At 40.3% G+C, this 278,969-nt stretch overlaps 1 protein-coding gene and 1 long non-coding RNA gene across 2 annotated transcripts; one reads left to right on the top strand and one right to left on the bottom strand.

Annotated features, from left to right (window-relative positions):
- Positions 1–48,580: 48,580 nt before the first annotated feature.
- Positions 48,581–191,878, bottom strand: KIZ (kizuna centrosomal protein). The gene is made up of 13 exons (XM_019462377.2): positions 191,668–191,878; positions 184,255–184,317; positions 178,753–178,915; positions 169,842–169,934; positions 132,565–133,210; positions 131,862–132,180; positions 90,501–90,621; positions 79,675–79,840; positions 78,473–78,538; positions 64,328–64,432; positions 61,327–61,423; positions 51,119–51,162; positions 48,581–48,730 (listed from the first exon to the last, which is right to left on the bottom strand). The coding sequence occupies exons 1-13, from the start codon at positions 191,832–191,834 to the stop codon at positions 48,627–48,629; spliced, it is 2,154 nt and encodes a 717-aa protein (XP_019317922.2). The 5' UTR covers positions 191,835–191,878; the 3' UTR covers positions 48,581–48,626.
- A 21,494-nt stretch (positions 191,879–213,372) lies between these two features.
- Positions 213,373–223,721, top strand: LOC109274661 (uncharacterized). Its single transcript, XR_002083768.2, has 2 exons — positions 213,373–213,576; positions 223,390–223,721. It is a non-coding gene; the product is annotated as an uncharacterized LOC109274661 (long non-coding RNA).
- Positions 223,722–278,969: the final 55,248 nt, after the last annotated feature.

The raw sequence follows: 278,969 nt of genomic DNA, 5'->3' as shown, positions 1-278,969 counted from the left end.
CGCTCCGCAGATCCCAGGGGAGCTCTTTGCGGGTTTGATCACCTCTTTCAAACCTATCTCAAGTCACAGTAGAACTACAGCATGTAAACCCACTCGTTATTTCTGCTTCCTGGTTTTTCTCGGTTTTGTGATACTGTACATACCTGGACTATTAAAAGGAGTACTTTTTAATATTATGCCGTCATGATGACTGGTTTGCATAAGTTCACTCTAAATACTTAAAAAAATGGAATGTAACCGGAGTTCAGCATTTAATTCAACTTTCCAGGTACATTTATGAGTGCAATTGCTGATATCTAGTGGGGTTTGTTTTTTGTTTTTGTTTTTTTTTTTGAGCGTTTACGTTGTGTTAAAGCATTGGCTAAGGGATTATCTCATCTAATCGTAACTCGAGCCTTAAGGTACTATTATCTTTATGTAACATGAGAAAGTCAGTTTGTAGGGGGATTTAGTCACCTGTTTATTCACACAGTTTTTGTTTCAGTCCAACTAAAGATCATGTAATCCTCTATCCTTGCTCTAATAGGATACTTTTATCCTTTGTTTTGTGGTGGCTTCAAATACATTTTTCCAGCATATAAAAAGAGAGGTCTGGAAGAGGAGGTATTTATGTCCATTTGCTCAAGCTTGGAAGTCTCTCTCCCTGGAATCCCCTCTTGGCTCCACAAATCACACTCAATCCTAAAGGCTCACCTCAAGAGGCCACTGAAAGTATTTCTCCTTGCTACCTGGCATGCAATATTCATTGCCCCATCCTCCTCTGTGATCTGATGCCACTTTGTTTAAACTGTTGGTGTGGAAATTAGAGAAATTGTTATCCCATGTTTTACTTAAGAACAGCTGAAACTATTCCAGAGTATTAATGTCTATGGTGAAATCTCTTATGTCTCCTGGAAATAGCTCCTCTTCCTCAAGTATTTGGTTTCCTTGGGAGGTGCTATGTTCTTAGAACTCACACATCATATGGGGGTATGGACAGCTAGGCAAGTTGGGCCATTGGGAGTCCTTGCTGAGCATTTTTGTACTTCGAACCATAAGGAAGGTAAGGCACCCCTCCCATATGGTTGAAAGCTGAAAGATAAGAATGGGATTTATTGCCAGTCTGCAACCAAAGAAGCAGATTTAAGTCCCTGTTTCCGGTGGCTTTTGAATACAGCTAAATCCGTCTTCCTGCAGTTTGGTTGCTAAACCTCTCCTTTAATTCCATGAACCAATAAATTCTTTTCCCCTAAGCTGGTTTGGGCTAAATTCCTATCCCTTGCCAAGGAAATAGTACAAACAACCCAGTAACAACATTTGAGGAGTACACAACTAATTCACTGGGTGCTAAAATTGCTTTGCGTAAATTAGGTACAAAAATTGAAATTTTGGGCAGAAAAGGGGAGAGTGAAAGGTAGAGAAGAGAGGGAACCTGAAAGTGGCAGGAAGATACAGGCTGTGTTGTAAGATACCTTTCTCAGCCTAGTGTTTCCAGTAAAATCTACTAAACTCAGGATGGGTGTCAGTTTTGTTTTGTTTTGTTTGTTTTGTTTTTTTTTGTTTTGAAATCAAAAAAGAGGATGAGTCTCATGTTGGGGTCACTGTTGTCTAAACCCACAGAGCTACGCAACATAGCAGATTTCAAGAAGCAGAAGAGGTGAGGAGAATTTATAAGTATTGGAAATTAGAAGGAATATTTAACCAGGTTGTAAACTTCTAAAGGCTGGGAACTATTAGGTTTTGAAACATTAGGTTTTTTGCCTAAGCCTGAAGGGGGCAGAGAAAGGCCCCCAGCTGACATCTGGATTACATTAATATGAAGATAATATGAAATATATAGAAACCAGTATTGTTAAACATTCATAAATTTATTTTAAAGCCCTATTAACATTGTAATTATAGAAAAGAGTCTTTGTGGGGCGCCTAGGTGGGTCAGGTAGTTAAGTGTCTCACTTCAGGTCATGATCTTGTGGTTCACGGTTGCGAGCCCCACGTCAGGCTCTGTGCTGCTGGTTCAGAGCCTGGATCCTGCTTCAGATTCTGTGTCTCCCTCTTTCTCTGCACCTCCCCCAGTTGAACTCTGTCTCTCTCTCTCTCTCCCTCTCTAAAAAATAAATAAACATTAAAAAAAATTTTTTTAAAAAGAATCTTTGAGAAACTGTTGCCCGTGATTGCTCTCTGGATTACCAAGTGCTTCCTTTCCCTCATTGTCTTTATAAAATTCATTTTGAATAATGTGATATGTTTGAAATAATAGTTGTGATGGTTAATTTTATGTGTCAGTTTGACTGGGCCACAGAATGCCCAGATACTTGGTCAAATTTTATTCTAGGCTTTTTTTTTTTTTTTTTTTTTGTGAGGGTGTTTGCATAGAAAATTAACATTTTAATTGGTAGAGTAAAGCAGCTTGTCCTCCATAATGTGAGTAGGGCTCACTCAGTCAGCTGAAGGCCTGAATAGAGCAAAAAGACCAGCTTCCTAGAGCAAGAGGGATGTTTCCACTAGACTGCCTTCAGACTTCACCTGCACCCTCCCCTTTGCTGGGTCTCCATGCTGCCAGCCTTTGGACTGGAACTGCACCATTCATTCTCCTGGGTTATCCAGCTCATACTGCAGATTTGGACTTGACAGTCTCCCTAACTGCATGAGCCAATTCCTTAAATATATATCAAATAAATAAATAAATAATCATTCTGTTTTTCTGGAGAACCTTGACTAATATAGATTTTGGTACCAGTCTGGTTTTAGAGGACTAGAATCTTCAAGATTAATTTTCTGAATTGGTTTTGGGGCTTCTGGAATTGACTGTCCAATCTGATTAGAATTAAGCACACTAATGACTGTCTCCATTAGTAAAGAGAGCACTGAGAGTCCACGGTGTGACCTGGCAATAGAGAGATGCAAAATATCACCATTGGATACCCTCATCAACCTAATCAACTTGTAAGAAGAACAAAACATTTTTGTCAACCAACAAATATGTAATGAGATTGGCTGGTTGCTCCTGGCATCATGGGGCAAAGTAGAAGAAGAAAAAGATGAGATCAGGGATTCAATTTCCCAGCTCAAACATCATATAAATGACCTCACAGTGTCTGCCCTGAAAGAGACATTTATCACCTATGGCACAGCTGATATTGCTGAGAGCCAAACTCCGAACCTCATCATGGGAGTAGCTGACTTATAACACAGATGGCATTCCCAGCCTCCCAGGTGTCTACTGTTAAGATAAAGGCACTGACTGGAAAGGAATGAGGTCCTGAAAACTGGAATGCCGACATGTGAGAAAATTGATGGAGTTGGGAGCCTATGACCATTCATTCTGATTCGTCTTTGCCCATAGAAGCAGCCTCTCTATTCCCACCTGTGGAGATTAACTCTGCATTGCTTGGGGAAACTATAATGGCCTCCCCTCTTTCAAGGCAGTTGCCTTGAAAGATGATACTGATTCTCCTCAGGACCCACTCCCACCTCCCCTCTTTGCTTCTAGGCAATGTCTTAGTCTCTTTGGACTACTGTAACAAAATACCATACACTGAGTGGTTTATAAACACTAGACATGTATTTCTTACAGCTCTAGAGGCTGGGAAGTCCAAGATCAAGGAGGTAGCAGGTTCAGTGTCTGGTGAGGACCTGCTTCCTTATTGACAGTCCTCTTCTCAGTGTAATGTCGCATAACAGAAGAGGCAAGGTTCTCTTTAGAATGCACAAGCATTCATTCTATCTATAGCAACCTGTAATTAGACACAAGTCCCAGCAGGCCACTAAAAGTGAGGTGCAAAGTGTGACCCATGAGGTGCACTACATTCCAAAAGAACTACTTAGATTTTCTAATTTATACAGACAGAAATCCAGAGAGTATGTGTGGGAATGGATACAAAGTGTGTTAATGGTAGAAGAAACCTAAAGTTGGGTCAGGGCAAATTTATTGATGTGGGCACACTGAGCAGGGATTCTGCATTGAAAGTAGCTCTGGGGCTTAGAAACGGGTCTGACAATTTGGTTGGCTGAAACATGGACAAAAATATGGCACACTGTGAGCAAGTTAAAAATGCTGGACCTGCCTTGGTTTAATATAAAAGAAGAGAAAACTCAAGCCTGGTTTACAAATGGTTCTGCATAATATTCAGGCACCACTACAATACTATAGCCCCTTTCTGGGACATCCTGAAGGACAGTGGTGGAGGGAAATCTTCCCAGTGGGAAACACTTTGAGCAGTACACCCTTGTTCATTTTTCTTGTTAGGAGAAATGGCAGATATGCAATTATATACTGATTAATGGACTGTGGCCAATGGTTTTGCTGGGATCAAGGACTTGGGAGGAACAGAAGTGGAATATTGGTGACAAGGAAGTCTGGGGAAGAGGTATGTGAATAGATCTCTGTGGAATGGTAAATCTCTGTGTCTTGTCAATGCACACGAAAGGGTGATGTCAGCAGAGGAGGATTTTAATAATCAGTTGGATAAAATGCCCCATTCTGTGGATAACAGCCTCTTTCAGAGCCACCCCTGTCATTGCCCAATGGGCTCATGAACAAAGTGACAGCAGAGGCAGAGATGAAAGTTATGCATGGACTCAGCAACAGGGACTTCCACTCTTCAAAGCTGACCTGGCTACAGCGATGCTGAGTGCCCAATTTGCCAGCAACACAGACCAGCACTGAGTTCCCATTATGTCACCATTCCCAGGAGGCATCACCCACTACCTTGTGGGAGGTTGATTATATTGGACCACTTCCATCATGGAAGGGGAAGCATTTTGTTCCTAATGGAACAGATGTGCACTGGATATTGATTTGCCTTCCCTTCACACAATGCACCTACCAAAACTACCATCCGTGAACTTACAGAATGCCTTGTCTATCATTATGGTATTTCAAACAGCATTGCTTCTGATCAAGGAACTCACTTCATATCAGTGAAGTGTAGCAATGGTCTGTGCCCATGAAATTCACTGGCCTTTCCATGTTCTCTACCATCCTGAAGCAGCTGGCTTGCTAGAACAGTGGAATGACTTTTTAAAAAATGTTTACTTATTTTTGAGAGGGAAAGAGAGAAAGGGTGCAAGTGGGGAAAGACAGAGAAAGAGGGGGACAGAGGATTTGAACCAGGCTCTCTACCAACAGCAGAGAGCCTGATGCAGGACTCGAACTCTTGAACCATGAGATCATGACTTAGCTGAAGTTGGATGCTTAATTGACTGAGCCACCCAGGTGCCCCTGGAATGTCTTTTTAACTACTCTGTTACAGTATCAGGGGGGCAATATCTTACAGGACTGGAACAAGTTTCTCCAAAGAGGCTGTATATGCTCTCAAACAGCATTCAGTATATGATGCTGTTTCTCCCATAGCCAAGACTCACCAGTCTAGGAATAGAGGTGTGGAGATAAGATTGGCACTACTCACTATTACCCATAGTGACCCAGTAGCAAAATTTTTGCTTCCTATATTTGTGATCTTACACTCTGCTGACCTAGAGGTCTTAGTTCCAAAGCAGCAATGCTTCCAACAGGAGACACAGCAATGATTCCGTTGACCGAGAAGTTAAGACTGCCACCAGGCCATTTTAAACTCAGGCAAAAAAGGAAGTTACTTGATGGACTGGAACTACCAGGGGAAATGGGGCTGCTACTCCATGGTGGAAGTAGGAGAGGGTGTGCCTGGAATGCAGGAGACCCCTGTGTTATGTCTTAGTGAGATTAACATTCAAATAGGTGGACTTTGAGTAAAGCAGATTACTCTCCAGAGTGTGAGTTAAAGTCTTCATAGAACAAAGACTTCCACTGCACAAGAAAGAATTCTGCCAGCAGACTGCCTTCAGACTTGAACTGCAACTCTTCCCTCAGAATCCAGCCTGCCAGCCCCACTCCCCATCAGATTTTGGACTTGCCAAGCTCTCTCAATCTCTCTATGTCTCTGTGTGTGTGTGTGTGTGTGTGTGTGTGTGTGTGTGTGTGTGTGTCTGTCTGTCTCTATGTCTCTCTCTCTCTCTCTCTCTCTCTCTCTCTCTCTCACACACACACACACACACACACACACACACACACACACACACACTTTTGATTCTGATTATGTTTCTCTGGAGAACCCTGACTAATATATTGGTCAAGATACCTAACCTTTCTGCACCTTAGTTTTCCCAACTATAAAATGAGGATTATATACTTCATGGAGTTTCTGTGAAGATTCAATGATACGACACTCAGAGCATGGCCCAAAACATGCCAAGCACCCAGCAAATGTTAGCCATTGAATGGTTATCTGTTGGGTTTTTGCCTTGAGGAAGCCTCACAATTTTGTTAGTGTGATCCACCTAAAAGATCTTGGACAATTTAATCACCTAATGGAGCTTCATTTTTACATCCCCCACCCAGCATTAACTTTCTGGCATTGAGGCTGTCTTCATTCTCTCTTGGTTGTATTTCCTACACATTCTCACCTCATTGAGTGTATGCTGCTAGTCTTCCCACCACCTTCCTGCCAATTCAAATTACACTTTTTCTCTCTCTCTTCTCCATGAATGTCTTCCAGAATGTGAGTGCAAACTGGCTCCTGCCCACTGTCATCTTCCATAGCATTCCCTGACTTCTACATGGCATCTCATCTTCCATTTCATTATTCCTATGAACATTGTGTTTAATCTATCAGGGTAAGCTGGGTTTTGCTATGGTAATAAATAATGCCTGAAATCTCATTAACTTACTGTAAATGGGGTTGGGCTACTCCCCAGGGATATCCTCCATAAGGTGACTCAAGGCTTCAGCTGCTTTCTTCCTGTAATTCTGCCAGCTCAACACATGACCAGACCATTGTTACTAAAAGGAAAGACTGAGCAGGAGGGATGTCCTGGGTGGTTTTTTTTCTTAAAAATTTTTTTTAATGTTTTTATTTTTGAGAGAGAGAGAGAGACAGAAAGTGAGTAGGGGAGGGGTAGAGAGAGAGGGAAACACAGAATCTGAAGCAGTCTCCAGGCTCTGAGCTGTCATCAAGAGCCCAACGTGGGGCTCTAGCCCCTGTACCATGAGATCATGACCTGAGCTAAAGTTGGATGTTCAACTCGGGTGCTCCAGTCCTGGGTGTTTTTAAAGTCCAGGCTTGGTTGTGGCTTATTCATTTCCACTTTGGTCCATTTGACCAAAACCCAGTCACATAGTCCCAACCCAACTGCAGAGACACACCTGCAGAGGAGATAAGGAAATATAGTCTTGCATGCCCAAGGATAGGAAAAGGAAAGAGGATTGGTGAACACATGGCTTTGTCTCTGCCACACTCCTCAGCAAATTTGCAAATCAAATTGGTAAATATATATTTATGGTCCACAGTCTTTGCTATGTATGTTGGGTACCATAAGCAAAATAAATTATTTCTCCCAAAGAGCCTACCATCAGTAGCAAGGATAAGCAACAGCCACAAAATATAAAATAATAAAATAAGTCACAGTTTAGCCAACAATAAATAAGTCTCATATCACAGTGTATGACTGCAAGCCCAAATGAGCTGCATAGATAATAATTGCTACAGACATTGAGAAAAGACAGAGATCTAGTCATCTAACAGGGTCGTCAGATGATAGGGAGAAAGAATACACTGAGTCTTGCAATAACAGTAAGATTTGATTGAAAATAAAGAGGTGTGGAAGGAGATACTGTAAGTTCCCTGGAATCCAGCAGATTCTCAATAAATACATTGATTGAATTGAATTCTTAGAGCAATAGTTCTCAAAATGTTGTCCAGAGATCCCTTGGGTCCCAGAGACTCTTTTGAGGGGGACTTGAGGTCAAAACTATTTTCATAATAATATTCAAGTGTGATTTACCCTCTTCACTTTCATTCTCCAAGAGTATAGTGGGATTTTTCAGAGGCTATAGGGTCTGATATCTTAACAAATTGAATATCAGAAGTAGATGTGACAGTAATCCAGTTGTCATCTATGAAGCCAGACATTGAAGGATTTCAAAAAATGTAAAACAATGTCATTCTTCTCACTAAATTTCTTCTGTTGGGGAAATATAGATACTTTCATAAGATAGGTTAACGTGCATGAGTTTCCTGCTATTTTAAATGAATTAATAAATTAGTATTTTAAAATTTTCTCAAGTTTGATTTGTAACATGGGAAATATTGATAGATATAATACACAAAAGGCCCTTGGAGTGGTCATAATTTTTAAGAGTATAAAAGAGCCCTGAGACCAAAAACTTTGAAAATCTCTGTCTTAGAACATAAAATGGAAATGGAATCTACATGTTTCTGCTCTTAGAAACAATGCAAAGCTTACTTTTCAATTTTCCAAGATTTTTGTATATTCAGATGTTGTCTCAAGTGCTCCTTGCTACCTAAAACACTCTGCAATCATTATCACCAAGTACAAATAATAGCTACAAATGAACATGACATTGGCGAGCTGACACACAAACATGTTTGTTGATACACATCCTATCTCTGGTGAACTTCAGACTGGAGCTCAGAAATAAAGGTACAGGAGGGCAATACAGGGATGTAGATAACCAAAAGATGTATTTTTTAAAGTTTGTTATTTATTTTGAGAGAGAGAGAGCACAAATGGGGTAGGGGCAGAGAGAGAGGGAGAGAGAATTCCAAGCAGGCTCCACATTGACAAAGCACAGAGACCAACGTGGGGCTTGAACCCATGAACCGCGAGATCATGACCTGAGCTGAAATCAAGAGTCAGGCACTCAACCAACTGAGCCACCCAGGCACCCCCTTCAAAAGATTTATTTTTAAGGCCGTAATATACACATTGCTAAATTTATTCAGAAAGATTATTTAACTCTAAACTTTCTCAGTGTATACTCATGCCTTAAGTTAACCAAAGAGCTATAACAATAAGTAGTGTACTCCAAAGTATGTGAGAAATAGGATCTGTGGTCAAATAATTTTGGGAGCTTTGGGTTAAATTGAGCTGAGTAGACCGCAATTCTATCGCCCTCTTTGAGCCTTTTTGTATGCCCCATTTCTACATTTCTCTAACCATGGGAACCCCCCCCCCCTTTTTTTTGCAAGGCATTTTGCAGGTTTTGTATCCCTGGGAAACAGTGTGAATAGATGCTATAAGTGTAAGTGTGTACAGGCTGCTACTGATGTTTTAGCAAGCTTTGGCTGCCTGTACTCAGGTTGCCAAGAATAGGATTTGACCAAAACCGTGAGTCTAAATCCATACTTGTTATTACATGGATTTAGATGACAAATCCCATGCTCTAAAATGTAACCCCAAACAGTCAAAGCCTGCTAGAACATGATTCGCTTGTAAAGCAGGTACAAGATGTCCTAGATCCAGCACTATGAAAGGGTCCTACTACATTTTATTTCCTAATATGACATCTGAGAAAATTCTGGCAGATTTCTGTTTAAGGCCACAGTTTGTATTGTCTCCTAAAGCAAAAGACAGGGAGTTGACAGAAGGCACATATTTCAAAGAGTTGAACGGTAATAATTCCCTCTGGGTGTATAAATGGGGGAAGCTGGCTAGAAAAGACCTTGTTTAGAGGATAATAAAGTGTAAAGCACTCAGAAGTGTTGAAGGTAAGACCTCAACCCTACAAGCTGATAAGCAGGCCCAGACTTTTATTTATAGTGACATGAGTGACATTTATCTGCCTTTCACTAGAACATCTAATCCACTTGTCAAGGTGTGTCTTGAACAGAGACCTGGTTTCTGGCCATGGTTGGCAGGCTTCGCATACAAATGTGACTACCCTGGCTGAAATTCCCGATTGAAAAACACATCAATGGTATATGAAATTATGGAGTAAATATATCAACCCAGTTTCAATTTGCCTCAGAGACAACATTGTCTGAAAAGGGTCTTGGCTTTGTGATAGAAATTATAGTCTGTCCATGAAAGTAGAAGTAGAGATAAATTACTGAGGGGTTCACAAATCCCAGTGTCTCGCTCCTTAGTCCCGAAGTACAAGCATAACAGGGCCGTAGATGTCTCTTCCTTACCCTCAGTTGTTAACACAGTTCACTTTTAGGAACTGAAAATCAAAATGAACCGAGAACACCTACAAAAACTGCCCAGCTGCTATAGTTAAGGAACCGTTAGAGATTCAGGATACAGTGCTCTCCTAAGGAGCTTTTTACAGATTATAAGGCATGACACATTTAAAGTTAGTAGTGATAAGCAATTTGAAGAACAGTTCAAGAAAAAGGCCATGGTTATTTACAGACAAATTAAACTTACTAGAAGAGTACAGAGGAGAGAAAGAAGAAATGGTTGCTGTGGGTAGGGACTCCAGCTAGAATTTATGAAGTGAAATTGGAAGTGGGTCTTGATGGAAGAGTAATATAAACAAGATCTTCAGCAAAACTGATATGTTATTAATTAATTACAGGCCATAGGTATCCTTACACACACACACACACACACACACACACACACACACACACACACACTCGCATGCACACTCTCCTCCTCTATTTCCTATTCATATGCTGCTTTGGTCACTTAATCCACACTGCCATTTATTGTTCTTCAATGTAGGGCCTTTATGTCATAGGACTTCACCTCATCTTCATACTAGATGACAAGCACCTTAGGAAAGTTTCTTCTGTCTCCTCTTTGCCATGTGTAGAACTGTGCCCAAACAGTTCTTTTGTTCTTCACCAATCAACTTTATTAAGATATCATTTACACACATTAAAATGAATCCATTTTACATGTACAGTTCAATGAATTTTGACAAATGTATGTACTCGGGTAACCACCACTACAACCAAGATATAGAACAATTCCATTGTCCCCAAAAGTTCCCTGTGCTCCCGTGTTGTGGCAACTCCTTCCTCACCCCTGGTCTCAGGCAACGTTGATCTGCTTTATGTTCCTGTAGATTCGTTTTTTTCTAGAGTTTCCTATAAATGAAATCATACCATTTGTAGTCTTTTGTCTGCATTCTTTTACTCAGTATATGTGTTTTTAGAATTCATCCACGCTGTGTGAACCCATCGTGTTTTTACTGCTGTGTAGTATCTTGTTGTGAACAGGGTACCACAGTTTGTTTACCCATTCACAAATTGATGGATACTTGATTTGTTTCCAGCTTCTTGAAATAAAGCTCCTATGGACATTCCTGTACAGGGTTTTTTTGTTGTGAGGAAGTACATTTTTACTTCTTTGGAGTAAATACCTAGGGATAAGCGTTGCACTGGAGGTATATGTTTAGCTTTGTAAGAAACTACCAAACTGTTTTCAAAGTAATTGTACCATTTTACCTAACTATGTTTGATGATTATAGGAATGACCTCCATTAGCATTTTTGTCACTGGAAACCTTGGAAGGCTCTCTGATGTCCATAGAATAGAATTCACACTCCTTAGGCTAGCATCCTTGGCCCTCTACAATCTCCCTTTATTTTATTTTTTTTTCAGACTTTGTCTTCCACTGCTCTGGTATATGCTCACTTCACTCTCTCATGCACCACTGTACTACTTGCTCATCCACAGATGAGCCATACCTAAGTCACAGTGCAAGTGGATTTGTACAAGTCCAGCTCCTCTGTTTACCTTGTTGTCCATGTAACCAATGTCACATGCTTGGCAGCCAAATGGCCAGGGTTAGGGCTCAACAGGATCAGGATTAGGCAACAACTTACATGTGTGACTCAATACAGTCCTAAGACAGATTTCATAAACATTATTTTTTTGAAGTTTTTATTTCATTTTATTTTATTTTTTTAATTTACATGTAAGTTAGTTAGCATATAGTGCAACAATGATTCTAGGAGTAGTTTCCTTAATGTCCCTTACCCATTTAGCCCATCCCCCCCCCCCACAACCTCTCTGGATTACTACAGAGGATAGTAATCCTCTGTTTGTTCTCCATATTTAAGAGTCTCTTATGTTTTATCCCCTTCCCTGTTTTTATATTATTTTTGCTTCCCTTCCTTTATGTTCATCTGTTTTGTATCTTAAAGTCCTCATATAATGAAATCATATGATATTTGTCTTTCTCTGACCAATTTCGGTTAGCATAATACCCTATTGTTCCACTCCACCAAAAGTCTGCTAGAACTGATACATGAATTCAGCAAAGTCGCAGAATACAAAATCAATGTACAGAAATCAGGTGCATTCTTATACACTAATAATGAAGCAACAGAAAGACAAATAAAGAAACTGATCCCATTCACAATTGCACCAAGAAGCATAAAATACCTAGGAATAAACCTAACCAAAGATGTAAAAGATCTGTATGCTGAAAACTATAGAAATTGAAGAAGATATAAAGAAATGGGAAAACATTCCATACTCATGGATTGGAAGAATAAATATTGTTAAAATGTCAATACTACCCAAAGCTATCTACACATTCAATGCAATCCCAATCAAAATTGCACCAGCATACTTCTCGAAGCTAGAACAAGTAATCCTAAAATTCGTATGGAACCACAAAAGGCCCTGAATAGCCAAAGTAATTTTGAAGAAGACGACCAAAGCAGGAGACATCACAATCCCAGACTTTAGCCTCTACTACAAAGCTGTAATCATCAAGACAGCATGGTATTGGCACAAAAACAGACACATAGACCAGTGGAATAGAATAGAAACCCCAGAACTAGACGCACGAAAGTATGGCCAACTAATCTTTGACAAAGCAGGAAAGAATATCCAATGGAAAAAAGACAATCTCTTTAACAAATGGTGCTGGGAGAACTGGACAGCAACATGCAGAAGGATGAAACTAGACCACTTTCTTACACCATTCACAAAAACAAACTCAAAATGGATAAAGGACCTGAATGTGAGACAGGAAACCATCAAAACCCTAGAGGAGAAAGCAGGAACAAACTTCTCTGACCTCAGCCGCAGCAATTTCTTACTTGACACATCCCCAAAGGCAAGGGAATTAAAAGCAAACATGAACTATTGGCACCTCATGAAGATAAAAAGCTTCTGCACAGCAAAGGAAACAATCAACAAGACTAAAAGGCAACCAACGGAATGGGAAAAGATATTTGCGAATGACATATCGGACAAAGGGCTAATATCCAAAATGTATAAAGAGCTCACCAAACTCCACACCTGAAAAACAAATAATCCAGTGAAGAAATGGGCAGAAAACATGAATAGACATTTCTCTAAAGAAGACATCCAGATGGCCAACAGGCACATGAAAAGATGCTCAACGTCGCTCCTCATCAGGAAAATACAAATCAAAACCACACTCAGATATCACCTCATGCCAGTCAGAGTGGCTAAAATGAACAAATCAGGAGACTATAGATGCTGGAGAGGAGGTGGAGAAACGGGAACCCTCTTGCACTGTTGGTGGGAATGCAAACTGGTGCAGCCGCTCTGGAAAACAGTGTGGAAGTTCCTCAAAAAGTTGAAAATAGAGCTACCCTATGACCCAGCAATAGCACTGCTAGGAATTTACCCAAGGGATACAGGAGTACTGATGCATAGGGGCACTTGTACCCCAATGTTTATAGCAGCACTCTCAACAATAGCCAAATTATGGAAAGAGCCTAAATGTCCATCAACTGATGAGTGGATAAAGAAATTGTGGTTTATATACACAATGGAATACTACGTGGCAATGAGAAAGAATGAAATATGGCCTTTTGTAGCAATGTGGATGGAACTGGAGAGTGTCATGCTAAGTGAAATAAGTCATACAGAGAAAGACAGATACCATATGTTTTCACTCTTATGTGGATCCTGAGAAACTTAACAGAAGTCCATGGGGGAGGGGAAGAAAAAAAAAAGAGGTTAGAGAGGGAAAGAGCCAAAGCATAAGAGACTCTTAAAAACTGAGAACAATCTGAGGGTTGATGGGGGGTGGGAGGGAGGGGAGGGTGGGTGATGGGTATTGAGGAGGACACCTTTTGGGATGAGCACTCGGTGTTGTATGGAAACCAATTTGACAATAAATTTCATATTTAAAAAAAAATACCCTATAGTTCCATCTACGTGGTTGCAAATGGCAAGGTTTCATTCATTTTGATTGCCGAGTAGTACTCCATTGGTGTGTGTGTGTGTGTGTGTGTGTGTGTGTGTGTATACACATATGTGATATATATATACACATATATATACACACACATATAGATCTATATGTGTGTGTATATATATGTGTGTGTTTACACATATATATACACACACATATAGATCTATATGTGTGTGTATATATACGTGTGTGTTTGTGTGTGTGTGTGTGTAGTGTGTGTATATATTTATACACATACACATCTTCTTTATCCATTCATCTATTGATGGACATTTAGGTTCTTTCCATACTTTGGCTATTGTTGATAGTGCTGCTGTAAACATTGGGGTGCATGTGACCCTTCAAAACAGCATACCTGTATCCCTTGGATAAGTACCTACTAGTGCAATTGCTAGGTCGTAGGGTAGTTCTATTTTTTAATTTTTTGAGGAACCTTCATACTGTTTTCCAGAGTGGCTGCACCAGTTTTCATTCCCACCAGCAATGCAAAAGAGATCCTCTTTCTCCAAATCCTTGCCAACATCTGTTGTTACCTGAGTTGTTAATCTTAGCCATTCTGACAGGTGTGAGGTGGTATCTCCTTGTGGTTTTGATTTGTATTTCCCTGATGATGAGTGACATTGAGCATTTTTTCATGTGTCGGTTGGCCATCTGGGTGTCTTCTTTGGAGAAGTGTCTATTCATGTCTTTTGCCCATTTCTTCACTGAATTATTTATTTTTTGGGTGTTGAATTTGATAAGTTCTTTATAGATTTTGGATACTAACCCTTTATCTGCTATGTCTTTTTGCAAGTATCTTCTCCCATTCCATTGGTTGCCTTTTAGTGTTGCTGATTGTTTCCTTGCTATGCAGAAACTTTTTATTTTGATGAGGTCCCAATAGTTCATTTTTGCTTTTGTTTCCCTTGCTTCCGGAGACGTGTTGGGTAAGAAGTTGCTGTGGTTGAGGTCAAAGAGGTTTTTGCCTTCTTTCTCCTTGAGGATTTTGATGGTTTCCTGTCTCACATTTAGGTCTTTCATCCATTTTGAGTTTATTTTTGTGTATGGTGTAAGAAACTGGTCCGGGTACATTCTTCTGCATGTCGCTGTCCAGTTTTCTCAGCACCACTTGCTGAAGAGACTGTCTTTATTCCATTGGATATTCTTTCCTGCTTTGTCAAAGATTAGCTGGCCATATGTTTGTGTGTCCATTTCTGGGTTCTTTATTCTGTTCCATTGATCTGAGTGTCTGTTTTTAATTTCACAAACATTATTAAGTTTGAAATTATGTTTGTCTCTAAACATGCCAAACATGTATCTAGGATTTGAGAAATCGTTTTTTGAAAGGGAAGGGAATACAGAGGGCATTCTCTCTTCATAGATGCAGTCCACAAACATTTAGTGAGCATCTTTTATGAGCAAAGCTTTGTGGGACATACAGGCACATAGTGTCTCTGCAGGATGAGTGTGAGTCACTGCAGCAGTAGGAAAGGGGAAATAGCAGATGGCTCTTAGAGAGCCTAAAGTATCTAAGTGGGTAGATGTGACTTTAACTGAAGCACAGACTGGAAAATTAGAATATATGATTCATGACAATTACAAAGAGGAAGAAAAAAGAAAAAGAGCAATGTAGTTCACCCTGCCTCATTATTCATTCACTGCTTAAGCAAATAAACTTAAAATCATCCATTTGGTGATGCTGAATTTGAATGAAGTCTATTGCTATTAGAAATATCATCATGGGCAAGATTAGGCTCCATAATGTCTCCTGGGCTCAGCTTGTGGTTTCTTCAAGGTAATGCTAATCGTGAGAATAAGAACAAGGTTAGAAAGGAGCAGAATTGTGCACTTAAAAAATTTCCAATGGCTAATTTTGCTTGTAATACAATGATATCAATTTGAACAAGAAAATACATCAGTAATTTAGTGTATAGAGTGTGCAAGCACTATTTCTCATTTCTTCTCTCTTTTTTTTTTTTAAAACCTGATTCACACTGTTCTGCGAATCCCCATATTCTTTCCCGAAATGAATCTTCCACCTGAACTAGTGTGTTTCTTTGTCCTAACAGATGTTGCTTAAATAGAATGATTCAAGAAACTTGAATAAGAGCTAAAAGATAGAATTGGACTCTTGTTTTATGCAAAAATGAGTCATTATTTGGTTTATGGCTGCACAATGTGTACTGCTCATACTCCAGATGTAGTATAGCATAATAGAAGAACACCTTAAATTAATTAGCACTCTCAGAAATGCAACAAAGGTAGGGATCCAAAAGCTTTTCAGTGAGTGAATAGCAGTAAAAATGTTTCTATCTTTCTATCATGGAATCACTTTCCTGAGAATTGGCTCAAATCTCTAGCTTTTACAGAGAGTTCTTTAGCTGATGGTGGGGGTGGGGAGGAGGGTGGGAAGGGAGAGGATTTTATGATACCAAAGACCAGGAAACTTTTTCACACAGCTTATCCCACCACCCAAGGCAAATCAAATGACCTAAAAACTCCAAAAGGAATGCATTGCCCTTCTGTGTAGTACACAGAGATTTTGCCCAACACATGAGCCTGAATTGTATCATCCAATTCGTATCATCCAACTCATAGTCTTATTTCTAAAATCTCATTTGTTTGTGTCCAGCCAGCATTGCCAGGCTAGGAATGCTCATTTCCAAAAAGTTGCTGTACTGAAGAGAGGGCTGTCCTTCTCCAGAAGAATAAAATACCTGGAGTTTTAACTTTACCTCGTTACCCAAGTCATGGAGCCTGGTTCCTAAACCTACTGCTGTGTGACCTTGAACAAGGGTCTCCCCTCCTTTGGATCCTACCATCTTCACCTGTAAAATGAGGAGCAACACCAAGTCACCTCTAAGGATCCTTCTGGCTCTAATGGCTCAGAATTAGACATTCCTTCCATTGTCTGAAAGCCTGTGACAATTGTGATCTGTATTTAAAATGTTGATATACATGGCCTTAGTGCCACTTATTTTCTGCTGTGTGGGTCTTCCTTTCCTGGAGTCATTCAATGCAGTCAATAACATTTGAGAAATCTGAACTGAGCAGCTACTGTGTGCCAGGCTCTGTTGTATGTGCTGAATATTGGGCACAAAACGCCTGGTCTCCTAAATTTTACAGTTTTATTTGGGGTGGGGGATGGGGTGGGAGAGAGATAGCAAATAAGTGAAAAAACAATGTGTAATACTATGTTGAGTTATGGTAAGTGCTTTTTGTTTTACTATAAAACAGGGCAAAGGGATGGGAGGTAATGGTGGGGTGGGGCCTCTTTTTTAGGGTCAAGGAAGGTCATTTTTCTATTTTTTAAATCGGGCTATAATTGAAATATCATAAGATGAACAGTTCTTAAAGGTTCAGTCAATGGGTTTTGGCAATTGTTCAGACCTGTGGTGTGTTAAAACATGTCTGACAATTCTGTGGCCTTAGTGACTTGATTCCAATGCACAGAATGTGGTGGAAGGGACATAGTGTAACTTTTGAGGTTAGGTTAGAAAAGGCAATACAGCTTCCATCTGACACTCTTTCTCCCTCTCTTTCTGTCTCAACCCATCCACCATGCTGTAAGGAAGCCAAGCAGTCACATGGAGAGGCCAGTGTAGGTATTCTGGCCCACAGTCCCAGCTGAGGTCCCAGTCAACGTCAACATCAACCACCAAATATATAAGTGAATGGGCCTTTCCAGCTCCCAGCCTTCAAGTTTTCTAGCTAAGGTCCCAGATATTACAGAATATATTGTTCCTGTTGTGTTCTGTCCGAATTCCTGTCCCACAGAAATTCTCAGAGATAATAAATAGTTGTTTTGCGTAACTGAATGTGGGGTCGATTTGCTACACAGCAATAGATAACAGAAACATCCATGGGAGAGTCACTATCCAAAATGAAATATAGAATGTTCTCTTGTGCCCTCCAGGCAATTCCCCCTCTACCCAGAGGCACCTCCCTCTAACTTTTACTGGCATAGATTAGTTTTGCTTATTCTAGAGAAGGAAGATGCTCAGGATGAAATGAGTTTTGATTAGACACCTGCAGGTAGTAAGGGAGTGAATGACACTGGCAAAGATCCATGGGATGTAGACAAAGGGAATAGCCAATGCAAAGGCCCTCAGACAGGACAATGACTAGGGAGTTTGAGAAACATTAGGGACTAATTTGGCCTGAATGAGGTGAGTGGGAGATAGGAGCTGGGAAAGGGGGCAAGGATCAGATGAGATAAAGTTGACAACCACAGTGAAGAATTGCAGTTTTAGTCTGGACAAGAGGAGAAGCTACTAGAGAGTTTTTAGGATAGGAGTGACATGGTCTGGCTTATGTTTTCAAAGGAAGTCTGGAAGTTATGTGGAGAATTATGGGGTGGGAAAAGTGGAAACAGGAGCTATGGGGGGTTAAAAATGACCACAAATTCTTGGCTGCTCTGCTCATCCAGAGGTGGACTTTATTCCTCCTGATTTAAATCTGGCCAGTCCTGTGACTGCACTGACTAAAAGAATGCACAGCAGTTATTCTGTGTAACTTCCAAGGCTGTAATTTTAAGGACTGTGCATTTCCCTTTCAGTGCTACTCCCTCATAGAAGTCATGCTGTGTAGCAGCCTAACCAGACCCCTGGCTAATAACTCCAGCTGAGCTCCTAACTGGGAAGTCATCACAAACTGCCAGCCATGACAGTAAGGTCATAATAATCCTTCTAGCCATCCCACACCCCAGCTGACACCACATTAAGCTGTAGAACCACAAACAAACAAACAAACAAACAAACAAACAAAACAAAAGCTGTAGAACCACCTGTTCAACTCACAGAATCATGAGAAATAATGAAATGGTGTTGCCTTAAGCCATTAATTTTGGGATTGTTTGTTACACAGCAATAAATAACAGAAACAACCTGTAGGAGACTATTAGTCTGGGTGGGAGATAATGGTGGTGTGACCTAGAGTAGTAGAAGCAGAAAACAAAGATGACAGGATTTGTTATTATGTAATAAAAGAGAGAGACAAGCTCTGGGTGATGCCAAGGATTTAAGCCTGAACACTTAGAAGAACAAAGTAGTCATTTACTGAGATAAGAAGAATGCCTGAAAAGCAGGTTTGGGGAGAAATCAGGAACTCAGATTTGAACGTGTTGAGTGTGATATGCTGATTAGACTTCCAGATGGAGATGTTGAGTAGGCAGGTAGATTTGTTGCTCTGAAACACAGGGGAAGAATTTGGGCTGGAGACTTAAATTTGGAAGTCTGCACTGTATATTATTTAAAGTCATAAATAGAGATGTCATTACTTTGGACTAGTGCTAAAAAGGAAGAGAAGAGTTCTGAGCACTAAGCCTCCAGGGAACTTCAATATGTAGAGTTCAAAAAGATGAGGAAAAATCTCAAAGGAGACTGAAAAGAAGCTGCCAGTGAAATGAGAAAGAAATCAAGGGACTGTGTCCTAGAGGCCAAGGGAAAAACATGTTTCAAGAAAGAACAACTGTGCCCAGTGCAGCTGATGGACTCCTTGAGTACAGCCATGAAGTCTGCTATTTTACCAATCATTTTATATTTGTTGAAACTTGCTCTGTGGCTGAGTATGCAATTGATGTTTGTTAATGTGTCTTCTGCAGCAGAAGGGAGCAGTATTCTGTACATGTCAGATAAAACTTGCTGATTGTTTTCAAATCCTTTATATTTTTCATTATTCTTTTGGCCTGTTTGATCTCTCTATTACTGAAAATAGCTTATTAAAACTACCCACTAATGGGTGATTTTATATATTCCTCTTTGTAGTTTTGTTAATTTTTTTCCTTTGTATATTTTGAGGCTATGTTATTAGGGGCATTCAGATTTAAACTGTTTAGATTATTACAGTGTTACATCCTTATGAAGTAGTTCTTTATTTTGAGAAATGCTTTGTGTCATAAAATCTAATTTGTATAACATTAATATAGCTATAGTAGCTTTCTTTTGATACTTGTCAGGTATATAATTTCTCCTTCGTTTTCTTTCACTTATCCTATATTCTGCTTTTTTTATGTGTTTCTTTCAAATGAAAAACAGCTTTTTTTTTTCCTTTTTAAATCTGACCATCTCAGTTCAGGTGCCAGACAGAGAGTTAAGAAGCCATCCTAGACATCCAGCCCAGGTGAGCATTCAGATGACTCCATGTTCAGCCATGGGGTTACCAATGCAAGATCCCAAGCAAGCACCGCCAAGCTAACCCCAGTCAACCCACAGAACTGTGAGAAATAATGCATTATTATTTAAAGCCGTTAAGTTTTGGAGTGGTTTGCTACACATCAGTAGGTAGCTGAAGAGAAAACTAATAAGAGAAAATAGAATAGTGGAAATACTCCCTCCCCCATAAAAAAAAGAGCTAATGATTTGACTATGTATAAAATATTAAACTCTTGTATGTTCAACTAAAAAATATATAGAAAGATAGAGACCTATTCTGCTTCCAGTATCATGTGAAACCAAGAGCTCTGGGCCCCTCTAGCCCCACAACAGGTAGATACTACACATTCTTTTATATATATATCTATATAATTTATTGTCAAGTTGGCTAACATACAGTGTATACAGTGTGCTGTTTTGGGGGTAGATTCTCCTAATTCACCGCTTAAAGACAATACCCAGTGGTCATCCCAACAAGTGCCCTCCTCAATGACTATCACCCATTTTCCCCTTTCTCCCACTGCCCCCCCCCCCATCAACCTTCAGTTTGTTCTCTGTATTTAAGAGTCTCTTGTGGTTTGCCTCCATCCCTCTCTGTTTGTAACTACTTTTTCCCCTTCCCTTCCCCCATGGTCTTCTGTTAAGTTTCTCAAGTTCCACAAATGAGTAAAAACATATGATATCTGTCTTTCTCTGACTGACTTATTTCACTTAGCATAATACCCTCCAGTTCCATCCACATTGCTGCAAATGGCAGGATTTCATTCTTTCTCATTGCCAAGTAGTATTCCATTGTATATATAAACCACATTTTCTTTATCCATTCATCAGTTGACGGACATTTAGGCTCTTTCCATAATTTTTGAAAGTGCTATTGTGCTAAAGTGCTATTGTGCAATAGCTAAGTGCTATTGTTGAAAGTGCTGCTATAAACATTGGGGTAAATGTGCCCCTATGAATTAGCACTCCTGTATCCTTTGGATAAATTCCTAATAGTACTATTGCTGGGTTGTAGGGTAGTTCTATTTTTAATTTTTTGTGGAACCTTCATACTGTTTTCCAGAGTGGCTGCACCAGTTTGCATTCCCACCAACAGTGCAAGAGGGTTCCTGTTTCTCCATAACCTCCCCAGCATCTGTTGTTTCCTGAGTTGTTAATTTTAGCCACTCTGATTGGTGTGAGGTGATATCTCAATGTGGTTTTGATTTGTATTTCTCTGATGATGAGGGATGTTGAGCATCTTTTCATGTGTCTGTTGGCCATCTGGATGTCTTCTTTGGAAAGGTATCTGTTCATGTCTTCTGCCCATTTCCTCACTGGATTATTTGTTTTTCAGGTGTTGAGTTTGGTAAGTTCCTTGTAGATTTTGGATACTAACCCTTTATGCGATATGTCATTTGCAAATATCTTCTCTCATTCCATCAGTTGCCTTTTAGTTTTGTTGATTGTTTCCTTTGTTGTGCAGAAGTTTTTTTCCTCAACGAAGTCCCAATAATTCATTTTTGCTTTTATTTCCCTTGCCTTCGGAGATATGTCAAGTAAGAAGTTGGTGCAGCCGAGGTCAAAGAGTTTGCCGCCTGTTTTCTCCTGTAGGATTTTGATGGTTTCCTCCATTTAGGTCTTTCATCCATTTTGAATTTATTTTTGTGTATGGTGTAAGAAAGTGATCTAGTTTCATTCTTCTGCATGTTGCTGTCCAGTTTTCTCAGCACCATTTGCTAATGAAGCTGTCTTTTTTCAATTGGATATTCTTTCCTGCTTTGTTGAAGATTAGTTGGCCATATATTTGTGGGTCCATTTCTGGGTTCTCTATTCTATTGCTGTATGCGTGTATTTTGTGCCAATACCATGCTGTCTTGAGGATTACAGCTTTGTAATACAGGTTAAAGTCCAGGATTGTAATGCCTCCTGCTTTGGTTTTCTTTTTCAACATTACTTTAGCTATTTGGGGTCTTTTGTGATTCCATACAAATTTTAGGATTGTTTGTTCTAGCTCTGTGAAGAATGTTGGTGCTATTTTGATTGAGATTGTATTAAATGTGTAGATTACTTTGAGTAGTATCGAAACTTTAACAATATTTGTTCTTCTAATCCATGAGCATGGAATGTTTTTCCATTTCTTTGTGTCTTCTTCAATTTCTTTCATAAGCTTTCTAGATTTTTTAGCATATAGATGTTTTACCTCTCTGGTTAGGTTTATTCCTAGGTATTTTATGGTTCTTGGTGCAGTTATAAATGGGGTCAATTCCTTGATATCTCTTTCTGTTGCTTCATTATTGGTGCATAGAAATGCAACTAATTTCTGTACATTGATTTTATATCCTGCAACTTTGATGAATTCATGGATCAGTTCTAGCACGGTTTTTGGTGAAATTTTTTGGGTTTTCTATGTAGAGTATCGTATCATCTGCAAAAAGTGAAAGTTCGACTACTTCTTTGCCAATTTGAATGCCTTTTATCTCATTTTGTTGTCTGATTGCTGAGGCTAAGCCTTCCAACACTATGTTAAACAACAGTGGTTAGAGTGGACATCCCTGTCATGTTCCTGATCTCAGAGAGAAAGCTCTCAGTTTTTCCCCATTGAGGATGATATTAGCTGTGGGCCTTTAATATATGGATTTTATGATGTTATGTTCCTTCTATCCCAACTATCTTGAGGGTTTTTATTAAGAAAGGATGCTGTATTTTGACAAATGCTTTTATTGCATCTATTGACAAAATTATATGGTTCTTATCCTTTCTTCTATTAATGTGATGTATCACATTGATTGATTTGCAAATATTGAACCAGCCCTGCAGCCTAGGAATAAATCCCACTTGATCATGGTGAATAATTCTTCTAATATACTGTTGAATTTGATTTGCTACTATCTTGTTGAGAATTTTTGCTTCCATGTTTATCAGGGATATCGGCCGGTAATTCTCCTTTTTAGTGGGTTTTTTGTCTGGTTTGGGAATCAAGGTAATGCTGGCTTCATAGAATGAATCTGGAAGCTTTCCTTCATTTCTGTTTTTTGGAACAGCTTCAGAAGAATAGGTATTAACTTTGCTTTGAATGTCTGGTAGAATTCCTCTTGGAAGACATCTAGCCCAGGACTCTTATTTGTTAGGAGGTTTTTGATAACTAATTCAATTTCTTCACTCGTTATGGGTCTGTTCAAATTTTCTGTTTCTTCCCTTTTGAGTTTTGGTAGTGTGTGGATGTCTAGGAATTTGTCCATTTCTTCCAGATTGTCCAGTTTATTGGCATATAATTTTTCATAGTATTCTCTAATAATTGTTCATATTTCTGTGGTATTGGTTGTGATCTCTCCTCTTTCACGCATGATTTTATCTATTTGAGTCCTTTCTCTTTTATTTTTGAGAAGTCTGTCTAGGGGTTTATCAATTTTGTTTATTCTTTCAAAAACCAGCTCTTAGATTCATTGATCTATTCTACTGTTTTTTTTTTTAAATTCTATATTATTTATTTCTGCTCTAATCATTATTATTTATCTTCTGCTGGCTTCAGGTTTTCTTTGCTGCTGCCTTTCTAGGTGTGAGGTTAGGTTATATATTGGGGACCTTTCTTCCTTCTTGAGATAGGCTTGAATTGCAATGTATTTTCCTCTTAGGACTGCCTTTGCTGCATCCCAAAGGGTTTGGACTGTTGTGTTTTCATTTACATTTGCTTCCATATATTTTTTAATTTCTTCCTTAATTTCCTGAATGACCCATTCATTCTTTAGTAGGATGTTCTTTAACCTCCATGTATTTGGGGCTTTCCAAATGTTTCCTTGTGGTTGATTTCAAGTTTCATAATGTTGTGATCTGAAAATATGCATGATATGATCTCAATCCTTTCATATTTGTTGAGGGCTATTTTGTGACCCAGTATATGATTTATCTTGGAGAATGTTCCATGTGCACTCAAGAAGAATGTGTATTCTGCTACTTTTGGATGAAAAGTTCTTAATATATCTGTTAGGTCCATCTGGTCCAATGTGTCATTCAGAGCCACTGTTTCCTAATTGATTTTCTGTCTAGATTATCTGTCCATTGCTATGAATGGAGTATTAAAGTCTCCCACAATTATTGTGTTATTATTAGTAAGTTTGCTTATGTGTGTGATTAATTGATTCATATATTTGGGTGCTTTATATTGGGGGCATAAATATTTACAATTGTTAGCTCTTTTTGATGGATAGACCCCTTAATTATGATATGATGCCCTTCTTCATCTCTTGTTACAGCTTTTGTTTTAAAATCTAGTTTGTCTGATATAAGTATGGCTATTCCAGCTTTCTTTTGACATCTATTAGCATGATAGATGGTTCTCCATCCCTTCACTTTCAATCTGCAGGTATCCTCAGGTCTAAAATGAGTCTCATGTAGACAGCATACAGATGGATCTTCTTCTTCTTCTTTTTTGATCCATTCTGATCCTATGTATTTTGATTGGGGCATTTAGTCCATTTACATTCAGAGTGATTATTGAAAGATATGGATTTAGTGCTATTGTATTATCTGTAGGTTCTGTGTTTGTGGTGATACCTCTAGTCCTTTGTAGTCTTTACAGCATTCCACTCAGAGTCCCCCTTAGAGTCTCCTGCAAGGCTGGTTTAGTGGTCATGAACTCCTTAGTTTTTGTTTGCCTGGGAAAGCCTTTATCTCTCCTATTCTGAATGACAGCCTTGCTAGATAAAGGATTCTCAACTGTATAGTTTTACTATTCAGCACTTGAATATTTCCTGCCACTCCCTTCTGGCCTGTCAAGTTTCAGTGGACAGGTCTGCTACTACCCTTATGTGTCTACCCTTGTAGGTTAAAGTCTGTTTGTCCCTAGTTGCTTTCAGATTTCTCTCTTTATCTTTGTATTTTGCCAATTTCACTATGTTATGTCATGGTATTGACATAATTTTGTTGATTTTGAAGGGAGTTCTCTGTGTCTCTTGAACTTGATGTCCGTTTTCTTCCCCAGATTAGGGAAGTTCTCAGCTATAATGTGTTCAAATAAACCTCCTTCCCCTTTATCTCTCTCTTTTTCTTCTAGAACTCCTATGATATGGATATCATTTCATTTCATTGAATCACTTAGGTCTCTAATTCCCCCATCGTGGTCTAGTAATTTCCTTTCCCTCTTTTTTTTCAGCTTTATAACTTTCCATAGTTTTATCTTCTGTTTTACCTATTCTCTCCTCTGCTTCTTTCATCCTTGCTGTCACTGCATCTGGTTTATTTTGCATCTCATTTACAGTATTTCTTAATTAATAGTGACTATTTCTTAGGTCTTTGATCTCTGCAGCAATAGATTCTCTGCTGTCTTCTATGCTTTTTTCAAGCCCTGCTATTAGTCTTATGACTAGTAGTCTAAATTCTTGTTCAGATATATTGTTTATATCTGTTTTGAGCAATTCTCTGGCTGTCATTCCTTCCTGGAATTTCTTTTGAGAAGAATTCTTCTGTTTCATCATTTTGGCTAGATTTCTGTCTTTTTTGCTTATGTGTCCTGTACTTGTAAGTACTATATTAAGGGGTCATATGCTGTCCAGGGCCTGGCACTTCAGGAAGTGTTTTTGGAGTGTGTTGCGTGCACTCTGTTGTTGCATATTTGGCTGCCCTATTCCACTACTCGTAGTGGTGGACTGTTTGGACCTTCCACCAGGTGTGCTTTGATTTGCTTGTTGAAGTAACCCTGGAAAAAAGGAAAGAGGACACCTTATCCCATACAAAGAGAGAAATGAAAGGGGTGGGAAAAAAAAAAAACACCAGGCAGAGCTTCAAAGAAACTATAAGGCTTAATTTGGGGGGGGGGGAATAATGAAGAAAGAGATACAGGAAAGGTGTAAAAAGAATAGAGTAAAAATGTCTGATTAAACAAACAACCAGAACAGAGGAAGAAAGAAAGAAAGAAAGAAAGAAAGAAAGAAAGAAAGAAAGAAAGAAAGAAAGAAATATATGATAAGAATGGACCAAAAATCAAATCAGAAACTATGAGCCTGATTCCAAAGGAAAAAAAAAAAAGAAAAAAGAGAAGGGTAGAAAGAAAAAGAAGGGAAAAGAGAAGAGAAGAGAAAAAGAGAAAAAAAATGAAAAATAGAAAAAAAACCAGACTAATGTACAAAACCGTAGGACAGTTGTCAGTTGGTGCCTGGGACTGATGGCTGTACTGGTTTGGAGGAGAGGCCAGCTGGTTCGGTCAGTGTTAGTCCCACTCAGTATACAAACAGTTACCAGGCTCAGAGAGGTGAGGCTTGGTGTAAGTGGTCCCGCCTCCACTGGGGGCCCTCTGTTCTGTTCCCTGAAGGAAGATGGGGAGAAAAATGGCAACAACCCAATCTTTTATCCCTGGACCAGGTGCCTCAAACCACACTGTTCAGGCAGCCCTCACAGAGTAGTGTAGGTGACCAGCTTGCACTGCTCCACAGTCCCCCTCACCTTCTGGGCACTCAGCTGAGATTCAACCCCCAATGTCTTAAAGGGTCTCGCACCTCGCAGACCTGGTTCCGGGGTAGCACCACTCTGCCCTTGCCCAGCTGACACAAGGTCTTGAACTCCTGGTTCTTTTGTCCTTGGGGGTGGCAACAAACTCTCTTCCCACAGTGCTCAAGAGAAGGGACTGTTGTCTCCCAGTGCGCCCCTGAGATGGCTACTGTTCCCCCCCCCCACCCCAGGGGCTGGCTCCCTCTCCTCCAGATACACCCACAGGGCAGGAGCTCCCGTCTAGAGAACATTGGCATCACTGAAAATTGCAATCTTCAGCTCCTAAGGCTGTTTGTAAAGTAGAAACTGTATTTATTGCTCCCCAGCCCATGGTCTGGAGAGGTTTTTCTCTTGTCCAAACACACAATCCCACACTTCCACAGCCTCTCTTTCTCATCCTTTTGTTTCTCCACAGAAGGGGTTCCCTCCCTTCCGTGCCTACATTTTATCTCTTCCAATTCACGTAAACGCACCTCTGTCCAGCCAAGTTGTCTCCATCCACCTGTGGAGATTTTTCTGTCACTCCACAGCCTGTATACCCGGGTGTTCCAGTGTTCTGACCTCAATACAGCTGAGTTTGAGGGACGAGGGCAATCCCGGTGCCCCTACTTCTCCACTGTCTTAACTCCTAGTCTAATGCAATCTGCCTCTGGTCGTGCCTGTGGCTGGCTCAGCCTCCAAACAGACTGCAGTCTGTGTCTTAATTATTTGTAGTATAGTGCATTGTAAAATACTTATTAAAAAGAGAGACTTTTGATTATGGTCTCATGGTTCGTGAGTTTGAGCCCCGGGTCTGGCTGTGTGCTGAGAGCTCAGAGCCTGGAGCCCGCTTTGGATTCTGTGTCTCCCTCCCTCTCTGTACCTCCCCCCCCCATGCTCTCTCTCTCTCTCTCAAAAATAAACATTGAAAAAAAGTTAAAAAGGGAAACTTTGGGGCACCTGGGTGGCTTAGTCGGTTAAAGGTTGACTTCTGATTTCAGCTCAGGTCATGATCTTGCTGAGAGTGTGGAGCCTGCTTAGAATTCTCTCTCTTTCCCTCTCTCTCTGCCCCTCCCTTGCTCATGCTCTCTCTCTCTCTCAAAATAAATAAATAAACTTAAAAAAAATTTAAAAAGAGATACATTTGATGTACTCTATATTTTTAAATGTCTTATGAAATATAATAAATATAATATGGTTTCCTACCTTTTGTTTTGGGTAAAATGAATATTTTCGGCCACACAATGGGGTACATAAGCTTCTATAGGCTTATCTGAACACCTTCCTATAATCATGTAGAGTACAGTATGGGAAAATGCTTTCTGATGGTAAAAACAACCAATTTGTAAATGGACTTTGAAAGATAAATTGTTCATAAGATGGGTTCAAAGGCAGTTGAACTATCCAGTAAAGTTTAAATTCTCCATTACTCCTGAAATTCTTCTGCTTCTATTCATCTGTAATTACCTTTAATTGGGAACCAACTCAAAGCTTGACTCTTGCCATTGTTGGAAGGTATTATTTTAGCATATAACTCAGCTCTTCTATTCTTTTCCATGTTCTACTAGGGATCAGTTCAGAAAATATTGTCTAATAAACTGCAAGAAAAAAAGGGATTTTCTACCATGTCACATAATTTGGAGACATGGTTCTCCCAGAGTATGAGGATGTGCAAAGAAAACAAGGTGAGAGAAGGTAATCGATGCCACAGAGATCTAAGGCAGTGTTTCTCAAACTGTGGCCCCTGGACCACCAATAATAGCATCTCCTGGAAACTTATAAGAAATGTATGTTCTCAGTCCCCACCCCCAGACCTCTGGATTTGAATCTTTGTGGGTGGGGCCCAGGAATCTTGGTTGTAAAATGCTTTCTCCAGGGGATTCTGATGATTCTGATGCCACTCAAGTTTGGGAACTGATGTTCTAAGGAGTGGGGGAGGAGGGTTAGAGCTTCACTGCCTAACAAGCCAGCTGGTTTTCCAGTGGACACAGGCATGCAAGCAGGAAAGGGAAGCATCTTATACTAAAGGGGCAGGTTCAAACAGTGCCAGGTTTGTCCAGATTCAGGTGTTCAGGTGAACCAGAAATTGCAGGAACATCTCCAAGTAGAGAGTTTTCTATGTTCACAGAAAATCCACAGGGAACATGTTAAAAGACAAAGTGAGGCATATTAAAAATTATAAGTTAATTTTTGGAGTGCCTGGCTGTCTCAGTCAGTGGAGCATGCAACTATTGATCTAGGGGTTGTAAGTTTGAGCCCCATATTGGGTGTAGAGATCACTTAAAATCTTAAGTAAAAATTATAAGTTAATTGGAGGAAAAATTGATTTGAATCAGGGAGCACCAAACAGGAAGTGGTTAGGAGCACTCCATGCACAAGAGCTAGAAAAGGAAGGACTTCCCTAAAGAAGAGGCCGAAGCAAAGCAAGGAAATTATTGATTGGCTGTAACTTGAGTGGTTGCCTTATTTGGAAAAGTCTAGTTGGCTGTGATTGCTTGTCCTTGGGTTTTGATTTCTAAACTTTGAGAGATTTATAGGCTTGAGTTTTGGTTTGTTTATGCAGGCTACTAAGGCATTAAGGCCACCTCACTGATTGGCCTCCTTGTTTAATTAATTTAACACTAGTGAGAGCAAGAATAATTTCTGTTTGCTGTCTCCACTGGCTCCCCAGCCTATACCTGATTCTGTTTCAGAGAAATCTTCTTGGGATGTTGGTTTTCTCATTGTTGAGTCTCACCTGACAAGTAAGAATGTGGAGGTTCCAAGATAATAGCTATGGGGAGCCTTGGCAGAATAATCTTATGGGGAAAAGGTTGGGGGCCAGGGGCTGAGGGCTAGTGGGTAAAGACAAAGGTGCAGGGAGCTTCTCCCTGACCTTGTGGTCTGCCTTTCACAGGCCAGGGAGCATCCCCCAAGTCCATCCCTTCAATAAGAATGTGGCCACCTCAGAATCTCTGTTTATAATCATGAGGATGGGGGAAGATGACCATGATCCCAAACTGCAGCCATAATACTATTTGACATCTATTTACAATTTCAGGATTAAACTTTTTGCTGTCCTAGAAAAAGAGACTGATGGGTTTGGCAAATGGATGCAGAGTTACAATGGAGGGGTGAAGAATGGTTTCAAACAAGCCTTGTAAATAAGCTATGCAAACAGGACCTGGTGTGCTATTCTGGACTCGTGTGGGCCAATGTTATCTCCCACTTTCTGCGAAGAGAGGCTCAGAGTGACTTAAACCTTAGGCTTCTTCAGCAAATTACAAAGCTAGGAGCTGTGACATATTCTTTCCTGACCAGGGCAACAAAGGTAGCATGAAGATCTAAACACTTTGTACTTAAAGATGAATTCAGGCCAAGACTGGCCTCAGAGGGAGAACCGCTTAGTCTCTTTCTGCCCACTCAAAGCCAGGCTTGAGAGTCCTACTGGGCTGAGAGGCTCTTCAGGGATCTCAAGTTTGCCCAGCAGGGATGATGTTGACCTTCTGTTTTAATCAACGGTTCTTCCCCTGAGGCCGCACAGAAGATGGAGCCTGCAATCTGTCCTTTCCCCTTCTTTTCTCTCTCTGAAGCCCTTCCTTAGTCCTTGCAGAGCTGTTTCCTTGGGAAGAAATAGATAAACATTTACATCTGACTTCCATGGTCCTAGGGATAGTCTGTGGGGTTCCCATAGTGGTCTGTTTTCTGATGGTTTCCTGGGGTAGAAGGTGGAAGAGGGGAACTGTCCAAACCAAAGGTCATGCATGGTCCCTTTCCCTGCAGGCAGAGGACTTACAGGAAAGGGACTGTGCCTTAGAGAACTGAGAACATGAATAAACCTTCCAAAGCCCTTGTACACATTTTGGTGTCTATTAGAATAAAATAATGACTTCCCTACATGATGCAAAAGCAGTAGAAGCTCATCAGGACCCTTCAGGATCCTTCCATGCAGTATCAATAAGAAGCTTATGAATTTATTTGACTTTAGGCTAGATAATGTGCAAACCAAGAAGAATTAGAACAGTGTATGTCTGGTTCTTCCTGCAAAAAAAAAGATTACTTTTGTTAATGACATGACTAGTGTTAATAGACTCTTGTATTCTGGACTCCTCCCTGTTTCTGGAGATATGCTACCATCTCTTCCACCAACAGAAGCAAGAAGGTCCTGAGCTGACTTACTTTCACTCTCTTGATACCACATTGCCAAAACTGTCCACCCTCTTTTCTTCCTAATCACTGGGTCTCATTCTTTCTAAGCATCACTTCCCAGAGTGATTAATCTCTACTCAAAAAAGGTACCCTGAAGTAAACATTAAGGAGGTAGGCGTTCCCCTAAAGGAAACAACTTGGAATTACTAATATTATTACAATATACCATATAGCAAGGACACTAAGTGTTTATGTATGACCATAAATGAAAATAATATATATGAAACATGTTATAACCTACAAAAGACTAGTTTAGAATAGTCTTTACCACAAATGATAGCCCCTGTTAAAACTCAGGACCTGTGACAAAGGTAGAACAGGTGTTGCTCCCCATTCTGAGAGGAGCAAATTGCTGCCAGGTAATAATCACACTGTGAATTTCTAGTTATGATCCTTTTCTTCAGTAAGTTCAAGAATTCTACATGTCTCTAAAAACCAAATGCAGTGAGTAAGCCTCAAGTAGCTTCTGCAGCTGAAAGAAAATTGCCCTAAGGATTCATTTGGGCACAAATAACAAAACTCAAATATAGACTATCCGTTGAATGCCATTGCTGAGTTAATGTTAATTGTCTTAAATATGACCATAGTAACGTGATTAGGTAGGAGATGTCCTTATTCTTCAGAGATGCAAGCTGGAGGATGTAGAACATCCATCAGGGAAAAGGGTACCACAGAGGAAAGGAGAGTAGAGGTATCAGAAGCCCCCACTGGTTGGCTCAAGACCCCACTCAGTTAGATGGAAAACATACTTTTTTGCACATCTCTTTCTGCATAAATAAACCAGCCTGAAACATAGAGGCTTACAACAACAATTGCTTGTTTGTTCCCAATCTGCACTTTGGGCAGGCTGCTAGTATCTCCTTTGTGTGGCATCACCTCTGGTGCTCAAAGGGTTGAGGGCTGGACTTGCTGTTGTCCAGGTTCCTTGGTTCTCCTCCTCAGATCTTCTCACGTGGTTAGCTTGGGCTTCCTTACAGCATGGTGTTCTCAGAGAAGTCAGATTTCTTACACAGTAGCTGATTGCCCTTGAACAAAACTTGGAACCTTCCGAGTGTTCATAAGTCTTACGCCTAGAATGGGCACTGTGTCAGTTCTGCTGCAGGCCATAAGGCCAGGCCAGATTAAAAGACTTAAATACCAGAAGGAGGGGCTCATTGTGGGGGTCACTAAATGAACAGTTTGCCACACATAGAGATCAGGGACTGTGACCAGTGATATTTCCAATGGGCCAGCAACTGCTGGAACAGGGTACATGAGAGGTGACTATGTTTCAAAAATCTTTGGCTCCTTGATCTCTGTTAATAGTAGTTGAACTGTTCCGTAAAAACAGAGGGAAACAAAGGTATTCTTCTTGCAGCTCCTCTACAAGAATTGAAGAAGCTCATCTACATTGGGATATAGTATAAAATATTTCCCAGACATATTTGACCATGGTGAACACTTTATAAGAGTATACTTAGAGACATTAAGAACTGTAAAGACTCAAATTTAGATGAAAGTAAATTTAAAATTTAATAACACTTTAAAAAACTGTGGTAAAATATACATGACATAAAATTTACTATCTTGGGGAACCTGGGTGGCTCAGTTGGTTAAGAATCCAACTCTTGGGGCGCCTGGGTGGCTCAGTCGGTTAAGCATCCGACTTCGGCTCAGGTCACGATCTCGCGGTCCGTGAGTTCGAGCCCCGCGTCGGGCTCTGGGCTGACAGCTCAGAGCCTGGAGCCTGCTTCAGATTCTGTGTCTCCCTCTCGTTCTGACCCTCCCCCATTCATGCTTTGTCTCTCTCTGTCTCAAAAATAAATAAAACATTTAAAAAAATTAAAAAAAAAAAAGAATCCAACTCTTGGTTTTTGCTCAGGTCATGATCTCGAAGTTCACAAGTTTGAGCCCTGAGTCGGACTCTGTGCTGATGATGCAGAGCCTGCTTGGGATTCTCCCTCTCTCCCCTCTGTCTGCCCTTACCACCCCCCGCACCCCTCTCAAATAAATAAATAAATAAATAGAAAAAAATTACTGTCTTAACCATTTTTAAGTGAATAGTTCAGTGGTATTAAGTGCATTCACATTGTTGTGCAATGATCACCACCATCTGCAGAAGTCTTTTCATTTTGTAAAACTAAAAGGCTATATTCATTAAACACTGATTCCTCATTTCTATCTCCTCTCAACCCCCCAGCAACCACCACTGCACTTTCTGTCTCTACAAAATTTATCCACTCTTAACTATGTAAGTGGAATCATACAGTATTTGTCTTTTTGTGATTAGCTTATTGATAGCCACCCTTGCTCTCTTTTGGTTACTATTTGCATGGGATATATTTTCCATAGTTTCACTTGCAATCTGTTTGAGCCTCTAGGTTTAAAGTGAGTCTCTTGTAGACAGCACAGAGTTTGATCATGTTTGTTTTTTTTTATCCATTCTGCCAATCTCCGTCTTTTGATCAGAGAGTTTAGTCCATTTACATTTAAAGTAATTACCAATAATAAGGGATTTGCTTGTGTTATTTTGGTATATTTTATATGCCTTGTAGCTTTTTGGTACTTCATTTCCTTCATTATTATCTTCTTTTTTGTTTAGTTGATTTTTTTTTTTGCAGTGAAATGTAATTCTTTTCATTTCCTTTTGCATATATTCTATAGCTATTTTCTTTGTGGTTGCCATGGGAATTACACTTAACATTCTAACATCATAACACTCCAATTGGAATTTATACCAGATTAACCCCAGTAGCATACAAAAACCTTGCTCCTATACAACACTGTCCTCACCCTCTTTCAGTTATTGATGTTACAAAGTTACATCTTTATACATTGTATGTCCAAAAACATAAACTAGCAATTGTTTTTTAATGCATCAATCTCTTAAATTATGTAGGAAGCAAAATGTGAAATTATAAAACCAAAGCTATAATAGTAGCTTCTAAACTAATAGTTTTAGAAAGTATATTAGTCTCTTAAATCATGTAGAATACAAAAATTTGAGTTATAAACCAAAGTTAAACTAATACCAGCTTTTACACTTGTTTGTGTGTTTATATTTACTGAGATCTTTATTTCTTCATGAAACTTCAAGTTACTGTCTAGTGTCCTTTCATTTCAACCACAGCATTCCTTTTAGCATTCTTGCAGGGCAGATCTAGTGGTAATCAACTCTCTCAGCCTTTGTTTATCTGGGAATATCTTAATTTCTCCCTCACTTTTGAGGGACAGTTTTGCCAGATGTCAGATTCTCGGTTGACCTTTTTTTTTTTTTCCTTCAGCACTTTGAATATAACAGCCCACTACCTTCTGGCCTCCAAAGTTTCCGATGGGAAATCTGCTAATAATATTACTAAGGATCCCTTATATGTGATGCATTGCTTCTCTCTTACTGCTCTTAAGATTCCCTCTTTGTCTTTGTCATTCAACAGCTTGATTATAGTGTGTGTTGGTATAGTTCTCTTTGAATTCATCCTACTTAGAGTTTGTTGAGTTTCTTGGATGTTCATATTCATGTCTTTCATCAGACTTGGGAAGTTTGGGGCATTATTTCTTTGACTAATCTCTCTGCCTCTTTCTCTCTTCTTTTTCTGAGACTCCCACAATGCATATGTTCATCCAGTTTATGGTGTCCTACATGTCATTTAGGCTCCATTCACTTTTCCTCAGGCTTTTTTCTTTCTGTTCTTCAGACTCGGTAATTTCAATTGTCCTATCTCCAAGTTCACTGATTTTTTTTCTTCTTCTGGCTGCTCTGCTATGCCTTTGAATCACTCTAGTGAATATTTCTTTTTAATTATTGTACTTTGTATTTCCAGAATTTCTTTTTAGTTTCTTTTTATGTTTTATATCTCTATTGATATTTCCATGTTGCTCACATTATTTTCCTGACGTTCTCCCTGTCTTTCTTTAGTTCTTTGAGCATCCTTACATACAGTTGTTTTAAAGTCTTTGTCTAGAAAGACTGCCCTCTGGTCTTTCTTTGTGACAGTTTCTGTTGGTTTCTTTTTTTTCTTTTTCCTTTGAATGGCCATACTTTCCTATATACCTTGTGATTCTTTTTTTTTTTTTTTAAATACTGGACAATTGAACCTAATAATGTAGTAACTCTGGAAATCAGATTCCTCCATTTTCTTGGGATTGATGCTTTTTGTTTTTGTGTTTTGATTTTTGTAGGCTGTGTCTGTGCTGGGGATAAGCCTGAGGCATAAACTTAAGGTCTTCTCAGGGCTTTTTTTAAGCCTGTGCCTTTCCTGGCCATGTGTGGTGATTTTTTAAGTGCCCTCATATATGTGATTCCTTTTGAAAGTCCTAGACTTTATATGTCTGGCTCTCATAAAGGGGAACGGAGAAAGGAGAAAAATGAAGAGGATAAAAGAGGGAAATAAAAGGAGTGCTGGCCCTTGAATTCCCCTGGAAGTTGTTTCAGTTGGAGTGGGAAGGGCTTGCAACATTGTGAGGAGAGGTGCAACAGTGGACACCTGCCTATGTTTCTGCATCTCCAAGATCAGAAGCAACAATCAACAATCAGAACACAAATCCTCAATTTTTGGAGGACAGTGTCCTTATTGCCCACCCTGGCACCCAGTAGTTGACTGATGCCACGTGCCATGTGGCTGAGTGCAGGAGGAGGGGAGAGTGTTACAATGTTGGGAGCTGAAATTGTCCAGAATGAACTGCGACAGGCATTCCAATTTTCCTCTGGAAGTTGCAAGTCTTGAAGCATACTCCAGAGTTCCAAAATAGTTACATCAGCCAGATTCTGCCAATGCAATCACTGCATAGGTCAGGAGACAGATTCCTGGTGCTTTCTACTCTGCCATCTTCCCAGAATCCTTTCTTCTCTAGTTTGGACTCTTGTCCTCCAAACATAGAGGATGAGTTTCTCATTGTATTATAATTCTGGTTTTTCTGCTGTCTGTCTTCAGTGCCAACATGACACTTGCCCCTGAGTCTCATGATGTATGTTGATAGTCTTTCTTCTCCTATATCCTGCCAAGGGGATCTGAGGTTCAATGTCACTATAGAGTCAGAATGTGAGACTCAGGAGCCTAATATGAGCTCCTTTGGTATGAGAAAATCCTAATTGCTCAAAGGTAAAAATAATTATGTGGTCACGTAGTTCCTTTGGCACATGCATGCCCAGAATGACTGAACTCCCACTTGCTCAATTTCTATTGGTCCTTTGAGACTTAGCCAAAGTTTACCTTCTTATATAAGCCTGATAGGACTCACTCACAGACAGTAGTCTATTTAATCCTTTAACTGTATTTCCATGGAATGGCAAATAATATTCTCATCTAATACTAATTGGGTACCTACTATGTGAATGATATTGTGTTGCGTACTGGGATTCAAATATAGGCTCATTTGCCTCCTGAACCTGAGTGTTTAACCATTTCATGATTTGGCCTCTCCAGAGAATTTCCTCTATCAATATTTAGCACATAGCATTGTGTGTCAAAGGCTACCAGTTTTCCACCAAAATCCATTGTCCTCTTTTTCCTGGCAATATGGCTGCCCAGCTGGAGATTGTTTCCCAACCTACTTTATAGCTAGGTATGGCCAAATAACTAAGCATTTGCTGATGAAATGTAAACAATAACCATGTCATCCCTTAATAGAAAATTCCTTTTCTAGGACTTCCAATCTCTACCTCCTCCTGTGTCTGCAACCCAGTTTGGCCATGCAGACCAAGATGATGCCCTAGGAATGGTGGAGGAAGAAAATGGAAGGAACCTGGATTTATTTTTTTTAAGTTTATTTATTTATTTTCGAGAGAGAGTGAAGGAGCAAGGGAGGGGCAGAGAGAGGGAAATATAGAATCCCAAGTAGGCTCTATGCTGTTAGTGCAGAGCCCAATGTGGGGCTCAAACACACAAACTGTGAGATCATGACCTGAGCCGCGATCAAGAGTCTGACACGTAACTGACTGAGCCACGCAGGTGCTCTGGAACCTGGATTTCTGAATGTGTAAGAAAAGACCATCTGCCAAACCTGGGGCTGTTAATGAAAGAGAAATAAATTTCCATATTCTCAAAGCCACTGTATTTGGGGGCCTATTTGTCATAGCAGCTAAAACATCACCCTAAACAATTTGCATATAGATGACCTGTTTCTTTCCTATGAGACAGGGAAGTCCTTGATTCATCTCTCCATATATTTGGCCTGGCATAATGGCTGGGGCATAGCAAGTGCTCCAGAATGAATGCTCTTATTAAACAAGTGATTGAATAAATTGTTACTTCTCATACAATTGCAAAGATGCCTATGAGAAATGTTTGAGCACTGAGAGTACATACAGGCATATCTGAAAAGGGAGAAAGAACTGGTCCTTGGCAAGAACTGGGACCAGGATGTAAGACTGACAGCATTCTTGTTGCACCAGAGGGAGGGATGTATTTTGATTTCAGCTAATTTCATACAGTTGCCGTAACTATGCTTGCAAGTGCCATTAAGGCCTGGCCAGCAGGGCCCTATGAATACCATTTAGTAAACTATCATGGTGATTAAACCACAGGATGCTGCAGAATGGCTTCCTAGCTCTTTTCTCCAGCATGTTCCCTTGGTTGAGAAGCATCCAGCTTTAAATTTGGGAAGGCAGGGGATGGCAGCCATACTGTCCATCAGTATCATCTGTCGCCATCTTTGAGCTGCCAGCATGACAGCTGGGGTAGAGCAGGATCAGGTTGACTGGCAGAATGTTTTACATCTAATGAGTTTGTGCACAATAATAGTATAATAAATAAGGCTCTAGAGGAACTCGGTTATCGCTTGCATTCCAAAAGTGAGATATGGCCTTACCAGAAGCTCACAGAACCATCTGTCATCAAATATTAGTCTTTGTGTCAATGGCTGGACTGGCCTGAGGAAATGGAAAACATCAGCGCAGTGAGGCAAATGGCGACACCACGTCGTTCAAAAAGATTTAAAGGGAACTACCTTAAGGAGCCAGAGATTTCCAGATGATTCTGAAATAAATACACAGGACCGCTACCAGAAGCAGTTAGACTTGAAATCTTGGCTGCTGAATGCTAATGAGTGTTTCTACTGGATGAGTTCAGTTTCTGTCACTCGGGGTAAGTTCTTGAGTAATATAATCCTTATCTGCTTGGATTTGGGGCTGGAATTATTGCAATCTTCTTTAATGTGTTTTTGCCAGTTTGATACATCGAAATCTGATCGTCACCGAAGCACTTTGCTGATGACACAGCTGTAGTGACAGGAATATTGAAAGTGGACGAAAGCTTGAGAACTGGATAAAAGCTTTCAGGATTCATAGTTTGGTTTCCTTATTTTTTCTTGAGGGTAGGGAGGAGGGAACTCATGAGCTGTCACCAATGGAGAATTGGTCAGTAATGCCACTAATGCTGAGAGTGGCAAACCACACGGTAATGAGAGAAGCCTGGGAGGACACAGTGGCGACCAACAATTTAAAAAGCAAGTGCAATTAGAAAAGCAATTCACCAAGATGAAAGGTTCAAGGCTAGCCAAATCCCAGTGGCAGAAAACATGGGAGATTTTATGGGCCTTTTTCTAGACCATGTCTTCATCCAGCACTGACCTTCATAGGATTTATGCCTGGAGGAAATGTGATTTCCCACTGTTGTTGGAAAACCCTGCCTACACTTCCGTGGGGAGCTACAGGGATGGATCCCAGGGACAAACTTCAGTGAGGGTGACTTTGGTCATTCAAACTCAACGTAATCCGCCCCTGAATTTGGCTTCCCTGTTTAGAACAACCCTTCCCAAGTGTATTCCAGGACCAGTACTGGTAGATCTTTACAGTAGATATGGTAGGACGGTGCTTAGCATCCATTCCAGCAGCCTGTGGTACGCTTGCTATACTGCAGATCCTGGAAAGCTAAAAATTACATTTTCTAGATTCCCCTCAGCTAGAGTTTTTTGTGATTTAGGCAGGTCCTACCAATCAGCTGTATGGGATTGGACAGTGGTTTCATAACAGTGGCTGAGATTGGTCAGTTGGTGTTTAATAGGCACAGAGCTGCAGTTGTACAAGATGCAAAGAATTCTGGAGATGGATCGTGGTGATGGCTGCCCAAAAATGTGAATGTACTTACTGCCACTAAACTGTGCCCTGAAAATGGTTATGATGGCAAATTTTACTTTATGTGTGTTTTACCATAATTTAAAAAAAAAAACTTAAAAAAATATTCCACTTTTGTGCACATATAAAAAGGCAAATGTAGTAGACCAATTAAATGTCACTGCTTTCCTAAAACTCCTTCACATATAGAATGTGCATCTTCTAAACCATTTTTTTTAATTTTTAAAAAATATTTATTTAGTTTTGAGAGAGAGAGAGAGAGAGAGAGAGAGAGAGCGTGAGTGGGACAGGGGCAGAGAGAGAGGGAAACACAGAATCTAAAGCAGGCTCCAGACTCCGAGCTGTCAGCACAGAGCCCTACACGGAGCTTGAACCCATGAACGGGAGATTATGACCTGAGCCAAAGTCAGACACTTAAATGACTGAGCTACTTGGGTGCCCTTAAATCACTTTTTGATTCAGAGTTGCTGATGTCAACAATTCTCCATGTTTTCCTTGTCTGTGCCATGAGGTGTATTGGCAGGGTAACATTTAAGAGTGCTCCCCAGGGCACCTGGGTGGCTCAGTTGGTTGACTGTCTGACTCTTGATTTGGGTTCAGGTCATGATTCCAGGGTTGTGAGATTTGAGTCCCACCTCAGGCTCCACACTGAGCATGGAGCCTGCTTAAGATTCTCTCTCTCTGTCTCTATCTCTCTAAAATAAAAAAAAAAAAAGAGTGCTCCTCTAGTGTCCCCATAATTTTCACCAAGTGGCTGCCGTGCATTCTGCACATCGGTGCATCAGCTCAGGCAATGACGTCTATGCCCCGAGTGTTAACTGGACAACACGATACATGCCAATTGCAGAGTTATTCAAATAAAAAAAAAAATGTGTTAGAAGCAATGACATATTTTTCCTGACTGTTATTAGATGATGAGCTGGATAAGCCTAAGATAAGAGTGCAAAATTCTCTCTCTAGATGGAAATCTCTTCCTCTGTTTAAAACTCTTCAATGGGGGCGCCTGGGTGGCTCAGTCGGTTAAGCGACCGACTTCGGCTCGGGTCATGATCTCACGGTCCGTGAGTTTGAGCCCCGCGTCGGGCTCTGTGCTGACAGCTCAGAGCCTGGAGCCTGTTTCGGATTCTGTGTCTCCCTCTCTCTGACCCTCCCCCGTTTATGCTCTGTCTCTCTCTATCTGAAAAATAAACGTTAAAAAAAAATTAAAAAAACAAAAAATAATAAAACTCTCCAATGGCTTCCAAATACTGATCAACAGAAGAAAGTCCAGACTCCTTAGCATGTGATACAAAGTTCTTCATGACTCGTTTCTTTAAAAAATTATAAACTATTTTATTTAATTTATTTTTTATTTTTTTTAATGTTTTATTTATTTTTGAGAGAGAGACAGAGACAGAACATGAGTGGGGGAGGGGCAGAGAGAGAAGGAGACACAAAATCCAAAGCAGACTCCAGGCACTGTGCTAACAGCTCACAGCCTGATGCAGGGCTCAACAGGAACGAGATCATGACCTAGGCTGAAGTCTGACACTTAACCGACTGAACCACCCAGGTGCCCCCAAAAATTGTAAACTATTTTAAACACACAAAAAATGCAGAGAACAGCATTACATGAATGACATGAAACACCACCCAAATTGGACAGATATTTGACAAATGTTAACATTTGGCCATATTTGCCAAGAATATTTGCTTGTTAATCTAAAGAAAGAAGCTGTTACTGATGCATTATACTTCTCTATTTACCACTCATCATAGTGTCTTCTTTTCTTCCCCAGAGCTAATCACTTTCTTGGAGATGTTGTGAACCTCTTCCTTGCATGTTTTTATACTTTTGTCATATACAAACCTTCTCTCCCCTTTCTATAAACAACACACTGAATTGTTTCATGTTTTTCACTTTTACATGTATTTTATGAACTGTATAAATCCTCCAGCAATGTGTTTCTTATTGTTTTCTTGTTGGTGGGCACTAAATGTCCAAATTTTTACTATTTCAAACAATACTGCAGCTAAGTTTTTGTCTCTCTGTGTACTACAGTGAGAGTTTCTCTTTGTCCCATAGAGATATCAGAGAGCCACAAATGTGTGTCACATAGTAATTTAAATTTTCTAGTAGCCACATTAGAAAATGTAAAAAAAAAAAAAAAACTGGTGAAATTAATTTTAACAATATATTTTAACTCAACATATCCAATGTCTCTATTTCAAGCTATAACCAATATACAAATTAATGAAATAATGAAATAATGAAAAATATAATGATTTTACTTATATGTGGAATCTAAAAAAACAGTTAAGCAGAAACAGACCCATAAATACAGAGAACAAACTGTTGGTTGCCACAGTGGGGGATAGAGGGATAGGCAAAATGGGTGAAGGGGAGTGGGAGATACAGGCTTCCAGTTATGGGGTGACTAAGTCATGGTGATAAAAGGCTCAGCACAGGGAATATAGTCAGTGGTACTGTAATATTGTTGTATGCTGATAGATGGTAGCTACACCTGTAGTGAACATAGTGTAATGTATTTACAAAATTAGTGAAGTATGTTATGTTATTTCTTTCAGAGACAGTCTTGAGATCCAAAATGAATTTCTCAGTTTGGACTAAGCCAAACTGCTCACGTGCTCAAGAGTCACGCACGGCTGGTGATGACTGTATTGGACAGTGTGGCTCTATATATTTAGAGGGAGAACCATAGCGTCATAGGATCTGATATGCCATCTGCAACCTTACTTGATGTGTGTTTCTTCATAGTTAATGAAAGTCCTTCTTTCCTGCTTCCTACCCAAACCTCAGAGTGATCTGCCTCCAATCTTGGCCAGTCTACTGGCTATGAAATGACACCCCACTGTACTTTTCTTTTGCTGTTTGCTATACTAGTAACTCTAAGTACCTTTTATGTTTACTGATCATTTGGTTTTCTTTGTCTATGAATTGCTCATTCTAATCCTTTTTTTCATATTCTGCTGAGTTGTATTTTTTATTGATCTATGCTTCTCTATGTATACAGATCTTTGATGGGCATGTATCCTACATAAGTCATCTTCTAGCCTATAATTTGTCTTTTCATATTGGTGTTTCAGTTATATGGAATATTTTCATTTCAATGTGGTAGTATTTATCAATATTTTCTTATGTGAGTTTGTGCATTTTCCTCATGGGTTAAGAAATTCTTCTTTGTTCTGAAGTCATAAAATTAATTGCCTATTTTTTTTTAATTTAAGAATTTTCAAGTTTTTCTTTTTCACATTTGCTTCTTTATTTGAGCTGAAATTTCCTTTGTCTTGAGAGTGAGGGGGGTGCCTGAGTGGCTCAGTCGGTTGGGCATCTGACTCTTGATTTTGGCTTAGGTCATGATCTCATGGTTTGTAAGATTGAGCCCCACACAGGGTTTTGCACTACAGTGTAGAGTCTGCTTGGGATTCTGTCACCCTCTCTCTCTCTCTGCCCCCCACCCTTGCACTCTCTCTCTTTCAAAAAACATAAATAAAAAAACTTAAAAAGGAAAGAGTGAAGTAGAAATTTAATTTTACCACCTCACCACCTGAGGATGGTTACTATCAAACAACAGAAAATAACTGTTGGTGAGGATGTGGAGAAGGTGGAATCCCTATGCACTCTCCTTGAGAATGTAAAATGGTACAGCCACTGTGGAAAACAGCTTGGTACTATAATTATCATTAAACAAGTAAAAAATAGTATGGCGTTTCCTTAAAAAATTGAAAATAGAATTCAGGCACCTGGGTGGCTTGGTTGAGCTTCCTACATAGGCTCAGGTCTTGAAGTTTGTGAGTTTGAGCCCCAGATTGGGCTTGCTGCTGTCAGCACAAGCTGTCCCCCTCTCCCTGCCCTTCCCCCACTTGCACTCTCTCAAAAATAAACATCTAAAAAAAATAAATAAAAATAAAAATAGAATTGATGATCCATATGATCCAGCAACTCCACTTCTGGGTATATATCCAGAAGGCCTGAGATCAGGATCTTGAAGAGACGTTTGTACATCCATGTTCATAGCAGCATTATTCACAATAGCGGAAACATGGAAGCAACCCAAGTGTCCATTGACAGATGAATAGATAACCACATATCCATTCCACATATCCATGGAATAGATTACCATGTATATGTGGCATATACATACAATGGAATATTATTCAGCCTTAAGAAGGAAAGAAATTCTGACACACATCTCCAGTGTGGGTGAACCTTAGGGACATTTATATGAGTGAAGTAAGCTGGTCACAAAAAGACAAACGCTGCATGATCCCACTTATATGAGGTACCTTGAGTAGTCAAAATCATAGTGACAGAAAGTAAAATGGTGGTTGCCAGGGGTTGTAGGGAGGGAGAATTCAGAGTTTTAGTTAAACAAGATGACAGAGTTCTAGAGATGGATGGTGGTGATGGGTGCACATTGTGAATGTATTTAATACCACCAACTCATACATTTAAAAATTCTTCAGATGATACATTTTATGTTACCTACATTTTGCCACAATAAGAAAGCTTGGGAAAAAATGTACTGGGGGGAGTTGGAAGGGCATCGAATGTACCCTGAATGAATAAATGAATTAATTAATGGTGGGAAGGAGTGAGGCAGGGAAGAGGGAACGGCCTTTACTTTCTTTAATCTGGAAAGAAAGGAGATGTCAGCCACTAAGAGGTTGCAGCAAAAGGAAAACAAAGCAGCTTATACTTCAATCTCAGCAAAATAGGGGACAGATTACATCCTTCAGCCAGGGGAAGAAAGAGGTTCAGAAGGGCTGGGGCAGTGGCGTGCCATTGATAAAGGGCCCTAAATATGTCACTAGGCACTGAGAGTGAAATTTATGCAAAAATAAACATTTCATGATGACCATGTAAAAAAAAAATTAGCTTGGTGTCTTGCCACGTGGTTTGCCAATTGGTCCAGTACCATTTATTGAAAAGTCTGTTACCGCCTCCCTGATTTCTAAAACTACATCTGTCTACACTCAGTTCTCCTGCCTGGGAATATCACTAGAGCCTCCCTTCTGCTCCATGTTTTTATCTCCGAGCCACTACCACAGGGACTAATTACTATTCTTTATAATAAATCCTAATGTTTGCCACCACAAGACCTCCTTTCTATTCTTCAAACTTGTCATGGCCATTTTGGTCCTTTAAATTCCTTCTCAGTTTTATGACCAGTACTGCAAAAGACCTGTTGGGATTTTGATTGAAATGGAATAACTTTCTGGATTAATTTGGACAGAATTGTGAATTTCAAGATACAGGATTGTCCCCAAAATGGAACATGTCATTCTCTCTTGTCTCAGTAAGTGTGTACAATTTTGTCTTTCAATAATTCCTTTAAAAAAATTTAGATTTTTGATACATCATTTTGGTTGTTACTGTAAATGACGTCTTTCAAAAATTTAGTTTCAAACTGGTTTTCCTAGTGCATTGCTGAACTGTCACCAACTTTGCTGAGCTCCATGGTTCTAATACTTTGCCTTTAGAGTCTTTTGATTTTCTTTGGAGATAATCAGATTGTGTGAAAATAAAACACACACAGAGACCAGTCTTGAAAATTCTGGGCAGGGGCACCTGGGTGGCTCAGTCGGTTAAGCATTTGAGTTCAGCTCAGGTCATGATCTCATGGTTTGTGGATTCGAGCCCCGTGTCAGGTTCTGAGCTGACAGCTCTAAGCCTGGAACCTGCTTTGGATTCTCTACCTCTCTCTCTGCCCCTCCCCCGCTCATGCTCTCTCTCTCTCTCTCTCTCAAAAATAATAAACATTAAAAAAACAGTTCTGAGCAGACAAAACCACTTCAGTCGTACAAGCAAAGCTTAATTTAGCTTATTTTGTGAGACAAGCGAGGCTAACTTGACCTTTACCTCTTGCTTATACTTTTGAAAATCATAAGTGAAACTTAAATTGTTACCCCAAGTTGATAAGTGGTAGCCACTAACCAATTCCCTTTCATTTAAGAATATTCTAACGTGGGACACCTCGGTGGCTCAGTCGGTTGAATGTCCAACTTCAGCTCATGTCATGATCTTGCGGTTCATGAGTTCGAGCTCCACAAACTGCTGTCTGCTTGTCAGCGTAGAGCCCGCTTCAGATCCTCTGTTCCCTTCTCTCTGCTCCCCCCCGCCAACTTGCACTCTCCCAAGAATAAATACAAAATAAAAATAAAAATAAGAATATTCTAATGGAACCAATCACTATGAAGAATAAGTCACTGGTTCTGTACTGTTAAGCTGCTTGATGAAAACAAACCCCTGGGCCTCATTCCATGTTTTGGTTTCAGTGCTCCTGGTTTGCAAACATTTTGGCATGTGCATGACAAACTTCTATGAATTACTACTTCAGTGATTGAATAGTTTTGCTTCTGGTCTTTTCGAAACATTTGACATCTGTGGCTAATGAGCACAAATTCTTTCCCTCCCAGCCAGAGTTGCTACCTTCTCTTGGTGTGCCCCCCTGCCTTCGCAGATGTGTGCTCATGCTTGCTGCACACATGTCTTGTGCTAGCCTCACACAAGCATTGCTTGTTTCCTTTACACACATTCTTTTGGGTCTCAGTCTTGCAAGAGTCATCTCTCTGCCTATAGTCCCTTATTCCTCCAGCACCGCCCCATCCCAACAAATGTTACCTTCCCTAACTCAACCCAGGAGGGACAATGTTTTCACTCCTCTGAGCCTGTGTGTGTGTTTAAGATTATCTATCATCTGTCATCATCTTACTGTACATAATGTACCTCGCTTCAGGCTTTGTCTCCTTTGTTGAAGTGTGAGCACCCTGAGGTCAACGACTATGTTAGATCCTCCTTGTATTATTCCCAATGACTAGCACAAACAGTGCCTGACATGCAGAAAGTGTCAGAAGAAGCTTGCTAGTAAGCAGATGTTAAAGCTGTGTCTGAAGCTCGATTGGTAGGTGCTGGAAGGGCAGTTACTTCTGACATAGAGTTGGGTCCTTAGCACTGAGCTATAGCACTTGATTTTGTCAGGTGTTCAGGTCTCCATGCTAACCAAGCTCACCAAAGTCTCATTTATAAATTTGAAGACCACTGGAAATTAATAGAGAATGTATATTCTGGTCCTCTGCTCTCTGGTTCCTGACACAGAGCTCTAAACAGTTTTAAACTCTTGGAATTTCCCTGGGTGACAGGAGTGTCTTTTGTTCTGATGAGGTGATTCTGGGTGGGCTCCTGGTAGCTTCAGATTAGGGGCTCGTCACCAGGAAGACCAAGTCATGATGAGAAGCTTGGAACTTTCAGACCCATCCCCCCATTCTTTGGAGAGGGGAGTGGGGCTCTGTAGAAGTGGGGTTGATAATCTATCATGCTTACATGATGAAGCCTCCATAAACATCCCAAAAGTAGGAGGTTTGGGAGCTTCCAGGTTGCTGAACACAAGCAGGTGCCGGTAGAGTGGCCCACCTGGCCAGGGCATGGAAGTTCCGCACCCCTTCCCACATACCTTGATATGCACCTCTTCCATCTGCATGTTCATCTATATCCTTTATCATACCTTTCATGATAAACAGGTAAAAGGAATTGAGTGTTTTCCTTAGTTCCATGAGCCACCTAGCAAATTATCAAAACCAAGGAGGGGCTGTGGCCATCAGATTTGTAGCCAAGTCAGACAGAAGTTGTAGATAACCTGGGGACCTACTACTTGTGACTTGTGTCTGAAGTCGGGCGGGGGTGGGGCGGTCAGCCTTGTGGAACTGTTTCTTTAACCTGTGGGGTCTGCACTAAGCGCAGGTAGTGTCAGAACTGAATCGCATTGCAGGACGCCCAGCTGGGGTCAGATAATTGGTTGGTGTGGGAAAACCCCACATGTCTGGTGTCAGGAGTGTTGTGAGTTGTGGTAGCGGTATGAGGGGGCAGGAGAACGTGGTGGAGGGAGGGTGGTTCATACAAATAGTTTACAAACTTACATTGTCCCACTGCCTTTACCTGGGGAAACAAGACCACCTATGGGCCAGTGCATGACCCTCCAGGAATTTAAACCCCTGGAGACTCCAAAATGGACCAGAGAGCTGTCTGGTGAGCACAGCACAGTGGAGCTTAGTTAGCCAGCCCCTTAGCCATGCCCGCCAATCACTTGTCCGGTTATTTTCTTAGTATAATTTAAAAAGTCAATTATCTTCTTTTCTTTACAATGTATACAAAAGGGAAACTTTATATTACTTCTATGTATTTTAAATCAGGGTCACTTGAGGTCAATAGGAAGGAAAAAAAGAATGTTATTAAATTTAGCTGGAAAATTTGCCTGCAAAAGGTGTTGGGCCCCAGGCCTACTCTACCACTATTCAGAAGTAAGATTAAGCATTAGGAAAGTGGTAGACTGCACAAAGCTAGGCTTTGTTCTGGGTCATCATCAGTACACATGACATGTGATCTCCAGCAAAAGGTGTTCAGATGTAGGACTCTATTCCACGAGCACTGCTGACAAATACCTGGCTAGTGTGCTGGCTGAAGGGCTGTGTTATTGTCTGCTAAGATTTAAGAATTAAAAAATGAAATGTTCAAGACGATTTGAAAAACAAAGAAAAGGTAAAAACATAGAAAAGGTCTGGAAGGGTATCACCCAAATGTTCATGTTTACTGCTGGATTTTTGTGTGTGGAATAATTTTAGATTTATAGAAAAGTTGCAAAGATAATACAGAGTTCTTGTTACATCCCTCTGATCTTACCTTACCACAGTACATTTGTAAAAACCAAGAAAACAACACTAGTATAATTACTATCAACTAAACTCCAAACTTAATTTGGGTTTCCCCAAACTTTCCATTAATGTCCTTTCTTGGTTCGAGGATCCAACCTAGGATCCCACATTGCATTTAGTTGTCATGTGTCCTTTAGTTTGTGACTGTTTTTGTACATTTTCTTTGGAGCAATGTCGATTCAGAACTTTTGCTCATTTTTAAATTAAGTTTGTTGTATTTTTATTGAATTATAAAAATTCTTTATATATTCTGGATACAAGTCCCTTTTTAGATATATGATTTGAAAATATTTTCTCCCATTCTTTTCACTTTCCTGATGGTGTCCTTTGCAGCAAAATGTTTTAATTTGGGTGAAGTCCAATGTATCTATTTTTCTCAGTTAAGGGCTTTTGGTGTCATATCCAAGAAACCATTGCCTAATTCAAGGTCAGAAAGATTTACACAATGCTTACTTCTGAGAGTTTTATAGTTTAGCTCTTACACTTAGGTCCTTGATGCATTTTGAGTTAATTTTGTATACAGTGTGAGGTAGGGATCTAACTTCATTCATCTGCAGTTCTTTGGCTCTTCAGTTGTCCCAGCACCATTTGTTGAAAAGATCACTCCTTCCCCATTGAATGGCTTGGCACCTTTGTCAAAAATTAAGTGACCATACACATGAGGATTTATTTCTGGATTATCAGTTCTAGATTATATATAAATTGATATTTCACTGATCTGTATGTCTATGCCAGTCCCATACAGTCTCAATTACTACAGCTTTCATTTGTTTGTTTGTTTATTTCAGCTTTTAAGTAAGTTTCAAAATTGGGAAGTGTGAGTACTCCAACTTTGTTTCCTTTTTCAAGGTTGTTTTAGCTATTCTGGGTCCCTTGGATTTCCATATGAATTTTAGGACCAGCTTGTCAATTTCTACAAAGAAAGCAACTTACATTTTGATGGGCATTGCATATCACTTTGTTTTTTGATAACACTTCAAATGAATATGCTAGTTTATGTTTATGCCATGGAATTTCACTCCAGTAGCAATATGGTCCCAAGTGCTCCTATTAAACAATTAGGAAGCTTTAAAAGACATGCTTGTTTAGGACATCACATACAAACACAGGGTTTTAGGTTATTTAATGACTTTATGTCCAATGGTTGTTACTGCTTATTAGTCATAAAAATCACCAAAGTCATCGGCAGATGTGTTATGGTTTCTAGGGCGTAAAGCAGCTTCAATTTCTGAGTTACTGTCGTCGGATTCATCCCAAAAGGCTGGAAGAGAAAAAAAGACAGCTATTTAACATCTCTCCACTCTGATAAGCTTGGCTTCATCAGTAGACTGGTTCCAGGGGACTGGAAGCACTGGCCTGCAAAAGGCCTACTAGGGACACTGAGGGCTGAACCTGACCAGGTGCATCTGGACGCATGTCCATACTGCACAAATTTGCACATCTCAGTGTGTTCTATGGAAACACTGCAGAATATTTCCTTCCCCTTTTGTTGTGCTCAGCTCTTTACTGCAGGATGGGGATTTTAAATCAGGATTAACACAGAAGCAGGGTTAGCCAGGTATTTCACCAGGCCTGAGACCACCTCAGCTTAGCTGCTCTTGCACTTTGATCCCCTTCTATACTTCACAAGGAAGACATGGTGGAAGAACAGGAGGCCTTGGGTGCACATGGTTTACTTGGGCGGTGATCCTGGGAATGATGGGAGGGGCTGGAATAGTGACACAGGAAGAGAGGAAGCCAGCAGAGGGTGTGTTAATGAGGGGGGCTGGCAGTGGACAAGGCGGCTCAGGCCTGCAGGGCACTCTCTGAGAAACTCAGAACTCTCCTCGAATTGTCCCAACAAAGAGTAAGGCAGTGGGGTTATTTATTGACCAACTTCCATTTCTCATTGGTTGAAGGTTATTCTCATTCTCAACCAGGGCATCAACTCCCGGGTACTCTGGGCTGCCCCATTGGGGCTGGGCATGCGCCTGCAGCCAGAGAAAGCCCTTAGGCAGATGCACAGCTGCCTGTGGTGGAAGGCCACAGCGTGCCCACGAACTGCACTGTGATCTCCAGCGTGGTCGGACAGGATGTGGTGGGACACGGTCTGCTATACGGACAATCCCCATGACCACCGCTATCTCCACGGCACTACCTGCCATTCTGTGATGACTTCTTACACACAACCCCATTTCATCCTTGTACCAACCTGGGAAGGTAAGTGTTAATGTCTCCATTTACTGAGCAAATGGGCTGAGAGAGGTTAAGTAACTGGCCCCAATCACAGAATTAGCGGGTGTTGAAGCCAGGAGTCCCACCCAGGTTGTCGGACTTATACCCACGCTCTCGACCACAACCTACTGGGACGGGGGTCTAAGCAGACAGGAATAGAACAAGCCCAAGCTCTGCATAGGTATATGCAGTGTTAGCATGGAAGGTGGGGCTGAAAGACAAATAGGAGCTCATGGTGCTAAAGAAAAGGGGGGGAAACAGCATGAGCAAAGGCACAGAAGTACAAGCGTGGTATACAGGCATACCCCATTTTCCTGTGCTTTGCAGAGACTGTGTTTTTTTTATAACTGAAGGTCTATGGCAACCCTACACAAGGCAAATCTATTGGTGCCATTTTTTCAACAGCATTTGTTCACCTTGTGTCTCTGTGTCACATTTTGGTACTTCTCTCATTATTCCAATTATTATTATTTCCATTATTATATTTCCTACAGTGATCTGTGATCAGTAATTATGACTCACTGAAAGCTCAGATGATGGCTAGCATCTTTTAGCAATAAGGTATTTTTTAATTATTTTTAAAGTATTTTAAGTTAATTTAATGTTAATTAACACTTTTTTAGACATAATGAATGCCGTTGTACACTTAAGAGACTACAGTACAGTGTAAACACAACTTTTACAGGCACTGAGAAACCAAAAAATTTATTTGGCTTTATTACGGTGGTCTGGAACCGAACCTGCAGTATCTCTGAGGTACATCTATATTTGGAAAAAGCTGACTGTGACTAGATCCACAGAGGACAAGATCTTGGTAGGGACTGAGCTGGAAAGTAGGGATGTGGCCAGACCACAAAGGGAGAAAGTTGTGGACTCTATCCTGCACGTAGCAGGAGGCATTAGCAATTTTTAACCAGGAAGGTAAGAAGGTTACATGAGATTTTAGATGCTGGTGGCCAGGTGGAGGACAATGGGGAGTGGGAGAGGGGCCACATGGGAGGAAACCAGTTAGTGTCTACTGTAAGAGCCCTGTCATGTCATGAGCAGTGGGTACTCTCAGGGCATTAGCCATGAGGATGGGGACAGAGTCAAAAACCATTTCACAGGTAGAATATACCAGTGTTGTCAATCAATTGGATGTGGAGGCTGGGATACCCTGCAAATTCATACTTGCAAGTTAGAATGCTATGCCACCGTGGCCCATGGCACGCCATATATTGTCAGCTCATAGCCCTGTCATTGAAGAATGGTTCCTCGATAGCCCTCCAATCCCCTCAGAGACCATAATCACCCTGGGGAGAGCCACAGGGCGCCCAGTGATCGCACACACGCTTCACAGTCCTTACAGGAGGGTGCAGGAAACAAGAAACACGTCACAAAACAACTCTGGGTTAAAACACAAGATGAAAATCTAGCCTCCAGTGATTTCTCTTACCTTTAGACTCTAAATTGGTAGTTAGTTTCTTTTCATTTTCATGCCTGAAAAATAAAGAAATAGCCTGAGTCTTGCAAAAAAAATGACAATCAGACTGATATTTTTACAATGAGCACATTAGCAAAGAAGTACTGCACTGAAAGGCCAGAAATTTTACACTTCTCCCTGAGTCTTAAGAGCAAGAAGAAAATGTCAGGCGGTGCCTGAGGGGCTCAGTCAGTTGAGCTTCTGACTTGTGATCTCGGCTCAGGTCATGATCTCTCGGTTCGTGGGATAGAGCCCCGCACCGGGGTTGTGCTGACAGCATGGAGCCTGCTTGGGATTCTCTCTCTGCTCCTTCCCTGCTCTCTCTCTCAAAATAAATAAATAGAACACTTTAAAAAAAGAAGAAGAAGAAAATGTCAGGACCTCGGTGGCCAGAGGTACTTGCTGATGCTTTGGTGGGTGGGTCCCTATTGCGACAGCATCACCAGTATCCCTGAGTGCATTCTCTGCTGGCCCTGCAGACACCGGGTCATAGTGTGCCCTGCGGGCATCCCTTGCAGCGCAGGACAATGAGCACATGGTGAGGTAGAGGATCCACTTCCCTTCAACAGCCTTCCCAAAACATGTCCAGACAAAGCTTTGGCACTTTTAGACAAGCTAAAAGTGAAATACCCGAAGTAGAGAATCCAAGATAGAATACAAGGAGAAGCTGGCGGGGAAGATAAGATCCTCATCTCCATCAAGCCAGTGATACCAATCCTTAACGGCTTGACAAGGGAGTCCAAGATAAACTCTCAGTCTGCTTAATTAAAAACACTAACTCAAGACAGAGAAAAACGTAAGTATCCTGGACACCGAGGTGTAGGTTTCTGGGTATCACATACACAAAGATGCTAGTGTCTATGGCATCTAATACCTAGCAACCTGTTCTTGCCAAGGTATTTGTTGGGATTTACATTTATATATTATTGCATTAAAACAGATTCCAGTCTCTTAGAGGAGAAGAATGTCAAGAAAAGACAGACCCCAATGTGTATGGTCACTGCTCATGGCCAGGACCCTGGTCCTCTTAACATAGGAAACCCTGTGAACTTATCTTCTCCCTCCTTTGTGTCAAGTCTGGCTAACCTATGGCTTAAAAATCTGCTGTTTTCCATAGCTGCCATACTTGTTTTTTTTTTTCCTGTAAAATAAGCTCCATTTAGGTATCATTTTCTAGGCTCAATATCTGTCAATGCTTCCTTTAAACTTGGTGCCTGTTTCATTATCTGTCATGACCAACTAGTGGCCCACAGCTGTTTCTCCATGAAGAGTGGATGGTCCTATGAAAGGGCCCAGCACTAACCATCAGTCATGGAGGCTGCAGGTAAGGTGGCCACTGACCATATGAATCCATCTTTCATAAAGTACTAGTGTATACACACACACACACACACACACACACACACACACACTAAATGCAACTGTGGGTTGTATGTCTATTATTTACCTACCTCTCATTTCATGAGGACTAGTCTAGATGCTGGAGGCAGAGGTGGGTTAGAACAGTGCTGGTGGGGGCCAGAGAGTCTCCGGCTGTAGTCCAGGTAATAAGAGCAACAGCGGGGAGAGGGGTAGAGCACTGAGGGCTGGGAGAACAGGGAGCAAAGGGTGGGTGATGGGTGGCTGCAGGACCCCTGAGGAAGCAGGGCATCTCCTGGACTCTGCTTTGAAAGCCAGAGAGGATCGCACAGGCCAGTAAAGGGGTGGGGGGATGCAGTGGGATGTGGTAGCAGGGAGCTCTTGTTAAGAGCAAGGACACAATGGCAGATAAGCACGGGCCAGATCCCCGTGGCCCCAGCCACTTCTCTGAGCTCCAGAAACATGGCCTGTGCTCATGTGCTAGTTCTACTTGGCCGCCTCCCAAGCACCTTGTGGGCAACATGCTCATCCATGACTAAATTCACAATCTCCCCACTGTGATTCTCTTCTCCTGCCAGGCCAGGTCCCTCCTGTTTCAGTCAAGGGCACTCGGATCCTCTGCTCCCTCCCCAACCCTTTCCACTCCTAGGCCCTCCTGCACCCAGTCAGCTCCGATGTGTAAATCAATAGACGGGGCTGTATTACAATTCAATCCTTGCTCTTCCCTCCACACTGCCACAACCTGGCCAACTACACCAGCACCTCTTGCCTGGACCTTCGTAACAGCCCCTAACTGGTGATGCCACACACACCCTGTCCCCTACAGTCCATCTTCCACTCAGCAGCAAGAATGAACTTCTCACTCCACTTCCTTGCTAAAGCTCCTTAAAGCCTTCCCATTGTTTTTTGATGAACTCCCTAAATCGTGAACAGCACTTCAAAGGCTGATCCCCAGACTTGGTTGGGTCCTTCTACTGCAGCCTCACTTCCCCTACTGCTCCCCCACCCACCACTGATTCCTCACCCAAGTTGCTGTTTTACACTCATTTGTGTAACTAATGCATGTGTGATCACTTCTGCTATAGACTATGAGCTCTGTGAGGGAAGCGATGGCACCTGCTTCAGCTCCCCTGGGTAACCCAGGGCTTTGCGCTTGGTGATTATGTGCAGAATGAAAAGATGAAGCTCACCAAGAGCAGGGCCCTGCTTAAAGACACTCGACCTAGTTGCTGGCACATTATTTGACTTTCATGTTTCTACTTCTGTGACTTCAGAATCAGGTTAAGTTTTTTACCGGAATTGTGCAAGAAATCTGCAGAACTAAATGCATGTACATCACCCACTGAGAAAGGTGGACACTGCTTCCAGGTGTCTCCTACTCCATCCCCATGCACTAGGGGCAATTATGTTTCCCTTTGGGAAGCCAGCTCTGCCCACCAATGTGACACCCCAATTCAAAGCTGACCTAGAGTCACATGCAATTCTTAGGGTCAACGGTTCTTTCTGAGTCACACCTAATGTGTAAAGCTAAGACAAGGCCAACGGGCATAGTGGGAGAACTTTCCCTGGAATACTGGATATAGTCAACTTGAGCTACTATAATAAATAAGATGAGGAACACATTCACTCTGGCAAAGTATAAGAAATGGAAGAGTTAGTCTTATAGGCCATGGGATTGGGTCACACATACTTGGAGTCTGACTGCTTCGTCTTCCCTAAGAGCACGAAAGTAACATTTTCATCTTGTAAAACAGAGGTTGGCAAAGGTTTGCTGTAAAGAGCCAGAGGGTAAATGGTTCAGCTGTTGTGGGCTATATGGTTGTAGGACAACTCACCTTTGTGGCTGTAGCATGGAAACAAGCCATGAACACGATAGGTGGGGCTGTATTGTAATTCAACCTCACTTATAGGCACTAAAATTTGAATTTCATAGAACTTCCAGGTCAGGTGTCATGCAACATCATTCTTCTTTGGATTTCCTCCAACCATTTAAAAATGTAAAAACCTGGGTGGCTCGTTGGTTAAGCGTCTGACTCTTGATTTCAGTCCAGGTCATGATCTCATGGTTGTGAGATCGAGCCCTGTGTTGGGTTCCATGCTGAGTGTGGAACCTGCTTAAGATTCTCCTTCTCCCTCTTCTTTGCTTCCCCTCATCCCCCAAAAATGTAAAACCCGCTCTTAGCTCGAAGGTGTACAAAAGCAGGCAGAGGCCAAGACCTGGCCCTGGGGCCACAGTGCACCGAGCCGGTTGAAGAGGTGACACTGCCATACTTACAGCACACCAAAGGGTCTGCCTGTCCCCTGCATGGTCTTTCATGGGTAACTCTTAGAATCCAAGATGGCAGACTTGATTTTTTTTCCCCAGAAGGTTACAATTAGATTGGAGGTCCTACTTCAAAACAAACCATTTTCAGGTAAAACACCACAGACAATGGATTAAATTAAAATGTGACCATGTTCTGCTGGCCTCATCATAATGGGACAATGACCTCTGCAGAATTTCCCAGCAGGTTAGGTATTTTTTTCCCCATAGCTGTACAATAAATACCACATACCCATGAAGGGGATGCTTAATTTACCTTTTGCCATATTGGCTTTATCACATATCTTCCCTCTGTCTACCCATCAAGCCATCTCATTTTTTGATGCTTTTCAGTAATTGTTTATGAATTCCCCTGCTATTGATAAACCAGATTAGGACAACTCTAATCAAAGTCACTTTTGTTCTCATCCTTGCTAAACTTAAGAAGTCAAGGTTGGTCAGGGCCTTAACAGTTTTTATTCGAAGAGCAGCACCTGGCACCCACGTGCACAATCCACAATCGTGGTGAAACAAGGTATCACTGAAATTATGTGTGTCAACTATTCATGTTATATGAGCAAAAGGCTAATGTAGCTAGGAATACTTAGTTAACACAGTCAACATAAATACAAAATTAGATGGCAAGGCCTACTGTAAGCATGAAGTTTTGCTTTGTGGAACTGGTAAGTAGAGACAAAATGAGAAGTGGAAAACCTATGAGCTTCTAAGAAACCCATTATTAAATTATAGCAGAGCACTTATAGATTATCCAGCGCTTTCACTGTATGGGTGGTGGGGCCCAGAGAGGCTGTGAAGGCTGTGCTTCAAGACACACAGAACTGTCAGATGGGGGTGGGGGCAGACGAGGACAGAGCCCCCCAGCACATGGATGCTTCCCAAATGCAAACACCTGTCTCACCTCGTGAGATGTGGTCAAACAGCAGGGTGGAGAGAACCTGGGTTGGGGCAGCCGGTCCCTGTCCCAGTGCAGGACTGCTGATGGGAGACAGTGTCAGCTCTGGGGCCAGACAGCCTCTACTCCCTTGATGCTCTACTCTGCTCCCTGTGTGGCCCTGGGCAAGCTCCCTACCTCTCTGAGCACCCGTTTTCTGTCTGCAAAATGGGGGAAGTAGGCCTTCGTTGCAGTGTTCTGGTAAGTATAGAGAGAATCCTGCTTGACAGCCTGGCTACGGCAGGTGTGGGGGACTGGTGCTGCTCACTGTCACAGCATTCGGGTGCACAAAGGCATGTGCTTGGTTTGGTGATGGCAGTCATGGGTTCTAAGTGAAGGTGACAAGTACTCTGGCACAGTGGCCAAGGAAAGGGAAAATGTGGGGACAGAGAGAAAGGAAACAGGCCTGAGATGCATGAAGTCTCCTCCTTAAGGAGCCTGGTGGGCAGGAGCACTTGGGACGGGGAGGACACAGGGAAATGGCCTCTGCCAGGCCTTGCACAAGCAGGTCGGCAGAGCAATGGTTTGTTCATTCATCCATTCCCTTACTCATTCACTGTCTCATAGGTCACACTACACATCAGCTCTATGCTGGGCCCGCAGCAACAAACAACACCCATTTGATCTCTGTCTTTGGGCCTCTCATGCTCCAGTGGGGAGACAGATACCAAAATAACTGTGACACAAGCCAAAAAGGGCAACTGTGGGGTAAGCTGAGAACTGACAGCAGAATTAGGGGGTAACGTGCAGGCCCCTAGCACATACCAAGAGCCCATGTCAAGTTCAGGGCCAAGAGCCAGATATCCTTTTACCAATAGACAGGACAGCAGTTAGGTGAGGACCCCAGTAATGCACTGTATGAGGGTGCATGCCCAGTGTGTTTCCTGGAAGCCAAATGCAGGGTGCATGATTGGAGAGGGTGCAATCGAGGTTGACTGCAGGAGTCTCCTTTGGGAAATGTGTGTGTGCCCTCCCTCTCCTATACACTCATGCAGAGACCTTTGTGGAATGCATGATTTCCTGCAGCTTGGGTACGTGATGCCACCCAGAGGTGAGGGCATCTAAGACAAATGCTTGAGTGAATGTGGAGCTATACACAGAGGTTCACTTACTCAGCAAGTCCAACAGTTATTGAGCACTGGTAATCAGAAAAGCCCTCCAAGCCCCCAGTGAGGAGCTCACAGTGAGGGGAAGGTACCTGCAAATGGCTACAATCCCTATGCTACAGATGATGGTAGAAATAGCCATGGGGCCACAGGAGGGGTGTCTTGTATGACCAGATCCTTTGCTTAGGAGACTTTTAGAAGGTTAATAGTTAAGCCCTGACAATCTAGTAGGCATCAGCCAGGTGAAAGTGTGGGGCAGAAGCATTCCAGCAAAAGAGCAGGAATAGAAGCTGGGGCTCATGACATAGCTGGTTGTATGAGGGCATGACATGAGGCTGTCAAGTGGGCACAGGGACATGGGGGAGCAGGCTGGAAGGCGCTGCAGACTGTAGGCCATGCAGTGCTTGAGGGGGGTATGGGTAACAGAAGCCCTTGAGAGACTCACAGCAGCAGAGGTGCAATAGTCAGGCTAGGATTTCAGACACTCATTCTTGGCCCTGTGGGAGGAGGAATCTGGAAAATAGCAGACCTGGGGGATGTCCTAATATTAGTAACACAATGATTCTCAACCTCATGGTCAATACTGTGTTGAAGGAAATAAGTATCCACAGCCTGTCAACAAACTACCCAAGTTATTGTGACCTTGAGGTCATGTCAGTGGAGTCTGGCAATGAGACTCTGAGGGTCCTGCCAAGAGCAGGGGTCTATGGGATGGGAGCTACTAGTGGGAAGTGTCCTTCCTGTTCTAGGGTCTTACTATATAAGACTGAAAATATTAACTAATGAGAAGATGTGGTCTCTAGACTCCAAATTCTGTAATTTTTAATGATTTTGACTGCTAGCTAAAATCGGTATTAAAATGTCTCAAATAGAATCTTCAGCTACAATTTTGCTCAAGAGACATATATTTCTGAAAAATAGAAGGCATAAAATTATTCAGGAAGGAAAAGAACCCCATGAGTATGCCAACAAATCTCTGTAAATTCTAATTTTAAGGGCTGACCAAAGGCTGAGACAGTTTTAATTTGACAAAGTCCGAGCGCCCCCTGATGGTTAGCCAGGGACCCTGCAGCAGAAGCCTTTTTTCTTTTCTTTTTTTTTTAAACTGCCTGGGGTCAATTTGCTAACTCCTTCCCTTCGGCTAATCTAGCAAGTTACTGTTCTTTCATGCTCTGTGTAGAAAAAAATAAAGTAGGTGGGTCTATGAGGAGAACACGTAGGATATTTAGGCAGCTGCTTATTCAGTAGGATTTAAGGCGATTGCAGATTTGCTAAGCCAGAGACGGAGAACGGGTGCTTTAATAAAACCTAAAGGACTTCCAGGAATACCTGATTTTTATTTCACTGGTATTGATTCCGTGCAATCTTTGTATTCTCCCAAGGGAAAATGGCCCAGTGATCAGGCAAGGAGAGAGACACGGCATCAGCTGCGGCCAGGCGCCCTCCGCTGGCCACTCTGGTGGTTGCAGGGTGGACACAAAATGCCACCCACAGCGGCCCTGCCAGGGTGCCATGGCTGGGTGACTTCTGCTACCTTTCCCCCAGGCAATTATGTTGCAAGCACACATCCTTTTCTTCGGTAAAATGTTATCTCGATCCAGACGGTAAACTGAAGTTACATGGCAGGCTGTTAAAATATACTCTCCATTGAATAAATGGATCCGGGAGCGTGAAAACCGCTTCCTGGGGAAGGTAAAGCGAGACAATGTTTGCAGAGGAGAGGAAGCTCTGGCATGCACCCCTGAACAAAAGGGAACAAGTGGTCTTTACTTGGAGAACGGCTTCCTATTAGGACTCACTCCTTCGTACATTATGCCTTTCATCCCCACTCAACCACAAAATGATTTTGCTGAAGCAAATACAATGGTAGAAAAAGATTTACACTGAAAGAATCTTTAATAATAAACTGTTGCCGATCTGCCTACTTGCCCGTGATTTATAATACAATAAACATCGGATTCTATTACGGCTCATGCACTGAAGCTGCTGCTCGGAAAAACGGAATATGAAAGCACCCGGATCCCACCACCATCACAATGAAATGAGCATGGATAAATGTGCTAAGAGTATCTCTTTGCATCTTTTATAGCTGGTGTGTATTAATCTGTAACGCTTATTAAGAAAGTCATTGCTATGCAAAACAGCACCCAATCCCTTTCTCTGGCTTTTCAACAGAGTGCACTGTTTAGCCAATAGGACGGACCCTCTGGCCCTCATTCTGCATTCATCACAGGCAACATTTGCACAATGTATCTCTCAAAGGCGGCTGAAAAGAAGGCCTTAATACTCATGTAAACAACTGCAAACCAATTACTTAATGAATCAGGCCCACACATAATGAGGTGCAGACAAAGAGCTATAAATGCATTTTTGCACCCAAGCCGCTGCTTTAAAGTAAAATCCCTCAGCTGTAGTTTGGGCTTAACTAGCACATCATAATTATTGTCTCTAGGACATCAGAAGAAGCCATTTTTTTTTTTTTTTTTAGGTCCAGCAGGGTCTTTTTTTTTTTTTTTTTTTTGAGGTTGCTCATCAGCTCACTGACAAAATAGAGCAAAGAAGAATTTTTAAAAGTGCTACAGCAGCACTGCACTGTTATGTTTATTCTCAAGTACTGGGTTTCGAGACCACTTGTAAAAGCAATAAAGCACGAGGAGTGACTGCAGTAAGTGGGATCCTTAAATGTAAGCCTCTAAGAAATTTCAGTGAATCCAGGCACAAACAGCAAAACCAGAGCTCTCCAAAGCCCAGGGTGGTGTATTAACAACACCAAACCCAGCAAAAGAACTAAACCGTAACAAACAGCACGCCAAACCCACACACTCAATGCCCAGACCTTTTTCATCACTGGATTATTATCAAGTGTCTAGAACCAAATGTTCCTTGAAGACCTTTTTTTTTTTTTTTTTTTTTTTTCTTAAAGAGGGTTATGAGATTACTCATGATTTATTTAGAAAATTAATTTCATGCAGGAGCAATAGTAACACAAGGTCCCTGCCTCAAAATGGATGGGGAAGAAAGTATGAATTTAGTTTAGTGAAATATAGACACAAGACATGAAATTACCAGGCCGAGAAAACATTCTTTGGGTCTAGCTGCTTTCTGAATGTATTTTAACATTGCCTGAAGAGTATATACATATAAAGACAAGTTCAAGAAGAATTGGGTTTTTTAATGCCTCTAAAATATAATGGAGATGACCATTTCCAACGATCTTTTAACAACTACAGGATGTGTTAGTGAGCCAGATGGTAACAGTGAGTGCTGACACCTACCTGTAGAACTTACTGTCTTTTAAAATACCCTTTAAAAGACCTAGAACTTGAATTTACAGGATAATCAAAAATATATAACACTTGAACATTCTTCCCGTCCCATAATTCATTTCCTCCCACTTCTTTCGAAACCAAGGATGAAAACCCAGGTATTAAACATGCTAATTTTTGGTAACTACATGAGTAGTTTTCTAAAACTGAACTTGTCGGGTTTCGAAAAGCAACAACCTAATTTTAGAAAATCCATCTCATTTTAAGATATTCCAGTCCTAAAAATAGTATAATGTTTTTCAAAATATAAGTGAAAATAGGATTTTTTTTTTTTGATTTAAAAAATACTACATTTCCGGATCAAATCACTTTATATTATGGGATATTAAAATTTTGTCAGGGCAAGTTAATTCTAATGTAATGTAAGCATCTAAAAGACACCTTTTTAATGAGAAATGTTATTAGAAAAGGAAATTTGTGCAGTTTTAAACAATATGCAGCCAAAGCCTAAAAGGCAGGTATTTCCTCAGACAATTGCTTTGATTCCCATCTATATATTTTTTCCGACCCAATGCCATCGCATGGCTAGTATTTTATGTCGATGACAAATCCAGCACACAACTCACCAACTCACTTACATTGCTTGAAAAACTTATAAGAGGTGCTGGGGTTCAGCAAATGTTGGATACATCTTGTTCTTTATGGACAATAAGCAAGGAAGTATCAGAAAAGGGAAGAATAATCTTGCCCAAATGCCTGGTGAAAAAGAGGAATACAGAAACAAATACCCAGCAATTGCCAGTATATATATCAGCCGTCTCAGAAAGCAGAAACGGGCCACTTTATTTCTTTTAAGGCCCGATGTTTTCTCTCTGCCCTTTTCCGACACCCTCCATTGTGTGGTCTCTAAGCAGCCCTACTGCGAGCAGCTGTAGACGCTAATTTGTGGTTCACTGAGGTGTCAATTGAGTCTTAAACCAACGAAACAACAGCTGCAAAACAATACTTGGCTCTCTGGCACAAATATTTTCAAAGGTAGACTGGAGTTTCAACTGTTATTTTAGATAAACAAAAAACCAAACCATAACCTTCCCTCAAGTCACACAACAAAATAATATGCAGCCAGAGTTGCATTCATTACGGAGTGACAGTTCTCATCTTGTGACCGCTGTTCAGAAAGGCTTTCACGACTTTACCTTGACAAAGGACTTCCTTCGCTCGATGAAAAACTAGCCTCCGAGGCGATTTTGTTAGTTGTCTTTGTCTTGAGTATACCGCTGCCAATGTTCAAACCTGCGATAAGCACAAACGTGGAGAGTGAGTGCTGGCCGCCATGCAGCAGAGAAATGCACTGAATGAAGAAGCAGCCTCACAATAACTTTGGTGAAACAAACGTCGACGGGGGAAGATGCTGTCCAAGCCACAGAAGGCAAAGGAGCTTCTGAGGCAAGGAACAACATGTTGGCAGAATACTGAAAGGAAGTGTGTGTGCGTGTGGGTGGGTGGAGGGGCTTCCTGTGACATGCAGAAGCCACAAAAACGAAAAAACAAAATCATTCAAAGACCTCAATTTTAAATGACCAAGTCACATGTCTGCACATATGGGTCTCTCCTATGACACTAAATGCTGATAATTTACCTTGTTGTAACACATGGGCAGTGAGAAATCACCAAAATGATGGGTGCTGGGAACCAGGTCTCAGAACAGAAATCACTGACATCCCAGGATGACAGATACCCCTCTGCCAAATCCTCTCTCTTCCATCTTGTGGGGAAGAATGAAACTCCACTGAAAGCCATCAAGGCCACTCTTTAATCAGCCTGAAAAGGTTGATGGGGAAGATGACAATCCACCTTTTCTCTGGAGCAGGGGAACCAGACCATGCCCATGGTACATCCAGCTTGCAGGGCAACCCTCACCTCATCTCCTGGGTGCCCTTGGATGTCAGCTACCAGTCTGATTCTCAACTGGTGGTCACTGGGGTCATGGATAGAGAGTGCATGGGCATCGCTGGGAAAGGCACTGGCAGAGTTTCTGACCTGTAACCTGCCTGTCTCACAGAACCTCTGCAGCCAAGTGATCCCCTTAATGAGGTGTCCATGTTTGCCCAAAGAGAGTCCCCCATGCTTAACAAGACAAGGTCTTCTCAGACATGAACATGAAGGCACAAGGTTTAAGTGGCTTGCCTTAAGTGGTCCAGAGACACAGCATAAGACCTATGAGCAGAAGTTAATTGAAACCTGAATTTCTTCAACAGTTAGATGAACTCTTGAGTTCAGGGTCCACAGCGCTACGGCTACCTGTAACAACGCTGTGAGGTCTAATACGGGTACGTGGCTTCCATTTCCCTTCACTGTCCCATCCCACTTCCTGCTTTTCTTTGGAGCTCAGAGAAGTCCCTAGGCTCGGAGTAAGCATGAAAGTGAAAAGGTAGCCGTGACCAAAGGTAAAATAAATACAAGAAGCAATGTCTAACTACAATGACAGCCAGGACCATCAGAAGCACCTCTGTGAGCCCAGTGTTAGAAAATATGGAATCTTGCAAAGCATATAGTATAATTGTGAGGGTAGGTGAGGAAATTGGATCTAGGGCTGCTTGACTTGATACAACCTATCACTTCACTTATGAATAGATTAAGAAATGAATATATTAATTATTACTATCTTAACAGTACCAAACTGTTTAATATACATCCAAGGGACTATAACTTATGTCAAACTTACTTATCCTTTGAACCTGTCCATGGAACTATCATGAATATACTTAGCAGAAACAGACTTGTGGAGTCCCCTTCCAAATGTGTGTCTGCTAACAGGCTGTACTGTTCTGAGAGAGACATCACTGTCTTGGGGCCTCATTTGTAAAATAAGGGGTTGGATAAATACTTCCTAAGATCCCTCTGGACTCTAATACTGTGACTCAAATGTGAAGAAGGTGATGAAAAGCACAGTTGCAGGTTCACAGTACTGTATCTTTCCATCCGGGTAAAGGCCCTGCATTATACAGCAAGGTCTCATGTTTGTGGAGTTCAAATAATAACCACCATTCTCCTAAGGGCTTTTCTCTAACAGGCACTGTGCTGGTATTTAACCTGCAAAGACTCACTGAATCCTCAAAATAGCCAAAATAACTGAATTTTACAGTAACTGATTCTAATACTAATATTATCTAGGAAATAGCTCTCCAAAGACAGCTAAGTCTGATACACCGTAAGTATGTCCCTCAAAAGAAAGGTCTGTCTCATGAGACAACTGGGCAACTTGGATATGGACTGGAAATTACATGATATTAAAAAATCACTATTCATTCTGTTAGGTGAAATTATGACACTGTGGTTTATGTGAAAATAAGGTCAATTAAAGTATACTTTAATGCATTTACTTTCACGAAGAGAGCTGAGGTGACTCCAACTAAAAAAAAAGGTACAATAAGATAAAAACTGCTGAAAATAATAAAAATACAATAACACAATATATGAAAACAAAGAAAGTTACAGTTGAAGGAACTACATTTAAACTTAAAATTTAGCTTTACTGGGATTTGCAGTATTTTTATTTAAAGAACCAACATTCTAAGGAGGGAAGGTAGCCCAGCCTGATGCTCCCACTGATGATTAATAAACTGGGAGGGGGCGCCTGGGTGGCTCAGTCGGTTAAACATTCGACTCTGGAAATCGGCTCATGTCATGATCTCATGGTTTGTGAGTTTTGAGCCCCACATCAGGCTCTGTGCTGACAGTGTGGAGCCTGCTTGGAATTCTCTCTCTCTCCCTCTCTCTGCCCCTCCCCTCCTCAAAGTAAATAAATAAACTTAAAAAAAATGAGAGAGAGAGAGAGAGAGAGAGAGAGAGAGAGAGAGAGAGAGAAACTGGGAGATATTGGGAAAAGAAGGAGTTTGGGGTGTTTCCAGTGGTACTTAGTGACAAGTTACTATCATGACATACCAGGTAGAATCCAAGGGACTGTTTGGGCCATTGCCATGCTGGGGGCCTGTACATATCCAGGAGGGAAGACTTCCAAACTGTTGTTCGTTAAGAACTGAAAAAGTATTGGCTTATTCTGACCTGATGGCAGCTTATTACAAAGCAAACTCCAGAAACCTTCAGAGGGCGACCACCCTTGCTTGAACCAGGCACTGGCTGCCCTCCTAGGTCCCCTGGATCCTCACTTTGAGCACTGAATATGCCCTTGCTTACCTGACAGTTGTATTACAGAAACATCCGCTTTTTGGAATCTGTCTTCAGTGTGATTTATATTATCCTGAAGGGTAGACTGCTTCAGCAACTGGTAGGCTTTTGTTTCTACAGATTAAAAAGAAAGACACAGATAACTGGAAATTCACATGCAAAAGAATAAATTTGGACCCTTGCCTTACACCATACACAAAAATCAATTCAAAATGGATTACAGACTTAAACATAAGACCTAAGACTGTTAAATCCCTGGAAGAAAACATAGCAGAAAACTTTTAGGACATTGGAGTTGGCAATGATTTCTTGGATGACACCAGAAACATAGTCAAGAAAATTAAAAATGGACAAGTGGGACTCTAACAAACAAAACTTTTGCATGTCAAAGGAAAAAATGAACAGAGTGAAAAGGCAACCTACAGAATGGGAGAACATAATTGAAGTAATATATTTGATAAGTGATTAATATCCAGAATATATACGGAACTTCTACAACTTGGCAACAACAACAACACAACAATGACAACAACAACAACAACAACACAAATGACCCAGTGAAAATGTGGGGAAAGAACTTGAACAGACATTTCTCCAAAGAAGGTATACAAAAAGCCAAGAAAAGATGCTCAAAAATCACTAATCATTAGGGAAATGGAAACCAAAACCACAATGAGGTAATCAGGTCTGACCCATCAGGATGGCTATTATCAAAAGAACAGAAAATAACAAGCGTTGGCAAGGATGCAGAGATGTTGGAATCCTGTGCACTACTGTTGGGAATGCAAAATGGTGCCACCATCATGGAAAACAGTGTAGAGATTCCTCAACACATAAATAGAACTACCATATGATTCAGCAATCCTACTTCTGAGTATATATCCAAAGGAATTGAAAGCAGGATGTGGAAGAGATACCGGCACATCTGTGTTCACTGCAGCATTATTCGTAACAGCCAAGAAGTAGAAGGAGCCCAAATATTCATCAACAGATGATACACAAATGTAGCATATACCTACAGTTGAATATTAAGCAGCCTTTAAAAAGAAGGAAATCCTGACACCTGCTACAACATAGATGAACCTTGAGGGTATGACGTTAAGTGAAATAAGCAGTCACCAGGAGATAAATACCATATGATTCTGCTCATATGAAGTATTGAAAGGAGTCAAAATGATAAAAACAGAAAGTGGAAAGGCGGTCACTGAGGGCAGGGGTGAAGGGGAAATCAGTGTTTAGTGGGTAGAGTATTTCAGTTTTGCAAGATGAAAAAGCTCCAGAGATCTGCTGCACGACAATGCGAATGTATTCAACACTATTGAACTGTACACTTAAAAATGGTTAAGATGGTAAACTTCATGTTATGCATTTTTATTCACAGTTAAGAAAAAAAAAGGAGAATGACCAAACATCGCAATTGGTCCATGACAATTCAAGTTTGTGCCTGTTGTCCCAGTATAACTATTAATAGAATCCCCTTTTGTTACCAAATGTTTCCTTATTTAGATGGTGACTTATGTGGTCACCCAAACCAAACACAGTGTATTGGCATAGTCTGGCTACTGACTCAAGAAAAAAAAAAAACTGTGAGGAAGAGTAGAACACTGATGGGATAGTTGATGATACTGATACATTATTATTAACTGTTTTAATTGTGGGGAAAAAAGACACATAAATACAGAAAATTCTACTGCCCAGAGAGGTTTCTTAAATTCCTCCTGTGATGATACTTTAAAATGCATGCAGATTATTTTCTTGAACTGTCACTTTTTAGAAATTCTGAAGACAAACAAAAAACAATTTAGTTGAACCCAGGTTTCAAAACTCGAAGATAAGTTGTATGAGTTTATCTGAAGTGGCCAAATTCCAGTCATTATTTTGAGTTGGTCTGTGGGTAGTCTCAACATCATAGTAAAATGGTTTCTCTCCTCTTTGGGCCTTGCAGAAGCCACTAGAGGAATGAATCTCAAGAGACAGAACTGATTTCCTTGGTTTCCTGGTCCCTCCAGAGCACTCCTCACCCTGGAGTGAAGGGGGACCAGAGGAGAGGCTGGGTGGGGACAGGAAAGTCAGGAAGACTAGCAGCCACAGGATGAGCTCCAAGGCCCGCAGCTGAGAAAATCGAATCTGGGCTCATCGTGCGGACAGAGTGTTTGCAGGGAGCAAAGCCAGGCACCCCTGAGGGATCAGCAGCAGCACAGACCTGGCTCAGGTCCACTTGACTGAGGTTCCCACAGGGCTTCTCATCGTGTCTGCTGTGAGTTAATGTGGGGACGACTGTTGGGAACAACGACAAATAAAAAGAACCCGAGTGACACAACCTTCTGTATCCCCTCAAGTCTCAAGGATACCTGAATGAAACTGATAGCACAAACATAACAAAACAACATCCATGGCTGTACCTTCAACGTGGCCACAAAATAAAAGGATTCCTGCTGTCAGCACTGGGGGCTGGCAATCAGCTGCATCCCTGTGTTTGCTGGCTCCATTTAAGAACTTAACCATGAGGCCCTTCTTACTGGATTAAAACTACCATCACACTGAAGAAGAAGAATATAACTTCTCTTGCCCTACTGAGAATCAAGATAAAAATAAGTATTGAAAATGAGCATCATATTTTGGAATGTTAAATGATATATAATTAAAAATATGTACAGATCAAGGACTCTTAACTCTGAAAATAACAAATTCTAAGGCAACATTTTTTTTTAACACTGCTGGATTGTGAACACACTGGAAGCAGATTTAGTACAGAAAACACCAGAGGCAGTGGATGCAGAATGGGAAAGTATTGTTTTGTGTGATGCGTGTGTGTGTGTGTGTGTGTGTGTGTGTGTGTGTGTGCATGCATGCGTGTGTGAGCTGCCCTGGGACAGAAAGTGTTTTTTGCTATAGGTTAGTCTCATTGTCCTAGGATGGCTTCAATAGGATGGCATCATAATACTCTCTAATTAAAATCATCACGTCCATATTACTCCAGACTTGTAAGGTTATTTTGGAAGAGGGGAGGTATTAGTAAAATCAAAGACAGAGCATCTGGATTCTAAGTAGGTAAAGAATCATTGTAAAGGAGGTGAAAATGCACAGTTTTGTGTTTACTATATAAAAACTTTCCAGCCTTTAGGATACGAGTCCAGAGCATAATGACCATATGCTATTTCTGCATTCAATTACATTTATTTGGTCAAGGAAGAGATAGCAAAGCCAGACATTTAACAACAACAACAGAACACAAAGATTTTGTTTCCTGGCATCTGGAAACTTGAAGTGGGGTTTTCTTTCAGCTGCTGTCTTAAGTGAATCATTTCACCCCAATGAGCTGGCTCTCCTGCTCCTCAGAAACCAGGAAAATGTGTACCTTTTATTTTCAGCTTGAAAAATGGCAAGCTAGTAGTTGAGAGGTAATTTCAGATTTGGGGGGATTAAATGTGTGGTCCAAATATTAGTGCTGATATTGTTACTGGTCCGAGTCTAGCAAGGGAGAAATGTAAAGTGGGTTCATGCTTAGCAGTAAGGGGCCATTTTACTACTCTGGAAAGATAAACCATTTCCACGTTATGTGTACTTTCTATTCTGGTTTCCTTCCCTTCTTCTTCTTTTTAAAAATTGGGGTGTAGTTGGCATACAACATTATGTTAGTTTCAGGTGTACCACTTAATGATCTGATAGTGTATATATTGTAAAATGATTATCACAATAAGTCCAGTTACCGTCCATCACCTTACACAGTTACACTTTGTTTTTTCTTGTGATGAGGACTTTTAAGATCTACCTTCCCTTCCTTCTTGAGGGACTTGGGCTCTGTGCTTTCAACTTTACACCAGTATTGGAGAGAGATAGCTCATCTCTCCTGTTCTTTTCAAGCAGAACCCAACCCCCTTCCCAAACACAAATCCTTGTTGGTATTTGATCCTTAAACCTCCTGTGGCCCTTCTCTGAGCAGGGTCATCGAAGCTCGCCTGGAAAACTTTTATCTTAGATGTAGCTGCCCTGAACTGAGTGATAGAGGGAGGGTTGGCAAAATCGAGCTGGGGGCTGCTGGGCACATCGCCTGCCCCATCCCCATGTGTGATTCTTCCAATGGTTTCATGGCAAAGTGAAGCTTAAAAGGTAAAAGGATTAAATGCATTCACTTGGAGGAATAAACACCAGAGACACCAAAACAGCTGGAGGCATTGGAGCAGCCAGGCGCGTGCTGCTGGCTATCAGGAAGTCTGTGTTGGGGATCAGACACTCAGAGCTGGGAGTCACTTTCCCATGGCATGTTCACATCCTTATTTTAGCCATTAGAGCTGCAACACACAACATATGAAGGGCTGGGAGTGGACTCGAAGGCAATTTGGTGAAAAAAATAATTAGGGGAGGTTGAAGGCTACAGAGCCTGTAAAGAAAGAGGGGAAGAAGGGCTCAAGTCCATAGATACTGCATACAGACTGGACAGGGTGGGACCATAAACGCAGACACTTATTGGGGCCGAGCAGGTACCATACAGAAGTAACTCTGGCGTAGTGGGAACAGTGGGCAGGGGAGCGCTGTAGCAGGGCTGGAGCCCTATCCACAGGGGACAGCTATTCTCTGGTGACAGCCAATTGCTGCCAGTTGGGAGAGTGGGCCAGACTTCTTGCCAGACTTCTGGCAAAATTAAAAAAAATGTTTTTAATGTTTACTCATTTTTGAGAGACAGAGACAGAGTGAGTGGGTGGTGGAGGGGCAAAGAGAGAGAGAGAGAGAGAGACAGAGAGAGAGAGAGACAGAGAGAGAGAGAGAGAGAGAGAGAGAGAGAGAGAGAGAGACAGAGAGAGAGAGAGAATCTGAAGCAGGCTCCAGGCTCTGAGCTGTCAGCACAGAGCCTCACTTGGGGCTCAAACCCATGAACCGCAAGATCGTGACCTGAGCTGAAGTCAGACGCTCAACTGACTGAGCCACCCAGGCGTCCCTGGACTTGTCTTTTTTAAAAAATAAAACACTGCACGTGTCAAACAGAGAATACCTGTAACCTCAAAACTGAAAGGCAGTGAACAATTTTTTCTTCACTGTGTAAGCACAAGAACCCTTAGAGAAAAACTTCAGCCAAGGGATACAAGTTTGATGTTAGGAAAAGCTTTTTTAGCTGAAAGTTGATTGGAACATATTATCAAGGGGGGCTGCAACAGCTGTATGGAGATTTTTAATGAGCCATCTTTGGAGGCAAGACTCTAGTTTTTGCTAGGGGTGCTCCAACAATTCAGACATCCTCTTGGAGTGGTTTAGAAGGTGAGTATATCAACTTTATAAAGCAAAAGAGCAAAAGTTACTGGCATGAGGTTTGTGGCAACTAAGGCCCAGGCATTCCTGGAAGGAAGGGAAATAAAGGATCAGGCTGTTAAAAGTTGCACTGTGTTGCCCAGCAAATTCATAGTTACTTAATGAATGAATGAAAAACAAAGAACAAAAAGTAACAAATGTAGAGGTTCGAGTTAGCTGGCTTAAACAAGGTAGGGGCAAAGTTCATATGGTTCCAAAGGATAAGACTTTAGTTTTCCCAACTGCAAGTAAACTTTAAATCTGCAAATTGGAGGCCTGGGTGGCCCCTTAAGTCTTCACTTTCCAGCCTGTGACTTAGAACTCCAGAAAAATGTTTCTTCCCATTGGTAATGTCAGACTCTCAGGAAATTATTGAGTAGTGCAAACAGTTTGATAAATGTTTCTAAAGAATAGATTTGAATGTTCTGGCGTACACAGAAACAAATACACATGTGTCCTCAAGCTTTCCTTTCTGGGTCTCTCAGTCAAGCATCCATTGTATACTCAAATCTGTGTCAAGATTTAGTTTAAAAAGTAGAAAATAGTGGAGGTTTAAAACATAAAACATGGCAAGAGGTCCCAGGGGGTTAAAATCTATCCTTGGTGATTAATTCCAGAGCAGTGACACAAGATAAATATATTTTTTCCTACTTTGTTACATATGCTGGCCAAACCCAATCATGTCTTCCTGCAAAGTGGTGAGGGATCACTGAGACTGTGTTTTTCTTTTGACATGCATTTTGTGTCTAGAAAATGGAACAGCAAGGGAAAGAAAGAGAAAACATGCTGAATAAAGGGAGGTAGGAGATGATGTTGGTGAGAAAAGGAGAAAGAAAAAGCTTCAACTTCTTATGGGTCGTTCTCTTTTATATGCAAATGTACACCTGCTAAAATACTTCTAAATCTACGAATAAAAAGAAAATATCTGATGAACAAGTGCTTTTAACAACCCATTACAAGAGCCAGATAAATGTGGGGTTCACCAGCCTCGAAGGGGTGTCTCCGAGGCAGAGAGTCCGCCCAGGGCTTTCGCAGAAATCCCCCATGAAGAAAGGGAAGAGCTGGGCCCGGAAAAGGAATAACAAAGAGGGATGCAAACAATACTATCACTCCGGCTAGAAAAAACGACCTTGAACTGACAAGAACTGGGCATCTTCGAGTACAGAAGGATAATTACTATTCCCATCTGAAGTGTGCAGTAATTTTAAAATGAAATTTGAAAAGTACTTTCCATCTGCTGAGTTTCCCACTGCTATTACTCACATATTCCTACACCCATGCAATTTTCCCCCCGCCCTGTGCTAGATGTGTGGCTGATGCAGCAAACCCAGTCATCTTTGCAAAAGAAAATAAAAATTGGGGGATGCATTTCTAAAATTAATTCTGAAGATAAAGATTATCGCTTAAAATTCAGAATTATTCGTCTAAGTGTAATCTGCTCAAATGAATATGAGAGACTATGAGGATATGGGTGCTTCCATGATCTGAAAATACAGAATACTCATTATATTTAGGATTTTTAAAGTTAAAGGCCGTAAGTCTATGTGAAGGTGAGACATACAAGGTTGGATCCATAACTACAATCGCTTTTCATGTCTAGATTTTCTGCCATTAACCTCACTCCATCAGTTGTCCTGGGCTGGTAAACCATTGCCAGGGAGAAGGCTGATGCATACAGAAGAGAAGAAATGCTGGATTCAGCTGACTTGCCTGGAGCTGCTTCAGAAAATAAGTATTTACATCACATTCTTAAATTCTATGGAGCAATTCAACAATTACACATGAAAATAAATGGCAGGCTTGAAACTGCCCGTTAATGAATGTTCCAAAACCGAACTGAAACACTTCTGCTGGTATTACTTCCCATGTAAACTGACAGCTCTAGTGCCTGCCACTTAACACTGCTCAGTCCTGGGAGGTGAGTTTTCAACTCTGAAAGTCATAGAAGCTTTAACTTTTCAAAGACGGCACAATCTGATGAGGAAGCTGTATTTTATTGGCACTATTTGTTTTTCAAAACAGTATTTTTAGTGGCTTTGCAGGCAATGATTTATATGAGAAGAATCAGAAATAAAGACAGTACTATTATTATTTCATCATTTATAGTAGGACCAAGAATAATTGCTGTATAAAGATGATCTGGATGCTAGAAACATAAAATACACAGAAAACCCCTCCTCATCCAGTGTAGTGAGTTGAAAAGTATCTCTCCCCAAATTTATGTCCACCCAGAACCTCACAATGTGGTCTTCATTGGAAACAGGTTCTTTGCAGATGTAATTAGCAATGGACCTTATGATGAAATCATCCTGGATTTATGTTGGCCTTAAATCCAATGACTGGGGTCTTGGTAGGAAGAGGAACAAACAGAGACAGAGAGAAGTCAGTATGAACATGGGGCAGAGACTGGACTGATACTGCCACATGTCAGGAGCCATCAGCAGCTGGAGCAGCCATGGAAGATTCTCCCCTGAAGCCTTCAGAAGAGCACAGCCCCCCTGACACTTTGATTTTAGACTTCCAGCATCCAGAACTGTGAGATAATACAGTTCTGTTGGCTTAGGTTTGTGGTACATTGTTATAGCACTCCTGGGAAAATAATACACTCCCTGTTCCCCAGTTTTATTGAAATATCTAAAGCCCAATCTCTCTTCTTTCTCTTTCTTCACTTGAGTCTCTTGTATAAAATGGCAGTGTTTCACCACCTGACTTGCAAGGGCTCTCTCAGCTTTGAGACCCCCTGCTCCATGGTCCTCAAACTTGGGAGACCACCTGGGTCTATGTAAGACTGATGCCTGGGTCCCACCCCCTCAGAGGTTCTGATGTCACCGATCAAGGGTGTAGCTGGGGCATGGATGTGTAAAAACCCTGCATGGGATTCTACTGCACAACCACTGAGAAGAATTTCTCTAGGCTCCTATGAGTTGATTACCTTGAAGGCAGGAGCATCCAATCAAGAGCACTCTACAGAAAGATATCTTTCATTCTTTACTGACCACTTTAAATCAACACCACCACCCTCAATGTCACGAGTGAGGAATATTTTGCTCTAGCAAGCAATAGGCAGTAGGCCCCATGGGTGAAGCCCCAGCAACCTGACCCCTACCATATAGGAGGGCCATGGGGACTGCACTGGACAGCCCAGCAGCACATAGCAGGTTCCCTCGGTTTTGCACGAGTTGGGCGCTCCCTGTCTCAGGTACAGCAGGTAACATGTCTTCACATGACTTTTGTGCATTTCTGGGACAGGACAATGAGACACACTCGTAGAAAAGTCTGAGCAGTGGAGGTTGTACTCTGGCTGCCAGCAGTTGTCACTGCAGTCTTGTCTTCCAGGAAAACTCTAGTCACCAGCGACCACCTGGCTCTTGTGTGTTTCCAGACCTTTCCCAGTGTGATGAGAAACTCAAGTAATCGTGTTTTGGGAAGCAGCGCCCAGAACCCCAAGTGGCAACCTTCAAATCTATGCTGACCTCCCACAAAGCTTTTAAATGGACGTACCTCAGTATGACCTTGAATATTTCAGCTTGCCAAAGAATATCAGTGAGAAATGGCACAGTCAGGCAACCACTTTCAACACAGCTTGACCAAGAGAATTGGTGTCAAAAGAATGAGAGGCTGAATGGACATTCTTAGAGGCTTAATCCTCTTGAGATAAAAGCTGAGAGGCCTTTTCACATGGAGCTTAAGGAGATGAGTTTTGCCAGGATGGGCACGTGGGGTGGGAAAAGAACTGGTGGAGTGAATGACTGAAAGAGATAGTATTCTGGCCTGAATCAACAAGCATTAAAGAAACTCCTTAATACTCTCATTTTTATTCATTCATTTGACGAAATAAGTACCCACTGTGTGCCAGATACTGTGTTAATGGATGGGTTTTTATGAAATTTAGCATAAGCATGCATTACTTGCTGAAAAACTCATTTACCCTGCAAAGGTAAATTTAGTGCAAATACAAGGAAAATTCCCAATGTGGGAAATTTTACTCGGGGGTACAAGCTGTTCAGAGGGAGACTTTCTCTCATAAGGTAGGTAAGTATCACTTTAATCCTGGCTTAAGTGTTTCAGGGAAACACTGAGCTGAATATCCAACTACTGGCACATAGTCTCAGGCCTAAGTGCACTCAGGCTCGCCCCTCTTTATCAAGGGCAGACCTCTGGTACAAGCTATGCCCGGAAAGCCTCACAAGCTGCCCACCTCTCTAGGTCTAACATAAGGGAAAGGAAACACACGGCTTTGTTCATCAGTGCTCTCAAAGCATCCTTTGCACAGCTCCTCTTTCGCTGGGATACACACTGACATTTCACTGACCCAGACATCCTGATGCAGTCGACTCCAACATAAAAAGAAATTGGAAGAGTGGTGGGATGGAAGGAGTTCAAGGCTTAAATCTTAAAGTTTGTGTTCAAGATCTAACACTCTAGCAACATGGCCTTGAGCTGGAATCTTAACCTTTCTAAATTTCTGTTGGACCATCTGTAGAACAAGGCACTGATGTTTACCTCACAGGGCTGTTATGAAGATTGGGGGTGACGGAGGCTTAGTGAGGGCAGGGTCGCATGCAGTCTTTTGCTGTCCTGGTATTTCCAGGATGCAGCCCAAGTAAAGATGCAGCATGCATGCAAATGAGAGACTACTTGGTGTACACAAAAACCACATATTCACTGATATTCAAATTCATCTTTGATTTCTACCTGGATTCTTTAGTGTGAACAGCCAGACTAATAGAAGGAGCAGACTGCATTAACAACAGCAGATCATACAGGCTATGGATGTGGGTGTGGGTGTGTATGGAAGGATTTCTGTGTAAATTTAAGCACAGATTATGGGAGCCAGAGTTATGAAACTCACACTCTCCCAAATGATGATTAACAAAGCAGATGCCTTCAGAGTGACAGCAAATTCTTTAAAGATGAGCCCCCTTGCCAAGAAAACCTGTGTTTGAGAGTGATAAACAAATAAGAAAAGGAAAAGAGGAAATGAGAATGGTGGTACACTTGATTCCTTCAATATGGACTGAGGATCACAGACTTCTAGCATTAGAAGGAATGTCAGCATTCCCAGAAACAGGAATCCTTCCACAGAGCCCCTCTAGACAGTGGGTTCCTGCCATGGTTCAACCACCCGGCAGCTGGAGGACACACTTGCTTTTGCTGAAATGAAGAGTGAGGAAGTTCTTCCATGGCTGAGCTGTGAATTCCTTCCTGCAACACTCACATAAGGGCCCCCTGGGCTACATTCTGTAATTATGCTTGATAAATGTTTGGTATGTGGCAGCCCCACAAATATTTAAAGATAGCTTTTGTGCCCTTTTCAAGTTAAACTTTCCCAGGACCCTTGTCATTCTGAAAACAGTTCTATTTCAGAGCTTCCCACCCATTCTGCCCAGCTTCCTGGTGCCTGCCCTGAATTTTGCCTCAGCCTCTCTCTTTACTACATCTCTCCTGAGATGGCTGTAAAACAAATAGTGTCACACAGAGGACCCACGCTGAGGAGGAGCACTTTGGACTGACATAAGTTACTACTGTAACCTGCTGGTTGTCCATTTGGGGAGCATTTTAACATATAACTAACATATAACTTTCAATCATAACATCATCTAGGTTTACTTACACTAAAGCAGCCCAGGGTCTTATTAGAAGCTAGCTTATCCATGAGGGATGTTCCCACAAAAAGGAACCACAGGAAAACACTGAAGATAAATTTAGACTGCTGAGAAAACCAGTGTCCTCACTAGACTTAAGGTTTTAACAAACGTTTCACATATATGTGTGTATATTTGTATTTCCCAAAATGTGTCTCACAGAACATTAATTCTGTAGGCCATTTATAGGAAGGATTCCATTTTCAGATAGGAGATTATTTGAAACTCTAAATTCACACTTTTAAATGGTTCATTTACAGGGCGCCTGGGTGGCTCAGTCTGTTGAGTGTCTGATTCTTGACTTTGGCTCAGGTCATGATCCCAGGATTGTGGGATCGAGCCCAGACCTGGGCTCTGTGCTGAGCATGGAACCTACTTGGGATTCTCTCTTTCTTTCTGCCCCTCTCCCTGCTCACACGTGCTCACTCTCTAAAATTAAAATAAATAAATTGTTCATTCACTGAAAGTTCTAAAAGTCTTTAGCAAGCTCCAGAGCACTGTGCTGGCTGTAGAGAGAAAGAGGGGTCAAATAGGGTTTGGTCACAAAACACGTATTCCTTGACATATCTTCTGGGTGGAGCACTGCACAGAGCAGATTTGGGGAAATGCTGCATCAGCTCATCAATACCTGTGAGAGCACACCAAGGGAAGACTTCTCTGGTGATGAAGGACCCTGCAATGTCCTCAACCGTGGGCACCTCAGGCTTATGGTGCATAAGCCCTCACAGAGACATCCGGCCTCCACCAGGGAAAACTCCAGGAACTACTTCATTAACTTCTTCATGGGACTAAGTAGAAGTTCCTAAAATATCATGGAACTCTCCTTAAGATTCTTTTTTGATAAAGTAAACATCCTTCTGGAGTCAAACCATCCACTGAGTTTTCAAGTGGAAATTTCCTGCAGAAACTAATTTAGCAGTACTATGCAGAGTACTGTCTATGAGAAATTATGGCAGCAAAAGGCTTGGGTGGGTCTTGGTCCCAAGTGGTTACTACAGTTCAGGAGGTAGCATTCATGTATTGAGTGTGTAGTACATGCTTGGTGCTTTCACACACATGACCTCATTTCAACTTTAGGACAATTTTTCCAGGTAGTATGTCTTTCCCAATACAGAGGCTCAGAGGGGTGGAGAAATAGAGCAGGGAGTAAAGAGCTGACATAGACAGCTGATGCCAAAGCCCAGGCTCAGCTGCCACATCTCTCCCAGAGGACAGCCCCTGGAATATTCTTTTCCTTTGGAATACTCTAGAAGGAATGCAGCTCATACAACAGGAAAGCCTCAACAAAATTATTATGAAGGGGGTGGCGGACTGTATCTTAAGCCAAACAGGACACCTGCCCTACTCTACCAAAGGCCAAATCTCCAAATAATTATGCCAAAAGTCACAAAGACCTAATAAAGAGAGGATGGTCAAGAACTTGGAGACTGAACTAATACAATGTTATATGACAATTATATCTGGAAAAAAATGAAAAAAAAAAAAGAACTGAAGATCAAAGTAACTTCAGTGACACATGGTACAATATAGTATTAAGCAGAGCCAAGGTGCCTGAGGCCCTCAGACATCAACTTCATGGGAAGTCTGGTGGGTCTCCACAGAGGAGAGTGTGGTAGCCAGGACAGAAGGCAATGCTCAAACAAAGTCACTGGCTTTGCAAGTTTTTTTTTTTTCTTTCACATTTCCCAAGTTAGTTTATGACTACTACTTTGGCATAGAACCAGGTGCAAGGCATTTTTTTTTTAACTGCCAACTATCAATGGGTCAATGGCATGATGATGGAATTGCAATTTCTTTAAAGATCCTAATGGCAAATAATCCTTGTTACCTCTAGGCTTGTCACACCCCTTTCTTCAGGAAGAGGAGAAAATTTTGAAAGCCCAGTATTTAACTATCTCTTCTATTCTAAAGAAAGTCTATGAGAAAATACCTTCTGCATTAATTTGGGGAAGAGTCATCTATATGCAAGGGATGATTCCAAAGAATACTGGAGAAGTAAGAATGGGTAAGTGGATCATTTCCTGGTTTCCACCCAATAAGCCTTGGTCATTTCATCTGAAATAACTTCAGGGGTCATTAGATACTTGTGCATTCAAAGGTAAATTGCAAAGGAAAAGCATCTAAATGACTTCTTGGTTATTTGCAGTTTGGAATCATCCATACTTCTATTAATAAGAAGAGACTCTACCAGAGTTCTCTCAAAACGAAGAATAAGAAAGCAATAAATATCTCACTGGGAAAAGGTTTAAAAGAAAAGAAAACCTCTGCATTTTGGAGTGAAATATTATCTGATGCAGAATATATACAATAATTGCTCTACTATAAACTCCCTTTGCAAAACCAGAGTTCATCACAGAAACATGGGCGTAAAAAATTAATCATGAGGCCATGAATTGTATTGCCATAAAGGAAAGCCATTCTTTTCTGCTTATAAACAACAAAACTACCACATATGCAGATGCATGCCTCAGTACCTCCGTGCAATGGTGTATTTACTTGTATAAATATTTAAAGTCAGACCTTTGAATTTCTAATGAAGTAGGACACCACTTTACAAAATAAGGTACTAGTAAATTTAGATGTACGACAAATAGAACTCTGTTCAGAATACTAATTGCTGCTGTTGATATTCTAAAACTAAAAAAAGTAATGATATTCAGATTCCATATAAACAAGCCTAATACATGTGCAGAAATCTTAATAGGTCTTGATGAAGCCTTACTGCTAAAATTGTTAAATTATCAGACAGGCTAACCACCTCCTATTTTTGGTTAGTTTTAAGTTATCAGAGGTACAAGACAAGCTTCCCAGATGGCATTTCCCCCTCCCTGCTCTTATTTTAATAATACACATTCAATTATCACAGGAAAGAAAAGAGTAACATCAGAAACATCTGTAGTTTGCCATATAATGACTGGGTGTTCCCCATGGAGACTGACCTTGTCACCCAGACGCAGGTGCTGAAAGGCTGTGTGATGGGGGTGCTCACATGTGTAAATGTAAGACACGATTATGAAGAATTCAATAGACACGGTTATTTTCCACCTTAGTTTATGTTAACGTAAACTCACACATCCTGCTCTTACAATTTAATCTCCTGCTCGAGCATGTAGCAGTTGAATATCCTTGCTCTTAGCGGAGTCCACAAACCACTAACCTAGAAGGTTCTGATTACATAATAAGGTTGAATCCTGTGTTTGAAACTCACAGGCGACCGTAACTTTACCTGTGATGGGGATCTTTGCTGCCACGCTTTCTTCCCTGGTCTCGTCTCCACAGCCACTGGAAACTTCTAAAAACAGAACACATGATGATAAAAGTGTATTTCAAGGATATATTTATGGAGTAGACCTTCGTCCTTTTATTTTAACTGCCATTCCTTTTATTTTCATTGCCTCTCCATGTCCGTTTTTTGATTAGTTTATTTATTTTTTTGTCTGAAATAGTACTGTTTCTAAAAGGAAACTGATTCTAAACCAAAAGTTCTCTCTATGCTGTCTTCAAGCAAAATAATTTAGCGTGGCATCTATCAAATTCAAATGGGGCTTAAAACAAGTAAGCTTCAGGGCGCCTGGGTGGCGCAGTCGGTTAAGCGTCCGACTTCAGCCAGGTCACGATCTGGCGGTCCATGAGTTCGAGCCCCGCGTCAGGCTCTGGGCTGATGGCTCGGAGCCTGGAGCCTGTTTCCGATTCTGTGTCTCCCTCTCTTTCTGCCCCTCCCCCGTTCATGCTCTGTCTCTCTCTGTCCCCAAAATAAATAAAAAACGTTGAAAAAAAAAATTAAAAAACAAAACAAAACAAGTAAGCTTCAAATCCTGCACATGTATATCAACTGCTGAGTATGTCCTGAGCAACTCACAGCTCTCTTGGAAATACCATCACAGCAGTTTACTGGCATGAATTGACAGTAACACTAAAATTATCACAATTTCTGGACACTAAACATTGGCTATTAAATTTGGCAGGCATAAATTCAGATTCTTGGTCATCTGTTTAGACTTTTATGAGGTTCCATTACAATTAAAAAGAATGTTTACAAATTATGAGTAAATTTTACTAAGTGATATCAAAAACTTCACAGTATTGTATGGAATCATTTTAATGGAATCATCTTCATCTTTGTGACACAATCAAAATGATCTACTGTCAAGAGGTTAGTTTTGCTAAGATTTCATTACTTATGAAAACTTATTTTGTTGGAAATTCAGCAGAACTGCAGACCTACGATTAGGTTTTCCATTCCTGTTAGACTAAAGGAAAACAAATACATTTACTAAAAGGTGGCTTAAAACAAGTAAGATATTATGCATATTAAAATCAGAGGTATTCTCTGGTCAGCTTAATTTTATACGTATACCTTGAGAAAGAGGGTGTTATGGTGACTTTGAACGCATTTCTTCTGTGGACAGAATTTGTAACAATAGTTACCTTGTTCCCTTGTACGAACACTGTTGAGCCACAGAGTGGGCTTTGCTTCCTTTATTCCACTATTGTCATTCAGAATAGATGGCAGACTGCAAGATGATTCATTACTGTGAATAGCTGACCTATCATCACACTCTTCTGTAAGGGCTTTTTTCAATAATGCCGTTGCCTACAGTGTTTAAAAGAAAGCACAAAGAAATAAAAACAAACTCTAGTCACATTACCCTTGGTCTCAAAAACCCAGTCTTCAAATGTAATTTCAGGTTAAGCTTTACTTGGGATTTAATTTGCTTCCTGACATTTAACTGAAATTTAAATGTCTTCAAGATAAGACAACATCTGATTATTTTCCAGCATAATTTCTTTACAACAACTTGCACTTGCAGTGACACCTTTTTTGAGGACTTACAGAATGCATAAGTGTTGACTCGTGAAGTATGTATATGAGATGTGAGCATCTCTGTTAATCTGGGCTTGTTTATCCAAGATTTACTCTTTCATTGCATGAATCTGTTTTTCGGGCATGTAAGACAGTTGGGTTTGGAAAGTAAAAGAGATCTGGAAAAATGTGACCTTAAGATATCCCCATCCTTCTATTTTTATTTATTTATTTATTTATTTATTTTGAGAAAGAGAGTGAGCATGAGTGGGGGAGGGGCAGAGAGAGGGAGAGAGAGAGAGAATCTCAAGCAGGTTCCACACTGCTTGAGCTCAATCTAATGAACCATGAGATCATGACCTGAGCCAAAATCAGGAGTCAGACACTCAACCAGCTGAGCCACCCAGGTGCCCCAATATCCTCATCCTTCTAGAAATGACCCCTGAACTTCCCCCAAACGGGAAGATTACAGAAAAACTTTGTGGCTAAGGAGGATATACTAAAGCAAAAAGAGAACTAATCTTATTCTAAATCATAGTCTTCAATCAAGGATAAAGACACTCTGCACTTTGCCCCTCAGTCTGCTGGGGAGCTTGGGAAACTTGCCCACCACACTGCCTATCTGTTTTCAAAGGGCCCTGAAATGTCTTACCTGTATCAGCTCATGCCTCACGGGCAGGCAGGTGGCACAGATTTCATCATGGCCAACTTGAGCAGTGGAGAACAAGTGGCAATTAACAGGACAGGTTAATACTCACGTCTATTCGTCAGGTCAGCACTCTCCTCCCAAGAAATAAAAATACACTGCTAACAAGAGGTAACCAATGATGACATCACCTCCTGCCAGAGAATATGTTTTTACCTCTCTTCCTACTTAGAACTGATGATTTGCCCAGTCTTTTGGCAGAGGAAAACGAGGTGGTGGTGCTGACCTATCACTGGTATCAGACAACAGGAGTAAACACAGGGTGGTGTTGAACCCAACCTGTGGGAAATGAACACAAGACTCTAGAAGAGTGGAACTGCACAAAGCCTCACAGGTTATCTTTAGTCTAAGTGAAAAGTGGTAAAACCATAATTATCTAGTAAACAAGAGGGAAGATAATAATCTTTCCTTGTGATTAATATGAAAGAAAGTGAAGATGCCCTGACAAAGGGAATTACTGAGGCAGAACATGGAAGATCTAGCCCTGTGAGTTTGGCTTGGAACATACTTTGAGGTCACTGCTGTCAGCCTTGACATTCCTGCAAGGTTCTTGCCTTCTGCCTTTCCTAGGACCAGCTGGCCTCCTGGACTCATGCCCATTACAGAGGATTTCTATGATTGTAGAGGATTTAAGGAGTTCTGGCCTAACTTCGCATCAAGTTAGACTTATAGCAAGGATCTGTCTGTAGTCCACTTCTAGTAACCAGGTGCTTTTCCTCTATTTATTTAAATTAGTCCTTGATTTTACTCTTACTCCAGTTATGGTAACTCTGTACTGGGATGATCTGCACAGTATCTGTGCTTCTGCAGACTAGAGTTCAGGTGTAGAGTCCTGTTTCCAAAGCTCAAGCGAGAGCTGGTTCCCATCACTGGCTGCCATAGTGCCCTAATTCCAGTTGCCTACATGGACCACTGTGCTGCACCTGCTTCCAGAATCTGTCCAGGAAGAGAGGTATAAAGAGTAGGACCACCTCTTTGAACTGCCATCTCTCTGTCATTATGGTCTCTGGACCATTCCAGCATGTCTCAGTTCTAGATCTCCACCCATCCTGATCTAGTCTCTTCCCCCAGAGAGTTAAGCTCCAATTCTGTGTCCCCAATAATGCTGGCTATGTGAAAAGCATTTTAGAATGTGAACAAAATGAATTCGCCCCAATTCTGTAGTGAAAGCTGTACATTTCTTTTTCTGATAGTTAAAATAATCCAAACATTCTGAAAGAGCCTCAAATATGCATTTCTTCCCCATCTTACCTTATGCAATAGCTGTAACTAATAATTTCTTGGCATGACTTCATAATAGCCTCTGTCTTAACACATATCTTAAGAATAGAATTGTTCAAGGGCTATTGAAGCTTCTTGTGCTTTGTGCTGTAGAATTTGCAGACACCAGAAACTGGGGTTGCCAGTGATTCAAACTACTTCTCACTAGCTCCTCAGAGATGACACATAATTTATCTCACTGGTTTATGCATCCCTTTTCATAGAAGGGATCCCTTCCATGAAGCAAATGGGATCCCTTTTGCTTTAGCTGGGTTCCAACTGGGTCTCAAAAAGAACACAGAATAAAATGCTATACTAATACAGTAAATTTCTTTCTAATAAGTCCTTATATGCTTGATAACCATACAGTACTACCACTAGTTCTATACCAAGCACCCCTCGTCTTTCACTCCAGAGAGGTAAGTAGAGTGATAGGAATACTGCAGGTTTTTATTTATTTTGTACATTTCATGCCATTTATCTTTACTCAATACTCCTGTCTCTGGAATTTCTCTTACTTTTTTTCATAGAGACATTTACTAAAAGGACTCATCTTCTAAGATAAGTCTATAGATAATTTCTCTTTTTTTCTAAGTTTATTTATTTACTTTGAGAGAGAGAAAACAAAGTACATGAGTGGGGGGGGGGAGAGAGAGAGAGAGAGAGAGAGAGAGAGAGAGAGAGAGAGAGAGAATCCCAAGGAAACTCCATGCTGTCAGTGCAGAGCCTGACTCGGCTCAATCTCATGAACTGTGACATCATGAACTGAGCTGAAATCAAGAGTCAGATGCTCAACCAACTGAGCCACCAGGCACCTCTATGTCTTAACAATGAATTTTTTATATCTGTAAAGATTTTTGGTAGAGGGTCAAATTATAACATAAGAATGGCTAGGTTGGCTTTACTGGATCATGGAGCCAAGAGAGAGCAGATGTGCCCACTGGGTCATCTGCAGAGGAATCCACAATATAAGGCCCTAAAAGCAGGGAATAATGATAAGCAGGACAGAAAGAAATGTCAGCCTCAGACAAGGAACAGTGAGAAAGTTTAAAGTCAAAAAAAACTTCTGCAGAGTCAGAAGAAACATCTGTAATACATTCTCAAGACGTACTGTTTGCAGACCTTTCAGAAGGGCATATTTCTAAGGAAGCCCCCAGTTTGAAGCAGTTTGCAGTCTGAGGCCACAACACTAACCAGTACCTGCAAAGGAACAAAAGCCCAGAGAAGAGAGAACAAGCTACTTTACACAGCTCATGCTGGGACTGAATGGGCTCTGCAAATTGGAGCTCTCTATGTGAAAAATGTCACCAGACAACAACTTTACTAGCGGCCTCCTGATGGTGCTTATGAATGGACTATGCTTGGGTTTCAACTTACCCATTAGCGAATAAAGGCTATCTTTGATTTCATACATTTGGAGCCTAGGAGGGAGATGGAGACTGTCTCACTTCTCTCAGTTGTCTGATGCCTAAGTCAATACCAACAAACTAGTCCCCTCACTTTTCTGGCTTCCCAGGAGCCAGGAGAAAGACACACACTGTTTGCAGGATGACTGATGGTGGTAGCTCCACATTTCAGATCTTATGAAAGATAAATCGTCCCATGAATTATATTCAGCAGGATACCTAGTTACTGGTTCAACTCTACTAGAATTTTTCTCAAAGTCCGGTTTAAATATGGATCCTGCTAGGTCTAAAATCCCAAGAGTCGTCTCTTAATTTATATCCAGAAACTTATCAATTATGATATTCACATGCATAGATAAATGAAGATATTACTGGAAAAGACATTATGTCCAAAACACCATTAAAAGAAATGAAAGGAGAAAATCAAACTGCTCCAAATATTGTAACAAATTGTACCAATTTATATTAAAAAAGTTCCTACAAGTCAGTAAGAAAAAATATTTCTAACCTAATAGAAAAATGAGCAAAGAACACGGACCTGCAAATTATAAAAGAAGAAATACAAATGGCTAACAAATAGGTAGGGGAAAATTTGACCTCAACTATAATGTAAAGGTCAAATGAACAAAAAAAATTGGATGTCATTTGCACTTCTCAATGCTGGTGCTAAAAAAAAAAAAAAAGTCTGTAGTATCCAGTTTCATAAAAAGTTCACAGAAATGATATTTTCATTCATTCCTCATAACTGATGACCCTTCCAGAGTGAGATGTACCAGTGCATAGCTATAGCCTGAGAGATGCACACACCCTCTGACTTGACAGTTCCACAGCTAGAAATTAATCCTAAGGAAATAGCATAAACAGTTGTAAAATCTGAATTACTCAGATGTTCTTTGAAACTTTTTTTTACTAGAGTAACAATTAAAAACAAATGTTAGGGGCACCTGGGTGGCTCAGTTGGTTGAGCATCTGATTCTTGATTTCGGCTCAGGTCATGATTCCAGGGTCGTGGGATCGAGCCCCGTGTTGGGCTCTGTGCTGAGTGTGGAGCATGCTTAAGATCTCTCTGCTCTCTCTCTCTATGACCCTGGCCCCAGCTCACGCTCTCTAACAATTAAAAAAAAAAAAAAAAAGAAACCACAACAACAAACAAAAGCAAACAAAACAAAACAAAAAAACACAAATGTTCAACAGAAGTGTGGTTAAAGAGACTGGAGTATTCACACAGAGGTCTCAAACATCCATACAGATGTTTGAAATGATGTGATGTGATGATATGAAGGGAATGTGATGATATGAAGGGAAGTTCACTTGTGACAAGTAGGAAAAAAAGAAGCTTTGTACACAGTCAGTATAGCCCACACTTGTCAATACATTAAATATTAAAAACCACACACTGCAATTTCAATTGACAATTTTCTTTTATTCTTTCTGTTTACCTTAATATTCCAAGTTTGGAAGTTTTTTTCCTGTTAGTTTTTTGGTTTTTTTAAACTTATGCTAGCCCTAAAAGAATGTGATTTCTGTGATAGGCAGTACAAATACAACAGAAAGGGAATGTGAAAGCATCTAGTAAAAATAAATCCTGCTCTATATGTAAATCAGTGCTATTAATGCTGATACAAAAAAGCAAGAGAATTAGGGCTGTCAACAGCACATAACATTTTCTCCTAATACACATATTTAACTGACCTTCCTCAACAACCTCACTTTTGCACACCAAAAGTAATTTTTCAGAGTTTAAAATGAAATGCTCTTAAGTTATAGGAGGGGAAAGGGATAGAAAGAGAAGGGGATTTTATCTATGGAGCAATTGGAAGAGAGGGGGAAGTATTCATACAAGCCGGTAAATGAGTATTCAAGAGATAAGATAAAAAAAACAAAAAACAAAAAACAAAACCAAAAAAACAGGCCATCATTTAGGAAGAGTTTGAAGGGATTTCTGTGACCAGTCACCTGTCTCTTCTGGCAATGTGTGTGTGGTAGGGGACAGGACTGACCTACTGTATGAATGATACCAACATGCCCCTCTGCTTTTGCATGGAGAAATTCTCTTGGGTGGAAAGAGATATCACTTAGGAGAAAAGGAGTATTAAGGCACTTTGTGTTTTAATGAAGCACCCAACTCATTTTTTTTTTTTTTTGTCCACATAAAGTAATTACAAATTTTTCTGATTTAAAAGCATGCAGCTCAATTATGTAATTACCTAATAGGTTATGCAGGTGCTGTGGATCTTATCTGGTCTCGAGGGGACATAATCTGAGTTTCGGTGGCTTTAATGATGTATTTACTCAAGAGACGGGATTGACTCCAGCTGACAGCAAAGGGACCCACAGGTAAACATCATTTACATGTGGCTGTTTAATTAGCCATTTACCCAAGAGATCAAAGTAAATATTTCTGAGCTTCATTAGATTCTTAACCAAGTAATTTCTAGCAGAGCTTCCTTAAATTTTGAAAATCTCTTAGTTTCACAATTTTTATCTATGGGGAACTATTTAACTGATACTATTTACTAAATGTGTGTATTGTTTCAATGCAGAGAAACAACTCAAAGACACTTGATTTTGCTAATTGTGACAAGATGATGTGTGAACGAAGTAAGTCCTAGGACTCACAAAAGCATTTTGTCATAAAGTTCACAAGGCCTGTCCTGCTCATGTCATTTTGGTAATGTACTTCTCTCAGGCTGTGCATTTCTTTGGTCCCAAACTAACAGAAATTGCCTGCTTACTTCTATTTTTAAGGACAGACTTTGTCATTAATTTGTTGGTAATTTTTTTGATTGTCACTAATATGAGATCAGGATCATTTAAAAAGGAACAAAAAAACCTACCAGGGGACTCTCTCTAGAATAAAGAAAAATTTTAAAAAGGGGCATCTGGGTGGCTCAGTCAGTTGAGTGTCTGACTCGTGATTTCAGCTCAGGTCATGATTCCAGGGTCATAGGATCAAGCCCCGTGTTCAAGGGCTTATGATTTTCTTATGCTTGTGATTTCTCTTAAGATTTATGATTTTCTCTGTTTTTCCCTCTGCTCCTCTCCTCCATTCGCACTCTCTGTCTAAAATTAAAAAAAAAATTTTTTTAAAGAATCTAAAAAAAACCTGCTAGGGGAGGCATACTATCATTTGAATCCTAAGCTATTAATTGGGCAGCCCCCTTTCCATTAATAATGGAGTTTTTATTTGAAAAACCATGACTGAATTGTCTGGAACTTGGGACATGTTTTCTAATATGAACAACTTAAAAAAATAAGATGATTAGATAGCAAAGTGAAGTAGACCAATACTTCTTTCACCCCTTTTTAAAAAATGTTTATTTATAAACTCAAAATGGTTGAAAGACCTAAATGTAAGACAGGAAGCCATCAAAATCCTAGAGGAGAAAATAGGCAAAAACCTCTTTGATCTTGGTCACAGCAACTTCTTACTCAACATGTCTCCAGAGGCAAGGGAAACAAAAGTAAAAATGAACTACAGGGACCTCATCAAAATAAAAAGCTTCTGCACAGCGAAGGAAACAATCAGCAAAACTAAAAGGCAATTGACAGAATGGGAGAAGATATTTGTAAATGACATATCAGATAAAGGGTTAGTATCCAAAATCCATAAAGAACTTATCAAACTCAACAACCAAAAAACAAATAATCCAGTGAAGAAATGGGCAAAAGACATGAATAGACACTTCTCCAAAGAAGACATCCAGATGGGCAATGGACACATGAAAAAATGCTCAACGTCACTCATCATCAGGGAAATACAAATCAAAACCACAATGAGATACTACCTTGCACCTGTCAGAATGGCTAACATTGACAACTCAGGCAACAATAGATGTTGGCAAGGATGCGGAGAAAGAGGATCTCTTTTGCATTGTTGGTGGGAATGCAAGCTGGTGCAGCCACACTGGAAAACAGTATGGAGGTTCCTCAAAAAGCTAAAAATAGAACTACCCTATGACCCAGCAATTTGCAATTCTAGGCATTTATCCACGGGATACAGGTGTGCTGTTTCAAAGGGACACATGCACCCCCATGTTTATAGCAGCACTACTGACGATAGCCAAAGTATGGAAAGAGCCTAAATGTCCATCAATGGATGAATGGATAAAGAAGATGTGGTGTATATATATACAATGGAGTATTACTCAGCAATTAAAAAGAATGAAATCTTGCCATTGGCAACTACGTGGATAGAAGTGGAGGGTATTATGCTAAGTGAAGTTAGAGAAAGACAAAAATCATATGACTTCACTCATATGAGGACTTTAAGAGACAAAACAGATGAACATAAGGGAAGGGAAACAAAAATAATATAAAAACAGGGAGGGGGACAAAACAGAAGAGACTCAGAAATATGGAGAACAAACTGAGGGTTACTGGAGGGGTTGTGGAGGGGGGATGGGCTAAATGGGTACGGGGCACTAAGGAATCTACTCCTGAAATCATTGCTTCACTATATGCTAACTAATTTGGATGTAAATTTTAAAAAATAAAATTTAAAAAAATGTTTATTTAGTTTTGAGAGAGAGAGAGAGAGAGTGCACAAGTGGCGGAGGGTAGAGACAGAAGGGGTAGAGGATCTGAAGCAGACTCTGTGCTGACAGCAGCAAGCCCAATGCAGGGCTCAAACTAATAAACCATGAGATCATGACCTGAGACAAAGTCAGAGACTGAGCCACCAGGGCGCCCAATACATCTTTCACCCATGACATGGCTGAAATGTGAAGTACTTGCAGTGAATGGAATGAATGAAAAACACTGTTGTTATAAAATAGTACTAAATAAAATGGACAATAAAACCTGAGAAAATCTTGCTTAAGAACTACATTTATCAACAGATATGGAATGGACCTGTTTTTCCTTAAGAATATTGTTCTTTATTTACTGAGTCCCACAAAATGCAGTAAAATGCAAATGTGTGTGGGAAGGATACATACAAGGTTATCTGTGAAAAGGGGAATGGGATCCATGAAAGGCACATGGGGGCTGTGTCTATATCTGCAATAATTTATTTCAGAAGAGGAAAGGGGGGAGGAAGCAGGTAAGAGGAGAAAGAGGAAGGGTAGGGTGATGGGGGAGGGGAGGCAGAAGGTGAGGTTTGAAACAAATATGGTGCAATGGTAACAACATCCATGAACTTGGGCAGGCATGGGATTGTTGAGATCATTATATCATTCTATGTGCATATTTTGAAATGCGTAAAGTCTCTCTCCTCTCTTTTTTAAAGAGGCGAGGAGTGGGGGGAGGTGCTTGGTAAGGGCTGAAGGTGCTCTGAAAGGCTTGTGGGGGCGATGGCAGAAGCTCTGGACCACAGTGACACAGACATGTGACTTTGGTGCAGAGGGGGCAAGGCTTGCCTCCAGGAGGGACACATGTCGAATCCTTGAACTTTGAACATGATAAACATAAAAACTTAAAAGGATCAAAGCCAGAAAACCCTACATTACAAAGATGAGAAAATATACTTTGAGACAAAACACATTGACAAGACAATAAATTTAGAGGAAGTGCCACCTCTCTCAATAGACGGCCTTCTAGGGAACAAGGAAGACTACAATGGGCACACTTTAGACCTGGGCTTCTGGGTCCTCCCTAGTGCTCCTCTAGGGGATCTACTCCATCGCTTTCCTCTTTCTGCTCAGCATCTTCACACTCACCCTCGGGTGCCTCCTTGTCTGTCTGGTCAGAACCATTGTAGGGGTCCCTCCTCTGCCTTCTCAGTCCAAATCCAAGGGGGTACAATTCCCTAAGGCACTGCAGAAATCTTATTACAGCCCTGCTCAAAAAGCTCTCAGGGCTTTCCAGGGTCTAGTAAAGCAAACACAAACTCCCTACTTGTGCTGGATGGTCACTGCACACAGGGCCCAGCACTACTTTGGACCTTCTCGCCCACCACCCCTGGCCTGAAGCCTGCCTTTCAGCCAGGAGGACCAGAGCTTGGCTCTACTTCCTGGGTCTGTTCTTTGGCTCCTAACAGCCCTTCCCTGTCACCCCTGCCCCTCCCTGCCTGATGCAACCCCCTGCAATCTTAGCCTGTCAAAATTCTGTCTTTCTCTCTTTTTTAAAGTTTATTTATTTATTTTGAGAGAGAGAGAGAAAGAGAGAGAGCACAAGCAAGGGAGGAACAGAGAGAGAATCCCAAGCAGGCTTGGTGCTGCCAGGGCAGAGCCTGACTCGGGGATCCATCTCACAAACCATGAGATCATGACCTGAAATCAAGAGTCAGACACTTAACTGACTGAGCCCCATTCTGTCTCTCTTTTAAGGGTCACCTCAATACTTCTCTACTCCCTCCACTGTAAAGTCTGCCTCACTTGTTCTCCAGATGGCTTGGCTCCTTTTACTGGAGGCCCATATTCTCTGATATTTTCTTATTACAGACATCCTATTATGCCATTTCCCAGAAGGAAATGTTACATTTTATTTATCTCTTTCCCTTCAATGGATCTGGGCTGGTACCTTTATACAGAAATGGATTGGTACATGTTTGCTGAATTAACATGTATGATTGCTCAGTATTTTTTGTTATTTATTTTTTAGAGAGAGAGAGTGTGTGAATTGGGAGAGGGGCAGAGAGAGAGAGAGAGAGAGAGAGAGAGAGAATCTTAAGCAGGCTCCACATTCAGTGGTGAGCCTGATTTAGGGCTCAATCTTCCAAGCACAATCTCTCAATCGCAAGATTATGACCTGAGCTGAAATCAAGAGTCAGACACTCAACCAACTGAGCCACCTGAGCAACGGGTGCCCCACACTGTATTTTTAAAGTATAGAGTGGGGAAAGAAAACCAGAATGCTACAAGATGCTTCTAAGTTACTTGGAAAATGTTGTGGTCATTATGCTCAGTTAGGTTACCTCCAGGATCTGAATGTAGGAAGTTGGGATTCCTACACAAAACTCTGCACAAAAGGCCTGAGATCAGAAAGTGTCAACAAACAAACCACAAAACCTCACTTATTACATAACATTTTTTTCCAAATATTTTAACCATGTTTAAGAAGGTGACTTATTTCCTCAAATGAATCATTTGTATAATCTTGAAACTTCATTTTTTTTTTTTAAATAAAAATTACTAACCCTTGTCATCTGGTTCACTTTTTTGACTGGGAAAACTTCAGATGGCTTAACTACTACTTCTCTGATAGAATTATCATGTTCTTTCAAGGTGGCAACATGCTGACCTGGTGCTTGTTCAGATCTATAAAACAGAAACAGGAGACACATTAGACATTGGCAGTATTGTGTGACTAAATGAGATTCCTTCATTTTTAAAGGCCCCATAATCAAGCTAGTGAAGGATTATTTATTCAGAAAAGTCAGGAACCTAATATATTCTAGACTAAGGTAATTTTCAGAGTTCAGGTATGTTTTTTAAAAATTTATTTTGGTTATGATTTCATTGTTAAATGAGCATTCTCAACTTTGACCACATACTGGAACCACCTGGGGAACTTTGCAAAATCTAGGTGCCTGGTGCCATCACTAAAGGATCTAGTCAAACTGGGCTTGGGTGTGGCCTGGCCATTGGGATTTTTTTAAAGGCCCTCAGAGTGGTTCTAATATATAGTAGCCATGGTTTCAAATCATGGGATAGATAGTCCAGCTCCTCTTACGTGTGGTTAAGAGAAACCCATCACATTTCTTTCTGAACAATAATTTATCCTTGTTATACTCTCACTAAGGTCTACTTGTAATTAAAAAGCATTGAGATAATATTAGTAAAGAGTTAAAAAGTGAGCATGTATTATACGTGCAGACTCTGGCATGTAGTACATCTCTAGGGTAGGAGATGTACGAGATGAGCCTGGAACATCTGGGCATCACAAAGTAAGGAAACTCTCAGAGGCTACTGAGTCATGTTAAAAGGCCTCAGAAGCTCCCCTGAAGGGGATCCCACTGGCCCAAGATGAAACAATTTGAGCACCAACAACAATAATGACTGCAATGGACTGAAACACAGCAAATATATGAAAATCATGAGTTCATTTAAAAAATAAATAATAAAAAAATACTTAAGTTTTAAAAATAATAAAAACCTTTGGATTCAGCCTTGCAAAGCAAGTACATCTTGTCACATGCTACATGGATGAATCTTAAGGACATTATGCTAAGTTAAATAAACTAGTCATAAAAAGGCAAATACTGTATAATTTGACTTAATGTAAGCCATCTAAAATGGTCAAATTCACAGAAATAGTGATCATAATGGTGCTTGCCAGGGGTTTGGGAGGAAGGAGAAATGGAGAGTTGATTAATGGGTATAGAGTTTCAGTTCTGTAAGACGAAAAAGTTCTGGGGATCTGTTGCACAACAGTATGAATGTACTTCATGCTACTGCACACTTACTTAAAAATGGTTAAAATGGTAACTTTTGTGGTGTGTTTTACCACAATTAAAAATATAAACCAACCAACAAACAAACCTTTGGAGGCTGGTAAGGCAACTACTCATTCTGAAAATTGGTAAGTAAAGGGACAGTATCATTTATCCTGCCTTTGTGGTAAAAAAATGCATTTCAGGGTTACCAAGTAGTTGATGGGCAAAGTTCTTCCAACTAATAAATGCAGAACAAATAAATAAATTAGAAAAGCCACCATTTCTAAGTCCAGATTAATGAATGCATCTAAGAGATGATTATAATTTTGTGAAAATTGTGTAACAGTAAACGCTGTACTAAAGGTATCAGTGTGCCAACACTCGAACCCATGGATCAGTCCTAGCAACACTACCAGTGGGACGACCAGCCATTGTGTGCTGCCTGCAGAGGTGTACCAGAAGTACTAGCGCCACTTATGATGTCGTCTTGCCAAAATAACTGGCCTGGAACATAATCTTGTATTTGTATCAAGCTACCAGTTTATGGGTAATATCACTTGGTTCCTAATTCAAACAAATCAAATGTAAAAAGACTGAATCAAAGACTGAGACCATCAAGGCCAACTGGCAAAAAACAGGTATTAGATAAGGAATCTAATTAAACAGTAATGTATTAAATGCTTATAGATTAAAGAGATAAGCATTTGTATTTGTAAATGAAATGTTTTGTCTGTTTTAAATGACTCAGGAAAAAAATGTGGGGAAGGGAAAGAGATAACACAAGTCTAAAAAAATGTTGACAATTGGTGGATCGGGATGATGAATGCATGAAATTTCATTATGTTGTTATATTTGCTTTTGCGAATTTTTGTTTCAAAGTAAAAAGTTAAAAAAAACAGTGCATTAATATCTGTGACTTGATTGGAAATGCATAAAAATAAATGACTCAGATTGATGGATAGATGGAAGGATGGAAAGACAGACATAAAACGTCAGTGCAATAAAACGTCAGTGGTAGATATGGGTGGTGGGCGTATGGATGCTCACTGTACCATTCCCTTTATTTTTCTGCATGTTTGGAAATTTTCAAAATAAAATGTTTGGGGGGAAAAGTAAGTCTATATACAATTCAGAACCTTCTTTAATGCATCTCAATTGTTATAATCTTTGCTTCACCTAACCAAGACTTGCATAAAGTGGGATGTGTCATGGGGATCCCTGAACTTCTTTAAAAACTTCCTAGAATGATTCTAAAGTTTCTGGCTCGTCTGGTAGAAAGGTCCTTCAGCAAGTTGAATTTCTTAGTTTCTACCAGACTTCACTGAAGTCATAATGCCACCCAATTCCTTTGTTCTGATTCTATATAAATGAAGGAACATCCATTTACATTTGGTTTCACAACAGATTTCACTACTGGGAAAATGCACTCACAGGGCATGAGCAAATTCTAGTCTATTCAACTGTTGTATTTCTTATAATGAGTAAATCAATTGTGTTTCTGGTCTGAAAGCATGTTTAGCTAAATTGAATTAAACTTGAAAACAGGTTGATTTTGGATGAATTAAATTAATTAAATTAGTTGGGATGGATTGAATGAACAGAGACCAATCTCTCTGGTGATTGATACACATGACTTCTGTAGAGGCAAAGCCAAGGCAAGACTCTGGCTACTAATACCCCCACCAACCATAACCATCCCTTGGGTCCTGGGATGAAGAACTTGCTAAGGTTTCCTATAATTATTATACATACTTCACAAAAGGACAAAACCATTAATTGACTTGCAGGGGGTCAAACAGCAAAATGAGCTCCTGAAGGAGGTACAGCATCAAGAATTTGTGACTTTGGAACAGCTAAGTCAAAAATCAAAGCACAAAACCAGGCTTTTCTGCAGATTTATTTCAGGATAGATTGGGCAAGGAGTCCAAGAGTCATGGCTGCCTTTGTATGAAGTGTTGCCCATGGTTCTACATGAATACACCATATCAGAAGATCTGCAAAGTGGTACAAAGGACTTAAAAAAGTTTTTTTTTTAATTTTTCCACCTTGATTGGAAAATTTATAACATCAGTGCCACACAGAAAGAAAAACAAAATTTGGTGTCAGATAAATTATATACTCCTCTAATTAAAATTTTAAATTATTTATTTACTTTTGATAGAGGAGAGAGAGAAAAGAGAGAGAGAGAGAGAGGGAGAACGTGACCAGGGGAGGGGCAGAGAGAGAGAGAAGCATAAAGGGAGAGCCTGAAGCAGGCTCTGTGCTGTCAGCACAAAGCCCAATGTGGGGCTCGAACTCACAAACTGTGAGATCATGACCTGAGCCAAAGTTGGACACTTAACTGACTGAGCCACCCAGGCGCCCCAATATACTCCTCTAATTAAAAATATAACAAAAGAAGAGACTTTAATTAACTTCATATATTTGGACTGGCTTCCAATCAGAAAATTGCAATTAAAACAAATGTACCAGTTCTTCCTAACCACAACTGATTTATAACAGATTGGTAATTTGACCAAAAGTTTTAAATGGAGACAAATTAATAAACAGCCTGAATTTTGTTATGAATACAGGCAGAATAAAATAAAGAGGCTTTTGCATACTGTAACCCAAACAATATAAAGCTGACTCAATTTTTCAGCATGATTTTGAGAGTACAATTGGGCAATTGTATTTGAGAGTAGCCAGTAAAAGAGACAACTAATTAGTTGCGCCTGGAAAAAAGTATAAAGTAATAGGTAGTCTCATTATGGTTTTTGTATAAGATAAAACTACTTATTTAGTAACCATTTTCATTTTAAAATATGTTTTCCTAAAGGCAACAATGAACAGAACTTTTTATCAAGTACCCCAAATGACATGAATCAAATTGTAATAACTCATCATTGTCTAAAATAGTGACTTGATACTCTACCTAATAGGAAGCCTTTCTTTCAAATGAAGGACTTTGAACACTTAATCCTTGATATAGCAAAAATCAATAATGATGATAAGAATCATTTTGTTCTTTTTTCCTTTAAGATGCTTCATTTTATGAGCAGGAATTTGGAGGTCTTCACACTATCTTTTAGAGTATGCTATGAGGCAGGTGTCCCATTCTACACATGAGATTAGAGAGACAGATGTCGATTGCCATGGTTTGGTCAGGGGCACAAACAGGAATTTGGACACACCGAACATGGCTCTACTGAATGGGCTTTAAGGAGTTCATAACCTGTTAGAGGCTTCCCACTCTGCCTGGCTTACACTTCTATGACATCAGAGTCATTAGCAATTGAAGAACAAAAGCACATAATTCTTTCCAAATCTGTGTTTCTGGAATGGTTTATCAAATTGACTAGTCTGATCCAGGGGAGATCACCAAGCATACAGGAATATTTCACTTAGGGGAGTAGCCAGCAATAACTACTGATGTTGAGGGGTGCAGGGGGTGGCTGGAGCAAGGAAGGCAGTGGGGAGCTGGATGCCACGGTTAAAACCATTAGAAGGAATACGTATTTAAAGACTTGACTACTTGTCTCTCACAGGTCATATAAACACTTGGCACTTTTTCTGAAGCTAGAGAGTGAAGCAGTGACAATCTGAACGCATTAAACACTACTATCCCCAGTCACAGTACATGGGACAATTCTAATTGTAACAGAACATAACACTGACATTAGTAACCATTCCTGACTTCTTTATCTGGCTTTAAAAATGATTGTGGTAACCAGTCTTGAAGGCTCCAGATATTAATTTTAAAATTTGTGTTGGTCATAAAGAAGGCTCATTTCTTAGGAAAGGCTGATTTATACATAACTGTAGGTCAATAGTAATGTAAAATGCAACCTTTCATAATGGAAATCAATGCTTTATCATGCATGTTGAGAAACTATAACAAACATCAGTCTAGTAGATGTAGATATTATATCTTCTCACCCACAATCACACTTTGGCAGCCTAGGTTAAGAGAGTCAAACAATGAATCATTTAGTGTAACAAGTCAGTTTGCACAGAGAATTATAAATGCATATATGCTTCCTATGCCACACGTCACACTATGGTTTATGCCAAATAGTATATCAACAGACATAAAAGGCAGTGAGAAAGAAACAGGGGCCCAGGGAAAGAGCCTCACGACACATAAGCACTGAATGACCTATAGAGCACAGAAAGACTCCTCCCAGCCAGCTTCTTCCACCACCTTGTAAAGGAGTATTTTAAGACTGCTGTTTTTTTTTATTTCACATGATAAATATATGCCAGAGGATTTTCTTGTATTTTCTTGCCTTTATTGCTTCAGGCTGAAAAGCTATTGAATAGGAAGGTCATTTCCAACATTTTCCATAACTTGGGGATCACTAGTAGAGATGTAGAAGTTGATGTAAATATACTCAGGACTCGTGAAGCTCATCTTGTGGTCTGCGAAATGGAACCATTCGCTTGGCCAAGTTTTCTTGTGACAAGGCCCTTTTAGAGACCATTATTTATTTGACTTCTCACGCCTTAATGGGATCCAATACACACTAGACTTAGGCTGAACTCTACTCTAAAAACTTGTGAACATAAAACAGCCTACAGGGCACATTAAAGATAGAGAATGATATTGGAGGTAAGATAACCAGACCCCAGAAGCCCCTCCCAGGCTCTCAGCCAAACAAGGTCCTTGCAGATGGACTTTCACAGACACCCTTCTGCTGACCACGCCTGAGTAATCATCTGTTCTCAACTAGTAAATGGCAGGATATATTTTACTAAGAGGAAATAGAGTCAACCCCCAAAATACAAATCAAAGTTAGAACACAGGCAACATTTACGCCACATGAATTAGGAACCCACCAGATAACAGTACTGGATAAACCATTACACACATTACACATTTGTAATTCTATGAACTCAATAAGCAGCCCAATGCCACAAAACTTCTGAGGCCATGAAAAGAAACCCAACTGCCTAAAGGGCGGGTAGAGGGTATGGAATTGGTTTCTAATTGACTTAGGAAAAGTGTACAAGAGTCATGGTTCATATGTGCTGACTACCTTGCAAATAATTAACTCTCCCTCTCTCTCTCTCTCATCCCAGAATTGTGGCCATTTAAGGGATATTTCTGAAATGGTGGCTCTCAAACTTGAGGGAGCAGAGTTCCCTTAAGGGCTCATTAAAACACAGGTGGCCGCACCCACCTCCAGATTCCTGATTTAGTGGGTCCTGGGTGAGGCCTGAGAACGCATGTTTCTAACAAGCTCCTAGGTCTTGTTGATGGTCCAGTGACCCATACCTACAGATTGGAGACCGGTATCACTAGCACGACCTTGGAAATTAAGGAGTGCTTCCCTCCGGGTGGTGGTTATACTGGATGGTATCCTGGGTTGCTCTCGGGTATACGAGTATGCCAAAGGCTACCTGTGCTCCCTCCCCCCTTCCAAAGTAAACCCTTAAAACATTGCTATGATCAGGGATTGAGTGTATATATCCAATTAACAGAAACAAATACATTTACAAAGTAGTAAATGATACAGTTTGTAAGAAAAGGCTAAATTGACAATTATAAGTGACTACCCCAGGGGAGACTGTGTGAGTTCTTCTGTGACCCTTTACATTTGGAAGTGTCTGGGAGCAAGAACAGCCATCCCACCCCGCAGTGATTAATACTTGACTTGCTTTTCATCACTGCCACCCCCAGGTAAGAGTCCTGGGGGCTGGTGAAGGACAGCTGCTCTGCAGGCTTCAAGGTCTCCTTTCAGAATGTCACTGTGATTATAGAGCCTATAAAACAAAACAGGTGCTGCATGAGATGTTTATTTAAGCACAGACGGCCCGCTTCTAGAATCTATAGTGGTTTTCGTGGTTTATTGAAATATATCTGTAATATAATCTAGACATAAAAATGCACCAACTAGACTGTCTCTCGACAAAAATGTAAAATGGGGCAGTTTGGGAAAACTTGTTTGTGTGCATGTGGCAGTTTTAAATCCATCAGAGGAAGCAACTTTTAACCCTTTGAAGACTTTAATGTTTTCAATCTACAGCTGTGCAATCTCATGCCACATTGCACCTGACTGATAGGAATGCTAGATAATCTTAACAGCGGAAAAGGCTAATTTTATATTGTCAATCATAAAAAAGTTAGAGCCCCACAACTCATGTGAAATTTACTTAAATTGTCACTGCTAAGAAATTGAAAACTGTTGGCTAGAGTATAGGTTATATCCTCCATTCCTGAATAATAAAAAAAAATGACTATTATTTCTTCATTTGGATCTCACTACAAAAACATTTTCTTTGTAAGAACAGGAAGGCAAGGGAAGAGGGATTTAGCCTTCATTGTCTACTTCCAGGTAGAGGGGAGGAGTGGCAGAGGCTAACAACTTGGCCACTGTTTCTAGTTAGGTCTGTCATGGTACCAATAGCCTCCAAAGAGATTGGCTAGCAACTTGCCTTAAAAAAAGGTGTCTGTTTGGGGGAAAGCATGATTCTAAAAAGCTATTGGGAAGGATATCAAAAAACAAAACAGTATTTCTACATTAAAAAAGATCACAGTTGGGAATGTTTGATACATGCCCCCAAATGAAAATGAAGCAATTCTTAAGGCAATGGGTTAACAGCAAAGTATTATTAATTTGTAATTAGTTCTATAGTTGGTTAAGTCACTGGATCCATTTGATGGCCATGTGCCTGATATCATGGGGATAAAAGAGATGTGATCTGTCCTACTTGAGGGTGAGAAAAAACTGTGGGCATAGTACCCTCCCTACCGCTACCCCCCCCCCCCCCCCCCCCCCCCACCATTCCCTTACTCTGATACAGGCTTTTACCCTGGGCAGGAAATAAAAATGGATCCCTGGATTCAAAACCTGTTCCGGGCTCTGGGCCACACTGTCAGTGCCCCAGCTCCTTGCCAAGTCCTGACCTGTTGTCTAGACTCTGAGTTTGGAGTCTTAGTCCCTGTGGGCCAGACCCTGGGTTGGGCCCTTCACTTATGAGCTCTGCTGCCCAAAACCTTCCAGACTCCTGGCCTATGTCACTTACAGTACCTAAGAATACTTTTTTCTTGGGTAAAATCTGTGTCCTAATTCTTCCTGGAAGACTTTATCTTACTGCCACTCAATTCACACAACAATACTTGCCCTTAAGAAGAGGAAGATAAGCCCATCAGTGGTGAGCCAATTTTAGAGATGTAAAGGGGAGCTCAGGATGAGGAGGCAGACCATCAGGAATGATGAGGAAGACCTTTTGCCAGCGATCATTAAGACAGAAGGGGAGATAAGACTGCAAGCTCAGGAGCAGGTGATAGGAAATGCCAGGTAAGGGGGGGTGTGGGTGCCAGTAAGGAGACAAGTTTGGCCAGGTAGGGATTGCTGTTGGTGGTGATAAGCTAGTATGGGTGACTGGTGAACAACACGGGGGTTACGGGCACCGAACGCCCATGCAGTCAAAAATCCATACATAACTTTTGACTGCCCCCAAACTTAACTACTAATAGCCTTCTGTTGACCTGAAGCATTACTGATAACATGGTTAACACATATTTTGTATGTTATATGTATTCTATACTGTATTCTTACAGTAAAGCTAGAGAAAATAAAATATCATTAAGAAAATCATAAGGAAGAGAAAATACATTTACAATACCATATTTAGTGACAAAACAAAAAACAAAAAACACGTATACGTGGACCTGTGCCATTCAAACCTGTTGTTCAAGGGGCAACTGTAATGGGAAATAAAATTCGATATAAAACTCTGGTGAGAAAATAGCAACAAATCTTTCAGATGTCCACGCAATGGCTGGTTTCCTAAAAGCAGTGTTTTTGAGAGGGTTAGCCTGGCGGCCATATGCTAATGCTACTGGTGAGGCCCCAGGAGCCAGGAGACTAAGCTCATGCTCTAGGAGCCAGCAGGGGGAAAGCAGTGGTGGGTGAGGCAGAGGAGGGAGGGATCACCCACAGTGGGGGCTGGTGGGGCAGTCGTGGAAGGCTGGGGCCCGTGCTTCCTGCAAAGGGCCAGCCACTCACAGCTCCCACTGTGAAATGGGGGTCTCAGTGATGCTGATCTTCCTAGTGTTCAAGAGAAGCTAGAAATCTACAATTGCAAAGTTTATTTTTATTTGCCATGTTCTAAGTTTACAAATGTGGCAGTTAACTCAAAAGAAGGTTAAATACTATGCTGCACAGAGCCTGCCTGTGGGTTTGGGGTCTCCAGTTCGACTGCCTTTAATTTGATTTTCAGAACCAGGTGGTGCACCCTGAACAAGGACCATGGCTTGGATGTTTCTATATCACCTCTAAAATGTTCCCACGGGTAGTGGAAGTTAGCAGACACTCACTAATGCTGGGGTACCAACGTAGGGTGTGGGCAGGGTGTTGCTATGAGAACAGCCTCCCTCCAGGGGAAGAGTGTTTTATCTTTGCCATTCTTAGGAGTGGTGATAAGAGAAAGCAGACAGTTTTTTGTTACTGTTTATCAAATTCTCTAGAGAAAGCGCATCCCTCGTTGCCTGTGTTTGCATCTCTGTCCCCATTGAGCACGGTGTGCCAGTGTTCAGTAACACCTGATTGTCCAGTCACATAACCTTTGTTCTTTTCCAAATGTGAGCCTCCTGTAGACTAGCTTATCTCACACCAGTCTAGATGCTTCTCTGACCATCTCATTCATCGGGCTCTTTCTTATCCCTGATTTCCTTTAGCACTCACCATACAGACGGCATCCTTAGTTACACTGAACAGTCCCCTAGTTATGTCCTTTCTGCTTAGCCTTCTCAACAAAACCAAAAGCTTGTTGAGAACAGCAATTGGACTTGTGAATTGTTATGTTTTAAGTTTCATGTAGCACTCAGCATGACACTGAAGACACACTTAACAGCAATATGTGTTGAATGGCAGGCCAAGATTTAAACCCAGATTAGAGAAATTCATGACACACCTATTTCTACAGTTTTTACATAGTTGTTCTACCAGTCCAGTACTTCCAGGGCTGGGCAACAAGTGATCAATGAGATGGATAATTACTATCTGCACAGAGCTTACAACTACTCTAGATGAACTCAAGTTTCTCTGGCTGAAAGAAGAGTTGGTATGTGCTGGGGATTTCTAATAGGTATTCCCCCACATGGTACCTGGCTCTAGTTTGCAAAATATCCATCAGTCCTTTGCTAAAAATAACTCTATTCAAGAATTCAAACACTATGGAACTAAAGATTAAAGACTATGTGTTATGGAAACACTGACTAACTATATTGGAATTCAGGACTCAACTTCTTTTGTGTCTTCTATTTGTATTCCTACCAAAATGATTCCTGCTGGAGGGGCATTGGTCCAGTGAGGCCAGGTCCAGTCTTGCCTGGGGAATGTGTGGACTGGCCTGGCCTCAACACACGGGGCCAGTTTGTTCTTTGTGAAGTCCAGCAGGTGGACAAATCTGCTGGTTGACAGGGAATTGTTAGACACACAAATGGAACCTTTAAGAGGTGTATTTTATTTTACCCAGCAATGGTTAAAGCATACAATACATAAAATTTTGGGAGGGCCTAATTTAAAATAATTCTTCCTAGTTTCATTTTCATCTTTTACTCACATCTTTCATCTTTTACTGAATTTTGGAGGTAATTTGAAAGAAAACAACCCCATTCTAGGCTAATGTGAACACTCAGTATATGTATTTTAAAGTGAGGAAGAGAGAAAAGTGCTATGCTTTTTTCTTTCAGTATTGTGACCTGAGAATTACTTTTTGACAAGACAAAAACATAAAAATAGAAACAAACCCTGTATGAGGGTTACAGAAAGTAAATGATTCCTTAACGCTGCCAGGTAACTCTCACCCATTCCTGTAGGTGTTACCTTTTCAGGGACTTCGAATTTAAGCATTTCAGCTGCAGCACTACAGGCTCAACTTTCAGGTTTTATTTTCTCTAGGGAACAACAGTCTCAAAATAGTATGGGAATCACTGATGGTAAATGGTAATGAGTTGGCTTACAAAATTTTTAATGCTGAAGGATTGTAAAGCACCAGGGCTGGTCACAGAGCAAAGTTTTAGTGAAGGAAATCTGTATTTCAAAATAAGCAAAATGAAAAGGCATCATTCGAAGAGGTGGTCCACAAGCTGGGAGCTTGCAATTTAGGAATAACCCATACACAGAAAGGTGGGAAAGGAGCAATACATAGGACCTTTGTTTCCAATTCCAGTGCCTGCAGCAACCCTGGCTGGAAAACTCAACTTGCTCCTCTTCATCGGTTTGACCTAAACATAAGAAGGCTTTGATCTTTAAGCTAACAGCACATGTTCGGGACAGAAAAGATTACTTTTTAAAACCATCATTTTATCTAGTTCTGGTTCTGGTTTTTTACACTTTATTCCCATGGACATTTGTTGATTACAATTAACATTTAAAATCCTAAGAAGCATGAGGATTCTTTAGTTTAAATAGAACAGAGTGCATTCATGTACCAAACATTCAGACCACAATTGCTACAAAATATAACTAACGAACCAAAGCCGGCTGTTGTCAGTCAAAACCGGAGACGTTAATTCAATTTGTGGAGCTTACTGGTCATCCTGAGGCAATTTAGCACCTTCACCAATAAGAGAAAACCTCCAGTGACCTCCCACCCATAGGTATACAAATACAACAGAGAACCAGAGAGGTCTCTAGAAGCTCTACCTCCATAAAGATGCAAATTAAGATTTAAACAGTGTAACAATTGGCCAGAGCTAATCCTTTTACAGAGGTGTAAATGGCTATTGAGAACTGAATTCCGGGCTGCTAGCTTTTGTTAAGTATCATTACAGACAAATTTCATCAGAGAGTAATGCCAAGCCACCAACTCTGAGGACTATGGATAAAATAGTTTCATAAATCCAGTGCAATTTGTTTGTTTTGATACCAAATTTCCTGACCATAAATCCAAACAAACGTGTAAATATAAACCACATCAAGAATTAGTGCCCTGGGAAAATAAACTGGAAGCTACTATCTCAAGCCTGACACCCGATGGCTGGAACAGCTGTATGTGCGGCCACAGTGAAGTTTGTATATGGGGTTTTGTTTGCCACACAAAACAGTTGTAGAAAGGACAAACACATACATAGTTAAACAGTATTTTTCTTTTAACGGGCTGTCTTACAAAACCTATGTTTTGGTGGCTACCTCGGTCCCCATTGTGCAGCCCCCTGGGTGGTCCCTTCCAGGGGGCCACTTGAAGGGAGCACAATGACAAAAAGGAGGAAGGAGGGGACTGCGACACAAAGGCCAACAGAGCAGGGCGGTCTGCGCAGGCTAAGGACCAGGGGTCAGCAAACAACGCTCCTTCTCTTTACCCAGGAAACAAGGGCTCCTTCTCTTTACCTGGAAACAGTGTGATTAAGCTGACAGCTTGAATTATGGGTTACATTTTGTAGGGTACTGTCCGTCTGTGTTAAGGTCCCCTCCATTGTATCAGAGGCTGCACAAGCAAAACCCTTGCCTTTTCCCCCACTTTGGCCTCAAAACAGACCTCATCACTCTGTAATTTTCAGAACTGCTCTCTCTCCCAGGCCACCTTTTTTTTTTTTTTTTTTTTAATTTTAAGTTCCTGAACGAGACACTGGACAGCCTGAGAGAATTTGTAGTAGGTGTTTTCTTCACCCTTAAACAGAGATAAGCAGCCTGAACTTATAAAGAGATTTTAGTAGCCCAGAATCATTAGTTCCAGCTGCAGACATCCTTTGTGAAATGTGTAAGGGTTCCAGTCTGTTTTCTCCTTGATAATCTATGGATCCCCTACTTAACACTTTGGTTGATAAAAACCCTTGCAAGGAGGGTGAAGACCAGAAACATTTACTCTTGCTCCCTGGGTTTCCTTTCAGTCAGCGCTGACATGTTAGCAGAGGGGTGTTGTCATTAGGGCTGCACTCCCCCAGTCTCAGGCACACACAACAGATTTATGGAGCCATTCACTTAATTACACCTGGCTTCAAATATCTGCTGCAAAAGAGAACACGGTAAACGTCCTACCACCATACACCTTATGCCTTTCAAAAATGGAATACAATCAGGATCTTCATTTTGGAAAAGTTTAAAAAATATTATGAACATAATAAATTTCTGCTTATTAGACATTATCATAATCATTTCTACAATTAAGCTCTAGGGAGTGCTTTTGGTAAAAGGGCATCTGATATTGTCAGGGTAGTTCCATCTTTGTTGGGACTTCATGACTGATGGAGGACCATAAAACAAAATCAAACTTTTGCTGTGCTGTTACCTGTCTGCCTCTGCATGTGTGTGTGTGCATGTGTAAGAAGGGAAGCATGGAGCCTCAGACTGGGCTGACAAGGGTTACAGCACGGGAGGGGATCCAGAGAGAAGGGAAACCAGAGGATACAATAGTGTGGTGGGTGGGCTTAAGGAGGGCTCTTGCCACATCCAGACCCCATAATAAGTTAGTATGCCAGTTCGGTGGGATAGGTGAGTCTCCTTGGAGGCCAATAACTGATGAATGGGAATGAGGTCCAGTGCAGTCACCCTCACTGAGGGGGAGCTCAGATAAGTAGACCAGTTCCCTCTCTGGATTCTGACTCCATGTTCTGGGTCCACCACCATGAAGACAATAAGATGGAAGTGGCAGCTCCCTGGGAGGACACTGCCAAAAAGAACACTTGGCTGTTGACATTTGCCTTCTGCTATGCCAGGATGGTAGAAGTCAAATGCAGGACTGCTGAAAAGACTGCTGGTTTGCTGCTGGCCCTTCACAGGTCATTGCTCTATTACAACGAAGAAGCTGAATCAACTTATTACTTAAATGTGCATTCACCTAAGAGGCTGCTCAGAAGAAGCTAAAGACGAAAAGAGAAAACAAGAAACAAGAAAGTGGGAGATACTAAATCATCAGTACGAATTAATAAATGGATTAACTGTGGAGGAAAGGCAGGCAGGATGCAAACAAGAAAATGAAAGCTAACAGCTCTGCCCTCCCACATAGACCTTGGGAGCCAGGTGATAAGGCTTCTTTCCTTTGGGTCAGAGTTCAGGGGATGTCAGACAAGCAAATCCCTGATTCCTGCTAAGTATACTTTTCAAAACAGTGGGAACCAATTCCAAGTGTGCTCATTATTACACATGTAATAGTGCTTCCAAACTACCAGGTGCAGTGCATGTCCTTGTAAATACATAACACAGCTCATCAGTAAGGACATAGGATGCATGACTCAATACCAGAAATTCAGGGATTTGATTGCCCAGGAAAGTAGTGCTTTCCAATGTTTAAGGTGGCAGAACACCTGGAATTCACAGAACTTTTTTTTTCAAAATTGCATGAAATATTGATATATTTCATTTCATCATATAAAATAGAAACATTTTTATAAGCAATGACTATATGTATGCAATATAAAAATCAAACCACAGGTACATATATGCATGATTAAAAAATCTGTCAAAGCTAACAAGATCAGCTGCTCCACATTTTGTTATTATTCATCTGCTGCTCTCATGCATTTTATCTTGAAGTAGGCAGGCAGTAGCAGGTACCAAAGTTTTAGTAAAATGATTTTGAGAAAGTTCTCAAAATCACAAAGATTCATTGTCCTACAAACTTGGGAAAGATCATTATACTCAACTGCAGAATAATTCTACTGAAATACATGTGAGAATCACTGCCAAAAAAAACCCCCAAAAAATGAAACCACATTATTTTAAACAGCAGATTCAAACACATTTCCTGTCCATCAAAATAACAAGCAGATTAAAATAAATTTACACTGACAAAGGAAAATAGGAAAAAAAGACAACTAGTTCAAAGCCATAAAAGACAGGGGATCCAGAACTGCTCCTCACATCTGGGGCACTGGGGTGACTTGGTCGGTTAAGCATTTGGCTCTTGATTTTGGCTCAGGTCACTATCTCACGGTTCGTGAGATTGAGCCGTGTTGGGCTCTGCACTGACAGCACAAAGCCTGCTTGGGATTCTCTCTCTCCCTCTCTAAATAAATAAGTAAACATTAAAAAAAAAAAAAAAAAAAAAAAAGAATTGCTCCTCACATCTCTCTTACAGGTTAAGGCAACAGTGCAATAGTTGGAAACTAGGACTCAAATGGTAAGATTAAATATAAAAGTACAAGCAAATATATCAAAGTCTTGGTTTTTGCTTAACTTTTGAGTTTTTCCTTGTCTCACCTGCTTGTCCTGTCTGCACACACTCCCTGCAAAAGCCCTCACTGAAGGGAAGGTTTCCCACTCAGCTCTCAGGCTCAAATGTTCTTTTTCAAATCCCACCTTAAGATGCATTTGGGTTTTCCAGAAGGCTATCACTAACAGCTCCAAGACTGTTCTTTAAAGGTGAGAAATATAAGTTAAAGAGACTAAAAGGAAAGATGAGCCATAAGGAAGTGAAGGAGGAGGAATAAAATAGGCAGCAAAATGGGGAAGTGAAGCCAGAGATGAAGTGTTGAGGTTTGCCACCCAGCAACCTGTAACATTTCAGTTTTGCTCTAAAGAACTACCACTCCCCCATCCCAACCACCCCCCACCATGGATGGGGCTCAGGGTGAAGTCTGGGGTCCAGGTGCAAGCTAGTGGAGCTCTCCCCTTGCTACAGTGACTGAGGAAGGGCTAGGAACAGGATGGGATCAGAGCCAAAGAAAGACTTTGGCTCAGCACTCCAGGACAAAGGCCACCAGGATGCTGGGGCTGAGAACTGAGCCAACTCAGGGGAAATGGAGCCAAGAAAAAGAGAGGAGTCAGAGCCCAGTGGCATCATCTGAGCCTTGGATGAAGCCACGCTGCAGACTATCTACCACAGGACTTCTTGCCACATGCCAATAGAGTTCCCTCTGACTTAAAGCTGTTTAAAATAAGTAAATACAACAGAAATAGTAATGGACACAAAGAGTAAAGAAATTTTAAAAGGGGTGAAAAGGCAAAAATTTTCAGTAATTCCTTGCTTTTGCCTCAGTTTTATTTTTATTATAAGCATGCTAAGCATTTGATTATAAAATAGAAAATACTTTCTAAGGATATTTAGCACACATGTCCAAAAAACTGGCCATTAAAAGCATCACCGTTACAGGAAGCTTTCCAAGGCTGTCAGTGAAAGCTATGAAACCAGCCATATAATCAAAGGTGCCCTTGCCTCCACAGGGCAAACACCACAGAGCTGCAAGACATGTTTTTTAACCTTTGGAATTCAGAAGATTAAAAAAAAAAAAAAGCCCACAACAGCTTTACTGACATATAATTTATATAACATAAAATTTGCTCATTTAAAGTATATATTCAATGGTTTTTATTAACAGACTCATAGTTGTGTAATCTCCCACAATCTAATTTTAGAATATTTCCAAAAGATAGTTTTGAGGGCTTGTTTTTAGCTTAACTATTTTCTGATTATAAAAGCAATACTTATTCATTATTAAAAAAGCCCAAGTGCTATCTTGGACACACCTCCTTTGGCTGTTTCTGCATCCACAAAGTCTTCTTTTGACCAAGTGTAGCAGCACTGTGGCTGCCTATTCACTGCCCAGATCCTTACTTCCCTTTCACAGAACCTCAATTTTGTTTAGGAATCAACCTTCCTCTCGAGTAACTCCAATTCAGGACTAGATCACAATTAGTCTAAGCCAGGGGTAACCAAATCCAGCCACGGCCTTCTTTTGTACAAGCCTGGAGCTAAGATTTAAAAGAGGAAGAAGGAGGGAAAGGCGATGGGGGTGGGAAGAGGAAAACAAAGCCTAAAATATTTACTACCTGGTCCCTCCCACTATAGGCTTCTTTCATCTCAGCCAGTTATAATAACCCTTGCCAGTGATTGACTTAGGAATGGGCCTGTGACTGAATTTAGGTGATGAGATGTTAGAGGAAGTCTACTGAAGGCTTTCCCTGCTTCTAATAAAGAGAATGGAGAAGAGCAAATGTCTTTCTATCTTTGGTGTCTCTTTACCTTTGTGGTATCTAGATGAAGTTCTTGGCACTTGCATTCGTCAGCTTTTACTGCTATAACAAAATGCCACAGATTGGGTGCCTTAAATAGCATATTCATTTTTCACAGTTTTGGAGGCTAGGAAGTCCAAGATCAAGGTGCAAGTTGATTTGGTTCCTTGGTGAAGACCCTCTTCCTGGCTTATAGACAGCCACCTTCTTGCTGTGTACTCACTTGGCAGAGGGAGAAAGAGAGCTGTCTCAAGTTACTTCTTAAAAGGGCACCAATCCCATTATGAGGGCCCCAGCCTCAATGACCTCATCCAACCCTAAACACCTCTTAAAGCCCCCATCTCCAAATACCATCACATTGGGGTCTAGGGCTTCGACATGAGTTTTGAGGGGGCACAATTTAGTCCATAATAGCATTCTGCTGCCATCTTGCTCCTGGCCATAGGATAAGGCCAGTACTGAGGCTGACAGCAACAAAATGGAAAGGGTCTGGGTCTCTGATGACAGAAGTGAAGGGTGGCATTAACCAATCTCAGGGCCTGCTTTATTCCTGGACTTCCAGAAATAAGAAATAACAAATATATTTATTATTGAAAGGAGTTTGAAACAGTGTTCCTGTTATTTGTAGCCAAGAGTAACCTGATATATCAAGATAATTTATAGTTGAATGTTCAACAAGGCCAAAACACTAACTTTGAAAAACAACAAACTCTTACAGATGGCTTTTCAGTAATTCAGATTCATATTTCACTGAAAAAAATTTAAGGAGGTATCTTAAAATGACAATCCTGTTCCTGTCACCCTGGCCCCCACCATATCTCCTCTTATTTTTATAAATATGAGCAATAGAAGGATCCTTGCTCTTGGTGTGCTTGGCACTGGAGAGATAAAGAAAGACTCTTGCGGCTCCTGAAGTGGTGCTATATGCTGCCACATGAGCCACCCTTTCAGTTGGAGTCACCAACAGTCTCCTAGACATGGGCTGTGGTGGCTCTTCTCTAGGATTGCCCTCCTGCAATCTGGAATGGCTGATCTCCTTCAACTAGCCAACCAGTCATCATGGATGGTCTGGTTATCCACTGCTGTGTAACAAGTTAATCCAAATTCAGTGGTGTTATTCAACTTGCACTATGCTCATGGCTTTTGTGGGTCAGTAATTAGCAGGTGGCTTGTCTGCTCCATAATGTCTGGGGCCTCAGCTTGAACATCTAGGGGTGGCCTGGAATTCAGGGGACTGTAACTGTTTGGGAGCTTGTGCACTCACACCTGCATCCTAGGCTGGGATGGCTTCAGGCTTGGCAGGACCTACTGATGGCCAGGCCTATACATGGCCTCTCCCTGAGGCCCGTTTGCTATTAGCCCCATTTTCTTGAAAACCTAGCCATGTTCCAGTCTTTCCTACCTTGTTTGGGTCTTAAACAACCAGGGCCTGACTGTCAGAGTTTCCTCTCCCAACATCTGAAACCATGGTAAACTTGTCCCACTCAGAATAAACTACTTACAGATCTCAAATTTGTGTTGAAGGAGGTTTAGTTTTGCTACACACTGAGCAGGATTTGGTCCGTTGTTCCCTCCCTGGCAGAGGTGTAGGTCTGCTACCTTCTCCCACTAGCCTCCCTCATCTTTCCCTCCTCTACCATCTCCCTCACCTCCCTTTCCAACTCTTGTTTGGCTCCCAGAAAGCTGGGGCAGGGCACCTTCACATGCCATTGGGAGACTGCCCTTAAAATGTTGTGATTTACCCAAATATCAAATGGTAAAAAGAATTCTAGGAAAATAGTGTCAGCGTACTTTTTTTTTTTTTAATCTCTCAGAATTCCCCTAATAAAATAAAAAATAAAGACAACAACTAGTAGAGCAAACCAAAAACTCACAAGTAATATCTACCAAAAAATTAGGTGACAGAACACAAGGCAGTGTGACCAACTCAAGAGCAACCCAACCCATTACATCTGCAACTGTACAAAAGGAAGTGGAGGGACAGCAAAGAGACACAGGATGTTCCCCAGAACACAAAAACCTCCCCTCCACATCAGCAGGTGGTACTCACCAGAAGGACAGCAGCCCATCTGGAAGGGGGTCTGCAGGCCCATTTCAAGGGTGAGAACAGAGGGGCTTGTGGCAGGGACAGGAGCGGCCCTGCAGTCTGGGACCTCACTGTTCTCAGTGCTTTTTCAGCAGAGAGTTCAGCCCTGAGAAGAAACTGCTGGAAGTGACCTCTAAATTGAACTGAACTGAGGCAATAAGAAAGACTCTTTCCACTTAATGTGGATGAGGGGAAAGAAGCAAGAGATCCAAGAAAGCTAGAAGCCACACTTAGAAACATTATGGGAGAACCACAGAAGAGGGAGCTCTGGAGCCATGAAAGCAGGAAAGCCAGCCTGGTCCACCTGCCCTTCCAGAGTGCGGGAGAAGGCATCTCATTGGAAGGCAGTCCCAGAGGTGATTCTTGTCCCCTTATCAGTAAAATGCAGGTAATGACACCTCTACTACATAGGACCACTGTCATAAATGAGATAATGTGTATAAAGTGACTGGCACAGCATCTGCTATGTAGCAAGCACTCAAAGATAATAGAAATTATCACTATTATTATAAATATTAGCATATCAAGTTTATATGACAACCTTAAGCCTAACCCTAACAAAATATTAAAGATTTTGGGTAGGTCAGGTGAAGTGTGGTAAAACTCCACTGTTCCACTCCAGGGGACACCTCCCGAGTTGTCCGCCCCTGGACTTGGTGCGTCTCTCCCCACATCAGTACTGGATGTGGAACTACCTGATTCTGCCTCAAGCCTTCCCTTTCCTGGGCTGTATGCTGCCCCTGTTCCACATGCTCACACATCCTTGCTTCAGACAGACCCTACAGCTGATTAGTCTATGACCTTCCTTGAAGGTAACTTTTCAACCCTGATTACAGGCATGCCTCAGAGATACTGTGGGTGTGGTACTAGACCACCGTGATAAAGCAAGTATCACAATAAGGCAAGTCAAATGAATATTTTTGTTTTCCAGTGCATATCAAAGTTATGTCTACACTATACTGTAGTCTGTTAAGTGTGCAATAGCATTATGTCTAAAAAGACAATGTAAATACTTTAATTTTAAAATATGGCTAAAAAAATGCTAACCAGCATCTGAGCTTTCAGTGAGTCATAATCATTTTGCTGGTGGAGGGTCTTGCCTTTATGGCTGCTGAGCGATCAGGGTGGGAGTTGCTGAAGGCTGGGGTGGTTGTGGCAATTTCTTAAAGCAATGAAGTTTGATGCATCAATTTACTCTTCCTTTCACAAATGATTTCTCTATAGCAGGTGGTGCTCTTTGATAGCATTTTACCCACAGTAGAACTTCTCTTATGATTGGAGTCAATCTTTTCAAAACCTGCTGCTGATTTATCAACTAAGTTCATGTATTCTAAATCCTCTGTTGTCATTTCAACAATCTTCACAGCTTCTTCACCAGGAGTAGATTCCATTTCAAGAAAACACTCTTTGCTCATCTATAAGAAGCAACTCCTCATCCATTCAAGTTTGATCATGAGATTGCAGCAATTCAGCCACATCTTTAGGCTCCACTTCTGATTCTATTTCTCTTGCTGTTTCCACCACATCTGTAGTCACTTCCCACTGAAGTCTTGAACCTTCAACTTGTAAAAAAATGCAGAATATGTGAGGCTCAATAAAGTGAAGCACAATAAAACAAGGTATGTGTCTTTTTTCTGGAAAGTATCCCTTTTTTAAGGAAAACTTCTGGTCACACCCATTTGGATTATGACTTCCTGGTTGAACTCTCCAAGTTCTGGGGCTTTGCTGGTGACCTTATATATTGATGTTAAGTACAAACTATACTTACAGTGAGTGCACCATACCCAACACTTTTCAAGGGTAAAGTAAAACAAAATGCCCATTTTGTCATGATTCTGATTATTTGATGCTAGAAAAGAAATTTACCAAATTACCAACAGTCAGAAATAAGAGACACAGAAGCCAAGTTCATTTCTAACTTAAAAAAAAAAAATGTTGGCCATTCCTGTTTTACTTCATGTATGTCCCTGGATCTTGACTTCTAGAACCATCATATCAGGTTATCATCAACTAATAAAGATTCAAATTATAACATATGCCAGCCACTGTACAGGTGCTTTAGCTGAAAGAAATGAATCTGATGAAGGTGGAAATGAGAACGAGAAGTCAAGTTCAATTAGTCAATTTCAATACTGGCCACAAAGAGATACAAGATGACAATTACAAGAGGTCATGGCTTTGCCATTTCTCCTGTGATTTCACATGTCTAGAGCAGGGAGACAGCAAGAGAACATTCCAAACCAAACAAATGTGTTCCCGATTTGTTTCTTGTGATCATCTCTAGTTAAAGAAATGGAATTAGCATTAGCCTGACAGGAGAAACAAAAGGAAGGAAACAGGTTCATATTCTGGATGATTTTTCGTAAATGGGTGTAAACCATAACAACACTTTGAAATAGCATATTCTACAGGTCAGCAGACAGTCATGAGTTTGGAAGGCTTTCCAGTAACTACACATACGAAAACAAGAAAGTATTGTGTGCAAACTACAGAGACAGACTGTTGAAAGACTTGAGAGGGTTCATACAGGCAAGAAAGATAAAATGGAAAGGAAGAAAACCTTCCAAGTAACAGATTTAAAGGGGGAAAGGCAAACCAAATTAGGAAGGCTTTGGCCAAAGCTATGCATTTCATAATTAAAACTCAAAGGGGCCAAATGATATCTGGTTTCCTTGGTCTTCAGAAAGGAAGCAGCAGTTAATGGAAGTGATGATGAGGGAGAAGCGTGGGAGGGGGACAAAGAGCAGGCTTTGGGTACCAAAACCATTTCTGGACAGGGAGGGGCTACCAGGGGTGTTCACTCTGTGATAATCAATCAAGCTGTATACTTATGATTTGTTCACTTTTCTATGTGTATGCTATACCGCAATAATAAAATTTATTTTTAAAAGTGCATATGACAAAGACTTCAGGTTCTCCTAATGGCATCCTAGGTAATGCAGGTGAAACCTTGCACTAAGAACAACAACATATATTTGAAAAATCTCCTTGACAGCATTAGACAGATAAGGTAATGAAGGACTACAGGATCAAATGTAAAAAAAAAAAAAAAAAAAAGAAAAGAAAAGAAAAAAAGAAAATTCAGTGAAATGAGCTTAGTATGTGCGGCAACTTTTCTTTGAAGGGCATGTGTAAATTCCAGAACAGGAAGCTGAGAATCTGAGATGCTAAGTAGAGCTTTGGACAAACCCACAGAGTTGGAGAATAAAAACCGACATTGGGTCTACTAAAGAAGGGAGCCCTAATAAATCACCCACACTTTGAACTGGAACCTCAAAGGGCTACTTTCTATAGATAAGAGTGAAATAGAATAGTCTGGTCATCAAAGGGACTAAAGTCTGGCTCCAAACCATCAAAATCCTCACACCTGGATGAAAGAATCCAGGATTGCTTCTGCCCCAGACACATGCCAAAAGCATATGTAAATCCTCTCCAGAGGAAGAGAACTTCCTAGGTCTCAAATCACTTCAAAAATGCTTCTATACAATATCCATTCAAAAATTACCAGAGATTTGAAAAAAACAAGACAGTGATTAAGAAACCAAAGAAAATAGACCTTCAAGGAATAAATGGAGATATAGTGTCTAAGGTACTTATATTGCCCAGGAAGAATGTAAATTAATTAATTAACAACAGATTTTTGAAAGGTCTGAAACTTATAGATCAAAAGTTAGTGAACTCGCAGGTTAAAACTATGTAATTAATAAGCTTGAGCTAATAAAAGTAAGGAAACAGGTTCATATTGTGGATGATTTTTCATAAATGGGTGTAAACCATAACAACATTATGCGAGCTGGGAGGGGCAGAGGGAAGGGAAGAGAGAGAGAGAGAGAGAGAGAGAGAGAGAGAGAGAGAGAGAGAGAGAGAGAGAGAGAATCTTAAGCAGCCTCCACACTCAGCAAGGAACCAACACAGGGCTCAGTCTCACAACCGTGAGATCATGACCTGAGCCGAAACAAAGAGTCAAACACTTAACCAACTGAGCCACCCAGGCACCCCAGAAATGAATGAGTTTTTAAAAAGCAATAGATGGGATAAAATCTGATTTGAAGAAAAGTAATAGCATAGACAAATCTTATGCAGGATTGACTCATTAAAAAATAGGGCAGACAAAAAAATTATGAGTGAGAAAAGGAGCATAATTATGGATACAGTAGAAATCCTAAAATATAAAATAGGCCCACACATTTGAAAACTTAGAAAATGGATCTATTTCTAGCATAGTATACATTTGCAAACTGAGTCAAGATGAATGAAAACATAAACATATGAGCATTTAAGAAGTGGAATAGGTAATCAAACACAAATTGACGGGCTCTTCATTGGTAGAGCTGTCTTGTAAAAAATGTTTAAAGAGGTTCTTTAGGCTGTAAACTTCGCAAGTGCTCCTCAGTACCCCACAAGACTGTCTTTGCTACAGGTCACTCACCTCATCTGACCCAGGCCATCAACATAAGATGGCTGGCAAAGGCTGAGGTTCAAGATGGCCAAGGGAGTTGTTGTTTTTTTTTATTCCCTGCATAGACACCAAGGAACAATGACTGTGATTATTGACTATTTTGCTAATGATCAGGTATCAGAACTACCGCCCTCTTAGAAACCTGGCCCTGGACTTTTACATTTTTAACCAAAGTAAAGATAAGGAGGTCCCAGATTTTTCAGACTGAAATAGGTTCGCTAAAACAAGAGGCACAGGCAAAACTGGAGAATGATACACTGATGGCCTCACCGCTGGCGCTGGGTTATTTTTCCAGAAATGTAATGCACAACCTGACTTTGGGAACAAAGGCAAGAATCTATGGGGTGGCAAGAAAAAGTTCAGGGGACCACCTGCATTGAGGGGTAGAGGTCATAGCCAGGAAAAACAAGTGACAGTGGTGAAGAAAAAAAGCAACTGAAAACAGATATCTGAAGGCATCACAGCATCTGAAGGAATGCTGAATTTGTATGTGTGTGTGTGTGTGTGTGTGTGTGTGTGTGTGTGTGTGTTTTCAGCTCTTAAAGTGAATTTAGGGAAAATTCTAAAGGAACACAGTTATAACCTGTGATTCCTGGCAATTATGATTTTCAGCAGCAATCCTTTCTCAAATATAAGAACTTCCTTCCTATGTTTAACTTTGAAGAGGGGCTAAATTAACATCACTGGATGAGATTCAATCTATGTGATCACATTTTTATGACCTTGAGAAACCAAGGCTTTCATTTGACTTAACTTAAAAGGCAGCATTACATTTTGCTTTCAGTCGTACTCCAGGGGGAAAAGAACAAAGCAACTTTGCAAGTACTTTGTTCAAGTTTGAAGAAAGGCACACAGCTCTTCACCAGATTATTTGAGACTGGAAGGTACAAAAATCAATACGGATGGAGCAAAAGATCAAATTGTCATGGCTTGGTTTTCCTTTCTTTTTCAATTAAAGAATCTAATTTGCTTCCCAAACTTCATTATTCGACCCTATGAAATAATACCTTCAATGACACTCCAGTTATTTAGGCAGGGGAAGGTTACAGGGAAATAGCCCAGGGTACCAGTTAGGACTGTGGAGGCAGCCAAGTTCAAAGTGCACTGAGATACTTTGTAACTCTGAACATAGCCTCTCTGTGTCTGTTTCCTCCTCTGTAAAATGGTGATGATAGTAGGAAAAAATGGATTTACAAAGCTGTCAGAACAGTGCCCAGCACAGAGTTGGTGCTATTGAAGGATACTGTCACCATTATGATTGTGATTTGGGGGATAGAGCACAGAAATTGAGAGCATGAATTCTGGCATCTGACTATCAGCATGGATGCTAGCAGCACCTCTGACTAGCTCTATGATCTGGGAATGTTACTCAGTCTTTCTAAACCCCACCTGAGACACTCCACTTGACACCAATGGCACAACTTCTCGGTTCTAATGGCTTCCGGGTATATGATTTAAAAATGCATTTATACTCAGATGATTTAGTAAAATTGCAGAATACAAAAACAACATACAAAAATCAGTTGCATTTTTATATAACAACTCAAAAAGGAAATTAAATAAACAATCCCATTGACAATAGAATTAAAAAGATAAAATATTTAGAAATAAACTTAACCAATAAGGCAAAAGGCCCGTACACTGAAAACTACAAACCATTGTTGAAAGAAATTAAAGAAGACACAAATAAATGGAAAGACACCTCATGTACATGGATTAGAAGACTCAATATTGTTAATATGTCAAAATTACCCAAAATTATCTACAGATATGATAGATATGATTCCTATCAAAATCCTAAGGGCATTTTTTTACAGAAATAGAAAAAAACAATCCTAATTCATATGGAACTACAAAGGACTCTGAATAGCCAAAGTACACTGAGAAAAAAAGAACAAAGCTGGAGGACTCACACTTCCTGATTTCAAAGCATATCACAAAGCTACAATAATCAAAATAGTATGGTACTGGTAGAAACAAAGGCATATAGCCAAGAGGAATAGAACAAAGGGCCCAGAAATAAATCCATGGAGTCAACTGATCTTTGGTCAAGCATATACAATGGGGAAAAGATAGTCTCTTCAACAAATGGTGATGGGAAAAATGGATATCCAAATTCAAGGATGAAATTGGATGCTTATCTTATTTTTTCTTTTTGAGAGAGAGAGAAGAGGGAGAGTGTGTATGCACAAGTGAGAGCAGAGGAAGGGAAGAGAGAGAGGAAAAGGGAGAATCTTAAGCAGGTTCCACACTGAGCATGGATCTTACAACCATGAGATCATGACCCGAGCTGAAATCAAGAGTCAGGTATTTAACCAACTCAGTTACCCAGGAGCCCCTGGACCCTTATCTTATACCACACACAAAAGTCAATTCAAAATGTACTGAAAATGTAAACATAAGATCTGAAGCTTTAAAACACCTAGAAAAAAACAGGGGAACAGCTTCCTGGCATTGGTCTTAGCAATTATTTCTTGGGTATGACACCAAAAGCACAGACAACAAAAGCAAAAATAGTTGTCTATTTGTATGGGAATACTTTGAACTAAAAAGTTTCTACACAGCAAAGGAAACCACAAACTGAGTGAAAAAGCATCCTATGGAATGGGAGAAAATATTTTCAAAACATATATATGATAAGGCATTAATATCCAAAAAATATAAGGAACTCCTACAACTCAACTGCAAAAAAAAAAAAAAAAAAAAAAATTTAAAAATGGGCAAAGGATTTGAGGATCACCTGGGTGGCTCAGCTGGTTGACATCCAACTTCGGCTCAGATCATGATCTCATGGTTTGTGGGTTCGAGCCCAGTGCTGGGCTCTGTGCTGACAGCCTGCTGTCTGGAGCTTGCTTCAGATTCTGTGTCTCCCTCTTTCTGCCCCCTTCCCACTCATGCTTTCCGCCCCCCCCCCCCTCAAAAATAAACATTAAAAAAATTAAAAATAAAAATTTTTTATTTTAAATAAAAGGCAAAGGATTTGAATAGATATTTCTCAAAAGAAGATATACAAATGACCAAGATATATGTGAAAGGATATATATGAAAGGAACTTCAAATTAAGACCACAATGAGATATCACTTCAATGATGTTAGAACACCTATTGTTTGGGGGGGATAAAAAGGCCAACAGGAAATAACAAGTGTTGGTGAGTACATAGAGAAAACTAGATTCTTGTGCACTTTTGAAAGGAATGTAAAATGTTGCAGCCACCACAGAAAACAGTACAGAGGCTCCTTAAAAAAAATAAAAATAGAACTACCATATGATCCAGCAATCCCACTTCTGAGTATTTATTCAAAAGACCTGAAATCAGGACCTCACAGTGATAGCATCACTCTCATGTTCATTGCAGCATTATCCACAATAGCCAAGAGGTGGAAAAAAACTAAATGTCACAGACAGGTGAATGGATAGAGAAAATCTAGTGTATATATACAGAATGGAGTATTATCCAGCCATTAAAAGAAGGAAATCCTGTCAGATGCTACAACATGGATGAACCTTGATGACATTATGCTACAAGAAATATGCCAGTCACAGAAGGACAAATACTGCATGATTCCACAGATATAAGATATCTAAAGTAGTCAAACTTAGAAGCAGAAAGAATGGTGGTTGTCCCAGGGCTGGAGGAGAAGTCAATGGCACTTGCTATTCAATGAGCATGAAGTTTCAGTTAGTCAAGATGGAAATGTTCTAGAGATATGCTATATAACATTGTGCTTACAGTCAACAATACTGTATGGTACACTTAAAAATATGCTAACTTTTTAACAAATGGTACATTTTTAACAAATGGTAAAATAACATCCATATGCAAAGAAAAAAATGAATCTAGATACACGCCTTATACCCTTCATAAAAATTAGCTCAAAACGGACCACACAATGTAAAACACAAAACTACAAAACGAAAAGAGAACAAAGGAGAAACCCTAGATGATGTTGGGTTATGGCTTTAACTCTTTAGATACAACAACAAAGGCATGAGAAATCATTGATAAGCTAGACTTCATTATAATTAGAAACTTGAAAAGTAATAGCCAGAGAATGAGAAGACAAGCACAGACTTGGACAAAATATTTGCAAAAGACACATCTGATAAAGGACTTGTATCCAAAATATACAAAGAGCTCTTAAAAGTGGGCAATAAGAAAATAAACAACTTAATTAAAAATGGGCAAAAAGAGACACCTCACCAAACTATACAAATGATAAGTAAATGTATGAAGAGATGCTCAATATGTCACTAGGGAATTGAAAATTAAAACAACATGAGATATTATTACAGATCTATTGGAATGGCTACAATCCAAAAAACTGACAACAAATGCTAATATGGCTTTTAAGCAACAAGAATTCTTATTCATTACTGGTGGGAATGCAAAAAACATTCTGCAAAACAGTTTGGCAGTTTCTTACAAAGCTAAACATAGTCTTACCATACAGTCCAGCAACTGTACTCCTTAGTATTTACCCAATGAGTTGAAAACTATGCTCACATAAAAATCTGCACAGAGATGTCTATATCAGCTTTATTCATAATTGCCAAAACATGGAAGCCACAAAGGTGTCCTTCAGTAGGTGAATGGATAAATGAACTATGGTATATCCAAGTAATGAATATTATTTAGCCCTTAAAAGAAATGAGGTATCAAGCTACAAAGAGACATGGAGGGACCTTAAATGAATATTGCTCAGTAAAAGAAGCCAATCAAAAAAGGCTACAAACTGTATGATTTCAAGAATATGACATTCTAGAAAGGTAAGACTATGGCAACTGTAAAAGGATCAGTGCTTACCAGGGGGTAGGGGTAGGGGTATGAATGGGTGGAACACGGAGAATTTCTAGTGCAATGAAAATACTCTTTATGATACTCTAATGATGGATACATGTCATTATACATTATCGAAATCCACAGAATGTGCAACACCAAGAATGAACTGTAATTTAAACTATGGATTTGGGGTAATCATGATGTGTCAATGAAGGCCCATCAATTGTAACAAATGAACCACTGTCATGCAGGATGTTGATAATGAGGGAAACCATGTATGTGTGGGGGCATAAGGTATATGAGAAATCTTCGTATCTACCTCTCACTTTTGATGTGAACCTAAAACTATTCTATAAAAATAAAGCCTTAAAAAATGTTAGGGTAAATCTCATGTTATGTGTGTATGTGATTTTTCAACACATACATTTATATTTCCAGAATTTGACTACTTCTCACTGCTGCTACTGTGGTCAAGGCACTACCATCTCTCCCTGGATCACTGTGATATTCTCCAAACAGGTTTCCCTGTTCCCACCCTTTCCCCAATAGTTCACTTTCCATTAAGTAGCCAGCGTGATTCTTCATCTCCCTTAAAGCACAATCCAAAATTCTTCCTATAGCCTACAAGACCCTTCATGATTTGGTCCATTGATACTTCTCTCACTCTATCTCCTACCTCCCCCCCTCACCTCTTGTTGTCCAGCTGGATTGGCTTGTGTGCTGTTCCTGGAAACATCAAATATGCTCCCACATGAGGGAGCATGTATAATAAACAAATATACCAGGGTGAAAATTAAGGTGACAAAGAATAAAGCAGGTTAGGTGATAGAGAAGGTATGGGTACAATTTAATGTAGCTTACTCACTCACTTTAGGTCTCTACTCAAATATCATCTTACTGGAAAGACTCTCCCTAACCATCCCATATTAAGTTGCATCTATGCCTTCTTTATACACTTAACCTGCTATTCTTTGTCATAACACTTTCCACATAGACTGTTTATCAGTTTATGGTATCTTCCTCCCCTCTACATGGATGATCATAAATGTAAAAGCAAAATAGTGCCTGGCACAGGGGAGGCACTCAATAAATATTTAAGGTAAAATGAACTAAGTCTTATAGTAGTTATCTGTAGACTCATAACAAAGTACCCCAAAACTTGGTATCTTATAACAACCATCATTATATTATATGTGATGATTTTGTGGATCAAGAATTAGGCAGGGCTTGGCTGAGTGATTCTTCTACTTCATGTGTTAAGAGAGGTTGGTTGGGGTGAATGCACTTGTCTGGAGGGTCCAAGAAAGCTTCACTGCATATCTGGCATCTTGGTGGAGATAGCTGGAAGGATGGGCCCAGCTGGGACTATAATCTAGAGCACCTAACATAATTTCTTCAAGCACAGCAGTCTCAGATTAGTCAGATTTCTCATAGTGCTTCAGGGTTCCAAGAACAAGTGGTGTAGCAAACAGGGCAGAAACTGCATGGCCTTTTACAACTCAACTTTTAAAGTCAGAGAGCATCAATTCCACCATGCTCTACTTAGTTAAGCAGTAATTAGCCTACTCAGATTCAAGGGAAATGGACAGAAACCCCATCTTTTGATAAGAAAAGTGTTGAAAAAATTGTAGCCATATTTTTCTTTCCTTTTTTTAAAATTTAGATTCAAGTTAGTTAACCTATAGTGTAGTACTGGTTTCAAGAGTAAAATTCAGTGATTCATCACTTACATATAACACCCAGTGCTCATCCCAACAAGTGCCCTCCTTAATGCCCATCACCCATTTAGCCCATTCCTCCACCCACCTCTCCTCCAGCAACCTGCAATTTGTTCTCTATATTTAAGAGTCTCTTATGGTTTGCCTCTCTCTCTGTTTTTCTTATTTTTCCTTCTCTTCCCCTATGTTCATCTATTTTGTTTCTTAAATTCCACATGAGTGAAATCATACTTGTCTTCCTCTGACTTGACTTATTTCACTTAGCAAAATATACTATAGTCCCATCCACGTTGTTGCAAATGGCAAGATTTCATTCTTCTTGATCACTGAATAATATTTCAATGTGTGTGTGTGTGTGTGTGTGTGTGTGTGTGTGTGTGTGTATCTCACATCTTCTTCATCCATTCGTCAGTTGATACACATTGGGTTCTTTCCATAATTTGGCTGTTATTGATAATGCTGCTATAAACATTGGGGTGCATGTGTCCCTTCAAATCAGCATTTTGATATCCTTTGGATAAATTCCTAGTAATGCAACTGCTTGGCCATAAGGCAGTTCTATTTTTACCTTTTGAGGAACTTCCGAACCGTTCTTCCCCTTTCTCCATATCCTTACTAACATCTGTTGTTTCCTGAGTTATTATATTTTAGCCATTCTGACAGGTGTGATGTGGTATTTCACTGTGGTTTTGATTTGTATTTCCCTTATGATGAATGACATTGAGCATCTTTTCATGTGTCTGTTAGCCATCTGGATGTCTTCTTTGGAAAAGTGTCTATTTATGTCCTCTGCCCATTTCTTTACTGGATTATTTATTTTTGGGGTGTTGAATTTAATAAGTTCTTGATAGATCTTGGATACTAACCTTATTCTATCTGATATTCACTTGAAAATATCTTCTCCCAGTCCGTTGGTTGCCTTTTAGTTTTGTTGCTTGTTTCCTTTGCTGTGCAGAAGCTTTTTATTTTGATGAGGTCCCAATAGTTCATTTTTGCTTTTGTTTCCCTTGCCTCTGGAGACATGTCTAGTAATAAGTTGGTGTGGCCAAGGTCAAAGGGGTTGTTGCCTGTTTTCTCCTTGAAGATTTTGATGGCTTCCTGTCTTACATTTAGGTCTTTCATCCATATTTTAAATTGCCACAACCCCATAGTGCATAGTACCGAGCTTTGGGCCTAGCAGGCATTCAGAATATTTTGGTTCAAAATGGAATTATACAGTGTGATTTTCAATTGTATATTCAATTAGTTATATACTGTAACTAGAAGGAAGAACAGTTTGATTCTTTTATACAGGGCTTCGAAAAAATAATTAATTTAAAACAGTCTACTTAAGTGCAAAACCAAAAATGTACACATCAAACTCAAATCTGAATACCTGTGATGGCCTCACAAGTAGACAGGACATAGCTGAGGAAGGAATCAATGAGCCAGAAGATATGCTAGTATACAAACCTGCCAAAATGAAATGCAAAGAGAAAGAAGAATGAACAATAACAAAAAAGGAACAGAATATCCAAGAACTGTGAAATAATTACAAAGGGTGTTAACATACAAATAATGGGAATATCTGAAGAAGGAAGAGAAAGAAGCAAAATAAATATTTGAAGTAATAATGGCCGAGAATTTTCCAAAGTTAACGACACCAAACTATAGACCTAGGAAGCTCAGAGAACATGAAGCAGGATAAATATCCAAAAAACCACCTTTAGGAATATCATGAAAATCCTTAATGTGTATGCACCTAATAACAGAGCACCAAAATACATAGGCAAAACTGATAGAACTTCAAGGAGAAACAGGTAAATTGACCATTACAGCTGAACACTTCAACACACCTCTGTCAGTAACTGGCATATCCAGCAGGTAAACAAGCAGCAAGGATATAGCTGAAGTGAAGAGCACCATTAATCAACTGGATCTAATTGACATTTATAGGATACTCCATTCAACGACAGCAAAATACACATTCTTCTCAAGCTCAAATGTAACATTTGCCAAGGCCAAATATATTCTAGGCCATAAAACACACCCCAAAGAAATTAAAAGAACATAAGTCAGAGAGAGTATGCTCTCAGACCACAATAGAATAAAACTAAAGATCATTAACAGAAATACAGGAAATCTCAAAATATTTGGAGGTTAAAAAACACATTTCTGAAGAACACATGGGTCAAAGAAGTTTCAAGAGAAATTTAATATTTTGACTGAGTGAAAATGAAAGTGCAACTTATAAAAAGTTGTGGGCTACGTCAAAAGCAGGGCTTACAGGGAAATTTATAGCATTGAACACGTATATTAGAAAAGAAAAAGATCTAAAAATGAGTAATCTAAGCTTCTATATTGGGAAATTAGAAAAAAAAAAGGGAGGGGGGTAATTTTCCAAAGTAAGCAGAAGAAATCATAAAATCTAGAGAAGAAATCAATAGAATTGAAAACAGGAAAACAATAGACAAAATCAACAAAACAAAAAACTGTTTCCTTGAAAAAAAATAAACAACAAAACAGATAAACCTCTAGCCAGGTGTATTAGTCTTTTCAGGCTGCTATAACAAAATACCACAAACTGGGTGATTTAAACAACAGAAATTTATTTTTCACAATTCTCAAAGTAGGGAAGTCCAAGATCAAAGTGCTGGCTGATTTGGTTCCTGGTGAGACTTGCAGATGGCCACTTTCTCACTGTGTCTTCACATAGCTGGAAAGAGCTCTAGTGTCTCTTCCTCTTCTTATAAGGGTTCTGGCCTTATGGGATTAAAGCCTCACCTTTATGAGCTCGTTTAGCCTAGATCACCTCCTCACTGTATTTGTATATCTCTGAATACAGTCACTTGCAGCACTAGAGCTTCAGCATATGAATCTGGGGGGACACAGACATTCAATCCATAATACAAGGCTAACCAAGAAAAAAAAGATATACATAAGTCATAATGAATGACAGACCATCATTATTGATCCCATGTACATTAAAGGGAAAATAAAAGAATAATATGAATAACTCTAAACTCACAAATTTGGTAACTCAGATGAAATGACCCAATTTCTAGGACACAATATGCTGAATCTTACACAAAGAGAAACAGAGAATCTGAATAGAACTATATATGTTAAAGAAATTGAATTAATAATTGACAATCTTTCAGAACAGAAAGTACCAGGGCCAGATATGTTCACTGGCAAATTCTACCAATCATTTAAAGAAGAAATTATACCAATTCTCTACAATCTCTTTCAGAGGATAGAAGGCAAGAGAATACTTCCTAACTCATTACATAAGGCTAGCATTACCCTAACACCAGAACCAGATAAAGACGTTATAAGAAAGGAAAACTACAGATCAGAGTCTCTCATGAATATAGATGCAAAAATCCTCAAAAAAATGGCAAACTGAATCCAAGAATGTATAAAAAAAATTATACACCATGACCAGTTGGATTTTATCCCAGGTATATCCCTGATTTAACATTTGAAAGTCAATGGATATGACCCATCACATCCAAAGCTAAAGAAGAAAAATCATATGATTGTACCATTACATGCAGAAAAAGCATATAAGAAAAGTCAATACTCATTCACAATAAAAACTCTCAGCAAACCAAGAATAAAGGGGGAATTTCTTCAACTTGATAAAGAACAAATGTTCTTCAACAGATAAAGAACAAAAACCTATAGCTAACATCATATATAATGTGAAAGAACTAGAAGCTTTCCCCAAAAGATCAACAACAAAGCCAGAATGTCTCCTCTCACCACTCCTATTTAACATTGTACTAGAAATCCTAGCTAATGCAGTAAGAAAGAAAATAAGGGAAATCTGGGTGGCTCAGTTGGTTGAGCATCTGACTTCGGCTCGGGTCATATCTCACGGTCTGTGAGCTCAAGCCCTGCATCAGGCTCTCTACTGTCAGCACAGAGCCCACTTTGGATCCTCTGTCCCCTGCCCTCACCCCTCAGAAACAAATAAACATTAAAAATTTTATTTAAAAAAAAAAAAAGAAAAGAAAAGACATATAGATTGGGAATAAAAAAATAAAACTGTCTTTATTCACAGATCACATGCTTGTCTATGTTGAAAATCCCAAAGAATCAAAAACAAAATACTCCTGAAGCTAATAACAATTATAGCAATATTACAGGATATAAGGTTAATCTACAAAAGTCAATTGCTTTCTTATATAGCAGCAATGAACAAGTAAAACTTGAAATGAAAAACACAATACATTTACATTAGCACAAAAGAGAGAAAAGTACTTAACAATAAGTCTAACAGTTTATGAACAAAAACTACATGAAGAAAACTACAAAACTGATGAAAGAAATCAAAGATCTAAATAAACAAAGAGATATTCCATGTCATGCACAGGATGACTTAACATTGTTAAGATGTCAGTTTTTCCCAACTTGAATTCCCAGTTCTGGATTCAAAACAGTATCAATCAAATCGCAGCAAGTTATTTTTCTGAATATTGACAAACTGATTCTAAAGTTTACATGGAAAAGCAAAAGACCCAGAGGAGTCAATACAGTACTGAAGAAGAGCAAAGTCAGAGGACTGATACTACATGAATTCAAGACTTACTATAAAGCTAACATAATAAAGACAGTGTGATACTGATGAAGGAACAAACAGATCCTAATGGACCAGAACAGAAAACCCAGAAATAGACCCACACAAATAAAGTCAACTATTTAACTCTCCAATGGAAAAAGGATAGTCTTTCAACAGACGGCACTGCAAAGAATGACATCCATAAGCAAAAAGACAAAATGAATCTGGAAACTGACCTTGTGCCTTTCACAAAAATTACCTCAAAATGGATCACAAATCTAAATGTAAACTGCAAAACTATAATATTTCTAGAAGATAACATAGTAAAAAATCTAGGTCACCTTAGATTCAGTGATGGGACCTCAAGATGGTGGCAGGGAATGCAAGTGGCTAAGCCCTGCAGTACTGGTGGGCCAGCACTCACTGCTGGGGTTCACTGCCCTGGGAGAGGTTAAATAAAAAAGAAAAAAACACAAAACAAAAAACTTCTGCCTTGAAAAAGACACTGTCAAGAGAATGGAAAGACATGCTACAGACAGGGAGAAAATATTTACAAAACATATTATCCCCCTGATAAAGGACTTGTATCCAAAATATGCAAAGAATTATTTAAGCTGAATAATAAGAAAACAGACAATCCAGTTAAAAACTAGGCAAAAGAACTGAACAGGTATCTCACCAAAGAAGACATACAAATAGTAATTAACTACATGAAAACATGCTCACCATCATATGTCATTAGAAAATTGTAAATTAAAATAATATACCATTGTGTACCTATCAGAATAGTTAAAATTAAAAAAAAACAAACTGATAATACCAAAGGCTGACAAGGATATTTACTGATGTCTACACAAAAACCTGCACGTAATTGTCCATAGTGTCTTTATTCATAATTGACAAAATGTGTAGGTCACAAAGCTGCCTTCAGTAAGTAAATGGATAAATAAGCTGTGGTATATCCAGGTAACAAAATATTATTTAGCACTAAAAGGAAACAAGCTAGCAAGCCATGAAAAGCCATGAACAAGAGTTCAAAATATGCATATTGCTTGGGGCGCCTGGGTGGCTCAGTCTATTAAGTGTCTGACTTTGGCTTGGGTCATGATCTCACAGTTCAGAGTCAGGCTCTGAGCTGACAGCAGGGAGCCTGCTTTGGATTCTGTCTCCCTTTCTCTCTCTGCCCCTTCCCTGCTTATGCTCACACATTCTCTCTCTCTCTCCTAAAAATAATAAACATTAAAAAAATTTAAATGCATAATGCTTAGTGAAATTTGAAAAGGCTATATATACTGTATAATTCTAAGAATATGACATTCTGGAAAAGGCAAAACTATAGACAATAGAAAGTTCAGTAGTGACCCAGGGTTTGGGTGAGGGGGTGGAAAGAGAGATGAGTAGTAGACAGAGCATAGGGGTTTTCAGGAAGTGAAAGTATTCTGTATGATGTAAAGGTACATATATGATACTACGCATTGTAAACAAAGCAAAACCAAAAAACCATCAATACATTGCTTCATTCACTAGAAAAGTCACCAGAGAAATACTGTTTGCATGAGAAACTGCTTGTTGAGTAATGCAGTTTTGCACACCCACTTTTCTAGGTCCCTACCAGTCAACCATGTTCCATGCCTGCTCACCTGCATGTGGCCATGTGTGAAAATGCACTTGCTCAGATGGTGAGGGTACAGGGCAAGAGAAAGCACAGGTCAGTTGCTGGGCCCAACCCAGGTAGCTGCTAGGTCACTCACTTTGCCACCCTGGCACCATGTGCTCCCACAATGGACCCTGAACACATCTGATTCAGCCTGCCTTGGGTCACTATGGGTAGTGACTTCTACCCATAAAATCTTGCAAAGATACAATCCCTGATTCCAATTTTTCAATTGGATCATAACTGCTGCATAACAAATTACCACAAATTTCACACTTACCATAAACCTTTCTCACAGTTCCCATGGGTCAGAGGTCTGGGTCTAGGTTAGTGGAGCCTTATTCTCAGAGTCCCACCATGCTGACATCAAGTTGCTGGCCGGGTCTGCAATCTTGTTTAAGTCTGGGTCCTCCTCCAAACTCACTGGTTGTTGGCAAATGAATTTCCAGCCAACGATTTCCTACCATGTGGCCTTCTCCACAAGATGGCAGTTTGCTTTTTCAAGGCAAACAGGAGAGTACATCAGCTGCTTTGAATCTCTGACTTCAGTAAGGACCCAGTCCCTTTTAAAAGGCTAATCTGATCAGTTTAGGTCAGGCCCACCCTGGAGAATTCCTTTTTTGATTAGCTCAAAAGCAACTGATTTGGGACTTTATCATATTTGCAAAAGTCTTCATATCTGTCATTTAACATAGAGTAATTGTAGGAGGGAAATCCATCAAATGTACACTCCTGCCCACACTCAAGGCAAGGGGACTATACACAGTACACACCAGGAGGCAGGACTCTGGGGAGCCACATTAGAATTTTGCCTACCTTGTGGATAATTAATCCTGACAAAACTAATCAAGTCAGATTAATTCTCCTAAGTCAAGTTACGCACCATACTATCCTTCAGCAGTTGTGCAAAAGACAGAAAATCAACTCTAAATTTATTAACCAGATATTCTAGGCCTGTTCTCAGCCATGCCTCAGGCACCATTTTAAACCTTTATTTTAAGGAGTCCTGCTCACTGAGCCTCAATCACACCCTTTGCTCTGCCCACCCATCCCCTCTGTGCACTCAGCATCTACATGCCTGCCAGCACTCCTCTCAGAGAACTAACCCACCTCTTCCTACCTCCTTCTTACTCAAAGCCTCAACAGCCTTCAAGATGCCACATCAACACCTGTTATAAAACCTTTCCTGACCTTTGGACCCATGCTGAACTTACCTTCATTTGAATTTGTCCTAAAATACTGTGGGAGGGTTGCAAAAAATGGCCATAAGCTTCCCATCCCTGTGTGTCTCCTCTTTTGCAATGTGACTCTGCCACTCATCTTATCAAGAGGTGGACCTCTTGACTTTTTCACCTGTTGACTCTGGGCTGGGCCTTGTGACTTTCTTTAGCCATGGGACACTTGCAAATGTGACTTAGACACTATAAAAGCATCTGGGCACTGGGGCTTGCCCTCTTGCTGTCTTAGGAACTCTGCTACCACCACCAGATGACAGGCTAAACGACTCTCCTGGATGAAGAGGGGCACATAGCTAAATTATCCTTGAGGCCCCAACTGACACTGGGCCAACACCCGACACATGAAAAGCAGCAAATATCAGGTTAAGTCATGGAGTTTTGTACCAATGTTTGCAGCAAACTGTTTACTGTTTAAGAATAAAAAGATTCTAGGGGCATCTGGGTGGCTCAGCCAGTTAAGTGTACAACTTTGGCTCAGGTCATGATCTCATGGTCCATGAGTTCAAGCCCCACATCTGGTTCTGTGCTGACAGCTCAGAGCCTGGAGCCTGTTTCAGATTCTGTGTGTCTCTCTCTCTGCCTCTTCTCCACTCACGCTTTGTCTCTCTCAAAAATAAAAAATAAAAACATTGAAAAAAAGAATAAAAAGATTCTAGGTCTTCCTTTTTGACATTTGTTTTAAGCTCAGATTTATTTTGGTATGCTTTCTTGTGAAAAGGGTTAACTCTAACTTGCGATGAAGGAATTATGCATGAAGCACAGCCTGGTTTTCAATATCTGGAAGTATCCATGGGAGTGGGTCATGAAGCTTCTCAAAAACACTTGGCTTTTAGGTAGAAGCAACCCAAGTGTCCATCAACAGATGAATGGATATACAGAATGTGGTATGTCCATACACCAGAATATTATTTAGTCATAAAACAGAATGAAGTTCTGATACCTGCAACAACATGTATGAACCTAAAAGATCTTATGCTCACTGAAATAAGCCAGACAAGTGCAAATAATGTATAATTACCAACAGAATAGACAAATTTACAGACAGAATGTACATTAGAGGTTACCAGAGACTGGAGGGAGGGAAGAATGAAGAGTTACAGAGTTTATATTTGGGGTGAGGAACAACTTTTGGAAAGAGATAGTGCTGATGGCTGCACAGTACGGTGGATGTAATTAATGTTACTAAATTATATGCTTAAAATCGCAATTTTAAAATGTTTTTTACATTTTAGCACATTTTTCACAAATCAGTAATGTAATATACCCCGAACCCTTGGATTATACACTTTAAGTGGCTGGACTGTATGTTATGTGAAGTATATTTCAATAGAGCCATTAATTTTTTTTCTAAACAAAACAAACAACAACCAAACAACACAAAAATAATCCTTGGCTTCACTTTTCCCCTCTAATGGAAACTATCCAGCATACTGTATTCCTCTTTTCACCTTTACTACTAGGAAGCTTAAGACCAAGTTTCATGTCCAAACACAGCAATTTAGTGGGCACACAGATGTGCTAAAACATAATAACTATCATCATCATCATCATCAAATCAGAGGGTCCAGTTTCCTGTCTGTATCTTTCTATGTGTCTGCCTTTGTCCCATCTCTCATCTTTCTTAACTAAAATTCGTTCAAGTGACTTTTCTCCAAGCCCCCCCAAAGACCCTAAAGTTAACTGAGGTAATGAACCTTTGAGGTCACAGTGTCAGCTCTGTAAATACAATGCTATAGCCCCAGATTAATAATTAACCTTCAGAGCAAGGGAGAACAACTCATGCTAAAGAATAAATAAGAGAAAGTAGGGCCTCAAAAGCAGTAGGAATGTCAGCAGGTTAACCAGCATCATTTAAAAGCACTTCCAACCTATTCGTGGGAGTACTTTCACCACAGACAACCAATAGGCTCAAATTTGATAGCACAGACATCAACCACTGCTAACTGACCTTTTATTCTGGGGACATTCTTTTAAGACAAATATTCAAAAATTCACCAAATGACCATATTTCCCAATAAGTTTTGGAACACCATATCCCAAATTCCCAAGGAGCTTGGCTTTAAGGTCATAGGAAAAAGTCATTCACATAGGAGAAAAGGAGATAGAGTGTTCTTAATTCCACACACATGCTCATCGTTTTTCATCTCAGGAAAAGACTGAATTCTGAGTAAAGACACTAGTACATGAGCCCCCTTGTTAGCCTACCAAAGTGCTAACTTGGCCAATGGATTGGTATGAAAAGAAGCCTGTGAATACAAAACCCAGAATAGATGATTTTATCTCCGGTAATAAAGTTTCTGATGATATAGTATATAATATCTGTACCTCTTTGATGAGAGAGAAGTATTATGACTAGAAAAATCCATTTGGTTTGCCTCTACAATAAGTAAGTCCAGGAAGTTTGTCAGTGCTTCCAACCATAGTGCAAGTGCTTTGTATTTGATGTGCTCCTAATAAATCTTTCTTGAACTCTTGGAGTCAAACTATAAATTAAACTTTTCACCATAAGTAGATTATGAATGGTGAAAAGCAACATATTGAAAGGTACAACAGTGCTCTAAAAGAGAGTATATATCCCAATACACAACAATGCCTACTTGTCTTTTCACTGTTGCTGAGACCATTGAAAAGAAAGTGACATTATCAGGGGCACCTGGGTGGCTCAGTCAGCTGAGTGTCCGACTTCGGTTCAGGTCATGATCTCACAGTCTATGAGTTTGAGCCCCACATCTGGCTCTGTGCTGACAGCTTGGAGCTCAGAGGCTGGAGCCTGGAGCCTGCTTCAGATTCTGTGTCTCCTTCTCTCTCTGTCCCTCCCCCTCTCATGCTCTGTCTCTGTCTCAAAAATAAATAAACATTAAAAAAAATTTTTTTTAAAAGGAAGAGTGACATTATCATAGTATAAGAGAAAGTTCTGAGGGTAGCATGTAAGTTGAGGAGGCAGGTCTGCCCCAATGGCACAAATGTCATTCCTATGCCCCTGGCCTTGGTTTCCCCATTTTTAAAAGATAACATCTACCTTAGGTTGTTTACTTAGGTTTCTTCTACTCCTACAAGAGATGAGATCCTATCAGTGCTATTTTTCATTGCAGAATAAGTTCCCTAATAGTTTCAATGCTTTCTACATAATTCCACCCAGTATCTCTAGTCAATAGTGAAAAATCATATGTGAGCTTTTATAAGTTGGATATTAGAAGTGCTCAGAATGTTTAACACTAATGTTGTTCCTATTTAATATTAAAGATTCCAGTGTCTTCATTCAAAAAATGAAAGCTGACTTGGAAATATACTTAGCAGAACTTATAAACTCATGTTTAATCGTAAGACACAGTGGCAAGGAATAGAAGGATTAAGCAAATTAATTAGATACAAAGTTCTTAGCCTCTAAAGCTGAACTCCTAGTAAGTTTAACTATTTGTTACCTTCTGTGCTACCACAACTTCAAAAATGATTTACTTTCTAGAATGCTGGAGGGCAGGGTGTAGGGGGGAATGACTTATGAATTAACCAGGGGTTGTTTGGATATAATTATAAACTGCCAATCACCATGAGTCAATGATATTCAGACTTTTAAAGCTATTTCATTAAAAAGAAAGAAAGAAAGAAAATTAAACCTTATCTAAAAGACTGTTTACGGGACTTAAGGAACTTACACATCCATGGCTGAAGGTTCAATAATACATTCCCAGTGGAATGGTCTCTAAAAATGTCTATAATTAAAAACAGAACAGTAAAAAAAAAAAAAATTGAATGTCTTACTCTCTTGTTGGTGAGTGAGTGGCGGATTCCTTTTTTGAATCAGGAGAGCTTAGGGTTTGCAAAATACAATTATGTTTTTCGGTGGATAGGGCATCTCGTTCTTGCTCAAAGTGGATTAATTTTAAGGCCTCTATTCCATTTTCTCCTTCCATCACGTCACCCGGATTTGGCTGTGGTTCTGAACTCTTGAAAATCAGATCATCTTCACTTACAGAGACTGTGAGATCACTGCTGCTGCTGCTCAAACTTTCCTCCTCTTGCTGTTCCTGCATTTTTCTGAAGGGTTTCTGTGATTCTGGGTCCCCAGGAGGAAGATGATCTATAAGAGGGAATATGAACAGACTACAGATCACAACTTCAGGGAGAAGCAAGGTTAACACATTCTGCCTCACAGGCAGATAAATTACTCAGTTAAAAACATGTAGAAACAATCCACAATTAATTATATAGTATGTGAAAAATCATTAAAAATATCTTTAAACCTATCACAGTGGGTTTTAAAATCAGTGAATTAGCTTGCAAAAATATTTCCACCTGTGTATTTAAGAACTCATGAGAATGGAATTTTTTAGCCAAGTCACTGGTTTGCTTTTTGACAGAGATAAAATTAAAGAATGTATTTTGTTCTTACATAAGACCACCACCACTCGCAAAACCTAAACACCAACAAAAACCAGCAAACCATCTCAGCCTCTCAACCCACCTGGGAAACCTTCCCAAGCAGAATCCTTCTCTTGAGAACACTTATTTACAGATGCACAGTATTCTGAGGCTGATAGCGGAGAGACTGGCGGTCTGGCTCTTTCTTCCTTGACTTCAATACATTCCTGTGTCAGTATTTCTCCCTCTGATCCCTCTGATCTGCTGCAACTGTCACACTTTAAATCAGTGGTTCTGTTCTCTGGACTTAATCTTTCCCGTAACAGGGAATGGAGTTCAGCAGACTTTTTGCCTTCAGATAAACTACTCCCGCCGTGACGCGTGTTGCTTCCTATCTGTAAGCAATGAGTTTGTTCCTCCTCAGACAATGCGCTGGCTGTGACTGGCGTTTTCTCACCAATCTGAAGAGATGTCTTTCCATCTATTTTGTCAGACTTATTTAAGCACTGTGTGTCACTATTAGTTTGTACTACATAGCTGTCTGTCACATTACCGCTCTGGGCTGTCTGTCGGTGTGAATGTGGGTCAGGAATTGAAAAGTTCTTTGTGGGCTGGGGAGATTTCTGCTCTGTACTGAAACCTCCAATGCTTGAGATGGCTGACATTTGGCGGCCCATAAAGATTGTTGCCGGTTGATACAATCCTCTTGACATGGCTGTCCCCGAGTTAGTTCCTGCCTGCCTTGTAACCTGCAACGCCAAGGGAGAGGTGAGTTAAACATACTGTGTCTGGACGATTAGGTTGTTTACATCCTTCTCAAAAATGAAATGAGGAAAAGGAAGCACGGCCACTGAAATCAATACTGACCACATTTTATAAAACCCACGGCTTCCACAAAATAAGTCAGAAAAACGGTACAGTCCATAGTATTTACTTTGAATCACAATATTGGTTCCTCAAACAAATATTATCTAACAACTATGTAATCTACATTTCAAAAAGAGATGCACACATTGCACAACTATGTGAAAGTACTTAATGCCACTGAATTGTACACTTAAACATGGCTAAAATGGTAAATTTTATGTTACATATATTTTAGCACAATTTAAAAAACTGAATTCTAACCACTTTTCACAGAGAGGCTTGGATTTAATAGAACTAGGGAGATACTATACCAAAAAAAAAAAAAAAAAAGAGACAGAGAAAGAGAGGGAGGGAGAGATGCATACAAAGGACTATATGAGTTTTAAAAACTCTTTCTAGTATTATGGGTAATATAAAAAAAAAACTTCCACTAATCATATACAGGATTGCATTAAAATATACTCCATTTGTGCAAAAATAATCCTGATTGCCAGTCAAACTGCAAATAACAGTTTTTCCTCCACATCTTCAAGTAATTTTATTTATTTATTTTTATTTGAGAGAGAGAATGAGTGCAAGGTGGGGAGAGGGGCAGAGGAGGGAAGACAGAGGGAGAGAAAAAGGGAGAGAGAAAGAAAAAGAGAGAGAGAGAGAGAGAGAGAGAGAGAGAGAGAGAGAGAGAGAAAGGGAGAATCTTAAACAGGCTCTATACTCATTGTGGAGCCCAATGCGGGGCTCAATCCCACAACCCTAGAGTCATGACCTGAGCCAAAACCAAGAGTTGGATTGTCAACTGACTGAGCCACTTAGGTGCCCCTCAAGTAATTTTAAAGACATGTAAAGCAATTTAAATTTACAGTCATGTCTATGGGGAGAATGAGCATTGTCTCTTTTTTAAAAAGAGAGGGGGCTGGGTGAAGCAACAGAAGCAATTGGTTCAGTGGCTTGGTCAAGGACACACAGTGGGAAGTAGAACTGGATGTAACAATAATGAAGCCTTGAGGAAGTTACATGCTTTTCTTTTGAAGTGACCAAAGCATCTCTACAGACCTGATAGCATTTAGTTCACAGAGGCTTACAGAATACATGGGGAGATATATTTGCATCTCTCTTTTGCAGACAAGAAAATCTGAGGCCCAAATTTTAGAAGAAAAAATGTCACATACACAGCTGAAACAGAATCCAGGTCTTGCTTCTCTTCAAATATACCATCCCTCCCTGAAAGCATAAAACTTCTAGAAGAAAACATAGGCAGTAACCTCTTTGACATAAGCCTTAGCAATAGTTTTCTAGATATGTCTGCCTCCTTAGGCAAGGGAAACAAAAGCAAAAATGAACTATTGGGACTACACCAAAAAAAGCTTTTGCACAATGAAGAAAATCATCAATAAAACACGAAGACAATCTACTGAATGGGTGAAGATATTTGCAAATGATATAGCTAATAAGGGGTTAATATCCAAAATATATAAGAACTTCTATAACTCAACACCAAAAAATAATCTGATTGAAAATGGGCAGATGACCTGAATAGACATTTTTCCAAAGCAGACAGACAGCCAACAGACACATGAGAAGATGCTCAACATCACTCATCATCAGGGAAATGCAAATCAAAACCACAATGAGATATTACCTCACACCTGTCAGAATGTCTAGAATCAAAAAGGCAAGAAATAACAAGTGTTGGCAAGGATGTGGAGAAAAGGAACCCTTTAGTGCACTATTGGTGGGAATGTGAATTGGTATAGCCACTGCGGAAAACAGTATATAAGTTCCTCAAAAAATTAAAAATAGAAATACTGTATGGTCCAGTAATTCCACTACTTGGCATTTACCCAAAGAAAACGAAAATACTAATTCAAAAAGATACATGCACCCCTATGTTTACTGTAGTATTATTTACAATGTCCAAGATATAGAAGCAACCTAAGTATCTATCAATAGATAAATGGATGAAGAAGATGTAGTGATTACTAAAGTAACACACACACACACACACACACACACACACACACACACACACACACACAGGAATATTACCTGGCCACACACACACATACACAAATAAGATCTTGCCATTTACAACAACACTGATAGACCTAGAGGACACTATGCTAAGTGAAATAAGTCAGACAGAGAAAGACAAATACCATATGATTTCACTTATATGTGGAATATAAAAAACAAATGAACAAACAAGCAAATTTTTGTTTAAAAAAAAAAAAGCAGAAACAGGGAACCTGGGTGGCTCCATCAGTTAAGTGTCCAACTCTTGATTTTGGCAGCGCAGAGCTTAAGATTCTCTCTCCCTCTGTCTGCCCCTCCTCCCCACTTGCTTTCTCTCTCTCTCTAAAAAAAAAGCATAAACATACCCATAAATACAGAAAACAAACTGATGGGGGGCTCATGGGTGGCTCAGTCGATTAAGCACCTGACTTCATCTCAGGTCATGATCTCACAGTTCGTGAGTTTGAGCCCCAAGTGAGGCTCTGTGCTAACAGCTCAGAGCCTGAAGCTTGCTTTGGGTTCTGAGTCTCCCTCTCTTCTCTGCCCCTCTCCTGCTCACTCTCTGTCTCTCTCAAAAATCAACACTGAAAACAAACAAACAAAAAAAAAAACACAACAAACTGATGGTTGCCAGAGGAAGGAGGGTGGAGGGATGGGCAAAAAGATGAAGGGGAGTCAGAGGTACAGGCTTCCCGTTATAGAATGGATAAGTTATGGGAATGAAAAGTACAGCATAGGGAACACAGTCAATGCTATTGTAATAGCATTGTATGGTGTCAGATGGTAGTTATAGTTGTTATGAGCATTGTACAATGTATACAGTTGTTGAATCACTATGTTGTGTAGTGAAACTAATGTAACATTGTGTGTCAACTATACTTCAATTTTGAAAAGGGAAAAAAGTGGGCACCTGGGTAGCTCAGTCGGTTAAGTGTCCGATTTCAGCTCAGGTCATGATCTCACAGTCTGTGAGTTTGAGCCCCATATCAGGCTCTGTGCTGACAGCTCGGAGCCTGGAGCCTGCTTCAGATTCTCCCTCATTCTCTTCCCCTCCCTCACTCATGCTCTGTCTCTCTCTCTCTCAGAAATAAACTTAAAATTTTTTTTTAAAAAGGGAAAAGAGTGAAATAAATAGCACTAATAAGGGTAACTACGTTGGTAAACATAAAAGATAGCATAAATATATTTTTGTAACTTTTTTTCTCCTATATGATTTAAAACACAATTGCATCAAGCAATGATTACAAATATATGTTGATGAGCAGCATATGAGATATAAAGACATAGCTCGTACTATAATTACAACACAAAGGAACAGGAAAGGAATAGAACTGTATAGCAACAAAGTTTTGGCATGCTATTAAAATTAAGTTGGTATTAGTCTGACTAGATACTTATAAGCTATTAATTATAACACCAGGAAACCCACAGCAACAGAAATGATAGGGAATCAAAATGGCACACTAAGAAATACATATTTAAAGCAAAAGAAGGCAGTATGGAGGATAAAAGGACATAAAAAGATATATGGAAAAGAAAGTACAAAATGGCAGAATAGAATCCTACCTTTTTAGTAACCACATTAAGTTTAAATGGATTAAACACTACCATTAAAGTCAGAGATTGGCAGAAAAGATTTTTTAAAAGCCATGATCCAACTATACGCTATCTAAAGTGACTCATTTTAGATTCAAAGCCACAAACAGGTTAAAGGAACAGGAGAGTAAATGATATATGAACAGAACCTCATGAAAAAAAATATACAGACAGTAATCAAAAGAAAGCTGAAGTGGCTATACTAATATCACATGAAATAGACTTTAAGATACAAAATTGATACTAGAGACAAAGGACATTTTATAATGTTAAAATGGTCAATTTGTGAAAAAGATATAACAATTAGAAAAAATACATATATATGTCAAAAAATTCCTAAAATACATGAAGCAAAAACTGAAAGAATTGAAAGGACAATTCAATAATAATAGTTGTTATTACTCCACATTCAATAAGACTCCACATTGCACAATATATAAAGCTAAATAGAAGGTCATTAAGGAAATAGAAGACTTGAACAACTGTAAACCAACTAGACCTAACAGACATACATAGAAGACTCTACCTACCAACAGCAGAATCCATATTCTCAAGTGCACATGGAACATTCTGTGAGATAGACCCGTATTTTTGGCAATAAATCAAGTTTCAATACATTTAAAGGGTTAGAAAGTATGTTCTCTAATGACAATGGAATGAAATTAGAACTCAATAAAATAAGGACATTTGGTAAATTCACAAATATGTAGAAATTGCAAAACCCTCTCTAAATAACTAATGGGTCAAGGAAGAAATTACAAGGCAAATTAGAAAATAGTCAGAGATAAATGAAAAGCAAAACACAACATACTAAAGCCTACAACAAGCAGTTGTAGAGGCAAATTCATACCTACAAAAGCCTATATTAATATTCATAGCTATAAAAGCCTATATTAAAAAAGAAGAAAGAACTCAAATCAATAGCCTAACCTTCCATGTTAAGAAATTAAAAAAAGAAGAGCCAATTAAATCGAAAGCAAGCAGAAGGAAGGAAATAATAAAGATCAGAGCAGAACTAAATGAATTAGAGAAGAGAAAAGCAGCAGTGACAATCAATAAAACCAAAGGCTGATTCTTTGAAAAGATCAACAGATTGACATATGTCTAGCTAGACTAAGAAAAAAAAAACTTAAGTTATCAAAATCAGAAATGAAAATAAGTACTTTGTTACTAACCCTATAGATATAAAAAAGATTATAAGGGAATACTATGAATAATTGTATGCCAACAAATTAGCCAACCTAGATGAATTGGACAAATTCTTAGAAAGACACACACTATTAAAACTGACTCCAGAAGAAATAGAAAATCTGAATAGACTTGTAACTAGTTAAGAAACTGAATTGTAGTAAAAAAACTTACCCCAAAGAAAAGTCAGGATCACAACTCTTCACTGGTTAATTCTACCATAGGTTTAAAGAGTTAACACCAATCCTTCATAAACTCTTCCAAAAATAGGCAAGGAAGAAAAACTTCTTGACACACTCTATAAAGTCAGTCCCTAATACCAAAACCAGACAAAGATATCTCAAAAAAGGAAAACTACAGGCCAATATTTCTTTGAATATAGATGGAAAAACTTCTAACACAATACTAGAGAACTGAATTCAGAAACAAATATAAGGAATTATACATCATGACTAAGTAGGATTTATGCCAAGAATACAAAGTTAGTTCAACGTATGAAGATCAAGTAATGTAATAGAATAAAGGGGGGGAAAACTCCCAAAAGATTATCTCCATAGACACAGGAAAATCATTTGACAAAATCCATCACATGTTCATGATAAAAAGCACCAAACCTGGAATAAAAGGGAACTCCCTCAACCTGATGAAGTGCATCTCTGAAAAACACCCAACAACATAGTCAATGGTGAAAGACTGAAAGCTTTCTTCCTAAGATCAAGATTAACACAAGAATATCTGTTCTTACCACTTCTATGTAACACAGCATGCAGATTTTAGCCAGGACTGTATGGTAAGAAAAAAAGAAAAAATGAAAGACATCTAGATTTCAAAGAAAGAAGTAAAACTATCTCTATTGGCAGATGACATGATCTCATATAAAGAAAAACCTAATGGGGTGCCTGGGTGGCTCAGTCGGTTGAGTGTCCAACTCTTGGTTTTGGCTCAAGTCATGACCCTAGGGTTGTGGGATAAAGTGCTGCACTGGGCTCCATACTGAGCGTGGAACCTGCTTAAGAAAGATTCTCTCTCTAGCTCTCCCTCTGCCCCTCCCCTCCTCAAATTAAAAAATGAAAAGAAAAGAAAAACTTAAGGAATCGCAAGAAAAGATTAGAGGTAATAAGTTCAGCAAGGTTGTAGGATACAAGATCAATATACAAATAGAAATAATGTATTTCTATTCATTAGCAATAAACAATCTGAAACTGAAATCAGAAAACAATTCTACTTATAATAGCATAAAAACACAGAAGAATAAATTTAACAAAGAAGCACAAGACTCGTATACTGAAAACTACAAAACATTGATGAAAGAAGTTAAAGAAGGCCCAAATAAATGGAAAGACATTCTGTATTCAAGGAACATAAGACTTGATATTAAGATGATCAAATCTGGGGTGCCTGGGTGGCTCATGGCTCAGTCGGTTAGGTGTCCGACTTTGGCTCAGGTCATGATCTTGCGGTTTGTGAGTTCAAGCCCTGCGTCCAGCTCTGTCTGATGGCTCCGAGCCTGGAGACTGCTTTGGATTCTGTGTCTGCCTCTCTGCCCCTCCCTGCTCACGCTCTGTCTCTCCCTGTCTCTAAATAATAAACGTTAAAAAAAAAAAAGAGGACCAAATCTTACTCCCAAATTGATCTACATATCCAATGCAATCTCTATCAAAATCTTGGCTAGCATTCTTGCAGAAATTGGCAAGATGACACGAAAATTCATATGGAAATCCAAAGAACCCAGAATAACCAAAGCAATTTTCCAAAAAAGCAAACTTGGAGACCTAATATTACCCACTTTTAAAACTTACTACAAAACTAGGGTAATTGTAGACCTCATTGGCATAAGGATAAACATACAGATCATTGGAACAGAATTGAGAGCCCAGAAATATTCATGCATCTACAGTCAACTGACTTGTTTAAAGACATTTTTAAAGAGTAGTTTTTGATTCAAGGCTAGAAGGGGCTGGAATTGGTTATTTCCCTTCCTCCACATTGAAGGCTATGCCTTCTGGGTTGGTATTTCTCTTCTCTCAGGTCAGTTAGGCTCTGGTCAGTTTCTCCTGAGGGCAGATCTTTTTAAGAACAGAATTCTTTCCTATATTTCAAAATGATTACTTTTTCCCTGCCCATGCCTGAATTATAGGGGGATTTTTCTCTGATATTCACTGTGTGGAACTGGTAAAGCTCCCTGGAATTAAAACACAAAAGGTGGGATCGGGGGGCTATGACTAGGTCTCTCTGGAGTTATCTCTCAGACCTGTCCATGCTGAGCCTCCAGCAATTTGTCAATTACAGCTTGGATTTCTCTATCCTGGCACCAGTTATTGTAGTGGTTTCAGCTCTGCTCTAACAAGCTGTGATTCTCTGTATTCCCTGTTGGTCTCTCCAATTTTAGAGGCAGCAGATTGTTCTGTAACCCCACTTCTCTGAGAGATCTAAGAGTTGTTGATTCTTTGGTTTGTTCAGCTTTTTACTTGTTAGGACAGTGTGGTGACTTCCAAGCTTCTTATATGTTGGGTCAGAAAGCAGACTACAAAGTAATTTTAGTAGCTGAATATTATCCTATTCTATAAATGTACAATAATTTATTTAACCCATCTTATTTTGATGGATCTTGGTTTGTTTCCCACCATCTACCATTCCAAACCATGCTGCAATGATGATCCTTGAGCGTATGTCTCTCTGTACATATGCAAGTACAAGACAGCTTCTTATAACTGAAATTGCTGGATCAACACTTGACTTATAGGATATTGCCATTTTGCCATCCAAAGAGGCCATTATGTCATTATTAAGAATATTCCATTGCACCATAAGGTTTAAATAGCAAAATTATAGTAATCAACATTCTGATTCACCTGATATAAATATTATTTGTGACTTCTATTCCTTTTGTCTCTCTATTCCTTTTGTAATTGAAAAGCTAATATAAGAACAAAGACAAATTTAAAATAGGCAAAATCACCTATTACCATTATCCTAATCTAACAACTACTTTCACTTGTCCTATTGTCAAAAAAAAAAAAAAGTTCTTTAAATATATGGCTTCAAGGGATGGGCTCCTGTGTAGAAGTTAAAGCTGGCCATATGCTGAGGTCAGCTAGTACAAAATTGAGGCAAATCAATGATCAGACTTATGGGTTTGGGAGGTCTTTGATTTTTCACTTTCAAGACCCATTTAGAGAATGTTAATGAACCAATACCAGAGTAATTACTAACCCAGCACAGGGAATACACACCTGCCTCTTTGGTTGTCTGTTAAAGGCCAAAACATAAAGCAAAGGAGTAGGCATGTCTTAGAGAGAAGAAAGCCACCTGGGGAAGGCCAAAGGAAGTACCCTGGATTACTCCTTTCTACCAGTAATTCTCAAAGTCCTCTAACTTACTAAAGGCCAAAAACTCCAAGTCCATTCCCACTGAACAAAGAACCCCAAGAGCTAAGAAATGGAAACAGCAATATAGTAACCTGCACAATCAACAAAATTAGCATGTAATGATTTAACTTACAGTAAATGCTTCTAAAACCACAGTAAGTGAAAAACAGCAACAACAATTCAAAACAGTGCTGTTAATGAAGAATACTTCATAAAAGTAGGAGAGATTCCAAATCTCTATGACAGCAAATGGTTATAAACTGCCATTTTTGCCAAGCGTTCAACACTTTTTAGAATATGGAACTGTGGGTCCTCAACAAACTCTACTAATATACTACTTACCAATATAGTAATCAATGAGAACATCACATTTATTTTAATTTTTTTAATATTTTAAAAATGTTTATTCATTTATTTTGAGAGAGAAAGAGAGACAGTGAAATAGAATATGAGTGGAGGAGGAGCAGGAGAGAGAAAATCCCAAGCAGGGTCCATGCAGTCAGCACATAGCCTGACTCAGGGGTCAATCTTACCAACTATGAGATCATGCCCTGAGCAGAGATCAAGAGTTGGACACTTAACTGACTGAGCCACCCAGGCACCCAGAACATTACATTTTAGTGGCCTATAATAAATCAGAAGTTATGGAAAGGTGGCCTGTAATTATGCATAAAATTAGAATCTACAGACTGGTGCATTTGTTTGCCTATAGGACCAAAAGAGACAACTTGCATTTGAGGATCTGTTGAGACCCAATAGGAAGTTTTTTCTGTGCTATCTCTAGTTGTTCATTTGTGGGGGACGAGAGTTAAGTTTTTGGTATGATTTCAACCTTACAGAAAAGTTTCAGGAATCATAAGAAAAACTCCCCTAATATCTTTTCTCTAGAATAATCAATTATTTACATTTTGCCCCATTTGTTTTATCATTCTCTCTCTACATATATGTGTATGTTTACACACACACACACACACACACACACACACACACACACACAATTTTTTCCTGAACCATTTGAGGGTAAATGGAGATATCTGGTCTCTCTCCCCCAAACATTTCAGTGTATATTTCCTGAGCACAGGGACATTCTCTTTCATCAGTAGAGAGAGTTCAATGATTAAAATCAGGAAATTCAACATTGATAAAATGCTATTTTCTATTCCACAGTCCTCATTCAAACTTTGTTACTTGGCCAAATAATATCCTTTATATAGCTACCTTTTTCCCAGTTTCAGGATCCAATCTAGAGCCATCTCTCTTTGAGCCTATTTTAACCTGGAACAACTCCTCAGTCTTTGTCATTCCTGACCTTGACATTTTTAAAGAACATAAGCTATCTACTTTGCAGACTGTCTCCCAATGTGTGTTTGACTAATGTTTCCTCATGATTATGTCCAGGTTATGCATTTTTCGCCAAGGAAAACCACAGAAGTATGTTTACAGTTTTCAGTAACAGGAATACTACTCTAATAAAGCAAATTTATTGGGATGGAAATTAACCCCCAATCCTCCCACTATGAAGCAGAATAATTAGAAATATTTGTTTAAAAATTTGCCTTCTTAAAAAAACAAAAAAATTAAAAAACAAGAGGGACAACAACATAATATTACTTTATACCTATTACATTAAATTTTAGAAATTAAAATTATAACACCCAATCCTGGATTGGGTCCTGGAACAGAAAAAGGACATTGAGGGAAAATCTGATGAAATACAAAGTCTGGAGTTTAGTTAACAGTAATATACCTAAGTTAGTTTTTTACATCTGATAAATGTGGCATTGTAATGTGGACCATTGTGGGAAATGGGTGAGGGATCCAAGGAAGCTATATTGTTTCTGCGACTTTTCTGCAAATCTAAAATTATTCTAGAATAAAAAGTTTACTTAAAAAGATAACCCCTTGGGGAGGAGAAGCCAAGATGGTGGAACAGCATGGAAGTTTTTTGTGTGTCTCACGTCCAAGAAATACAGCCAAACCAACACTAAACCATCCTACACACCTAGAAAACTCACTGGAGGATTAACACAACAATCTGCACAACCTGAACCACAGAATTCAGCAGGTACGTGGCACAGAGAGCTGAACTTGGGAAGTGAGGAGCAGGAAGGGAGGTGCTTTTGCAAGCAAAGAGAGGATGGAGACTGGTGGAGGGAGAATATGGGTAAAGCACCCCTCCCCAAAAGCAGCTGGAGAGAAAGTGGAAAATTGGAAACAGCTGCAGGGACTAAACTAAAAAGGGAGAAAGGAGAAAGGAGAGGGTTTAAATTCCAATAAGACTGTAAACAAGGGGAGTGCAGTCTGCAACTCTGCATCTTGATACCTGGCAGTGCTCTGCTGGGAAGGGTGAATCCCCAAGAAAAGAGTGGGGTCCAGGAGGTTCTCAGGCCACACAGGGAAAAGCAGTTTCACTGCTAGAAGGACATTTGGTAGAGACTGTTGAAGCTACCTGGTCCCAGCAGACTCCAGAAGGTGGCCACATTTGCTGGTGCTGGGTCAAGGTCATTAGGGTCTGGCCTGGTGCCAGATGTGTGTCGTGATTTTCCACAATCCCTGAAAAGCTACTGCTACACTATCTCGCAAACTTTTTCTGGGGCAGGCTGGTACCTGGCCGCAGTCTCAAGGCACCGGCAGCAGCGGGGTCTAGCAAGCATTCCTGGGCGCAGCCAACATTCGGCCATTGCTCACTCGACCATTGTGCAGTGAGACCCTCCTGCAGAGGGGCAGAACGGGTCAAAGCCACAGTCCTTCAGAAGTAAGGGGCTGGGAAAAACAGCCACATTGGAGACAAAACTCAGGAGACAGATACTGCCTGGGGTCTGGTCATGGAGAGTGAAAACGCAGGGAGTGGACAAAAGCTGAAGACAGAGGACAGGTGTGCGATTGCTAATCTGGGAGGACAGAGTTCCAAAACTAGAGACTGGGTAGCTGGGTGGCGCCATTTTCACTGCTCCCACGCATGTGCATACACACCTAGGAGCGCTACAACACTCCACCCCACTATGGTAGCAGCGCCATCTAGTGAAGAGCAGAGTCGTTATACTGAGCCCTGTCCAACTGGGCCAACTTCACTCTTCAAGAACACAAGTCTCATCGCCTGCTTAGTTTATGGACTATAAAGCGCTACATAGTCTGACTTCTAGGGGAAAGTGAAGTAATTTCACTCCTACTTCAATCTGTTAGCAGGTCCATCTATTCAATTTTCTTTCTTTTTTTTCTCTTTTATACTTCTTTTCTTTTTCTTGAATACAGAAAGAAAAAATTCATTTTTATTAAAAATTTTTTCTTTAATTTTTATTACTGTATTTTTTACTTTTGTGGAAAAATTTCCAAATTCTATTTTACTTCCATCATTTTATTTTAGTCTACTTCAGTGTATTCACTTTTTCAAATTTTCAAACGATTTCCTTTTTTTAATCTTTTTTCTTTTTTGTTTCTTTTCATTTTCTTGAATACAGAAAAAGAAAAAAATTCATTTTTATTTTTAATTTTTATTAAAAATATTTTTCTTTAATTTTTCTACTATATTCTTTACTTTTGTGTATATTTTGTCAATTTCTGTTATATTCCCATCATCTCCTTTTAGTCTACTTCAGTGTATTCATGTTTCCAAATTCTCGAACGATTTCCTTTTTTTTACTCCCCCTGATTTTTTTCCCTAATCTGTCAAACCCCTTTCAACACCCAGACCAAAACACATCTAGGATCTAGCATCATTTATTTGATTGTGTGTGTGTGTGTGTGTGTGTGTGTGTGTGTGTGTGTATAATTTTTAATTTTAATATTTTTTTCATTTTAATTTTTCTACCTCATTAATTCCTTTCTCCCTTCAAAATGATAAAAAAAAAAAAAAAAGGAATTCACCCCAAAAGAAAGAGCACAAAGAAACGACAGCCAGGGATTTAACCAACACAGATATAAGCAAGATGTCTGAACCAGAATTTGGAATCACCATAATAAGAATACTAGCTGGAGTCAAAAACAGATTAGAATCCCTTTCTGCAGAGATAAAAGAGGTACAAAATAGCCAGAATGAAATTAAAAATGCTATAACTGAGCTGCAAACATGGATGGATGCAGTGGTGGCAAGGATGGATAAGGCAGAACAGAGAATCAACGATATAGAGGACAAACTTATAGAGAATAATGAAGCAGAAAAAAAGAGGGAGATTAAGGCAAAAGAGCACGATTTAAGAATTAGAGAAATCAGTGACTCATTAAAAAGGAACAACATCAGAATCAAATGGGTCCAAGAAGAGGAAGAGAGAGAAATAGGGGTAGAAGGATTATGTGAGGAAATCATAGCAGAAAACTTTCCTAACCTGGGGAAAGACACAGACATCAAAATCCAGGAAGCACAGAGGACCCCCATTAGATTCAACAAAAACCAACCATCACAAGGCATATCACAGTCAAATTCACAAAATACTCAGGCAAGGAGAGAATCATGAAAGTAGCAAGAGAAAAAAAGTCCCTAACTTACAAGAGAAGACAGATCAGGTTTGCAGCAGACCTATCCACAGAAACTTGGCAGGCCAGAAAGAAGTGGAAGGATATAGTCAGTGTGTTGAATCAGAAAAATATGCAGCCAAGAATTCTTTATCCAGCAAGGCTGACATTCAAAACAGAAGGAGAGATAAAGTTTCCCAGACAAACAAAAATTAAAGGAGTTTGCGATCACTAGACCAGCCCTGCAAGAAATTTTAAGGGGGACTCTCTGAGGGGACAAAAGATAAAAAAGTATATGTATATATACACGTGTATATGTATATATACTTTTTCATCTTTTCTCCCCTCAGAGGGAGGTATTTATTTATATAAATAAATAAATACCAAAAGCAACAAAGATTAGAAAGGACCAAAGAACACCACCAGAAACTCCAACTCTATAAGCATCATAATGGCAATAAATTCATATCATCTAGAGTGAGTATCAGTACTCACTCTAAATGTCAATGGACTCAATGCTCCAATCAAAAGACATAGGGTAACAATGGATAAGAAAACAAGATCCATCTATATGCTGTTTACAAGAGACCCACTTTAGACCTAAAGACACCTTCAGATTGAAAATAAGGGTATGGAGAACCATCTATCATGCTAATGGTCAACAAAAGAAAGCCAGAGTAGCCATACTTATATCAGAAAATCTAGACTTTAAAATAAAGACTGTATCAAGAGATGCAGAAGGACATTATATCATAATCAAGGGGTCTATCCACCAAGAAGACTTAACAATTGTAAACATTTATGTGCCAAATGTGTGAGCACACAAATATATAAATCAATTAAACACACAAAGAAACTCATTGATAGTAATACCATAATAGTAGACTTCAACACCCCACTCACAACAATGGAAAGATCATCTAATAAAAAAATCAACAAGGAAAAAATGGCTTTGAATGACACAGTGGACCAGATGGACTTAACAGATATATTCAGAACATTTCATCCTAAAGCAGTGGAATATACATTCTTCTCTGGTGCACATGGAACTTTCTCCAGAATAGACCATATACTGGGACACAAATTAGCCCAGAGTAAGTACAAAAAGATTGAGATCATACCGTGCATATTTTCAGACCACAATGCTATGAAACTGGAAATCAACCACAAGAAAAAAATTTGGAAAGGTAACAAATACTTGGAGACTGAAGAACATCCTACTAAAGAATGAATGGGCTAACCAAGCAGTTAAAGAGGAAACTACAAAGTATATGGAAGCCAATGAAAATGATAACACCACAACCCTAAATTTCTAGGATGCAGCAAAGGTGGTCATAAGAGGAAAGTAGATAGCAATCCAGGCCTTCCTAAAGAAGGAAGAAAGATCTCAGATACAAAACCTAACCTTACACCTTAAGGAACTGGAAAAAAGAACAGCAAATAAAACCTAAAACCAGAAGAAGACAGGAAATAATAAAGATTAGAGCAGAAATTAATGCTATCAAAACAAAAAAAAACCCAGAAGAGATCAATTAAACCAGAAGCTGGTTCTTTGAAAGAATTAACAAAGTTGATAAACCACTAGCCAGTCTGATCAAAAAGATAAAGGAAAGGACCTAAATGAAATCAAGAATGAAAGAGGAGAGATCACAACCAACACAACAGAAATAAAAACAATAATAAGAGAATATTATGAGCAATTATATGCCAATAAAATGGGCAATCTGGAAGAAATGGACAAATTCCTAGAAACAGACACTACCAAAACTGAAACAGGAAGAAATAGAAAATTTGAACAGACCCATAACCAGTAAGGAAATCAAATTAGCAATAAAAAATCTGCCAAAAAACAAGAGTCCAGGGCCAGATGGCTTTCCAGGGGATTTCTACCAAACATTTAAGGAAGATTTAACACGTATTCTCTTGAAACTGTTCCAAAAAATAGAAAAGGAAGGAAAACTTCCAAACTCTTTCTATGAAACCAGCATTACCCTGATTCCAAAACCAGACAGAGACTCCACTGAAAAGGAGAACTATAGACCACTTTCCCTGATGAACATGGATGCAAAAGTCCTCAACAAGATATTAGCCAACTGGCTCCAACAAAACATTAAAAAAATTACTCACCACAACCAAGTGGGATTTACACCTGGGATGCAGGGCTGGTTCAATATCTGCAAAACAATTAACGTGATTCATCACATCAATAAAAGAAAGGACAAGAACCATATGATCCTCTCAATATGATGCAGAGAAAGCATTTGACAAAATACAGCATCCTTTCTTGAGAAAAACCCTCAAGAAAGTAGGGATGGAAGGATCATACCTCGAGATCATAAAAGCCATATATGAACAATCCAACGCTAATATCATCCTCAATGGGGAAAAACTGAGAGCTTTCCCCCTAAGGTCAGGAACAAGACAGGGATGTCCACTCTCGCCACTGTTATTCAACATAGTATTGGAAGCGTTAGCCTCTGCAATCAGACAACACAAAGAAATGAAAGGCATCCAAATCGGCCAGGAAGAGGTCAGACTTTCACTCTTCACAGATGACATGATACTGTATATGGAAAACCCAAATGACACCACCAAAAAACTGCTAGAACTGATTCATGAATTCAGCAAAGTTGCAGGATATAAAATCAATGCACAGAATCGGTTGCATTCCTGTACACCAACAATGAAGCAACAGAAAGACAAATCAAGGAATCGACCCCATTTACAATTGCACAAAAACCATAAAATACCTAGGAATGAGTCTAACCAAAGAGGTGAAAAATCTATATGCTGAAAACTATAGAAGGCTGATGAAACAAATTGAAGAAGACACAAAGAAATGGAAAAAGATTCCATGCTCCTAGATAGGAGGAACAAATATTGTTAAAATGTCAATACTACCCAAAGCAATCTATGTATTCAATGCGATCCCTATAAAAATAACACCAGTATTCTTCACAGAGCTAGAACAAATAATCCTAAAATTTGTTTTTGTTTAATATGAAATTTATTGTCAAATTGGTTTCCATACAACACCCAGTGCTCATCCCAAAAAGTGCCCTCCTCAATACCCATCACCCATCCTCCCCTCCCTCCCACCCCCCATCAACCCTCAGTTTGTTCTCAGTTTTTAACAGTCTCTTATGCTTTGGCTCTCTCCCTCTCTAACCTCTTTTTTTTTTTTTTTCTTCCCCTCCCCCATGGACTTCTGTTAAGTTTCTCAGGATCCACATAAGAGTGAAAACATATGGTATCTGTCTTTCTCTGTATGACTTATTTAACTTAGCATGACACTCTCCAGTTCCATCCACGTTGCTACAAAAGGCCATATTTCATTCTTTCTCATTGCTACGTAGTATTCCATTGTGTATAGAAACCACAATTTCTTTATCCATTCATCATTTGATGGAAATTTAGGCTCTTTCCATAATTTGGCTATTGTTGAGAGTGCTGCTATAAACATTGGGGTGCAAGTGCCCCTATGCATCAGTACTCCTGTATCCTTTAGGTAAATTCCTAGCAGTGCTATTGCTGGGTCATAGGGTAGCTCTATTTTTAATTTTTTGAGGAAACTCCACATTGTTTTCCAGAGCGGCTGCACCAGTTTGCATTCCCACCAACAGTGCAAGAGGGTTCCCGTTTCTCCACATCCTCTCCAGCATCTATAGTCTCCTGATTTGTTCATTTTAGCCACTCTGACTTGCATGAGGAGATATCTGAGTGTGGTTTTGATTTGTATTTCCCTGAGGAGGAGTGACGTTGAGCATCTTTTCATGTGCCTGTTGGCCATCTGGATGTCTTCTTTAGAGAAGTGTCTATTCATGTCTTCTGCCCATGTCTTCACTGGATCATTTGTTTTTCGGGTGTGGAGTTTGGTGAGCTCCTTATTGATTTTGGATACTAGCCCCTTGTCCGATATGTCATTTGCAAATATCTTTTCCCATTCCGTTGGTTGCCTTTTAGTCTTGTTGATTGTTTCCTTTGCTGTGCAGAAGCTTTTTATCTTCTTGAGGTCTCAACAGTTCATGTTTGCTTTTAATTCCCTTGCCTTTGAGGAAGTGTCAAGTAAGATAATGCTGCGGCTGAGGTCAGAGAGGTTTGTTCCTGCTTTCTCCTCTAGGGTTTTGATGGTTTCCTGTCTCACATTCAGGTCCTTTATCCATTTTGAGTTTATTTTTGTGAATGGTGTAAGAAAGTGGTGTAGTTTCATCCTTCTGCATGTTGCTGTCCAGTTCTCCCAGCACCATTTGTTAAAGAGGCTGTCTTTTTTTCCATTGGATATTCTCCTGCTTTGTCAAAGATTAGTTGGCCATACTTTTGTGCATCTAATTCTGGGGTTTCTATTCTATTCCATTGGTCTATGTGTCTGTTTTTGTGCCAATACCATGCTGTCTTGATGATGACAGCTTTGTAGTAGAGGCTAAAGTCTGGGATTGTGATGCCTCCTGCTTTGGTCTTCTTCAAAATTACTTTGGCTATTTGGGGCCTTATGTGGTTCCATATGAATTTTAGGATTGCTTGTTCTAGCTTTGAGAAGAATGCTGGTGCAATTTTGATTGGGATTGCATTGAATGTGTAGATAGCTTTGGGTAGTATTGACATTTTAACAATATTTATTCTTCCAATCCATGAGCACGGAATGTTTTCCCATTTCTTTATGTCTTCTTCAATTTCCTTCATAAGGTTTCCATACTTTTCAGCATACAGATCTTTTACATCTTTGGTTAGGTTTATTCCTAGGTATTTTATGCTTCTTGGTGCAATTGTGAATGGGATCAGTTTCTTTATTTGTCTTTCTGTTGCTTCATTATTAGTGTATAAGAATGCAACTGATTTCTGTACATTGATTTTGTATCCTGCAACTTCGCTGAATTCATGTATCAGTTCTAGCAGACTTTTGGTGGAGTCTATCGGGTTTTCCATGTATAATATGTCATCTGCAAAAACTGAAAGCTTGACTTCATCTTCGCCAATTTTGATGCCTTTGATTTCCTTTTGTTGTCTGATTGCTGATGCTAGAACTTCCAAAATATGTTAAACAACAGTGGTGACAGTTGATATCCCTGTCATGTTCCTGATATCAGGAAGAAATCTCTCAGTTTTTCCCCATTGAGGATGGATGATATTAGCTGTGGGCTTTTCATAAATGGCTTTTATGATGTTTAAGTGTTCCTTCTATCCGGACTTTGTTGAGGGTTTTTATGAAGGATGCGTTTTTTTGTCAAAAGCTTTTTCTGCATCGATTGACAGAATCATATGGTTCTTATCTTTTCTTTTATTAATGTGATGTATCACGTTGATTGATTTGCGAATATTGAACCAGCCCTGCAGCCCAGGAATGAATCCCACTTGATCATGGTGAATAATTCTCTTTATATGCTGTTGAATTCGATTTGCTAATATCTTACTGAGATTTTTTGCATCCATATTCATCAGGGATATTGGCCTGTAGTTCTCTTTTTTTACTCGGTCTCTGGTTTAGTAATCAAAGTAATTTTGGCTTCATAGAATGAGTCTGGAAGTTTTTCTTCCCTTTCTATTTTTTGGAATAGCTTGAGAAGGATAGGTATTATCTCTGCTTTAAGTGTCTGGTAGAATTCCCCAGGGAAGCCATCTGGTCCTAGACTCTTATTTGTTGGGAGATTTTTGATAACTGATTCAATTTCTTCGCTGGTTATGGATCTGTTCAAGCTTTCTATTTCTTCCTGTTTGAGTTTTGGAAGTGTGTGGGTGTTTAGTAATCTCTCCATTTCTTTCAGGTTGTCCAGTTGGTTGGCATATAATTTTTCATAGTATTTCTTGATAATTGCTTGTATTTCTGAGGGATTGGTTGTAATAATTCCATTTTCATTCATGATTTTATCTATTTGGGTCATCTCCCTTTTCGAGAAGCCTGGCTACAGGTATCAATTTTGTCTATTTTTTTCAAAAAACCAACTCTTGGTTTCATTGAGTTTTTTAGATTCTATATTGTTTATTTCTGCTCTGGTCTTTATTATTTCTCTCCTTCTGATGGGTTTGGGGTGTCTCTGCTGTTCTGCTTCTAGTTCCTTTAGGTGTGCTGTTAGATTTTGTATTTGGGATTTTTCTTGTTTCTTGAGATAGGCCTAGATTGCAATGTATTTTCCTCTCAGAACTGCCTTCGCTGCCTCCCAAAGCATTTGGATTGTTGTAGTTTCATTTTCCTTTGTTTCCATATATTTTTTAATTTCTTCTCTAATTGCCTGGTTGACCCATTCATTCTTTAGTAGGGTGTTCTTTAACTTCCATGCTTTCGGAGGTTTTCCAGACTTTTTCCTGTGGTTGATTTTAAGCTTCATAGCATTGTGGTCCAAAAGTGTGCATGATATGTTCTCTGTTCTTTTATACTTATTAAGGGCTGTTTTGTGACACAGTATGTGATCTATCTTGGAGAATGTTCCATGTGCACTTGAGAAGAAAGTATATTCTGCTTTGGGATGCAGAGTTCTAAATATATCTGTCAAGTCCAAGTGATCCCATGTATCATTTAGGGCCCTTGTTTCTTTATTGATCCTGTGTCTAGATGATCTATCCATTGTTGTAAGTGGTGTATTAAAGTCCCCTGCAATTAACACATTCTTATCAATAAGGTTGCTTATGTTTATGATTGTTTTCTATATTTGAGGGTTCTCATATTTGGTGCATAAACATTTATAATTGTTAGCTCTTCCTGATGGATAGACCCTGTAATTATTATATAATTCCCTTCTTCATCTCTTGTTACAGCCTTTAGTTTAAAATCTAGTTTGTCTGATATAAATATGGCTACTTCAGCTTTCTTTTGACTTCCAGTAGAATGATAGATAGTTCTCCATCCCCTCACTTTCCATCTGAAGGTGTCCTCAGGTCTAAAGTAAGTCTCTTGTAGACAGCAAATAGATGAGTCTTGTTTTTTTACCCATTCTGATACCCTATGTCTTTCGGTTGGTGCATTTAGTCCATTTACATTCAGTGTCATTATAGAAAGATATGGGTTTAGAGTCATTGTGATGTCTGTAGGTTTCACGCTTGTAGTGATGTCTCTGGTACTTTGTCTCACAGGATCCCCCTTAGGATCTCTTGTAGGGCTGGTGTAGTGGTGATGAATTCCTTCAGTTTTTGTTTGTTTGGGAAGACCTTTCTCTCTCCTTCTATTCTAAATGACAGACTTGCTGGAGAAAGGATTCTCGGCTGCGTATTTTTCCTATCCATCACATTGAAGATTTCCTGCCATTCCTTTCTGGCCTGCCAAGTTTCAGTAGATAGATCTGTCACGAGTCTTATCGGTCTTCCTTTATATGTTAGAGTATGTTTATCCCTAGCTGCTTTCAGAATTTTCTCTTTATCCTTGTATTTTGCCGGTTTCACTATGATATGTCGTGCAGAAGATCGATTCAAGTTATGTCTGAAGGGAGTTCTCTGTGCCTCTTGGATTTCAATGCCTTTTTCCTTCCCCAGATCAGGGAAGTTCTCAGCTATGATTTCTTCAAGTACACCTTCAGCACCTCTCTCTCTTCCTCTTCTGGAATACCAATTATGCATATATTATTACGTTTCATCGCATCATTTAGGTCTCTAATTCTCCCCTCATACTCCTGGATTTTTTTTATCTCTCTCTCAGCTTCCTCTTTTTCCATAATTTTATTTTCTAATTCACCTATTCTCTTCTCTGCCTCTTCAATCCGAGTTGTGGTCGCCTGCATTTTATTTTTCAGCTCATTTATAGCATTTTTTAGCTCCTCCTGTTTCTTAGTCCCTTGATCTCTGTAGTAATATTCTCTGCTGTCCTCTATACTTTTTTCAAGCCCAGAGATTAATTTTATCACTATTATTTTAAATTCATGTTCTGTTATATTGCTTAAATCGTTTTTGATCATTTCGTTAGCTCTTGTTACTTCCTGGAGTTTCTTTTGAGGAGAATACTTCCATTTTGTCATTTTGGATAGTCCTTGGAGTGGCGCGGAACTGCAGGGCTCTTCCTCTGTGCTATCTGGAGTAACTTGCATTGGTGGGCGGAGCCACAGTCAGACTGGTGTGTACCTTATCTTCCCCTCTCCCGAGGGCAGGACTCACTGTGGAGTGGTGTGGCCCCTGTCTGGGCTACTTTGACACTGCCACACTTGTGGTGCTGCTTTGATGGGATCTGGCATATTAGCTGGGGTGGATCCGCAAGGTGCACAGGGGCAGGAGGGGCAGACTCAGCTAGCTTTGCCTTCGGTAGTCTGCTTTGGGAGGGGCCCTATGGCACTGGGAGGCAGACCCGTCGGAGGGATGGATCCACAGAAGCACAGCATTGGGTGTTTGCGTGGTGCAAGCAAGTTCCGTGACAGAAACTGGTTCCCTTTGGGATTTTGGCTGGAGGATGGGCGAGGGACATGGCGCTGGCCAGCGCCTTTATTCCTCACCAAGCTGAGCTCTGTCCTCTGGGGCTCAACAACTATCCCTCCCATTGTCCTCTAGCCCTCCCACTCTCTGAGCAGAGCTGTTGACTTATAACATTCCAGATGTTAAGTCCCACTGGCTGTCAGAACATACTCCATCTGGCCCCTCTGCTTTTGCAAGCCAGACTCAGGGGCTCTGCCCTGCCAGGTGGGCTGCCCCTCCACCGCCCTGGCTCACTCCTGCCAGTCTGTTTAGTGCGCACCGCCTCTCCACCCTTCCTACCCTCTTCTGTGGGCCTCTCGTCTATGCTTGGCTCCAGAGAGTCCATTCTGCTAGTCTTCTGGTGGTTTTCTGGGTTTTTTAGGCAGATGTGGGTGGAATCTAAGTGATCAGGAGGACGCGGTGAACCCAGCATCCTCCTATGCCACCATCTTCCCCACACCTAAACCCAAATAATCCTAAAATTTGTATGGAACCAGAAAAGACCCTGAATAGCCAAAGCGATCTTGAAAAAGAAAACCAAAGCAGGAGGCATCACAATCCCAGACTTCAAGATATACTACAAAGCTGTAATCATCAAGACAGTGTGGTACTGGCACAAGAACAGACACTCACATCAATGGAACAGAATAAAGAACCCAGAAATGGACCCACAAACGTATGGCCAACTGATCTTTGACAAAGCAGGAAAGAAGAGCCAATGGAATAAAGACAGTCTCTTCAGCAAGTAGTGCTGGGAAAACTGGACAGCGACATGCAGAAGAATGAACCTGGACCACTTTCTTACACCAGACACAAAAAATAAACTCAAAATGGGTGAAAGACCTCAATGTAAGACAGGAAGCCATCAAAATCTTCGAGGAGAAAGCAGGCAAAAACCTCTTTGATCTTGTCCGCAGCAATTTCTTACTCAACACGTCTCCAGAGGCAAGGGAAACAAAAGCAAAAATGAACTACTGGGACCTCATCAAAATAAAAAGCTTCTGCAGAGCGAAGGAAACAATCAGCAAAACTAAAAGGCAACCGACAGAATGGGAGAAGATATTTGCAAATGACATATCAGATAAAGGGTTAGTATCTAAAATCTACAAAGAACTTCTGAAACTCAACACCCAAAAAACAATCCAGTGAAGAAATGGGCAAAACACATGAATAGACACTTCTCCAAAGAAGACATCCAGATGGGCAACGGACACATGAAAAAATGCTCAACGTCACTCATCATCAGGGAAATACAAATCAAAACCACAAGAGACCACCTTACACCTGTCAGAATGGCTAACATTAACAACTCAGGCAGCAACAGATGTTGGCGAGAATGCGGAGAAAAGAGGATCACTTTTGCATTGTTGGTGGGAATGCAAACTGGTGCAACCACTCTGGAAAACAGTATGGAGGTTTCTCAAAAAACTAAAAATAGAACTACCCTGTGACCCAGCAATTTTACTACTAGGCATTTATCCAAGGGATACAGGTGTGCTGTTTCGAAGGGACACATGCAACCCCCATGTTTATAGCAGCCTATTGACAATAGCCAAAGTATGGAAAGAGCCCAAATGTCCATCCATGGATGAATGGATAATGAAGATGTGGTGTAGTGTGTATATATATATATATATATATATATATATATATATATATATACACACACACATACACACACACACACACACACACACACACAATGGAGTATTACTCAGCAATTAAAAAGAATGAAATCTTGCCATTTGCAACTACATGGATGGAACTGGAGGGTATTATGCTATTAGTCAGAGAAAGACAAAAATCATATGACTTCACTCATATGAAGACTTTAAGAGACAAAACAGATGAACATAAGGGAAGGGAAACAAAAATAATATAAAAACAGGGAGGGGGACAAAACAAAAGAGACTCATAAATATGGAGAACAAACTTTGCTGGAGGGGTTGTGGGAGGGGAGATCGGCTAAATGGGTCAGGGGCATTAAGGAATCTACTGAAATCATTGCTTCACTATATACTAATTTGGATGTAAATTTTAAAAAATAAAAAAATAAAGTTAAATCAAAAAAATAAATAAATAAACCTGGACCCCTCAATGTAAGACAGAAAGCCATCAAAATCCTCGAGGAGAAAGAAGGCAAAAACCTCTTTGATCTTGGCCGCAGCAACTTCTTACTCAACCTGTCTCCAGAGGCAAGGGAAACAAAAGCAAAAATGAACTACTGGGACCTCATCAAAACAAAAAGCTTCTGCACAGCAAAGGAAACAATCAGCAAAACTAAAAGACAATCAACAGAATGGGAGAAGATATTTGAAAATGACACATCAGATAAAGGGTTAGTATCTAAAATCTACAAAGAACTTCTGAAACTCAACACCCAAAAAACAAATAATCCAGTGAAGAAATGGGCAAAACACATGAATAGACACTTCTCCAAAGAAGACATCCAGATGGCCAATCAACACATGAAAAAATGCTCAACGTCACTCATCATCAGGGAAATACAAATCAAAACCACAATGAGATACTACCTTGCACCTGTCGAATGGCTAACATTAACAACTCAGGCAACAACAGATGTTGGTGAGGATGCAGAGAAATAGGATCTCTTTTGCATTGTTGATGGGAAAGCAAGCTGGTGCAGCCACACTGGAAAACAGTATGGAGGTTCCCCAAAAAGCTAATAATAGAAGTACCCTAACGACCCAGCAATTTGCAATTCTAGGCATTTATCCATGGGATACAGGTGTGCTGTTTCAAAGGGACACATGCACCCCCATGTTTATAGCAGCACTACTGACAATAGCCAAAGTATGGAAAGAGCCCGAATGTCTATAGATGGATGAATGGACAAAGAAGATGTGGTATATATATACAATGGAGTATTACTCAGCAATCAAAAAGAATGAAATCTTGCCATTTGCAACTACGTTGATGGAACTGGAGGGTATTATGCTAAGTGAAATTAGTCAGTAAGAGAAAGACAAAAATCATATAACTTCACTTATATGAGGACTTTAAGAGACAAAACAGATGAACATAAGGGAAGGGAAACAAAAATAATATAAAAACAGGGAGGGGGATAAAACATAAGAGACTCTTAAATATGGAGAACAATCTGAGGGTCACTAGAGGGTTTGTGGGGGGGGGGATGAGCTAAATGGGTAAGGGGCACTAAGAAATTTACTCCTGAAATCATTGTTGCACTATATGCTAGCTAATTTGGATGTAAATTAAAAAAAAAAAAAGATAACCCCTGGGAAGCAGGGTGCTGGGGATAGGCTTAACAGTATAAACGTGCATTGAATAGTAAGTCCTAGAGATCTAATGCCCAGTACAATGAATATAGGCAACAATATTGTATTACAATCATCAAACTTGCTAAGAGACTAGAACTCAATTATCCTAACCACTGAAAAGAAATGGTAATTATGTAATGCGATAAAGGTGCTAATTATCACAAAATGGCAATCATATTAAAATATATATGTAACAAATTAACCTGTTATACACCTTAAATTTATACACTATTATAAGTCAAGTATATTTCAATAAAAAAATAACAGTAACAATTTTCAGAATCTCCAGTAGTGATGAAGGTTAGGTGAAATAGATGCTCCTGTATTGTTGGTAGTGAAATAAACAGGCAGAATCCTCTGAAAGCAAATAGGAAAGAATCCAGCATCAAGAGTCCTAGACATTTTTATTGTCTTTGATTCTTTCATTTTACAAGGAAACACCTTAAGGAAATAAGCCTTACAGGAAAATAAAAAGCTATGGGACAAACAAGTTCATTTGCAGCATTACTTACAATCATGAAAGGTTAGAAGTAAACCACATAAAATAGGGCAAGTCACAAAAATGAGGCAAATGAAGACTATGCCATAACAAGGGAAATGTTTAGATATGGCAAAAGAAAAATAAAACCCAAATTATATATTTAATATGCTTACACCTATGTAAAGATAAATCAACAGAAGAGAAAGAAATTAACCAAAATGTGTTTATATAGGATTATGCCAGGAAAATGAACATTGTTCTGCTCATCTTGTCCTTTTTCCAATTTCACAAACTTAACAAAAACCATTTTATTGAGATATAACTCACATACCATAAAATTCATCCTTTTAAAGTATACAATTCAGAGGCTTCAGTATAATCACAGTTGTGCAACCATCACTATATCAATTTTAGGACATCTCATTACCCCAAAAAGAAACCCAGTGCCCTTTAGTAATCACTCCCCATCCTCCCTGACCAGCCCCCAGCCCTAGGCAACCACTTATCTGCTGCACCATTTTACATTCCTACCAGCAATTACTTAAACTTTTATAACAACAAAAAATGTACAATAGGCCTGTACAATTGAACTGCTGCTTGCTGTAAGGCAATGCTACATCTCAACTGGCTCAACATTTGCAAAGTAAAATAGTGGCTCCAGTAAAATACAAGCTGGGCTTCTACAGGTTGGCAGCTTTCCTGTTTGCTGAGATGGGTTGTGAGACAGGTGCCTCTTTTCTTTTTTTTTTTTTTAATTTTTTTTAACATTTATTTATTTTTGAGACAGAGAGAGACAGAGCATGAACAGGGGAGGGGCAAAAAGAGAGGGAGACACAGAATCTGAAACAGGCTCCAGGCTCTGAGCTGTCAGCACAGAGCCTGACGCGGGGCTCGAACTCACGGACCATGAGATCATGACCTGAGCCGAAGTCGGACGCTTAAGGGACCGAGCCACCCAGGCACCCCTAGTTGCCTCTTTTCTTTTTTAAAACAGACTGCATTTTGTTTGCTTAGCAACAGGAAATAGGGTGGTCTTTAATCTTAAAATTCTGACATTGTTATGTGTCTCAAGCAGTTTCTGAGCCAGGAAAGCTGAAGAGAGAATGTTGTGTTTCACATTCTTGTTGACACAGGAATAATATTAGGAATTGAACAGTTTGAGACAGACATTATTGCCAAAAGAAGGTGCATGTATCAGTATTTAAGGATCTGAAATAATTATCAATGTTTCTACGCCTTCCTATTACTTTCTGTAGCTCAGTGCTTGAGGTAAATCTCTAATCCAGGATTTTGGTTCAGTTCTTCCTTTTCCTGACACAATTCTCTATCTGTAGTTTCTTTAAACATTTTAGGAGCTGGGGAAAGTGATTGCAAAGGAAATGGATATGACTAAAAATAATGTTTATTTTTGAGAGAGAGAGAGACAGAGCATGAGTGGGGGAGGGGCAGAGAGAGACAGACAGAATTCGAAGCAGGCTCCAGGCTCTGAGCTCTGAGCTGTCAGCACTGAACCCAACACGGGGCTAGAACCCACAAATGGTGAGATCATGACCTGAGCCAAAGTCAGACGCTTAATGGACTGAGACACCCAGGGCCCCCAGAAGGTAACTTTTAAAACCAGGACTACATCTTTACTGGGGGGAAAGAAGAGAGACCTAGTTTACAATTATTATAATGATGACTTAGTTAATAATTACTAACTACAGGGGCACCTGGGTGGCTCAGTCAGTTAAGCATCTGACTTTGGCTCAGGTCATGATCTCATAGTTCATGAGTTCAAGCCCTGTATCACTCTCTGTGCTAAGAGCCTGAAACCTGCTTCAGATTCTGTGTCTCCCTCTCTCTCTGTCCCTCCCCTGCTCACACTCTGTCTCTCTTTCTCTCTTAATAAACATTTAAAAATTAAAAAAAATTACTAACTACAGCTGTCAAAGCAGGTAGATCTTAATCATTACTGTACTTTGAAAAATACATGTTATACTTCACATTCTTTAAAAAATGCTCAGAAAATCTTAATTTTTTTCTTACTATATTATTATTTCTTTCACAGGTGAGGGAACTGAGAAATATCAAGATGAATGCAGACTAGAAATGGAACTATCAGACCAAATTTTCAGCTTTCACACAGTTCAATGATTATTTCTAGTTTCTGTGTAAGCAAGTCCTTAAGTCACATTGAGATTTCAAAAACAATCCCTTAATAAAAATTTACATATAACAATCCTGAAGGAATTATTTTACTTCATCATGTGTTATAAACTGAATTGTGTCCCCCTTCCCCAAATTCTTATGTTGGAAGCCCTAATTCCCAGTATGACTACTGGGAGACAGGGTCTTTAATGGGATGACTCAGGTTAAATGAGTTTGTAAGGGTGGGGCCCTAATCCAATATGACTGGTGTCCTGATAAGAGGAGGAGATACCAGAGATCTCTCTCTATACACACACACACACACACACACACACACACACACACACACACACAGAAGAGGCCATATGAGGACAGAGAGAAGGGACAGCTGTCTGCAACCCAAAGAGAGAGGCCTGATCTTGGACTTCCAGCTTCCAGAATTGTGAGAAAATAAATTTCCATTGTTTAAGCCCCCAGTCTACAGTATTTTGTTATGGCCACCTGAGCTGGCTAAGACATCATGCCAAAGTAATTCTTAACACTTCTTTCATTTTGCCACTGTGATAGATTATAGACACAATCAATTCACAACTAAGGCCACAAAGAGATATCTCTGGCCATTAAATCCAATAGTCACTAGAACCATATTAATTTTAAAATGGATCCGTTAAGTTTAGGCTTCAAAGGTATCTTCTAGAAGTAACTTTGTTGGGCAAATCCCTATAACATAAATCAACTACAAGCTGTTACCACCCGGTGGCTTTACGTCCCATTTCTTTAACTCATAGGTAGCCTCTCCATCCCCAGAGCTCGTGTCACCACTCTCTAGATAAGTGGCAAAAAGCTGGACCAAAGAATGGCTACTCTCACGGAGACCAAAGACGGAGATGATGGGGACAGTGGTGAGAGTGGTGGCAGGATCAGTGAACATTTGCCAAGCACTTACCAGGTGTCAAACAGATTTATATTCATTACCTTTTTTTAATTCTCAAAACAACCATTATTATTGTACTCATCCTTATGGGACTTAGCAAGGTTGAACAATTTGCTCTTGGTCACAGATTCAAACCCACACACGAGGACTCCAATGCCCATCTCTTATGCTACAACACTCAAAATGGAATCAATGAAGCTCAAATTGTATCATTGAACCACAGCTTTTTTGAAAAACAAACATAAAAGTCTCTAATAATAAACTGGAAGTCTACATCCAATTTCCTACTAAATTCAACCAGTATAAAATCAGACCTATTAAAATAGGACACTAAGTGGAACCTGTACCTGATAAATAAAACCAAGTCTATATAGGGTAAATGGGAAGAGTAGGAGAAGAGCAGATAAAAACTTCAACATAAATTCAGCATTCCTAAATTGTACCAATTGGTGATTTTCAAAAAATAAACACACACACCCCAGCACCAACATTTTCCCCAATACCCCTAGGTTTATGCAATTAACCTTGATCAAAACAATAGAAAGCCACAGCATGCAAAAAAAGAAGCTTAACAAGTGTCTGAGAATATCAAGACAATAGCCTTTTCTTTTATAATACACTTTAGTATGCTCTGTACATGCTCTGTGGTTCCTATACAGGGTGGCTCGGGATATAACTGTGTCTCTTAGAGCTTCCTGTTAAAAAAGAAATGTGCAGGACTACATTAGAAAGACAGAATGCCAACTCCAGTTTCTAATTTTGAGAGAGGTGAGGATAGAAGCAACTAACATACTACAATTAAAAGAGCGATCCCATACACAGGCAGGCTCTTTCTTCCTAAAATGGATTAACCACTGCTCATCCCTTCCTCAAACTTTTTGGGTTTTTTTACTGTATTAACATTATTTTAAAATTTTTTAAATGTTTATTTATTTTTGAGAGAGAGAGAGAGAGAGAGAGAGAGAAACAAAGCACGAGTGAGAGAGGGGCAGAGAGAGAGGGAAACACAGGATCCGAAGCTGGCTCCAGGCTCTGAGCTGTCAGCACAGAGCCCGACCCAGGGTTCGAACCCACGAACCACAAGATCATGACCTGAGCCGAAGTTGATTGCTCAACCGATTGAGCTACCCAGGCGCCCCTAGTGTATTAATGTTATTAAACTAATTAGAGTTTCTATTTCTTGAGGATAGCTGGATTGCTGGCACAAAGCATACGTGTACATCCAACCCCCTGAACAGTCAAAAATCTGTATATACCTTAACTACTAATAGTCTCCTGTTGACTGGAAGCCTTATCCACAACACAAATGGTCGATTAACACATACTTTTAATATTATATGTGTTATATACTGCATTCTTACAATAAAGCAAGCCAGAGAAAAGAAAATCATAAGGAAAATACATGTACAAACTGTACATAAAGTTCAACATCTGTGAATAAGTGTACCCGTACATTGTTCAAGGGTCAACTGCATATATAATTGTGATAGTTATTGCCAGATTCCTTTCCAAAAAAGTTCTAGGCATGAATACATTTTTTTCAGACTACATGAAAAAGACTTTTTTTTTTCTAATACATTATTTCATAGAATATAAGTATATGAAGTTTGGAAAATCTTATAAAAAATGGAAATCAAAATTTGTTCTCCTGTGGAGGCTTCCATAATCCCTTGTACCATCAAAGGGAGAAAAGAAACAGTGTTTTCCACAAATTTTGTCTTCCTCTTGCCAAATCGGCTTGTTTCCGTTTCCCCTTCTCCTTGACTTTTTCTCTCTTCCCTATCACTCTACTACAAGATGTGTACCTATATATATATGAATGCAATTTTCTCACCTGTAAGAGTCTTTGACACATAACACACTTGTCACATAATTCCACCACAGAGACAGCAAAGGAGTGATAGTTGTGTAGCCAAATGTCTTCACAAAAGGAAAATTTAAAAATATGGTTATTTTCATTCTTGACTGTGAGAAAGAGGTTAAGTCTCTTCCAGAGAGACTTCTTCCCACCATTCTCCTAAGTGAAACCTTTCTTGCAATGACTGAGAAGCAAAGTTGATGTATTTATTAATTAAGGCTCTGCCACTGACCAGCTAGGTGATCTGGAGACAAGTTACTTAATTTCTTTGGGCCTCCATCTCCTAATTTGTAAAATGGGCATAAAAATAAATCTTACTTCGGAAAGTTGTTGTAACGAGTGTGTGTAGACATGTGTGTGTGTGTACTGTATTCTATAAAGTCCTTAGAACCGTACCTGACACAGAGTAAGACCAATGCAAATGTTAGCTGTCATTCTGAGCCACACTACCCACTTGGGAGGTACCCTCAAAAGGAAGCAGGATGTGGAGAGTTCAAACTTCATCCGGCCTCAGACTCCAGTGGAATGGGGCACACCCCTCGCTCAAGAAGAATGGCTCCCTCCTCTTCCTCACTGCAGGCTGGTGGGCTGCTACCACTCACCAGGTGGAGCAGTGGATGGGCCTAGACCCTACCGTGCAGGAGCTCATGGTCTAATGAGCATGGAGAGAAGAGCATTTTCTAGCGTCTCCTGAAAAAATAGGCCTGCAAATCTAGTATTAGCGCCAGGACTTGAAAAACTTTGTGTAATTCAGTTTAATTTTTAAATGTCTTGTGAATAGAAACACATACAAGTGAAAAAGCTATTTAGATAAAAGAGGCCCAGCTGAACACCTTCTGACTTTGTCATTGCTCTAGGTCAAATAAAGTCACAACTCTGCGAGGGTGTATCACTATCCCAAGCAAGGTACAATGTCTCAGTATTAGAAACCTGGGCAACCGCTCAGAGCCCCACTTTAGGGAGATGCTTGCACTCTTCAGAATTGAGCAGTGGATCAAGGAGACTGCTGGTGAATGAGGTACTGTGGGCCAGTAAGGGTAAGAAATTGGGGCCTATATAGATAACTTTAAGTAATAACCCAACCACTTTACTCTTGCCCTGCACTGCTCTCTCCAGTAGCCGGTATGACAGGGCCAGACCCATATCTATGGGAACCTCACCATCCCAGTACATGCCCACAGTGTCCTTCTGGCCTGGGAGCTTCCCTCACTGCTCTGCAGCAGCCAGGAGTAGAGCCAGCCACAACATTCAGTCAATGACAGATAGGAACTGAAGAATATATCCCCACTCCCTTTTCTACGCCCATGTGTGAAGACACTAAGGCATGCGCTACACAGTCTTCCAAGGTTCCCCAATAGGACTGAGCTCTGGCTGCTCACAGTAGTAACCCATTCAATCATTCAATCACACACTACTGGTTGTGTCACCTTCCTCTCTCCTCTGTGCTTCCTGGGACCACCTCCCAAATAAACCACTTACACTCCAATCCTTGTCTTAGGATCTGCTTCCAGAAGATTCCAACCTGAGTCATTTTCTCTTTATGGGTATTTCAGGAGAGTCTTACCCTTTACCCTTGCCATCATGTTATTTCAATCACTTGTCTCCTCCACAATGCCGGTCACTTCAGCCCTTGGAGATGAGCCCAGGCCCTACAGTGGCTGCCTTGGTCTTGTGAATACTGCTCAGATCCCAGGAGCCACGGTCTGTCCTCTGGAAACGGAACTCTTCCCATCATGTAATACTGGGCTGTCTTCCCTGTTTGGTGCCTCCCCTGCAACAGGGCTGCTCCCCACCACAGTTTCACCACCTCTCCTGACACAGCTCCAACCCACAGGTGAAGCCACTGTACACAAAGTGCACATGTCTTCTCAACTGGAAGTTCTTCTTCAGCAGAGCTTTAAGGTATTTCTTCTGCCCTACCAAGCCAACTCAAATGGATTCTCCTTTAAAAAAATTTTTTTTTTTAGCGTTTATTTATTTTTGAGACAGAGAGAGACAGAGCATGAACAGGGGAGGGGCAGAGAGAGAGAGAGAGAGAGAGACACACAGAATCCGAAACAGGCTCCAGGCTCTGAGCTGTCAGCACAGAGCCCGACATGGGGCTTGAACTCACGGACCGCGAGATCATGACCTGAGCCGAAGTCGGACGCTTAACTGACCAAGCCACCCAGGCGCCCCGGATTCTCCTTTTAGTGTAAACATGAGCAGTTCAGAGACAGATGCTCTGCTTTCCTTGGCTCACCTGATTTAGCTGGAATATTATAGCACCAAATGAGACCAAGGTTAGGCACAAATGCAGCATCTAAATGGATAATTGGAATATTTTGCATGATGTTGGCCAGGGTGTTTTTATTGGATCAGGAATTTTTCCCAACTTTTGAAGAGCATTTCACCCACACCACCTCAGATGGCAGGGCAGCAAGATGGCTAACTGCATGGACACTGAAGCCAAAGAGTCTGGATTTGAGTTTTGGCTCTGCCTCGCTGTGTAGTCTTGGGGAAGTTAACTAACCTCTCTGAGCCTTCCCATGAAATGAGGATAACAACAGCATCTACTTCCAGAATTGTTGAGATGATTAAATGAGTTGATGACCATAAAGTGCTTCATGTAGCACCTGGCACAGAATAAGTGTGCACTGATCATTACCCATTGTTACAGTTAACATGAGAAGTAGAAGTAACAGCCCGCATAACCATTCTCCATGTGACCCTTGCAGGAAGTATTACAACAGTGAAATGGACCTCTCCAGTTAGCCTTCAGCCCTGTGACAAAATTCCCTGGTCCTCCACAGATCTCCAGCCAGGCCTAGCACGGTACACTCTTGCTGTGAAGGATCCAGTTCACTTCTGCTTTTAGTAGAACAAGTTTCATAGTATAATAGTTCAAAGATTGCCTCGGGTAGTTTCAACATTTTAACAATATTTGTTATTCCTATCCAGGAGCATGGAATCTTTTTCCTTTTTTTTGTGTCTTCTTCAATTTCTTTCATACAATGGAGTATTACTCACCAATCAAAAAGAATTAAATCTTGCCATTTGCAACTACATGGATGGAACTGGAGGGTATTATGCTAAGTGAAATTAGTCAGTCAGAGAAAGACAAAAATCATATGACCTTACTCATATGAGGACTTTAAGAGACAAAACAGATGAACATAAGGGAAGGGAAACAAAAATAAAAACAGGGAGGGGGACAAAACAGAAGAGACTCATAAATATGGAGAACAAACTGAGGGTTACTGGAGGGGTTGTGGGAGGGGGGATGGGCTAAATGGGTAAGGGGCACTAAGGAATCTACTCCTGAAATCACTGTTACACTATATGCTAACTAATTTGGATGTAAATTTTAAAATATAAAAAAAAATTTTCTCTCTCTCACACAAACACACACAAAAATAGTTCAAAGAAACTTCACAAACCCCATCCCAAAATTGATATCTCATTCACAAATGACAATACATACGCTTTGATTTTTTTTTTAATTTTTTTTTTAACGTTTATTTTTGGGGAGAGAGAGACAGAGCATGAGAGGGGGAGGAGAGAGAAAGAGGGCTCTTAAGAGAGAAGTCGGACGCTTAACTGACTGAGCCACCCAGGTGCCCCTTGATGTTTTTTTATGTATGTTCTCTAGTCACTGCTCATATAAAAAACTAAGTAACTAGAACATGCCAAAAGACCAACAGAATTAGAATTTACACCCTGCCCCAACAACAAAAAAATGCAATGTATAATAGAGGGAAAGGATTACTGAATTATAGTAAAATTTGTGAGGATCCGAATGGGGGCTTGAACTTTGTCTTTTTGCTATCTATTAACCAAAAACCAAAAGTTTACTAGGTAAACTAATCATGGAAATAAGCTTGGGGAACAAGTAGACCAATTATTAATTCTCTTAAGAGAACACAGGACTCTGAAAAGTAGCCAGAGGAGGCATGAAAACTCTGGATGCCTTATTATGAAACTGAGCTAGAGTTTTACATTGAGAAAATGGACAATCACTGCTTGATGACTTTTCTTGATAGAGTATCCATGTTACTGCTATGGTTGAAAGGTATACAATCACTTAAAAAATATAGCTTCTTATAATTCAGAATTATCATTAATTTGACAAGTCCTCTCCCCCTCATCAGTGTTTTCCACTTTAATGGCAACCCTCAAGTTAGGCTCTTAGTTAATTCTTCCTGTCTGAACAAACCCTGATTCTTCAGCTCCACCAACTCCTTCCCCCAGTTCGTCCTCCATGGCACCTCCAGCCTTATCTCCCTGCTGCTGCACAGCTGTGATGTCACTGCTCCATCCACAAGTCCTGCCTTTACCTGCCCCAACACATACACACACACACTATTACACATGCCCACGCATGCGTGCGCGCGCACACACACACACACACACACACACACACACACACACACACGATTCCAGGAGGAAATCTCAATTCTTAATGTGGCACTAAGAAGTTCCATGATATAACTTTCCAACCTTATTGTCTACCACTTCCGTACAAGAACACTGGACTTCAGCCAGGCTGCACAACTGCCCACTGGGCTTTCCTGCTTCTACTCCTTTAATCATGACATCTCCTGGCCTTCGAATGTCTACCACATCCCCACTGACTGATATCTTTCCCATCCTTCACACTAGTTCAAACACCACCTCCTCCACTGAGTCTTGGGCCACTCATTTTGGTAGAAGCATACCTTCTTTCTTCATGCAGCACATGCCCACCACATGTAACTGGCATTCATTACATACTATCTTGTGCCTTAGAAAGGACATCTCCTTGTAGGAAGCACCTTGAGCACAAGCCCTGTGGAATTCATAGGGGGATCTCCTACTGTGGCTTCTCACACAGATCACATGCTTAAAAACGATTTATTGACTTCAACCAGTGACACCATATTGTGCTTCAGGCCAATACCTGAAGACCAACAACTCTGGGAACAGAGACTAATTCATATGACTGTCTAAAGAAGACATGTATGGATTTCCACCGGAAAAAAAATGTAACTCATATGATAAGCAATTATTCTGGAATTAGCATATAATAAGGATTCATTAATTCATCATTTTACTAAAATGTATTTACCTTTTAATTGATGGAACACCAATAAGAAATTGAATATAGGCAAGAAAGAAATTTCTCAAAATGTTACCTAATTGATTGTTATATACAGTCAATAATCAAAGCTTTTAAGATGACACTTTATAGTACACAGGAAAATACCTGTCTTCTAATTATTATATGTAACGTCTTTAAGGGGTTGTCAGCTGTATGTCTCTTGCCCTAATTTTAAATATAACTTAAAAGGAGACTATGTAATTGTATGTAAGGTAAGGGATCACTAGTGCAAATACAAAAAAAAGTCTCCCATTTTACTTAAGTACCATTGACACTGCTGTACTAAGAATGCCTTTATCAGGAATGGCATAGAAAGAACAAACCGGCTTATAGATTAAAAACACATCAATTATTTCATGACCCAATGTCAAACAGAAAAACTGCCTGAATGGTTTAGAAGTCTATCACATCATACCACATTCGGCATACATCTAATGGCACAGAAATCATTTATCATTAAAAGGCCTTTTTATATAGGTCAAGGTTTCTGGGGCTTGGTGTTTTGTATCTTACAGTTTAAAGAATGCTCTAAATTCTAGGTTTTTTAACTTTTTAATCTTTGGGAAGGAAAACTAAAACTTCCTATAAACTCAGATTAATGCCTGCTAATGCATGGAAAAAAGGAAAACTAAAACCTTCCTCCTACTATAAAAACAAAATAGTGTGGCCTCTGTTTCTTTTCTGATAAGAGTCTTAAATACCAAACAGTTAACTGCATAATAACATTTACTGGCAGCCAGGCAGCCTGCTTAGCAGATATATAAAGCAGGTAAAAGGAGAAAAAGTTAATTTCTTGGCTGAATGATTCCATCGGTAGCTATAGGGCAAACCTGAAAGTCTTTTAGTAAAGTAGCAGTTGGTTCTTCTATCAATCTGTAGCACACATACTCTTCCAAGGAAAGCATTAAATATGAAAATCATATCCCGTTATCATCTGTTTCCAGCTTTCAGCCCAGTAAGCTTTTCTTAATGAATGCTGCAGCCTAAGGAACAAGCACGCTGTTGGCTTTTCTGAATAATGGAGTGATGCTACCATTTTTGCTTATTACAATATCGACTGGCTGAGGGGGTTTCACACATAGTCACAAGTGACTACTCTTGCCAGCATGCTCCAAGTTATTACAAGATGTTTTTAGACATTTCATCTAAAAGAGCTTTACTGCTTTTAGTGAAGAAAACATCTATGGTCTTGAACAGAATCATTTATATGGAGATAGGCTGCAGGATTAGAAGCCTGCATTACGGCAGATACATAGCAGAATTTATTTAAGTATTCCTTGCCAGTCTTTTTGTCTGTTGCTTAGATATGCAATCTTTTCTTTCCACTTTCTCTGTGAAAAGGTTAAAATGTACAAAATTATATATACAAAGAAAAGAAGCAAAATTCCATATTTTGTTTACCTTTTATTTAAAACATTTCTGGAACGAAGAAAAAAAGCAGCGACAAAGCATTATTTAGAGAAACATAATTTCACCTGCTAACAACACTAAGGTTTTCTTTGGAATCTATCTCTTTTAAACCTGCTGTGACTGCCTTTTAGCAAATTTAATTGAATTAGACATTAAAGCAATACTCTATAAGTCTTTAAATAATATTTAAGGTTTAATAAAAAAGATCTCTGTAATAAGATGATTTTATTTAAAACAATATAGTAAAAGAGAAACACTCCAGAAATCCTCTGTTAACAGAAAGTTTATTGTTTTAATTTATTACCTTTTCTCTGTCTTCATCTTTCAGTTCACCTTTTATTCCAGGTCTATCTTTTGAGAGTAGCTGTGTCTTCTTAATTTGAGCCTCATATTCGGTCTAAACAGAAACAAAGTTTTGATTTTGTGGTGGCTCTTATTATAACCAGCATCTGCCTATATTTTTTAGTCTTTAGAGTATAAAACAGTGAAGTAGAAAGTAAAAGTTGATGTTACTAAGAAATTCAACTTATCTTAGAATAGAAAATTTCACAAATAAAATGTCAAAAGCTGAGGTCTATAAAATGCTGTATGTTTTTAAATAAGACCCGATGGCTTCTTACTGTCTTCCATCAATTTAGGGAATAAAACCTTAGCATATTAAGCTATCAGGAAAATCCAGTTACTTTATTATGAAAGCAGCACATTAGACAGTGTTTACCCTGAAAAGTTTTGTCCTAAAGGAAAATAAATCAATCCTACAGACTTCTTATCTTTATAGATATCTACATTAGTATCATGGTCCTACTAATCACAGGAACAGAGTATATTATTTGCTAGCTCATCGACTTGAAACAAACTCCATTTTCTATGAATAAAAATATACAGGAAACATCAATGATCAGCACCATAGTAATGAAGTTTGCTCTGGCACTAATAACTACATGAAGATGCCTGCATCATTATCGCACTATAATTGATGAAAGTGATTCCATCATAAAATGACTTTTTCTTAAAAGCAAGGCATAAAAAGGGCTTTGATTCAGTATGTTAGTAATTAAAGCCTTAAGAAATTCACGGATGGTGGTTCATCACAGATAAGTATCAGAACATTTTCTAAATTAGGCCGTGATGCACTGCAATTAGAAAAACACCTATGAGATAATCAGAGAACTGTTTCCTTAGTTCTTAGTCTGAACATGAAATTGGCCTGAGCTTTGTTTTGACATATAAAAAAACAGACAATCATCATGAAAACTCACTTGTTTCCCTCAAAATATCTTAAAAGATATTACATGCTGCCCCATTTCTAATAAGAATTTAGCAGGGAATTTTTTTCTCTATCAGAATGCTATTAACATGATAGATGACAGTAATAATCTAAAGAAATACCTAATTAAATGGAAGTTTTATAAGGCCGGTAAAAAAGATAAACCAAGAAAAGATTTAAAAATAAAGCAATTAAGACAATACAATTTACATCTCTCTGTTCTACCTACTCCTTTGGACTCAGAGATAGTTACTTTTCAACTCCAAGAGCTTTCAAAAGGCATACTTTACAGATTCTAAGGGAAAGTATCTTTAAAAAGGGATGGGAGTGGATTATGAAATAAACAAAATAAATATTGAGGTTTATTAAATAATTGCTGGTTAAATAAAAACTCTGTTCCTGTGGCTGCAAATATTTTCTTATGTTCTTTGAGATCAGTTATAAACACGCAACAGGCATTATACCTACTTTTCTCATTATGGGATCATTTCAGAGCCATACCTTCTAAAGACAGAGCACTTTCTCATGGAAACATGACTTTTGTTTAATTCATTCTGCTGCAGCAAAAAACTTGTAACCGCATTAGGACTTTATAAAGAATAGTAACAGAAGTCTCAAGAGTCCAAATTACATTGCTCTCAATGGACCTGAAAAATTCACTGAAGTGTAGGTACTTTCCTAAATTAGTGATACAAATAAAAACTGAACAATGTACTTGAAATCAAAAGTTGCTATGATAAATTGAAAATTGATGCAAACTATAATTCTGCATCCTCTAGGACCACAGATTTGCCTACAAACATTTTGTTCTCTTTGCCATTTATTCATACATATGATACTTGGTTACTATCCATCAAATTTAGCTCCTAAACATTGGAGAGCAGGGATTTTCAACCCCACCTCCTATTCTATCTGCATATAAAGGGTTGTACTATGTTTAAAAGTTTTTTCAGTTTGGAAAACTGTATAGACAAATCTTTCCAAAAATTCCCTAGCTAAAAATGATAAAACAGCAGAGCATGTGCCCTATTTTTCCAACTATCAGTCTTTCCATGTTTTATGCCCCACTTCTTCTTTGATAAGGTCCCATTATATTTCCACAATACATCAGGATTTGTACTGCATCCTTTCTGTCTGGTGCTGATTCAGGTCTCTGTTCCCTTCTTGCCATGTGGCCCAGATTCCTCTTACATTTGCTGTTTCAGGGGCCAAAGTTCTCATGGCCCGGTAGCATCTGCCAGTCCACAGCACCTCTAAGGACAGTCCCCTCTTCCCACAAATCCCCCAGGGAAACCTATTTTAATGAACTCAAGAGCACTGAATCAACCTATCAGGTAACTAACTTGTTCCATCTGCTAATGTATTGCTTCCCAGCACTGAGCTTGATGCTGCCCACCTAAATTTAGGAGAACTTTCTATTCACTTCCCCGCTGTGCACAATTTCATCTCAGCTCAACTGATGAAATCTGTTGACAATCATCTGGGGTTATCTGAAGGAGGTGGAGGTCATGGGATCTCTTTCAGGTCTCTGGGATATGTTTCCATGTTAATAGCACATCTCATTTTCCATTCTTTTCTTCTTTTCTTCTGTATCCCCACTTACATTCCTTCAAATTCCCCTCGTCACATTACCATTTGCCTGAAAGTGCCACCACTACCTTTTTGTTTTTTTAAACAGGCTTCCTTCTTTCAGTGGTCTCCAGGATTATATAAAAATTCTTGGTTACAGAACTGAACAGACATTTAAGATCTGCTGGCCCAGCTTCCACATGTTAGAGTTGAAAAAATGGGTACAGAGAGTTACATAAATTGTTTGAGTTCACCCTCAGGACTACAAGTCACAGTCTTTTCTCTTCTCCTATTTTTTCCAGGATATGGGTTTCCTTTTATTATTTCTTAAGCGTTTATTTATTTTTTAGAGAGAGTGGGGAAGGGGCAGAGAGAGAGGGAGACAGAGGATCCGAAGCAGGCTCCAGGCTCTGTGCTGACAGCAGAGAGCCCAGAGTGGGGCTTGAACTCACGAACTGTGAGATCATGACCTGAGCCAAAGTCAGACACTTAACTGACTGAGCCATCCAGGTGCCCCTATGGGTTTCCTTTTTAGATGTTTTTTTACAAAAAGGTACGCAGGAACACTTATTTATATTCAACTAATACATATTAACAAGTAAGACACTCTGGTTGATAAAAAATGGGAAAAGCTACAGACTGTCCTCCAGGAGCCTGAAGGTCCTGCCCTGCCCAGAGTGGCTGTCACAATGCTCAGTAGGAATCGAATGAGGGCTCAAATATTTGTTCTCTTCAAATTTTATCCCTCGTAGGCACATATACCCTAATGACTGAATTTCCAACAAGAATCACATCTTTAAATAGTGACATTGTATCTTCAGAGTGCCTCTGCTATTAAACAGAAATGCTCCTGGGAAGGTATAACACAGGATAGAACCAATACCACATTAGCTCTCACATAGTTGTTCATGGTCCAGAAAAGAGCAAGTTGAAAAATACAGAATTAATTTTCAGTCAAGGGAGAAGTCCCAGTGCTTACTGAGTGCTTAAAGAATAGGGAGGTGTTCCTCAAAGCTTACTGAGAGCTTATTATGTGCCACATTGTGGCCCAGATACTGACAGCACTGAAATAGTAAGACGAGGAGCCCACAACGAGGTGGCAAAACAGACATGTAAGCAATGACAACACTATGAAGGAAGTGCTTACTGAGATAATTACGGCCCAGACCTAAGGCAGGATAGAGAGAGAGAGGGCTTCTAGTTGAAGAAGATAGGAAATGATGTGATGCTTTCAAGAAAATATAGCAGTCAGCATGTTTAAAACTTGGATGCATGTGAGTGAGTGTATTAGTGTGTAAGAGAAAGAATGTGCACATGATTGGAAGATAAAAGATGGAGAGGGACAGTGGGAAGACATGGGAGTGGAGGGAATATTGCATAAGAGATGGGGGGAAATGGAGGAGACAGGTGCGGGGAGAGCAGAGCGTGGGCAGAGAGTGAGCAGAGATGGGAGGCAGAGATGGGGAGAGAGGAAGGAGGTGAAGGGAGGCAGTAGGGAAGAAAAAATGTGCACGTCTGTATATTTGTGTGAGACAGAAATGAGAAAGGACATGTGTGTGTTAAGGGTCATAAGGTTGAGCTGCAGGGTGGTATGCAGGCAGACGCCAGCATCTGGGCTTTATCCTGAAAGGCTGAGCAAGCACTCAAGGATTTCAGGCAGATGAGAGATATCATCAGATGGGGACTCTCCCTGAATGCCCTGACATACCAGCCTCATGCCTGGCACTTGAATGGGGAAGGCTGAAACAGATGCCATGCTCCACACATGTCCCTGGGACCCTTTTGGGTGCTCCTAAGTCTCAACATTCCTGTCTCTGTGCCTAAGGAGCCTGTGGTTAATTTCTCCCCCCCCCCCCATCTCTTTGTCATCAGCCTTTAATCAGTGATGCTCAGGAGCCATGTCTGCATATTCCAAATGCTCAGAACCATTTGCCAGGGTTTCCCTGTAAGTTAAGTTCCAGATGCTGACTATGGTAGTTGGCTTGATAATACACCCTTTTCCATGGGGGTTGTTGGGGGAGGTGGGATGATGGTGTCCCGTGGTGGCGGCAGCGAGGCCTGTTGGGCGGTTGCCCGTTGGGCCTACAGCAGCACGGCAGCTTTGGGGCTGGCGCCCTTGCGGGGCCCTTAAGGCGTCAGTGTTGAGGTGGCGGCTTGCGGCCCCTGGTCCCCCACCTCGCTCGCCCCCACCCTGTCCAGGTACCTAGGGCGTCGCCGGCGCGGAGGTTTAAAGACCCTTTGGGGGGTCGCCCATCCGCTTCGGGTCAGGGTGGTCAGGCCTGTGGGGAGTTGTGGAGGCTGGTTTAAAAAAAAAAAAAAAATATATATATATATATATATATACACACACACACACACACACACAATTTATATATGTACACACATATATACATATATGTATATAAAACATACATTTTTGTATATATATAAAACATATATTTGTATATATATATAAACATATATATGTATATATACACTAGTATATACATATCCAAATATATTTGGATATGTATATACTAGTGTATATATACCCTTTTCCAGCTACCTGTCCTTCCCTGTTTCACCTCCCCACTTGCCTCCTGACATCCCATGCACTTCCCAGATGAACCACTTACATTTGAATCCTTGTCTCAGGGTCCACTTCAGGAGAACCCAACCTGAGATAAGCACAAAGGGCACCAAAACACCTGCTTTAAGGCCCAACTGGGGCTCTTCGACAAGCACCAACGCAGGGAGGGGGAGTAGAGGCAGGAAGGGGGAGAGAAGGACACAATCTTCACAGTACTACTAATATTTATATTCTTGAACTGAGCTTAGTTGGCCTCTTTATCTGACAAGTAGCAATATAGCCACAACACCGTGTTTTCAAAATGACATGACAAATCAACATCCTTAAAAGCCCTGAAAATTATCATAGGACCCCAAAGTAGTATAATTCATAAAATCAGTTTAAAATAAAAAAATTCATAAAATATGTTTGCTTTTATCCCATTTAAAAAGATTTTAATATTATATAATAAATAGTCTTACAGTCTTACAAAAAGGGAGAAATTCACTTAATACAACTTGGGCCAAATCCCCACTTCTCACATACTGCCTCATTTCGTTTCACTTTCTGGAACTCTACCAATTATTAGTCCATTTGCATCAACTATATTCTATTCAAGGGGAAATACCCCTAGCATTGTGGGGTGTGTGGGCAATATGCTTCCCCAGAACACCTTTCTCCTAAGACTTACATGTGGTCAGTCAGTGGAGGTAAAGATCTGCTACCTGAGTGGGGCAGACTCCAGCCTTCCTAAGGCTACCACTGGATACCAAGATGAAATGAAGAGGAGGAAAGGAATGGGAAGACAGCACGGCAAACATTCCCCACTCTGAATCTCTGCTTACTGTACAGCTTGCTGAGGTAAGTGGTGTCACTGGCTGGAGTTTCAAAGATTGCTGCCTGCATTCAGCTTTGGACTCAGGGTGACTCCCAATGGTGCTCCCATCTTTCCCAACTGTAGCTACATGATCTGCTCTTCTGTGCCATCACAGACTGTTCTCTAAAGGCATTCCTTATCCATTTCAAAATGCTCTCAATATAAAAGTATGGATTCTCCCTTTCAAATTCCTCCCTCTCACATTTGGCTATATCATCAAATCAATAATTAAGTAAAAAAGCATCAATGTGAAAATAAAAGGAAAACTTCTATTATTTCCTTTTTTCTATTGGGAAGGCAAAATTCCCTGCTTTGTCCATCACTTTTACTTTCTCTGTAAAATCTCTGAACAGCAAAGAGATCTACAATGTTTATAATAATTACTTTTTGAATGTTAAGTATTCTACTTGAAAACTAAGAAAGAAAAAAAAAACTGTAGTGCTGTAGCTAAAATGTGCTATTGTTTGAGCACATCTACTTCCAGATCTTGGTTTCTAAATACCCTTCCCCACTAAAAGGAACCACAGCTCCTTGGAAAAGAGGCTAATTCCATGTCTGAGGCAGCGGTGTACAAAGTAAACCTGGAACATGTTGTGCCCCAAAGCAAAGAAGGCTCAGGATTAATGAGGTCAGGCCAAAAGGACACAGAAGCCAATTTGAAGAGACACTCCCAAGCAAAATTTGGAGAAATACAAACAACAAAAATAATAACTACAGTAATTGATAATATACTAAGTAAAAAATTTGTAAGTCTATGGTGATACTTAAAAAAAGAGAAAGAGGAGAGAAAAGAAAGAAAGCTCTTCTTTATAGAACAATTTAAGCTAATAAAGAGGAAGATTAAATTAGAAAATCCCCATTCCACAACCTCCACCACACTGATTCAAGCATCACTAACAGATCCTAAAACCACTAAGTAAAAGGCTATTTAGAAACAAGATGTTCCCAAGATGTCAAACTATCACTCCACAGATTATATGCTCAGTTGCAAATGGAAGAAAAGGTCCTTATAAGAGAGATCTAGAGCTTGCCATCTTAAGCAATGCATCAAACTCAACCTCACTCAGGTCAGACCACCTGACATCACGACTCATAAGCCTCCTGATGGGATACAGTAGGATGTATGTAACCTCAGCTGTGATTATTTAAATTTAACCAATTAAAATTAACAAAATTAAAAGTTCAGTCCTTAGTGTCACAGCCACATTTTAAGTGCTCAGTAGTCATGTGTGGCTAGTGGCTACTAAATTAGCACCAGTATAGATCGGGAACATTTCTATCACTACAGAAAGTTCTATTGGGCAGTGCTGGTCTAATCCAAATTTCCAGTTAAATTATACCTCAAAGAAATAACCAAATTCTGAATGTGAGTCATTATACAGGCAACCAAATTGCCTTCTTCAAAAAGCCAGTGTCATGAAAAAAAAAAAAAAAAAAAAAGGAAGAGTGGTAGGACACTAAATTTGATTTAGAGACCAAAAAACCAAAATAGCAAATGTAATGTGAACCCTAGTTGGCTCCTGGTCTGGAAAAATAAAGAAAATTTTGGGAGGAACTGGGGAAATTTAAATATCAGATAGATATTAAGTGGTATTATGAAATCATTATTAATTTTCTTGGGTGTGATAATAGTAGTGTGATTGTGTAGGAGATTGTCTGTGTTCTTAGGAGATCCACACTTAAGTATTTAGGGGAGAACTGTTATGGTGTCCACAGCATACTTTCAACAGCTCAGGAAAAAATGTACACACACACACACACACACACACACACACACACACACAAAGCAAATATACCAAAATATTTACAACTACTGTATCTGGGTACAGAATATGTGAGTTATCTTAGTCCATTCAGGCTGCTATAACAAAATATCCCTGACTGGGTGGCTTATAAACATCAGAAATGTACTGCTCACAATTCTGGAGGCTGGAAAGTCCAAGATCAAGGTACCAGTGTGGTCACCTTCTGGTGAGGGCCTCTTTCCTCATTCAGAGCCAGTACCTTCTCACTGCATCCTTACCTGGTAGAAGTGCTCCAGAGCCTGTTTTAGAAGGCACTAATCTCATCCATGAGAGCTCCACCCTCATGACACAAGCCCCTCTCAAAGGCCCCTGGTATGAACACCATCACATTTGGTTAGGATTTGGTTAGGGTTAGGATTTCAAGATACGAATTTCAGGACACAAACATTCAGACCACTGCATAGTATTTTCATTTTCCTGTGTACCTGAAATAAAGCCTCAGTGGGGGAAATTGCTAGAGGAAAAAAAAAGTAATTAAAGGCAACTTCTTCTATAACCAGTATTTTGTTGGGTTAACATGAGCAACAACCCTTGGCCAGCACAACTGCTTAGAGAAAAAAGGCCTAGCCCTCCTCACTGGGCATAATCTGTAGAGGAGAAGGTTGCCCAGCACCTTAAAGGAACGAGATGCCATAATCAGAGAGGGCTGCAGAAAGCAGTTGCTCTGGGTCGCACAGATGAGGAGTATGAAGGTGAATTCCGTGGGGCCAGTTCTACCCTCAGTGTTTCCCAACACACTGCCTGATGGGAACAGAGGAGCCCAGGGAAAAAACCCGTTAAAGAAGGAAACGGTCTCTGGAGAGAACCCTAATGCTGCTCAAATTCAGTCATGAAGCCACCAAATACCACGTGCCAGGTAGTGACTAGTGCCCATGTCTGTTACAAGTTAATTATTTGTGCAGTATAACAAAGTACAGATATTCCATTAATTCCTCAACTAAAGTAGAATCTAAGAAAACTCAATTTCAAGTTCCCTGATCAAAATTTGGCCACATGGTAAATCACAGAGAAAATGAGCAATTCTCTTATGGATGAACAACTGAACATTAATGACCACCACTGATCTGAAACTTAGTGCTCGTTACTTCCTTCCAATTTTAGCAAAAGAAAGAGAGATAAAGAGAAATATAGTGAAAAACAAGATGTTACCTTTAGTTCCTGAAGCTTCTCTGTATTTGTAGTAAAGTGTCCAACATGAGCTTGGACATGCTCAAATCGCTTTAAATATTCTTGGTTTCGAGTACGAGCCTTCTTTTCTGATTCACATATTTCCTTCAGATATCTCTTTAGTTTCACATACTTCAGCTTAACTCTAGAAAAATAAAAGCAGATTTTTAAATTATGCAGTTAGACATTAACAAATCAAAGAAAGAGATTTTTCTCAAACAAAATTGTTAATGAGACAATGTATTCTGAGATACTTTACCTAACTAAACACTGAAAGCTAAAGAGCAGAATGTACACACATTTTTAGAAGAAATTAATGCAACATCACTGAGTATCACATCCAGGCATAACTCTCCTGAGAAATGTATACAAGACTACATTATAACATTCACACAATAAAGATTTATATGGATTTCTTTCTCGATATTAAATGTGGTTTCAAGAGCGGTGGCTATGTGGCCATGGTCGGATGAATAGTCCATTAGCATTCTTTTTATGACAGACAATTTCAGAACTATCTGCTCATATGGAAATAGAATCAAACTACAAACCACAATCCATAAACATTGAGAAATTCTAAAATTTAAAATACCCAAAAAGTTCTCCTTTAGATAATATTAAAATTTTATTAGGAACTGCAACAACTTACTATATTTTAAAATATTTTATGATAATATATAGGCTGTGACTCTACTCAAATTGTGAACAAAACCTTTAGAGACTCTCATCCAAAGTGTAAAACAAAAGGCACACATTGGGGTGCTTGGGTGGCTCACTCAGTTGAGCGTCCAACTCTTGATTTTGACTCAGGTCATGATCCCGAGATCGAGGAGATTGAGCCCCGTGTCGGGCTCCACCCTGGGCATGGAGCCTGCTAAAGATTCTTTCTCTGTCTCCCTCTGCCCCTCTCCCCTGCTCCAGTGTACTTTCTCTCAAAAAATGAATGAGTGAATGAATGAATAATGAATAAACAAATAAATGAAAAGGCACACTGAATGGCTCAAGTTGTGCAGCCCACTCTTCCCACAGAACCAACCCTGCATGTTCTAGCTCTTTCTTCTTCACAAATTTTACATCATAAGAGTACGTGATATGAAGCATTTCTATTGTTAGTTCAATAAAATAATTCAACATTTTTATTATCTAATAATTCAAGTATATATTTTAATTCAAGTATAGTTAACACACTATGTAATATTAGTTTCAGGAGTATAATTCTATACATTACTCAGTGCTCACAATTTTCATGTTCTTCTATCAAGGAAAACTAAGATGAAAAGCACAAAAAAGTTCACCCTTAAAAACAGATTTGCAAACATGCTGCAGATATTAAAAATTAATCAGCAACTACTGGCACAAAAACAGACACTCATATCAATGGAACAGAATAGGGAACCCAGAAATGGACCCACAAACGTATGGCCAACTAATCTTTGACAAAGCAGGAAAGAATAGCCAATGGAATAAAGACAGTCTCTTCAGCAAGTGGTGCTGGGAAAACTGGACAATGAGATGCAGAAAAATGAACCTGGACCACTTTCTTACACCAGACACAAAAATAAACTCAAAATGGGTGAAAGACCTCAATGTCAGACAGGAAACCATCAAAATCCTCAAGGAGAAAGCAGGCAAAAACTTCTTTCAACTTGGCCGCAGCAACTTCTTACGCAACATGCCACTGGAGGCAAGAGAAACTAAAGCAAAATGAAATATTGGGACCTCATCAAAACAAAAATCTTCTGCACAGCGAAGGAAACAATCAGCAAAACTAAAAGGCAACCAATGGAATGGGAGAAGATACTTGCAAATGACATATCAGATAGAGGTTAGTATCCAAAATCTATAAAGAACTTCTCAAACTCAACAAATAGTCCAGTGAAGAAATGGGCAAAACACATGAATAGACACTTCTCCAAAGAAGACATCCAGATGGCCAACCGACACATGAAAAAATGCTCAATGTCACTCATCATCAGGGAAATACAAATCAAAACCACAATGAGATACCACCTTGCACCTGTCAGAATGGCTAACATTAACAACTCAGGCAACAACAGATGTTGGCAAGGATGTGGAGAAAGGATCTTTTTTGCATTGCTAGTGAGAATGCAAACTGGTGCAGCCACTCTGGAAAACAGTATGGAGGTTCCTCAAAAAATTAAAAATAGAACTACCCTATGACCCAGCAATTGCACTAGTAGGCATTTATCCGAGGGACACAGGTATGGTGCTTTGAAGCACCCCAATGTTTATAGCAGCATTATCGACAATAGCCTAAGTACAGAAAGAGCCCAATGTCCATTGATGGATGAATGGATAAAAAAGTGTATGTATGTGTGTGTGTGTGTATATATATATATATATATATATGTATATATGTATATATGTATATATATATGTATATATGTATACATATACACATATATACATATATATATATACACACACATACATACACACACACACACACAATGAAGTATTACTCGGCAATCAAAAAGAATGAAATCTTGTCATTTGCAACTACGTGGATGGAACTAGAGGGCATTATGCTAAGCAAAATTAGAGAAAGACAAATATCATATGACTTCACTCATATGAGGACTTTAAGATACAAAACAGATGAATATAAGGGAAAGGAAGCAAAAATAATATAAAAACAGGGAGGGAGACAAAACATAAGAGACTCTTAAATATGGAGAACAGAGGTTTACTGGAGGGGTTGTGGGAGGGTGGATGGGCTAAATGGGTAAGGGGCATTAAGGAAACTACACCTAAATCACTGTTGCACTATATGCTAACTTAGATGTAAATTTAAAAAATAAAATAAATTTTAAAAAAAGAAATAAGGAAATGGAAAAAAATTCATTAGCAATAGACCTTAAACCTCTACACCTAAGCCAAAAATTTTCAAGAAATTCTTTATAATGCTAATAATTTTGTGCTTTTGACCTTGGTTGGCTGTCCCCATTTTTCCTTCTGAAACAAAAAAAACTTAAAACTGGTTTTATTGTTGCCCATATCTGCCACTTTCGACGCTGAGCGACAATAATGGAGGTGGAACCTAACATACTGTCTTCCACATGCAGGCACCTGGTGAAGTTGCTGGTGGTGGCCAGTGTCCAGCTGGAGTACATACAATAGTAACCATGCCTTCTCCACCCAAAGTCTAGTTTCATTCCTGCCCACATGAACCTTCAAAGCTCACCACTTCAGTCATCCACCCACTCGTGCAGTCATTCATATGTGCAGTACTGTGAATAGGAAAGCCACTCACTAGTCAACAGGGAAAACAAAAAATTAGATGAGTCCAATGCAGTGTGATAAATGCTAAGAGGGAAAACTGCCAGGGACTCTTACAGAGTGGGCAATCTGACCCAGTTGAAGGGGTCAGGAAGGCCTTCCCAACAGAAATTAATTTTTAGTTTAGACATGAAGGGTGGGTGAGAATTAAACCCAAAACTGGGGAAAGCAAGGGTGAGAAGATGAGGGGAAACACTCAGTCAGGGGAAATAGTATGTTGGAAAGCTTAAAGGCAATAATTAAGAAGAATAACAGTAATACTGATTTTAAAAATAGCAACAAATAATAAATTATTGACTCTTACACAGGGCCAGATACTGCTTTAAGGCTCTGTTAAGTCCTCATAGCTACCATTATCCCCATTTGACAGATAAAGGAATGGAGGTACAGAATGTTGAAGTAATTATCCTAATGGCACATGGCTAACTGCTGGTGGGGCTCAGACTGAACAGAAGTCCCTGGTAACAAAACCCACCTGCTTACATGATACTACGAAAGTCCTTGTCATGCTTCAGACACTGAAGATTCTGTGTAACATGTTAGTGGAGGCTGATGAAAGAGGGTGATGATGAAAATGAACCAGGGGAAGATAATGGAGGGTCTGGTAAGCTGTTGTTCCGGATACTTCTCAGGCCCTCCTTACATCCTCCTGGCCCAGCATTTCCTCTCCAGCCATGGTAGCACCTGGTATCTTGCTTTTCCAGGGCTGCTTCTCTGTGTTTGCAGCATGGATGTGAGAAGGAGTTAACACCTCCCTGGTGGCCCTGTCCAATGTGGGATTACGGATAGGTAAATGGCCCCCCTTCCTTCTCTTGAGTGAACACTTGTGAGGAGCAGAGAGGCAATCTACATGGCTCCTCTGAAGATCTAAAAGGGTGGAGCCCCAGGTGCCCACAGCAGTGACCAGCTCCTATTTCATTCTTCCCAGCCCTGCTTGCCAGTTTTATGTGACCACTTCCTAAAATAAACTACCATCTACATACAAACCCTTATCTCAGACTCTGCCTTCTCGGGGGGAAACCAGGTTGAAACAGCCATGTTAGACAGTTTGGATTTTATCCTGTTGGGCAGTCAAAGAAAGGATATTTTTTAGCAAATCATACCCTCTGTCTTCTAGGAAACAAGAGGGGAACAGACTCAGCAAACTGACAGCTTGCTAAAAGTCTCCAGTCTCTTCTTACCTCCCCCTTCCCATCACCATTATGCCAGGAAGCCGCCCCCAAACAGGCTGCAGGAAAAGTCTACACTCCATTGGCCACCCTCTTGGCTGCAGTCTAGAAAACTGGCAGCTGCCACAGATGCTCTCAGACTTGGGCCCACTTCTGAGGCCATGGCATCCATAACACTGCTATTCCTTACACTATTTTACTGGCTTCTTGTCTCTTCTAGAACTACTGGGGACATATCAATGTCCACCATGACTGGTATCCTTGGAAGTACACTCAATCCTAAAACCAAAGAATAATTTTGCATAGGAGGAAATAAATGGACCTGATGGGTGATTTGGTTTTAAATCTCTCTTCTGGATGAGGTGTTTTCATTTCTCACTCATCTTATGATGTGGCTAAATCACAAAATTAATGCTATCATAGCCAGAAATTTTTCATATGAATAATATTGGAGGTAATACCACACATTTGGCTTAAGGATGAAGTTCAATTTACATAAAATAGAATTAAAAATATTAAAAGTTGGCTCTTCAGATTAAGTAACCTGGAAAGGACAACATTTATATTATCCATTGCTCATAATAATTTTCACAGGCATTGTCAAATATCCATGAACAAATGAGACATCACCTGCCTTCAACAGTTTGTTGAAAGGTCAGCTATAGTCATTATGCCTTAATCATTACACAGGCTCAATGTGTTTAAATTGTGATCAAAAAGATAAAGACTATGATGCATCTTATTCCTCAGACATTTAAGCAAAATAGATTCTGAAATACCACGAATACCAAATAGCGAAAATAAAATCATCTTACACAAAATTTAGCCAAATTTATTCCTACATTTGATAGTGATTATATTAAATTTCAGTATTTACTTGAAATGATTACATATTAGACATAAGAGAATGGTAAAAGTACTGCAATTATGGTATCTGTAACATACATTAGGGTTACACTTTTTTGATTAACATATGCCAATTGGTTTAAAAACTGTTCCCACTATCACATCTTACCTGCATACATCAGACTGATTATATTCATAAAGTTTCTTTTCCAGGTCCAGTCTCTTTTTTTCACTATAAAATAGAAAGAAAACACTTTATGAATAAATTACACTGATAAGTAATAAGCAGCTGGATTTAGAACATGATCTCTTTTGAAATTACACCTTTGTGAGAATGCATCTCTGGACTCTCTAAGAAGCAGAAAATGCCAGCTGATTGAAACTCAAGTCACAAAAACATTTGGTAGTCACCATGGGAGTCTAGAAAGCAAAACGATACCAATATGAAGTAAAAAGAACAAGATTTTCAAAGTAAATGGGGGAAATGCACTAAGAAAAGACTGGAAGGTAGATTCATTCATTCAATAAGAATTTCTTGAGTTCCATGATGAGCCAGGCACTGTTCTAGTCCTGAAGACTAACATGGGGAACAAGACAACCAAGGCCTCTGCTGTCAAGCAGCTGACATTCTAGTCCTCACCTGGACCATTGTTTTAATGTTTATTTATTTATTTTGAGAGAGAGAGAGAGAGAGAGAGAGAGAGAGAGAGAGAGAGAGAGAAGGGGAGGGGCAGAGAGAGAGAGGGAAAAAGAGAATCCCAAGCAGGCTTTGCACATGTCAGCATGGAGTTCAAACGTGGGCTTGAACCCACGAACCATGAAATCATGACCTAGGCCAAAACCGAGTTGGAGGCTTAACCACTGAGCCACCCAAGTGCCCTGAATTTGTTTTTGTATTTGTTTTTTTTTGAGAGAGAGAGAAGTGGGGAAGGACAGACAATAAGAAACATGAATACATAAAATATAATATGGCCAGATTTCTCTGGACAGTGGCATATGCATGATAGGGGTCCCGCCAGGTCAAGACATCACACTTCCACAAATCCACCTTGGAGTGAAGATTGGTGGCTTGCTCTACTCCCAACCAGACTTGGGTAGAGCCATGTCTCTGAAAAGTAGGCCCAACCCCATTCACATTTAATAAAGATCAAGTCCCCTAACACAATTACTTCAAATTTGGAGGAATTTCTTTCTATATCTTTGTAACATCATGATCTGTCACTGACTGCCATTCCATAGAGCTACTCCACTAAAGATTTATTAGCTTGTGTTGTTCAGGTGACTGCTGGCAGTAAGCTAGAGGACAGACCTTACTCTGCACACCTATATGCCCAAGCCTGATAAGAGGAAGGGAAACTGGGCAGCAGACAAGGTGGCAATAGCCAAAGCCAAGGGGCTACGGGGTAAAGCTGCTGAACAGGACTAGCCATCCCAATCCCAGAAAGAGCCCTTGGGGGGTTTGACCATGGGGGGTTCTGTTCTACCACCAACATACCAGCTTCCACTGAAGCCAAATTGCTAATCTAAATTAATACTAACTAAAGGCCAAAAGAGAAATCACATAATGTCTGCAAGAAAAATGCCAAGAAAAAAAAAAAAAAAAAAGACTGTGAATCAAAGACATCTCCAAACAGAAGGTGACCTCGGGTGGCCTGCTAAGGGAAAGGGGCTGAGCCCACATTCCATTTTGGAACTCTTAATTATTAGTTTCCATTTTCCTTCAGATATATTTTCCCTTCTAAAAAAAAAATCTCAAAAGTTACTCTGTTAGTTGCATTATAAGTAAATTTCTTTGCTTAGCATAATCTAGAATGGAAACTTCCATTTAACCAAATTCTGTTAATGGGAAAATGGGGTCCAAAATCCAAACACTGAATCTTGGCTTGGGCAACACAATCTATCTTTTTTTTTTTTAATGTTTATTTATTTTTGAGAGAGAGACAAAGCATGAGTGAGGGAGGAGCAGAGAGAGAGGGAGACACAGAATCCAAAGCAGAGTCCAGGCTCTGAGCTGTCAGCACAGAGCCCAAGGTGGGGCTCAAACCCACAAACCATGAGATCATGACCTGAGCCGAAATTGGACGCTTAACCGACTGAGCCACCCAGGCACCCCACAATCTATTCCTTAATTGGGGTATGCCCATGCCTAAAAAGGAAAAAAAAGATTACAAGGAAAAAATTCAGAGACACCATTTTTTTAAGTAGTAGCTCCACACAGATCTTTACTTTCTCATCTTCTAAGAGTGAACTTAGAAAAGAAATGAAGGAAATATGATATAAGTGCTTCCATGTTAGAAATTTTTATTAGTCGCTTTTTCCTCTTCTAAGATTTCATGCTCAACACTTAGCTCATATAGAATGAATGACTGGACAGTCAGCTAGCTGTCACTAAATTACAAAGACAGAAAGACCCTAAGTGTATCTATGACCTTGTGCCCCTGATGTCATGCTTCATTTCTATGCTATTTTTGTCAAGAAACGAGATCAGAGTCTGGTCATGAGGAACCATCAGATGGACCCAGCTTGAGGATCACCCTCTGGAATGAAAGTTGTACTCTATGAAACTTTCAGGAACACAAGACAGGGAATGACTAAGGAATAGCTCCAGACTGGATCTGGGGAGACTAAAGAGACATGGCAACATGGGTGCACAGATGGGAGCCTGGACCATTAAAGGAAAAACACAGCCTTGGGACAGTTGGCAAAATGGACACATGGTGAAATTTTATTGGAGTCTGGGTACTGGTATCAATCAGTGTTGATTTTCTTACTGGGAGAGTTATAGGGTAATCATGTAAGGGAGCATCCCTTTTTGGAAATAGACAATTTTTAGGAGTAATGGGGCATCATTTCTGTAGTTCTCAAATGGTTCAGAAAAGACTAATGATTTTAAACAGGTTGATAGACAAAATAGAAAAAAATGGAATACAATGTTAAGAGTTGGGGAATCTGGGTGAGGGGAATACTAGACACCTGCAACTTTTTTTGTAAGCTTGAATTTAATTCAAAATAATTTTGAGGTGCCTGGGTGGCTCACTCAGTTAAGTGTCCGACATCAGCTCAGGTCATGATCTCACAGTCCAGGGGTTCAAGACCCACATCAGGCTCTATGCTGAGAGCAGAGAGCCTGGAGCCTGCTTTGGATTCTGTGTCTCCCTCTTTCTCTCTGCCTCTCTCTCTCTCTCTCTCTCTCTCAAAAATAAATAAACATTAAAAAAATTAAAAATAAAAATAATTTTAAAAATTCACCTATGACCTCTAGTGAAAAAGGACCACAGCCTTTTTGGGAATCCATCATCTCCCGTGCAGCAAGTTCTTTTTAATCACAAAGATAAAACTTCTTTGTTCCTGCTCTGTCTTTAGTACATACAGACATCTGCAGGTTACACTTCTCTATTATGACACTTCATATGGTGAAAAATCACACTTTCTGGCCTTACGCTCCAGACAACATAATGCTAGTCTCATTAACTCTTAATCACAGGCCCTTTCCCCAACCTCCTCACCACACTGCAGAGCTTCAGAATGCTGTCCTTCATTTCTAGTTTAAATTTAAGATGTAAAACAAAACATCTCCCTCAATAAAAAGCCACAGAGGGACGCCTGGGTGGCTCAGTCAGTTAAGCATCTGACTACGGCTCAGGTCATGATCTCACGGTTTGTGGGTTTGCGCCCGTGTCGGGCTCTGTGCTGACAGCTCAGAGCCGGGAGCCTGCTTCGGATTCTGTGTCCCTTTCTCTCTGCCCCCCCCCCCCCCTTTTGCTCTTTCTCTTTCAAAAACAAATAAACATTAAAAAAATTTTTGTTTAAGCCAGAGAAAGGTTTACAGGGAGGATCTCCTGCAACCCTTACATACTAAATCTTTATTTCAGAATATCTGAAACACCAGCCCTGGGATATGTATCCATAGCCTATGGTTTCCGTCACCTGCACCCCTCACCTGGACCATTGTTTTAATGTTTGTTTATTTTGAGAGAGAGAGAGAGAGAGCGCAGGGGAGGGGCAGAGAGAGAGAGGGGAAAGAGAGAATCCCAAGCAGGCTCTGCACTGTCAGCACGGAGCCCAATGCAGGGCTTGAACCCATGAACCATGAGATCATGACCTAGGCCAAAACCGAGTTGGAGGCTTAACCACTGAGCAACCCAGGTGCTCTGTTTTTTTGTTTTTGTTTTTGTTTTTTGAGAGAGAGAGCTCACACAGGAGGGGAGGGGCAGAGGGAGAGAATCCTAAGCAGGCTGCAGGTTCAGCACAGAGCCCCAAGATGGAGATTGATACTACAACTGTGATATCATGACCTGAGCCAAAATCAAGAGTCAGATGCTCAATCAGCTGAGCCACCCAGGTGCCCCTGGACCATTCAAAGGTTAACACAGCTGGGTGGTCTTTACAGCAGAGCCACATGGTTCCCTTTTCTCCTTTTAAGCCACTTTTTATTCTGTTTTTGCCTCAACACCAACTTCAGCTTTACTCAACTAATACCTTAGAATCAATTTCTGGACCATTATGATATCTCACTCTGAATCAATACTGGCATTGAAAGAACTGGGGCTGGTTAATGGGCCTTTTAAAGGGATGTTTTTATATAATTATATAAGAGTCAATTCCACTCACATGTTTCTACCGTGCTCGTGGCACTACACACACGGTAATGAGTCACTCCAGCAGGCTCTTTAAGATTCTATGACTGATTTCACCACAGTGCAGAGAAAACACCATATACAAAGAGGAAAAAATTAAGACTATATAAGTACACCTACATGTGACTACAGCTGAGACAATCTGGGCTAGAAATATACCACTTACAAGAGAAAGGCCCAGTTATTAGAGCTAACACCACAATGTCCCAGCTCTAAGGAGGCCAGAAAAGGGCAAGTTTTGTGTTTTTTTTTTTTAATCTCCCACCTCCAGGAAATTTCTGGACTGATAAAGCAGCTGTGATGATCCAGGGATGCAGATTTTAAAAGGACTCTGAAGTTTTACAATCCTTGCAGTCACTGAAATTGGTTAAAAACCAAAACTAAACAAAAAGCAAGTACACTCAAACAGTCAAATAGGATACAAACAATGATGTTCATTACTTGTTGCTTTGCAAAACTACAGATTCCTTTTTTTTTAATGTTTATTTATTTTTCAGAGAGAGAGACAGAGAGCGCACGGGGGAGGGGCAGAGAGAGAGGGAGACACAGAATCTGAAGCAGGCTCCAGGCTCTGAGCTGTCAGCACAGAGCCCAATGCAGGGCTTGAACTCACAGATCACAAGATCATGACCTGAGCCATAGTCAGATGCTTACCTGACTGAGCTACCCAGGCACCCTGCAAAACTACAGATTTCAACTTTTTTAGTATGAAGCTAGTTACTAGAGAAAAAAAAAAACCTATGGTTTTACCTTACATATAATTCAATGCTCTTCATTTCTGGTAAAGAACTAAGGTTCAGAGAAGCTGAATAAACTACTCAAGGTCACACAACTGTTCCTAGAGTAGAAACCAACTTTCCACATGTCTACTGCAGTTTCTCTGTATTCAAAGTTATTTGCCTCTGTGCTTACTATGCATTGGAGATAGTTATGGACTTTTAAAATGAAATATGAATACACACTGCAACAGATTTGTACTAAGTAAAAAAATAAATTTAAAACCTCCAAATGCAGAACCGTGAATAGGCTATAAAATCTGATTTGAATTCCTTATATAATTTCAACAGCCTCACCTTGCTTAACAGTTAAAACATTAAGTGTTAAACATAAAGTGAGTACTAATCATTACAGTTATTATACCATAAGGACTATAAGCAGCCAGGTGTTCCTAGCATGGAAGCAAAAATGATAACTCACAATGAACTTAGTTCAAAAAGAATGCCATTTGAACCAGTAACATTTTAAAATTAGAAGCTGGGCTAAGAGGGGTGCCCGGGTGGCTCAGCTGGTTAAGTGTGCTGACAGCTCAGAGTCTGCTTCAGATTCTGTGTCCCCCACTCTGTCTCTTAAAAATAAACATTTAAAAAAAAAGAAGTTGGGCTAAGAGATAACGGAAGGCCTTAGATAACTAAGCTATTCTTCTGGCAAAACAGAGTCAAAAAGCACTTTGGGTGCACTAATGTGCAGACCAGTGTCTTGTCTTTTAACTATAAGGTGTGTGCAAACATTTAATACTGTCTTTGAAATATCATACTGTTCACTTTTCCTGGTTGACTAAAAATGGTCATGATTTAGTGACAATGGGTGGCTACAGTGTTGTATATAAAACATTCATAACAGCTAGACCCTGGATGGTTGACTTTGGGATTTCTGCCATTCACTCAACAAACATTTGTCAAGTTCCTCCTCCACCTCAGCTACTCTATTATCAGCTAAAGATCCAGCTAGATATGGTTCCTGTCCTCTTGGAATTCTGCATCTCAGCAGGGAGCGAGTTACTTAAGCCACTTGTCTACAGTGCTACAAAAATATAGAGATCACATAATTTAGAGAATGGGTTGATCAATACTTGCCACATGGAAAGCACTGCAGGAAGTGATATTTTTTTTTAAGTTGGAGGTGAGGAGGTCCCCAGAGTGGGTGAGTGGCAATATGTCAGAAAGAAAAATAGGATATAGAAAAGGACTGAGGGATAAAATATGGTGAGGACAATTATGGAGGCCTGTGTGGATGCTCTATAAATATTTGACAAGAATTAAATCTAGGATAAGATGAATATAATTCCTTTTCATAACCACTTACTCCTGCCTTTACATGTAATTATTGTTGTCATTTTAGAATTGTCACACACAAAGCTCTCCTCTTCACTGAAATGATTTTGTAACTTTTAACATTCATTAAACGCTTTGTTTATCAAGTGATCCAAATATCTATTTCCTTTCTTGTCAACTAATGAGATTTCCAACTCCAATTAATTTAGCAGCTAAATAATAGTTCCAACAACTTATCTTTTATGTGGTTATTTATAGTAAATTGCTTTATAATTTTCTCTCTGTGCTCTCAGATCTAGCTGTTTTCAGTGGCTCTCATCTTTCATGTCTTAATCAAAGTATGATGAACCCTCTGGAAGCTGGACTTCTGCTGTAAATTTCACCTCTGCTGGAAATCTGGCCAGCCTTCGTTCCTCCCCAAAATGCTTCCTGCATTTAAATGTTTCCTGCATATGTTTCTCACACACACACACAAACACACACACACTCCCCGCCTGCGTTCCTGGACTTGTCATCATTGATGCAGTGCAGCTGTCAGGGTGGGATGACAATTTGAAGAGAGACAGGGGAGGAGGCGTGTAGAAGGGGAGTAGAGAAATTCACAAAGCGTGACTGAGAGTGACAGGCAGAAGAATCCCACTCTCACTTCTAGGCACATGCAGTGATGCGGCCGCATCTTCCGGCAGAGACCTCCAATAAAGGCAGTGGGCCACGGTATTTGGTAAACTTTGTCCTCCAGGCCCCACCAAAAACTTGGGGCGGGGGGGGGGGGGCGTCGCGGGCGGATCCGGGCCCTGGGAAACACGGCGCGGGGAGTGGCAGGGAACAGGGGTTAGGGCACCAGCTAACCCTCGGCCGGGCCCACTCCCCGCCCCCGCCCCGGGTAGGCCGTACCTGTCCCGCAGCCCGTGCTGGAGGCGGCCCAGCCTCTCGTAGTAGTCGGGGCTCGCCAGGGGCGCTGAGGATGAGAAGGCCGGGTGCATGCCACCGCCGCCGCGCTCGCTCTGCAACGCCAAGGGACTGTCGGGTGGCTGGGTTGTCCCAGGCGACGGCCCCACCATGCACCGCGGGTAAACAGGGCCTAGGCCGCCGCACAGGGGGCGGGGCGGAGGTCTGCAGGGGCGGGGCGCCGTGGATGGGCGGGACAGAGGGCCGCGGGGGGGCGGGACGGCGTGGAGGGGCGGGGGAGAGGGTGGGGTAGGAGGCGGGGCCTCTTTTAAGGCTGCGCAGGTCGGCTCCGAAGGGACTGGCCTGTGTCCAGGCAGGACGCGGCGTGGCCGCGGTGCCCTGGCCTCTCCGCCCGAAGTCTGCAGTCTCCCTTTCCTCTCACCCTTCAGAATTCTCCTGAGACAGACCGTAGCCCACCCCGAGGCAAGGAGCCCCTGTAAGGGACAAGTGAGAAGTGGTCCTGACTACTAACCCCCCACCTTGATAGAGGCTGGGAGGGTGGGGGCACCGCTGGGCGGGAGCACTTTACTTGATCTTTTTTTTTTTTTTTTTAATATTTATTTATTTTTGAGAGAGAACGCGCGCGCGCATGAGTGGGGGAGGGGCGGACAGAGGCGGACAGAGGATCCACAGCCGGCTCTGCACTAACAGCGAAGAGCTCCGTACGCTCTTCTTGTGGAACTCACAAACCCTGAGATCATGGCCTGAGACCAAGCCGGATGATGCTTAACCAACTGAGCCACCCAGGCGCCTCTCACTTGATCATTTTTGCCTTTGGCATCAGACTGCATGAATTTTCCAAAGCTCATTCTCTCCTTCCTCCCCCAGCTGTCCCTCCCTTCTTTCAGGATTTCTGAGTTCCAGGCACTGTGGTAAACTTGTTTTCCTACCACACTTAAAAGCAGAAAAAAACACTACAAAAAAGACAAAACCCAAAATACTAAGCAACTGCTCTCAGCCCTGACAGTAGAACAATCCATTGCTTGAAAGTCCATGCTGACCAAGGTTGTGGTGAATGCTGATGACATTATTGGTTGGTGAAGAGGGAAAAGTTGCTAACTAGGTGCTCATGAAGCAGGCATTTGTTTGTGTAGACCAAGCTCGGTGTACAAACGCCCTGGTGAATCCTTCCTCATGGATTCTGGACCCAGACTCCTGGGCTTGAATCTCCTCTTCCTCTGCCCAGCTGTGTGACTGCTGGCAAGTTACCCTCTTGATGCCCAGATTTCTTCTTGTAAAACAGGGAGGCTATTAGTGCAGGACCCACCTATGCTACTGTTATAATAATTAATGTGTGTGATGTTTATAAGAGGGCCCCACACATAGTAAGTTTGTATCATCATCATCATCATCATCTTGGGGGATAAGCTTCCTGCAGAAAAACAAACATAGTCTAAACCCACAGTGCAGAAGAAAAGGAACTACTACAGTATAGAGTTTCTTTACTCTCTTATTCTTCACTTGGCTTCTTTTCTTAGTCATTAATTTCACTTATTCTTAGGTGTGACTTAAGCTAGTAAGACAGATGGACCACTTAAAGGTTGGCAGTATAAAATTAAGATGTTACTCAGCCTTCTCTTTGTATTTGCCAGGTCTAGGGCAAGAGTACATGGAGGCCTGTGTACTGTCTCTTGAAGTATTAATTATAACTCATGATGACAGGTTATAGATAAACTATATTCTCTCCTCCAACCTTGACCAATGTACCTTCATAAGAACCTGGGAAGTCACAGGGGAATTTAGTTCTGTGACTCATTCCCCAACTTACCCTCTTATTTATCACCCCCAGGCTCAGTCCTGCACTGTGAGGGGCTCCCTGTACGGGCAGTAATGTGTCTCCCTCACTCCAGTCCACAAGTCCCAGATCTATCATCATTCCAACCTTAGTCTCTTCTTGGCCATGCATCAAGCCTGATGGTGAGCACACCAGTGATAGTCACCCTCACAGGAAGGATCCAAGAAAGAGGTCTTTAAAGGCCTTGGAAAGTTAGGCCCCTTTGAACAAAGAATGTTGGTGTTGTAGGGACCTGAAATGTGTTCTGGAAGGGTGTGTGTATGTGTGATCTTCAGGCAAGCATGTACCCTGGCCTCGGGGCCTATTTGCTTTGTATGGAGTAGCATGGCCAAAAAAGAGCCAAAACAGCCTATGTAATACACAGAAGCTAGGGCAGGGGCCCTCTTACCTGGGTCTAAGAGTAGTACTAACATTCCATTTTTTAGTTGTTGTATGAAATCATTACACCAAATTGATTCTATGGTCATGTACAAACGTTTATTTTTCTGATTTCAGTGCAAACTACATTTTGCCACCACTCTGGGAAAAAAAATGCATATTTTTAGCATATTTTATTTAGGTTCACTCTCACCCAGGTAAGTTTTTAGAGGGAAAATATTCCTCTATTAATATAACTAATTATTTTCAGCAAATATACAGAGTAAGCAGATGAAGCAGTCACTTAGCATCTCAAATTTTTATTAGGCCATTTTAGGGGAGCCTAAAATTAAATATAATTAAACAGTAAATAGATATTTCAAAATAATTACAATTTGCATTTTATGGTTGGATTTATTAATGACATATGACAAATCTAGATGCAGGACCTCCTTTATTAACAATAGCACATAGCAAACTAAGTGAATATTTCTAGAGTATTTATGCCAAAATTATGCATTCTAAATGGTGACACTTTTAATAAAATGCAGTGTTCTTCACTTTGAATATTTAATTTGCCGGAGCACTGTCTTTTAATATTGTTCTTAAATCCCTTTACATTAGCAGAGGTGATTTCTGTAAGCAGCTCTACTTTTACTTACCTGGCCTACAGGCCAGCAAGTCTGTCTGCCTAGGTGGGCAAGGCTTCCTATAAGCTACACAATGTCGTAGGTGGAAGTTAGGGAGAATCTAGTCACCCCTTTATTTTTTAGAGGAAGAAAAGGATTCAGGGCAGGTAAGGGACTTGGCCAAGGTCACACAGCTGGCAATCTGTGTTATACCAGTGAATTGTTCTAAATATGGGTCCCCTGGAGCCCCACTAAGCAAACAGCAAGGAAAGCCAGTGTGTCAGTCCTGTAGTCATGGATCTTAGGGTGACCCAAATTAAACTGCTGCTTTTGTAAGCTCAAAAGCAGATTAACAAATAGAAAATTGGTTTTGGAAATACGTTTTAGAATTGGACAATTTAAAGTTTACGTTTTTAAATGCCATTTTAAAAATGGATCCTGTATATTTGAGTCAATAACTGTTTGAATATTATGTTTGTTTGCTAGGGCTGCCATACTAAAGTACCCCACATGGGTACTTTAAACAACAAAATTTTATTGTGTCACAGTTCTGGAAGCCATAAGTCTGAGATCAAGGTGTCAGCAGGGTTGGTTCCTTCTGAGAGCTGTGAGGGGGAATCTGTTCCATGCCTCTCACCAAGCTTCCAGGGGTTTGCTGGCAATCTTTGCCATTCCTTGGCTCATAGATGTATCACCCCAATCTACCTTCATGTTCACATAGTGCTCTCCCTGTGGACACGCACATCTCTGAATGTCTCCTTTTATAAGGACACTAGTCATACTGGATTAGGAACCCACCTTCCTCCAGCATGACCTCATCTTAACTAATTACATCTGCAATGACCTTAGTTCCAAGTAAGGTCACACTCTGAGGTATTGGAAATTAGGACATCAACATGTGAATTTGGGTGGGAGTTGGAGGAGAAGCAACTAAACCTACCACAAACAGGAGCATGGAAAAGTATTTCATTATTTGCAATCACTATGCAAATATTAGACCTTGTGTCCTATGCTATGAGAAAATTCAGTTTGTGAGAAAAGATGACTCCAAAGTGGAAAATAAGAGAAAAAAAAGAAGAGAAGGTAGGAGAAAAGACTATCACATACATGTGTGGATGCAACCCCTCCAGCCACTGAGCATTTACACTGATGTAAGCATTTATTGCCTCGTTTAAACCCCGTGAGTGAGGGTTCTTTGAGGGCTCCACACATTTAAACAACAGGCCTAAGATTATGCTGCCAGTGTCTTCTTGGCCAGCTAGCAGTAAGTAGTGCTAGAATTCCAACACAAACCTTTTCCAATTCCAAAGTCTTTTCTTAACCTCCATTCTACATGGCCTTGAAACTCACCATTTTCTATTCATCAATACCTACTGATATTTTTTATTTTCCAGTATTAGATGTGTAAAATATAATGTATGCAGGAGGGTTTTCACATATACATGGTTCATTTGTTTGGGGGAATAGTAATTATATACTGACATAGAATGCATTTTTCTACATGCTGTGATATAGCGCTATGTGTTCACCATTCTGTTCATTTTCCTCTTTGGCACTACATTTCTCATCCTTTCTAGCAGTTTAGATGGGTCTACATGATGGAGTCTGGCCAATGAAATGTGAACAGAAATGATGCAGTCACTTCTAGGCATGACCTGCAAATATGCTATACTCTCTTCCCCAGTTTTCATTCATTGGCCGCCTACATGCAGAGATTCCAATGGAGAACTCTGTGGCTCTGGAAGAAGAGAGAATTCCTGAAAAGAGCACAGGATGTGACTTGGGCAAGCAATCAGCCTTTATTGTGTTAAGCCAGTGATATTTGGGGGTTGTTTGTTTCAGCAGCTGGCATTACTTAGCCTGATTAATACACAAGCATTCCACAGAACACTTATACAAGTGCATCAAAATGCCTTTCCACAACATTCTCAAACAGGATTTACATGACTATCCAGATGGTCGAGGAGACACCAAACCTGGAACTCAGAGATTGAGGGTCGATATCTGAGGAAGAAGCATCTAGAGTAGCTCTATTAAATGAGACTTTCAGCAATGATGTAAATGGTCTATTTGGTGCTGTCCAATATGGTAGCCACTAGCTACATGTGACTGTTGAGCAATTGAATATGGCTAGTGCAAATGAGGAATTGAATTTTTTATTTCATTTAATTTTAATTAATTAAAATTTAAATTTTATAGGACATGTGTATCTAGTGGCTACTATGTTGGACAGTGCAGATCTAGAGATAAAGTGGAAAGATGGATAAGCACAGTGAGTTAAGGGGAGATTATAAGTTACCAGGAGGTAGAAAGGTAGAAGCTAGAGTGTGAGATGCCATCCTTGGTGGGAGGTAATGGTGGTCAGCAAGGGAGGTGTGATCAGTAATTTTATGTGTCAAGTTGGCTAAGCCATGATGCCCAGTTGTTTGTTCAAATACCAGTCTAGATGTTGCTGTGAAAATATTTTTATGATTTAAATCAGTAGATTTTGATTGAAGCAAATTGTTTTCCATCATATGGATGGGCCTCATTCAATCAGTTGAAGACCTTATGAGAAAAGACTGAGGTCCCCAGAAAAAAGAATCCTGCCTCCGGATTGCCTTTGGGTTCAAGACTGTAACATCAATTTCTGCTGAAATGTCTAGACTGCAGGTCTGCCCTATAGACTTTGGACTTGCTTGCCCCTACAATTGTGTATGCCAGTTCCTTAAAATCTATCAATCTCTCCCTCTCTTCAGATTCTCTCTCTCTCTCTCTCTCTCTCTCTCTTATCTATCTATCTATCTATCTATCTATCTATCTATCTATCTATCATCTCTCTATCTGTCATCTGTCTTACCTACCTACCTACCTACCTGTCTTACAGGTTCTGTTTCTCTGGAGAACCCTGGCTTATACAGGATAGCATGAGGTTACTAAGCGAATTTTGCTCAAAGGCATTTATAACAGCTAATTTGAAACAATAAGAATTGGGTGCAAATTCCAATAAATAAAGTGAAAACATAGTTTTCCTCATTTTATTTCATATCATGTAAGCCACCAACTAATGTGCGGGTTTCTAAAATACGCAAGTTCTGTGATAGCTAAATAACAGCCAAAAATAGAATAACAGAGCATTGAAATGGATCTAGCTAGAGACTTCTAAAATGAGATGGGTTCACTTCATCTCACAGCTCTTGCATACCTATGATTTCCATGGAAGTCCTTGAATTTGTGCTTCCATGAGCCCTCCAGGACTATCCCTTTGTTGACAAAGAGGAATCCCCAGAGGCGATAGATTTGCAGCACCAAATCTTTGCATGTACTCTTTTCTCCCCGTAGGACTGGATGGTGGCTTGGTGCTGCCTGGCAGGGACTGCTCTGTAGCCGTGGCTCCCTGGGTGCATGAGTAGCAGCCCTGCCTCCCTAGGTGTTGACGTCATGCGTGAACAATCTTTGAATGCTGAGATTCTCCTTAAAAATCATTTGGTGGATTTTATAATTGTTTGCCACTTGGATGCACTTCTCATCAGGGTTCAACAAGTACTCCTAACGACAAGGATTGGAAACAAAGGGATGCTCTGGGCTTGCTCTTACAACTCACAGACAGGTTGAAACCAAACGGTTTTGCATAATAAATACCATTTAATTTGCCAGCTATGTAGTTTATATTTATAAGGTTGACAGGGTGAAGAATGTTCCACTTCTCATCGTCTGCAATTATCTGTAGCATGTGTCTTTGTAGAAATGTTGACTTCATTCATTCCTGGGGCACTTGGATGGTGGCTGCCACACAGAGCACCCTCCCTGCTCCAACAAACACTTGCCATCATGTCCTACAGAAGTGGTAGAATACAGAGGTTAAGAATTTTGGCTCAGGTCCCCCTCTGCATAGTATACCTTCTCTTACAAACTATGCAAAGTTGGGCAGATTACTTAAACTTGCACTGCCTCAAATTCTTCAGGCTTGTTGAGCAGATTGAGTGTGGTAACCTGTGTGATGCACTTGAACCATGTCTGATAGAATTAACCCTCAATAAACATAAGTTAGCATCACTTCTTCAGCAGGCAAGAAGAATATCCCTTTGTGAGATGGAGAGAGCCATCAGAGGTTAGGGCCCACGTTCTGCTTCTTCCTAATTGTCTTGCAAAGACATTTCCCAAGCTTTCTCTCCACTGTCCTTCATCAATCCTCACATGCCCACTGAGAGGGGTTGAGTCACCTGAACTTATCACCAAGGACTCAGTATGTGGTGTTCAGTTGGGAACCTCAACCATGGTTCAGTTTCACTCCTTTTGTGTTAGCCCTTGAAGCTGAGGAATCCTAGCTTACCATCTCTCAAGAATAGAAGTCAAGGGCACGGGATGGGGTATGTCAAAAGATCACATACTTTAACATCTGGAGACCTGAGTTCAAATCCTAAACTTGCATCATACCATCTGTGTGACTCTGAGCACATGTCTTAACATCTTGAATGCTTCATTTTGCTAGTTTCAAACTTGAGGGTAATGACATTTTTTAATGGAGTTACTGTGAGGTGTGAATAAGGTACCATTTGAGAGGCTCTTAGCACAGAACTGGCCCATAGAAAACATTCAATAAACAAATGGAGATTAGTAAATGGTCAGTATGGAGGTTAGCTTCCAATGTCTCCCTGAGGACGAGGAGAATTCCTAATTTCTTAGGACTTTTACTTAATTTTATTTTTTAAGTTTATTTATTTTGAGAGAGAGAGCAAAACATGGGAGGGGCAGAGAGAGAGGAGAGAGAGAATCCCAAGCAGGCTCCATGCAGGGCCTGACCCCACAACCATGAAATCATGACCTGAGCCAAAATCATGAGTCAGTGCTTAACCGACTGAGCCACCTAGGCACCCCAATTTCTTAGAACTTTTAAATGTAATCAAAGAGGATGACAACTGGTTCGTTTTGTTAATGGTTGTGTGTACACACACACGCACCAATAAATATCGTCAAATAGCTACCATTAATGGAGCTTTACTTTGTTCCTAGTTCTTTATAAGTATTGCCCCCATTTTCCAGATGAAAAATCTGGGGCACATCAAGGTACACAATCCAAATGAGGCCACACAGCTCATAAGAGGAGGAGTGGTATTATAACCTACACAATGTAGCACAGAGCCCAGACTCTCAACCACTCTGTTCTACTTCTCACAATGACAAGTATTTGTTCATCAGGGAAAATGAGGCATGAGAGGTAATACATGACCAGGGCAGACCACTGTAGCTGGAGCAGAAGTTGGAGTGGGCCTGTGGAGGTGTGATGGAGGTGTTGTGTCTCCCCAGTGGTAGACTTTCTTAGGCTAGACTCAACCTGGAACCTTGGCAGCTATTTAAATAATACATTGGGAATATTTTAAAACCATGTTTCATTATCACAACTTAATTGTAAGTCTTCTGCAGGGAGGAAGACTGGCATATATTTCTTTGGTGTTCTTTAGCTTAGCTGCAGGACTAAAACCCAGCAAGAAGACTATCCCCAAATACCAACTGATGGGCAGAAGCAGCAACAAGAAGCATTTTTAAAAATTGCAGTATAGTTCACATATTATAAAATTCACCTCTTTAAACCATACAATTCAGTGGTTTTTAGTATATTCTCAAAGTTATGTAAACATCACTGCTCTGTAATTACAGAATATTTTTATCACCCCCAGAGGAAACCCTATAACCATTAGCAGTTCTCTTCATTCCCCTGGACCTCTAGTACCTAACAACTGCTAGTCTACTTTTGGTCTCTACTGATTTGCCTATTCTGGAAATTTCATATAAATATAGTACATAGCCTTGTGTCTGAAGAAGCCATTATTTTTTATTTTTATTTTTATTTGACTTTTATTTATTTTTTAAAAATTTTTTAATGCTTATTTATTTCTGAGAGAGGGACAGAGCATGAGTGGGGGAGAGGCAGAGAGAGAGGGAGACACAGAATCCAAAGCAGGATCCAGGCTCTGAGCTATCAGCACAGAGCCTGACACGGGGCTGGAACTCACAAACTGTGAGATCATGACCTGAGCTGAAGTCGGTCGCTCAACCGACTGAGCCACCCAGGCACCCCTATTTTTATTTGACTTTTAATACATTTTATTAATTTATTTAAAAATGTTTTAAAATATAAATCCAAGTTAGTTAACATAAAATGTAATAATGATCTCAGGAATAGAATTTCATGATTCATCACTTACATATAACACCCAGTGCTCATCCCAACAAGTGTCCTCCTTAATGCCCCTTGCCCATTTAGCCCATCCCCCACCCAACACCCCTCCAGCAACCCTCAGTTTTTTCTCTGTATTTAAGAGTCTCTTATGGTTTGCCTCCCTCTCTATTTTTATCTTATTTTTGCTTCCTTTCCCATATGTTCATCTGTTTTGTTTCTTAAACTCCACATATGAGTGAAATCATGTCTTTCTCTGACTTATTTCGCTTAGCATAATACACTCTAGTTCCATCCATGTAGTTGCAAATGGCAAGATTCCATTCTTTTCAATTGCCAAGTAATATTCCACTTTATGTATATATACCACATCTTCTTTATCCATTCATCAGTCAATGGACATTTGAAGAAGCCATTATTTTTCAAATGTGATAGGATGGTCAATATGGAGGTTAGCTTCCATAATGACCCTTGCCTTTGTTTGCTGGGGCTGCCATAACAAAGTACCACAGACGGATGGCTTAAACGAGAGATATTTATTATCTCAAAGTTCTGGAGGCTGAAAGTCCAAGACCAAGGTTTCAGCAGGGTTGATTTCTTCTGAGGCCTCTCTCCTTGTCTTGCAGCTGGCCACCTTCTCCCAAGTGTCTTCATGTGGTTTTCCCTCTGTACTTGCCCATGTCCTAATCTCATTTTATTAGAACATCAGTTATATTGGATTAGTCCCACACTAGTGACCTCATTTTAATTTAATTACCTCTTTTTAAAATATTTATTTATATTTTTTGAGAGAGAGAGACAGACAGAGAGACAGAGCGCATGCAGGGAAGGGAAAGAGAGAGATGGAGACACCATCCAAAGCAGGTTCCAGGCTCTGAGCTGTCAGCACAGAGCCTGATGTGGAGCTCAAACTCATGAACTATGAGATCATGACCTGAGCTGAAGTTGGACACTTAACCAACTGAACCACCCAGGACCCCTAGTTTAATTATCTTTTTAAAGTGCCTATCTCCAAATAAAGTCACATTTGAAGTGCTAGGGGTTAGGGCTTCAACATATGTATTTTTGGGGGAACACAATTCAACCAATAGCAGCCCCTCAATGTTCCTTTCCACCAGGAGTTCATGCCTTCTTCCACATTGAATAGAGGCTAACTCATGTGATGGTGATAACATCCAAGGATGGCTCTCTTTGTGAGGACACCTAAGCAGTCCTTAGGAAGGGGTCATTAGGAGAGTAACTGAGGCTTCTTGCTAAAAGCCAGTACCAACTTAATGGCCATTTATGTGAGTGGGAGTGGATCCTCTAGCCCGATCTAACCTCCTGATGACTATAGCTCTAGCCAACATCTGACTATAACCTTGTGAGAGAACTCAAGAGAGAACTGAGCAACCAAGCTTTTGTTGAATTCTAATCCACAGAAACCGTGAGATACTAAATGATCCTTGTTATTTTAAGCCATTGTTTTGGTATTATTTGTTATGCAGCATCAGATAACTGATACAGCTGAGATGAAGAGCAGTGATTGAAGAAGCTAATGACTATTACATGCCCTCTATCTTCTAGCCATAGAATCATCTGTGGGAATCCTCTCCAAGCCTCACAAGAGCTCTGTAAAATGTGTGTTATCATTACTATTTCATCGAGGCTCAGGGGTTAAGGAGATTGCTGAGGTCTTAAATATATGTACTTTCCACTGTTATCACTGGATCCCTATTGTAGGATACTCTCATACCATGACTGATGTTGTGCACGCACTTAACAACTTGCTATTATTTAGCAGCAATGAAAGTGAGCTAAAAGGTGTCTTATATTTACCTTAGAATTCTTCTTTGGAAAAGTCACCCTTTTTTACGCAACATTTTCTTCTTCTTCTTTTTTTTTTTTTTTTTGCCTCTCATATATTTCTCTTCTCTCTCTCTCTCTCTCTCTCTCTGTGTGTGTGTGTGTGTGTGTGCATTTTAGTGTTTTCAAAGAAAAATGACTTATTATTACCCACGAATCTGTGACTTGGCTGGGCTCAGCTGGGTGATGTAGGTTGCATATTAGGCTGCATTCAATCAGGAGCTCAGCTGAGACTGGAATGTCCAAGACAGCTTCACTCATATCTGAGCTCTGGTGTAGCTATTGGCTGGACCTTTCTTTCCACATGGTCTTGAACCATTTAATGGTTTAGCTTTGTTCTACAGTGGCCAGCTTCCAAAAGAGCTGTCATATATTTCATTATTTTTAAAGCAATATGTCATGCAAAATTCAACTGAGAAGATGTACAGTGAAAATGTCCCTGCCACCAGAGCCTCTGTGCTTCTTTCCCCAAAGGCAACCAGTTACCACTTTTTAAATTAGATTTCCTGAGTCTATATGTATATCTATATATTTTTATCTATGAAGCTAGCTATTATAGCATTTAAAATATAAATGGTATTATTCTTTACACACTTCAGCATCTTGCATTTTTGCTAAAGCTATCTTGGTGATCTTTCTATATTAGGATATGGAGAGCTATAGATCCATCCCATTCTTTTTAAATAGCCATACAATGTTTCATTTTACAAATATTACATGAAGCAACTTAATGAGTCCCCACTCAATGGACCTGTTTTTATTTAATATACAATGATATTGACAGTGGTGACACTTAATGCAGTAACTATTCACTTTAAAAAATTGGCTTTATAATGTTATAGAGATAGGTATCTTTCTGGTGCACCACTGGGCCACCCCATTGTAGCACTACGAGTGGGTCATTCATCAAATGTATACATGTATCATGCTTATGAAAGCATGATCTCAGAAATGCTGCTGACTGAAAACTCTGGTGTTTTTAAAACTTGCATTGTTAAGTTATACTTACAGATATGCTCTACCACTTTAAGGTCTCTCTCCCCAGTTTTCATTAGATTTTTTTAATACCCCACACACCACTTCTACTCCATTTTCTTAGAGAAATTATCCCTTCTTGGTTTTAGTGACCTGCACCTGAGCCCCTCCTTCAATCATTAGCCATTTTTGTTGCTGCCTGAAACCACATAGAGTCAGATCTATTACTTTGTAGATCTATTACTAGCCTTAGGAGACAAGTGGGGCAGAGTCAGTACTGCACCATTAGTATCCAAGTACATGCATCTCAATGTTGTATCATCATTATTTCAAGTGTATACTCTCATATTCAGTAAGACTAAAGCACACAATCTAGAGCCAGAAGACCTGAGTTCTAACTCTAGCTCTGCTACTGGCTTGATCATTTGTCAAGTGACCTGACTTAATTCAAGTCCCAAAGGCAGATCTCAAGACAAGGTGTTTTGTTTTGTTTTGTTTTGTTTTGTTTTGTTGTTGTTTGGCACAATTGGTTCATGTAAGGTGTGATCCCAGGAAGTGGTTGACAGAGAGGGAAAGTAAGACATGAAAGGGAAGGAAGCAGACATAACATGCCTTAATGAGTGGGTCACCACTGTGGGAAACTATTCTCAATTCAACTGTGACATCTAGGCGACTTTGTAGCAAAGAACAGAAACATCCTGATTTAGGGATGTGAAAGTAGGGTTTTTATTATCTACCTACTCTCATCACTCGCTGATGGAAGATTGCTCCTGGTGTTTCCAATTGTCCATGCAGCTCCAGGACCAAAGAACATCCTCAGGCAGAGAGATGCAGGATGTCCTTGGCTATACAGAAACTGTGAAGGTTGCTTCTGGGGGGAATAAGGGAAAATGGATTTGAACAGAGTTTGTTGTGTTTGGAAGTAGCATGTACATTAGCTAGGAATTTAGCGTTTGGCCCCTTAATGGAGTACTTCATGGTAGGGCTTTCTGAGCACTTAATTCTGGGCCTAAAGGGTGCTTAGCATGTGAAGGTGCAAACGAAATTACTATATGGTGTTTAGAATATCAAGCATGCTAAGTGTTTGCCCTGGGTAGGCCTTTAACATACATGATCCCACCAATCCTAATGTAGTATGGCAAAGTAAGCATTATTATCATGAGGCTCAGAGATTGTTCAAGATTCCACAGCAGATAGAGAAATAGAGGTCAACCAACCCATGGTCATCTATGTGACAAATGTCCTCTAAGCTGGCTAAAGGTGAGTGGGGACACCAGGCTATGTCTGACTCCCCTTCAGAATGGCCTGCTGAGAACTAATAAATGAGGTTATTAAGGCTGTAGGAGAAAATATCAATATTTTTTAAAAATCCATGTTTCTATATACCAGCAGAAAACAATGAAATTTTAAAAAATACTATTTATAATAGCATACAAATTGAAATACTTAGGGATAAATCTTTCAAAAGATGTGGAAGTTTTATACAGTGAAAACTGTGAATATTGTTGAAAGAAATTAAAAAAGATCTAAATAAATGGAGGGAACTCTGGGTCAGGAGACTCAACTTTGTTAAGATGTCAGTTCTCCCCAAACTGATCTATAGATTCAATGGATTTCCAATCAAAATCCCAGAAGGCTTTTTTTTTTTTTTAAGTAGGCTTCACACCCAACACAGAGCCCAATGTGGGGCCTAAACTCATGACCCTGAGATCAAGACCTGAGCCAAGATCAAGAGTTGGATGCTTGACTGAGCCACCTAGGTGCCCCCTACCAGGCTTTTTGGTAGAAATTGATAAGCTGACTCTAAAATTCATATGGACATGCAAAGGACCTAGACTATCCAGAACAAGACTGATTTCTAGATTTATTACAGGGCTGCAGTAACCTACTACCTTGCTTAAAAAGAAATGGTTCAACTGCCTCCTCGTGATTTGAGTTGAAGAAGTCAGTGGATACACTCAGAAGCTGGAAGGTAGGAGGGGATTGAGCACAAGCAGGTTTCACCCTGAGCCTAAGTCTTGGGCCAGTTTGTTGTCTTGTGACAGTGGCAACTCCAGTGCATTCAAGAAAGTGACTTTTTTTTTCTTGCTGATTATATACTTGCGGATTTTCTGGCTCTTGTTTTTGTAAGATTGGGAATAGCACTCTTTTCAGCTCTCTACATCACCAAGAAGAAACTGTAAATCAATGAAATGAATTTTAAATAAAAAGGAGAGGGGATGAAATAATTCAGTGGTCTAGAAGTGACAATGTGAAATAAAAAGAGGGCCTCAGGCCAACTGGTTGCTTAAAGGTGTGTAGAGAAACTAAGACTGTCAGAAAGCCCTAATGTCAAAGTCAAGGTTCTCTGTCACTTTCCCATTTTCAACACCACATGAGATTCCTTCTCCACCATTCTATAAATTACTTACCTCTTAAAGCTTCCTTGAGTATTTCAAAGCGGATTCTCTAACATGTTGGAACATGTTGGAAATTGTGACATCATTATCTTTGGGCAATAAAAGGATAGAAGGGGAAAGAATAGTATGCTATCGCAGTAGAAGAAAAATGCAAGGAGTTCCCATGACGTCCCAAATCTCAGAAAATGCCCCTGGCATTCCAAGAGTAGAATATTGGACCTCACGTTATTTCCATTAAGATATTCAACTATGTCTCTAGAACATTTTGGCCACATCATTGACAAAAATGATTTCCTTTTGGACTTTAAGACACAGAACAGATGAACATAAGGGAAGGGAAACAAAAATAATATAAAAACAGGGAGGGGGACAAAACATAAGAGACTCTTAAATGTGGAGAACAAACAGAGGTTTACTGAAGGGGTTGTGGGAGAGGGAGTGGGCTAAATGGGTAAGAGGCATTAAGGAATCAACTCCTGAAATCATTGTTACACTATATGCCAACTAATTTGGATGTAAATTAAAAAAAATTAAATAAAAAGAAAAAAGTGATTACTTCTTGTTCTGTAGAATGCCTATAGACATAGTTGATTGCCACTGTGTTTTACAGAAGCATTAGATAAGAGCTCCCTCATCATGAAATCACAGAAATATTTAAGGTTTATTTGAGCAACTTTATAGAGAAAGTGAAATAAAGCTTCTTTCACCTTAACTTACCAACTATTTAATTCCATAACCTCTTTAGGTCCTACAATTTTTATAGTTCAATAGTTGGTCCATATTATTTCATTTTTAATTGTTTATTATTTTCTTTGCCTCAGTATTAACAAATTATGTGTTATCAATTTAACAACAGCAAAATATTCCATCTCACTAATAAGTCTTGGGATTTTGAGAACAAGAAATTTTGAAAAGATCTCAATGATAAATCTAGAAGATATTCACTGTAGAAATGATGAAACTGAGACCCAGAGAAGCAGAATATAGAATATAGTAGACAGTGTCAGTTCCTGTTCTGATTATTTCTTGTTTGCATGATAAATTATTTTTTTAATGTTTATATTTTTGAGAGAGAGAAAGAGGGAGCGAGCATGAGTAGGGGAGGGGCAGAGAGAGTGAGGGAGACACATAATCTGAAGGAGGCTCCAGTCTCAGAGCTGTCAGCACAGAGCCTGACAAGGGCCTTGAACTCACAAACTGCGAGATCATGACCTGAGAGGAAGTTGGACGCTTAACCACTTAATGGACTGAGCCACCCAGGCCCTCAGATAAATGATTTTTTATTATCTTTCATGGTTCTGTGGGTTGATTAGATTGGAATCAGCTGGATGGTTCTTGTTTACAGTCTATACCAGTGTCCTCCAAGGAAACAGAACCATTTATATAATATATAAATACTTATATATCATATATTTATGTATACATTTGGTTTATAATTTATATAATGTATATAATATTTATATAATTATTTTACACATTAATATAAATATACATAATTATAGTTATCATCTTAATTATATAATTATTGTTTAAATTGTATTATATAATTATATGCTATATCAAGATAATAACTATAATAATATATAATCATAATTATATATTGATAATATAAAGAAATGTAAATTAATAATTATATTATGCAATTTATAATATAATTTATATGTTATATATTAAATTATATACATATATACTTTTTGAAATCTTTTTTTGAAATCCTGCTTGGGCAGGAGTTGGTGTAGGCAACTCCTACAGTCGTGAGGCAGAATTTCTTCTCTTAACCTTAGTTTTTTTTCTTAAGGCCTTCATGATTGGATGAGACCCACCCACATATTTGAGGGTAATCTCCTTATTTAATGTCAACTGATTTTTGATGTTAACTACATCTACAAAATACCTTCACAGTAAAATCTAGATTGGTGTTAGATTAAATAACTGAATACTATAGCCTAGCCAAGTTGACACATAAAACTATCACATGGCCTCTCATAGGGGTATAGTCAGATGTCTTCTGAAGACTCAATTGGGTGTGATGTCCAAGATGAGTCATTCCCATGGCTGGTGATTTGAGCCGGTCATCAGCTGGAAGCTCAGCTAGGGCTCTTGACCATGCCAAACTTATTATCCCTCTCCATTGATTTGGAATTCTCTCAGCAAGAGGGCTGAATTCTGAAGGGAGTGTCCTAGGAGCCAGCATTCCAAGAAATAGGAAATGGAGGCTGCTAGGCCAGTTAAGACCTATGCCTGGAGCTGGTACAGTGTTCTATTGGTATGTACTATGTTCTATTGGTCAAAGCAGTCATGGAGCTCACTCAGACTCAAGAGGGTGGAAAAATAGATTCCATCCTTTTATGGAAGAGTGGCAAGGCCACACTACAGAACATATGGGCTGGGAGATTTAGTTGTGGACATTTTTGGAAAATATAATGGCACTCACCTTTTCCATGTACACTGGCCAGCCATCCAAACTACCAGCACCTGCAATCCTGTGCCTCAGAGCTTTCTCTGGTGACCAGGGTCTGCTGTGCTTCTTGTGGGACAGGTTTGCAGCTGTGTGGAATTAACACTCACCTCCTATAGTTCCCAGCCAATAATTGACAAGAGTTGGATACAATTCCCTTGCTTCCCAGAGCTCCTCTAGCAGGATTAAGTTCCAGTTGCAGACAATGGTAACTTGCTTGATAATTCACTCTTTATTACTGCCTTCCTTTCACTGTTTCTCTTCCCTCATCCCCCTACTATATTGCTTCCTGAGATCACCTCCTGAAAAATTTACTTGCTCTCAAATCTTTGTCTCAAGGTCAGTTTATGGGAGAACCCAACTGAAGTTATAGACTAATGTGTCCAAAGTCAGAGCTAAAACTAGAGGCTAAGCTAACCCCCGCCACCCCAGTCAAGAGTACTTCCCATATTTGTTACATTCTGAAAGTTTCAGAATAATCAAGTGCTTGACTTTATTGAGTGATGGGGGAAGGGCTTATAAAAGAGAAAAATTTGAAGTACATATTAGCTATACTAAGCAGATGTTGGTTGGAAAGAGCACTGGACTAGGAGTCAAGGAATCTGGGTTCTTGCTTATTATTCTGCATCATGAATAAATTGTGTAATTTCCCCAAGCATGAACTGGAAAGACTAAATTCCCATTCCACAATCATAGCATTCCTGCGAGAGTCAGATGATTGCAAAAGTGGTTAACTGGAAGAAAAACAGGCAAATGAATGGAACAATTTATTTTTTCTAAATTTTAATGGTTCATTCAACAAAATATTGGGTTTTTTTCTTTTTTTAAATTTTCTTTTTTATTTTTAAAAATCTACATCCAAATTAGTTAGCATATACTGAAACAATGATTTCAGGAGTAGATTCCTTAGTGCCTCTTACCCATTTACCCCATCCCCCCCTCCCACAACCCCTCCAGTAACCCTCAGTTTGTTCTCCATATTTAAGAGTCTCTTCTGTTTTGTCCTCCTCCCTGTTTTTATATTATTTTTGTTTCCTTTCCCTTATGTTCATCTGTTTTGTCTCTTAAAGTCCTCATATGAGTGAAATCATATGATTTTTGTCTTTCTCTGACTAATTTCACTTAGCATAATATCCTCCAATTCCGTCCACGTAGTTGCAAATGGCAAGATTTCATTCTTTTTGATTGCCGAGTAACCCATTGTATATATATATACCACATCTTCTTTATCCATTCATCCATTGATGGACATTTGGGCTCTTTCCATACTTTGGCTATTATTGATAGTGCTGCTATAAACATGGGGGTGCATGTGTCCCTTTGAAACAGCACACCTGTATCCTGTGGATAAATCCCTAGTAGGGCAATTGCTGGGTCGTAGGGTAGTTCTATTTTTAATTTTTTGAGGAACCTCCATACTGTTTTTCAGTGTGGTTTCACCAGCTTGCATTTCCACCAACAATGCAAAAGAGATCCTCTTTCTCCGCATCCTTGCCAACATCTGTTGTTGCCTGAGTTGTTAATGTTAGCCATTCTGACAGGTGCGAGGTGGTATCTCATTGTGGTTTTGATTTGTACTTCCCTGATGATGAGTGACATTGAGAATTTTTTCATGTGTCCGTTGCCCATCTGGATGTCTTCTTTGGAGAAGTGTCTATTCGTGTCTTTTGCCCATTTCTTCAGTGGATTATTTGGTTTTTGGGTGTTGAGTTTGGTAAGTTCTTTATAGATTTTGGATACTAACACTTTATCTGATGTGTCATTTTCAAATATCCTCTCCCATTCCGTTGGATGCCTTTTAGTTTTGCTGATTGTTTCCTTCGCTGTGCAGAAGATTTTTATTTTGATGAGGTCCCAATAGTTCATTTTTGCTTTTGTTTCCCTTTCTCCAGAGACGTGTTGGGTAAGAAGTTGCTGCGGGCAAGATCAAAGAGCTTTTTACCTGCTTTCTCCTTGAGGATTTTGATGGCTTCCTGTCTTACATTGAGGTCTTGCATCCATTTTGAGTTTATTTTTGTGTCTGGTGTAAGAAAGTGGTCCAGGTTCATTCTTCTGCATGTCACTGTCCAGTTTTCCCAGCACCACTTGCTGAAGAGACTGTCTTTATTCCATTGGCTATTCTTTCCTGCTTTGTCAAAGATTAGTTGGCCATACATTTGTGGGTCCATTTCTGGGTTCTCTATTCTGTTCCATTGATGTGAGTGTCTGTTCTTGTGCCAGTACCATACTGTCTTGATGATTACAGCTTTGTAGTATATCTTGAAGTCTGGGATTGTGATGCCTCCTGCTTTGGTTTTCTTTTTCAAGATTGCTTTGGCTATTCAGGGTCTTTTCTGGTTCCATACAAATTTTAGGATTTGTTCTAGCTCTGTGAAGAATGCTGGTGTTATTTTGATAGGGATTGCATTGAATATGTAGATTGCTTTGGGTAGTATTGACATTTTAACAATATTTGTTCTTCTTATCCAGGAGCATGGTATCTTTTTCCATTTCTTTGTATCTTCTTCAATTTCTTTCATCAGCTTTCTATGGTTTTCAGTGTATGGCTTTTTCACCTCTTTGGTTAGATTTATTCCTAGGTATTTTATGGTTTTTTTGTGCAACTGTAAGTGGGATCAATTCCTTGATTTCTCTTTCTGTTGCTTCATTGTTGGTGTATAGGAATGCAACAGATTTCTGTGCGTTGATTTTATATCCTGCAACTTTGCCGAATTCATGAATCAATTCTAACAGTTTTTTGGTGGAGTCTTTTGGGTCAACAAAATATTGTGTTTTAAATTTTCTTGCAACCTTCTCATGTAGACTTGATCCACATTCTACATTTCAGAAGTACATAATTGCCTAGTCCATCATTCCACACTGTTTGGATGATCAGGTTATATTGAAAGTCTCTGGGTGTTTTTGTTTTTTTTTTTTTAATTTTTTTTGATGTTTATTTATTTTGGGGACAGAGAGAGACAGAGCATGAACGGGGGAGGGGCAGAGAGAGAGGGAGACACAGAATCGGAAGCAGGCTCCAGGCTCTGAGCCATCAGCCCAGAGCCTGACGCGGGGCTTGAACCCGCAGACCGTGAGATCGTGACCTGAGCTGAAGTCGGACGCTTAACCGACTGAGCCACCCAGGCGCCCCTCTGGGTGTTTTTTTTTTTTTTTTTTAATTAATGTTTATTTATTTTTGAGGGAGAGAGACAGAGCATGAGTGGTGGTGAAGGGGGGATGGGGGGGAGGGTTGCATAGAGAGGGAGACACAGAATCCAAAGTGGGCTCCAATCTCTGAGCTGTCAGCACAGAACCCAACATGCGTCTTGAATTCACAAGCGTGAGATCATGACCTGAGCGAAAGTCAGATTGAGCCATAAAGTCTGTAGACTGTGCCCTGAAAGTCTCTGGTTTTAAAAATAAGTCTTCAGATATAATTTTTAGCAGAGAGTTGCCAGTGGCCTACTTTAACAAGAAAGGGCTCCTGGAATGGAAAGTGATCTCTCTGACCAGACAACAAATGTTCTATCATTGCAGAGCATACATAGGCATGAATGGCCTGGATAAGATTTTTTTTTTCCATTGGTTTATTTAAAAAAGAAAAATCTATGTCTTATAGCTCCCCCCCGCCCCCACTCACTAGCTTCTTTAGGATTTATGAAATTCACCTAGTTCTTGGTGTGTGTGTGTGTGTGTGTGTGTGTGCGCGCGCGCCTTGGGTTTTTGATACCTATCTCTTTGTGTGCTAGTGAGTAGGGTTGAAAAATACAGACAACAGATTAATAGGAGACAGGATATCTCAAGAATGGTCTTGGACACCAGTAATAATATTGATAATTTTCTGTGATAAAATGTAACCACAGGGTCAGGATGTATCTATTTATTTGCTTACTAAATCGATCACACTTTACTGGTTGAGAAGGTAAAATGTGATTTAGGTTCTAAGGATTTGGAATTTACTTTCATTTGACATATATTTTTATGTTATATTTTTAAAGGGAAATAATTTGATTTGGTCTACAGTTTGTTTAGAAAACTTTACTTTCCAACTTGACTGAATCCACAGTTATTTCCTACAGGAACTGGCCTCTTGCTACACCTAACCTTGGCTTCTGCTAAGGTGAGAAAAGACTTAATTTCGGAATTACATTTCCCTTAAAGACTAATTTCAAACTGAATATTAAAAAAATATGTTGGTTGACAGATTCATATCTACATTACCCCCTCCAGGGCAGCGGATGCTCTTTTGTTTATTTTCTGCTGTTGTGTTAGATCCTGAACACTGAGAACTAATTAGCCTTCTTTGTGTCACTAAAACAACTTTTTATGAGCACTTGCTTCTTCATTGTATGGAATCAAATCCTACGAACTTTCATTCAATTGGTGTATTCATTTAAAAATATCCATCTAATAGAGGGAAAGGGAAAAAAACTAGAAAATAAAATCAGTTTCTAAGACTTTAGAGTGAAACGCATAGATTAGTTTTAAAAAGAAAGCCTCAATTTAAGGATTGAATTGAAAAAAAAAACACCTTTATTTTCCTTTCTTGACATCTACAGTATGCAAAGGTAAGAAAGCCCTTTTGAACTGGGGGGGAAGTTGTCCTTTGAAATGACTTCAGTGATATGATTTCATCTGTATTTCAAACGCATTAATTTCACACCGTCCAAGCTAGGTAATGAAGATGCACAGATTCGGGTCAAATTCACCCTCCAGAAAAACTACAAATTAAGATGCTGCTGATTGATCCGCTGCTGGCTGTCTTAATCATCTTGATCAAAATCCAAACATTAAGAAAAGGGGCCCTGAGAGATGCCTTTGGGCTTTTGACAAACCCTCGACCAAACTCTAGGCTAGGCTAGGCTAGGCTGTAAGCCCAGCCTGTGCTTTCCTAATCTTTTTCCAGGCAAGAGACCCCATCAGCCCGCGTGGGGCTCGCAGCGTTCCTCGCGAGGGCTTCGACACCCCCACCCCCACCCCCCAAACCCAGACACACCCCGACCCCGCGAACGGGTCTGGGCTGTCAAAACACGCAGCGGCGTGCTGAGTCCCAGTACCTCGCATGACGATTAATGAGCGACTTGATAATTTAATATCGCGTGTGATTAAATTATAAGGCGTGGGGGAGGGGAGCTCTGAGCTCCCTCGCCCGTCAGGGCCGACGCCGCCAAGCCTCCGGGTCTCCTCTGAGTGCGGACCGCGCTCTTCCTTCGCTCAGTGCCTGGCAGGCTCGGCAAGCGGCGGGTCCGCGCCTTCCCAAGGTCAGTGGGCCGCGGGAGGGGAGGGCGGCGGGGTAGGGGTTTGAGGTGGGGGGAAAGGTGACTCGAAGAGCCGAAGGGGGAGGTGCTGGCACCAGGCAGCGTGGGTCTGAGCGGAAGAGGTGGGTGAGCGGCCGGCTGTTCCTTGGCAAAGGCGCGGAGGGGCCGGGCAATGGCTTCAAAGGGAAGATCTCTTTCTGAAATCCCCTGTCCCTCTGGGACCCCGAAACCCCTGGAAGAGGGGGCGCGCGGCCTGGTCCGGCTGGGTCTCCGCCCGGCCCCCACCCCATGCGCCTGGACTTGGAGAGGGTTTCTCTGCAGGCAAGGGGTGGCGGCCGGGTTGAGCCCCCAAAGCCCCTTCTCCTCCCCAGCCGCGGACCCAGCCCTGTCCAGTGCAACGCGGAGTCCAAGCCAGCCTAGGGTACGTCCGGAAGGAGAGAGGGAGTATAAAACCACGCAAAAGCCTGAAGCCTCTGGAAAGCGGACAGACGCTGACAGTCTCTGGGGTTCCCAGCTTGATTTATTGGGGAGGAGGCGCGGGAATCCTATCTAAGCCCCTTTGAGGTTACTGGAGGGACTCCTTACTGTCACTCCCTTCTCCTTAAAGACTGGTCGGCAGGCTCAGGCGTGGCCATCCCTTCCTCTGGAAGTGTGAGCTCAGGTTTCGAGGCGAACGCCCCGCGTGGGCCCCCGTGGGTAAAGGGGCCGACTGCCCGCACAGTCCCCGCAGCCCTGGCGCAGCCCTGCACAGCCCTGGCTCAGCTCCTGCGCGCGAGATGTAGACGGCTGCCTTTGCTGCAATGCAGAGCCCCTACTCTGCGCGGAGGACGGCAGTATTGGAGGGGGAACCTGAGAAGCCCTTCGGTGGGCCAGAGGGAGCGTCGCGTCTTCGTGGTCTCATCGGAGGGCTTCACGTTCATCACAGGGAGGGCAGGCCCTCGAGAGGCGAGGATGTCATCAGAAGACCCTAGGAAACCACCTGGGGCTGTTCAGACGCGGAGCAGGAGGGTGAGAAATGAAAACGCCCGATCAGGGCTCCCGAGGGTGGGGTGTCCAAGCTCTGCTCCGGGCCTGGCAAGAGGATGGGTACTGGCTGGATTTTCAGCCAGGCAATGAATGCTAGAGGCGATGCTGCAGGCTGAACCCAGGCTGCCTGCTGATCGTCAACTAGAGGCCCGAAAGAGCTCCAGGAATGGCGCGTCTGGTGTCGGGTGTTTTGGGCTCCAGGTGCGATGGCAGAACGTCCCTCCGAGGTGCGGTGGCAGATGCTCCCTGCTAGGAAGGGATAGAAGCTTCCCAGGTCGGGTTCCTCGGATATGCAGGAATCACCACCCTTTTCTTTGGCTTTTTTAAAAATTTGGAAGTAGCGCCAAGCGCGGAGGGTGGTGGTGGTGGTGGTGGTGGTGGTGGTGGTGATTCCCGCCTGCTTGGCGTAAACAAAGGTCACAGTACTGGGGGAGACTATATATATATATATATATATATATATATATATATATATATATATTCAAAACATCCAGAGAGACTATGAAAATGGACCTGCCTAGCTAGAGCAGAAACAAACCACAAATTTGTTCTAGGAGGCTTAGCCCGACATACCTCAAATTACCAGAGGGTGTAGGTAAGCTGTACCTGCAAACCCAGGATATTCAAAACACACAAAATGCTCCTTAGGAAAAAAAGTTTGAAGGTGCGGTGGGGTGGGGTGGAGAAAACACACCCAGAAACCTTCTCTCACTCTTGGCCTGCGTGTGTCCTTGGAAGCGCCTTTACCCCGGGTGGCTTTGTTCCGGTCGAACTCCACTCTGTCCAGGCCCACAGGTTCTAAGGAGGAGGCAGCCCCCTCAAGGTGCCTGAGTACTAAGTAAAAGGGTTTCATAGGCAAGGATGCTGCCTGCGACCGCCTCCGTATCTGGGAATAATTCTGCAGAGAGGTAGCCCCGGACATCACCAGTGTGCATGCTGGCACTGGACCCCAGCATACTGACACGCCCCAAAGCCAGACGGGAGATTATGGAAGGCTGCTTATGTCCCTGTTCTTAAAACATTCCTGAAGTTTGCTCCTCCTCCGTGCTTCTGTCTGATACAAGCTGCATCCCTTTATCTGGTTTCCACCCAAAACAGTGGCTGGGCCCACGGAGGACAATTTGAAAGGACGGGGCCAACTTCTTCCTCCAAAAGGTACCATTTACTGTGTGAATAACAGACGCCTCGTGGACGCAATACCTTTCCCCGGAATTAAATCTGGGTTCCAGAAATGGGACTGGGAAAGTCCTAGACAGAAGTGTGTCCTTGGAAGGAGGGACCCCCGCGTTCATATTAATGTGTTGTGATGACGGGCGCCAAGCTAGGTTTTCTTTCCCAGATTATTGTCCATCTGTAGTCGGACTAAACGGCGCCAGGATACCGTGAGAGAGATGGCCATATCCAATTTCTAACGACTCCCAAAGTTGCAAAAGGAGGAAAAGTTAGTTTTCTTTCATCCACAAGATCACTCCTGTTTAATGATGTCGGACATCTGCAAAATGACGTCGAAACCGGCGGCGCATTGGGTGGCATTGTTCACTCAACCTGCCGGGACTGAGCGCTAGTGCCTTTTCCCTGTCTCCCGAGGGCGAGTTCGCGCATTGATTTCACCCCTCGCTCTCAGCCTGCTGCCGAACACCATTTAGGCCAAGATCGGGTATAATGGGAAACACTATCAGCAGACAATTACCCTTTCAGAGGATTCACTTCTCCTCACAGACACTGTTATTTGAGAAATAGGATCATTTGATTTCATATTGCACTAAATAACACCCAGCCGGTTCAAATTGCCAGCTTCTTAAAAACCGCCCATTGGAATAAATTGCGGCGGCCTCTTCTGCTTTTTCAGGGCAATATGATGGGCACCGGGAAGAACTTGTAAAAATAACTACAAAGCCAGCCCTGAGCTGTCGCTATTGGTGGGAACAGCTCTGCTACCCTGCAGGCAAAGGCATTTAGCCACCCGATTTCCTTCCACCTCCCCCTCCGCCCTCCAATTTAGCGATGGTTTATCCACCTGGATTTGGGATTAAAATGCACAGCCCTAGCCGCTCTGAGAAAGTGCTTCGGAATACACCGCGAGTTAGGGATGAGCAGAGAGAGATGGGCGGGTGCGAAAGGCACGGATTTGCTTGGGTGCCGCCGAGGTGCCAGCAGGGCTTTGACGCTGGCAGACAGCCGGGGGGTCTGGGGTTCGCAGTTGGGCTGTGCACTCCGCAGGTTCTCGGGTCATGGGTTCCCACCTGGAGCGTGACACTGCCGCCGCGCCCGGCTTACCCGTGCACTCTCCAGACCTGCCGGCCGCCGCGACACACTCTGACCTCAGTACCTGCGCCAAATCGGGAGCTGTGGCTCTCGGGGTCCGAGTTGGGACGGAAAGAGAAGAGAGCCTCACTGTGGCTTCAGTAAGGAGTCCAGAGGGACAGAAAGCGGGCGAAGGAGAAAGGGAGAGTTCGCTGCACACCCGCCGCCAGGGACATTTCAGAAAGAATTAAGCTTTTTAAAATTGGTCACGAGCTGAGGTTTAATAGACACTCTGTTCAACTGAGTGACAATTGTTCAGCTCGATGGGGGCGATCCATCCCCCCTCACTTTTATGTAAAACAAGATTTGATTCCTTGGTGCTTGTTTCATTCGTGCTAAGGGGATGGGTGAATTTAAAACCAACGGGGCCTTGGCGAATCTGCCCTTTGCAGTCTTTTATTACATTTGTGTTAATGTACTTCACGAAGGCCGAATTAGACTCCCTCAGGTAAATTGAAGGCCGCATCCTGGGACTCATATGTGCACCCCAATTCGAGGCATGAGTTGGATCGCGAGCCCCAGAGGGAGTTAGTCTGGGCCTTTGGGGACTGGGTGGGAGCGTTTTCTCTTCCCTGGCACTGGGAGGAGCCAGGGAGCAAGAGTTTGTGGACATGAGTCCAGAAGGAAGGTTGCAGGTGCGTCGAGTGAGAAACTAAATTTCTTTTGCTGGGTTTGGCGCAGACTTCAGTGCCGGGGCAATGTCGGGGGTTGAGGAAAAGGCGCGGATGCCCGCCCTAGATGGAGTGATGGGGCTCTGAGAGTGCCTACACCTTCCACTTGGCCTTGCCCTGCGGACCCTGAGCCGCGCTGCGCCTTAGCGTTTTCCCCCTTCACTCATTTCCCCCAGCAAATAAAAGCGCAGTCCGCGAGCATCAAGTGTGGGTGCCCAAACCAAACTCTGGACCAAGTTGTGCGCCTGGGCCTTTGAAGCTGCCTTCCGGGCCTGGGAAGAGGCTGCGATGCGCAGTTTCCCACGCAGCCGGCTCTGGCCCTGCGCCTCTAGATCCAAGGCAGGCCTTGGGCTGCCCACCAGAGCCTACGAAGAGTCCCAGCGCGTGCTCCATCCAGGTCCCTACCTCAAGGCCCTGGCGTCCCCACCCAGCTCCCCTCTCTGCCCCAGCCCCCCCGCACTCAGGGCGTTCTCTCCCAACTTGCCTTCGCTTCCCCGTGGGGGCGCAAGCAAGGAACCCTTTTCTTGCCAAACGCCAAGCCCAAACGCGGCCACTTTTCGACGAGGCAGGGAAAGGGTGATCAAATTCGGAGGAGCCAGAAAACACGTCTTGACCGACTCCAATCTTCTCAGCAGGCAAGAATGGAACCACAGAGCTACCTCTGTGGAACCACCGCGCCTCTGCCCTCGCGATACTGACCCGGGGCCGGAGCCCTGGAGCAGGCAGAGGCTGCTGCCGCGACTAGTTGCGCCCCTGGGGTTCCCAAAGGGGGCTCTCAGGACCTCGAGGGTGGGCCTTTCCCTCCGCACGCACCTCTTTCTCTCTCAGACCAGGGCCGGGGCAGCGCGTTCAAAATCGGCCTCCAGCACTGGGTGGGAGCTTTGTGTCCGCCCTGTCCCGGCCTGGGAGCCCGAGGTGAGGGCGGCGAGAACCAGTTGTCGCAGCTCCCGTAGTCTTTGGCTTCGGGCTTTGGCTTTGGCTAGGGCGTCCTCCCCTTTGCTCACTATTCCCGCCCCCATCCCTGATCTCCTCTAGGCAGCGCGGACCCCCGCGCCACCCTCCCTCGCTTCCTCTCCTTCCACGTCGCCTAGTTTACCAGCGCGTTTTGTTCCCTTGTCGGATTCCCGGCCGAGGGGCAGTTACCGTGCTCTCCTCCGATGGACGCTAATCAAGTAATTTCCCCATCCCAGCCCCATCAAATTGCTCTTTAGCTGTTGAACCGCGGAGTTTTGCTCGCCTTTTCACATGCTAATCATACCCATTCAGCGGCTCTCGGTGGGGCTGTTTGTCGCGGGATAAATCTCCTTGTTTGCCGGCTGCATGATTAATTGATATTGTTGTCTGGCTTTTGTGGGGGCCGTGAGGAGCTGAAAGGCGGCGCGTCGTGACTGCGCCGGGGGCCGCTGGCTACATCATCGGGCTGCCGAGGTCCCGGCGAGGTCGAGCCGGGGCTGATGACATTATGCGCCCGATTTGGTTTTCCTTATTAAAAGGATGATGAAAGACTCGGAGACCCCAGTTTTACAACCCACCACTGGGGCGTAGAAACCGCACAGAGTTTAAGCCACAAGCGCAGACAAAGCCTGGACGTTTGCTTAATTCTGAGAAAAGAGAGGGTGTCACTCTCCACGCAAGAGACAATTAAATCGCATTTCGGCCTACCCGGGATTTCCATAGGAGTTGAACTTGCGCGCGCAGCGGTGTGTGTGTGTGTGTGTGTGTGTGTGTGTGTGTGTTCAAATAAAGAATAATTTTTGGGGGGGAGGGAGAGGGGTGTTTGTAAAGACAGGTTAAAACACTTAAAAAATAAGTAAAGGGAATCCCGAGCACAGAAGACCTTACAGGTTGCGGTCGAGGAAAGCAGCGCAAAGGCGCTTCCAAATCTGGACCCGGGTTTGCCAACCGCTCGCTGTTTAGACCTAATCACCTGCCACTAAGGGGCCCGGCGCTAACGCTCAGCTCTCAGGATCACTAAGGCCGGTAACCGCCTGCAGGCCAATATATTATTAGCTATCCGGGTCCCTGCTCATTGCTGCAGTTTTCCTCCTTCCGCAGGTGTACAGTCAAACCAACAAATTCCTCCGCGCTCCGCACCCCTCCCGCCTTCTCCCCTGGGTCCTGGGGTTTTATCCTCTACGGACATCCCTGAAAACTTGGAGATTCAATTAAATAATTCCAGTTACGCGGTGCTCCTACCGCCTGCTTATTGCAAATATTTCCTTTTTCGAGTTCCTTAAAAAAAAAAAAAAAGCAAAGAGAAGAAAAGAAACTGTCGCCTTCGCTTTCACTGCGCGCGGGGTAATTGATAGGCGCCATCGGAGGTCAGAATTTGCATAAGAATTAAGAGCAGTAAATTAATTTAATATTCCATGCACATCTCCAATTATTCCTGGAGACCTTTGTCTCCGCGGCTGCCAGAGAGGGGATTCAGCTGCTCTTCAGCCAAACAACATCTGTGCGGTTAATAATTTGATAAACAGCTCATACAAATAGTTTCTGAATTATCTGGCAACCCAATGACTATTCAGTTTGGAAACGCTTTGGCAGGGTCTCCCAGCGTCCTCCGAGGGCCTCAGGCGCCCGCTCAGACAAATGTCTTCTTATCTTTTAAACATCAGCAGACGACAATGTGTAGGATAAGTCATTATCATTAAGTAATAACCCTACCCCTTAAAAAAAAAACAAAAAACGCCTGGGTCATCACGGTGTCGGCAGGTCGTGTATCAAATACCCTGAGATTAATAGACCTGCTGGGGAGGGGTACTGAGTGAAGAACTGCCTGAAGGAAGAAGACTTGGGTGTTGGGGGGGGGGTGAAATAGGGGGCTGCTTTCTTTAATGTCTGGATTGAAATTGACTGACTACACTTATGTATGCAAATATCTACTGGAAGGGGAATGTGGTAGGTGGGTGAGAGGAGATCAGCTTTTCACTGGATTGCCTCTTGTACCTTTCATTGTTTCCCTACATGCGTATTATTTATTCCAAAAATAAATACATAAAAGACAAACTGAATTACCAAAAAGCAGGGGTGAATTATTTTGGCTGCCTATAGTCCTTACCTGACTTCTCCCCATTCTTCCTCCTGACCACAGTTCCTCCTTCCTACCTTCACCCCCAGCCAGTGCCTCCCACCCCCATCCTGATAGCAACTTCCCACAAAGCACAAGTATGTCACCTAAAGGTTGAGTTGGCCACAGTTTGGAAGGAAACACTTTGCACAATGATGCCATACTGTTGTCAAAACAGACCTGAATTTAGACACGTTTCCCTTGCTTTTCCTGTTCTATACTGAAGATTTCATAGCTGTGATTATGTTCCTATATCTTTCTGCCACCCATAGCAGAACGCTGTTCCTGATATTAAGTCTAGAAAAGAACCATTTGATCTTGAATGAGACTCAGACCGCTCTAATTTTGCAACCTGTGCATTGCAGCTCTTTTGACTATGAGTCTGTGTTTACCCTGGAATTGTTCTGCACTGACTTCACTATAACAGGATGTTCAACTGGGATGCTTATCTTTGTCTATACATTCTTACATGTTTGATGTATACACCTCACCCATTCAGTATTTTTTTCTGTTTCCTACACTGCTAACAATCTAAGTACTTGAAACCACTGAAAACTACCCTGAAGTTCTGAGTAGTGTCTAAGCAGTAATATGATCGAGCTCTGTCCTTGTACTCTAATGAGCCTGGGGTAGCACTGAGCTTTAAATACAAGCAAGCTCTTCAGACTATAGGTCTAAATATACTTTACAATGAATACAATGTTTGCCTGGCTCAATTGAAGAATTACTTTTCCAGAAAATAAGTCATTGTATCACAAGAATACAATAGCATTTCAACCAAGCACATTCATTTCTATTTTTTAACATTTTCTTCTTGCATTTCATTAGGTGCCCCCCCCCACCCCGCCCCCGTGCCTTGCAGGTTTTAAAAGCATACAAATCGTCTCTGTTATTTATGATTAGGGGTCTCTGTCTGCATCTTTTTATTAATTTCTGACTTTGATTCAGACTTGCAGTCAGCAGAGTGATTTGAAAACATTTCTTTTCTTAAATGGAACATTATCAATTCAATTGGGAACCATTCTAAACACCAACATATTCAGTTTCTTAATCTGCAGCTCTGATGTTACTCATTTTTATGCACACAACCTATCCCCTATGGCGTTAGTTTGTTTATGCTTGATATTTATCTTTTTTTACATTTGTTTGACTATTTTTCAAGGCAGTATATGGGCAGAAAATGGCTATTAAACAAGAATATGGGGACTCTGATTATATTTTGACTATGTAAGTCAAGCCATAGTACATTGAAATTTTGCGGGTATTTTTCTTTCTTTTCTTTTCTTTCCTTTATTTTAAACTAATGAGCCCTCTCCAGAAAAGCCGTCTGGATACCATTAAAGTTGATGAGTTTGGAAGGATTATCCTGATAAATGCTTGGCTTCTTGGTGATTAGACACATATTTTCAGCAGTTTCCTAAATGAGACTGAGATCTGCATTTGGAGGGAGGTTTGCTGAACATAACTGGAAACTGTTGGTGAAAAAAATCTAGAGTATCACTTTATTTTGTAGAGTTCAAATCAAAGGTAACTGCTACTCATGTACACTTGCAGTAAAAATATTGGAAATACAGTATTAGGTGATATTCAGTAATTTAACAACACATACCCTGTCATTTCCAACCTAATTATAAAAGAAATAAGCCTTCTCTCTTGTGAAAAGTTACAGAATAGACAAGGAGCAGAATAATGATTTTAAAAAGTGCTATCTTCTTCAAGGATAAAAGACTTTTTTTTAATTTGAAGGAAAAGAACAGTGCAGAGCCATTAAAGAAATTCTCCCAATAAACAAATTTTTGCAATTATTTGAAAGAATGAATGATTCTTATTGCTCTTTAAAGAAAGTGATTTTTACATATGTGGCCAGCTCAAACCCAAATCTATTGAAAAACTGAGTTTGAAAAATATAGGTTAGCTTGTAAAAGTTAGGAACAGAATTCACTTAGATAAACCTGTCTCCTCTCATTTTCTTCTATTTTAATATTTAAATAAGCTATGCTGGGTTCTGATACTGGGTTTAAAAGGAAAGAGCTTCAATACTTATCAGCCTATGGATAATTGCAAGCCACAGAAACAAGTCCAGATTCCTCAGAGATGACTGCAAAATGTCTCTGATCATTGTGGACGTCAGCCTGCCCCATGGTTTTTTCCCTCCACTCCCACCAGGAGTCATGATTACAATCCACAGGTTGAGTTTCACCTAACTCCAGGTGCACCATTCAACACCATTGTCACTATGGATGTGTATGGATTTTCAGACACTGCTCTGTGGTATGACAGTAAATTAAAGTTGAGGGAGAAGGCTGTTATTATTATTATTTTTAAAATATGTACCAAGGGGCTACATGGGTTAAGTGTAAGTCTAGCTGGCTCTGCTTAAAGAAGACGGTCATGGATAGTGGGGACTGTGGACTCCCTGGGCCATTGGCTTTGGCCAGAAAGTTCAATCCAGCATCCTAGTGTAGACTGAATTTAAGAGGGGTTCCAAGGACTTACTCTGCTTTGCTGACTCTGTGAGGAAAGCAGATGGATCCTGCAGAATACCGGACTCATAAGCATGATATTTGAGACCTGCCACAGTCTGGTTGGAATCAATGTTGGGGTCAGAAGGAAATAAATGGTGGGCAGAAGGCTTATAGTTCTATCTGTCCACTAACTGGCTGTAGACACTTGGGCAATCACCTAATCTCCCTGTGTCAGGGATCCTGTCTGCCACTTCTCACCAATTTATTCTCTTCTTGCTAGGCACATGGATGCCCAGTTGGACTACATTTCCCAGCCTCCCTTGCAGTTGTGTAAACTCTTGTGACTAAGTTTTCACCAGTGGAATGCAAGCAGAAGTGATGGGAGTAATTGTCATCTCATACTTGCACCTTCCTGTTCCTTCTTACTGGCTGGAATGATGCTAATGGAAGCCACATATGGAGGATGACAAAACTCGCCCAATGACCTGGAGGATGACAAAACTCGCCCAAAGACCTGGGTTCACAAAATGACTCCCTAGATCAGAGTCTGCACTTTCACCCTGAACTGTTATATGGAGGGAAATAAATGTCTATTTTGTTTGAAAAACTGCATATTTGGTTCACTTTGTTACAGCACTTACCCAAAGTAATCTACATCCTGGCTTTCTTTTTCTTTCTACTTTTTTTAAGTGCTTATTTATTGATTTTTGAGAGAGAGATAGAGTACAAGTGGGAGAGGGGCAGAGAGAGGGAGAGAGAGACTCCCAAGCAGGTTCCACGCTGACAGCACAGAGTCTGACGTGGTGTTCAAACCCACAAACTGTGAGATCATAACCCAAGCCAAAATCAAGAGTTGGTTGCTTAACCCACTGAGCCACCTAGGGGGCCCAGGCTTTATTTTTCTTAACTGTAAAGTGAAAGTATCTTAGTTTGGGTTTCCCCCAAAGCAAGCAGTTTATTGGGAAGTGATCTGAGGAAATGCCAGTTGAGGAGTGGGGTTGACAGACAGGAAAATGCAGGCAGCCATTAAAGTGCACTTTAAAGCAAATTACCATTGTGGGTAACTGGGATTTAATTCTATGGAGGCAACTTTGAGAAATGGTATAGAACATCTGCCTTAGAATAAGTCCACCTGAGCCAAAGTATTTATACACCAACTCCCATCAATCATTAGCTGAGGATTACTTTTCATGGGCAGTATTTCCTCAGCATGTCTGGCCTGTTTCATAGGCAAAGTAGGCTTTAGGGACCAAAGGAAGTACTCAGGCAATGTACCGCATATGCTGGTGGTTGGATATTGAGCTGGTAGGCACTGAAGTTTAAGGGCAAAGGTCTACTGATAGGACACTGACCACATCTGCTACAGAAAGCATTGATGAATAGTCTTGAAGCTCCCCTTCCTACATTGAAGTTATCTGGACTCAGTTTATCAATCTGTTCTTCCAGTTGCTAATCTGAAATGCCTGCCCCAGCCAGGGTGGTTTACTTGTTTTAGTGCTCCCCAAATACCATGAGCATTTATTCTCCTTTTATTTGTGCCATCCTTTCATGGGGAAAGTATCCCATCACGGGTATACTCCTCTTTTTTGTCAGCATTTAACCAACCACTCTAGAACTTAGTGCCTTAAAACTACAATAATTTGTTATTTTTCACAATTCCATGAGTTAGAAATTGGGGCAGGATCTGCTAGGCACTTCTCCTCCATGGAAGGTCAGCTAGGCTTATTCACCTGGAACCACCAGGATGGCCTCTTATCTTCAAGGACATCTCTTTGTGTGGTTGTGTATCATTCAGTAGCCCAGTGAGGACCTCCCTGCAGGACAGCAGCTGGGTTCCATAAGGGAAGAAGTAGAAGCTGCTAGTCCTTTGAAGCCTTGTGCAGCCAGAAGTCTCAAAATGTCATTCCCATTTCATTCTATTGGTTAGAGCAGATCACAAGGTCTGCCCAGGTCAAGGGGGGCAATAGGCTCTTCCTCTTTGTGGGAGGAGCTGCATATGCATAAAGGAACAAAATACAGTGGCCACATTGTATACTGTCCATCATGCCTACCTGCCCCTTTTGCACTTATTCAAATTCAAGACATATTCCTGTCCATGCTCATATAGAAAGCTTTTGTTGTTATGCTAGGCCACTGGGGTCTTCTAGCCCCACCTGAACTCTGTGGGCGCTTCTTATCACACACACTTCTTATCTTGTCCTTAATTATTTATTGTCTTGTAACACTTTGTTGCTACCCATTGCTGCCTCTTTGAGAGCAGAAAATGCATATTAGATTTCCAAGAACATTTTGTATAGTGTGTATCTCTGCAAAAGCAAAGGAAGGGCATAGAAGTAAGAGGTGGGTGGAAGGAGTCACTAGCATGTATATGCCCTTAGGCTAAGAACTAGATCAGTAGAACTCATTTCTAGTAGATTTATCTGGAGTCTTCAACTGTAAATTCTGAAGATCAAATAATTCTGAAATCCTTCCAGCCTAAGTGAGGCTTAGGTGACACACATAGCCACACGAGGGAATGGCCATGTTTGTGAATGGAATGGATCACCAGGAAGGCCTCCCCTTCCCAAATACCACTCCTCTGCCATAATGATTCCCTTGTGTCAAGCTTTGCCCTTTTTTAAAATTCAAGTACTACCTGAGGGAGATGAGTGGGAAGGAGAGGGGAGGGAATTTGAATCTCTGATGTTTTAGTGATAAATTAACTGATAAGAGAAGTGTTTCTCTTTCAACAGAAGAAACTGGGACAGTATGGATGTGCTGGAAGATTGGAACCCACTGATGCTGAGGGGGGTAGAATTGAGGAGGAGGGATCCTTATGGCCAAGTGGTCTCCTTTCATTTCAGCCAGGCCAGTTGTGAGGAGACATTCTCAAGAATGCACTGCCCTGGGTATTAGAAGGTAGCTGCCATTCTCAGAGACAACAGAGAAAAATAAAAACATGAGCCAAGGGAAGATTCTAGAACCTATGCATATGTTTTTGTGGGTTTGTAGTCAGCAAATGGACATCCCTCCAGTCTCTGGCATTCAGTCTCCTACACTGTGACTGGTCCTTTGTCACTAGGTTTCCAAAGGTAGAGTAAGCCTTTAGTGGGTCTATGGTGTCCACAGAAAATGAAATAAGAGTTGTTGTTTTCCTTTAATAGAACCACTAAGGGAAGATCAGCAGACAGCAGGGATGCATAAAAGTGCAAAAGACTGACAAGACTTCCTCTGTTTCTCCTAGTGACAAGTGGGGGTATTTCTATAGCTCCCTGAACATGTTCTCTCTGTAACTCCCACCCCACTTTTTTATTAAATGCCCTGAATTGCCCTTTGGGATCAAAACTTTATCATGTCAATCAAAGTAGGCTTGCTTCAGCTCACCTCATGGCTAAAGATATCAGATGTGTAAAAGATGATGGGTTAGACACATTTTCAGGACTAGTAGCTCTTTGTGCATCGATGTTAGCTAGCATGCAGAAAATGCATTTTACTGGGCTCGTGGAAATGTGTGATGGATGTCAGCTCTAGGAGAGACAGAATACAGTATGGATTCTGCCCTGGGTCATACCTGGGTTTAAATTCTACCTCTGTTGTTAGTCTTGTGACCTTGAGCACATTTGAAAACTCTGTTAGATGTGTGAAAAGTTTTCCTCATGAGGAAAGTGAGAATAACAATAACAATAAGTCACAGCGTTGTTATATTGAATAAGTAAAGATGTACTAATTTTTTAGAAAGTTCCCTGAAACAAAATTATGTTTAATAAATGACTTTCAAAGAAAAGTTACTATTTTTTTTCCTGGAAGCCTGTACCTCCCATTCCCTTTCTCCATTTTACCCATTCTGCCAAACCCCTTGCCACCAGTTTGTTCTCTGTATTTATGGGTCTGTTTTTGCTTTTTTGTTTGTTTGTTTTTCACATATAAGTAAAATCATATGTATTTGTCTCTGTTTCTGACTTATTTCACTTAGCATAATATGCTCTAGGTCCATCCAGTTTGTTACAAATGGCAAGATTTTATTCTTTTTTATGGCTGAGTAATATTCAATTATATATATATTTATAAAATTATATATACCACATGTTATTTATCCATTTATGTATGGATAGATATTTGGGTTTCTATATCTTGGCTATTATAAATAATGCTGCAATAAACACAGAAAGACATATAACTTTTTGAATTGGTATTTTCATTTTCTTTGGGTAAATACTCAGTAGTTGAATCGAGGGATCACATAGTGTTTCTATTTTTAATTTTTTGAGGAGCCTCCATTTTCTACAGTGGCTGCACCAATTTACATTCTCACCAAGAGTACCTGGGGATTCCCTTTTCTCCACATCTTCTCTAACACTTGTTATTTCAAGTTACCATTTGATCATTTTACCCTATCATTATGCTTGCACATTCTGTGTATGCATTTTCCATTAACTATCAGAAATTATATGAAGGTAGCTCAGTCGGTTGAGTGTCCAACTCTTGATTTCAGCTCAGATCATGATCCCAGGGTCACGGGATCAAGCCCTGCATTGGGCTTCATGCTGAGCATGGAGTCTTCTTAAGATTCTTTCTCTTTCTTCCTCTGCCCCTTCCCTCCTGTCCCTGCCTTAAATAAAAAAAAAGAAGGAAATTATGCAAAGGCATGATTCCTTAAGATCAAGAAGATTAAGGATTACCAGCCATCCTGTTACTTGAAGAGAATCTTTTGGTTCCAGTATGGGGGTTCATAAAGAAGATGAGATGTTAAAGCCATAACAACAAGGAATTCTTTTTGATGGTTAAAAACACAAATGAGCTGGTTATAAAAATTGGCAGAAACCCCTGGATGGATCTCTTCCTTCTGCTTAGAGCATTCAACCCCAGATTGTCCATTGACTGGGAACTCCTATAGCTTCACTGTTACAATCTCTTATAAGTGTGTAAAGAAACCCTTCTCTTTTGGATGATCTCTAGTTATTGAGAGTCATCCTTTTTGGCATTCGCTGAATCCCAACCACACTGAGACTTGCTCTTCACATGGAAAACTTGGTAAACAGTCCTGCTTGTTCCATCTTTATCACTTGACTAAACTTCTCCAGATGCAATCATGTCTCAAAAAAAAAAAAAAAAAAAAAAAAAAGCAAGAGTATTTTCTTCTCTTCCAAAGGCTATTTGTTGGTTGATGACACTACAGAATTTGCAGTGTCCTTAAACCCTTGCTGAAGCAAACATCTCTCCATTGACTCTTTAATTGGGCTGAAGCACCCTGATGAGGGGGGCTTTATTTAGCCTTTTCAGTGAGTTATTTGCCAAGAAGCCAGGGCCCAGGGATTTCAGAAGGAACAAAAAGAACTCAGTAACTTTATAAGACTCTGCTCCAAAAATTGAAAGAAGGAAAGAAAAATGCCTGAAAAAAATTAATTAATTTTTTTAAATGTTTATTTATTTTAGGGAGGGACAGAGAGTGAGAGAGAGAGGCAGGGAGAGAGAGGGGAGAGAGAATCCCAAGCAGGCTCCACACTGTCAGTGCAGAGCCTGATATGCGGCTTGAACTCATGAACTGTGAGATCATGAACTGAATGGAAATTGAGATTTGGACACTTAGCCAACTGAGCCATCCATGTGCCCCTGGAGAAAATTAACTTAAAGATAAATACCAGACAAATATAGAAAATCACTAGAAATGAATGTATTTACAGATGTCACCTTTCCAAAGGCAGTTAGATTTTTGAGTTTCATTTCATTCATTGTAGTCTGTGCCCATTGCCAGGGATGTATTCTTCCAGGGAAAGTAAAGGCAAATTCCTTAGCATTTGTTTTACATCGCCCCACTGGAAAACTCATCAAAGAGCCATTCCTGATGGCAATTAGAGATGTAAATGAAATGGCCTCTTTTTAGTATTTGGTTGAGATGGCCCAAATGTTTGGTAGTCATTAAACCTTCCCCAAGCAGTATTCATGGTAATAAACCAAAGTTGTCAACACGCAACATCATTAAAGCTATGTCAGTAGTCACCAGTGGAGGGAAATGGAAATCAAGTTGCATCAGAATGCACTCATTTCCAAACTATGGCTTCTGTCTCCACTTTTTGGGGAGGGGGATAGGTTCCACAGTCTCTTTACTGAGTTTTTAATCGAGTTGCTATTCCACTCTTTCTTTTATGGAGCCATAGAAGTGTCTGTAATGAAAGATTAAAATGGTTCTGTGCAGTGGTTTGCAGTGGCTGTGCCCAAATAAAATATGACAGCTCTCTCCTAGGGCCTATGTGTAAGCAGAGGGAGCTTGGTAACAAGCCGCATTATGCTCTCTGCCATGCATACTGATTGCAAATTGCGTGGGTTCTCCTCCATGCCATGAAAAAAGGGAAAAGGGGTGTGTGTGTGTGTGTGTGTGTGTGTGTGTGTGAAAGACAGAGACAGAGAATTTTTTTTCTACCAACTGATTATGAACCTCATGCACAGGAAGCAACACAGAAATCAGGCTCAGATTTCCTGTAGTGGAGGACACCCTCCCCCAACCCCACCGCCCCCCCCTCGGCCCCCCCCTCCCACACACACACTGACAGGCTAATGGCTACTTTCCCAAAGAGTGGTTAGAAAGTAGTAAATGGGACTGTGTTGATGCCGCGAGAAGACCCGGGCAAAGATCAAGATACCCAGCAACATATCGGATAACACATAATTGGCGGGTCACAGCCAAATGAGTGTAGTCATGCATCGCCGGGCAGGCCTTTGCTGGTGATAAAGACACTTGTAAACAATTCAGTCCCAGAACATGGCAATAATATGTTGATCCGGCGTGTAATGAGGTGTCCCTGGAATCAATAAGCAGTCCTGGAGAGCAGGGAGCAAGGGCAGTGGCTGTCTTTTTGATGACCTTTCCTCACCACCGAGGACCCCATCTCCCCTGAAGAGGACTTTTCTCATTTTGCAGCCAGCTCCGAGTGTCAGAACTTCCATTCGCAGCCGGCAAATGAACAGCCAGGCCCTGCATGCTAATGAAGTCCGGGCTATTTTGCACCTTTTCATCCGCACATTATGCTCTTGACTCTGGAGAAGGTGGGAATTAGGCCGGACCCCGGTGTCAGACTGCCTGATGGCTCGGCTCCGGAAAACTGGTAATTGAAGCTGATGACTGATGCGAGGGAGGCCTGAATTTGGAAATAAACAGTTTCAAGCACTGCATGTCATTTCTAGAGAGACTGCTGCGGGAATGGAAATGAGCTCCGTTTCTTGAATCTAATGCAGTTTCTCAGCAGGAAAAACACCGTCTTTTAGACAACAATGCCAGTCATTAAGATTTAAATGTTCTGGCGATAATAGAAGAACTGGCCTCCCTGTTCACAAACAGCACTTATGTAAATGTCTTTCAACACCCAGATCTACATTTAATCCACGCCCAAGAAGATAACTGTGTCGGAAATCGGAAGCAAATGCAATTCTTAGTCTATAAATATCATTCATAAGGAGAGAGAGGAAAACAGTAAAATTGTTTGCTAACCTGTCACATAGCACGGCCTGTCAGCACCGGTGGTGGGAAGGCAACTCCTTGTGGAAACAATGAGAAGACACTGGGAAGTGTACAATAAACACCTGGAAGCCACACTTTTACTGGCTCTTTGTGCACTGCTGTATTTCCTTCCAGATGCCCCATCCTAGCCTTTCATGTAGAAGGGGCAAGAAAATTCCCTAGCTTAGATGCAGAATCTGTGTTTGGATAGTGGATCTCTCTGTTCAGTGTTGCAACAGAAGCCCAGATCTGGAGCCATTCACTTGCAATCTTTTAAAAGAAGTTCCTTCGTCCGGGGTTTATATCATTTTCCCTGCACATTCCTGGGTTGTCACAAAACCCCAGACCAAACATGACATACTGTTTCATCCCCTCTCCCCGGTCTGCTGAGATTAGTTGGACATTGTGCTGCCTATGCAAAAAGAAGAGCTTGTAACCCCCACACGGCCTTTTGTGTTTTAAGAGGCTTTAAAAATCATTTTTACTAGCATCCTTCCATCCCAGTTCTTCCTGTGCAGGTGGAACACCGTCAGGGAGAAAATTATGAGCCCGGAGAAGAGGAGAGTGAGGCCAGGGGTATCATCGCAGGCCAGAGTGATTCATGAATAACCATCGGTTTGCTCTTTTCTCAATTCTCTTCCCTACCAGAAGTGAGATTTCGATACTTCGGGCCTTTTTCAATTTAATGGTGACATACAAGATTCTCACTGGCAGTCTTTGGTTTGTTAGCGACATCAAGGATATCAGTACAACTTGAGAGAAACCGAAGACGGCTGGGGTGTTATTGTCACTTCAGTTTAAAGGTAGCAAACCTATCTCATAAAGGATCAACACTGAATTATTTCAACATTTCAGAAATATAGATAAGCAATGCATTTCTAATAGCATACTTGTGGATCCTAGATAGATCAATGAATATTCAGCAATCCTTTGCATGAAATATATGAAACTCAATGAGAAAAAGGATAAATCTTAAAAACACACGCATACAGGCAAACCTACCCCTCACTGTGACAATGTCCTTGTGTCTCGTGGGGTCTCCCACAGCATAATGGCTAAAAAAGAGGGAGAAAATTGGGGTCACTAAAATGGGATAATGATAACCACAAAGCTTTCTGTGCACGGTGTACACGTATACTGGGAATTCAATATTTATAGAGTGATTCTCTCCGTGGTCAGAGCAGCGTTGATTTTTTTGAAAAGCTTTTATGTGTATTTCCTCACTGGACTCTTCATCACAAGCCTGGCACAAAGGTCTATTTTATTAACACACAAGAAAAGGGAGCTAAGAGAAGTGATACGATTTTTTTTTTTTTTTAAGATCACACAGCCCATGCAATAGTGAAACCAGGACTGGAAATTTTGTTTTCAACATTTGCCATGGTATTCATTTCTGTAAGCCCATGCTCCCCTGTATAGACACCATCAATCAATAAAGGAAGTTATGCAGTATTTGGTTATTTTACTTTTATCTTTCACAAGCGCTACCTACCTCTTCTGTTGCCATTATGAGGTTGAATTGTTCTGACGTGGAAGCAGGATGTGCGACTCCAATTGTCTTGAGGAAGAATAGCCAAGAGTAAGATTTCTTCCAGTCTTTAAGGGCCACTGGAGGTGACTGTTATAGTAAAAGCATCCCTTTTGTGTGGAGAGAAGCTGCCTGGATAAAGAGCAGTGATTCGACATAGATTAAGGGTTACAATCATGTGCTTGGCTTTGGTTCAAATCCTGGCTCCATCACTGTCTCAGTAATAGCAGGTAGATATCTAGGGTGGAAATAGGTAGTCTAAGGTGGAAGAGAACAGGCCCCATGATGCTATCAGTGTCCCACGTTCCTGTTGTCTCCCTGTTCTGCCTTGTTTTGAACTCATTTCCACCTTAAGGTTGCCTCGGGGTTATGCCCTGGCTGTACAGCTTGAGTCAACTTATCTTAAGGAGGAAGAAGGGAGGAGAGCAAAGCAGAGTCAGATGGTTGCTGTCCTTTCAAGGAACTTTGCTGGAAGCAGCTCTACCCCTCAACAGCGTCAATAGCTCATGGGCAAGATTTCTCATGGTTATTGCTACCTACAAAGTAGGCTGGAAAGGGGAGATTCAAAGCTGACAGGTTTCTGCTCGTTCCACAGTCTGGGTTCTCTTACTAAGGAAGAAGAGAACAGATACTGTGTAATTAGTTAGAAGAAGAGTTTGCTGCCACCAGCACTTACTAGATGTGTGAATCCACACTAGTTCTCAGTTGACTTGCCTGTCTCATGGGGGATCTAGCAGCTCTTTCCTCACTATCAGACCAGGATGGGCTGTGAGAATAAAGTGAAATATTTTGCATGAAACACCCATTGTAGTTCTGGGCACATAAATATTAAGATATGGTGACCTAGGGGTGCCTGGGTGGCTTGGTGGATTCAGCATCCAGCTCTTGATTTTGGCTCCAGTCATGATCTCACAGGTTCGTATGATTGAGTCGCTCATTGGACTCTGTGCTGGGTGTGGATCCTGCTTGAGATTCTCTCTCTTCCTCTCCCTCTGCCCCTCCTCTGCTTGTGTGGGTGCAGGCATGCACATTCTCTCTCTCTCTTAAAAAAAAAAAAGATACAGTGACCTAATAAATGAGGTATGCAAATATGCTCAGCTTTACTAAAGATCACAGAAATGGAAATTAAAACCTCAACAGGATATCACTTTTCTCTCCTTTCCAGTTGACAAAAATTAAAATGAACAATAATGTACGCTGTTGGCAAGTTCATGGGGAAATGGGCATTCATAAACTACTAGTGAGATAACTGGAACAATGGTTTTGGAGGGCAATTTGGCAGTAGTCCCCCTGGGAATCCACTCTAGGGAAAAATATTTGCACAAATGTATAAAGAGATCTGTCTGACGATGGTCATTGAAGTACTGCTTGTAATAGCAAAAAACCCCCCACAAAAAAAACCCCCAAATTCAGAAAACAAAAAACAGCAAAAACTGAACACATCCAAAAGAGGAATGTTTAATTAAACTGTAGAACATCCATAGTATGTCTCATTATGCAGAAAATTAGAAGAAAGAGGAAGATCTGTGGGTATGTAGTGATAAGGAATGAGAAAAAGGGAAGACATATTAAGACCTTGTTAAGTGAAAGTAACAAGTTGCAGAATGATATGTAGAATATGATGTCATATATGGGGTACCTGGGTGGTTCAGTCGGTTAAGCATCTGACTTCGGCTTAGGTCATGATCTCACGGTTCCTGGATTTGAGCCCCGTGTCCTGACAGCCCGGAGCCTGGAGCCTGCTTGGGATTCTGTGTCTCCCTCTCTCTCTGCCCTTCCCCTGCTCATGCTCTGTCTCTCTCTGTCTCTCAAAAATAAATAAATTAAAAAAAAAAAAGAGTACATGGGTTTAGAATATGTGTCATATATTTAACTCATTCCATACTGTATTCCAAATCACTCTTTTCTCTGTTTTTCTGTCTCTGTCTTTCTCACTGTGTCTCTGTCTCTCTAGGCACACACATATATATATTTATAATATATTTATACCATTTATAAAATATTTATACCGTTGTATATAATGGTATAAATATATGGTATAATTTACACCATTTATAATATATTTATACCATTTATAATATATTCATACCATTGTATAGCTAATGGTCTAGAAATGATTACACCCAACATTGATCACGTCTTGACTTGGAACAGGAAAATGGTCAAAGAAAGTTGATCTTTGGCCTTGTCTGGTTAGTGATTTACTTAAGTGATTTTTTTAAATGCACATTTTTATTGCAATATTGTTAGTTGGCAAATTTCTATGGTTCTCATATTTATACTTCATGTCTTATGAGTGGTGGCACCAAGAGTTTTTGTTCCAGACTATGTATTCAACTATGTTTGTACAGAAAACAACCTTTGAAGACAGAGATGGTGTCTCTGAGGTGAGGATAAGTTTATCTGCTGTCCAATGTAGTAAAGACACTGTCCCCATCTGGGACAAAGTTTGAGCAGTTTGCTTGTAGCCCCTTTAAAAGGCAGACTTTCTAAGCTTAGGGTCCCTCAGGTCTGCTGCAAACCCTGTGCGTGTGCTGCATTCACAGGGGCCCAGCTCCCTGTCACCCCCAGAGTACTTAGAGGTCAAAAGGAACCGATACAAACATGAAGTCCATCATAGCCCATAATAAAGTCCGTCTCTGACCCTGAAGTCTCATGTCTTCTGCTGGCATCCCTGAGATTGTGGCAGGCTAAAATCTCACATGTTCACAATGCAATGTAAATATTGAACAAGTGGATTCACATGTATAACCAGCACCAGATCCAGAAAAAGATCATTACCAGCATCACAGAAATCTCCTTGATGTACCCTTTTAGTCACTATCCCCCCAAGGGTAATACACTCCTATCTAACCGCATAGATTAGTTTTGTCTGTTCTGAACTTTATATAAGTTGAATTATATGACATGTACTCTTTTGTGTACATTTCTTGCAACATTGTGTTTATAAGATTCATTCATTCATATTGTTACAGGTAGTTCATCATAATCATTACTGGATCAGTAAACCACAACTTACATATTTATTTTATTGTTGATGGATATTTACATGATTTCTAGTTTTTTACTATGTAATTCTTTTTTTTACTAGTTTTATTGAGATATAATCAATGTACATCACCATATAAATTTAATGTATGCAGCATAATGGTTTGACTTACATGTATTATGAAATGATTACCTCAGTAAGTTTGGTTAGCATCCATCATCTTACACAGATACAATAAAAAGAAATAGCAAAAAAAAATTTTTCCTTGAGTTGACAACTCTTGGGATTTACTCTGCTGACAAGTTTCCCATATACTTTATAGCAGCATTAGCTGCAGTCATAATGTTGTACATATCCCTAGTATTTATCTATAACTGAAACTTCGTAACTTTTGATCACCTTCCTGAATTCCTCCAATTGTTTCTTCTTTTTAAAGAGAGTATATTTATATATTGCTTACATGATTTTCATTATAGAAATTTTCAAGCATGCACACAGGTAAAAAGAGTGATATAATGATTCTCTTATGTGCCTGTGGCCCAGCTTTAACAATGATCAACTTCTGAAATTTTGTTTAAAATTTTTTTTAACATGTATTCATTTTTTGAAAGACAAAGAGAGAGCACAAGCAGGGGAGGGGCAGAGAGAGGGGGAGACACAGAATCTGAAGTAGGCTCCAGGCTCTGAGCTGTCAGCACAGAGCCTGATGGAGGGGCTTAAACTCAAGAAATGTGAGATCATGACCTGAGCCAAAGTCGACGCTTTACTGACTGAGCCACCCAGGCGTCCCAACTTCTGACATTTTGTTATAATTAAATTATAATTACAACTTAATGGTATTTAAAACAAAATCAGTCTTTTTGTTCCCCACTTTTCTTCCCCAGTTTCAAGATGAAAGTGTCTCTATAGTGGAAGAATAATACCAAGTCCCTCTCATGATCATGCTATTAAGTACATTTATATCTGGTTGACATCCAAACTTATTTCTCTGGCCAAAAGCCCTCTGATGAACTCCAGGTTCATATATCCATCTCTGCTTGGATGTCATTTTAGGTCTGGTTCCTCAGAAGCAGACTTTACATGAGGGTTTGTGTTTACGTGATCTATAAGGAGCTACTTTCAGAAGAAACTAGAGAGGGGATGGGGAAAATAGGACAGGGATAGAGCAGGTGAGGAAACGAAGCATCACACAATATCAGGCAAAGTTCTGCAGAAGGCAGCTTCAACTTGGTCCCACAAAGGTTCTCTAAAGTATACGTTATGTCTTGAAGTTTGTTCCAGTGCAAGAAACAGGAGCTGGGCTATTATATTCTTGCACTCATCCATCATTGTCCGAGGGTGGCTTTGTGGGGGGGTGGTGGTGAGCGAGGACACAAACTCCCAGCCACTTCCAATTTGGCAGTGGAGCAGCAGCAGGGTCTGCTTCTAAGTCCATTAAACATCTCAGACTATATGTGTCCAAAACTCCTGAGACCCCTCCCCCAACTCCCATTCCCCAACTCCATCCTTCCAATTACTTATACAGAGCACCTTGGAGTCATCCATGACTCTCTCTCTCTGTTACGCCTTGTCAATATATCAGGGAATCAGGTTGTCTCAATGTTTAAAATGTATCCAGAATCTCCTCATTGCTTCCACTGCTACCCTGCTGAGCCACCATCTTGTCTCATGGACCTACTGCTACAGCTTCTTAGTTTCTCTTGGCTTCTACCAGTTTCTACACTTCTACCTTCCCCCAACTTGTCTCATCCTAGCAAAGCAGGATGAAAAGTCTGTCGAAATGGAAGTGATCCTGTTAGTCCTCTGATCAAGCTTTTCATTGGCTCTCCATTTCCCTCAGTGTAAGTCACAATCCTCACAGAGTGGGCTACAAGGTGGTTCCTTCCACCCTTACCTGTTTATCTCTTGACCTCCTCTCCTACCATGGTCCTATTGCTCACTGTCTGTGGCTGCATGCTCTCCTGGCTGCCTCCTGAATACACTAGGTCCCCTAGCTGATTCCTTTGCCTGCTACATTTTCCTCCCAATCACATAGCTCCCTCCCTCATCTCCTTCCAAACAGCTCAGTGTCACCTTCTCAGTGAGGTCTACCTGGACAAGGCTATTTAAAACGGTAACTATTCTCCATTTCCCTGTACTCTTTATCTCTCTTACCTTGCTCTTTTTCCCCCTTATACTATATAACTCACTTTCTTATTATGTGGATTGTTGACTCTCTGTCTTTTCTCACTAGAAGGTAAATTCCATGAAGACAGGAATTGTTGTGTGTTTAGTTCACTGATGTATACCAAATTCTTGGAATAGTTCAGATGCACGGTTTATGCTTAATACATATTTGCTGAAGGAATAAATGCATTTCCATAAATCTCAATTTAAGAATACTGTCTCAAAGGAATATGCTTAGATTCAAGATCAGCTGTCTTTTGAGTTGTACCCCTTCAGTGACCAGTCAGTGGATATAGATTGCTCCTAACCAGGGGCAGAAACTTGGGCCAGGCAGCTCCCTTCAGCTAATGGCTGTTTCAGGGTGGGACTCAAGAGTAAGTCCTAAGTAGGCAATCTGTCATGCAACCATACAGTGAGTGCTCCAGACATAAAGAAGGACTCTGCATAGTCTTAGAGCATCTGCTGTAGAACACCCCTTGTCCTCCGAGGTGCACTTGCTGCATATCAATTGATCCCTTCTGGATTCTCCTTGTTTCTTCCTGGCAGAATGTAGTTATAAAAGCAAAGTTAGTGGGATGAGAGCCTCTGGTCTCCAAGTCCTTCATAGACTGTTGCTGCTCTTGATCATTTACTATCAAAACTTGTCAAGGAAAGACTAAGAGGCATTCAGTGGGTCACCTGGGTGCCCTGCATGTTCCTCCCTATCCCACTAGGTAAGAGCAGCCCCACCTCTTCCTGATCAGGGCCAATTACCCGGCCAGGATAGTGACCCATCTCCTGGCTTGCTGGTCTCTTGGCATGAAGATCCTGAAGTTGGCATTCATATATCAAAGTTTAGTGGGCTACTTACATCCCTGGTGGAAGTGTTCCCCTTCTTGGGAACTGGAATGTCTAGAACTACAGAACCTAGAATTACAGAGATAGAAGTACAACTTCTCTAAATAAACCACTGAAAGCGATGGTGTGTGGGGCCACTTCTATGTTCACTCTAGACCTATTGATTTCACCTACTGGGAACATGGTGCCATAAAATGGTCATTGATTTTGGGTGTATGCCACAATCTGGAGGACAGAGGCCCATCCTTGCATGATGTTATTTCTCAGCTGGCATATTGGCTGTGCTTTGAAAGGATCATTTAACTACTCTGTCAGGCTGACAGTTTCTTTGTGGTGGTGAATGGAATAGAGTTGTTAGACCTCATGGACATGAGACCACTGGTGGACCATCTTTGTTATAAAGTAGACCCTTTGGTCCAATGTGACATAATGAGGTATCTTATGTTGGTAGATTAAATACTCTAAGCCCTATAAATGTGCTTCTGGATGAGACCCTAAGGACAGGAAAAGCAAACTCATACTTGGAATATATGTTGACTCTGGTGAAGAGGAATAGCCCCTCCTTCCAGAATGGGAGAGGTCTAGAGTAATTAACTTGCTATTAAGTGGATGGTTGATCTCCTTGAAAAATGGTGCCATAATAGGACCATTGGTCCCTGTGGTTGGCATATTGGACATTCAGTAACAGCATTAGCCATGGTGAGATGGACCCCATGCTGTTGAGCCCATGCATGACCCCCAAACCTGCCATCATCCCATTTTAGTTCACATACTTATTTTGCTGACACTAGAATAATTGGTGATAGAGGAAGGCCGAGTCATTTTGTCTACCTAATCTTCTACTGTCTTTTCTGTGATGGAAATTTACATGATATATGAAAATTCTTATATTTCATATTCACTTCAATATGTGCATTCACATGCCTCTATCTTAGAAGATCCATCCATGTGATTCAGGTATTAGCTTATGGAGAGAAACTGCTGGTGGATGGCATGGAAGGATGGCCACTTGTTTATGTAATTACTGGCCCTTTAGGATCTGTACATGTCCCATCCTGGATCTGCCATGTCAACCTCACAAAGGATTACTGTTGGGCCCACCTTTCCTTAAGAATCTGAGTCTCATAGAACCCAGCTTATGTCAGGCTATTCTGGCTGCGGAGTCACTTGCTGCCTCATTTAACATGTATTCCATCTTTTTTCATTTAAAAAAATTTTAATGTTTATTTATTTTTGAGAGAGAGAGAGAGACAGAATATGAGCAGAGAAGGGGTAGAGAGAGAGGGAGACACAGAATCTAAAGCAGGCTCCAGGCTCTGAGCTGTCAGCACAGAGCCCGACATGGGGCTCAAACTCATGAACCATGAGATCATGATCTGAGCCGAAATCAGACACTTAACCTACTGAGCCACCCAGGAGCTCCTAACATGTACTCCATCTTTGCCTGGCCCCAGAAGACTACCAACAGCAATTTTTCCCCAATCTTTTTTTTATTGTGGTAAAATACACAAACCACAAAGCTAACCATCTTAACCATTTTTGACTGTACAGTTCAATGATAATAACTACATTAATATTGCTGGGTAGCCATAACCACCATCCATCTCCAGAGCTTTTTTCATCCAACAGAACTGAATCTTCATGCCCATTAAACAGTAATTCTCCATTCTCTCCTCTCCCTCAACCCTGGCAACCACAATTCTATTATGTGTCTCTATGAATTTGACTACTCTGTGTACCTCATAAAAGTGGAATCATACAATATTTGTCCTTTAAATGTCTGGCTTATTTCACTCAATGCAAAGTGCTCAAGCTTTATCCATATTGCAGTGTATAGCAGAATTTCTTTCCTTTTTAAGACTGAATAATATTCCATTGTATGTATGTACCACACTTTGAGAAGCAGGGTTTTGGATGGCATAAAGTTCTGTACTGCCGATGGTATGGACTTATTCTAGAACTCTAGAGTCTATATTGTGATTCATTTCCTGAGTCTTACGTAAACTTCACTGGCCATTGTTTCTTGCTACATATGCCTCTAATATCACCAGTACTGTCAGATTGTATGGCCCAAGTAGCAGGCCTGATCTGCTGCAGAGCTTTTTTGCTCTAAGCCCCATTAAAGCTGGCAGCCTTTTGTGTCACTCAGTAAATGGGTTGGAAAATTTTTCAAAATGTGGAATATTTTCCCACCAGAACCTGAATAGGTTTACTAGGCATTGTGTGAGATGCAATAATTTGTTCTTTTCCTTGAAGGGGATGTTACATCATGCCTCAGACCACTAAAAACTTCACTGATGGGTAGGTTCCTGAATATGGTTTATCTCACATTTTCTGGAGCACATATATTGTACCACTTCTTGCTCATTTGGTCCTATTAACTTAATGTCATTAATACACAGACCAATGTGATGCTCTGCAAGATGTCCAGCCAGTCAAGGTCTCTATGGGTCACAGAGTCATGCCTAAATCCAATAGGCCTAAGGGAGGGAGTGTTTACATAGCCCTGGACCAAGCCTGCAAATGTAGTGTTGTCTATCTTGGGTTCTGCTCTGGTTCTCATTCTTGATAAGTGTGGAAAAGAAAACATCCTCCAAATCAATGGCTACATGCCATGACATCAAAACATAGTAATCTGTTGTACAGGTACCATATCTAGCACAGCTATCATTGTGGCTATGATCTGGTTCCATTTGAACTTAGTCCATGATCATCCTTGAATATCTGTCTTGGTTTTGCAGAGCCAGATTGGTGAATTAGATGAGAATATAATGGAGATAACTCCTCTTTCCTTTAACTTATAATTTCTTTTTTCAATAATGTGTACAATTTCCCCTGAATGATATTGTTTCTGTGTAACTTCTTGGTGAAGAGTGGGGTGGGGGGGGGGGGTTGTGTCAGAGGGGCTATTTCACTTGTCTTACTCACTATATAGCCTTCACATTATTGGTAGAGGAGCCAATGTAGGTATTGTGCTAACCACCAAATACGTCCATTTTATACCAATAGATAAGTCCATGGATTCAATGAACACAATGGGAGCCTGGCTAAGACTACTTATACCTGCCCCAATCTAATAGGAATTCCATGATGATGCTTTGGTTCCTTGGGTATCAAAATCACATTAGACCCTGTGACCAAGGGCCCTCAAAATGTTTGGGAGGCGATCCCTCTTCTGGAAGGTTAACCTGAGGGGATCAGATGTGGACACATTAACCCTTCCCAAGGAAGGGTAAATTTAGATCCCAATCTTGTATTAAGGTTGGGTTATGTAAAGATTTTCAGGGGAGGGTCCTTTTTTTTTTTCCTGCCCATTGCTCATGTTGAGACAGAGCCATTTTTTGCTTTCTACTTACATGGAGGAGATTTTCTTTTCTAGTTTACTTTTCACTGAGGTATGGTTTTCTGGGAGATGCTGTTTTATGTGAGGTATTTCTATTCCCCATCTAGTGTAGGCACTGTCTTCTGTCTTTATAGGCAAATCATCAAAATGGAAGCTTTTTGCTATCAGTTAATGATATCTGACCTCAGGTGAGCTGATTTCAATGCTTGCGTATCTCTCTGTATTTCTGTTTTCGCTTTGTTTCGGCTCCTGGGGATTTTGTTTTCTTTCTTACTCATGTGTTATGAACTGAATCAATGTGTTGAAGTCCTAACTCTCAGTACCTCAAAATGTGATTGTATTAGGGATAAGGGCTTTAAAGAGGTGATTAAGGTAAAAGAAGTCATTAGGGTGGGTCCTAATCAAATTTGATTGGTATCCTTATAAGAAGAGAAAACTTGGACACACAGAGAGACACCAGGAGTGTACATGCACAAAGGAAATACCATTTTAGGACACAGAAGGTGGCCATTTGCAAGGCAAGGAGAAAGGCCTCAGGAGAGCCCCAGTCTACTGACACCTTGATGTTGGATTTCCTAGTCTCTAGTACTGTAAGTAATAGATTTCTGTTGTTTATAAGTTACCTAGTCTGTGATATTTTGTTATAGCAGTCCAAACGGACTAAGACAGATGTGCAAGTTGAGAATATTTTCTCCCAGTGTGTGGCTTATCTTTTCACATTCTTAATGGCGTCTCTTTATGAGTTTAAGTTTACATTTTGATGAAGTCCACTTTATCAGTCTTTTTCTTTTTTTAATGGTCCATAGTTTTTGTGTCTTGTTTAGGAAATCTTTGCCTACCCCAAGTTCATGATGATCATGATGATCATCTCTATGTTTTCTTTTAAGACTTTTATGGTTTTAAATTTCACATTTAGATTTATAGTTTATCTTTAAAAAAATTTTAATGTTTATTTTTTGAGAGAGAGAGAGACAGAGTGTGAGTGGGGGAGGGGCAGAGAGAGAGGGAGACACAGAATCTGAAGCAGAATCCAGGCTCTGAGCTGTCAGCCCAGAGACCAACGTGGAGCTCAAACTCATGAACCATGAGATCATGACCTGAGTCGAAGTTGGACACTTAACTGACTGAGCCACCCAGGCACCCTTAAAAATTTTTTTATAGTTAATTTATTTATTTTGAGAGAGAGAGTGAGCATTGGAGGAGCAGAGAAAGGTTGGCGGTGGGGGAGAGAATCCCAAGCAGATTCTGTGCTGTCAGTGCAGAACCTCATGCAAGGCTTGATTTCATGAACTGTGAGATGATGACCTGAGCCAAAGTCAAGAGTCAGATGCTTAACTGACTGAGTCACCCAGGCACACCTGATTTATAGTTCATTTTGAATTAATTTTTGTGGGTGGTGTGAGGTAAGGGTCAAGTTTCATTTTTTAAATATAGGTTTCCTGGGATGATATATTCAAAATGCTAAAAGAAAGACACTGCTAACAAGCAGTATTGTACTCAGCAAAGCTGTCCTTCAGAAATGAAGGCTAGATAAAGACTTTGCCAAACAAAAAAATGCTAAGGGAATCCATCACCACTAGACTTGGTTTATAGGGAATGTTGAAAGGAGTTTTCCAAGCTGATATGAAAGGGTGCTAACTAGTAATATGAAAACATATGAAAATAAACAACACACTCATAAAAGCAAGTATATAGCCAGCTTCAGAATCCTGTAATACAGTGGTATGTTAACCACTTAACTCTAGTATAAATGTTGAAGGACAAAAATATTAAAGACAACTATTGCTATGATAATTTGTTAATGGATACAAATATAAATATAAAAACATATAGAGGCACCTGGGTGTCTCAGTCAGTTGAGCATCTGACTCTCGATTTCGGCTCAGGTCATCATCTCACAGTTCCTGAGACTGATCCCCATGTTGGGTTCTGCATGGACAGTGCAAATAAGTAAGCTTAAAAAAAAAAACATGTGAAATGTGACATCAAAAACAAAATGCGTGTGTGTAGGAATGAAAGGTAAGAGTTTTTGTGTGATCAAAGTGAAATTGTTATCAACTTAAAATACACTGCTAATCTATCCAATTTTACATAAGCTTTGAGGTAACCACCTATAAAAACCCAAAACCTATAACCAATACACACAAGATTGGGAAAGTATACCACTTTGGAAAATCATCAGTTCGAAAGGAAGGCATCAAAAGAGGAAGAAAGGAACAAAGGAACTACAAAACAGCCAGAAAACAATTAACAAGATGTCAATAGTAAGTCTTTACCTACCAATTACTCTAAGTATAAATGGATTAAATGCTCTAGTCAAAAGGCATAGAGTGCCTGAATGAATTAAAAAAATAAAAGACCCAACTACAAGCTGCCTACAAGAGACTCACGTCAGCTTCAAGGACACTCATAGGCTCAAAGTGAAGAGAAGATGGAAAAATATATTCCAAGCAAATGGAAACCAAAAGAGAGCCAAGGTAGCTATACTTACATCAGACAAAGTAGACTTTAAGCCAAAAACTGTAAAAAGAGACAAAGAAGGTCGTTATATAATGAGAAAAGGGTCAATACATCAACAGGATTTAACAATTATAAATATATATGTACCCAATACCAGAGCACCTAAATATATTAAGCAAATACTAATAGATCTGAAAGGAGAAGTAGACTACAATCCAGGGAATAATAATAGCAGGGAACTTCAAGAATCACACTTTGAACAATGAATAGATCATCCAACAGAAAATCAAAAAGGAAACATTAGACCTGAACTATACTTTAGACCAAATGGTACTGACAAACCTACACAGAACATGCCATCCAACAGCAGCAGATTATACATTCTTCTCAAGGGCACACAGAACATTCTCCAGGACAGATTATAGGTTAGGTCACAAAAAAGGACTCAGCAAATTTAAAAACATTGAAATTATACCATGTATCTTTTCTGACAAAAATGGTACAAAACGAGAAATCAATAGGAGTGCCTGGGTGTCTCAGTTGGTTAAGCATCCGACTTCGGCTCAGGTCATGATCTTGCAGTTTGTGAGTTCGAGTTCCACTGTGACTGTTTTCATATACATAAAGCAAATGCTGTTTTTCTACAGTAGCAGCAATATATGGCTAAGTGGTTTCAATTAGAAAATATAAGGGAATGGGGCGCCTGGGTGGCTCAATCTGTTGGGCGTCTGACTTCAGCTCAGATCATGATCTCGTGGTTCATTAGTTCAAGCCCCGTATCGGACTCTGTGCTGACAGCTCAGAGCCTGGAGCCTGCTTTCAATTCTGTGTCTTCCCCTCTTTTTTCTCCTCCCATGCTCATGCTCATGCTCTGTCTCTCAGTAAGAAATAAACTTAAAAAAACAAACCCTAAAATCAATAATAGGAGGAAAACTGGAAAATTCACAAATATTTGGAAATTAAATAACACACTACTGAGAAATCAATGGGTCAAATGTTTCTCTTTTCTTTTTTTAAAAATTTTGTCTTGGGACACCTGGGTGGCTCAGTCAGTTGAGCGTCTGACTTCAGCTCAGGTCATGATCTCACAGCTCGTGAGTTCGAGTCCTGCATTGGGTTCTGTTCTGACAGCTCAGAGCCTGCTTCGGATTCTGCATCTCCCTCTGTCTCTGCCCCTAACTCACTTGCATTCTGTCTCTGTCTCTCTCAAAAAAAAAACATTAAAAAAAATAAAAAAAATTTTTTTTCTGTCTTCTAGTAGTTGTCTCCAAAACCCAGTTAACATGGTCTCCCATAAGTTCTTGATTTTTTAAATCTTTTCATGTTTTCTACTGAACTTCTGTTATATTACATGAGGATCTGGTTCATGTATATCCTTTCCCTATCTTCTGCTCCTAAGTTTTGGTAGGTAAGTCTTTTGTTTACCAAACTTTCTTTCCCTTATATTTTCTTTTTTCTTTTTCTTAAAAAAATTTAAAATATATTTTTAATTTTCAATTTATTTTTGAGAGGGGGAAACAGTGTGAGCAGGTGAGGGGCACAGAGAGAGAGAGAGAGGGAGACACAGAATCCAAAGCAGGCTCCAGGCTCTGAGCTGTCAGCACAGAGTCCGATACGGGGCTTGAACTAATGAACCACGAGATCATGATCTGAGCTGAAGTCAGACGCCCAACAGATTGAGCCACCCAGGCGCCCCATTCCCTTATATTTTCTAATTGAAACCACTTAGCCATATATTGCTGCTACTGTAGAAAAACAGCATTTGCTTTATGTATATGAAAACAGTCACTTACATGTCACTTTTCTGGATGTAAGTATTTTTTTCCTTTTGGATATAAATACAGTTTTCATCTTTGATTCAATCTGTAGCACTTCAATTAAAGGACAGAAAAATAAAACTCACATGGGAATCCTGTGTGTGTGAAATGGAAGCCTCATCAAATATTAAGCTACACACACACACACACACACACGCACGCACAACCAAAGTTAACACCTGATTCTTTCATCTGAGGAACAAGGGTGAGAAACTCTTTGAAATCCTCCCTGAGATCCATGTAAATGACCAAGATAGTTAGGTAGCAAATGATCTTCAAAGTGGGCATCCTTCCAACAAATGTTTGCATTGATTTCATTATTTCTAAAGGCTGATTGATGCCAGAAAGAACAAAGAGATAAGGCAAAAACCATCGCTTTTATTGTCCCCCTCCCCATCCTGTATTTTAGAATGAGCATGTGATATTGGGCAAATTCTGTGGTCATTTAAGAAATTTCAGACATTCTCTACTGGGGGCTAATATATGCTGATGGGTAGGGTGAGGACAAGCTGTACCATGGGCTCAGGTGTCCAGAAGGTCTGTCTGCTCTGTTGTTTATTTGTTGTTCTTTGTGACATTTATGGGTTAAACTGCTTAAGAAAGGGTTAAAGACAACTAACCAGTTGTTCTAACCTAATATCAAACAATTACAGGAAAACCTTGGATTGGGAGTAACTTGTTCTGTGAGTGTTCTGCGAGGTAAACAAACATTTCTAACAAATTTTCACTTGATAAACAAGCGATGACTTGCAATATGAGTAAGTACCAGGTATCGAATGTCACATGATCACAACTGAGCCTGTGTTCTTGAAATTCCCTTTGATATACGAGTGCTTTGGATTACAAGCATGTTTTTGGAATGAATTATGCTCACAAACCAAGGTTTTACTGTATTTTGTTTGAATTTTTAATTCTTTAATTTTTAATATGTGAAATCAGTGTGACTTTTCCATAGTGCAGATGAAGAAATAAGAGTGGGTTTTCAGCTTGTGTTAAATAGATATAAGGAAAGGGTATATGATGCCTTATCTGAGAATTTCTTAGCAACTGAGGCAGGAGGACAGAATACAAAGATGAGATCACAGGAGGACAAATGAAGCCAGGTGGTATAGAGAAAAAGCCAGAGCCACCAGGGTAGCTGGATTCATTTATAGGCAAGAATTTTTCATTATGAAGAAAATTATTCCTGATTCATAAATATAGTGTTTGTTAACAAAGTTTTGGTGCTGAAAGCATTATTGAGAAAATGTACATATATGGCAAGAAATGGGAGCTTTCATCATATATAGTTGACCCTAGAACAACACAGGTTTTGAATTGTGAGGGTCCACTTATACATGGATTTTTTTTCAATACAGTACAGTTCATGAATATATTTTCTCTTCATTATGATTTTCTCAATAATGTTTTCTTTTCTCTAGCTTACTTTACTATAAGAATACAGTATATGTATATAACAATACAATACATCTAACATACAAGATACATGTTAATTGATTGCTTATGTTGTCAGTAAGGTTTCCAGTTGACAGGAGGCTATTAGTAGTTAAGTTTTGGGGGAGTCAAAATGATACATGGATTTTCAACTGTACAGGGGTCCATGCCCTTCACCCCCACATTGTCAACTGTATGAGTACTCAAGGAGAAATGTCTGGTTTCAGTTATCCGAATCTTAGTACAAAGGACACAAAAGGACATGGAACTTTAATCATTTTGGCTAAAGGAATTTTTCCTTTAGTTTACCCACTGACTCAACTTTGCTGAGTGGTGGGATATTGGAGGACTAACATTCTTTTTTTTAAGTTTATTTTATTATTTATTATATTTATTATTTTGAGAGAGAGAGAGCAGGAGAGGAGCAGAGAGAGAGGTAGAGAGGGGATCCCAAGCAGGCTCTGCACTGTCAGGGCAGAGCCTGGCACGGGGCTCAAACTCATGAACCGTAAAATCATGACCCAAGCTGAAACCAAGAGTCACACGCTTAACAAACTGAGTCATCCAGGCACCCCATGGAGGACTAAAGTTCTAACCTGATGCTGTCCAATAGAAATGTAGTGCAATCCAGATATGCAACTTTGAACTTTCTTATAGATACATCATAAAAAGTAAGAAAAAATTAATTTTAATAATATATTTTATTTAATCAATATTAAAAATATTTTAATTTCAACACACAATCAGTAAAAATATTTTAATGAAATGCTTTACATTTTTTACCCTAAGTTTCAGATTTCATTATGTATTTCACACTCATAGTGTATCTCAACTGAGACACTAAACTTTTAATGGTTGAGGTATAATGTATCTCTACTAGAACAATAAAGTTGTGTTTCATAGAAACACATTTTATATTTATTTGGTTCTAAAACTTAAATTAATTACAGTGAGGTAAAATTAAAAATTCATTTCCTCAGCCACACTAGCCACATTTTGAGTGCTCAATAGTCACGTGTGGCTGTGGACTGCTATTTTGAACAACAGAGCTCTCACCTAAGGATGCCTTTAGGACTCTCAAGTGGTCCAATTCTGTTGTTAGTCTTCTAGCCAGAACTTCTTGAGTTAGAATAGTCATGGTTTGTGCACATCCTGACTTCTATGGGCTGAATTGTGTCCCCTCCCTCCATTCATATGTTGAAGCTCTAACCTCCAGTACCTCAGAATGTGACTGTCCTCAGAAATAGGGACTTTGAAGAGGTAACTAAGGTGAATGGAGGTCATATGGGTGAGCCCTAATCCAATATGACCGGTGTCCTTATAAGAGCAGGAAATTTGGACACATGGAGAGACATGAGCCTTGCCTGTGCACAAAAGAATGGACCTGTGAGGATATGCTGAGAAGGTGGCCATCTGTAAGGGCAAGGAGAGAGGCTTCAGAAGAAATCAAACCTGCTGCCACATTGATCTTGGATTTCACTCCAGAGTTGTAAGAAAATACATTTCTGCCATTGAAGTCCTCTCAGTCTGTGGTACTTTGTATGGCAGCCTATGCAGACTAATATACTGGCCCAGCATGTAGAGGGTTAAAAGAAATAGATAAGTCCTTCACCATTTCAGATGTTTTCTTCCTACTTTGTCACCAGCTTCATATTTGAATATCCCACAAATCCTTAGATCTTGGCTCTCTGAAAACCAGCTAAAGAAAATAAATGTCCATAGGTTTTTTTTGTTTTTTTTTTAACTGGCCTTGTGTGAAAGTTCTTTAGTGGTTGATTGGGCAGGATGTTGTGTGTGTTTTCCTTTTGGAAGGGGAGTGAATGAGTCACATCAACAAACCACAAACACATAGCTTTGAGGTTCAAAATGAAGTATCTGTCCCCATCAAGCTGAGCCTCTTGCCTTTGTCCATCACAGACGTGGAGCCTCTTCAGGATTGCCAAAGTTCATTAATAGCGTTTGTGACTATGCTAATACAATCAGAAAATTATGCAGACCGTCTATTTCTTTCCAGAGAGAACAGGGTGATCAGCCATTAGTGATTCACACTGATGAGCCTCCACTAATTGCACAGAATGTAATTAGTGATTATATAATATTTGAGCTCTTGCAACTGTCATTAATGTCCACGATTCACCAGAGGTGGGCTCTACTGAATGGAGTATGATTGCCGCATGCTAAATGTAGTTAATCCAAAGTATGTTAATCAGCACAGGATGCACTTTAGGCAGTGGTTAAAAGCTCTACTGACCTCACAAAAAACCCCTCACATCCACCAAAGTCTGAATTGCTTACAATAGGGATCCTTTTTAAAAGAGAAATTTAATAATTAAATGGCCTGGAAAACTTGAGGACAGAGTTATTGGATGGTATTAACACATTTAGATTCTTCTGTAACAGATATGGTGACCAAAATGTTGTATTTGTGCTGGCATTAATTTATGATACGTTTGACTGTTGACTCAGGGTGTATTGTACTCTAAAATTATCATGGTTGTCATATGGCTAAGGAAAACTAGATTAAGAAATAATTCTTTTTAAGAGGAAAGATGAATATAATTGCCCAGATTCTCATAGAGCACAATTTTGGAGGTTCATTTTATGGAACAAAGTTTTAGCAAGCAATAACATTATAATGATATTTTGTTCCTTGTAATAAATAAAAGTTGGGTTCTAAAATGCATTCACATTTCACTGTGTTTTGAGTCATGATAGATTTTTGACATTTATTTGTAGCAGATGCTGTGGATGTGGATGTCCCAACCAGTGCTCCCATGGTCAATGCATTCACCTGCAGCTGCAGTGGACAGTCCCTGAATATACTGTAAACTTCTCACCCCAAGCATCTTTGTCTTTCTCTTTTTCTTCCAAAAGGCTTTCTTCAGCACCCCATGAGCTTGGTCAACCCACTTGTAGGGCAACCTCTAAATGTCAAGGATTCAACAACTTGGGGTAAGTCTCAACCAAAGGGGACTGGGAATAGGTGGATAAATTTCCCTGCTTACCCTTCCTTTGGCGGGATTTTTCTGAAGGTGTGTTCCACATGGTTTTTCTGAAAGTCCCTAGCACCTCTGAGCACCATTTGCCCATAGTGGTAACTCTCTCATGAATGCTGTCCTTCTTGGCTTTTCTCTCTTCCCATCTAACTTCCAGATTCCTCCACTTGTGTTTCCTGGCATTATTTTCTTTAATGCTTAATTTTTTGCATCAGTTTGACTGGCCCTCGAGTACCTAGATTAAACATCATTTTCTGGGTTTGTCTGTGAGGGTATTTCTGGATGAGATTAACATTGGAATTGGTGGACTCAGCAAAGTAGATTGTCTTCACCAGTGTGGGTGGGCATCATTCATCCAATCCATTGGGGGCCCCAATAGAACAAAAAGCAGATGAAGAAGAAATTTACCCCTTTTCTTCCTGACTCATTATAGAGTTTGCCTCCTGAATTTAGGCCCAGATTGAATTACACCACCAGGTTTCCTGGCCTCCAGCTTGCAGACAGAAGATCATGGGACTTCTCAGCCTCCATAATCACGTGAGCTAATTCCATATCTATCTATCTATCTATCTATCTATCTATCTATCTATCTATCTATCTATCATCTATCTATCTATCCATCCTATTAATTCTGTTTCTTTGAAGAAACTTGACTAATACATCTCCCGAGTAAACTGTCTCTACCCAAGCCCTTGCCAAGGTTGGATTTTGGAGGAACCCAACTAAAAATTCTTCCCTACTTCCCCTCCATCCAATTCTGCTACCACATCACCCAAAGAGAATGTAAAGCACTGCGAATGTAACTAGATGAAACCAGCAGCCTCCTCATACATGCGATAAGCCCTGAGTAGTTCTGTCCTGGTATGTACTTTTTACTGGTGAATTGATGTGAATTAAGATATTTTATACCAACCATAATTTGTGTTTTAAGTGACAGTACATACAAATGATTGTTTCCAGTGTGGAATTTGTACAGGCTTACAAGTTTCTAAGGCCTGAGTAATTTAATATGGTCCAGTTCTTCATGAAATAATATAGCTATTGTAAACTCCAAGAAAAGTAGCAACTTATGATTTATGTGATTTCCTCCTAGTTATGCATTTTATATAAATAATAAATGCTCTAGCATTTTTGCTTTGTAAGGTACTTTCTAGTGGTTGTTTAATCAGCTCAAAGTCCTTCAGGGATCGTTTGAGTAAAGTTCTGTTGAGTAATAATGGTAGGAACTTGTATCAACTCTGACTCTGTGCCAGACACACCGGTAAGCTTTCTGCTATAAAAACTATAATCATCCCCAGTTGTAGGTGAGGAAAATATGTCTTAAAAAGGTTAGGTGATGTGGTGCCTGGGTGGCTCAGTTGGTTGAGCGTCTGACTTCAATTTAGGTCATGATCTCACGGTTTGTGAGTTCGAGTCCTGCATCAGGCTCTGTGCTGGCAGCTTGGAGTCTGCTTCAGATTCTGTGTCTCCCTCTCTCTCTGCCCCTCCCCCGCTCACACACACACACACACACACACACACTCTCTCTCTCTCTCTCTCTCTCTCTCTCAAAAACAAATAAACATTAAAAATATTTTTTTAAAAAAGGTTAAGTGATGACTTGCCTAAGGCCACAAGACCTACAAGTGGTGGAGACAAGAATCAGCCTAGACACTCCTTAAAGCCCTCATTTGCTTTAAGGCTGAAAATCTAAAAGATTAGAAAATTTCCCTTGCATTTCCTGCTGAACCTCTTTTTTGGCCAGTCAGAGGCCAGGATGCTGTAGCAGACAATGCCAGGTCTGCAGGCATTCTCATGTACAGTAGCCCCCCAGAGCCATTGCCTGTGTTTCTTTGTCCACAGGTGGGCTCAGGGCTCTTCCACCCTGATGGTTAGTGCAGGTGCTAGAATTGACCTTGTTACAGGTGCAGTCTGTAACAGTGTAAGAGGGGAGCAGTGTGCTCACTCAGGAGGGGCCTGTATCGTCTCCAGAGATTTCCTGTTGGACTGAACCAAAGTCACCTTCCTAGGTGATTTGCTTGATACTACACTTGGTGTGGCTTCCTTCCCTGTCATCCTTTCCCACCATCCCACCAGTTTTTCCTGGACTCTGCTCCTACTAAACCATGTTCACAGGAATGCTCATCTAGGGGACTGCTTCTGGAGAGCCCAGCTCAAGACAGAACCCATGAAAAATGCTGTCAATTCTTAGAGTCAAATATACTCAAAAGGTAAATGATGAACTTGAATTGGGAGTACGAACAGAGTTTTTCATTATTTGAGATAGAATATGATTGTAATACAGTTGGAAACATCTTAAATATCTATCAATAATGGATGATATAGGGGGGACCTGGGTGGCTTAGTCGGTTAGCATCGGACTTTGGCGTGGGTCATGATTTTGCACAAGTTTGAGACCCACGTCAGGCTCTATGCTGACAGCTGAGAGCCTGGAGCCTTCTTTGGATTCTGTGTCTCCCTGTCTCTCTGCCCCTACCCCACTCATACTCTTTCTGTCTCTCAAAAATAAATAAAACATTAAAAAAAATAAAAAAAGATAATGGATGATACAGGTAAATCACAACACATTCATTCAAGGGAATACCATACAGCTGTAAAAAAAGAATGAAGAGACTGATTTTATTTTATTACTTTTTTTCTTACAAGATTTTATTTAAATTCAAGTTAGTTAACATATGGTCTAGTTTTGGTTTCAGGAGTAGAGTTTAGTGATTCATCACTTATATATAATAGCCAGTGCTCTTCACAAGTGCCCTCCTTAATGCCTATCACCCATGTAACCAATCCCCCTACCCACTTTTCCTCCAGGAACCCTCAGTTTGTTCTCTATAGTTAAGTCTCCGGTGGTTTGCCTCTCTGTTTTTATCTTATTTTATTTTTCCTTCCCTTCCCCTATATTCATCTGTTTTGTTTCTTAAATTCCACATATGAGTGAAATCATATGGTATTTGTCTTTCTCTGATTTATTTTGCTTAGCATGATACACTATTTCCAGCCTAGTCTTTGCAAATGGCAAGATTTCATTCTTTTCGATGGCTGAGTAACATTCCAGTGTGTGTGTGTGTGTGTGTGTGTGTGTGTCACATTTTTTTTTATCCATTCATCAGTTGATGGACATTCAAGTTCTTTCCATAATTTGGCTGTTGTTGATAGTGCTGCTGTAAACATTGGGTGCATGTGTCCCTTCGAATCAGTATTTTTGTATCCTTTGGATAAATACCTAGTAGTGCAATTGTGGGGTCATAGGGTAGCTCTATTTTTAACTTTCTTAGGAACCTCCATACTGTTTTCCAGAGTGGCTGCACCAGTTTGTATTCCCACCAACAGTGCAAAAGTGTTGCCCTTTTTCTGCATCCTTGTCAATATCTGTTGTTTCCTGAGTTGTTAATTTTAGGCATTATGACAGTTGTGAAGTGATATCTCATTGTGGTTTGATTATTATTTCCCTGATAATGAGTGATGTTAAGCATTTTCTCATATGTCTGTCAGCCATTTGTATGTCTTCTTTGGAGAAATGTCTGTTTATGTTTTCTGCCTGTTTCCTAAATGGATTATTTATTTTTTGGGTATTGAGTTTGATAAGTTCTTTATAGATTTTGGTACTAGTCCTTTATCTGGTACATCATTTGCAAATATCTTCTCCCATTCCATCAATTGGTTGCCTTTTAGTTTTGTTGATTGTTTCCTTTGCTGTGCAGAAGATTTTTATCTTGAAAAGTCCCAATAGTTCATACTTGCTTTTATTTTCCTTGCCTCCAGAGATGTGTCTAGTAAGAAGTTGCTGCGTCCAAGGTCAAAGAGGTTACTGCCTGAATTCTCCTCTAGGATTTTGATGGTTTCCAGTGTAACATTTAGGTCTTTCATCCATTTTGAATTTATTTTTATGAATGGTGTCAGAGAGTAGTTCAGTTTCATTCTTCTGCATGTCACTGTCCAGTTTTCCCAACACCACTTGTTGAAGAGACTGTCTTTTTTCCATTGGATATTCTTTCCTGCTTTGTGAAGAGACTTCATTTAAAATCACCAGGAGTAAATTTCATCTATTGAATAAGAAGGATAAAAGAAAGAAAAGAAAATGAGCTAAATAGAAAATATAAAATAAGCAAGTACATTAACTTCTAATGAATTAGTAATTGGAATAAATGTTTGTGGCTTAAAAACAGATTTTTAGGCTGGAGTTAAAAATCTAGTATACAAAAGATACTCTTAAAGTGGAAAGGTAAAAAATACTTGAAAATAATAGGATGAAAAAGTTATACCAGGAATATATGAATCAAAACAAAGTTGGTATAGCAACATTAATATTTCACAAAATAAAATTTAAGGCAAAATATAATTAAAACAAAACAAAATGTTATAATTGCAGAGGAACAATAAGACAAAAGTATATATCCATCCTGATTACATATGGCCCTTATATATCAAGCAACAACTGATAGCACAGCAGGGAAAATTAGATAAAACATGTTTTTGAGGTTTTAATACAGCCCATTCAGAAACTATTAGATCAAATAGATTAAAAATAAGCAGAGATACAAAAAATTGGAACAGTATAGTATAGCTCGAGTTAACACACATATATGGAGTTCTATACTGAGAATGAGAGATTGATTTTTCTTGATCACCGTGAAACATTTTTTTTTCAATATATGAAATTTATTGTCAAACTGGTTTCCATACAACACCCAGTGCTCATCCCAAAAGGTGCCCTCCTCAATACCCATCACCCACCCTCCCCTCCCTCCCACCCCCCATCAATCCTCAGTTTGTTCTCAGTTTTTAAGAGTCTCTTATGCTTTGGCTCTCTCCCACTCTAACCTCTTTTTTTTTTCCTTCCCTTCCCCTATGGGTTTCTGTTAAGTTTCTCAGGAACCACATAAGAGTGAAAACATATGGTATCTGTCTTTCTCTGTATGGCTTATTTCACTTAGCATCACACTCTCCAGTTCCATCCACGTTGCTACAAAGGGCCATATTTCGTTCTTTCTCATTGCCGTGTAGTACTCCATTGTGTATATAAACCACAATTTCTTTATCCATTCATCAGTTGATGGACATTCAGGGTCTTTCCATAATTTGGCTATTGTTGAGAGTGCTGCTATAAACATTGGGGTACAAGTGCCCCTATGCATCAGTACTCCTGTATCCCTTGGGTAAATTCCTAGCAGTGCTATTGCTGGGTCATGGGGTAGGTCTATTTTTAATTTTCTGAGGAACCTCCACACTGCTTTCCAGAGTGGCTGCACAAATTTGCATTCCCACCAACAGTGCAAGAGGGTTCCTGTTTCTCCACATCCTCTCCAGCATCTATAGTCTCCTGATTTGTTCATTTTGGCCACTCTGACTGGCATGAGGTGATATCTGAGTGTGGTTTTGATTTGTAGTTCCCTGATAAGGAGCGACATTGAGCATCTTTTCATGTGCCTGTTGGCCATCCGGATGTCTTCTTTACAGAAGTGTCTATTCATGTTTTCTGCCCATTTCTTCACTGGGTTATTTGTTTTTCGGGTGTGGAGTTTGGTGAGCTCTTTATAGATTTTGGATACTAGCCCTTTGTCCGATATGTCATTTGCAAATATCTTTTCCCATTCCGTTGTTTGCCTTTTAGTTTTGTTGGTTGTTTCCTTTGCTGTGCAGAAGCTTTTTATCTTCATAAGGTCCCAGTAATTCATTTTTGTTTTTAATTCTCTTGCCTTTGGGGATGTGTCGAGTAAGAGATTGCTACGGCTGAGGTCAGAGAGGTCTTTTCCTGCTTTCTCCTCTAGGGTTTTGATGGTTTCCTGTCTCACATTCAGGTCCTTTACCCATTTTGAGTTTATTTTTGTGAACGGTGTGAGAAAGTGGTCTAGTTTCAACCTTCTGCATGTTGCTGTCCAGTTCTCCCAGCACCATTTGTTAAAGAGACTGTCTTTTTTCCATTGGATGTTCTTTTCTGCTTTGTCAAAGATTGGTTGGCCATACTTTTGTGGGTCCAGTTCTGGAGTCTCTATTCTATTCCATTGGTCTATGTGTCTGTTTTTGTGCCAGTACCATGCTGTCTTGATGATTACAGCTTTGTAGTAGAGGCTAAAGTTTGGGATTGTGATGCCTCCTGCTTTGGTCTTCTTCAAAATTACTTGGAGTCTTTTGTGGTTCCATAAAAATTTTAGGATTGCTTGTTCTAGCTTCGAGAAGAATGTTGTTGCAATTTTGATTGGGATTGCATTGAAAGTGTAGATAGCTTTGGGTAGTATTGACATTTTAACAATATTTATTCTTCCAATCCATGAGCACGGAATGTTTTCCCATTTCTTTGTATCTTTAATTTCCTTCATAAGCTTTCTATAGTTTTTAGCATACAGATCTTTTACATCTTTGGTTAGGTTTATTCCTAGGTATTTTATGCTCCTTGGTGCAACTGTGAATGGGATAAGTTTCTTCATTTGTCTTTTTGTTGCTTCATTATTAGTGTATAAGAATGCAACTGATTTCTGTACATTGATTTTGTATCCTGCAACTTTGCTGAATTCATGTATCAGTTTTAGCAGCCTTTTGGTGGAGTCTATTGGGTTTTCCATGTATAGTATGTCATCTGCAAAAAGTGAAAGCTTGACTTCATCTTTGCCAGTTTTGATGCCTTTGATTTCCTTTTGTTGTCTGATTGCTGATGCTAGAACTTCCAACACTATGTTAAACAACAGTGGTGAGAATGGACATCCCTGTCATGTTCCTGATCTCAGGAAGAAAGCTCTCAGTTTTTCCCCATTGAGGATGGATGATATTAGCTGTGGGCTTTTCATAAATGGCTTTTATGATGTTTAAGTGTTCCTTCTATCCCGACTTTGTTGAGGGTTTTTGTGAAGAAAGGATGCTGAATTTTGTCAAAATCTTTTTCTGCATCGATTGACAGGATCATATGGCTCTTATCTTTTCTTTTATTAATGTGATGTATCATGTTGATTGATTTGCAAATGTTGAAGCAGCCCTGAAGCCCAGGAATGCATCCCACTTGATCATGGTGAATAATTCTTTTTATATGCTGTTGCATCTGATTTGCTAGTATCTTGTTGAGAATTTTTACATCCATATTCATCAGGGATATTGGCCTGTAGTTCTCTTTTTTTGCTGGGTCTCTGTCTGGTGTAGGAATCAAAGTAATGCTGGCTTCATAGAATGAGTCTGGAAGTTTTTCTTCCCTTTCTATTTTTTTGGAGCAGCTTGAGAAGAATAGGTATTATCACTGATTTAAATGTCTGGTAGAATTCCCCAGGGAAGCCATCTGGTCCTGGACTCTTATTTGTTGGGATATTTTTGAGAACTGATTCAATTTCTTCGCTGGCTTCAAGTTTTCTATTTCTTCCTGTTTGAGTTTTGGAAGTGTGTGAGTGTTTAGGAATTTGTCCATTTCTTCCAGGTTGTCCAGTTTGTTGGCATATATTTTTTCATAGTATCCCTTCATAATTGCTTGTATTTCTGAGGGATTGGTTGTAGTAATTCCATTTTCATTCATCGTTTTATCTATTTGGGTCATCTCCCTTTTCTTTTTGAGAAGCCTGGCTAGAGGTTTATCGATTTTGTCTATTTTTTCAAAAAACCAACTCTTGGTTTCATTGAGTTTTTTAGATTCTATATTGTTTATTTCTGCTCTGGTCTTTATTATTTCTCTCCTGATGGGTTTGGGGTGTCTTTGCTGTTCTGCTTCTAGTTCATTTAGGAGTGCTGTTAGATTTTGTGTTTGGGATTTTTCTTGTTTCTTGAGATAGGTCTGGATTGCAATGTATTTTCCTCTCAGGACTGCCTTTGCTGCATCCCAAAGCATTTGGATTGTTGTGTTTTCATTTTCCTTTGTTTCCATATATTTTTAAATTTCTTCTCTAATTGCCTGGTTGACCCATTCATTATTTAGTAGGGTGTTCTTTAACCTCCATGCTTTTGGAGTTTTCCAGACTTTTTCCTGCGGTTGATTTTAAGCTTCATAGCATTGTGGTCCGAAAGTGTGTATGGTATGATCTCAATTCTTTTATATTTATGAAGGGCTGTTTTGTGACCCAGTACGTGATCTTTGAGAATGTTCCATGTGCACTTGAGAAGGAAGTATATTCTATTGCTTTTGGATGCAGAGTTCTAAATATATCTGTCAAGTCCATCTGATCCAATGTATCATTCAGGGCCCTTGTTTCTTTATTGACCATGTAGCTAGATGATCTATCCATTGTTGTAAGTGGAGTATTAAAGTCCCCTGCAATCACCACATTTTTTTCAATAAGGTTGCTTATGTTTGTGATTAATTATTTTATATACTTGGGGGCTCCTGTATTTGGTGCATAGACATTTATAATTGTTAGCTCATCCTGATGGATAGACCCTGTAATTATTATATAATGCCTTTCTTTATTTCTTGTTACAGCCTTTAATTTAAAGTCTAGTTTGTCTGATATAAGTATGGTTACTCCAGCTTTCTTTTGATGTCCAGTAGCGTGATAAATAGTTCTCCATCCCCTCACTTTCAATCTGAAGGTGTCCTCAGGTCTAAAGTGAGTCTCTTGTAGATAGCAAATAGATGGGCCTTGTTTTTCATCCATTCTGATCCCTATGTCTTTTGGTTGGAGCATTTAGTCCATTTGCATTCAGTGTTATTATTGAAAGATATCTGTTTAGAGTCATTGTGATATCTGTAGGTTTAATGCTTGTGGTGATGTCTCTGTTACTTTGTGGTCCTTGCAACATTTTACTCACAGAGTCTCCCTTAGGATCTTTTGTAGGGCTGGTTTAGTGGTGATGAATTCCTTCAGTTTTTGTTTGTTTGGGAAGACCTTTATCTCTCCTTGTATTCTAAATGACAGACTTGCTTGATAAAGGATTCTTGGCTGCATATTTTTTCTGTTCATCACATTTAAGATTTCCTGCCATTCCTTTCTGGCCTGCCAAGTTTTGGTAGATAGCTCTGATACTACCCTTATGTGTCTACCTTTGTATGTTAGGGACCATTTATCCCTAGCTGCTTTCAGAATTCTCTCTTTATCCATGTATTTTGCCAGTTTCACTATGATATATCTTGCAGAAAATCGATTCAAGTTACATCTGAAGGGATTTCTCAGTGCCTTTTGGATTTCAATGCCTTTTTCCTTCCCCAGATCAGGGAAGTTCACAGGCATGATTCGTTCAAGTACACCTTCAGCCCCTTTCTCTCTCTCGTCTTCTTCTGGAATTTCTATGATACAGACATTGTTCCATTTGATTGCATCAGTTAGTTCTCTAATTCTTTCCTCATACTCCTGGATTTTTTTTATCTCTCTTTTTCTCAGCTTCCTCTTATTCCATAATTTTATCTTCTAATTCACCTATTCTCTCCTCTGCCTCTTCAGTCCGTGCTATGACCACCTCCATTTTATTTTGCACCTAATTTATAGCATTTTTAAATTCCTTATGACTATGTTTTCGTCCCTTGATCTCTGTAGCAATAGATTCTCTGCTGTCCTCCATGCTTTTTTCAAGCCCAGCCATTAATTTTATGACTATTATTCTAAATTCTTTTTCCATTATATTGCTTAAATCAGTTTTGATCAATTTTAGCTGCCACTACTTCCTGAGTTTCTTTTGAGGAGAATTCTTCCGTTTTATCATTTTGGCTAGTCCCTGCAGTAGTTCCAAACTGCAGGGCATTTCCCCTGTGCTGTCCAGAGAAACTTGTGTTGGTGGGAGGGGCCTCAGTCAGACTTGACGTCTGACCCCTGCCACAGTCAGACTGGTGTGTACCTTATCTTCCCCTCTTCCAGGTTCAGGACTCACTGTGGAGTGGTGTGGCCCCTGTCTGGGCTGCTTGCACACTGTCAGGCTTGTCTTGCTGCTTTGGTGGGATATGGCCAAGGATGTATTAGATGGGGTGGATCCACCAGGTACACATGGGTGGGAGGGGCAGGCTTAGTTAGCTTTGCCATAGGTGGTCCCCTGTGGGAGGGGCCCTGCAGCACCAGGAGGGAGGCAGGCCCGTTGGAGGGATGAATCCACAGAAGCACAGCATTGGGCGTTTTCACGGTGCAAGCAAGTTTGGTGATGGGAACTGGTTTCCTTTGGAATTTCATCTGCGGAATGGGAGAGGGAAATGGTGCTTGCCAGCACCTTTGTTCCCCCACTGAGCTCTGTCCTTCCAGGACTCAACAACTGTCCCTCCTGGTGTCCTCCCACCCTCCCCACTCTCTTAGAGCAGAGCTGTTGACTTTTAACATTCCAGATGTTAAATACCCACTGGCTGTCAGAACTCATGCAGTCCGGCCCCTCTGCTTTTGCAAGCCAGACTTCAGGGGCTCAGCCTTGCCTGGTGGGCTGCCTCTCCACCACCCCAGCTCCCTCCTGCCAGTCCGTGTAGCATGCACCACCTCTCTGCCTTTCCTACCCTCTTCCATGAGCCTCTTGTCTTTGCTTGGCTCTGGAGAGTCCATTCTGCTAGACTTCCAGCGGTTTTCTCGGTTATTTAGGCTGATGTGGGTGGAATCTAAGCAATCAGCAGGACGAGGGGAACCCAGCAACCTCCTACACCACCATCTTCCTTCAGTAGTCTGATTTTTCTTAATTAACTCAGAAAAATAATTTTATAAGATTCAACACCTACGTACGATAAATTTATCAAATCAAGAACAGAATTGAACTTCTTTTAGTTGATAAAACGATTTATACCAAAAGTTGAAGCAGCTGCTATACTTAACAAAAAGTTTATACTCAGTGCCTTTACTATAAAGACATTGTTTGAGAGTGTAAATTGGGGTCATTGGACCGGAGAATGCTAGCATGACAAGTGATACAGTAATATCATAATACAAACAGAGGATTAATTGACCAAATGGCTAGGTGAATGCTACTTGCAGAGATTCTTGCTCCTCTTTCAGAGCTTCCCAGAAAGCTAGAAGTCAAATGTTTTCCATCCAGAGAGAAAACTAGAAAAGTGGAAATCTGAACAGCCCAAAAGGAAATATCCAAAACTATAAATATTGAATGTTTGTCAACTTAGAGTCCACTCAGATTGCCCAGAAATGAGGCTGAAAGATGATAAGCCCCATATAAGAGCACCAAGCATACATATGACACAGTGAGAAGGTCTAAACATGTGAATTTGGTGCTCTAGGGGAGGAGGGTGGGGAATTGACAGACAATATTTGAAGATTTTGTGGCTGAGACTATTCCAAAGCTGAAAGATGATAAGAAGTCTCTGATTTCAGAAGCACTATGAACCTCAGACAGGGTGTATACAAAGAAACCATACCTACGGATATCATGTTAAAACTTATGAAAAGGAAAGACCAAGAGGAAATCCTAAAGGCAGCTGAGGAGTAGCATTATGATGATGGTAGAAGACACATGCATTATCATTCCACAATTTCGGTTAAAAAGTTAACCATAAATTTAATGTTGCTAATTTATAACTGACCCTAATGAATCAAGGTACATGTTGTAATCTCTAGGGCAACCACTAAAAGTATAATAAAAGAATGCATAACTTACTTACAGAGGTCGAAAATGGAATGAGAACAATACTTGATTAATCCTCAAAGACAAGAAAGAAGAGAAAGAAAATAAAGGATAGGACAAATAGATAATAATAAGATGGTGGATTTAAACCCAAATATATTAGTTGACACATTAGTGTATATGTTAAATACAAATAGATAAAATATGGTAATTAAAAGTCAAGACTGTCATGTTGCATTAAAAATTCAATAATACGCAGGGTGCTTGGGTGGCTCATTTGGTTGAGTGTCCGACTTCAGCTCAAGTCATGATCTCACCGTCTGTGAGTTTGAGCCCCGTGTCAGGCTCTGTGCTGAGAGCTTGGAGCCTGGAGCCTGCTTTGGATTCTGTGTGTCTGTCTCTCTCTCTCTCTGCCCGTCCCGCCTCTCAAAAATAAATAAAAATAAAAAATCAATAGTAGCAACTTAATTGTGACACAGTTTTATTATTATGACACTAAAGGGTTGGAAATATAAGTGTACCATGGAAACTTGTACCATGTACCATGTACCATGGTACCATGGAAACACTAACAAAAAGATACCTGGTACAACTATGTTAATATCAGACAAAATAGACTTTAAGAGTGAGGAACTACTAATTATACTAGTTGTAATGATTTCATAATGATAAAATGTTCAACCCAACAAGAAGACATGACAACCCTAAATTTGTATGCAGTTAGTAACACAGCTTCAAAATGTATAAAGCAATAGAATGAAAAGAAGAAATAAGTTAAATTATAATCCATTATAAATTTTTAAATACTTCTTTCTGTAACTGATGGAGCAAACAGAAAAATCATAAAACTGTAGATTTGGACAATATTATTAGCCAATTTGACCTAGATAACATATAGAGAATAATTCAAACAACACTGGAGATTGATTAGTTTTTCGGGTGTATTCAAATAGAACATTCACCAAAAATCACCATGTGCTAGGTCATAAATTGAGTTGTACCTCAAACTATTAAAAACATGGGGAGCATGTTTTCTGACTTCAGTTGAATTAAGCTATAGATCAATAACAAAAGATAATTAGAAAAATCTCTATTGGAAATTAAGTCATATTCTTTTTTTAAAATGTTTATTTATTTTTTAGAGAGATAGAGTGTGAGTGGGGGAGGAGCAGAGAGAGGGAGACACAGAATCTGAAGCAGGCTCCAGGCTGTGAGCTGTCAGCACAGAGCCTGATGCGGGGCTTGAACTCACAAACTGTGGGGTCATGACCTGAACCAAAGTCAGAGGCTCAACTGACTGAGCCACCCCAGTGCCCCTAAGTCATATTCTTCTAAGTAAAACTTCTTAAAGAAGAAATCAGGGTTCCTGGGTGGCTCAGTTGGTTAAGTGTCTGACTCTTGATTTCAGCTCAGGTCATGATCTCATGGTTCGTGAGATAGAGCCCTATGTCAGGCTCTATGCTGGTAGCACAGAGTCTACTTGAGATTTGCTCTCTCTTTTTGTCTCTGCCCCTCCCCTGCTCTCTCTCTCTCTTTCTCAAAACAAAAATAAACTAAAAAAAAAAAAGAAATCACAGTGGACAATGGAAGATATTACTAACAGACTAACAATGAAGGTATGATATATAAAATTTATGGAAATTAGCCAAAGCTGATCTTAGAGGGAAATTTGTAGTGCTAGATGCATACATTATAAAATAAGATTATTTATTTATTTATTATTTTTTATTTAAATTTTAATTAACATACAGTACAATATTGATTTTAGTAGACTTCAGTGACTCATCACTTACATACAGCACCCAGTGCTCATCATAACACATCATAACTAAGAGAGCCCTCTTAGTACCCATCACCCATCTAGCCCATCTCCACCCACCTCCCTCTATCAGCCCTCAGTTTAGTCTCTATCATTAAGAGTCTCTTGTGGTTTATTTCCCTCTATCCTCTCTTTTTCCCCTCTTCCCATATGTTCATCTGTTTTGTTTTTTAATTCCACATATGAATGAAATCATACGGTATTTGTCTTTCGCTGATTTATTTTGCTTAGCATAATACATTCTAGTTCCATCCATGTCACGGCAAATGGCAAGATTTCATTCTTTTTGATGGTTGAATAGTATTCTATTGTATGTATACATCTAAAGAAGATAATTTATGATTTAAATATTTCATGAAGTCAGGAAAAACATTAAATAAAACCTAAAGAAAGTAAAAGAAAGGAAATAAGAAAGATAACATATAAGCTAATTAAATAGAAAACAGGCATACTATGGAGACAATCAATGCAGTAAAAAGTTAGTTCTGTTTAAAAATTAATACAATTATTAAACTTTTAGCAACACTTACTATGAAGAAAAAGACCACAAATTACCATTTATCAACAAAAAATAGGACATAATTACAGATCTTTTATACATTAGAAAGATCATAAAATGATATATTGAACAACATGTGCCAATACGTTTGAAATTTTGATGAATTGTGCATATTTCATAGAAAACATAAATTAAAAAAATGGACACATGAAGAAATTAAAAATCTGAATAGTCCTCCTATTTCTATTTCTATTAAGTTGAATTTATAATTTAAAAACTTCCAATAAATAAAACTTTAAGAGAAATGGCTTTACTGTTGAAATCTTCCGACACTTAAGGATAATATACATTAAACTTATATGGGGCACCTGGGTGGCTCAATTGGTAGGCTTCCAACTTCAGCTCAGCTGAAGCTGACAGCTGACAGCTCAGAGCCTGGAGCCTGCTTTGGATTCTATGTCTCCCTCTCCTTTCTCTCTCTGTGCCCCTCCCCCACTCATGCTCTCACTCTCTGTTTCTCTCTCTCTCAAAAATAAATAAACATTAAAAATTTTAAAATTGTATATACTCTTTTAGAGAAGAGAGAAGGGGAAAACATTTCTCAACTTGTTTTATGAGGCCAGAATAGCATTGATACAAAAACCTCACAAGGATAGTATAAGAAATGAAAGCAACAGGATTAATATCTCTCATGGATATTGATAAAAAAATCCCAAATTATTAGCAAATCAAACTCAGCAATATGTTTCAAAAAGATAATTATGATTAAATTGGGTTCATTCCAGGAAATCAAGCTTAGTTTAATATATGAAAATCATTGGATGTCATTCCCCATAATAACAGAAAAAAAATAGAAAAAATCAAATAATATCTCAATGAAAGCAAAAATAGTATATCATTGAATTAAACTCCTAATTAAAAAAACTCACAGCATACTAGGAATACAAGAGAACTTACATGTCTCTGTAAAAACCGTATGGAAAACATTCCATTATTAAATTATTAATAATTACTTAAAAGCTTTCCCTCTGTGATTAGGAAAGAAAGGAGGATGCCTGCTATCACATTTATTCACCATTATCGTGGTGTTTCTAGCCAGTGCAAATTTGGAATAAAATGAAAATTTATGAAGGTTGGAAAGGAAGAGAGGAAGAAAGAAAAGAGAAGGAATAAATAAAACAGATGGTATGTTTAGTATATAGGAAAGTTAAAGCAATCTACAGATGAATAATTAGGATCAATACATGGGCTTAGCAAGGCTGCTGAATAAAATGAAAATATGCCAAAATCAGATTTTAAAAAATATATTAACAACAATTAGAACATGACACTTTGAAAAAAGTCAATATTTCCAATAGCATTAAAAAATAAAGTATTTAGGGGCGCCTGGATAGATCAGTCGGTTAAGCATCCAACTTCGGCTCAGGTCATGATCTCATGATTTGTGGGTTTGAGTCCCGCATCGGGATCTGTGCTGACAGCTCAGAGCCTGGAACCTGCTTCAAATTCTGTGTCTCCCTCTTTCTCTGCCCTACCCTTGCTCGTGCTCTCTCTCTGTCTTAAAAGTAAATAAACGTTTAAAAATATCTTTAAAAATGAAGGATTTAGGAATAAATACTGATGTGCAAGAGATCTGCACAGAGGTCTCACAAAATTACTGAGAGATATTAATGGATTGGAAGACAATATTAATGGATTGGAAGACAATATAATATTATATATTGGAAGACAATCTGCAATATCTGCGGATTCAATGCAATTCCAGCAAAAATCGTCAGATTTGTGTGTGTGGTGGAAATTTATTAGTTGATTCTAAAATTCAAATGGAAATGAAAAGAGCCAAGAATAGCCGAGTAATCTTGAAGAAGAACAAAGTCGATGGATTTAATTAATTGCTGCTGCTTTATAATAAGACAGTATGGAACAGATGCAAGACAGACAAACAGACCAATGGAACCAATAGTCCAGAAGCAGACTCACAACATTTAGTCTCATGATTTTATTGCAAAAATGCAACAAGGGTGCAGTAGGGAAAGGATGGTCTTCACAATAAATGATTCTGGGTTAATTGACTACCCATAAGGAGGAAAGGATCTTTGACTTTTCCTTACATCAGAGACAAAACCAATTCCAAGTGGAATGTACATTTGAACATAAAGGTAGCATGGACACATATCTTCCTGACTCTGAAGGCCAACGTTTCTTAAATGGATTTGATAAACACTAATCATAGAATACCTTGATTAAAAATCAAGCCATAGAATAAGAAAACATATTTGTAATATAGGTCTATATATCTGTCTGTATCAGGCCTTGAGTATATATAATATTCCTAAAAATCAGTTAGAAAAAGACCATAAAATTTGAAAAACGAGTTAAAGTCTTTTAAAGACATGAAAAGTTGTTCAGTTTCATTAGGCAGCAAGGAAATGCAAATTAAAACTTTAATTGGTTACCACTACATATCTACCAGAATGTCTACAATTAAAAAAAAACAATACCAAGGTTTGATGAGGATGTGGGACAATTGAAATTGTCACATAGTGATGGTGGGAGTGTAAATTGTACAGCTACTTTGAAACCGTGTATTAATAACTACTATAGCAGAGCAACAACCTACACATAGAGTTAGTTTCATTGTCAATCATAACGATTGTATATCCTTATTTCTGGTAGTCTTTATAATTTCAATATTCTTTGGCTGAATTCTTGTCACACTAATGGGAGCATTATAGTTTTTATAATGAAGCTGATAGAAGATAATGGGAATGGAAGAGTCAGCTCTGCCATTTTTTTTTATTCCTTTGTGCTTGTGATATCATGATTATCTTCAATCTGTGATTTCTTGGCTAGAATATTTTATTTTATTAAGTAGGCTCCACACCCAATGTGGGGCTTGAACTTATGACCCTGAGATCAAGAGTCACCTACTCTACCAATTGAGCTAGCCAGTCCCCCTCTCTTGGCTAGAATATTTTAGTTTATTTTTTAAAGTTTATTTATTTATTTTGAGAGAGGGAGAGAGAGAGCACAAGTGAGGGAGGGGCAGAAGGAAAGACAAAATCCCAAGCAAGCTTTGCATCATCAGTGCACAGCCAAGTGTGGGACTCGAACTCATGAACTGTGAGATCATGACCTCAGCTTAGATCAAGAATTGGATGCTTAACTAACTGCACCACCCAGGTGCCCCTAGAATATTTTAAAGCCACTTTCCCCAAATTGGGAAACTAATTTAGTTAAAGCTAGATTTATAAAAGCTGTACATTCCTTTAATAGAACTCACAAAAGGCCACCAAATAAGAATGCCACTCTCTGCTCTTTGGAGCAGGGGCATTCCTACATTCCCTCGGGCCTCCTCAGGTACCAATAATGCAAGACAGACACACAGACCAAGGAAGGGCACTAGTGTCAATCCATACATTTCAATAAAGTTTAATCATTTTACCACTGTTATATAAAAACTTACAAATAGAAATCCTAATTTTTTTCTTCACCCAGTGGATTTTTGTGCATACCCCACTTTGGAGACTCTGGCTTAAGGTATGTGTATATATGTGTGTATGTCAGCATAGCAAGAGAAATGAATCAATATTTATAGATCATTTTCTAGTGCCAAACATGGTGCTGTGTGAGTTACTTGCTAGTATCAAAGCAGGTCACATCAATTGAGCATTTATCATGGTGCTACCAGACTAGGCCTTTTCTGCATATACCCTGAAGCAATCCTAAGAGTTAAGTATCATTACTTCCCTGTTGCACAGGTGAGAAATGCTTGGTATTTCCCTGGTTCATCTGGAGGCCTGCTGTGGGGGAAGGCATGGCTTTCAGTATCTGGAAACCCACAAACTTGCTCATTCCTCCTTCAGAACCCAGCACCAACCTCTTTGCGTTTGATCCTTCTGATTGTTACCTGTTAAAATTCTTTTTTTTTGAATTTCAATATATGAAATTTATTGTCAAATTGTTTTCCTTACAACATCCAGTGCTCATCCCAAAAGATGCCCTCTTCAATACCCATCACCCACCCTCCCTTCCTTCCCACCCCCCATCAACCCTCAGTTTGTTCTCAGTTTTTAAGAGTCTCTTATGCTTTGGTTCTCTCCCACTCTAACCTCCTTTTTTTTTCCTTCCCCTCCCCCATGGACTTCTGTTAAGTTTCTCAGGAACCACATAAGAGTGAAAACATATGGTATCTGTCTTTGTATGGTTTATTTCACTTGGCATAACACTCTCCAGTTCCATCCATGTTGCTACAAAGGCCATATTTCATTCTTTCTCATTGCCATGTAGTACTCCATTGTGTATATAAACCACAATTTCTTTATCCATTCATCAGTTGATGGACATTTAGGCTCTTTCCATAATTTGGCTATTGTTGAGAGTGCTGCTATAAACATTGGGGTACAGTGCCCCTATGCATCAGTACTCCTGTATCCCTTGGGTAAATTCCTAGTAGTGCTATTGCTGGGTCATAGGGTAGGTCTATTTTTAATTTTTTGAGGAAACTCCACACTGTTTTCCAGAGCGACTGCACCAGTTTGCATTCCCACCAACAGTGCAAGAGGGTTCCTGTTTCTCCACAACCTCTCCAGCATCTATAGTCTCCTGATTTGTTCATTTTGGCCACTCTGACTGGCATGAGGTGATATCTGAGTGTGGTTTTGATTTGTATTTCCCTGATGAGGAGCGACGTTGAGCATCTTTTCATGTGCCTGTTAGCCATCTGGATGTCTTCTTTAGAAAAGTGTCTATTCATGTTTTCTGCCCATTTCTTCACTGGATTATTTGTTTTTCAGGTGTGGAGTTTGGTGAGCTCTTTAAAGATTTTGGATACTAGCCCTTTGTCTGATATGTCATTTCCAAATATCTTTTCCCATTCTGTTGGTTGCCTTTTAGTTTTGTTGGTTGTTTCCTTTGCTGTGCAGAAGCTTTTTATCTTTATGAGGTCCCAATAGTTCATGTTTGCTTTTAATTCCCTTGCCTTTGGGATGTGTCAAGTAAAAAATTGCTGCGGCTGAGATCAGAGAAGTCTTTTCCTGCTTTCTCCTCTAGGGTTTTGATGGTTTCCTGTCTCACATTCAGGTTCTTTATCCATTTTGAGTTTATTTTTGTGAATGGTGTAAGAAAGTGGTCTAGTTTCAACCTTCTGCATGTTGCTGTCCAGTTCTCCCAGCACCATTTGTTAAAAAGACTGTCTTTTTTCCATTGGATGTTCTTTTCTGCTTTGTCAAAGATTAGTTGGCCATACTTTTGTGGGTCTAGTTCTGGGGTTTCTATTCTATTCCACTGGTCTATGTGTCTGTTTTTGTGCCAATACCATGCTGTCTTGATGATTGCAGCTTAGTAGTAGAGGCTAAAGTCTGGGATTGTGATGCCTCCTGCTTTGGTCTTCTTCAAAATTACTTTGGCTATTCGGGGCCTTTTGTGGTTCCATATGAATTTTAGGATTACTTGTTCTAGCTTTGAGAAGAATGCTGGTGCAATTTTGATTGGGATTGCATTGAATGTGTAGATAGCTTTGGGTAGTATTGACATTTTAACAATATTTATTCTTCGAACCCATGAGCACAGAATGTTTTTCCATTTCTTTGTATCTTTAATTTCCTTCATAAGCTTTCTATACTTTTCAGCATACAGATCTTGTACATCTTTGGTTAGATTTATTCCTAGGTATTTATGCTTCTTGGTGCAATTGTGAATGGGATCAGTTTCTTTGTCTTTCTGTTGCTTTATTATTAGTGTATAAGAATGCAACTGATTTCTGTACATTAATTTTGTATCCTGCGACTTTGCTCAATTCATGTATCAGTTCTAGCAGACTTTTGGTGGAGTCTATTGGGTTTTCCATGTATAATATCATGTCATCTGCAAAAAGTGAAAGCTTAACTTCATCTTTGCCATTTTTGATGCCTTTGATTTCCTTTTGTTTGATTGCTGATGTTAGAACTTCCAACACTATGTTAAACAACAGTGGTGAGAGTGGACATCCCTGTCGTGTTTCTGATCTCAGGGAAAAAGCTCTCAGTTTTTCCCCATTGAGGATGATGTTAGCTGTGGGCTTTTCATAAATGGTTTTTATGATGTTTAAGTATGTTCCTTCTATCCTGACTTTGTCGAGGGTTTTTATTAAGAAGGGATGCTGAATTTTGTCAAAAGCTTTTTCTGCATCGATTGACAGGATCATATGGTTCTTATCTTTTCTTTTATTAATGTGATGTATCACATTGATTGATTTGCGAATGTTGAGCCAGCCCTGAAGCCCAGGAATGAATCCCACTTGATCATGGTGAATAATTCTTTTTTATGCTGTTGAATTCAATTTGCAAGTATCTTGTTGAGAATTTTTGCATCCATATTCATCAGTGATATTGGCTGGTAGTTCTCTTTTTTTGCTGGGTCTCTGTCTGGTTTAGGAATCAAAGTAATACTGGCTTCATAGAATGAGTCTGGAAGTTTTCCTTCCCTTTCTATTTTTTGGAACAGCTTGAGAAGAATAGGTATTATTTCTGCTTTAAATGTCTGGTAGAACTCCCCTGGGAAGCCATCTGGTCCTGGACTCTTATTTGTTGGGAGATTATTGATAACTGATTCAATTGCTTCACTGGTTATGGGTCTGTTCGAGCTTTCTATTTCTTCCTGTTTGAGTTTTGGAAGTGTGTGGGTGTTTAGGAATTTGTCCATTTTTTTCAGTTTGTCCAGTTTGTGGGCATATCATTTTTCATAGTATTCCCTGATAATTGCTTGTATTTCTGAGGGATTGGTTGTAATAATTCCATTTTCATTCATGATTTTATTTATTTGGGCCATCTCCCTTTTCCTTTTGAGAAGCCTGGCTAGAGGTTTGTCAATTCTGTTTATTTTTTCAAAAAACCAACTCTTGGTTTCATTGATCTGCTCTACAGTTTTTTTAGATTCTATATTGTTTATTTCTGTTCTGATCTTTATTATTTCTCTTCTTCTGCTGGGTTTAGGGTGTCTTTGCTGTTCTGCTTCTAGTTCCTTTAGGTGTGCTGTTAGATTTTGTGTTTGGGATTTTTCTTGTTTCTTGAGATAGGCCTGGATTGCAATGTATTTTCCTCTCAGGACTGCCTTCGCTGCCTCCCAAAGCATTTGGATTGTTGTAGTTTCATTTTCCTTTGTTTCCATATATTTTTTAATTTCTTCTCTAATTGCCTGGTTGACCCATTCATTCTTTAGTAGGGTGTTCTTTAACTTCCATGCTTTCGGAGGTTTTCCAGACTTTTTCCTGTGGTTGATTTTAAGCTTCATAGCATTGTGGTCCGAAAGTGTGCATGATATGTTCTCTGTTCTTTTATACTTATTAAGGGCTGTTTTGTGACACAGTATGTGATCTATCTTGGAGAATGTTCCATGTGCACTTGAGAAGAAAGTATATTCTACTGCTTTGGGATGCAGAGTTCTAAATATATCTGTCAAGTCCATGTGATCCCATGTATCATTTAGGGCCCTTGTTTCTTTATTGATCCTGTGTCCAGATGATCTATCCATTGTTGTAAGTGGCGTATTAAAGTCCCCTGCAATTAACACATTCTTATCAATAAGGTTGCTTATGTTTATGATTGTTTTCTATATTTGAGGGTTCTCATATTTGGTGCATAAACATTTATAATTGTTAGCTCTTCCTGATGGATAGACCCTGTAATTATTATATAATTCCCTTCTTCATCTCTTGTTACAGCCTTTAGTTTAAAATCTAGTTTGTCTGATATAAATATGGCTACTTCAGCTTTCTTTTGACTTCCAGTAGAATGATAGATAGTTCTCCATCCCCTCACTTTCCATCTGAAGGTGTCCTCAGGTCTAAAGTAAGTCTCTTGTAGACAGCAAATAGATGAGTCTTGTTTTTTTACCCATTCTGATACCCTATGTCTTTCGGTTGGTGCATTTAGTCCATTTACATTCAGTGTCATTATAGAAAGATATGGGTTTAGAGTCATTGTGATGTCTGTAGGTTTCATGCTTGTAGTGATGTCTCTGGTACTTTGTCTCACAGGATCCCCCTTAGGATCTCTTGTAGGGCTGGTGTAGTGGTGATGAATTCCTTCAGTTTTTGTTTGTTTGGGAAGACCTTTCTCTCTCCTTCTATTCTAAATGACAGACTTGCTGGAGAAAGGATTCTCGGCTGCGTATTTTTCCTATCCATCACATTGAAGATTTCCTGCCATTCCTTTCTGGCCTGCCAAGTTTCAGTAGATAGATCTGTCACGAGTCTTATCGGTCTTCCTTTATATGTTAGAGTATGTTTATCCCTAGCTGCTTTCAGAATTTTCTCTTTATCCTTGTATTTTGCCGGTTTCACTATGATATGTCGTGCAGAAGATCGATTCAAGTTATGTCTGAAGGGAGTTCTCTGTGCCTCTTGGATTTCAATGCCTTTTTCCTTCCCCAGATCAGGGAAGTTCTCAGCTATGATTTCTTCAAGTACACCTTCAGCACCTCTCTCTCTTCCTCTTCTGGAATACCAATTATGCATATATTATTACGTTTCATCGCATCATTTAGGTCTCTAATTCTCCCCTCATACTCCTGGATTTTTTTTATCTCTCTCTCAGCTTCCTCTTTTTCCATAATTTTATTTTCTAATTCACCTATTCTCTCCTCTGCCTCTTCAATCCGAGCTGTGATCGCCTCCATTGTATTTTGCAGCTCATTTATAGCATTTTTTAGCCCCTCCTGACTGTTTCTTAGTCCCTTGATCTCTGTAGCAATAGATTTCTTCTGTCCTCTATACTGTTTTCAAGCCCAGCGATTAATTTTATGACTATTATTTTAAATTCACTTTCTGTTATATTGTTTAAATCATTTTTGATCAGTTCATTAGCTGTCGCTACTTCCTGGAGTTTCTTTTAAGGGGAATTCTTCCATTTCATCATTTTGGATAGTCCCTGGAGTGGTGCGGAACTGCAGGGCACTTCTCCTGTGCTGTCTTGAATAACTTGCATTGGTGGGCGGGGCCGCAGTCAGACCTGATGTCTGCCCCCAGCCCACCACTGGGGCCACAGATTGGTGTGTACCTTCTCTTCCCCTCTCCTAGGGGCTGGAATCACTGTGGGGTGGTGTGGCCCCTGTCTGGGCTACTTGCACACTGCCAGGCTTGTGGTGCTGGGGAATCTGGTGTGTTACCTGGGGTGGATTGGCAAGGTGCACAGGGGCTGGAGGGGCAGGCTCAACTCACTTCTCCTTTGGTGATCCGCTTCTGGAGGGGCCCTGCAGCACAGGGAGGGAGTCAGACCCACTGGAGGGATGGATCCACAGAAGCACAGCACTGGGTGTTTGCGGGGTGCAAGCAAGTTCCCTGACAGGAACTGGTTCCCTTTGGGATTTTGGCTGGGGGATGGGCGAGGGAGATGGCGCTGGCGTGTGCCTTTGTTCCCCACCAAGCTGAGCTCTGTCATCTGGGGTTCAACAACTCTCCCTCCTGTTGTCCTCTAGCCCTCCGGCTCACTGAGCAGAGCTGTTAACTTATAACCTTCCATATGTTAAGTCCTGCTCACTGTCAGAACACACTCCATCCGGCCCCTCTGCTTTTGCAAGCCAGACTCAGGGGCTCTGCTTTGCTGGCTCTCTCCGCCAGTCCGTGTATTTCACACCGCCTCTCTGCCCTTCCTACCCTCTTCATGGGCCTCTTGTCTATGCTTGGCTCTGGAGAATCTGTTCTGCTAGTCTTCTGGTGGTTTTCTGGGTTATTTAGGCGGTGTGGGTGGAATCTAAGTGATCAACAGGACGCGGTGAGCCCAGCGTCCTCCTATGCCTCTATCTTCTCATGTTGGTCTCTGTTAAAATTCTTTTGGTCTTTAACTAATACTTTTTTTTTTATAATGGACATCCATGCATAATATAAAATACCTCCCTTTTCACTTGTGTGCAAGATGGTAAGCTCAAGGGGTCAAAAATCCAACCGTCTACAGCATTATTATATCGTTAGTGCCCAGCAGAGTATCTGGCAGGGAAGTCATGCATATCTTTGTTGAATGAATGGATGAATGAATGAATTGCAAATTTTACTTTGTTGAATGGATGACTTACAAGGGCAGTAACATAAAAGACTGTCTAGAATATATGATAACTTTGGTCTTTCCCTGTGTCTTTTTTATAAGCATCCTTTAATACTTTTTCTCAATGAAAAAAACTTTATATGACCTTGAAAATGAAAATATTCTTCTTTATATTTGACTAATTTTACTAATGTCATCTGAAGAAGTCTTTCTTTCTGAATTTAGCAATTTCCAAATAAGTGATCATAATACCAGGCTTTGCATCCTGGGTAAATTAAATCTCACCTTCAGTATATCTATTAATTTTAGAGACATGCACAAACAGTTGATTACCTGTGAACATCCTGAATATTTTTTAAGGGTATTCATTCACAATTTTATTATTATTATTATTAATTATTATTATTATTATTTAATGTTTACCTATTTTTTAGAGAGAGAGGGAGACAGCACAAGCAGGGGAGGGGCAGAGAGATAGGGAGACACAGAATCCGAAGCAGGCACAGCTGCTGTCAGCACAGAGCTGGTCTCACGGCTTGAACTCACTAACCATGAGAACATGACCTGAGGTGAAGTTGAACGCTTAACTGACAGAGCCACCCAGGTACCCCCATTCAGGATTTTAAATGGACTTTTGAGTGTGTTTCTGAGAGCATTTGCAAAAATATCCTTAACCTTTTCTAAACTGAGGCTCAGCTTATATTTTTTTCCTCACCCTGAAACTCAGTGTTACTGGCTCATTCATAGAGTTTGTCTATCTGTCAGCGTGAGAGACTGCTAATTTCAGCAATGTTGCATGATTTTCTGGCAAACTAAGTTGGCTCAACTGATTGACCCTCATGTTTAAGTGACACTCACTTTATGGATAGCAAAAGTTTTTAAAGGGTTCCTTTCAATGTGACCTATGACCTTGAGGATTACTTTGTGGCATATGGAGCTTCGTGTTTCCTCAGTTCTTTTGTTTTCTAGAAGAGATCCTGCGTGAAGCCACCCCACAGAATCACAGAGGGCATGTTATGACCCCTTGAGCTGCAACACCTATTTATTTACAATTTAGATGGAACCCTGGGGAGATTTCCCCCTCAGTTGGCCAAGGTTTTTAAACTCTATGATCTATAGCTGAATCTAAAACAGTAAATAAGCTGATAACAAACAGAAAAGTTCTTTTTGAAGAGGCAGCTTTGAGGATGGAAGAATATCCACGCAACATAGGAACAAACGTGTTAAAAGCAGCCTGGCTGGATTAAGGGTTTCCAGTGAGCTCTGCCAGCTAGAATCTTTCCTTTGTCTCAGCATGCCCCCAGCTGGCAGACGGGGCTCACAATTTGCTTTCAAATATCTTGGCCTGGCTCTAGGATCTGATGTTTAAAATGAAAAGCGGCACATGAAGATTTCCCTAGTCTATAACACTCTGGGCCAATAATAATCTTTGTGGGGCGGTCTTTGGCTGTTGTAACACATGAGGATTAACCATTCAGATACAGTTCCTTCTCTATTTGAGAACAAGCAATTCATTCAAGCAGTTGATCTTCTCCTACCTTTGGCCTTTTGCATCACATTTTCCCACTGTCTCCATCCCGCCCCCAACTGCTGGAGTGATGGAGGAGGGAACAGAAATTATAGTCAGGGTCCCACTTGCTGCTCTGTTATCATCTGAATGGTTTAGCCAGTAGGCCCAGGATACACAGGAGAAAATCTCAGTTCAGAGTTTCGGGAGTATAGTAGATGCTGTTAGGATTCTACCCATGTTCCCTAAGCCTACTATGGAGATGTGGCCTGCATACAGCTCCCTCACTCCATCAACTTCCTTCACCATGGATGGGGCAGACCATGAGTGTCAGGGAGTTAACACCCCAGGAGTGACCCTCAACCAATGAGGGGTGGGATTAGCAGAAAAATGTTCCAGTGTTCCAGCATCTCAGAGGGAAAATTCCCCATGGCTTCCTAGTGGATCCTGGGGGATTGAGCCCTGGTACCCACCCTCACTGATGCACATCGGGTTTCTTCTTGCCTGGCTCCCACCCCCTCCTCACAGGGCTCCCTGAGACTAACTCCCAAACAAGTCATCTGCACTCAAATCCTTGTCTCAGGCTCCACTTTGGGGGTGAACATAAACTAAGTCAGGCACCCTGTGCCAGTGGCTGAAGCTGTGAGAATGGGCCCAAGAAGCAGTGGGCAAGAAAGGCAGTCTTGTTTGTAGCATCCACCCTTCTCTTTAGTGTTTGAGATCCATGGAAATGATTCCACACTTGTTCTTTCACGCAGAGATAAGCCAATGGAGCCAGGTACCCTGTTCCGTTTTCTTCATCCCTCATAGGACTCTACCACCTGCTGTGTCCCTCATCTGCTCTGAGCTGCAGTGTGTAGGCAGCATCCTATACATCCGCAGGGCTGGGTGGGCCATAATACTATGCTTACACTGCAGATGTCCTCTGAGCTACCAGTCTGTGAGCACTGCCCCAAACCTCATCTGCTCCTCTGTCAAATGATGGAGTCAAATGCAATGATTTCTTCTTTTGATATAGCTTTGCTGTGTTTTTGTAAAAAATTACATGCTTCTTACAAAAACAATTTAACAGTATAGAAAACATAAAGAAGAGAATAAAGAATCTTGCCACCCAGGAATGACCACCATCTCCTGTACCCTCTTCAAAGCCCCTTGGCCAACCTTTTAACTCCGGCCATGGCCACCGACTGTGCAGGTGTAACCCCAGCTCCCCTGCCTACATTTGCCTCAGGGCTCCTCTACCACTGTAGGTAGATTACCTATGCCCATCTGGGGCAGGTACTCACAGGAGGCTGAAAGGATTGAACACCCTATGGGGCAACCCCTGACCAATGGGGCCTAGATCCAGTGAATAAAAACACCCTTTCTCCTCTTCTGCAAGTGGACAATTCTGAGGCTGTCTACACAGCTCCTAAGAGGGTCCCAAATAGGACTGAGTCTCGGGTGATTGGCTCAACAATTGTCCTTGGGTTGGTTTTCCCTACTTCCTTGTTTCACATTTCTCTAGCCCTCCCCTTCCATTTTTGTGATAACTTCCCAAAATAAACTGTCCACACACAAGCTCTTGTCTCAGGCTGATCTGGGGGGAAACGGACACACTAAGACATTCTGTGTGTGTGTGTGTGTGTGTGTGTGTGTGTATGAATAATGTACAGCATCAAGCAAAAGCACATGCTATACACACAATTCTGTAACCTGGATTTGCACTTTGTATGTCGGTAGGTACATATCTGTATCCTGATTTCTATGATTGTGTAATATTTTCCATTGTATGTACCATGCTATTCCTAACTCGTCAGATGGTTTCTAAGTTTTTGCTGTCTCACGCAGGATCCTAGCCTTAAATGACAATAAGCTGGATTACTTCCAAAGCATTATCTAGTAGGAACTAACGAGCCTTGAAAATTCCACTCTGATCGGTAGCTGGAAATATAGTTTCTATCTCACTAGTTAACGCTGTGCAAAGCTATGATCTTTGCCTGGGGTCTAGTCTCAACCTTATCCCATGGGGTAATCTGGAGTGTGAATTGCACCATGGATTTCATGTTCCTTGAGGTACATATGAACCCTTATGAAACAGTCACTGGACACTGGCTGCCCCTGGGGCGGGGCATAACCCCATAGGTGAGGTAGCTTCCCTTTTGGCAGTGGGTGATTCTCCAGAGATTAAGGTAGGTGAGAGCTGTTAGCAGCCACCACTCCTGGAAGCTGGAGGCCAGCACCTGGCCTCATAAAGGAAGCCTGGGTGGTGCAACAGCAGCATTTATATAATGTATACACTTATACAGGTACAGAATATTACTTTACTGAAGTATATGCTCGTGTATAGAATAGTGCTTAACTGAGAATTATAGTACATTCTCTTTATGATATATATGGATTATCAATTTTCAACCCACACCTTTGCTATATACTCAGTGAGGCTGCCTGCCCCTTCCATTTCCAAATACCCTGATGATGTATTAAAATAAATTTCTATTAAACAATAACAAAGTCAGCACTTATGATATAATGCACCATTAGGCTTATATAACCTAGTAGTCCTTAATGAGTCACAATCTCTCAAAGCTTTGTAAAAATTAGTTCCCAAGGTCACACAAGGTCCATGGGGACTCTTACTTCACCAGCATTGTGAATTTGTCTCCTGTCTTAGCATCCTCAGGTGGCTATGTCAGCATTCATTCTTCCCCACCAGGAGAAGCCTTTGGTGCCTTCTTCTTGCCCCGGGCTGCTCACTGTTGCCCCTAGAGGGCGCTGTGGTAGCCATCACTGAAGTTGCCCCATGGGTCCTCCAGGAAACCCACAGGGTGTCTGAAACCTGGCACCCCAGCTTTTCCAGAGAATAGTGAAGTAGGCCTTAGCTCTGCATTTTCTCCTCTGGGCATTGTCGGGGTCACTGCTGCTCTCCTCTTAGCAACTCTCTTTCACACCATACATTGGAGTACATCTTCAGCTTTGTGAGTGAGCTGGAGGAGAGATTTGTCATCCACTCTGTTCTCAGTTCTACTGAATAGTGGCAGTTACCCAGAGCAACACCTGGACCCCTATTCCCCCTCTCTTTACCTCTGACATAGCTGTACAATGGGAGAAAGAGCAGTACAGAGCTGATATGTGGAAGGTGCCCAGAACAGTGCCTGGTTTGTGTCAGGACTTAATAAATGTTTGCTATTATTGGTGTAAGATCACCTAAGCACTAGGATTTCCTACCTCTCATCATGTTTCATGGTAAAATGGATCTTTTCCATTTGTCTATCTCTATATCGAAGTAAGAGAGTTTGTCTTGACAAGAGCAGTCTTGGTGAGTGCTGGCCTTAGTCTACCTTGGCATCAACACAGCCAGGAAACAGAAGGATCCAGCTGAGTTTGATGCAAGCAGTGTGGGGTTTAGAGCTGGAGAGAAATGGGCTGGAATTCTGATGAACTCACCTGGGCCTTAGTTTTCTCATTTGTACAATAGGAAAGCAATACTTTCATGATAGACTAATTATGGGGGTTAAATGAGGAAGTAGAGTCTGGTGATTGAGAGTGTGACAGGC

The sequence above is a fragment of the Panthera pardus genome, unplaced genomic scaffold (genome assembly GCF_024362965.1).
Source record: "Panthera pardus isolate Hobbes unplaced genomic scaffold, ASM2436296v1 HiC_scaffold_25, whole genome shotgun sequence".
Taxonomy (NCBI): domain Eukaryota; kingdom Metazoa; phylum Chordata; class Mammalia; order Carnivora; family Felidae; genus Panthera; species Panthera pardus.
This window is presented reverse-complemented; position numbering and strand designations above follow the sequence as displayed.

What these genes read in the sequence shown, in the direction of transcription:
- KIZ (XM_019462377.2), bottom strand. Translation starts at nt 191,834, where the DNA reads ATGGTGGGGCCGTCGCCTGGGACAACCCAGCCACCCGACAGTCCCTTG. An exon ending in CAGCACGGGCTGCGGGACAG is followed by an intron (nt 184,318 to 191,667) that starts GTACGGCCTACC and finishes TCTATTTTATAG; the next exon opens with TGAAAAAAAGAGACTGGACC. An exon ending in AGCAAAGATCCCCATCACAG is followed by an intron (nt 64,433 to 78,472) that starts GTAAAGTTACGG and finishes TTTAATCTGTAG; the next exon opens with AAACAAAAGCCTACCAGTTG.